The sequence below is a fragment of the Passer montanus genome, unplaced genomic scaffold, assembly GCF_014805655.1.
Source record: "Passer montanus isolate IOZ18808 unplaced genomic scaffold, ASM1480565v1 scaffold34, whole genome shotgun sequence".
NCBI lineage: Eukaryota > Metazoa > Chordata > Aves > Passeriformes > Passeridae > Passer > Passer montanus.
Genome location: NW_024368152.1, coordinates 3,815,010 through 4,070,274, shown reverse-complemented (window position 1 = coordinate 4,070,274; position 255,265 = coordinate 3,815,010). Strand labels below are relative to the sequence as shown.

General features: G+C 36.1%; 1 protein-coding gene across 1 annotated transcript; it reads right to left on the bottom strand.

Annotated features, from left to right (window-relative positions):
• Positions 1-16,770: 16,770 nt before the first annotated feature.
• On the bottom strand, positions 16,771-228,049 carry SNTG2 (syntrophin gamma 2). Its single transcript, XM_039715645.1, has 17 exons — positions 227,978-228,049; positions 139,916-140,053; positions 123,229-123,285; positions 123,087-123,144; positions 111,955-111,998; positions 111,804-111,845; positions 95,822-95,909; positions 92,347-92,438; positions 80,115-80,242; positions 71,362-71,491; positions 65,143-65,181; positions 56,352-56,468; positions 47,455-47,526; positions 43,597-43,839; positions 28,864-28,956; positions 24,487-24,597; positions 16,771-16,902 (listed from the first exon to the last, which is right to left on the bottom strand). The coding sequence occupies exons 1-17, from the start codon at positions 228,047-228,049 to the stop codon at positions 16,771-16,773; spliced, it is 1,656 nt and encodes a 551-aa protein (XP_039571579.1).
• Between the last annotated feature and the right edge of the window lie 27,216 nt (positions 228,050-255,265).

Below are 255,265 nucleotides of genomic sequence, written 5' to 3'. Positions count from 1 at the left end.
TTAAGGATATAGCCTTAATGGAGAAAATACTTTTTCTGTGACTGCTTTTTCATTCTGTGGTTTCAGTTCAGTTGTCTAAGTCCTACTTCAGATTCAATTTTGTGATAATAGGATACCTCTGCATTCAAAGACTAAGAGGAGGGGTGACTGAAAAATGTTAACTTAAAGACAACTTATAGGTTGACACTGCTATGGTCATTATCTAAGATAGCAAGCCCAGCTCCATGAAAGCACACACTGTTTTTCTTTTAGGTTTAAATTCAGGATTTATACTTTTCCTTCTGAATATAAATGTGGTTTTTTTTTCTCACAAGCTAGATGTACAAGAAGACACTAAAAAAGAAAAAAACCCCTGTTTATAAAATTATCTGAAGTCTCCTTTCCCAAACATCTGCCTGGTAGAGGTGACCTAATGTGCCCTATTTTTTCTCTGTTAGCAAAGCAGGGAACAAATCTAGGAGAAATCTTAGATTACAATTCTGAATTATGCCCAGCTTTGAAGGCTACAGTATTTTCCTGTTTAGTGCTTTTCAGTCCAGAATTTCAGCACTAATTTCTCACTGAAGCAAATGTATACTGTGGTCATTATGCCTTTCAGTAAATATCAACTGGCTGCATTTAAAGCATGGAAAATGGAAGTGCTTCCAACTCCTTGCTATGTCCCCCTCTCTCCATACCTTGATTTCCATGGCCAAATTGGTCTTGATGACTGAAGGAAGGTGCTGTGGCAATGTCTTTTTGCTCACTGATTGCTAAAAGGACTGGGGGCTGATCATGGTTCACACTTTGGCTTCCTCACAGCAACTGAATCAGGCTGACAATGATTTAGTGAATTAAAAGGAAAATTTGACTAAGTCCTTCATTGTTCTAATTACAAAAACTTAATTTTAAAAAGTAAGAAACCCACTAAAATCACCAATGATAATATATAAAACCCAAATAGCTGCTTTCAAATACCTTATATTTATTTCATAAATGACAAAAACCCCCACTAATGAGCAATAAATTATTTATTCAAAAACATCTATACAAAATAACACTCTTGGAGATATACACTTTTACATTTTTAAAGTGCATCTCTTCAATGCTACAATATTTGATTTTCTAATTTACACTGTACATTCATAATTTATTAAAAAAATAATTGGTGAATACTTCTCCAGTTGGATGCTAATAACAGTGACAGGGAGCACATATTCCATTGTAGAAATCACTTTTGAAGTGTGTACATATACAAACCATTCATATACAGATTTAAAGACAATACTGTGACAATAGCATCACTACAAAGTGAATTACAGTATACTGTACGATAATAGATTCTCGTTATAAAAGGTTATTTAAAAGTGCAAAATATATACACTCTGCCTTTATATTACTTCCTAGTTTAAATTTTACTACTTATTAAATCCCTTTCTGACTTCCTGAACAGATAAAATTACAGTAATTTTACACTATGCAAATCTATAATCATGCACATGTTGAGAGGCTGCATTTCCCATAAAAAAGGAACAAAAGCAAAGCTGCACACACAAAAAAATGCTGAATTTCAGATGTCTTTTTTAATTTGTCAACTGAAACACATCAAATATGTAGTAAAATATGTAATGAATACCGTTTAGTTGTAAAACACTATGAGTATGAAAATTTTTTGTTAGTTTTATTTTGATCATTAGGATTACTTGCAAGTAGTTTTCTACACTAAGATGATCACATATATGGGCTTATTTTGTTGTACTGTAGCCCTCAGTACCACCTTCCTCCAAAAAGGAAAGAAACCCGCAATACACAAAACCCCAAAGAGCTTCAACAAACATTTAACTACCACATGGCAAAGATGAATAGTATTCAATCTTTCTGTGTCTATATAGAATTTTGACACCTATTCAGGCTCTATTATGAACTGCTGAACTAATGCATTTTTGGGACAGAGGTAGTGAATTGTCAGGAAACATTTAATAAGGTATAGTTACTGGCTGCAATAGAGTATACTAATTCAAATGTTCTTCTTCAAAAAGAACTTGTGAGATCATGTTGTATGACATTTTAAAACTGAAAATCTTGTGCCAATTACCTGCTGTAGATCACTTTTTTCCTGTTCCATAGGCTGCAATATACTTGATTGTTCAGAACTTATGTCAGTTACTGAAGAAAAGATGATCTTTCCCTTTCAATAAAGATTTACAGGGTATGAATAAGAACAAATGGCAATCGGAGGGGAATACCTGAGTATTAATGTCACCACTGACTATTTAATCCTAAAGCCCTGAGTTCTTAAGGAATTCTGCCAATGCCCACTGACTTTCAAAGGCATGTATGGAAGTAGTTTGAAACATTACCTATAAAGTGTCTACATATATTTTTCTTCTTTGGGCTAAAATAAAAACAAAAAAACCCAAAACATTAAAAGGAATATCTGATGGATATTCCTTGATGAAGCAATGATGAAGGAATATACACCTCTTTTCCCATGAACAACAGTAGCCAGGAGTGAGATTTATGCCACATTGAGGGTTACTGATCAGAATATGAACCAGCTCTGGACATCACTGTCAATGATGCTCATACACTGGAGAAAACACTGATTTCATGAAAAATCTCCACACTTCTCCTCCAGCACATATTGCAAGTTTTCACCAAGCAGTGGCAATTGCCTTTCACTTTGCAAACAAGATGGCATGATGGAGGGGCGGAGAAGCAACAGCTGCATATTTCAAACTGATTATTTTGGGAAGGAAATTCCCACAGATGTACTGTGTGGCTCAGCTACTGATGGTGCCTGCCACCCACACTGAACAAACTGCGGTATTTAAGATAGTAATTCCTGGGAATATTGATACAACAGCATGTGTAGGAATGCTCCTAATACACATTTCAAGGACACATGATAACTAGTTTTTTCAAATAAAAAGTCACATAGTTTTCCCTTGTTTTCACTTAGCACTTTCAGAAAGAATTAAGTAATCTCCATTTTTTTTTGCAGCTAAGTATAACCTGAGAACATCCCGAGAACCTTAAATTCCTTACTTTAAATCATAACTGATTTACAGATTGTTATCTCTGTCAACATAAGTCATTGGTCATATTTCTATTGAAACAGGACTAATAATCAACTAATATGCTACAAAATATGCAAAAATTATTAAATATGAATTAACTTGTCCAGTGTCATTGCAAATTGTTTATTTTTTTTTAAATTTAATTTCCAGTCAATACAAAGATAAATACAGATCTGAGCATCTAACATCATAAATTGTTATTCCATTAAAAAAAAATATCATGGCTTATATAACAAATATCCAATTTGTTCATGTCATGGAATAAAGAGAATGCAATAAGCATGAATAATTAATCATTTAAGTACACCTGATAATGTCATGTCGGTGTAAAAATTTGAAACAACTGACATTGTCAATATAGTAAGCTATCAGAAAATTCCAAATAGGGTTAAACTCCTATCTCCATCTGTCTTTGAGAAATTTAAGAATTCCAAAATATTGGTTGTAAATAAGAAGTTTTGATTAAATTAATTAAGAGAATAAACAATTTGATTTCCAGAGGCTCTAGACCAGATATGAAAAAAACATCAGCCATTCAAGGATGCTCAGTGAAAAAATACAGAAAACGGCAGAAATACTTTTAGTGTACCTGCTATGGGTACAGTGAATGCAGAGGAATGAAATGAGAAAATATTCAGTGACCACCAGTGATTTTGACCTCTTGGAGAATGGAATTGCTTCCTCTGAGAGAACGTTTATAATTTTCTCCAAAAGGCATAATTAATATTATAATCTGAGGAACAGGGCTGTGAATTATACATTTACACACTTCAAGAAGAGAAACAGAAAGTACTTGCACTTGCAAAATCCCTCACAAGCACAAAAAGCAAATCAAAACCCAAAGATTTCACTTTCTCTGGTAGGACCACTGTTCCAGAACAACTGAGCAGTATTTCTGTTCACACTGTGCAAGTAATTATTGAATAATTCTCCTTTCCTTCTCTCCACGTTTGTAACCATGTATGCTGCCTTCTCTGGTCTGCATAACAGCTTCTCAGGACTCAGCATATTCCCAAGCACCTGGCTCCATGCTGTTCCAGTTGAGCTCATTAGTTTGCTTTTTTTGTTTATTTGTTTTCTGTTCATCTCCCAAGTTTTTCATTTGAGAGAATGTTTTTACAGTTTAAATATATTCCGCCCACAACTGATTTAATTTTTAAAATTACTTTTAAGTATCAGTGTTGTACCTGTTTATAGAGCAGAACACGTGGTCCTGCTCTTCATTTCAAACACTGCCACAGTGATAGCATAAAAAATATTATTCAGTAAGCTAGCCATACAAAAAGGTGGTTATATGTGCTTTTGCAGAGCTTTGTGCTCTACAGACAAGAGCCTTGTGAATGCAGCTATCATGAGATAGCTGCAAGATGCAAAACAAGATGGTTTTTACATAAGTTTTGACTTTTTGACTGTAATCACATATTGCATGACAACTACTCTTTTCTCACAAAAAAATTAATTATGTAAATATTAAATGTTTGAAATTAAATGAGAAGTCACTCCAGTAAACTGTTCTCTATTTATATTCTTAAAATTAGCCCACTATTGCCTTTACAAGATGAACAAGTGACAACTGCACAAATTCTAGGCAATGAATTAGCCCAGCTCGATGTCTTTGGCGTGAACAGGCACCATTTTCCACAGTGACGGGTGCTGTGATCATCATGGTGATGAAAAAGTTGAAGATACTCAGCTAAAATTATGGAATCATATGGAACCAAGACAGTCAGGGACAACACAAAGAGAAAGAGAAGATTCAGGCACCTCTCATTTTCAGTATTTCATAGCAGTCAATTTGCTTCTGCCCTAATCTGCAGTATGGGAATTTTTTATGAAAAAAGGGTATTTTTCTGTTTCTGACTGGTTACTCCTAAAGCTCTGCTGTTATTAAATGAGAAGAACTTGGAAACATCTCTATAATCCAGGGCCTGTTTTTTGAAATGAAGCATGGTGGCAGGAAAGCTGACAGGCTGAGAATTCCCCACATGCTGGATCCTGGAGTTTCAAGTCTCTGCTGTCTGGGCAGATGGATTGCTGGTTGAGAAGTACTGCCAGATGCACAAAAGTTGTGCTGGGATGCACAGAAATCGACTTTTTTAGTTCATTCCAGTAAGTACTCCTTCAAATTAATCATATTATTAATGTTAGAGTATCAGAAAAACTTTTTTTGTTTTTTGTGGAGGCAGAACAGTTCAACTAAGAAAAGAAGCCAACAACAAAAGTATAGATGACCAAAAAAAGTATAAGAAAAGAAATCAAATTAGTGTATGTTTCTCTAAAAATATTAATCTTCATTCTGCTAGTAACAGTTGAGAATTATATCTTTGTTTCATCCTGTGAATGTAGAAGACAGACTGAGGCCACACTTGCTTGCTAGCACCTTTAAACTGCCTGTAATCCCATTTGACTAATTCATGGAGGCTTGGAGGATAGAAAATATTTAGGAACATGCTAAATTAAAGGGGCTTTTCCCCTCTTTAAGATAGCTTTTAAAAACATAGGAAACATTTGGTTGGAAAAGAATATTTGCCTCTTTTTTTTTTTTGTTTTGTTTTAGTTTTGATTCAAGAGAGGAAAACATTTGTCTTCTAGGTCTAAACATAAAACTTCCTCACTTTCAAAAATCTGAGACAAAATGCATACAAGAAATGGTGGCTCTTTGCTTTCTGACAGAGGAATGAGCAGGATGAAGGACCTCCAGGAATGATGGCTCTGGATAATGACACAAACGAGTCAGGCAGGCATTTAAAGAGAGAAACATAAGCAATGATGCAGCTGAACAGACAGGTGGTTTGAATGTCCTCTCACATTTGAAAATGTGACAATACTACAACTTGAAATATGACTTTCCTACACTGCATAATTATGTTGACATGAGTACAAAACAGCTCATTTTTATATGATTAGAAATCCTTAGAGTTTCAAAACATAAAGATGGATTTCAATAGATTTTTCAAGTACATTAAATGTGCTTATTTTCTTCTACTCTTAATGCAACTACTTGCTTGCTCTCACCACGAGTATTTTGCAGAAAATTTCTTATATTTTTAATTTAATTTCAAACCCACTAGTGAAGCACACTTCTAGTGGGACTAATCTATTTGACCTCAGAAGTCCAAGGATAGATTCAGAGATAAGCAACCATACGTAATCAAGCTATTGTAGCTTAATGGTGACTTCCACTCATCAACTGAGGCACAGCAATCATTTATATGCACACTTCCAATTGGCTGGAGTTATTAACTGAAATATACTCAGAAAACAACTGTGAAGGTCTAGAAATTAAAAGTGAGTTCCTAGTGTGAGTAGATTGTTGCAAACTTAGCAATTTTCATTTAGGGTGATCTAAATAATAATTTACACATAATACTAGAACAGCTACATCCATTTCCCACTGCAAGATCTGCTCAGCAAGGGGGAAGTTGATTATGGAACTCTGTTTCTTGAGCTTTCTGTGAGGAAACCCCCAAGGACATTTAACAGTTTGGTTTGTCACTGTTCCTAGTAACTAGAATTCACAGAGGGTGATATATACATATCATATACGTACGATATATTGATATAATATGATATATATCACATATATGATATACTTATATAATATTATATACAATATATATATAACATATAATATATATAATATATTACATATATACATAACATATATATATGCTGATATAACTACAGTTATATCAACACCTAAGGAAGGTCTTGCTTGATCAGCCTGATGTTCTCCTATGATTACGTGACCAGCTTAATTGATGAGGGAAAGGCTGTGGATGTAGTCTAGACTTCAGCGAAATGTTTGACACCATCTCCCAAAGCATCCTCTCAGAAAAACTGGCTGCTGGCAGCTTGGCTGGGTAGGCTCTTCAAAGAGTAAGAGCTATACCTGTCTGCCTGGGCCTGGAGAGCTGTGGTGGATGGAGCTCACTCTGGCTGGCAGCTGTCACTAGTGGTGTTCCCCAGGGCTCCGTACTGGGGCCAGTCCTGTTTAACACCTTAATGAAGACCTGAACGTTGGGCTTGAGTCCACCCTCAGTAAATCTGTAGATGATACCAGGCTGGGTAGGAGGGAGCATTGATCTGATTGTGGAAGGCAGAGGGCTTTATGGAGAGACCTGGACAGACTCCATCAGTGGGCTGAGAACCACTGCAGGAGGTTCAATAAGGGGAAGAGTCCTGCACTTGGGTCATAACAACACCTCGCTGTGTACAGGCTGAGGGAGGAGTGGCTTGAGAGCTGTTCAGCAGAAAAAGACTGGAGGTGCTGCTAACATGAGCCAGTCTGTGCCCAGATGGCCAAAAGGCCAATGGCATCCTGGCCTGTATCAGCAATGGTGTGGCCAGCAGGGCCAGGGCAGTGGTTGTCCCCCTGTACTTAGCACTGGTGAGGCCACACCTTGTGTGCTGGATCCAGTTCTGGGCCATTCATTTCACAAAGGACATTAAGGTACTGGAGTGAGAAGAGCAACAAGGCTTGTGAAAGGACTGGAAAACGTCCTCTGAGGAACAGCTGAAGGACCTGGTGTTTTTTTCAGTCTCAAGAAGAGGAGGCTCAGGGGGAGCCTCATCGCTCTCTGCAACTCCCTGAAAAGAAGTTGCAGCGAGGTGGGGGTCGGTCTCTTCTGCTGTGCCTGCAGTGAGAGGACAAGAGGAAATGACCTTAAGCTGAGACAAGTGAGATTCAGATTAGATATTAGAAAAGAAAACGTCACTGTCAGGGTGGCCAGACATTGGAATAGCTTGCCCAGGGAGGTGGTGGAGTCACCATCCCTGGAGGGGTTTATAAGCGGCCTCTGGACCTGGAGCCAGGTGATGTGGTTTAGTGGTTACAGTGGTACTGTTGGGTGGGCAGCAGGACTCGATGATCTTGGGGATCTCTTCCAACCTTGATGACCCTATGACACTACCTTACCCTGGTTTAAAGCTCTGTATCATTTTTGTGGGTGTTTAAAATACATCTGCTTGTTCTTTGTTAGATGGAAGTTGATTCTGAGGGAAAATCCTACAGTCTGCAAATTGCAAGTAGCACACAGTGAATGCTGCTGGGTTATATTCTCAAATAGAGTTCAGCTTTTAAAATCTGGTATATTATGCTTTAAAATTACAAAGACAAGATGTCTGCCTACACAAGAAATTTTCTGAAGAGTTGAACTACTCTGGGAAATTCCTTCTTATGTATTTTTTACTGGTCTCTGGCTTTTCTAGGTGATAAAAAACAGCCAGACACAAATTGGTAGTTATGTCCACATGGTTTGAAAAACATCTTAATATAAAAAACACCCACATGCCTGATACCAAAATGTCTCCTCTTCCTTATGCTATAGAAATGTTCCTAGTTTGCAATGTTTAATGAAACACTCATTTCCTCAGCTGCAATTTTATTTGCAGTTCAGATAATTAAAGTAGAGCTGCACACAGTTCTGGCAATTTCCAAATTCAGGTGCCAAACAATAGTGTACAGTAACCTGCCCATGGATGTAGTTGTGAGGTTATTTTACAGTTTGAATTCTTAATTTTTGATTTTGGATGGTGTGCTTTCCTGCCACAGAGACATAATTCTGGGTATGTTTTGAATGTCAGGATTAAAAAGGAATGTGAGAAAGAGAAAAATAGGACAGAGCATGCAACTTATTATTCCACATATAATTTTCTTCTCATTTTTTTGTCAAAATAAAAAAAAAGGAAAATGAAGAGAAAAAAAAATAACATCAAGGAAGCAAATTGTTGGAGAAAACTACAAAGATTTTTTTTTTCAGGCAATTGAATTTTTTCAGACCAAGAGATGAAAATGCACCTGTAAAAAAAAAAAAGTTTGTTTGATTTTTTTTGAAAGAACTGTGACAAATGAACACAACATATAATCTTTCAGAAAAATGACCTTGATAAAATGGCAGTGGTATGATAAATCTAGGGGTAGTGTTTATTGTAAATTAAAATGCACCAATAAAAAAATTAAGAAACTGATTAGAAAACATTAGGCAAAAATGGGACTCACACTTAGACACAGTTTATCACACAGGCATTTTCAGCCTATTGGGAAAGTAGTGCAGCTTTGGATGGTAGAGAATAGACTGTGCTTATTGAAAATAATTGAAAAAAAATAACATCTATACCTTACCTACTTGTCTGTATTGTTACAAAACAAAAGATGTCATGTTAAACTAGGAGAATATTTTCTTTGAAGACAGTGCTAAGCAATTCTGAGTGAAAAGAACCGCTTGGTGACAGGCCATGCTATTTAAATAAAGAAAAAAAAAACACCAGAAAACCTATGTGTCTTTAAGATAATCAAGTAAAATCACATGAAAGCATGCCACATAAATGGATTTACTACTGATGAAAGGCACATACTATTGAAGGCTGTATAATAATTAGCACGAGAAAGACCTACTACACTGCTGTGCATACCATGACATACCAGACAAAACTGAAGTATGGTACAAGTTTTTTTCAGGAAGAAAATTAGCAAAAAATCTGCATGATTAAAGCAGAGAAACCTTGTTTAGATCCTTTTCATATGAGCATTCAGAAACTCTCTTTTTAGGTATAATTTCCTGATTGCAATTGCAGATATTTCTCTACAGTACATAAAACACTGAGTGAGAAACTAATTAAGAAATTAAAAGGAAATTTAAAAATATTGAAAGAATAGAAACGGTTAATGTGGCAACAAAAGGCATAGAAGCACTTCGCTTTATAGTATTAGGGTGACAAATGTAACAAAACAAAAGAATGTTAAGAATATTTTGAGTTTTTAGTAAAACTCTAAAGCGCAAAAGAATACAATAAGCAAATAAACGCAGGGAAATTATTTGCAGGACTGGGAATAAATTAACTGAGTGAACAGAAACCCAGAATCTGATGCTGTCGTAAGAGTATTTTTACCTACTATATGAGTGAGCTAAATGAAATTCCACAGTGCCTTGGTCCAAAGGAAGGTAAAGGGCAAATTAAATATATGTTTGGTTACAAATCTGATTATTTTTCCTTTCAAACTGTTATGAATATCCTAGAGATGGGGAGAAATAAATCTTTAATAATAATTCAAATGCTGATAAATATCGTTGACTTGAATAAAGAACTGGAGCCCAGAAATGTCTGTGACATTCAACTCTGCAGTCATTTGGATGTTGCGGTTTCCTACTTCTCTCTGGCTGCACATATTTCCTATTTTAAGTTCTGTGAAAGCATCAATATATTTCAAGTACCATGATAGATATGTGCCAATAACTGCTAGGGCTTTTGTGGAAGCCACTGTTCTTTTAGTTGTAGGCAAATGAAGAAAACTCCTGCCTTTATTCCAAAGATTCTTCATTGTATTGAAATTAGTTACAGTTAAAGACAGATGCAAATCATAGCACTCCTCCAAGTCTTAGTGAGAAAAATTTAAGAGCAGCTTTTTCCAGTTCTATCCAGCCATGAAACACACTGGCTCAGTAAAGGACTTCTACTTTAAAATACAGGGAGTTTTGTCCCTAAAACAAATTTGATATTCATATTCGCTCCGCCAGGGAATACTTGTCTGTCTTCTGTGCAAAAAGAAAACAGTGAGCTGATTATGTACTCTACTTATGGATGTTGTAGAGTAGTAATTTAGCTCAGTTTTGAATGTTAATTGAACAAAGTGCTTAGAGATACAGTAGAATGTCTCTAATATTTTTTTATGAGTAGCTCTGTGTTCCAAGAGTCAGTGCATCTCCTGAGACATAGAACTCATCTATGAATTAATACAATTTCTACTGTATTATTTTAGAAATATTTTCTACTATGCCCCAGGTAGTAACTCCTAGCTAGAAAAACAGGCTAAAACCTTTTCTTCCCTCTCCTCTGCCAGTTAAATGGGATGACAAACTTCTGATTTAAATTTCATTCACTTCAGCATTGTTTTCTTTTATCCTCATAATCCTGCAACATTGCTCATGATTGCTACTTTAATTGTATTGCTACAATAAATCTGATATTAAACCTATCTATAGAAAATTGAGCTGTCAAAAATCTATATGGTAGTACAGCTTGTTGATGGAGAAAGATGCCTTCTCAGAACATTATTTATTCCAATGGCTTTAGGCATCTATTGCAGTAAGGAATAAAGCACTCCTCAGATTTGCTGGTTTCTATCCACTGGTTATGGGATTGAGACCAGATGATTAACACAGACTGGACACCTAATTTCTACATTAATTCCTTAATAAATATCCAGTGTGACATTTCCATCATAGTTGGGAATTTGGAGACTCATAAGAAACAGACAGTTAGCCTAGAAATATAACAGAAATAATGTTTTAAGAATAATCAGTAGTGAGGAAAGAAAAATAAAGTTCTTACATTTAACTTCCTTTCCCTTCTTGGTTGTCTTGCAATCCTAGAGATCTATGCAGCTGAGATGCTTCTGCCACTCACACCTCCTGATGTGTAAACTTGCACAATAGATCATGTCTTTGCACTGAAAAAATATCTGTGATCCATTTAAAGTACAGGTCGGAATACCCAAATAAGTGAAACTTGTACAGGGCATTGTGACAACTGCTCCAAAAAAAAAAAAAGATTATGGCTTTCAGCCCGAGTAGTTCTGATTTTGATTATCTACTGAAAAGTTAGCAGTTTTTTTCAGTAAGAATGAATCCTTTAAGTGAACATGTAGGCAGCTGTGCACCAAGGGAATGTTAGAAAAGAAAAGCATTTTGGTTCCTCTGTTTATTATTTAAAATTGTGTATCTTTGTTTCAAGCAAAGTCCTGTATAATTTACGGGGACTTAAAACAGCAGTGGAGTTTGGGTCATGTCCATGGAATTTGATAACTTCAAATTTCATAAAAATATTTTACTTAAGAATTTTTGTGGTTGAACAATATTAGAATACATACTTGATTTCTTCTTGCATTCTACACAAATCTGTTTTGCACTTAATAAATTTACTACAAGGTCTTTAGTTCACATAAGGTAATTGCTTTTCTACATGATTCATCACAAAAGTACCTAAACATTTTGAAGCATTGTTTAAAAATATACACAATTACATGATACATTTTACATTTTTCCTTTGCAGTATTTAACTCTTCAGCATCCATAGCTTAATAATAGCTATTCAAAGTAAGAGAACTACACTGAAAGATGAATTTCCTGATGAAGTTCCAATAATGAGTCAAATGAGTTCCAAGAAGTGTTTTTCATACCTAAGTGAAGAAGTTTCTTAAGATTTCACAGTCTGTCTGTCCATTCCTCCCTGTTTCCATTTTTGCAGTGCTTTCTCCCATTTCTCATGCAAAGGAAAGAGGGAGAGAAATCACCCCTCATGAGAGCATGGAGAAAAGTGCTTCCTTCCTAACATTCACCCACTCTGCTCTAAAAAAGCCTACTGGAGGTCACAGTCAAACTGTATTAAAAAAAAATCAACCATGGAAGTAAATAAAAAGCAGAAAAATTGCATTGCCATTATAGAGACCTTACTTTGAGCACTGTGACAGGGGAGATACTCAGGTGGGCAGGAAAGTGTTATAAAATACTGACAGCATTTTGATAGAAGCATTTATGGACATGTACTTAAAAAGAAATTCCGGCAGTTTTAAATTCTGCTTAAGCCACTGCAAAGATCAGATTACGCACTTTAAAGGTTTTGTGGAAAAGGTATGCCTTGTCTGAAGTTTCTTATGAATTAATGTAGTGCAGATATAATACAGGACTTTAGATTAATGGTTGCAAAATTTGGCAGAGCTTAGTCTTCCTCCCCAGAACATTATTTTTTAAGTTTCAGGCCTACTGGCTCAAGGTTAAGAATGATTTTGAAATACTTTTTTCTAAGATCCTAACCTTAGAAGAATTCAGTGAGATTTCCACAACTTGAGCTTTGGATCAGCACAGCCTCAGCCACCCAGACTTTATGAACACAGACAAAAATAAAACAAAATATTGTAGGTCAGATTAACTCAGTGAAATGCTCTGGTAACATCTAAATTTATAACTAAAATTGTCAGGACTTGTTTTTTTCCTTGAGGCCATCTGGCACAGCCTGTTCCCTCTATTAAATGCTCTGGTGTTTTCAACAGGATAGCACAACCATGCCATGCACTGAGAACAGAGCTGAGCTGGCTTTAGCTTGATTGTGAATAGGATTTTTTTATGCAGATTTTAATCATGTTAGAGAAAAAAATGTCAGAAATTCTATTAACAAATCATCAGTGTGATTCAAGTCCAGTGCCTAAGTCCAGGCTGTACCACTTCTTAATTTATAAATCATTGATGAGCCTTGTTCTAATTTAAATCAACAGTACTACCCATTTGCTCAAAATCACGTTTGTAGATGGGATCCTTTTTAGCCTTTTAACCAAGTCTTGAGTTTAAATAAAGACAATAACTTGGACATACAGAGACTGTCCTGTTTTTATTCATTTCTAATCACAAGCGGCTCTCTTGATTTTGTGATGGGGCCCAATTTTATAACTCTGTGTTTGTATGCTTCCTTTCCCAACATGCTGTTTATGGTGCTGCTTCAGCAAATAGTTGTCTTTTCCTACTCCATATTCAATTCTGGTACACCTTTGTCACCCTGGAAAAATATAAAGGAAAACTATTCACAAATACATAATGAGATTGTAAAACTAAACCTTAATAAATTACAAGTATGTAACAAAGAATATAAAAGTTTGTTTTAGATTTCATTAGAAATTAAATATTTGCCATTTGAAATGCCTAAAGCAGATGTCCTCTGTCTCAGTCTACAGTTCCTGAGGGGCGACTGTGGAAGGCATCTACCAGTAGATCTATTTGTGAATCCCACTATTTTCCTATTTTGAGGTGTTTTGTCAGCTGAAATGTGGTGCAAATACTCAAACATTGACAAAAAAAATGCATGATGTATAATCCACATTCTGAAGGCAATGACAAACTAATATGCTTTACTGATGATTAAGAATTTGACAAAGAAACATAAGGAATAGAACAAATGGGAAATGCAACAGTTTCAAATATGAGGTATATGACTAAGGTGCATGGAAGTCCTACACAGCCTATGTAATAGCTGAGTAACTAGCAATCCATTAGCTTTTCCCAGCCTCTGGCAACTTTCTCAAAAAACTGGCCTTTGGTCCCTGCTTTGAGAGTGTTGCAGAATGTGAAAGAAAGGAAAAAGCAAGTGAGCTAATAGAGATCTTCAAGTTCCTCATTAAAAATATGTTTGGAGAATAGTTTCTAAAATACAATGCTGAATTTCAGAGGGTGAATTTATATATAACTTTTTCTCTAATATTCCTTGAGATTGATTTGGACGTACAGAAGAAAACTGTGTTGCAAAAACAGTAGCTCATCAAAAGACTAAAAGAATTTAGAAATTCCATTAAACGCATAACAAAATTAATTCAAATCAACATAAGTTACTTCATATAAGAAGTTTGAAAGTGCTAATGAAAAAATGCAATATCCAGCTGCTTTGAAAAAAAAAATATCACAAGAATTCTCTTTTTGAATTGCAGAATTTTTTTTTGTAGAAATGAAAGATTACTTAATAAATTAGGCCTACTTTAATTTTAAGGTTTTATTACAGTATTTGGTGAGATATGCTAGTTTATAATCACATGATTCTTAAAACATTAAGTCTAGATGACTGACTGTAGTACCAGTTCAGTACTAGCTGGTACAGTTTTCTACTATAACTACCATGTTAGTATTGAAATTTGTCTATGAGAAAATACTAGAAAAACAAAACTGAATTAATTCCATAATTCCTCATCCTACAGAAACTGTGATGCTTCTAATTATTCATGCTAATAAACTGAATTGAGAATTGGTTGTAAGAATGATATAATAATGTTAATGCTGTAATTTGTGAATGTTAACACCTCAGTAAAGACAATGTTAAAACCTCAGTAAAGACAATGAAAATAAAAAAGAAAGCTGAGAATTAAATGGAACACTTTCAATAAATGCATGTTCAAAAAAGAAAACTTTTAAAATTATTTTCTTGAAAAAAAATTATAAAATTAAGATTATGTATGTTAAAAATACAGGAATGGCTATAAGGATTTATTTTAAAATAATAAAAATATATATCACATTTGCTAAATACTCTTTTACCAGAAGTTAGCATACCTCAATGCAAACAACTCTGGAACCCTAAACAACACTGGAATTACAAGCAGAGTCTGCACCACTCAAATTAATTTCTCTATGGATAACACTTAGAAACAAGCAATCCTCCTGGCAGGATTAAATCACCTGCATCAGGCACTTTTTTTGTGCCCAAGCTTTACGTAGACAGAGAAGCATCTGTTTGAACTAAGTGCCCCACTGCAGTCTGAAAAGACAGCTCCAGACCTGAATGAGAGAATTTAGCTGACTATATTTAAGCACTGAGTTTATAGAAGAACAGTCCACACTTGAGACCTTTTAAAGGCACCAACCTCTTTTCATTAGGCTACAGTAACTTTAGGCTGTAACTTTATCAGGACACCTGACAAGATTCCTAAAATTTAGGGAGGACTTTGCCGAATTCACTCCTTATCCATGGCATCTACTTAAGATATTCTACTTGTTCAATTCTGATTGTTTTATTTTTTTGATGCTGCCTCAAAAGTACAAGTGAGAAAACCCAAAACTTCTATCACAAGAGCCTTCAATATCTGGTATCACTTACAGGGAATATGCCCTAAGACTAAAATGTCTTCTTTTTAATAATTTTTCAATAGCAGGAATAATTATCCATGCATTTAAGATTATGATTTCAAAAGGAAAGTTAGGCATATGTTGAAAATAAAACAATATTTTTTTCCTCAGCAAGGACAAAATCCACTTTTCTTGAATAAGAGTCAAGGTTAAAGCAATAGGAAAAAGAAAGGCAGATGTCTCAGAAAAATATTTATGTTTTGTTATGTTCATCTTATCTTGGAAGCATAAATAAAAGCTGTTCCCAAGCATACAGAGCATTACATCAAAGGGATGTGTCAAGTCAATCTTTTAATGAATAAATGAATGGGTCATGGAAGCTTTATTAAAAGATAAGAAAACCCTACAGCAAGTTTCCTGAAACTAATTGTCTATAGTCAGGCATCTTAGCTGAGTCTAAAGCTCTTCACAGTTGATACTTAAACAGACTCTTAACATTACCTTGCAAATTCACTGGGGCTACTGAGTATTCTTAGAGCCAAGTGTGTGCTTAGCGATGTTCCTAGATCTGAAATAGAGTATCTAGTGCTTCACAAGAGCTAAACTCTCAGGCCTTCAAAGAGCCCAACCACAGAACTACAATTTTTCAAAGATATAGAAGGAAAATGAAAGTTCAATTCCTACAGCAGTTGTCTTCAATAATTACTTATTTTCTACAGTAAAGACTGTAGTAATTGCTTGTATGCCCAACACTTTTCAAAACAGACTTAGAGGCCAAATTTTGGACATACACTTTTCAAATGTTACTCCACATTACTATGTAATAAGGGGTAAAACATATCATCATGGGAGCAGAAATCAAAATGACTCTACAAGTATTACTGAATGAATATTCACTTGGAATTTTAGATCAGTGGTGAAGATAAGCTTTGACTTAGTATTTTTTAACTCATAGGTTCAAAATATTTATCAGATTGTGAAAACTCTTAACATTACAGATAACACAACTATAGGATTCTTATAAAATCACCAAGCTGCAATATTGTGAATGAAATAACTACTTTTGTTAAGAAAATAATTTATTTTCCATAGTCACAACATATAATCTAGTATCAGTTACTGTACATATATTTTCTTGCAATACTCTGACTGTCTATGAATACTGGATCCACAGATGCCACTTTTGCTGCTATAAAGGAGTGAATACAGTGTAAAACTGACGTCAGATCCTGAAATTCAAGTTCCTGAAAGAAGTAAGAGAAAAAAAAAAGAAAAAAAATGAATTCAATTCAGGTTTATAAACATTTTACATAAATAAAGAGCAGACTAGTTAGAAAACAATAATGGCCTTATGAAAACTGAATTTTTATAGGAAACTAAAATTAAAACTGTTAAGAATAAAATCTGTATATCCATACCTTGTTCACTGACAGTGCTGTGTGTCAATTTAGTTTTCACTCTGTGATACTTTATAATGTACATTGTACTCAGCTTGTACAATGAAATCAGTCAACTTGAAAGAACATTCAAATATTGCAACATAGAATAATTCGGGTTAGAAAAGATATTGAAGATCACTGAGTCCAACTATTAACCCAACACTGCCAAGTCTACCAGCAAACCGTGCCACTAAGTGCCACATCTACACTTGACACTAAGTGCCACATCTCCTGGGATGGTGACTCAACCACTTCCCCACATAGCCTGTTCCAATGTTTAACAACCTTTTTGGTGTAGAAATTTTTTCCTAATATCCAGTCTAAACTTCCCCTGGCACAAGCTGAGACGATTTCCTTTCATCCTACCCTTGTAACTTGTTTCAGGCAGTCATAGAGAGTGGTAAGACCTTTCCTGAGACTCCTTTTCTCCAAGCTAAAATCCCCAGCTCCTTCAGCCGCTCCTCAAATGTCATGCCCATCCAATCCTTTACCAGCTCCATTGCCTTTCTTAAGTGAAGGGCCCAGAACTGGACACAGCACTCCAGGTGTGACCTCACCAGTGCTGAGTACAGGGGGACAGTCCCTGCCCTGCTCCTGCTGGCCACACTATTGCTGATCCAGGCCAGGATGCCCTTGGCCTTCTTGGCCACCTGGGCACACTCTGGCTCATGTGCAGCTGATGTCAACCAGCACCTCTCTTCCCACCAGACACCATTTCCCCTGGTCCTTTCCCACCAGGCACCTTTCCAGCCACTCTGCCCTCAGCCTGCAGCACTGCCTGTACTCGGCACTTGGCCCTGTTGAACATTTTTAAAGTATTTGACAAGTTAAGGCTGTTTGAGGATGATGAGGTATCAAGAAGGGTAGGGTGAGGAGATCACATCTTCTGTCGGCTTCTGAAGGAGAGATGAGAAGCCAGAGGCAGGGTGAAAGGGTGAAGTCACACCACAGCCTGATGATAGAAACAAACATGGCTGGGTATGAAATTCAAATGCCCTAATTCACAAAGAAAGGCAGAATTATGCCTAAACTGTTCTCAGATTTGCTTGACTTTTTACAACATATTTCATCTTCCGTGTACAAGTCAACTCTCTTTTTCCCTATGAACCCATACAGTAATAGAGGATAGTCTGACAGAATGACATGTAAATATAACAGAAAAACCAAATATAATGTAAAAAACACCTTCAATTTAAGTGATACCACTATGTGTGATGTCAGTTGGTAAATATATTGTGGGGATACTTGAGACAATTTTTGGTTTGAGCAGAAGACTATTTTCAACAATCTGTTTGCTAACTGGTTTGTTGAGGCATATTTTGTATACTTGTTTTTAAGCAAAAAGCAAAGCACTGGGTTTCTGCTTTTTCTGTAACAAAGTTTGAGCAGAAGACTTTTTTCCACAACAGTTGTTTGCTAACTGGTTTGTTGAGGCACATTTTGTATACTTGTTTTTAAGCAAAAAGCAAAGCACTGGGTTTCTGCTTTTTCTGTAACAAAATTTTATAGTATGTTCTAAACAAAATTGGCCCAAACAGAATATTTGGAATTCAAACTTACTGTCCCAGAAAAGCTCACCATCACACCATTTTGCTATCCAAGGCCAGGTATTTACTAGGCACAAGTGGTCCCACTACTAATGAACGGTTCAGTAGTGTTTGTGGGGCATGATTTTGTGACCCTGTTTGGGGCACAGCTGGGAAGTTTTTGGGAGTGGAGGGACCTGCATGCACAGCCTCTTCAAGGAGAGACCAGGGCTGCCCTGTGCCAGATAGAGCAGGTTCTGACAGGTCCAGCTGATGCACCTCCAGGCATGGCTGAGCCCGACAGTGAGACAGGGGTGCATCAGGGTAAACATAGGTAAGAAAGGGCAGAAAATTCCCCAAAATAGTAACAAGGCCAGTGAAGTAGAGGGTGCTCCATGGCAGAGCAGGTAACACCCTTAAAGGGACTGAAACTGATGGAGAAGCCATAGTGGAGCAGAGGAAAGCATGAGTGTATTCGAGCTCATGACATCACTGTCCTACAATTTGGGGGCAAAAAGCTCCTGTTTCTTCCATTTTAACTGACATTTAACTGACATTTGAAGAGCAAATATGGGAGGAGGTTTCTTAAAATACATTTTATTGACAGTAGATGTTGATTTTAAATATTAATATAAATTAATATAAACACTTTCAGGAAAAAACCCTACAATGCCACTATTTAAAGCTCCTTATCTAAGTTTAATAAAATGAAAATTATATACACAATCATGATTATTAATTAAATATGAAATATGAAACATGAAATATCAGCTTCAATACATAAGTTTTGGTTCAATCGAATGTTTTACATCTATTGAATTTACATCTTCAAAACCAAGGAATTAAAAAATATGACCATTCCCATTAATCTTAGATTTACTCTAAAATCAACTGAAATCATCCAACAATTTCACCTTAGGTTCTGACATTCAACACCCCGACCAAACAGAGCCAAACGAAACAAACTGAGAGAAGGGAGCCCTTCACAGGGTTCCCATTTCTCTACTCCAGCTTTATGCACTTCCAATCTGTACATGTTTATGGGGATAAGCAAACAGAGGGAACCTAACACAGACTGTGGACAGGATCTCAGACTGTTCTAACAACATTATTTGGAGAGCTTTGGGTTTACAAAAGAGCAAAGACAGGAACATCTCATCACTGTGAGTCAGTCTTTCCCAATGTCCCAACTGCAGAGTCCTCTCTGTTTCCATCACAGTTCAGAGCATGGATCAAACTGCAGTGCCCCTCCTCTGTATCTGAGAGAAGTTGTCTAATCTCTTGTGAATAAACTTTTGAATACTAACATGCTCTTGTTTCTGTAAAATATAATCTGCATAGAGGTGGAAGACTAGCAGTAACACTAAACCTGTGTCTTATGTGACAACAACACTACTTTCCGCAGTTAACACTGCAAGTCCCCTGTTTCTGGATTACTTTCAAGACTGGTGCTAATTTTCAAAGTTATTACAGAGCTGAAAAGCAAAATGTGTGGCATATAAGCACTCCTCATGCAGTTTACCAACTGGTCCACTCCTCTTATCTCTTCACTATTTGATGTTAGGTTTGTGCAGGGATGAGCAATCCTCTGGGATCATAAAACAGGAGCAGAGCTCTGGAGATTGTTTTACAGGCCCCAGTTAGATATGGCCACCCATGGTGGCATCAGATATGTGGGGCTCATCTGAGGCCTCATGCACCAGAAGCTTCTAGAAATGCAGCTTATCACAGTAGTATTTGATCAAGAAGTCCACTAAGGGGGTAAGGCTGTGGACTTTGAGTCTGAAGAATGTTGGCTGCCCTTGCAATCCTGCAGCTAGCTAGTCATGTGTAGGTAATGAGGAATAGTCACACATACCTAAGGATAAGCTGGGGTAAGGATTTGCTTACATGTCGATTACAACAGGGAAAGGGGAAGAGGACTGGGGGTTCATTTGAAAATATGGATTTAGTAAAAAATAAGGATGCCTTTCTGACTTGGGAAAACGTACCTGTTGCACAGTCTGAAGACTGGGACACAATATGTCTCTTTGCTATCTTGAATATAATTTTATAGATGGAAATGCAACCTCTTTAGCTTTGGAATGTAATATGAATTCTTCCTAGAATAACACCAATGACATTTCTTTCAAACAGATACATTGCTGTAATAGTTTATTTTTTTTTTAAAGTGACATTTGTCTCTCTAGTCAGTCAGGCAAATGAGTAAATGATCATTTTGTTTGCAATATACCATCTAACAGCACCCTTATGTTTGCTTTCCGTATCTGAGTTTGCTGCTTTTTTATTTAATTGAGATTGTCAGTTTTTAAGGAGAATCTGTGCATGTGTAATATTTTAACAACCAAAGCTCTTTCAGTTACTGTATGTTCCGTAATAAGTAGATTATGTACAACAAAGGCACTGTAAGGAAGACACTGAGAGAAGAACACAAAAGATTGGATTAAAGCAGTGGGAGGACAAGACTACAAACTTCCTGCTGGTACTGAAAATACAAAAAATGAGCGCACTGCATTGACCTCCTTCACTGCATGTGCACAGCCACAGAAGAAAAATATATGTTCTTATTTCATCCACCCACTGGGAGAATTGGATTTATTACATATCATAAAGAGCTTGACAGGCCTATTGCCTTATTACCATGCATGCAATTTTATTGAGAACTTCTGAGAGCTGTTGAATCACTATTTCAAGACATAAGCTTGTGTCACGTGAAAGACAAACAATGGAGATGCTGACAGATAGTGTTATTTTGCCTTGTGCTTTTCATGACTTTAAAGACACTGGTAAGCCTGTGTAGGTTATTTGTTGACCAGAGCAGAACTGTTACCACTGTATCTTTCAAGATATGTTTTCCAATCAGACTTATTTTTTCAGTTGTTGTGGGGTTTTGTTGTTATTGTTTGTTTGTTGGTTGGTTTGGTGATGTTTGGTTGGGTTTTTTCAGGTTAAAATCCCAAATAAAGATATCCAGGTTTTAGCTCCAGACAAAATGAAATTCAAAATGGAAACCAAAATTTCAAATTTTATCTCAGCAAATATAGCAGGGCTTGGTTGCCCTATCATGGATGAGAAGAATATGCAGGGTTCTTAAGTTGTCTTCTTGTAATAGACATGAAATTTATGAGAACAGCAACATCTAGTTGAGGCTTCAGTATGGCTCACAATACTCTATTGACCACAATGGTTTCTTATCTTTCTTCACTAAATATTTAAGTCTAAGAAGATGAAAAGAAAACAGAAATGCTCAATTCAAATAGGCTTGGTAAAAAAGTCTTATTTTTCAGATATATAGCTACAGTTTAGCAAAGAGAAATAAAACATCAATACAAACCTGAAAGTATTAATACTTTTTTCTTTTTTAGAGAAACCTTGAAAATTTGGGTAAAGAATATCTGCAATTACTAAGGTTACTTGTAATTTCTCAATACTAAAGGCAGGGTAAGTTCAGGGAAGTACTGAAGTGGGAAACTATAAGAAGTTGTAGGGAATATGAAGAACCTGAAGGAGAAACAACTGACAGGAATATTTTCCTTATTATCTTCTTTCAACAGAAAACTTTTTTAAATGGAGAAATGTACTGTTCTCCTAAAACTAAAATGCACAGGAAAAAATACTTGGCTTAAAATTTGGAAGCCAAAATAGGAGAAGAAACATCACATCTAGCTAGTAAACAAGACACAAAAATAGAATTCCCAAGTGTGGTTTTTTACTCCCAAGAATTTACAATAATATAGAATTAAACATAGTTTGGAAAATTCTTTTGCAACCTTGACTCTCTATTTTCCACCAAGGGAATGTAAGTCATCTGCATCAAGCTTCTTTTGTGCATAGTGCCTCATTTACCCAGGAAAAATGAAACTTCTGTTATTTGATAACATTTTTATTTCTTGTTATTGGCTGCATTTCATCATATAACACCATCTGGTCCTATGAAATCTCTTTCAGTGCCATAAGCAGAGACAAATACCGGATTGTACTATGGGTATTAGTGCTGGGCATTTTCCAGCCAGCCTGTAACTCTCAAGTCTAAGAAATCACACCATTTAGGTGGTGGGCATAGTTGATGGTATATACCAGTTATCTGAAGTGGAGAGGCTGCACAGCTGTGTCCCAGTCCATTAAATGTGAAATCCTAGTGGGTACATTGCACTTCGCAGACACAGTTGTAAAAGGTGTAATCACTGAAATTCTGATAAATCATCAGCTACTTAACATCAGCCTTTCCTCTGGCCTTTAATGAGCTTTTTCTGGGATCTTCCAACATTTGGAACACATACGTACTTTTAGATACATAGATATTAAGAATTCTGTATGAACCAATCCCATATAAACTTCCATCTGATACTTTCAAGGTGAATTTTGCCAACTGCAAGGTGTTTTCATTAAAGCTATGTAAAAGACTAATTTTTAATGTTTTAACAAATCTGTCTCCTGAACAAAATTTACTGCAAAGTTAACATTATATTAAAACATATATTATATTTATTGCAAAATTAACATTATACTAATTTTACAGATAACCAAATTTTCATAAAAATACTAAAATTTAAAATTTTTCTATCAAAGAGTAAAATTGGGTAAAACAAATTAAAAACAATCTAATTTGCACAAAAAGAAAAAGAAAATAAAATTTTAAAAATCAGATTGTTTACCACAACAGAAAGAGGAATGATACAGTATTAAAGTAAAAGAATTCCATTACAAGCAATGGAATTGCAGCCATTGGCTAATCACACACAGGGACTATCTAATGATTTAATGCACAAAGATACACAAAGTAGTTTATGCATGAGTACAATCTTCCTGTCTGACCTGAAACAAGTTATGTAAGCTCACTGCAGCAGAGGATCACATATGAAATGAAGTCAGTAGTCCTTTTCTGTCTCCAAGGTCTACTGTGAGAAATGGTGTGGAAATGGCCTGCTACTAGACAAATTATTATACATAGTACTTTTTGCAACAGATATTATAATATCTTTTACAGTAGAGCCAAGGGGCAACTCAGGTCAAGCTTGCTGATGAAATTGTGAATAATTTACATCTGTAAAAATACAGATATATAAAGGAAGATATATTGCATGTACTGAAACTTTATGAAAAACAAGGAAGATTATAGACTTCTTCCTTACACTTATTTTAAACTTTAGAAGGATAGGTAACATATATATTTTATGTATGGTCAGTATAGAAAAATATTACTTTATAAGTGACTTTAATTTTACAATTCCAGTTATGAGTATTTAAGAACTTTCATAGGTCTTCAGATATTTTTCTCTGGTTTCACTGGATTTTGTCAACCAAAACACAGTTGAACCACAGTCTTATCTTCCTTTTCTATGTCATATCATGCCATGCTCTTCTTCTTTTTAAAACTATATAACTGAAAAACTTTTTTTTTTTATTCAACAGCAAGCTTGGCATAAATTTTTATTTTACTTTATTTTTTTAAACACAATTTTTAGACATCCTTCTTTTTGAAACTACATAACTGAAAAACCTTTTTTTTTTTTTTATTCAACAGCAAGCTTGGCATAAATTTTTATTTTACTTTATTTTTTTTTAACACAATTTTTAGACATTATATCTACTATAGGTTGACAGAATAACTTCAGAGAAACTGTCTTTCTAAAAAACTAAAATGCTATCATAACACACCTTAATAACTGGCTTGTAGAAATAGTGCAATAAATCTGTGGGTATTACATTGCTTCCATTTATTGTGGAGTTTCTAAAGAATTGGCAAAAAAACATAAGCTGTGATGTGTTCACCACATGTATGTCCCAGTAAAGGGGATTTCTGATGCCTTGACAGTAATTTTATGTCATGCTTAACTAAATTGAAAAAGAGGATGTTGCTTACCTTTGTCTCAATTTGTTTGGTGTCTATATTTTGAAAAAGCAGCTTTACTCTTGTTTTCCCATCATCTGATGAGCCTTTGAGCTGAGAGAATTTAAACCTCCATAGCACATTCTAAAGAAAAATAAATTTGATTAAGGACTCTGCTACATGTTTTTACCTAGAAGTATAGAATGATGATCAATATACGTGTACTAAAATAAAGCACTACAGCAGTAATGAGTGAATGATAACAGGCTCTTTGCAGAGCAATTAAAATTAACATTTCTGTACCCTTTGTGAACTATAGAATGATGATCAATATATGTGTACTAAAACAAAGCACTACAGCAGTAATGCAGTGCATGATAACAGGCTCTTTGCAGAGCAATTAAAATTAACATTTCTGTACCCTTTGTGAAAGCAAAAGATGCAATATTAAAATTCATTAATTAAACTATTTTGAAATTCTTTGAGATATAAATGTTTCAATTGCCTACATTGCACAAAGATGGCAAAAGCTTAATTCCATAAAGATCCATGAGGATATTTGTATCAGTTTCAGTATAAACACAATTCCATGCCATATCTTGGTCTTTCGTATTTCAGTTGGCTCATTTGCATAACGTAGATAATTGTGACTTACACAGATATTGCAAAGCTTACTGATGTGTGAAATGCAGTTTGAAGTTCTCAAAAAAGGTATAGAAATGCAAAAATATTATTATTGAACATAGTCTCAGAAACCACAAAAATGTGTCCTACATTACATAATGGTTTGTAAAATATATGGATATATGACTTCTTGGTCTCCCACAGGTTTATCCATGGCATCTTAGTAGTGTTGGCAAACTCTAGATTGACAGATATGCTTTAATATTTATGGAAATATTTTTTAAAAACAAAAATTGGGAAATTATTCTTGAAATCAAGGTTATTTTCTGTATTTATCTGAATGTTTTCTATTAATCACCTGAAAATGCATAATTAAGAAAAAAGAACACAAGGTAACAGCTTGCACCTGGTCTTCCTGTTGATGCTTCCTTTAATGCCTATAATCTTAATGAAAATTCTCTGCACATGTTGAAGTGTGCTTCAGTTCCTGGACACTGCTGAAGAAACACAGTTTAAATACTTGGGAGCTTATTTCAAAAGCACACATGGAAAAAAGTTTGCTCTGTTCCATTTTCCAACATGCCTCTTCTCAAAATATTTTTTTTAAGTAGACCAGTGCTACCAGTGGGCTTTGGAACCCTATTCATAGTTTAAAATGGAATGTCCTATAAAAAAAAACTATCTCCTGGCTCCCCGCAGACATAAATGTCACTGAGTTCTTAGAGAGATATAACATATGAAGAAAAACTGAAGTATTCCACAGCACTGTGTTAGTGCTTAAACTTTACATTCATGAACAGATTTTAACTGGGTCCAGAGGGCCTAATTAGACCACCTGAAAAGTGTTAAAAGCTTAAATGAGTTTGGGTCTAAACAGGATAGATGAATGTTTGCTATGTAATAACTGCTAAGGTGGAGATGAATCAAGAACTTAGGAACAATTTAGTAATAATGAGCATTGCTGGAGTCATCATCTCTCTCAACAATTGACACCAAGAGGGAAAGATGAGAAGTAGAGAGCACTGGAAGAGGGCAGAAAATGCACACTTTGGGATCCCTTTATATTGGAGGAGTGGCTGGAGGCACAGGATGGGGAAGATGAACCAACCAAGCTGACAAGATAAAAAGAATCTCTACAATGAGATATAAAGCAGATGGAGGCTACAGAAGTAGCTCAGTGATGGGTTCAAAAAAGATAAAAGCTGAATGAATTAAACTTCTGCCCATCAAGAGCCTGGAATAGAATATGCAGGAAAAGAAACTGCTCTAGGAAAGTTTTTTAAAGATATTTTTCTTGTGCTGGAGAGGTGAATGAGAATATGGGAGAGAAAAAGCCTTGCAGACACCATGGTCAGTGAAGAAGGGGGAGGAGGTGCTGTTCCTGAAGGACCACACCCGCTGGGGAGGACTCATCCTGGAGCAGTTCATGAAGAGCTGCAGCCTGTGGGAAGGACTCATGGTGGATTCTGGAAGACTGTCTCCTGTGGAAGGGACTCCATGCTGGAGCAGGAGAGAGTGTGAGGAGTTCTCCTCCTGAGGAGGAAGGAAGGACAGAGACAATATGTGGTGAACTGACTACAGCCCCCATTTCTAAAATGCCTTTGCTGCTGGAGAGGAGGAGATAAAGAAAATTAGGAAGCAGAGAAGTGTGGGGGGAAGGTGTTTTAAGATCTGGGTTTTATTTCTCATTAGCATACTCTGATTTGATTTGCAATAAATTAAACTGATTTGCCCAGGTGGAGTCTGTTTTGCCCATGATAGTCACTGCTGAGTGACCTCTCCCTGCCTTTATCTGGACCCACAAGTCTTTAGTTGTATTTCCTCTCATTTGCTTGACTCATGAGGAAGACAGGGTCAACCCCCCACACTCCAAAGCAGAAACTTTTGTGCTTTTTGTTTCAGAATGTGTAACAATAAGGATCTTTTAAAATTGCTTTTCAAAGTATAATAAAGGATGTTTTTCAATGACTGCATGAGCTGGTTGCCCAAAATTTGAGATCCAGATTTAGAGTCATAGAGCAGACAAGGGACTGACCTTTATTTTAATCACCCTCTTTGAACACCTGCTGGGGTGTAAGAGCATTCTTTACATCAATAGAAGACCTTATTTTTTTCATTAACTTCAAGAAAAAGATTATTCAGTAAAATTCCTATGTCCCTGATGAACTGTTAATTGTTTGACCACTTTAAGAATATTTTTTCCATTGGTAGGAAATATTCTAAAATAGCTCTGCATATAGGAAAAACACAGTAATTTTCAGCTGATAATTATGGGAAGCATGATGAACTGTAGAAGTCGCCCATTACTGCCTTACTCAGGCTTGAGGATGTAGAGAACCTCTCCATCTCACACAGATGAAGAATAAATGTACTTGAGATCTCCAGAGTTTTTACTGTTTAGCAATGGAGTCAGTCTATCTGCTGGTATTCTGTGTTTCTGTTGAAGCAAGAACAATCATTCATCCTCATCATAAATCCTCCTCATCATCAACCCTGAAAGTAGGTACTGTGACACAAAATTCTATTAACAGAGTAAGGCTATTATTTTAAAGGGGAGAGTACATACTTAGGTAAGCAACAATCATTCATCTAAATCCTCCTCATCATCAACACTGAAATTAGGTAATGTGACACAAAATTCTATTAACAGAGTAAGGCTATTATTTTAAAGGTGAGAGTACATGCAATCATTCTTCACATTAAAAAGAAACCTTTTCCATACGGAGCTTACTTCTTACAGTTAATTTGTGGTTACACGCAAAATGTGTATAATTGTGCAAGAAGCAGAATTCCAGAATGCAGTACCACCTGAGGGAGAGAAGTGTATACAAAAGTATGTTCTGAAATTTTAACCTGCTGCATGGGATGCACACTTAATTAGTCTAAATTTTCATGCAATTTTGGTCATTATTTTTCTGCACTAAGATTTCAATAGATTTGAAATTTGGGGGCATTTTGGTCCCAAACCCACAGAATGCCAACATGCAAAAACTAGATCCTGCATCAGTATTTCAAAATGTGGTGTGTTCCCTCTTTTCTCAGAATGACTGACTGATTTTTAAAAAAATATTTGATAAGACTGATTTTCTACTGAACAGTTCTATTAATGCAAAACCATTTTTGTATATATGTTTTCTTCTACTATGAAAAAAAGTTAAAATCCACTTAGAATAATATACATTAAAGTACCACTAAATGATACAGAAAATAGTAGCATTATAGACAGGGCTTGGAAGTTGGCATCTATCATTAACCATTCTCTGCAGGAACTTTCTATATAGCCACTGTTTTGCAAGATAAGTGCATCTTTGGAAAAGTAATATTTAGATTCTGACTTTGAAAAGCATTTGCCTTTATTTTAGACATGACCTAAATTTCTTATGATGGAAGAATAATTAATCCTATTTTACTTTTGCAGCTTCAAAACAAATAGAATCAGGTGACATTTCATTTTTTTATGACTTGTAATATTTTATAAATCTTTATGTTTCTTTGTTATAATAAACCAAGTTTTCTGCTAAATATAAACTTCTTTTGCTTTTATCACTTGAAAAGGAAGTTACTTTTTTATACCTTTCTTCAAAATGCATCTTTACATGCTATACAACTATGATTGCCCCTTTGAAGTCCCAAACTGACTACATTTCAGTAGGGCTAAATAAATAAATAGTACAGTATATTGGAAGAATAAATACTGGACACAAACATATAGAAAATGCAATAGATGATAACTTCAATAACTATAAAACAATACAGAGTTATGTTTTCCTTTTCTTTTACTCTTACCTTTGTTTTACTGTCAAAACAGGTAAATCCTAGAGCAAAGTCGACTGTGAAACACAGGGTATCCCCTTGCCAACTGCACATATATGTTTTAGACTGAAAAAAAAAGGCATGATCTTTGAGAAGACAACCATCACTGAAAATTATTGTATTAAAATAATATTTTATGCAGGTATTTTTGGCTGGGAAAACACTCAGCTGACAGCACTGATACTCCTTTATATTACTATGCTTGAAAATTGGTCAAAAACTCCTAACTGTAAATCAGTGTCCCATCTGTCAGCTAGACATTAACTGCGGGTTTTTTTATATTCAAGTCATTCTTCTACAAAATTAATATATTCTTGAAAAGCAACCCTTGAAAAATGCAACACAGAACTAACAAAACCAAATCTGACTACTCTAAACTGCTTAGACCTGAACTATTAATGACTTCTAATATCGCTTCCACGTGCAGGGAACAGTGCCTAAATGTTTAGTCATTGCAATCTAGTTATAGAAAAGCATTCAGTCTGCTTGACCTCTCCATCTGATTTAAACTTTGTAGAGAATCTTTCTATTTCACAACACTTTTTAATTTGGGTCTGGTGACATGCCGGCACAGCCCTATGCTAAAGTTAGTTAATGTAATTTCATAGTAAGACCTAATAGCTATCATGTCTTGGTTAGCACTGCTACCTGACAGACCCTGCTATCTATTCACCAATTCCATGATAAGCTTTCAGATTAGAAAGGAAAAGAAGTTTGTTTTTTGGACAAAACTCAGAAGTTCTGGTTAAACTTATGAATAAGCTTTACAGTAAAAAGTCAGTTAACTCTTTCCAGGCATTTTTAAGGCTCACTAACTTAGGTATATGACAGATTCTGGAAAGACATGAATGAGATTTGCTGTAATATGGAGCAACCTGATGATATTCACCATTGACAGCCATAATAGCAAAAAGCCCATTGCCTTCAGCACAAGTAGAGATCAGATCCTGTCTCCAGGCTTTCCTTGCCACACCTTAGCAGACATTTTTAAGATTATACCCCTGTGCCTTATGAAATTTGGATATTTTTTTGTTTCTTCGAAGAAAGTATTACTTCACTGTGATTGATATATCATAAATATCAATGTTGCCTCATGCTTAGATATTTGTCTACACAAAAGTTTTGTATCTGGATAGTTTCTTTTAATTAAAAAAAATCCTTTTACATGCAAGAATTCCCTAGAGGATACTGAAAACATTAATAAAACCTGCTTAAAATGCAAACTACCATTTGAATTGGTTTTTAAAACATTTCTTGTGTAATCTAAAACTTCTGGATGATTGTAAATGTTTCCTCACTCCAGTATTAATTTAAAAAGTTAGTTATACTAAAATAAGCATTTTTGAGTTACAGTTTTGACATTTTAAAAAGGATTTTGAAAGGGTTAGGAGTAATATCAGTTTATAAGTACAGATTAGTATTATAATCATCTCCACAATAATGGAGATGTATAATATTTCTGAATAAATTAATTTGCTCATTGGTGTTCAAAGATCATATTATTTGGCATTTAAAAAGATTTCAGTGATTGATTTTCAATTAGAATGACATTTACATATCCTTACATTTCATTCAGTAATTAAAAGGTGGCATTAAGCACCAGCCATAACTTATTCTCCATTATTCTCCAATTAAAAAGGTCATACTAGCTAAGCTCTGACTGAGCAAAGCAATTTTTAAAATGAATAAAATTAGATTCCCCTAACGGGTAAGCATCAAATTGCTCAGTCACAAATGGTGAATACTAAAATGAACTATGCACAAATAATGAGCTTGGAGTACTTTAAAAAATATTCAGTGTTAGGAAATAATGGAACCAGTTTTGAAATTTTTCACAAGTACCAGAGACATAACACGCTTCATTTTCACTGTTATTAAAAATATATATGTGTTTTGTACTTACAAAACAGGCTCACAGGGTTTTCTTTACAACAGAATTAGTTTGTATTTTGCTATATAAATTTAAAAGCCTGCTCCTGGCATCTTCTCAGTGACTTTGAGCAGTTTCTTACAAAGCTCTATGGTAAGGACCCATCTTGACTCATTGACCCTAGGACAGTGCCTTATTCCTTTCCATTTTTGCCTTTGGAATAAGCTTCCCATACACTTGCAATTGTGATCACCCTTGGTTCTCCACAGCAATTGTTTATGTGGAAATTTAACATCAGAGGTCTGGGTTCAGGTGTCTTTCAGTGTATTTAGAAAAAAAAAAAAGCACTGCATATCAGGCAGCTTGCTAAGTCTAAGTCACAGTTTAAACAACAGAGAGAACAGGCCTCATAGTGCAATAGCAAAGAAAACTGTACTATATGACCTAGATCAATCATCTGATGTTCTCTTAGCAATGTAAACATCCATAGAATATTATATTTGTAATAAAAGATAATAACAAAACTCTTATCTGTGTAATGTTCAGGTACAAGCATCTCAATGCAGATTAACTCATGAAAAGATCATTAAGTTGATAATACACTGTTCGAATACCAAAAGAACACTGTATCTGACTCATTTATGACAGAATTCCTCACACAGACCTCCTGTTGCTGATCAGAAGCATGACTCTTGTCCATCTCTGGCTTGTGCATCTATAATCCAAGACCCTGAAAGGGCTTAATAGTTACAATGACTGCACATATACACTCATTCTCATTCTCGCAACAGAGATTGCCTTGAAATAATTCAGCTTTGAACTATGTTTGGTGGTCAAGAAACAACCAGGCATAGCACTTGGTCTATGTGGTCTACGTGGTCCATGGTCTAGTTAAGAAGGAGGTGATCAATCTGGTTGGACTTGATGATGTACAGGTCCTTTTCACCAGTTTTTACAAAGGGGCAAGGACATGGAACAGTTTGCTTCAGTACTCTAAAAGAAAGACTGATGTAGGGTTCTGTCTAACAGTAAAAGACATTACAAATATAAACAATGAAGAGCAAATTAATTCCAAAACCAGCTTTTATGTTAATAAGTTGCTATGACTCTTTCCCTCACAGGAGAGAATGTGTTTGTAAACAGATCAGCTAATGCAAAAAGAAGGGTTTTGAACTCAGTTTATAGGTTTTAGGGACCTAAGACCAGAAGTGAGTAAACACTCAAACTGGAAAGTGAATGCATGGGAAGAGAAAAAAAGAGGGATTTATTTCCACTCAGAGAGGAGAGCACCAATTATGTGTGAGAGACAAAGCCCAAGGGACAAACAGAAAGAGAGACCTCTTCATGGGGAGTCACCAGGCTGTGACGAGGCTGAAGCACAAAGATTGGGTGAGTAGCAGCCCAGACAGAGATGTCTGGGGAAGGAAAGGCAAGAATAAAGAGGAACCCTCCTCTTCTTCAGTTTCCTTCTTTGTGTTGGTGTCCTCATCCCCATTAAGCTGAAGTACGATGGCAGAAGGAAGCATGTAGGCTCCCCAGATCACAGAGAAGCCTTTTCATTTCTCCACACACATGGGTCTACCATGTAGGCTAAAGCCATAAGTACATTTGGTTTCTTCTGGGATGGGCAGTCCAAATACTTCTAAATAAATCATGGCATACAAAAGATTTTTTGCAATAGACTTTTGTTATTGCTGGAACATGAGTTAATTGCAGTGCTTTAGATGGACAGCTTAAATTTGCCGAAGTTCTGCCACAGGCATCCAGTGTAGTATCTCTGGATTCTTTTTTGAAGACATAGAGTCCTTAATGTTACTCTGAGGTGGGATTGTATTCTGTCTGAGAAATAGTGGTTCAACTTGCTTTTGTTTTTCAGTAAAATTCTTTAAAATCAAGATTAATAACTATAACTGTCAGTTGAGATAGCATATTCTGAGATCATCAACAAAGATTCTTAGTAAAAATTATCATTTAACATAATTTTTTAAGAATCAGGGCACCAACCTTTTCAGTCAGTACTCCTTTTCCTAAGTTCATGGCAGTAAGTTTTCTAAGGATCAAGTGAGACCCAGTGATGTTGCTCATCTAAGTGTAACACAGAAAAATGACACAGTGTGTATTCATTTTAAAAGATATTACTTTTACAATTCTAATACTGTTGGTCCAAATGTCTCATCACATGTACAGTTTCAAAAATTCAGCTGATGATTTGCTACATTGCAGTTAATTATTGTCTTGCATGAAGGAAATCCTCATTTTGCTTTAACTACAGAAGCAATACACAATGTATTCATTAATTTTAGACTCAGCCATGTTCTATTGAGCAAGAATTTTAGTGTTTTTAATCAGCCAAAATACAGAAATAATACCTACCTTCTAGTCTAAGTTAATACATATTGGGCATGCACATGATTTTTCTTGTTTATTTTCCAAAAAGCAATTGGAAAGTTGGCAATACCATTACACTTTCCTGCTTGAACTACATATTTTCCTGCTGTGCTGTTAACTACCTTATAGATAAAGAGATGCATTTGTTCTAAGATGAGCTGTAAAGGTTTATTACAGGTAAATGGGATCACAGACATTATTTCTCACTATACTCATGATATAGAATTTAACACATATTTTCTAAAACTAAATTTTAACCAGACAGGACAGCATTTAGGCAATAGCCATATCCATGCAGTGCACACACTGCATACTGTATTCACTTACTCACTTTAAGTTAAAATGTGTGCTATGCCTCTGTGTAGAAATAATATGCCATCAATGTAAAAAATGCTAAAATCTTCCTGAAAATTTGCCTTTTCTTAGGAAAAGTATTTACATTAAAATTGAATTATGCTATGAAGCCAAAGAATATATTTTTGGAGCAGAAGACTTCAGCATTGCTAATTTGAACTGATAAAATTTTAGCATCCTCCAAATATCACTTCTACTTATTTCTTTTTACTTCTGAGACCAAATCTCTCACCACCTTACATTTAATATTTTTCTTCATTTTTCTGTCAATGTCAGTAAAAAATGGAAGGAATTTTGTAGGACTGTCAGAGGAACGTAAATGCCTGAAAGAGAGAAGGACCTAAATGATGTGTTATTTTATTCTGCATTAGAAATAAAAATAATGTACATCAGCATTTAAGATACAGTGACAGGGAGGGAAAAAATTGTTTGGAACACAGATTCTTGCATTAAAACTTTATATGGCAGCTTTTTAAAAGCTTCTAAATCATACAGGAATGACAGGAGTAAGGTGTCTTAATGTATCTAATGTATTTACAAAAATATAGAGTTTGGTAAAAGCCTTAATATGGGACCAGATATGTCAAAAAATTACTTTTGAAAATTCTCCTTTTAGCATTAAAAAAATCCAAGCAGAATGTGAAAATAAAGATAAGAGCAACCAGAATTATTATGGTTGTAGTGAGAAATATATATCAGCCCACACAGAGAGAGATACTGGAAGGCAAAATTAAACCCCTTAATTCTGAACACAGCCTGTAAAACCTCCAAGAGTCTTTTTGCATATAATGACTAATGCTAAGCAGAAATATTTTATAAACCCTTTGAAATAGCAGAATCACTGAATTAAAAATGTAGATGCTTTGGCTTTCTCATATTTTAAAAAAATTGGGTTTTTAGTGTAAAATATTTTTATACAGTCTTTTTTTAAAAAACAAAACTTGCAGAACATATTTATAAAGTACACCAAAAATATTGTTACTCTGAATTCACATTATATATGAGAAAATGAAGCAATAATGAAATTCGTCATTCACCAAAAGCATGAGAGTTTTCAGAAATTTCATCTAGAACAGACTCCCAAAGCTCAGGTGTATTCTTGTTCCATCTACCAGCAAAAAAGGATCAGTGAAATAATTTCAGTATGAGTGATCAAATGAATATCATCTGCACTTAAAAACTGTGGTGGATCCACTCATTTACCCATACCTTTAAGGAATTTATTATGTCACAATTAAAATGTTACAGAACATTGATAATTATGAATAGATACAAATAAAACCACTTCATCAAAACAAACCAGATCTGATTTAAAATCTTGTATATTCCTTCATGATCTGCTGTTCCTGTTGCCAAAGGAATTACATCATAATATCCTAAAATAACTCTTTTTTGCATACCTTGCTGGTATTAGTATAAAGAGTGCATCCTCTTATAAAAGATAGTACTGTAATCTGATGATTTCAAGATGTTATTGTTGTTTTTTTAAACATTTATGCACATTTGTGGTTCAGCATATATGTATACAAGAGACACTGGCAGTAAAAGTAAGATTTTTCAAAGGACTCAAATGATGGCTCATTATATTTTCACTGAATTTCAAAGAAAGTTTCTATTTATTTCAGTAGAAATGGGACTAGCTCAGTACTTTAGAAAATAATATCTAGGTTTAATACATCCATGTTTTAAATGCTTGCTTTCTCAGGATACTGCTCAACTTGAAACTTTTCCCTTTAGGTCATCTATTGAAATAACTATCTGATTTATTCGTAATACTTAATTTTTAATGCTCATGACATTATAGCAGCTAACTGCAAAAATGGTTTGCTTAGTAGAGCACTCATTGTACAGACTGTCTTTTCAGAAACTTTCAGCACCACTGAGATAAGGCATTAAACCACCATTCAGATATTAGCATTACATGTACATGTGGGATGAAGTGAATTTTACTCCACAGGGAATTGTGATCCTGTAGGAAGACTGAGGTGAACTTGTAGGTTCAACTACTCCTTGGCAAGAGAGATAATGCAGTGGTGGATGCCTACTCTTGGTCATGGCATTCTTTCTGTGATATGAACCTATGGCTAAAGCAAATCTGACAAAAGGAAAGACTTGCTGCCCTCTTTGCTGAACAGGCAGACAATGGCTTAAATTGGTTGCAGGAAAAGGCAGTGAGAAAAATGAATGCAGGAGGACAAAATCTAAGGGCAACTGCTTAGAAATTGTTATCTCCTAGCAGGGAAAATTCAAATTGTGTTCTTTAGCCTTTGCTTATGTCAGAAGGAGATTGTGCTTCCATATCTCTGTATCTGAGGAATAACTTCACTGTTTTGCAGCAACTCATTTTTCCATAAAGAAAGGCAAGAATCAACCGTGACTTCAATGTTAAGAGTTTCCTACATTTCCTGTGTTTCCTACATGTCGCAAGCATATTTTCACAAACCTGAGGCAGATTCTCAGTGGTAATCACAGTAATCAAGCTGACACTGCTTGTTTTAGTACAACCAGTAGACCACTACTGGCTTCTTTCAGCAAAGACAATGACTTTATTCTGATGCAGTTTGTTATTAAACATTAATAAACATTTTTCTTCTCTGGTGATCTGTAAATTCTGGAATTTCACTGTTGAGAAGGGAATTAATCAGAAATATCATCAAGAGACATTCCTGAGTGCAAAATTCAGTTGTGAATCAGTGACACTTTCATTGGGATTTTCTTCTTCTGCCTGATTCTTATAAATTGTGGGGGGAGAATGATAGGGAACACCAAAATTAAAACCATAAAATCCAGCATCAAAATTCTAAGGTAATATTACTCTATAAATCTGGAGTTCCATGACAGTAAATTCTTCACAGCAAATTATTGACAGCTTTAAAAGAATCTCAGAATGTTTTGGGTTGGAAGGGTCCAGAATGGGCTCACCCACCATAGTCAGAGTCACTTTGCAGTACATCATGCTTGTCAGAGCCCCGTCCAACCTGCCTTGGACTCCTTCAGGGATGGGGCACCCACAGCATCTCTGGGCAACCCATTCAGTGCCTCACCACCTTCCCATACAGCATTTATTTCTAACAAGTAATCTAAACCTGCACTCTCATTTTAAAGCCATTCCCACTTGTTCTCTCACTAGATGCTCTTGGAAAAGTCCCTCTCCAGCTTTCTTGTGGTTTCTTCCTTATTCAAGTCCATTATTCCAGATCCTCTGGAAAATAATAACAAAACTAGATTCCCATGACATAATTTTTATCTAAATATTTGGATTTAGAAATAAATATATGTAATATAAAATTATTTAGATTTATTCTTTTAATAGAAATAAATGTAATTTTAAGAATATCTTATATTTTTAGGATAATGGTCAACATTTTATATTAATCATGTTAAAAATACAGAATATAGAAACAAGTTTGAGTTCAACAGCCTTGAAAACTGGTACATTCTCTCACTGTTTTAAAAGTTCTAATAAATACATTGCTTGATTTTCATCTGTTATGTGAATTAATGAATTAGTAATAATTAATGAAAAAGTATTACCTATTCATCTGTATGGTTCCCAGAACCTTTCTTTGTGTTAGCAAATGGTGAGTTTTTTGTATCAGTGTGGAAACAAATTAGAATCTAACACTCTTTCTAAAGGTGACCAGTTAAATTGTAATTGTAATTAGCTTTCTGTGCATAAAGAAAACAATCTAAAACTTAATTGTGTAATTAAACTGAGTGCTTCTTGTAACAAACTGGAGAGTATCTTTTAATGACACTATAAATCTCACCTAATCTAAATGCTATTTAATATCTCACCTGAATATAAGGAGAATATTTCCTTTGCTTAAATGTTTGTCTCAGAAATGAGTTCTGAAATTATCATATGGTGGCATTTCCATTCTTAAAGGGAATCCTACATATAACTCTGTTTCATATATGCTTTGCAATCATCACAGAATAAAAAGAAAAAAAAAACCCCAAAAACTTGGCCAACTTAATTTAATATTTTTGCAATTCAATACAGCATATGCAGCTCACAACGTTTATACTGTGATCAACCAATCATGATTTATTCAACCTCTCAGGTCACCATGATGAATTAATAAAATCATAAATGTCCAATAATGGATCATAGAAATGACAATTAATTCCTATCAAGATTACCTAATTTCAGCTAGGTTGTGTTTATTTAAGTGGATTTCTTTTGGCTCAGTCTCCAAGGGTGGTTTAAACTACTATTTCTGCAGCACCACTTAATTCCCAAAGAAGCTCAGAAAAAATGAGTTGTGTTTGTTTTGATGTCAGAGTTACTGAGAAAGCCAAAGTTCTGGGTATCTCAGGAGTCAGGTAGTTGGAAGACTTAAGTAAGCTGTGACAGACAAGTGAAAACAACTAATCTCTGACCAAGTTCTAGCGGGGACACTCTCTAAAATCTATTCTGACTACATCTAACTTGAATTGTAGTAAAATCAATTCAAAATGCTGCTAGAGAACGACTAGAAAACACATTTTGCATTATGTTGCAGGAAGGAGATACAGGAACTGAACTTCTTGTAGGCTCTCTTGATATGAATATCACAAACTCTTCTGTTTTCTCTAAATCCAAAATCTTCAATTGAACTTGTACCTTGCATGATAAAAAAATTAGTTTCAGGTGGGGCTAATTCCACACTTCCATGCAGCTTGTCTCCCATACACTGGGAATTCAAGGAATCAATAACCCTGACCAGCAGACACCACTATTTATATTCTTGGTGACTTGTTGAACACTCAGCATTAAGCAAATATGAAGGCATGTTGCTAAAATATGCCTTGAAGCTAAGTTTACAAAAAAAAAATAAAAAATTCAGAAGCCATTTGAGCTTCTATGTAAGGGATTTTCTCCATCTGGATCCTAATTTTAAAATCATGAGGAATTTATCATTATCTCCAGTGGACAAAGAATAAATGCGTAACTAAATTATTTTTGGCTCTTGAGCTGCTCAAGATATGGGAGCTATTTATCCACTAATTTTGTGAAAATGTGAAGTCTTAAAATGTCAGTGCAATTTTGTGCAGTTCTTTTTGATCTGTCATCATTATGTGGTTTTACATACCATAGAAGCAAGTATGTGATTTAAAATATAAATACTGCTTTTCATGTTATGAATCAATTATTGCTTGTGACTGGTTAGTAAGTAGTATGTATGCATACAGTCACTATTATACTGTTATTTTATACAATATAGTCAACTGAAGGCTTTTAAAGAGAAATTATGACAAAAAAGCCTGGTTTCCTTGAAAGGTTGTTGAGGTTAATTGGAAAGAACTTAATCACTTTTGTATGTTTTAAATTAATTGTAGTGAACCCTTGAAGAAGATTTTTAACAAAGATATGCATCTAAAATTAAGTAACAGTCTAGAACAAACAGCAAGTAGGTGTTGTAATGAGGAGGTTGCACAGATTATTTGCTGAGCTTAAAAGGAACGATGAGAAGGAAGCATTGCATGGACAAGTTTTACAAAGAAAACTTGAAACCCATAAATCTTTACTAGAAAACCATGAGGTGAAAATCAACACCTGTCAACAGTATTCTGAAAGGATTTGTATAATGAACAATATATTTTTTCATGGAAAGAAACTTCCTTTCATCAGATGAAAATATTATGAATACATTAGAAATTAATTCAAACTGATGAACTAGAAAAATCTATGACAAGGTATTATAAAGAAATTAAAAAGATGGATAGGAGAGAGCATACCAAAGATAGCCAGGACCAGATAATTAATGAAAAATAGTCCATCAAGCAAAAAGGCAAAGACATATAAAGCTGAGAAAAGGTTATTGAGTTAACCCTTCTTCAATGTGAAGAAGTGTTAACTCAATAACCTTCACTTCTATGTGATTGTTGATTGGTGGGTTTTAACTGTCAATAACATGATTTTGGATTCCTTAAATACTTCATACTGATCAGCTGGAAGAAGACACAGTGGATAGGGGGAAATGTTAAAGTGGAACAGGAAGATGGTGAACTAAGCATTGTGTAAGCTATGTCACTCTTGTGTCTGTCATCTTTTTGAAGCATGGAAGACTCAAGTTCATGGAGGAAAAGAGTGATTAACTTAACAACTAATATGCAAAAGTGATTAATTGTTGCTTACAAAGCAATACAAAATTATCAATTGCACTTATCCATTATATAATTTTTTAGGAATTTTCATCAATGTGTTTTATCAGCACAATATTTGTAGAAAAATTAAAAGTCTAATGTGGGAATCTTATAGAAACAAAGCTCTAGGTCTGTATGCACAGTTATTTTTGTTTTATCCAGGAACAGACATAATCTGTCTGAGAGCAATTCTGAGTCACAATTTTGAGTCATATTTGGAGCATCAAGAATCTTCCTATAGAGAATGGTTTGCTGTTAATTTCTTGGAAAATAAAGACATATTAAAAATGCATACAAAAACATAAAACATTCACAGATTATGGGATTTATGTTAACTGATTTTAAAAAAGGGAAAACGCAGGAAAAATCCATCATACATTTATGTTCATTACAAAATGATTTTGGATTTCCAATCGTGTTAAGTGAAATAACATGCAACATTGATTAATCTTAATTTGTCTATTTTGCTTGGTTTACTTTGATTTTATTTGTAGTATATGTTCTTCACATGATGACCCTGTATCATTCCAGGAACATGAATTTTACTGCTAACATTTCTCTATACATTCATATCTCTGACTTAAAAAAAAAATAAAATTGTGTTTGAAGGGTTTATGTCTGTGTTGATGTTAGTCACTGAATCATGAACAAAATGGAAAGAAGTTACCTAGAAGTACTTACCTTTAAGCATGGAAAATAATAAGGCAGAAAAACTTCTTGATTATTCTGTTATAATTTAATGGGATCCAGCCTATTTTAATTCTCGGAGTAACTCATATTAAATAAATATTTTGTCCAAGCAACACAAACGGTTTCAATGGAGTAGGTTATTCAGCTATATGAGGATTGGAAAGAACTTGCAGCATCTTCATAACAGCTGGAAGTATGAAGGGAAAACTTTCTTTTGTGTTAGAATTGCTAGTGAGGAGAGTATGCAACCATGGCTTATCACTATATACCAACTGCAGGTACTTTAGAGACACTGTGGTAGATGATATTCCCACTGCATGTTTTTTTTTCAGTCTCTGATAATTCTTTCATTTGTAAAGCAAATTCCTCTCCTCTGTTCTCTTCCAGCCATCAAACAAAGCTTACATGTACAAGGTTTCAAGATGACAAAACTGTTGGTTCAATTTTCTACAGCTGATAGTAAAATATATTACTGTCACTCTTTCCTCTGTCCACTATTCCAGTATTCTTCTCCATCCTCTTGCTGAACAGAACTGATCCAAATCATCCCTTTGAGACGTTTCTGCATTAATTTAATAATCATATCTAAGACTCAGATGGATCAAATAATTTCATTTGGAAAAAATAGTCTGAGGCAAAGGAAGAATACCAATTAAGAAATTTAAAAATGATGACATTGAAAAAATGTGGAATAATATCCTATGCTGCAGACAAGACCAACCTGAAGGGTCAAAGAATTAGTAAGAGCTCTGGAAAATGTGCTAGTCTCTTATTTTTGAAGATTTTCTAAACCATAAAAATCTTGAAAGGGGAAGAAAAATTACCTAATCCAAGCATCCTTTATTCATCTTGCACTGTTTAGGGTGTTCCAGGTGAAACAGGAATTCTTGCTGGGATTTGCAGGAGTTGAATAACTTCAAGATATGACTGAGAGGATTTCATTCCACCATTGCAATGCTGACTTTTATTACCAGCCTAATGGAAATACTTTTTAACACCACTTTTCCTCTCTTTCAACTGCCTTTCTGCCTCACTTCTCCTGCATTTTTATTGTCCCCATCTATCCAAGTTAGGCTATCAGCAGCTACAAATGTTTTTCTAAGAAAAAACCGCATGTATTTCTAGTACATGGATTCAACATCTGTTTGTTTGTTGCCATTGTCTGCAAATAGATTAATTTCACCAGGATCTCTGAATTTCAGAGTTTCTTGGTACAATTTTTGTAAACAATTGCAGATTGAAATACGGGTTTAAGACACCTGAAAGGGGAGCAATATTGTGAGGGGTGTTTCTTCCTGCTTTATTGCATTCTTTCTATCATCTACTGCTGCTGCCATTTTCAAAAGAAATATAAAAAAAATCATGCAACAAGGGCAGATAAAATTCAAAAGGACCACAGCATCTTAGCATTTCTCTTCATAAACTGTGTAAGGACAGAATCTTCTCAGAAATACAGCTCTTATTATAGAAACATTAAATACAAAGGGTATGTACAGGCAAAGGTTAAAAAAAACCCTCATGGGCAAGATCCTAGCTACACAGGACATCAAACGGACCAAGCTCCATTTAAAAAAGAATGGCTGAAACGGCACAATGAAATCCAACAGCTGCCATGAATCTTGCCCAATCAGTTATGTATAAAAAATAATTTCCAAAATTCTCCAAAAGAAAGAAATTTTACAGACTGACATACCAGTGACAAGCTTGAATTTTCTGGATACTAGAATGCCAGTACTTTTTCTATGACTTGAAATATTCCATGTAATATTAAATTGCACCTCATTCATGCTGATTTTGACATCATTCTGAAAAGAAAGGCACTCACAACAGAATTTATGCTTTGAAGAAAGAAAGAAAATAGCCAAAAGATTTTCACTGCTGGAGACTGATCACAGTACTCTGAACTCCACTGACATAGTAGTTTACAGTAAATTTGGATGTATCTAACTATGTGAGAGACAATTAAGACATAGGAAAACACATATGGAGACTTGAGCACTGTAATCAGGATTTTATTTGAAAGACTTTCCTGGAGGTTTCAGATAGGTTAAACCACAGCTGCAGAAAATTTAATGTCTTTCGTGTGAAATGAGTCTAGATGACTGATTCAAATGACAGAAGATTATTCCACAAGTAAGAATCATTCCTTAATTTTAAGGATGTAAAGGAAAAGCAAGTTTTGAGATTTAACAATAAATAATCAGATATTTAATCAGATAAAGAGCCAGCTAATCTGCATGCTTGTTATACTTAATTTTAATTATATGTTATCTGGTTTTATATGGATAATATATACGATTAAAAATTTTTTTCTGAAGAACAGCATTCCTTCTCAGAAGTTCAGGATTAGGAACGGTTACAAGATCTTTTTGTTCCTTCATCAGTCTAAAGAGACAAATAGAAGGGTTCTAATTAAGTACCTTGTAAGAACCCAGAAACCTGTTTATAATCCCAGAGATTTGGAAATTTAGATGAGCTGATAAACCACCTGAGATAGGACTCCTGCTCCTTGCAAGTGATGCTAATACAATGCTGTGATCCAGTGTTCTCAGTGTTTCAAGTATCTTTAGGAGGTCCACAGGGCACTGCAAACCTGAGCACACCAAATCAAGTCTGCATTTGTGTTAAACTGAGTAAATATATTTTTAATTGGAAAGGCCTCTAGTCTCAATGCATACACACCTATAACATTTGTCCAGTTCACTTGAGAGTATGGACCTAGATTTACTCGCCAGCAGAAAGTGATAATCTGCTGTTTAATTTTGAGAATTCAAGATTATTACAAACTTCTTTTCCCTTTTATACTGTCTTCAAACTCTTCCAATGTTAACAAGGACAATCCCAATTCACAATTAACAATATAATAGCAAAACATTTCCTCTTTGAATACAGAAGCATTACATAAGACATATCATATTTACCTTATGTGAGAAGAAAATTAGCTTTCTGGAAGAAAATGTTCAAGTTGGATTAAATACACTCCTAAGAGTTTTCCACTGGTAATACATAGTAATTTCCAGTTTTTAATAATCAAGGTGAACTTACAAATGATAACTTTCAATTCTCAGTCTGTCATAACATGCTCATTGACTGGTATTACACAGTCATTGGCAAAAGAATATTGATGTGATGATGAAGCTTTCAGAAGTCTTCAGCCTATGAAAGGTACTCATATGCTTAGTCATGGAGGACATGAGTATTATTAAACATACAAATAATTCAAAATCTTGTTATACTTATTTTACAGATTAAATCATTTAAATTGTACTTACCCCTGTTCTTTGAACTTCCAAGAAAATTGCTCTTTGGAATGATTTCTCCCACACTGCCAATTCACTGCCCAGCTCTACATTGAAATAGTGGCTCTTGCCATGTCCGACCATAACACTGAAACAATACGGCCTCTGGTCTTCAAGATCAAAGTCCTGGTGAATACCTAAATACAAGTTTGCTTGTAGCCAGCAATCATCAGCAAGCCAGAGCTGAAAGATATGTTTCAGTATGTGATTCTTCATCTGGCAAAACCAAACAATTGAAGCAACACTTCTGTAGTAAGTGATGGGTACTTGGATATACTATGCCATTATGTCAACAACTGTGTTGAAAAAATGTTCTAGGAGTTAAATAATTATGTCAAAGACAGCTTCTCTCTTTGATTCTTATTTGCTTTGTCCCCTGTCTTTTAATCCAAGCTACTACTGCAGTTCCAAAACACAGTCAAAATTACCTAAGCAATACATATATAATTTGAAGTGAGTTTGAACTAATATATTGTTTACAGTGGAAAAAGAAGGAAATCCCTGAATGTTTCAAGACACTCCAGAAGCTGTGTACCAGCTCTACAGGAGACTATAATTACTCCACTCTATTTGGGTTCCAATATGCTAAACCCCAAGGAATGCAGTAATTTATCAAGCTCCCCAGGGCTAATTCTGGAAATGACAACATGAGCATTTCCTCTTGTAGTTGTCAATGCTGTTCTGTAAATACAAGGAGACTGAAACAAGATCCTACCATCACCTTCAAGATAAAGAGAAACTGTACATTAAACTTGCATAATAAAAAATATACCTGCAATATAATGTTTTGTAAGTTTAAACAAATTAATATAAGAAACTTCCCTAATGTTTCAAGACTTCATTGATTAACATAGAGGAAAACTAAATTAAAAAGCTGCAACTTACACATCTAAGTACTTTCACAGCTTGAATTTCCAAATTACACATATTTTTATTTTTTTGTTTATCAGGTAGAACCCTTCCCTATCCCCATTTATCTGTGATATCATGGGGCAGAAAAGACTGAAACCCCAAAATACTTAGCAATGATTCATGGGGCATCTTGGGAGCAGCTTTGAACACAGGGTTCAAAGCAGTGTGTTGTCAAAATTGGCCCTCCAATTACCTGAGGAGAGAACAAACTTGATGAAACTCAGTTATTTTACAACACTCCTTTGCACTGTTGAAAAGGAAGTTAAACAAAATTCCTGCATACATTCTGCTGTTCAGCAGCTGTGGAGTGACAGGTATTACATCTGTTTCAAGACTCAATGCTGCATATCCTGGCTTGCAGACTACTATATTAACAAATTTTTTAAATTTTGCATGTGAAAATACCAGACAATAAAAGAAAATAAATGTTTTTATGACAAATTACTTAAAAATGTACAGGATTACAGTAAGAGTTTGAATTATGAGGCAAGCTATAAGAAAAAACACAGGTGATGCCAGACATTACATTTCAAGTCATCTGGCTGTTACCATCAAATGAACAGAAATATGCAGGAGCATATTATATATATGAGTTTAAATTCACATATTTTTGTATTTATATGTATGTATACATACACCCAAATCTAAATAGATATCAAAAATTCTGTTTTAAAATTTAAGTTCCATATTGGATTGCTATTTTCCATGTTTAACTCTTGCATCATAATAAACATAGATAAGAAGCTTACAATTAGGTGTGTAACAAGAGTACTTCTCATAAAAATCCATCTCTATTCATGAGAAGATACAATAAAATACTCTGCCAGAGTTTTGCACTAATGCTAACCAGCTTCTGAAAATCCTTAAGAACCCTCTCACTAAATGGCAGCTTTTACAACATAACTATCATATCTAATGCAGAAACCTTAATCTCATAATTTTTTGGATTTGTTCTGTTTGCCTCATTGTCATTTATATCAATGAATCAAGAGAAAAGAGGTTAAGGAGTTCAGTTTGAGCTTTTGCACTTTAGCTTACGCATTCATGAAGACTGGCAATTAAGCATTCATTTATGAAAATGTCAAGAACATTATAGAGTTGAATCGTGGATAGTTTATTTCCAAACTTCTTTTTCTTAATGAAAAAGTACTGCAGAAGTTGCAGAAGGACAGAATATCCTTGAAATTACCATAATATTCCAGGAATATTCCAGGAACTGAGTTTTAGCAGTAACAGTTATAGGAGAAAAAACAAAACCAAAACCCAAGACTTATTTTTGAGCCAAAAGTAAAATAATAATTAAAAAAAAAAAAAGGAGACTAAATAAATTATCTGTGACAGAACATCTACTTTTTGTTGTTATGATAGTGATGGGCAGGACCTGAATTTCCCCTTATGTTCCCAGCTGGAGACATGGTCACACAAAAATAATGCCATGACTACAAGAATATGGTTGTCTTCCTGTGCCTCTGGAACTGAGCTCTAGTCCTGAACTCCAGAACTACTGTTTTCCTGGCATGGCAGTGCCAAATCACTTCCTTATTCCTGAATAACCTACATCAGAGAAAACCCCAACAAATAAAAAATCCCTACAACAGAAAAAAACCTACACACCCCAAACCAAACCAAACCACTCCCACCAATACCAAATCAAAAACCTTAAGCACTTTTGCTTCAGTGCAGGATCTGTTACAGGTAACAACCTGCCTTTTTCCATGACATCAGTGTGGTCAAAGGGGAAACAGCATAGAGCAGCAGCTGGTGAGAACTAAAGATAAGCTTTAATTTTGCACTGAAATAGTATTTTATCTGAAAAAAAATGGAGGGTTTTTTTCTGAAAATATTCTTTACTCTCTGTTGCTGTAGGCCCCCAGCCGGGTAATAATGAGCATTGACTCCATGATTGCAGAGAACTGATCAATCACTTTATTCTATTAAACTATACTATATTTATTAAGAAACTCATCACCCTTACATGCAGCCCGATACAGCATTAATCTAATTGGTAAATCAATCAAAACACCATCACCAGTGACCAATTAAGAAATCACCCTTTGGTAAATGAATCTCCATAACAACTTTCACATGTGCAGAACAACAGGTGAGCAAGTGTAGATGAGAATTGTTTCTCAATCTTTTCTCTGATCTTCTCACAGCCTTCCCCAGGAAAATGCCTGGGAAAGTCATGCCTGCTGCTCTCTATGGAGAGAGCTGTGGCTACAACTCTCCTTGACAAATAGGCTCTCACAGTAGCCTTATCTCACCTGCAAAGATTTTGTTTTTGTTGGAGAATAAAATTAATCTATTTGATGCAATTTATTAGACAATATATTCTATAAGTCAATAATTTACACAGAGTGTTAATATTTTGCCCCAAATCTTTGACTGGGACAACCTAGAAAGAAAACATGACTTTGCCTAGTTGGAGGAAGAAAATTAATTCTATGGGACACAAATCCAACACGTTATAACAAACAGAGCCTTTTATAAAGAAAAACACACTACAATACTGGATAAAGCAATCAATAAATATGATACAACAAAGACATAATTTTATAATTTTTATTACTAAAATAAAAATATTTTACATGGATCAAGAATTACAACAAGAACATTTTTCATCATGTTTGCTTGAAAATATGACCCACTAAGAAAAAACTAATATCATGCTTAGCAGTGTGTCTCACTGATACTTCATACAGCATTAATACTAAAAAGGTAACTTGCTCACTTGGAGCTTAACCTATTTTCCATATTTTCTTATATTTGCATATCTAATGCACCAGCAATTGCAAATAGTTTTTTATAACAACAGATGAACTATTTATTCCTAGTTAAGATTAATTTGAGCTTATCATCAACAGGAAAAGGTAAACTTTCTTTACTAAATAAAATCACTGGAACCATTGGGAAACCTACCTTGTGAATTTTAAATAGAACCTCACAGAGGTTATAGATTTTTTCAGCTCGTACCCAGTCTAGTGTGCTTACCTATAATATAAAAAGAAAGAATTATCAGCACATTTTTTATTTGAAAATAATGTTCAGATGAAAAAAAACTGAAAACATTTCACCCATTATTTTTCTACTGGATCTTTTAAATACTGGCACATCACTATATTTAATATCCAGTATTTAGAAAAGACTGTCGAATAGTATTAAATTTTTACAGAAACAGGAATTAAAATGTGCTAAATAATTTCATTTTTTCTTTTCCTAGTATGATGGAAATGTCTTTGTAACACAGAGAACTCAGTCTCAAACACCGAGTCATTCACCTTCATGCCTCAATATGAAAAAAAACTTACAATCAATAGATCAAGATGTAGTCCTAAATTCAGTTTTGATTTTACATGCACTAGGGATGAAATAACCCAATATTAAGTCTAAAACTGGAAAAAGGACTATGTGATTGCAATATTTATAATCAAGAAAAATATCAGATGTGTGCTCAATAATATGAAAACACCTATATTTTGTTTTCTTTTGATTTCAATACCTAATCCTATTGACATGACAGGCTGTTAAAATCTGAATAGGAAGAATGATGTTTGAAGTTTTTACCAAAATTCTACTTAATGATATGATGCGATAATCTGTTTTCTTTTGAAAACAGTACCCAGCCTACATAGTTTAAGAAAAAAAAAAAAAAAAAAAGAACTCACACAACGGAAAAATTCAATATATGGAAATAAGTATTTTGGTAACACTTGGATAATTTAAAATTCTAGCTTCGTTTTATTTTCACACACCACCCAAAAGGAAGAAAGCAGGAAAAATAAATTAAAACTATTAACATAAAGAAAAAAAAGTGTTTGTAAAATATCTGGTTATGCGGATGAAACTTAACTAGAAAAAACTATGAAATTAAATCACAGATTTTTTTTTTCTGTGGTCACAGTAGCACATAATTCGCCTTTTAAAAAATTTAGTATTTCTTCTCATGATTTGCATGGAGATATCAAGATGTTTTGGTTCTTCTCAAATTTATTTTAAAGTTTAATTTTTAAGTCTCTTCAAATTCTAAGCTGTTAAACAGAATTGTAATAACTTGATGAGAATCCAAACCACTGCAACACTTACAGGCCTCTAATGGGACTTCTGTTAGTTATGAAATGTTACTTTGGAGGAGTAATGTCAACTTAGTATTAATTTCTTTCTAATCTTAACAATCTGAATTAATTTTTAACAATCTAACCTTCTAACCTTTTCCCAATTTATTTTAGGTTTAGATTAGGTTTTTTTAGATGATTAAATTTAGATATTATGAATCACCTACTTAAATGGGACTGAAGAACTCTATAAGTTCCAGTACCACATCTTTTCAGGATATAGAGGGACTCACAGTCTATGATTTTCCATTTCATAGTTTCTATATCTTAGCAATCAAATGGCAGATCATGCACTTTGTTTTACTATGAGCAATGTCTCAAAAATCATAGCTCAAAACATTACATACAGGTAATTTTAAAATTACATGATAAAAACACATAGTACTACTTAAACTTTTTCAAATCTAAACCTAATGTCAGCTGGTTTCGAAAAGGAATTTAAAGAAATTTTAGGTACTAACTTTTCCTCCTATCACTTTATAAAGAGGTAGCAATTTTTAAAGACATACCTTTCTATATTTTAGGTTTTCATTTCTATTTATCTTACTGTTAGTCCATTCAATATTTTATATGAGTTTTGCAATTTAATTATCGTACATATAAGAAATAACCTAAGTTTTTAAACAACTGAAACAGAGGACTTAAAAAGCTAATTCATAAAGAAATGTACATTTAAACAGTCTCACAATAGAGTAAGCACTGCAGGTCTTTGCTTAATCTTATGTCCAGGGAAGTATCTTGTACTTTGATGGCTTTTTTGAAAAGAAAATAATTAAATAATAAGTTTTTTTCCCCATTACTCCTCCAAAGAGATATTCATGCTTCTTGCAAAATCAGATTTAGAGTAGATTGGAGGCTTATCCATTATTTGGTCTTGAATTTCTCAAAGGGAAAGGATCTTTTCCATCTCACTTAACAGCGGGAGAACCCTGTATTGCTGTTAAGTGGCTAGACAAGGAAGCATAAGCACTGATTCATTTGCTGTTTGTGCAACTGGCTTTGGTGACATGGGCTATGACCTGAAAGCTCTTGAGATATGAATGGACTTTCATTTGCTCACATCATTTGTTTTGATTCCTGAACATTAATTTTAACTGTTGGGGATCTTTGCACTATTAATGATAGATGAAGGTGACACTGCTGTGCCATTAAATTCTCTCTGAGTACTTCAGACTTCTTCCCATTATTCCACACATCTCTTTCATCTTTTGATGCTGTGCAACCTCATATGACTTTTTCAGCAGAGGCAGAAACTTATAGTGACAACTGCTGGCACCTATATAAGCCAAGGATTTCTTTACCTGTGTGTGTCAGAGAAAGGTTACCACACTTAGAGAGTGAAACAGAATACCACTGTATGCAAGGTGCTCAGAACACAAATGACATATTGAGAGGAATTATAAGGAGGAAAAATAAATATATTACAGAGGAATACTAGAATCTAAACAGACAGCTGACATTATTTAATGTTTTATCAGATCTATCAATGCATGTCTAAGTTTAAAATGTTACTCTTATAGACTGCTTTACTTTTAAAACCCCACAAATAACCATATACACCTAGTCAAGAGGAAAAGCTGGAAATAATCATGAAAGATCATGAAAATTGCAATATCCTTCATTTGATTTAAAGAGTGTTCCAGTTTATTGTAGGTTATCCATCATCACACATGTAATAACTGGGTAATAAGTACCTAAGATAAATGAGACACCCGAGTATATTTCCTAGACAATAAAGTAGTTTTTCTCATTATTTCCCCTTAGAATTGTTCCTGCAGGTATTCTATATATTGCAATTTCTTGGCATGACAGTGTTATTATTTTTTATGAAGCATTTGACAAAACATTTCAAACAGCTCTATTCAGAATAAATGACTCAATGAGACATGCTTGCATTCACATAAATTTAGTTCAGACAGTTTCAGAAAGAGTGTCAAAATACATGAGAGTTTCAGTTAGCATTCAGTAAGCCTCTACTTTAATTTGTGTTTGTCTACTGTATTAATTTATTACCAAGAGTAGCTGAATGTTGTTATTTATATTATTGGCAGACCACCCCCTTAGCTAACCCAGTGCAGTATGTGTGAATACTTGGTTCTGTAGACATTTAGCCATGTTAATCCTTACACAGGAACATTGCAAAATTAAGACGTGTAAACCCACAGGTAACACTGAGCTGATAAGAAAGATAATAAAATCAAACAGGATTAGAAAAAATAGGAATCTGAAATTACAATTCTAAGTCTCCAATGAGAGACTAAAATAGGTACACAGAGTTACAAAAGTCCCAAGTGTTGCAGAAGTACTTTTTACTTTAGCATGATTTCTGCAATTTCCTCATGGTTTAAAAACAGGCATTACAGTGGAGTTCTGAAAATAAAAAAACTGATGAAATCTAGCTTTACATAGATCAGGTGATCTCATCATCAGTTCAAACTTATATTCCAAATATACTTGCCTTTAAATATGTGAGTTATCATTGGCTTTTCTCTAAAAAGTGATGATTTAAAATAGAGAGAAAACAATGAAGTTAAACTAATTTTGACACACTCATGCAGTAAACAATTAGCTCACAAAGTTACTCCCTAGAAGAGAACTCTGCAATTATAAAATAGGTGTTGGAGTTCTGGATGATGAGAATTTTAGACTTTCTGTGCTGACAGACTCTGACTCCCAGGAGAGCAGTGCATTTGACCTGAGGTCGAGGAGAAGACTTCCAAAATGGATTGATAGCACTGGGATTACAGGTGTGTAGTTTTATTAGAAGTGTGCAATATCACAGGGTGGAGAATTTAGAGCTTCAGGTTTTAGAATATAGTAATATATATGGAGAAAGATGGAGGTTTTAGAGCAGAGGCTTGCCCTTCTTCTTTACCTTCTTCCTTCTTCTGCATGGGTTTGGGTGATTTTGACACACTCATGCAGTAAACAATTAGCTCACAAAGTTACTCCCTAGAAGAGAACTCTGCAATTATAAAATAGGTGTTGGAGTTCTGGATGATGAGAATTTTAGACTTTCTGTGCTGACAGACTCTGACTCCCAGGAGAGCAGTGCATTTGACCTGAGGTAGAGGAGAAGACTTCCAAAGTGGATTGATAGCACTGGGATTACAGGTGTGTAGTTTTATTAGAAGTGTGCAATATCACAGGGTGGAGAACTTAGAGCTTCAGGTTTTAGAATATAGTAATATATATGGAGAAAGATGGAGGTTTTAGAGCAGAGGCTTGCCCTTCTTCTTTACCTTCTTCCTTCTTCTGCATGGGTTTGGGTGGTATTTTGTAATTGGACAGCAAAGTCTGCATTGTGGACTTTGAGTGATTGGTTATTGGGTTAAAAGAGAAGATAATTTAGGTGTCATTTCTTTAATTGGATTGGTTAGCCTTAAAAGAACTTGTAACAAAAGATAGCCATTTTGCACCTAGTTAGTGAAATACTGCAGAACTCCCTGCCTGTGAGGCTGTAAAACAGATAAGAAAAAATAAACACATAAGTCTGAACACAAAATACTGTCTTGAGTGCCTTCAATCCCAGCCTCAACAGGGGTAGAGAAAAGAAGCCGAGAACCGGCAATAAGTATAAAAGACTTTCATCCCTGCTCAGAGATCACCACTAAATAAAGAAATATGGGGTGAATGTAAAAGAGAATCATACTTCAAAAATCACTGAAATAAAATTAACATAACATACTCCTGGACATTCTCTAACATAGAATCTGATTCTAGAAGTCTCCAGAGACTCCCAAAATATTAAAAATATTTGAGTAAATGTAAAGGAAGAAAATTAAAGTATTTATTACTGGAATACAGCAAATGCTGCATTATCTGAGAATTAAGCAGAAGCATCCAATCTGCCTAGAAGTACTAAAAAGGTCTAAGGAGAAGATGAAATACTTCTAGGTAAAGAGTAATTAATTTCACTGGTCTGTTTACTACTTAATGGAAAAAAAAATAACCCAAGAATATATTTAAAAAAAAAATATTATTTTTAGTATTTAGAACTTACATGGCAGCATTAAAAACACTGCTTGTCTTAATTACATTGTACAAACTTCTCTATACTGTCAAATGTGGAACTATTTCACAATATTCTTCTATTTATTCTTTTCTTAAAATTATAAACAGCCCACGCAGTGATTGTCTAGCTGCCTTCATGTTAAATCATTTCAGTGCTATTTATTTAGTCACATTGAAAAAGACAGTTTTGCAATTAAGTGTTACACAACAGATCTAAGGTTATGGATACTGGAATAGTTTAATGTAACAGTCATAATGAACTATAAGGGAAACATAAAAAAAAATCAAACAGAAATTTTCCCTCCGTCTAGCCCATATTACATAAAAACATTAAATTATTTTCTGGAACTTTTCAAAGATATAAAAAAAAGTTTGATTTTCTATTGGTTCAGTGGTGTTTTTCAGTGTTTTCACGGTGTTTTCACAGTGGTGTTTTCACAATTGGGGCATTTAGTTTTTAGAAATGGGTCACACTTCCAATATACCAGTGTGTAAAGGAAATCTGTAAATTTCTTAAACACAATCAGATAAGTCCCTTCAGGGATGCAAAAAGACCCTTCTCTGTTAATTTCACCTTTTTTGATATTTACTTCTGTGGTGAAGTCTCTATATTTGTGAAATCACCATCCAAGACTACATGAATTGTAGAAATAGCATATAAATAGAATATTACTTGTCATAGTGATTTATTTCATAGTATAATATCCACTTTTTTCCACAATTTTCTTTATTTTTGCTCATATATAACTATGTTTTCCATTCTTATGAAAATTAGCAGCTGTATGTACAGTCACGTTATCTTTTACACACAATGAAATAGAAAAAGAGTGGAAATTGTACTACATCCTTTTACAATCAGTTGTAAAATTATGGCTAAAGATAAGTGTAGAATTTAGAGGTCATCTGCTCTGTGCACACTATACTGACACACTGATATGCAACGTTGATTCAGAATACAAATAGCAAAGCAACTCTTCTGAAATAAAATATGTTAAACTTGTATCTTCTAAAGATCAAGCAAGTTGAAACATTTGTATTTTTGTGATTGAACAATCTTTTTTTTTTTTTTCCTGCTTAAAATAGTAAAAAAACCCAAACCTCAATAGGAGCAATGGTAAGAGCAGTAGCATCTAAAATCTCTAAAAGCAGTGAAAGAGCTCTATGCACAGTTTTGTGGGGGGATCTGTATTTCCAGAGCTGGGACACGTGGCACAGAATCAGTGCCACGGGAACTGTCTGGAGTCTGTCAGGGCAGGATCCCCACAGTGGACTGACCTTGTCACACAGCCAAACACCCACACAGCCCCTCACTAACTCCCCATCCCCCTGCTATGGGGTGGGAGAGACAATAGGAAGAGCAAAACCAAGAAAATGCATGGGGCAAGAAGAGGACAGTTTAATAAGTGGTGGAAAGGGGAAGAAATCAATTCATGCAAAGGCAATTGCACGCTGCTCACCCCAAGCAGACCAATGCCCAGCCATTCTCCAAGCAATGGCTACTTTTGAAGACCAAATTCTCATTTTTTATTGCTGAGCATGATGTTTCATAGTATGTGAAATCCCTTTTGCTCTATTCAAATCAGCTGTCCCGGCCGTGTCCCCCGCAGCCTGTCCCAGCCTGTCCCAGCCCCTGGCAAGTTTGCGGGGTGAGCGGTGAGGATGGAAAGGGTGCACCAGCCCTGCTCAGCATCAGCCCAAACACGGCTGCGTTAGCTCTGTTAGCTCCAGGTGAGAAACCACGTCTGCCCCAGCCTGTCCCAGCCCCAGGCAGTTCCCTGGGTGAGCTGTGAGGATGGAAAGGCTGCACCAGCCCTGCTCAGCATCAGCCCAAACACGGCTGCATTAGCTCTGTTAGCTCCAGGTGAGAAACCACGGCTGCTCTGAAGTGCTGCCCTCCGTCCCAGCAAGGCCCAGCCAGGAGCAGGGCAGCCGTGGGGACCGGGGCAGCCCCAGCTCGGGGCACCAGCCGTGCCCCTGGGAGCAGGGACAGGCTGGGCTGGGCCTGGCCCCTGGGGGCCCTGCCTTGTGGCACCAGGCTGGGCAGGGCAGGGCTGTGGAGCCCGACAGGCCCTGCTGCCCTCAGGGTGCACTGGGATCATGGAGTGACCCACAGGGAAGGGCATCAGCAAAAGCCAGGGCTGGAGGTGCCCTCAGGAGAATGATAACCAGCTTCAAAGTGTGGCTTTAGAGCCAGCTTTGAAGTCTCCAGATAGGAGGTTGCTGGAAACTGTTAATTTGGTCTTTTCTTTCTGGGGTTTTCTCATTTGATGAGAGACATCTGGGGAATATTAAAAGAGCAAGAAAACCAATCAACAAGTTTTATGATTTCTAGACTCTTTCACATTTACTGGTGCATCACAGTATTGAGGTGGCACAACACATTGATAAAAGGGTTCCCCTTTGTTCATTTTTTGAAAGCCAAGGCTCCTACAAAAATATTGTAAAAAGATAATAGATTCTGTCAGGTAATTTCTACCACCAGTCATCCCTACATCTGTTCTTTGTAGAGTGCTGAAAATGGTAAATGAAATAGTTTATCCCAAATTAGTATCATATAGATATACAATTTTAATTATATCAAAAATGTGTCTTAGAAACAGGCCTGAAGACAATAATTAAAATATAAAGAGGAAAATAATTAATGAGGTGTGTTATTTATTTGTTTGATATTTCTGGATTGTTTTCAAATTTTAATTAAATTGTAGAAATTTAATCAAATTTTAGTTCCTTTGCTTAACATATGAAACACCATAGGAATCCCCCTGCTTTTCCCAGATGTGTTGTCTCATTTTAAAAAGAATGCTATTAGCCATTTTAAAATGATTGAAATTAATTAATCATTGGATTAATAATTTCCACTTAGAGAAGGGAAATTTTACTTATTGCATTTCATTGAGTTCACAAATAACTTCTGAAAAGTATGTATTTCCCAACCGTACTGCAGAGAGTACACATATAAAGAATCAGATTTTCTTTGGACCAGCAGACAAAATTGGGAGACTGAGCAAAACTGTAAGCACATTGTATAATTTAAATTTCATGCTAAGTCCACTTTTTATTCTTTTATGATTTGTTTAAGGCAAAGGTTTTCTGGAGAAAAAAAAGAAAGGATTAAATATTACCATGTGGTAAGTATGAGTAATTTTTTTAAACAGTTTAGAATTCTACAGCTCATTTCCATTTCACCCTTCTAAATTAATTTTTAAAAAAATATTAGATAAGGTACCTATTGCGAAACAGAATTCTTGTTAGGAGGTATATAAATTATCAAAGTAAGACTTGTCCAAATTGTACACTTAGCATTTTGATCCCTTCCTGTGTGAAAAGTCCACAACTATCATCCAATAGTATGGATGGTTTATTTCATGATGCATCACAAAGCAGAGTAACTACCAATTCATAACATCTACAAAATACCTTAAAATAAATAAGGGAAGAAATATTAGGCGTAAACAACCAAAATAAAACCTGACTTTGAGAACTTCAAAAACAAAACATGCAGCAAGCTTTTCAGAGGACCTTGAAAGAGGCTAAATATCTACATTTATTGAAATTCAGTGGCATCTGTGACTTTAACTTATATTAAAATCTCAGCTGAAAACTTCACTTGATAAAGGAAAACAAACCCAGCTGTAACAAACAGGTTTCCATTTACAATGAAACTCATAAAAAAAATCAATTTTTTTTTACCGGTGGAGTGCTGAAAATGTAGAAGGATGAACCCTTCAGGGCCAGAAACTTGAATTTGTAGAGCTGAGATGAATCAGTTCCTTCAAGTCTCTCATTTACCCATCCCATATGTATGACCTGTAAAAGAAAATAATTGAAAATAAAGTTATCTTTCTCATCGGATCATGAGTGGTTTTAGTAGCATGGGATGCATCATCTACTTCACATTTGCCTTGCAACCATTTCCATATTCTTGAAGCATACAGTATAATGCCAGTGTGTCAGAAGTCCTTGAAGAGACTTAAACTTGTAGTACAGGTAGTCTGAATCTTATCTGAAATAATCCCTGTTTTAAAAGCTACCCATGCAGGTCAAAGCAGACTCTCATTTGAGCCAGCAGAAAATCTACATGTACCAAAGTAGTCCCACAGTTTATAAAAGTCATAATACCTTATCTATAGCAATGTCAAAACTTGGACATACTGATATTTCTATTACACATACCTCTAAAGAAATTCCCGTAAACAAATAACTAGATTTATCTGAAATCAAACAGCTTTCACCAGGCTCATGTTTGCAACTGTTAAAGTCTTTGTCACACTTGTTGTCTTTCAGAGTTTATGCGTTTCAATATATGCTTTATCATATTTATATTTTCAAAGAATTAGATATCAAATCCAGCAGTTACCCAACGTTAGCAGTGTTGCAATGCATGCCTTTATTTTCCAGATAAATTAATGCTATGAAGAAATGAAATGAAGAAGTAAAATTGCATGCTTCCTTTTTGAGGTAAATACAAATTTATAAAGGAATGCCATAAATAAGAATGCCATAGTGTGGTAGCACACTATCATGAATGCCTTTACTGAAAAATAACAAAGCAAAAACCTTCCAGGCTCCATTTTGCATACATTAAGAGAAATATGTTGCTCTTGAAACAGGTACTTAAATTTAGAGTGAATCACCAATCTGAGTGTACAAGTATTGCTGAGCCGCTTGCTGATTTTCAACTAAGGCTACACTTACAGACAGTAATGAGTTACAGGGGGAAGAAATGTCAAGGCCCTCACTAATAGTATGGATGAATTTTCATACCTGTATTATGAAGACCTCACAAATTGTTTTCTAATGTTGGCATTTAATGTATCAATTATGTCTTTTGTCAATAAATGAATAATAGATCAGTATGTTGAGCCAGATAATCCTTCTCCATACTGTTCTTCTGAACTCCAGCACTAACATTTTAAGGAGATCTAAGAAAAAGCAAAATACACAGCCCTTCCAGTTCTTGATTTGCTGTTCTGTAAATTGAATAACTCTCACAAAAACATTGTTTCTATAGTAGTCAGCAAAATTATTGAAGCAGGATGTTCAGACATCACATTACGTAAAAAAAATACAATATTATCGTTGTTACTCTACTACAATGATATTATATATTCAGTTTATTAGGGACTTAATAACAAATAACACAGACAAAAAGAATTATATCCAATATAATTTTAGGGATTTTTACTTTCTTTCCACATATCTTTCGTATTGACTGGTTTATTTAATAGCTTTTTAGATTTCAGAAATGGAGAAAGAATTATCACTCAGTTAAACAAAATATGTATGGAACAAAAGCAAACAATGTTGGTAATTAATTACAAGCTGTCTGTGGTTTACTGGGTTACTGAGATTTTAATGTGATCTTATTATGTGGGTGGGAATGTTAGTCTGGGATAAAAAATTATTCTGTTTTTCTGATTGAAACCTGCTATTTGAAGTTTTCAGGAGTGCTCACAAGGCATTATGCTACAAACTGTCCCTTCTTAGCACTGCTTTCACTACTGTTTGAAAATTACCCATACATCATTGATATATTATTAAGTTTCTAACATGCTTTAATACACTTTCCAAAAGTTCCTGTAAGAAGAAAATGAGCAATGGCACTCATTACAAGGAGATAAAACAAGTCACTAACAAAATGTAATCCAATCATAGCAGATAAATGAAAGTTCTTATTTGCACTTATTGTTTTCCTGCAGCAATAAAGCATCTAGATGCTGCAATGACTGGAAATTTAATGTGTTAAATTTAATAAAGCAGTCAGTACATTGCATGTAGTACTTTTAGTTAAACACTTTTGAAAAGCAAATGATGTAAAACACTCAGGAGGGAATTGAAGATAGAAAATCAAGTAGATTTCCTATGTATGACACGTCAGAACAGACAGAAACACTGAAGTAATTAAAGTGGGATAAGAATCTACAGGAGATGCCAGACTGATCTGCAAGTAAAGAACCAGTATCATACGGTAAGGCACAATGGAATTATAACAAATTAAGAAAGCAAAGAGAAGTATATCTTGAGGCACCTTAAACAATTTTGGGGGGTCTTTTCCAAATCAAGTGGTAGATGGTATATTTTGAAGAGAACAGCTATTGGGGCAGAACTGGGAGGGGGGACAAGCAATCCTTACACGTACATAGAAATTAACTAAAAGTAAAATAAAAATAAAAAATAAGATTGTAATGCTGTAAGTTTTGATATATTACATTACTGTTTCCCATTGTACATCAGTTGCATTCAGTTCTGTCTGAATGGCTACTATTCAAAATGAAATGTTCTAGAGAGCAAAGCATAGAGGCACTTAGAAATTATGACACAAGTGTTCATTCTGCTTTAGTTCAAGAATGAAATTTATACCTCCAAGCTGGGCACAGTTTGAACACCACAAATAGCAATGAACCATACTATGCTGAATGGAGTATGAAGAGAGGTATGTACCTGAATTCACACATCTTCCCAGGCTCTGTCTGCTGGGGCAAAATTCAGATCACAAGTCCTTTTGGGTAGCAATAGTAGTTTCTACTCTGTTTGCTTGTTTTAACAGGAGGCTGGTAAATTGGACCTGATGTCTCTCACCTTTACTCATTACAGCCTTCTTGTTCAAGTTCGGATCCAAACACAAAACTCTTGAAGCCAGCTGCCACTAGTAAGTTGCCTTACTGCTTATGCATTCTTATATTATAGCAGATCAGTAGCATTATCTATGTAGCAGGAACTAACCAAACTAAAGAAAAATGGAAAATTCACATCCTTCTCAACATTTTTCTTATGTCTGTTTTATATTTTAGCAATATTACAATAATAACAAGTGGAAAAATAAAAAAGAAAGCATTTCAAACTAGCTGTTTATCTCACAGAGCATATTTACCTCACAGCACTTTCTATCAGCTGACTAGAGGTTAAAAAGTTCAGTGTTTTTAAGTGGCTCTTCTTCTGTTAAACTAAGTTTTTTTCAATTGAGGATCTGAGCTGCCAGAAAAAGACCTTGAAGGGTCAAGGCAATTTCATTAGGAAATGAAAAGCTGTCCTCCCATATAAATAAAGCCAAAAACCAAAGAAGACTTCAATTCTATCTCTAGATGGTCTCTTGATACTTAAAGTTATTTAGTCCTGCTCCCCTTCTACAGGTGTAAATTGTAACATTGTAGTCTTCAAGAACCTAAATTTTCCAGACAAACCATTAGGATAAAGTAATTTTATTGCTATATGTTATAATCCTAAAAACATTTTTCTCTGTTTTGAGAGGAAAAAAAAAAAACCACATTTTATTGCTATACGTTATAATCCTAAAACCATTTTTCTTTGTTTTGAGGAAAAAAAAAAAAAAAAAACCACAAAAAAACCACCCAGACGAGAAAGGAAGAAAAATTGGTCTTTCAAAAGTAGGTGCAGGATTTCCTCAGGATGCTTCAGGATGAAGCCAGGCAAACATGTTCATGGCACACCTGCAGCAGCAGTTCTGCTACAAGGAACAATGAGAAAACCCTTCATATTTGAAAAGTTTCTTATTTAGAATTACGATCTTATAATTGTCAAACACACAGTAGAAAAGAGTTTCTGAAAAACTTAGCACCCTACCCTCTCCAAATTGCAGTAGCCACGATACATATTTTGTTTCTAAAAAATGCTTCCTTAATGTTCTCAGGACCTCTGCTATAGTGGAGGCTTCCTATTTTCTCTCAAAAATATTTATTTCATACTTCTTTATTTCTTTCAGCCTGTCCACGGAGGCCACAGAAAACCTCTGAAGGTCAATACCTTCAGAAACACAGTGCACAAAATCAGAGGCAGTATTCCTGCCAAGGCTTTACAGAAACAGGAATGCTTAGCATGTTCTGCAGTAGCTGGCTTAGGTACAGCCCACAATACCTGCATTTCTCAAAAGCTACCAAGCAGACATGGCTGTTCTGGCAGGCAGGTGAGCAGCCAGCCTGGCCTGATTCTAAACTGACAAGGTAACAGTGTGAGAAACCGCTGGGCATCGCCTGCGATGAGAAGGGAGGAGCTGGCTGGAAGCTGAAGCCACCAAGGGGGTAAACATCAATAAGGGGGTAAACCAGAAGGTGAAATACACTGAAGGAAAGTGAGTAATGGGTAAAGAATGCCAAAAGATAAAGGAAAAGGGGTCTGATTTATAGATGGTTGTGATGGTATCAAAGATTAAGGCTTAAATAACCAAATGAGCATGTAAAATTCAGAGAAAAATAAGGGCCAATGGAGAAACAGTAAAGTGTAGGTGAATTCCTTATTTGCAAGGGGAAAAAGGGGGAAAAAAGGAATATTAGGTAAACCAAAGGAATGCAAGTGTTTGGGGTCTCTGTTGGTCAACCTCAGACGCCATTACAACATTCTGATGTGATAGTAAACATAATAACAAACCATAATAGTAAGTCTTAAAAATGAACCTGTTGTTTTTCATATTGTCTCTGTCTGACTGCAAATAGGGTCATCTCTGAGTTCTAGTAAAACAATAGTGGATGAAACAAACCTTTCTAAAAGAATTTATTCCCCTGACAACCATCAAGCATTTTGCAGTAAAAACCTCTTCAGTTTTCCCAGTCTTTACAATACTTAATTATTCCTGCATATATGTCATGTCCTAATTGGCCTCAATCCTAGTTTTCAGACTCTTCAACATAGCAAGATCATTCATGTGTTTAACATGGTGTTTTAAAGCTTAATGTCTGTAAAATTAGTAGGTTTACTTTTGCTAATGCACCATAAAGGTAATATTCAAGGGAACTGGATCCAGGTCACCTCTTCAGCACTTCTAGTCCATATGTCAGTTTTGAAAGTCAACCATCTGTACCTGGTATTGGATTATACAACAAAATCTGTACAATCAAATCCATATAATACTTGTTCAAAATATTTTAATGTCAGAAGTTGTCAAAAACCTTGCTGGAATCAAGATATGTTGCAGCAACCTCCTGTCACACATCCACAGGATATGTTACGTGTTCATAAGAGAAAATTAGATTGGTTGTCAGGAGTTCTTATTGAAAGAACCTTCAGAGTAGTCATTTGTCATATTTCCACACAGGTATTTTGTTTATTTATTTCAAATTTCTTTACAGGGATTGAAGTCAAATTGAGCAGTATCTAATTGTCCAACCTCTCCTTCTTTATTCCATTAGCAACCATTATGTTTGCCCTTTCCTAATGTTTAGATATTAGACTTGCAGACACAAATTCCCTGGAATAATAATGGTAAAAGTTTAAGTTTTAAAAACATTAAAAAACTATCCAGCAAACAAACCAAAAAACATTGCAAGTATTTTTATCTGTACAGAGAGAGAATTGGCTAATTTACTTTCATAAAAAATAAAAATCAATCCAGCAGTATGTATTTTTTGAAAATTGAATCCCAAATCTAACAAAGAATCAAGTGCTTTCAAATCTCTAGAGTATTATAATAAATGACATCAAGCAAAATCAAAAGTTATGATGCTTAGATGCTGTGTGTTTCATCATTGACACAGGTTACATAAACACTTAGAACCAGAGCTTGAGCAGTGCTACTTATTTAATACCTTTCAAATTTGTGTAATCCCTGAATATTTCTTTAAGTCTTGTAGTCCTTGACTTGGAGTAACTATCATGACTTGTCCTGGTATAACTAGAACTCACCAAACAGTTTCTATGGATAGTCTGGGATTTTAGCTTTGGTGGAAATAATTTCCAGTAGGCAGTTTAAATACAAACACCCTACTTTGATGGGAAAAAGAAATTTAAAAGTGTAGAAGTAGCCAGACCAATTAACTTCATGACCTGGTACTGTCAATATAAATTTATATGTTTAACAATATTGATATGTTTAGCAATATAAACATCAATAGTAAGTACAATTTCTACTACCTTGCCTAATACCTCTAACTTTGGGTAATAGACACAGGGCCAAGTCATAGAATCATAGAATATTCTGAGTTGGAAGGGATCCACAAGGATCATCAAAGTCTAAATTATGGCCCTTCACAGGGTAAGAATCACACCATGTTTGTTTGACGTCTTTTGGCAAAGAGACCCATAAATGAAGCTGGTTTAGACCCAAGAACCAATATCTTAGTCCTTTCCCTTTTATTTTATTTAAATGTGTACAGAATTCATTATATTCTGGAGATTCAGTTTGCAATAAAACCAGCTAAAGGCAATATAAAAGACAAAGAAGAAAGCCAGGTTTAGCAAAGTATTTTTTTTTACATTCTTGATAACCCTGAATCCTAGTTTTTTAATGGCCTGTGTAAAATAGAATCTGAATGAAACCTATCCAGCCTTCTCCCTTTATGAAAGATTAAGTTGGACTCTAAAAGCCATGAAGAAAACTCACTGCAGGCAACACAGTAATGAAACTCTAAGGACCTGTTTAATTCTTCAGGAATGTCCATGCTCAAAAGGAAAGATAAATTTGCAGCTATCACCAATTTTACTTCAAGGCAGTTTTTCAAGCGACCTTCAATCTCTTAAGGTTATCCTTTCTCTAAATTTTAAATCAATTGCCTTAATAAGAGCTATTCAGGTCTATACAAATATTATGCAACTGACACTAATACGTGCTATTATTCTAGGCCAGAAGTCCTCTTCTGCTTTCAGTTGTCATTGCCAAGTTCTATATGATACTTCTGTGATAAATATACCCGAGAATTCCCATTTTGATTGCTTTTAAAGCAAAATTTCACAGGACATCTAAAATCTTAGTTATTCACAATTGCTCCTTTAATATTTTTATGTTTTCTAGTTTTGTTTGCTTGATCTCACCAAAATCATTAACTTTCACAAACTTTCTTTTTCTCACTTTTTGGCAGAGAACAAGCCAATGTTTGTTGCTGTCAGTTGTACCTTAAATTTTCATCTTCTGAAATTAAGGTCCTAATTATCCTTTTCATACTTGGAATGGAAAAAGTAAGATAGATTTGTACAGCCTATCTTTAGGCACCTACTTAAAGGTGCCTAAAGGTAGGCTGAAGCAAGTCAAGACAAGCAAAAATGACTCCTCTAAAAAAAGATTTAAAGCACTGATACCAAGTTTCACATTTGAACAGTCTCTGGAACAGAATACATTTCTGCTCTGATTCTTTAGGCAGTTTGTGGAGACTAGCCTATTAATTTGGGAAATAAATTACATATCTAGTGATATGTATGTGTTTGTATAGCTGTCCCAAAACTTTTTGAAAATTGAGGGAGAGCATGTCTATTTTTTTCAACTGAATTCATTATGTGTGCCCAAACTGATAAGGAAAAAAACTTTGAATAGTTACTAAAGCACTTTCAGTAGACAGTTAATCCAATAAAAGATATCCAAATCCAATACCTTTTCCCCTGGCATTCATAATCACCTCTTTTTCATATTGGTTTAATTAATAATTAAAAGCCATGACAAAGAGAGCAATTAAATCACAGAATTATAGAACAGTTTGGGTTGGAAGGGAGCTTTAAATGTAACAGAGGTCAACCCCACTGCAAAAAGCTGGCACATCTTCAAATAGATCAGATTGCTCAGAGCTCCACTAACTTGACCTTGAATGTTTCCATGGATGGGGCATGCACCACCTCTCTGGGCAACCTTTGCCAGTGCTTTACTTCCCTTAATGTAAGAAAAACTTCTTTTTTATGGCTAAACTAAATCAACGCTCTTTCAGTTTAGAATTTGTACCTCTTGTCCTCTCACAATAAGTTCTGTTAAAAGTTTGTCTCAGTCATTCTTATAGGCACTCTTTAGATACTGAAAGGCTACAATAAGGTCACCCTGGAGCCTTCCCCTCTCCAGGCTGAACAGCCCCAGCTCCCCCAGTCTCTCCTCATAGGAGTGGTATTCCATCCCTCTGATGATCTTCATGGCCCTCCTCTGCATCTGTTAGAGCATGTCCTTCTTGTTTTGGAGCCCCACGGCTGGATGCAGAGGTAGAGGGGTCTCACAAGAGCAGAGGGACAGAATCACCTGTCCTGACCTGCTGGCCACTCTACTTTTGATGCAGCCCAGGACACAGTTGGTTTTCTGCTCTCCAAGTCCTCCCTGCCCTTCAAGTGTATTATCACAACTTGTAGGAGGATCTGTTCTTTGATCTTGCCAGGAACAAAGATGAGGCTCACAGGTTGATAGTTCTTGGGTTCCTCCTTTCTATCCATTTTAAAAGCGGGTGCAATGTTTCCTCTCTACTTCTTACCAGGGGCTTCACCTGATTTCCATGACTTTGCAAACATCATGGAGAGTGGCTTGGCAACTACATCAGCCAGTTCTCTTAGGGTTCTGGGATGCATCTCATCGGGTCCCATAGACTTGTTCAGGTTCCTGAAGCGGTCACAAATCTGATCTTTACTTACAGTGGGATAGACTTTTCACTCCCACCACTGATCTTGCAGTCCATCCACTAGACTAGATCAGTTTTAAAACTGACTAGATGTGTATATGCAAGCTCTACAAATTTTCCAACAATGTAATCACACAAATTAAAAAAATTGGATAACATAATGGAAATCTTACCTGGTCAGAGGGAGAACAGCATTTATTTGCCATTTTCATCTATGAAAGAGAAAAGGAAGAACACATTGAATTATTAATATGCTGAAGAGTTTCTGTAAAGCAATTATCATTACCTTAGTTATTGAATACTATATTAATACTTCCAAATTAATTTGTAAGAAATGTTATCATTCAGTGCTTAAATACTAGATTTTTATTATTATAGCAAATTTGCAAAACCAAGACTTGAGAGACAAACGCCTTCAATCAGTTTTCCTTAAATACCTCATAAAGATTTGCATTTATGAATTTAACTTTGCCAATCTGAGTGAAATACTATACTGTTCTGTAGACATCTCACTTAGGTCTCAGTTAAACAATTGCTTAAGCTGATTCTTAAATGACATCTGTAATTAAGTCCTTGTGAAATGATGACCATAGAGTATAAGATGTATTTAAAGATGAAATGAAAATTTCATGGGCTTTCTTCTTAGTTTACTCTTCAAGACAAAGTTTTTCCTCTTTGTTTAGATAATGAAGAGTTTTGATAATTTTGATTTTTTTCTGGCAGTCATAGTTTGCACAAATGAGTGGTGGTCAAATACTGACATATACACAAATATTTCTTTGAAGTGTAACATTTTTTGAAGTGCAATTTTATTAAGTGTAGATAAGAATTTAGAAATAAATATATTAGAGTGGAAAATCAGTTTTCCATACATGTTAGGAGTAAGCTGAAAACTGTCCTAGAATTGATGAGACTTGCAAAGGACCTTGCTGTCAAAAAGCTTCTTGGTGCCCACAGGGCTCGATCAGTAACAAACCAGCTGGAACTCAAGAACCTCACTCTGTAACTTGGTTAAAACAACTTGGTGAAATGGCCAGTGTTGCAGAAGGAAGCAGTCACTAGTCAGATTTGGTGGTGCACTTATTCCTACTAGAAGAGTTGTGCAGGACATAATGAAAGTCACCTGGAATTCTTCAATGCCAGTAGAAATGCTGATACACCCTGCCCATAACATAGTCCAACCTTTCTCCTGTGCCTCTGACACAAATGCATACACAAAGTAATTACAGAAAAGTCATGTTAAACACACAGAAAATATCGTTTCCTTCCAAGTGTCCAAAACCATACCCAATAATAAGATTACTATAGCACAAACTAGTGCAAGTAAATAGGTTCAGATGTGCCTGGAAAAAAGTGTGTCAGCCTGGCGATGAAGGTTTTCTGCACAAGCAGGTAGAATATTTTGAAGAGCTTAATAACCTTAATAACCAGCTCAGATTCTCATTGGTAAGGATAATAAGGAAGAATGCTTTGGACTCCACAGTTGTCATGTACAGGCAACTCATTCCCTATTCAAAGCAGGATGGCTGCAGCCCTGATGTAGCTGTGGGGAGAGGAGAAAGATCTGCTTCTATATCACATTACATCCAAGTGTCATGGGTCTGAGAAGTACAAACACTTCACTTCACCCAGCATCACATGTGCCCTTCACATGTCTGCACAGCTGGTGCAGACAGGCAGGAATACCAATGGGATACATTTACCTTGCTGGCACTGCATGAGCTCTCAGCACTGCAATATAGAAATGTGAGCTGGACACAGCAGGAGAATTAGAACAAAAAAACTGGGTCTGCAAAGACTGCAGGCTACTTGGAAAAGGAACTATTAAGCAAATTATAATTCCTACGCTCTGTTCTAAATGGATACATACAGGGCAGGAACTAAAATTATTCAAAATCATTTACCTAAATCTAAATGCCTCTCAGGCTGGGATTTATTTCACATATAATATACCTTTATTGTCTTTCAAGAAAACAGTGAAGGATCTTGACAGGCCCCTATGTTTTCGTAGCTACTTATTGCTTGTCCAAGTTTAGGGCACGTGTGTCCTATCCTTACTGACTTCCCTTTACAACCTCTACAGTTTGAACTGTGGTACTTTCAATTGGAAATTTTGCTTTTTTAAAACAATAAAAAAGCAGCAGTGAAGAAATATTATGCATTCTCACCATAGGAATAGAATTGTTTGTATAATCATTGAGGCAGTTGAATTTGTATACTGCTTCCTACACACAAGGATTTTGTTTCCATCTACATGTACCCCACAATTTGCTGTGTAAATAAAACAAGATCTCAATATTCTTTTTTATTTTAATGCATGTTTAAAGCTCATATTTCTTAAATCTCTCCCTATAACAGCAGACATTCCACACAACTGCAATACAAAATATCCTCCGATAGGTGTTTACATGAAGAAATAAAAGAGAAGGTTTAGAGGCTATGACATATACAATTAAAAAAGATGTCACAGGCATAAATGTGATCTGGATTAATAACCCTACTTTAATATCAAATGTTATGTTTCTGCCATCCTCCAATTAAACTGCTGGAATGATTTATAAAAATCATAAATAATGTTTAAAGTGGAAAAAGAGCATCATAACTTGTTCTCTGACCTGCTTACGACCTACTCATTTATTTACTTTTTTTTTAAATAACACCATTAGAATTTATTGTGATAAAACAAAAAACCTTGAGAAAGTTTTATATATAAGAAATAAATCTCTATAATGTAAATGAACTAACAGCATTACCTTTAGGTGCTTCTACTGATTATGACTAAAGTTATGCTCAGTGCTATATTTCAAAGACAATAATTAAGATCCATGAGAAAACCTGCATATATCTTATAGCTGTCAATCTGAATGTTGAAAAGCAGAGAGAGAAATATAAATTATTCCAAAGACCTTTCTCCTAAAAAGTCATAGCCATTACAGCTGTCACTTCAGCCTACAAAGAACCCTTCAGCTGAACAAATTAAGAACAGGAGCAGTGAGAAGCACAGGCAGATTAATTCATTTCCTGGGCTTCTTGTTTCAGCATGGAAGATTCACTGCCAGTTTCTGTTACCCCTCTTCCCTCAGTTTCTTCAACTGCACCTCCTTTGCAAGAAAAGAGGTGTACAAAGAAATAAATCTGATGTGCTGATTCACCTGCATTTACTTCTGCCAAGGATAAATGCAAAAAGCTTTGAGAATATTGAAAATGAGGATTGAATCACAAAGGAAGATGATAGGGTAGTTTCATGATGGTATAAAAGGATGTGAAAAAACAGAATACGTACAGAGAGATGAATAATTTGGGGCAAGGGTCCTCAGAAACACATGTTGATTGTAAAGCTGACTGTAACTAGGAGATTTTCTGAACTAAGCATACAAAGCATGTATCAGCAATGTAGGCTGAAAATACACATTTTTCTCCACATTGCAGCATTCCCTGTGCTCCTCTGTCATCTAAGAATTAAGTCCAGGCTGGTTCCAGAATCATTATTTCTCATCTACCAAGTAACACACTCTAAATATGTACAGGGGCAGCACTCCTGCGCAGTGACAACTTCTCATATCTCCACTGTGGATGACTCCTCCTACACACTTGATCCCCAGAGAGCTTGCCTTTGTATAGAAGTTAGATGTTTCAGTAGTACTTCAAAAGAGCAGTCTGACATTAGTAGAAGTGTCACATTGTGGCAGAGCTATTTTTGCACTACCTACACTAGGACTGTCTCCTGGCATCAGCAGGAGATCTGACAAAGAGCTGCTGAACATGACTTTATTAGGGTAAAATAAAAAAAAAAAAAAGTATATTAGGGTAAAGTGATACAAGAAAGATTAGGTGCACTCTGCAAAAACAATTAATCCCTACTAGGGGCTTTTTAAGAACTAAAATTCTAAAAGAAATTATTGAAAATTTCATGCAAATATGTAGGACAAAAAATGTATATAAGAGTAACACAGATAGGCACAGTTTAAGTAAGAATTACTAAGATGCAAGAAAAGTTGCTAAAGTCATGAAAAAAGTACCAGCAAAACAAAATGTAAAAATGTGTGAAAGTAAAACATGAATAATGGTAAATATTGCTTAAAAACCTAGTAATAGCTCAGGTAAGAATGCTGACATTATGCCAACAGTGTTAGCAAAAAAGTTCATTGTGGCCATGTATCTAGTAATTAATTTCCATAGTTTAACTATTTGGAGAGGCAACTGAACTTTGAGTCAGCAAGTACTCATGAAAATAACCCATAACCAGATAAGGAGGTCTCTGAAACAATTTCTGATTGAGTAGTGATTATCTTTGGTCCTGGAGAATGGGGAGACACTTTACAGAAGCGTAGAAATGCAGAAACAAGGAAGCGGCTCTGAAGGAACTGCAGATTCAGTCCCCAATGTCAGTGTCAGAGGTATGATAAGAAAAGAATAATTTTTTGACATTATAAGACTAAGGTAATCAAAAGAATTCCAAATAGACTTCCAAGAAGCCTGATTCAAAGGCCCTATCCTAAGCACTGTGGAGGGTGGTCTGTGTTTTCTGGCTGCTCAGAGGCAGAGTCATCCAGCCTTCTGCTGTACTCCAGCCTCTCAATCCCTGTCTTAAAAATAGTTCGCAACAAAAGGAATTCTCACTGACTAGTGCATCTCCCCTTCTGAAGATCAGTAATTAAATAAATGCTCTGGCCTGACCTTTCCAGCTGTACCACAGGCTGCACACCTGACAAAACCTGTAAAACTACTGTGCAAGTGAAAAAGGTTTACATGCTTCTCATATGAGCTGCATAGAGTTTACTTTGTAACTCACCAAGAACACAAAACATGGATATTCATCATGACTGTTGTTTCTCAGGCACTTCCTGGCAACAGCCAGGCATTTGAACACCAGATGGACTACTTTGTTGTCAGAATTCACTAGTAATAGATAGTGGAGAAGACTAAGAAAGCACTCAGTTTATAATAAAATATTGCTGCTGACAGGTTGCAGCACAGTGAAGATACAGTGTCAGGACACATAATTACTGCATATAGTCCTTTGAAAAAAACTGACCAGCACCCTATGACTAACAAAAGATGCCTGCATTTATTTTTATTCTTATTCACTTATATCATTAGAGTGGCTTTTATTCAGTGAATTTCTCTAGAAAGAAAGAAAAAAAAGAAGTTTAGTAACTATGAATTGGAATTGCTCTAGAAATATTACCATACACTTTCTTAGAATTATTAGATAATAATACCCTGTACATTATGTGACTCACTAAATAGTATTTTAAAAGAATACGTCATAAGCAAAAATGTCTGATTTTGACAACGAGATTGTTTAAGCAATTGAATATTTTAAAATAATTAATGGAATAAATGAACTATTATGATCAAATGTGATTCATGTAGCTTTTGAAGACTAGGAAAACAAATTAAATTTTAAGTCTATTTTAACCAACAGACTTAAAGATTTATGTTGAAATCTAATACTAATTCTACACAATATAATCTGGCTACCTAAGCAACAGTTCATTTAGAGTACAAAGCACAAATAAAAGTCAGGCTACTAAATCATAATTTATGAAAGAAGTTAACAGACTCTGCACATGTAGCGAAAGGAAATATTAAAACCTGCACAGGCAATTCTTTCAGGGACAGCTCTGCTATTGTATTTTCATCACTGAATTTTATCATTTCTTAAAGACAAATATACTTTCAAAATTGTACATTATTGAATTACCTATTTAACGTCATAGTTAATTCCATAATTATCAATGTTTTTAGATGCTCTTTGATGGGATAATAAATGTGCGTCCAAATAGTAATTTTCTGTTTCTCTGGGGATTAGTTAATACTTCTGCTTGCAAAGGCAGTTGTTACTTACTAATTTACGGGAGTAACTTAAAATAACATAAGCATCTTTATACTTCTAGGAAGTGAGATGGAATAATGTGGCATTAAATAAATCAACTCTTAGACGATTTAGAGATGTAAAATTACAGTCTCCAGTAAATCTCAGTAAATCATACTTCATTACCCATAGAATCTTCACATGCTTGTTTCAAAACCAACAAATGTTAATTTCAAGTGCAGTTTAACTACAAAAATGTGGAAACGAAATATTTGGTCACATGTAAAGCTCTATGAAATGACCAGTATTGATACATATTTTGCCCTAAAAATATTTAAAATTATAAATATAATCTGTTTTTCTACTGGTTTCTGTTCTATGCTAACACTGCAAGCCTTGAAAAGTTCTTTATCCTTTTGATCAAGCAACCTCTCCCTGTGTTGTCCTTTCTCCTTTTCCTCCCCATACACAAGCATTTTATATATTGTACTTAAAAGTGATTTGTTTTTATCCTTTGAAAACTAGAAATAACTTTACAATAGCATAACAAGAAAATATGCAGAAAGTAACATACATTTTGAAGTGTCAAATCACTGATGTTAGTTGACATTGCTCTCAGCCAGTCAGCACTCTCCTGGGCTGTATAAAACTGAAGTATCCCAGTACTAACTCCATCGAGTGCCAGCACTTCAAATGCATTAGATCTGCAGTAAGAAGAAATATATCCGTAAAGGAAGATATGTCAGTTTTTGGAAACTGCCCAATATTTATCAGTGTTCAAGTGATTTTTATGCCTTTTGACAAGTTTTTGAGTGTTTAATTTACCAATCAATAGAAAGGCAATAAAACCAAGTATAATAGGGCAGTACCAAGAGCAAAAGATACAATAAGTACTTTCTCTGTACCAATATATACCTGTGTTGATGATTTACTTCCCCTGGGTATACATATTTTGTTCATAATTATTGAACATAAGGTAGTATATTCAGGAAATATGCATTGGGTCTTTTTGAAAAAAAACCAAAACCATAGTGGTTTTTTTTAAACCAAAACGCCAATTTTATTTATTGCATTTTGGCTTCATTTACTAAGAATGTATGAAGATTCAAAGCACTGTTTTGCCTAGCTTTCATTTGTTGGATTCCTAAACTTTTTTTATGTAGCATTCAAAGCAATGCTTACTTCAAGCACTTTTATGTCATAGGAATTTGAAAAACATTCTTAGAAGTTTCTTCAAAATTTTTCCTTAAATAGTCTTCTCAAAACAGCATTGGCACAGGCCAATGTTCAACTGCATTTTATTAACTTTTAATGCAACTTTTATGTGTTTATAGCGACTTTTCTCTGCAAATGCCAATGCTTTCCTTTCCTCACTATCTGCAGTAAGTTAGGCACTGCCTATGTACCTCTAAAATCCCCTGCATCTGAATGCTGGTAGGATATGCTTTTTTAACTCTTAAAATTTTCCTATAGAAACAACAAAAGCTTTTTAAGTAGAGGCATGAAAGTACACTGGTCTAAATTTTAAAAAAGTGACACACAATAGTTGCAGTAACGAAACTTCACAAAGATAACCAGATTATTTAAATGCCTATGATTGCCAGGAGAATTAGATTTTAGTTATATATTATTGTGAAAGACAATTATAATTTTCTCAGTGATTGTGTGTATGTTCATTTTCTGTATAATATGGAGAATATCACCACTACCTTCTACATTTGTAAATGAGATATTTTTACTTATATGCTATATTGCTCTATTTCTGGTACCAACCTAGAAGAAAGCCAACTACCGAATCAGAATACTCCTCTGTGAATTTGCTGAGTCTTCCTGGAGTTCTCTGATCCAAAGTGAAGCCATCTACTACTTAATTGATGATATATGTCAACATTCAAAATGACATATAGAGGTTAATGGACAGTTATTAATTCCTGACTTAGTGAAAAAGTTACTAACCTAACCTTTGTCATTTGTAGGGAGTTTGATGGTGAACATGAATACTGAACTCTATATACTTGCTAGAAAAGGTAATATAAATGACACATCATACACAATATAAATAAAACAATGTATCTGAATAGATATATGTGAGTGTCCTAGGTTACAATGTAAAGTTGTAATCTCTTCCCATCCTCAAGAGCTGCTGAAACCAGGAGAGGCATTGTTTTGTCTTTATGTCCTGTTAATGGGCCCATCACTGTCCTGCCATATAACCCAGAGATAACTCCCTCGGGGAGCCATTTCTGTTTAATGGGCAATCAAGGACCCACCCCATGACTCACATAAAAATATCAGCCCCTTGTGAGATGCTCCGCCCAGGGGGGAGGAGCTAAGCATCCCCACCTGGATGTAATCTGGAATTGTGGGCAGAACAAACTGCCCTTATCCTCTGGTTTCCACAGGACAAGAGCTACCACATCTTTTCTACAGGATCACCACTTCGACAAGACCATTTCATCTGGATGGCTACTACCACCCTAACAGTGGTTTTTCTTTTGTATTATTGTATGTATTTTGGGATTTTTTCTCCCTTTTCCTAATAAATTGTATTCCTGACTTAGAGTCTCTCACTAGTTTTGCTTTCAAACCAGAACAGTGAGATGCTTTGCTTTTAAAGGAGTTGTAAAGCATTACATCTGCTGTTTGCAAAATTTAATGTGCTTGGCCTGAAGACTTAGATATGTTATCGGATTATTGTCCATTTTTCTTTCATAATTGAGTTATCATGAGAACTACTAAAACTTGATGGCAATGGCATAATTCTGTGTCACTTTCATTTCAGTAATCTCTTTCATCTCTTCAGAAAGACAAGATTAAAAAAAATCCTTTTATTGCCTTCAATAAACTGAGTAAAATAATCACCTAACAAACATATTGTTCTTTTTACCTAAGGTTCTGACCAAGATCCCAACAATGCTGTAATGAAGTGACTTATGGTATGATCTCCTCAACATCCCACTGAGACAGTGAGAATCTGTCAGATCTTGTGCATTGATACACACCGGTGCCTGGAAACAGACTTAATTTAATGCAGTGAGGAGAAGCCCTTCACAATGCCCAGCTTAGATATCCCATTCAAATATCAAAGCTAAGATGCTAGGATTCTTACACAGCAAGAGGGCTGTCCAGAGCATTTAAGAGAGCCAGGCAATAGTATGTGCTCTCCATGGAACCACAGGGTGTCTAGATACTAACTCAGCTTCTGCAGACACACAAAGACCTGAATGCCTTATCCCAGTGGCATGAGGTCACTTAACTGGCTGATGAAAGAGCACAGAAGGAAACTTCTTGGTTAACAATTCATGCAACCAAAGCAGGCAATCAAAACTAAAAAAAACCAAATTTCATTATAAAAATTACTGAGTATTTAATAATTTGAAATATGGTGCTGGTGATAGAATGGATTACACTAAAAGTCCTGTTATCTTTTTTAAAATGTGGTGATCAATTACAGACAGTTAATAATATTCAATATTCATCTAGAGATCCAACAATTCACTAACATGATATTTGCACAGAATCAAATAGGGTGTGAGAGATCCTGCAAGACCCCTAGTCCAGCCTTCTCACTAACTTTCTTAAAATACAGATCTTTTCCACAGGAGGACCAAAACTGGACATAGAGGAAGCTGCCTCAGGTGAGATGAGAGCAACCATTTCCCTTGACTTGTTGACTGTGTTATTGCTAACACATCCCTTTATATGGGACTTTACCACTGAACCTGTGCTCAGCTGACTCCTGCTCACTGGGGAGTCTGCCAACATCCCCAAGCCCTGCCTGCAGAGCTTGTTCCCCTGCTCCAGCACACTGACACCAGGACATTCTTTTCCCAGGGCTCAGGCTGGTTCAAGGCTTCTAATGTGCCAGTGGTGGTCACATTACCTGGCACACAAGACTGAGACCTTTGGGGCACTGCTGTCCCCACTGTGCTGTCTTGGCAGGAAGGTGGTTTTACCAGAAAGCAGTTCAGTGTAAATGACAAAATAAAAACCAGCCAGTGCTTTTCAAAGTTTACATATGCCAGTCATGAAGTCTATGGTAGTAAGACAGTGTTTTTGCCCTGAATCTTAATCAATTTTGCTATGATTTTTTCTTGCTTTCAGTTTCAAAAGATTTTCTCTGAAGATCGCATAATATATTGATATTGTTCTGTGTACCACACTGTGTTCTGAAAAGCATAGTGTACAGAAGGCTACAAGTAAAAACAGATATCTTGAGTAAAAATAAAAGCTTAACAAAATAAATCCTGAGGCTTTTGTTTTAAGTGAAACAATCAAAGCAAGCACCAAGATGGCACTGAAATTCATGAGAAAATAAATCCATAGGCTTAAATGACATGCATTTCTCTCTGTCATTTCCTCAAAACAAAGAAAAGAAAAAGAGACACAACAAAGTACATACTCCTGTTAGCTGTCAAGGAGGAGCTTTCAGTTTAATACCAAATAATAAGTTTGAAAGGTTTCAAGATGCTATAAAGTTGCTGTAGGGTTTTTATTTTCTTTGTTGGTTTGTATTTCTTTTTTTCCTGAGGCCTTAAGATGGTTTTAAAACACAGACAGAGGAAATTTCTGTATCTTCTATTACTGAAGTTATGCTGCTGACTACTCCAACTGGAGCAAGAAATGAATATTTGCCTTTCCTAAATACTAGAAATTTGTGTTGCATTTCCATCACATTTCTTACTTTGAGATTTGTCTCCCTACCTGTAAATTTGTTTCCTTCAAGCATTTCTGCTAAGGAGCATGAGGCACCATTTTCCATACTCAGTGTCTTTCTATCTCACTTTCATGGTGAAATGATTAATAGATCTGCATGTCTGGTCTCTTCTGGAGTTTGTTTATGGCATTAGTTTCTCGTAATAAAAGAAACCCTATCTTTGTGAGCATGGCAGTCAGAATAACAGATGAGCATTGGTAGACTTTAGGTTCTTTTCTTGAAATTGATGCCTTTAAACAAGTACTGTTAATTAATATTAGTAAGAAAATTTTCCATACAAGCAGTTTGCTACTATAGAGGTGTTAAATTCAAAGACTTTTCTAAGATAAAAAGTATTTTCAGTGCCAGCTGAAATGGGAAGAGATGAACTTTTACGTTATATTCAAAATAAGCATTTTTTCTTCAGTCTCTAAACTCATAATGTGCAAGATGTTATAGGTACTGTACCTTTACCTCAAACTTCTGTCAAAACAATGGATAAAAATTAGTATGCATTACTACCAGTATCAGCTGTAAGGACTAAAAATAGTTCTCTGCATTTCCCCAAATAACAATTCCATAACAAAAATGAAAAACTACAGTGCATGAACTGTGTTCCCCACCTTCCAGCAGACTACCTATCTTTACTTTTCTACCTTAAAAAAAACCCAAAAAAACCCCACCCCAAACGATAATATGAACGACAAATTCCTTTGGGTGTGAAAAACTTACTGATATTATTTCTCTGTTAAACTTACATCACATTTATTGACCAATTCAATCCTCATCAGTCAAAAAACATTTCTGTTGCCAACTAGCAATTAAGAGTATTCACAGCAATAGCATTCTCACAAAATTTATATTACCTTACTTCTTACAGAGAAAAATTACCTTGAAGGATTAGTGAGAATTTTAGAATAACAGAAGGAGTATTTTATATAATAAAGGCAAAGGAATAAAAAAGTTGTTGAATTGCTAACTAATAAAAAAGACTAATTAGCATGCTACATGTATAAATATCTTCAGACAGACTCCAATCATATCAACAACGTGAACTACACAAATTCAAGGTGATTTCAGTAGTTAATACAAAGTTTAATCTTCCACTGGGAACAGGAATGATATCTACTATATTTCTTATCTTTCCTTTAAAATAGTTTGTGGAAGTTTGTTTTGCTTTTGTTTTGTGATATTGATAAACATATTTCACATGCCCAGTGTGCAGTATTTTCAGCCATTCCTTTATGTGGAAAGAAAATATGTATCCCATTTTCTCTTGTTTCTGTTAATACATATGGTGTTAACAGAATTTAAAATATACTAAAAAAATATTCTTGTGTCCTTAAGTGACAGTCTAAAGACTTCCTGTGAAAAATGCAATAAAAAGTCAAGTGAAATGAAAAACCAGAGGAAAGTTGCCTTTCTCTTCACATGAAAAACAAATAAGAATCAAACAGATGCCTGTGATTTTGGCAATCTCATAACACAAGAATATGCTGAAATTATGTCTTTTTTTGGCAAAACTACCGGAAAACTCAACTGAAGTACAGAATAATTTAAACTGCAGTTTAACCACAAAGCCTAATAAAAGTAATCTGGCTGTTCTGATGCCAGAGCACCTTTGCAAGACCAACTGAAATAACTTAGTGGATAAAAACATAATGAAGCATTGCAACAAAACAAAGTTATGAGAAATAACAGGCAGGACACACGTTACAAGTTATGACAGACTCGTGGACTTATGTAGTACAGGAAAAACAGGCATGCTGTCAACTCAAGTATGCAAATAAGCTCCAAATAAATATTCAGGGTATGGTAAGATTAGGAAATTAGTCCAAAGGATTGATCTGTGATCCATTCAGGGGAATGAATTCACGCTCACTCCAATGGCTTTAGACTGATGGCTGCAATGTAAAAGCGAACAAGAGATGTGTAGATATGGTTGAAAGTGGGATTTTTATCTAGACTGATCAGAGGTTTTATTTAATGCAAGGCAGATATTTGATTTTAGAGAGTAATTACAGAAGACATATGTGGGACACTATGAAGAATATGAACATGGGGAAATGCAAAAAAAGGATACAATTTGGATAATAGTAAAAATACATACATGCATTTCACAGCACATGCTAAGAGCAGTCTGGTGTCCCTCAGGCAAAAAAACCCCACTTTTAGTAAGATGATGGGAAACGCTTCATCTACAGTTAACCTCAAGGCAGTATCCCTTTAATGCTCAAGTGATTTGTTGGTTCACCAAAACAAGCAAGGAGCACTTACTTTAGAAGCAAAGTATCATGGGATGGCAGTAGATTTCATGGCATTATTTCATATTCCTTCAGAGTGTATACAACAATAACAAAAAAGCCCACTAATAATTAAAGAATGAAATAAATACTAAATATATATATGGGAGTGAGATACATCACAAGAGACTATGTCTCTCCAAGACTGAAACTGAAAGCACTAAGTTCCTCAAATCTTACACAAAAAACATATCTCTCATGGGTTGATCCCGGGCCAGGAGCCAAGCATCCACACTGCCATTCCCTCCCCCAGCCCTCTCAAGAGGCATAGCAGAAAGGATACGAAGAAGAAAAAACCTCATAAACTGAAATAAAGACAGTTTAATAAACAAACAGAAGAGGGGAAAAAACCCAACTGACTAAATTACAACAAAACAAGAGATGCAAACGCAACCACTCACTATCTCTCACAAGCAGAATGATGTCTTGTCAGTCTCCAAGAAATGGCTTGCCTTCCCCAAGCCCTCTCTGGTCAGTTTTTATTGCTGAGCACAGATGCTACACAGCATGGCATATTCCTTTGGTCAGTTTGGTTCACTGGTCCTGCTTGTGCCTCCTCTTAAATTCTTGCCTACCCTGGGTCTGTTTACTGTGTAGGAGCAGACCAAGAAAAAGAGAAAGCCTCGATGGTGTGCAAGCCCTGGTAGCAATAACCACTATACTGGTATGCAGTTGATATTGCTTTAGTCACAAATCAAAACAAAGCACCATATGGACTACTATAAAGAAGATAAGCTCCACCTCAACCAGACACAGTAACAAAGCTGAAGGCGTTTTACTTCAAAGAATTCTCAAAATGCACATGCCACTTTTTTGGGAACTGGGATCCCTTGGGATTCCCTTGGGAACTGGAAACCCTTGGGATTTCTCCATCTAATGTGCAAAGTGCACAGAACAGGAAGGGAAGTGCTTCAAACTATCAGGGTGCTAACTGAAGTCAGAGGTTTAAATGTTCTATCCTCTTCCATTTATCCTTTAGATTCTAGAATACTGATGATAAGTTGATGCCTAAATGTGAACACTGAGATTTTTTTACTTAATTCACTGAATGTCTAAGCCTTGAATTGTTGGAGGTCTGTGATAGATTGGACAAGACTGGACAGCATGGACTTGTCAGTTGAAGTAGGGAGGAAGAAAGTGGTGAAGGAAGTGGTGAGACACTAAGTAGAAGAGAATTAAGGGTTCAAAGAAAGTCTGTGGAAGAAGCTAAAATTTTCTGGTCAATTTATTATTATTCACCTCTGATGCTTTAACACAAAATCTGGGAGAGGAGCTGCCAACTGCCTGAGAAGATGAATTGCTGTAAGTTAAAGCAGCATATCTGTCCTACTAGAAAAATAATGATTTTCAGGTCATTTTCAGGAAACCAGTAAAAAATCTGGCATAGGTCAAGAAAGGTATTCACACGAATTTCTGGTACCTCCTCTTAGCAGGTGACCTGTATATTCGTTCTTCAATTCTTCCAATTATCTTATCTCCTTAATATGTATTAAAGACAAATAAAAGCAGGGCAACCCATAAAGACCATGAAAAATAGTGACAGTGAATGAACTCCTGTTCTGATACATATGGAGAACTATGGACTGCTTGGCCTACAACTACTGGTAAATTTGAGACAGTTGTACCACAGAATGGTTTGCAAAAAAAGCTTATATATGCTGCAATGTGTTAAACTTTCTCAAGCATATTATTTATTGAAGCTTTATTAAACTTTACTTTTGCTTTCATATTTCCTGAAGCCCAGTAAAATAACCTCTGACATCCTATTCCACAGTTACTTTATGAACCATTAGTTATATCTCTGAGATGCAAAAGAAATCTATGATCAAAAATACAGTATTTTGTACCATGTACTTTGCCAAATTCTCATCAATATGAGTTTCTATATGACACTGATAAAAGCATATCTATATGACACGATAGCACAGGCATGATGATTATGCACTGTGTTATCATTTATAATGAAAAAAAAGGAGAGTTAATTGACAATATTAGAATTGGGGAATATAGAAGTATCCTATTAGGTATACTGAAGGAATAGTAGTAGCTTCAAAATTCATTCACGTAACATGGGGATTCAGCTTTGTACTAGCTGCTGATGCTAACTGAATTCCCAAGATCCAACAGATTATAGAAATGTATTTGTAGGAGCTTTACCTTATCTTTGATAATCACCATGAATACCATTAATCTTAGGAGAAGATGAACTGCATATCTTTTAATAAGAAGAATTTAATATCTCCACTCAATTCTTATAAAGCCAACAATCCACAGCAAAACACTATGTACAGCTAACTAACCCAGTGCCTCCCCTTTTAGATTACAAACCTTAATTTGTCTGTTCCGGTTTTGTACCTCGAGATTCGAGCCATCGACAGAGGAACTGATAGGGTGTCTAGCCAGCGCTTCTCGTATTTTGGTTCATTAGCTATGGGTGAAGAAGGTGATGATGGAGCCTGTGCAGAATAAATGAGAAACAGTAGGAGAGCTTACAAGACAATATAGTGGAAAACCCATGAATATGCATCTCTGGGTCTGTTTGTCTCAGAAGTGAATAATCATCACAATAAAAGTATTCAAGAAACTCAGGATGGCGTAGAGAAATAAAACCCCTTATGTTACCCATCTTGATATTTTGCTCCTGCTACAATTTCAGTACTACTTTAACATTAAACATGTCTAAATTTTTGTTAATATTAATAACTGATACTAGAAAGGAAAATTTTCAGTCATAGATGTCATACTTTCTTTCCAAATGCAGCATAGTATACATTTGTAATTTAAATTAATTTGTTCTGTATAACTCTTCTGCCTCCTTCTATTATTGGAGAAAAGTACATAAATAATATCCTAATTAAATACAACACTAGAACATTTATTTGTGCATTGTGCTGTTATATCATTTAAGAGTAGATTTAAAATTCTAATTCCTGTGTTATCATAATATAGATGGATGACTTTTGAAATTTTATCTTTGAAGCCTTTCTTCAAATGCCTCAACTAGAAAGGCAAGAGTTGAGCATTTCACTCTTTTATAAAGATACAAGTAACATTTACACAAAGTTGGTTGAGAAAGATTTATAGACATACATATTTAGGTCAAAGTTAGGTGTTTGTGCTGTTTCTGAACCAAAATTTTTTATCTTGCACTGTGTGGAGAACTTTCCAGTAGAAAACAGAGTTGAAAGTTAGTTATTTTTATATGAGCTGTAAATAAACACTGAGAGTATTTATGAAAGCACAGAAACCACAGAATGACCCAAATTCAGTTCTGTTCTGCCAGATGTTTAAAAGCCATAAAACTTACACACACTAAAAAGCATTTTGGGAATTGTCTATTTCTTTTTCTTGATCATAAGGATTTAGGATTATTTTTTCCCCCTAAAGCCCCTTCTTACAGTCAACAAGGGCTGATCTATTTACTTCTTTAAATAAATAAAAATAGTGAGTTTCACATCCTAACAGGATGACTGAGACTTAATGACTGAAGTACAATTTCCTAGTAAAAAAAAAATTTGTAATGAAATTGCTGGGGTTGGTAACACTAAGGAATGTTTTACACAGCAATTATTTTGGGGACAGGAATTTCATTTAGAGCATTTGCTATCCCCTAGAACCATACAGCGCTCATTTGACTGAGATCTCCTGGTGTTTTTGCATATGAGTATTTCATAATCAAGTCCACGGACTAATTTTATTTTATGAAATTAGGCACAAAAGGCTAAGGTGTCTTTAAAATCTAGAATAAATTTATTAGTATCACAACTAAGAATCTGACACCTATTACAGAATTCTGCATGAACTAAAATAATTGACAGAAGCACATGCAATGTGAAGTTGAAAAGGATCAACATAATCTAACATTGTCTGTCTGGGAGTAAAACAGAAGGTAGCTTATTGCAGCCAAATATAAATACTTGATTATGATCACTGAATCCAAGAATGAGAAAAGAACATAAAAATGTCAGCAACAACATCATCTATTGTTCCAACCCCCTAAATTCTCAAGATGCAGAAAACATCTAGACAATTTATACATAAAAGTATTTTTCTTATGAACTATTAGTTGTACTTGTTTTGTCAGATTATTGAACAACCTGATAAATATTCTGCAATATTCTAGGTAATTTAAGAGCATTTGGCAGCAAAAAAAAAAAAAAAAGAGTAGGTCACATAGGCAATTTAATGTTTCCATTTGAGTCCCTTACACTTCAATCAAATGCTTCAGTAGGGTATCAGCATAAAGAAAAAGCATCTCAGTGGAAGTAAAAGTTAGAATTTTAGAAAATGTACATTGCAGCTATTCATTAGCTTAATTAGGTTAATGAATTGAAGGGGAAACTTGGCCACCATCACTTGGTCAAAAATCTATTAACCCCAAGCTATGAAACTGCAGCAGAGAAATATTCATGTCAAAATACTAAACTGTTAAAACTGCTGTAAATTCCTAAAGCAAATGGGTCTTTCCCAGACAATTTCAAAGATTTGATATTTGAAAAACACAATGGAAAGAATTATTTATTTTTTCCCACAGTTCCAAACTACTTATATCTGCAGAAACCCTGCTGCTTGATCTGAACATTAATGGCCAAGAACAGCAAAAGGGTATGAAGGTGTCAATCTAGTCTAAGTTTCAAATATGTATTTTTTATGAAGCCATACTCTACTAATGAGTTTATGGTAGAGCGTAAAGTTGGAATTACCCCTTTTCATCTTCTTAAGGACAAAACAGGGAATACATATGTCTGTAAGACCATTGCATAGAAACAAAATACTATCATAGGACCAGCAGCTATTTTGTTCTATTTAACCTGTAATCTATTAACAATTCAAACTGAGATTCCTTGATATATCCTCTTCAAAACACATGGATAAAAATAAGAAACTCGGGAGGAAGCAAGTGAAAAAACAAGAGAAAGGGCTGAGGAAGAAGCTCATTATACTGAATGAGAGATAAAAGAACTGCTAAAAATACAGTAGATAAATATATAGCAATGTGCATGAAGAAAAACAATATTAACTTTTCGCACACTCTAATGGGATATGAACAAGTGATTACAACTCAAAATTTAGATCTTGAAAAGAGTTGGTTTTTAACAATTAGGTTAACAAAGATTCATTGGTCTGTTGAGGAATTGTATGACTGAGATATGTAAAAAAAGAAATGACAGAGAAAGGGGTTAAAAACCAATGGTTCACCTGGCATTTTCACATAAGTAGCAGGGGTATTGATTAGAAGTAAAAGACATATGATAAAACCAGGGAATTAATGTCTTAGGCTATATAACCAACTGCTCCATGAAGCACCCATGTCAGAAGTCACCAGAGGTGCAGGAAATATTCCCTCGAAATAACTGTATGTATTTCCTCTGTTGCATTCTCTTGAGGGCATCTTCTGGGAACAAGATTTTTGGCTGGATGGTTCTTTGGTCTGACCCAGTGTAGTGAGCTGGCTGACTTTCAAGGCGTTTCTCCACTAAACATCTGCTATTGCTCATCTTGAAAACTCTTCACATTGTTCCTCCAAAGCACTAAAATAGAGATCATCTCTGTAATCACAGCTTTTATACTCTCAGTCATTTTATACCTTCAGTTTTCTGCTGAGGTCACCAAAAATGTTGCCAATTAATGCCAATTTGCTTGTAACACCTGCCCATTAAGAAATGGATTGAACACAAAAATCTCGTTTTTGACAGAACAGTGAACAAGAATCAAGTTTTAATGACACATAATCACTACGTACCTGAGACAGCTGTGTACTGTTGATGTGGAGAAGGGCCTGACTGTATCCTATTAGCAATCACTGACCTATGAATGACACTGTAGGCAAGTGCATTAGTGCTTTCTTAAACAACTATGTAACTACTCATTATGGTGCAACCAAAAAGTCTTTCAAGAGGTAGAATAAGTCCATAAAGTCCACCGCTAACGGGGAGATGTAATCAGACATGCCTCTATAATTAAATTTCCTCTAAGAGCATAGGAAGGAAGAGAAAAGATCCCAGCTGGCTGGGACTGTCAATTTTTCCTTTTTTTGTGACATATAATTTGCAGAGTTTGGGAAACTCAGTTATTTTACCTTACTTTTAAGCTGTCATTGATTTTAAATCTCTGCAAGAAAAATATCATGTCATCAGAAGAAAGTTTTTCTGAACCTTCTCTAGTAATTTAATTTCCAGCTGCTGCTAGGGCCCTACCTTGAAAGCAGCCACAGTGTTATTTTAAGTTGACACAGCTTTTTCATTAAACATGGGCTTCAGGAAGGCTGAAGATGGGTTAATTTACTTGGAATCAGCAATACTCAGGGTCACATTACTCAGCAGGATTCAGCTTGGTTTTAAATGTATTTTTAATCTCATATTACAGTGTCTGCTTTGCAGAAAGCCAGTGATGTCCCATCTTTGGCAGTACCCAAGGTCAGGCTGAGTGGGGCTTTGACCAGCAATCATCCTGAGTGCTACCATGTGGCACATGCAGGACAACCAGCTGATATAGGTACAGCCACTATGAGTTTAGGAAAGGCAGGTCCTGCTTGACCAGCCTGATCTTCAATTACAAGACCTAGTGGATGAGGGAAAGAAAGGCTGAGCATGTTAGCTACCTGGACTTCAGTAAAGCTTTTATTACTGCCTCCCACAGCATTCTCTTGGAAAAGCTGGCAGCCCGTGGCTTGGAGAAGTGCACTGGGTAAAATCTGGTTGGATGGCTGGGGCCAGAGAGTGCTGGTGAATGGAATTACATCCAGCTGGGAGCCAGTCACAAGTTATGATCCCCAGGGATTTGGGCCAGTCCTGATTAACATCTTTATTGGTGATCTGGAGGAGGGGGATCAAGTGTACCTCCAGTCAGTTGCAGAGGACACCAAGCGGGGTGGGAGTGTTGTCTGCTGGAGGGAGAAGGATCTGCAGAGGGATCTGGACAGACTCTATCCATCGTATGAGGTTCAACAAGGCCAAGTGCCAGATCCTCCACATGGGTCATGATGGTCCCCTGCACTGCTGCAGGCTGGGGGTAGAGTCACTGGAAAGGTGCAAAAGGACCAGGGTGTCCTGGTTGAGAGCTGAACATGAGCCCGGGTGTGCCCGGGTGACTCCGGGTGACTAAGGACAATGGCTGGAGAAAAGGCAGGACTCTGGGGATCCTTATCACTCTCCACAGATACCTGAAAAGAGGTTGTAGCCAAGTAGGGGTTGGTCTCTTCTCTCAAAAAACAAGTGACAGAACAAGAGAAAATGGCCTTAATTGCACCAGGAGGGGTTTTGGTTAGATATTAGGGAAAACTTCTTCACAGAAAGGTTGTCAAACATTGGAACAGGCTACCCGGGGAAACGATTGAGTCATTGTCCTTGGAGATATTTAAAAGATATGTAAACAGGACACCTAGAGACATGTTTTGGTGCTGGACTTGGCCATTCTTGGTTAAGTTCAGGTTGGATTTGATGATTTTATAAGTCTTTTCTAACCTAAATGTGCCTATGTTTGTACCATTTTTTGAAATAAGAATCAAGTGTGACATCCATGAGGAAAAAATGTAATCTTTTACTGATAATTTGGAATGTATTAATTTTCTGATTTAAAGGATTTAATATTTCAAAGCGCATCATTAAAGCCTTGATCCTGTTCCGTAAATTTATATTTCTACAAAGCATATGTAAGAGGTATGACTAATCTTGATTACTGTCTTTGTCAACACTTGTTCAAAAAAAGATTATAATGATGATGCTGTTATTTATTTCTCAAAGCAATTTTTGCTGTTTTCATTTTAGTGAGCATTGCTTCGAATTTCTGAAAAGAATATAAAATATCTCTCTGTAAAACAAATATATGAAAGTGGTAGCAACATGAATATATTTGATATTTATATATTGATATATTTTCCTTGTAGAAACAACTCTGTGGCTTAAATTATAGAAACATAAAACCATAGATTGTCTCAAGTTGAGGGGGTCCATAAGGATCACTCAAATCCCTGCTCCTCACAGGACTACCTAATATTAAATCATATGACTAAGAGTGTCTTCCAGACATGCCTTAAACTCTGAAATGCTAAAACAGCTTGGCATAGCTTCATTGCCTTAAGCTATAACTGAAAACATTGGCCATTAAGTTTCAGTGGATTTCATGACAATCTCTTAGATTAGAAAACACTAGCTTTCATGCATCTTTTTGATGCCAACTGGTGTGTGTTTTGTCAAAGCTCCATTACTAAAAATATTTCAGCATACTCAAAAAAGAGCCTTCAATATAATACATTTTTCAAACAGACAGATTTGTCTTACACTTATTCTGAAAAAAGAGAATTAGAGTTACATAATTTCTTGCAACAACATTCAACTCAGAATGAATTCAGTGGGGTCTCTCTACAGATTTTGGTCTGGTCTGTGATTGAAATGTATGTATATATACATATATAACTAGGTTGATTTTCTGTATATCAATGAACCTATCTGACCTATGTATGGCTGAGTGTTTGCTAATACTTATTACAGGGACAGACAGAAAGCAGGGGCTGTTTGTTGATTGGAGAATAAAACAAGACTGCTCCATTTAGCAGTAAGAGTCTCTCATTAGCTTACTTTAATCATTGAACAACACAAATACCAAATTTATGGCCAGAAGTAGAGACACGAATGAAACTCTTGTGATGCCCAGACAATGAAACAAATTATGGTGATATCTACTGTACATAGGAGTCAGAGCTTTCAATTTGTCTCAGAATTCAGAGGGATTTAATTACGATATCAAAATACCTGTGCATCCTTTGATGCAGCATGAATTCAGAAGATGGTCTGTATTTATTTATTTTTAATGGAATTCATAGATGCAGGTGCACAATTCTGTGACAGTTTTAAGAAGACAGTAATTATCTGGTAAAGTATGCATCACTGAATCATTTAATAGATAAAGGCTTCTATAGAGGAAACATGCTCTTTCAGGTGAAGTAACAATTTGGAGTTGTAATATGATGTCTTCAAAATTCACTGAAAGCAGCACCTTTTAATTAGACAGCTCTATCTACAATATTTTAATTGACAGATGTTTAATTAAATGGGAGGAAGGTAAAAAAAGCATGTGAAAAACTCCTCCTTTCCTATCAGAGAAAAGAAATACTTTTAATTCTAATGCTGCATCAGATATATGCTTTTGAAATATAATGATTGCTCTTTAAGACATTTAATTCTTTTTGATTAATACATGAGTTTACAGAACACTGAGCACATATATATGGTGTTTACATAGAGCCTGTATAGCAGTACATGCTAGGGACTTACACTGCCTTATTCGCTGTAATAGCTATGCATTTAAATCAATTGGATTACTATTCTACCAGTGAGGAACAAATGAAAACCCTTTCAATTATAAAATTTCTCTAGAGGTGATTTACAATGGAAATATTAATGAATATTTCATTAGATCTGTGCTGCTAGGTACTATTACATTATTATTTTTTTAATGAACCAATGGCTTAAAAGTCTGAGTAAGATATTTTTAGAGAATACATATGGACTATTTGTCAGAATCTTGCACCTTTTTCTTTAATTTGTTTCCCTTGAGCTAGTATGTAATTGGTTTCTGAGTAACCTAAACAACCCTGCCTGGAACACCTTTCCAGATATATTCTTCCTTTGGTGGTAAGGGACAGTGACCAGAGTAGTTTATATTAAACCTCAGCACAAAAAGTAGAAAGTAATTATGACTGCTCAAAAACCACAATAGCAGTCAGAAATCAAAACCCAACATTAAATGTATATAAGAAAAAGATACAATGTTGAGATTGTTATAGTTTTACACGATAAATGCAAGTGTACCCAAACTTCAGCTGTTAGACACAGTTTTTGGTGGCCTTTTGTATCCCCCCATGGTGTCCTTACTTAGAAAAATTAGCTCAAAGTTGGGGAAACTCTTTGAATTTCACACAGTCTGCACACCCCTCAGGATAAATCTGAGCCTTGACTCTTGTTTCTCTCTCTGAGAGCAGTGTCAATTTTTTTCCGGAGCTTGTCGAAAGACACTGAATGCAGCTTAGAGGGAAAACTTGTTACCTCAATTTTACTCTCAGATTTCTCTATAGTTCACATACACATGTACTTGAACTTCCTGATGCTAACATCAAATTTAGAAACATTTTCCTTTTTGCCACTGCTGCTGAAAATTCAAAATGAGCTGAATTCATAAGAACTGTAAAATAAATGTATTCACATGTAAGGGCTGCGTATGGGGGAAAAAAAATAAAATATATGTATATATATATATATATATAAGAACTAAAACCAGGGGGAATAAGAACTTAACAACCTGGGGAATTTCTGTGCAGAAGAAACAATCAAGCTGATCAATCAAATGTTAAATACTGGAAGAAATAACTCCGCTAAAAGGATTAGCAGTGACCATGGGCATTAATAAAAGGAAAGGATAAGACTTGTAAAGATACAACATAAATGAAGTGAATTAAAAGTATTGAAAGTCCCAATCAACTCTAATCACAATTAGAAAAACACAGCCCTTCTCTACAGCTAAATCTAAACAAACCTTTAAATCCAAAAGATTTTCCTTATAATTCTGTTGTAGTGAAGTATGAAGGTGTTATTTAAAAATTTTCTTCTGGCTTCTATTGCTATGATTTCTGAGAGCTATAGTCAGGAACAGAAAATCTGGATTATCTTTCACTGAGGTGGAAAAGGGATAGTCGATTAATATTTTTTTAATTGAGGAAAACTTATTTGTGGTGTGTTCATCTCATTTCATAAAGGTCTTCAGCACAGAAGTCCAAACTACTGAAGTGCAGCTGGCTGTGTTTATCTGTTTTACCTCTCTCTTCAGCAAAATATGGAAGACATGGTGACGATTAATGACAAGTACCATTGTGTACCTCTATGTGAAATATTTTTTGTACTTTTTACTTTATCCATTTGAATTTGCATTGTAAAATGATACACTGTGAACTGGATGTCAATTCAAATTTACCTTGCTTTCATACTACATGAGAAATCATGGATTTTCAGATCAAGAGTTAGCTGTGGCAATTGGTATCACACATGAAATCACTTCACTAGAAAAGATACTGAACTGAAATTCTGAAGTTTCTCTTCTCAAAGCAAGCTACAGGATGACAAAAACTAAAGAATAAAATAAGCTTTAAGAATGGGATGTTTATATGAAAATGGAAGACACTACAGGAATATTCAAAAAAGCAAGAGTATTGAAGCTTTAATATGTAGGGCATCCATTCAATCTCAATTCAATGTTCTGGTCATACACTCCCCCAGGGTGTCCACCTCCCTGTCTTGAATCCTCTTCCTTTTTGTCATTTAGTGCTTGGGATTGAGTCATATCATTCTTTCACTCTGGAACTAGGAGTACCATAGACATTAAAGATGTAGCATTCTACTAGCCCATCAAAAGCTGAGCATTTGTAGTTTTCTTCTTTTTTAAAAACTTGATGATGAAGCAGGAAATATCTTTTTTAAAGCAAAACTTAAAGCAAAGTTTAATTTAGCAGATAAAACATAGGCATCAAGGAAAAAACATTTTAAAGCAATTTAGAAAAATGTAAGTGCCTGTTTAGCTTCATCTAACCAACTAACCTTAACATACACTATCAAAATTAGAGTTCTCAAATTACATGAACACACAGCAAACAAGAATTTACTCTGGTCTCACTTCACTTGTTACAACATCACTTTTAGACAATTCCAGGAAACTGGCTTCTCAAACAAATGAAAAGCTATTATATTCTGCCTTTGCATTGTAATTGTCATATTATCCCATGGTGTTTTAAACAGTACTTTGTTTTATTTACAGTATTTTTTTTTTTTCACAACTAATTTCTCCAGAGAGCTGGCCTGGATGTCTAGGATATTTGGACATCTGGTAGGATATACCTACAACACTTTCTTCATTGTTTTAGAGTTAAAACTTTCCAGGTAAACAACCTGTACTCACTAGCCTTGAGACCACCTCCTTTGTATGTTTCATTTTCCCCTCTGGAAGTTTGAATTGTGTTCAATAAACCACCTATAAGGTACAGATGAATGTGACTGCCACTGTCAATCCCTGTAGCATTTGTCACAGTAGTGCCCAAGCACAAAATAATCAGGTGTGAAGAGAGCACTTCAGCTCATTTCTCTGGATTTCAGAGAACCATGTTAAAATGCTCTACTGCAAACTGCTCTGATATTACAAAAGATGTATATAAATCCTGAAGATGGTATCACATCACATACAGCAGATGCTTCACAGCAGAGGTGACAGAGAGGTGACAGAGGTGTCTTGCCTCTAACAGAGGCAAGACAGCACCAGAGCTGAAAATGGTGCAATCCTAATAGGCTGAAAGGTTTTGCTGCTAAGGTGGCTAAACTACTGCCTCTAAGCTATAAGCCAGCTGTAGTGCTTCAGTACTGTTTTTCAGAAGACATCCAAAATGACAGCTTGGTAAAACTGGAGTAAGGGTAATTCCTTAGCTCTTAGCTTCCTCTCCTTTCCTTTACATGATGTGGTTTTTGGAGTAGAATTTTCACTTATAAATATAGGTGCATTGTGTATTATGTAATGGATCTGAGTGTGGTTAGGAAGGTGCATAAAACTACAACACAAATTTGCAAGATGCCGTGTTCAAAGTGAGTCAGATCTCCCCAGCCAAGATGATGTAAAAACAGGATTCAAATATCATTAGTTTTATTAGGCACTAGCATTAGAGGAAATGTCAGTTCTGCTTTTACTTTACCATAAAACTGATAATATTTAATTGAACAGAACTGAAGTGCTCACTAGATGGTAGTTGAAACACATTCATAACCACTTTTCAAGATATGATCACAGCTCAGGTACACTCACAGCTTGAGAAAAGTTTAATCGAACAGTGCATCATCTCAAAATCCAGTCATTCCTGCTCAAAATACATAGAGCCATGCTTCTGAGTTTCACAGTAAGATCCCAGCAATTTTTTATTTTGTTTTCTGTGAAGGGAGAGCATGACTTTTACAATCTATGATGTAGATTGTCCTGTTTATTCCACTTCTAGGTTATAGTGTCTATTTTATACATAACTCTTCACGTGAGTTTATGTCAGGCTTCAGAAAAATTAAGTGCTGTATAAAACCAACCTAGCACCTTGCTATTGCACCTTATTAATTTTTGTTTTCTGCTTATATTTCAAGCCTATACCCAGTCTTTTGTGTGCTATCTTGTGTGCTAACTCTACATTACTCTGTTACAAGTCTACAAAACTCCAGCCACTTATTTATATTTTTAAAATATGAGAAGTTACAAGTGTGAAATTCCCACAGTAGTCACAATGATTGTTAAAAATCAACACAACACACTCATTCTAGCATTTATTAGGTGCTAATTTACTAAAATGTCCTAACGTAATCACTGCCATAGATAATGTAAGCTCTTTGCAGAAAGGATTTTCCTTGCCTGCAGAGAACATGGAAAACAGGCGTTGCAGAATGCTGGATCCTGAGATTTGGATTCTTTAGTAAGACAACAGTACTAGGCAGTTCAAATTAATAATCATCTAGATAACTGCAAGCAAATAAACATGAAACCCTTTGTATCTATGACCATTGTGGACACCAAACACTGCGGTACAGCTATGAGCACAGAAACATATTTCTATTTATTTATTTACTGTATGTTATGCCTTTACACTATCATTTATGAATATATTTTTAGCAGATGAAAACAAGCGTCAAGGAGTAGTATAGAGAGACAGTGCTCAAAGAAGTGCAAAGCTTGAGAGAAGTAAGCATCAGACAATTGTATCACTGTCTAAGAAGAAAATGGAAAACAGAGGAGAAGCCTTCTCTCCATTCAGGGTATTCTTTCTGTATAATTTAATATCCAACTGAAAGACTAGAGCTGAGATTTGTTAGGTGTTGAACAGTTTTGAGCATGAAGGTCCATGTCCTTGTACAGGTAATATTTACATCTTCAATTTTCATTACTAAAAGGACAGCACTCTTGCTTACTAAGACATTCTATGTTCTTTGGTGACTGCCACTTTTCCTGGAGAAAAGAACTTCTTTTCTTTCCCCACAATGCTGCAACTAATTTAATCACAGTTCACTGCAGGAAAAAAACAAACCTGAATATCCTTTGGGTTAAAGAAAGAGATTTTTTTTTCCTCTTTTAGTTCTTTCTCTTTTTCTCCCTATCTTTCTTATTAAAAAAAAGTTCCCTTCAAGAATTCAACTTTACATTATTTTCTTAATTTCATCTGTATTTCAGCATCTCCAGCTGAATTATATTAAACAGTATATGCAACAAAGTATGACAAAAGTTCACATGAATTCATGTCTAAATAATGATCAAATCTTACTGTGCTCACTCTTCCAAATGTCTCAGCTGTCTCAGAGTAAAAACCTAGCAGTTCAGGGTCATGTGTTGTGGACTTTGTAAGTACAGAATTTTACAGTATAAGCACTTAAAAATCAATCAAAGCAAACAACAACAAGAAAACAACTAGGTTAGTCTTACTCTAGCATTTTGAAGCTCAAAATGGGAAAAGAACTTATAAAGCTCACACCCACTCTGCTTTTATTATTCATTTGCATACCGTGTTAGTTGAGTTTCCATTTAAATGTAAGCCACTGTCAAAAAGAGGTGATGAAGTTCCACTGCTGTGATCACTGGATGGTCCAGGGGAACCTGGAAATGAGTTCAAGAAAAATACCTGCTGATGTTAAAAATATATGTACATATCAGACAATATCTATTCCATTTGTAAAACACAGGAAGAATTTTTAATATAATTCCCCAAACCAAGACAGAAATACTACTTGTATTTTAGAAAGACACACAATTAAATATCCACATGCTGTATTTGATGTCTAGAAATAAAAAAGGTTTCTAGATGTCATCTAAGAGTGGTTGTGCTCATGAGATCTATTTGTATGCTTAACTGTTTGTAGGATTAAGCCTTGTTTCACTGAGAATGAGACATTCAAAACAAGTAGCTCTTGTCTTATCCTTAAGTGATACTGAATCTATACCTACAAATAATCCCATGTAAAATTCTTGTCAAATTCTGGGTTTTTTTGTTGGCAAGAACAAATAAGTAGAACAGATTAAAAATGTTGTGAGAACTGTAGGGAGATATTTCCATGTTAAGGCATCTTGTACTTTTGCCATGACATGAGATGCTGTAGGGAAGGGAGATGTATAAGAAGGAAGCAGGGGAGGCAGATGCAACTCCTGCTGATGTACTCACAGTGATGATATGGGTTGATGTAAAGAGACAGTATGATTGCAGTTAAAATGAACACACCACAGCACTAAAACTGCCAGCACAGCAGCTGGTCTGACTGAATGCTGGAAGGTAGGGGACCAAGTGCCTCAGTCTTCTGGGATGCCAGAGTAGCCAAGATACTTCAGAATCATGCATGTATGCACTTAAATACTGCCTGCAGTGTGATTTGGGAATTTCTTTATTGCATAATGGAATTGCTACTTAGCTTTCTAAATGTGTCATTGATGCTTCATGACTGGAATTCTCTTTTGTGCATGGACTTGTGAAAAGTTTTTCTTGCAAAGGGGTGCTATTCTCTGTAACTCCAGTTTGTTTATTGTATTAAATCAGAACTATTTTCCATAATTTTATCCATCTTATTTGCTTATTTTCTTACTACAAGAATGAATATTTATAGCAATCCATTTACCAAATATCACTTGACTCACAAACCTTGGTTTCAGCCTTGTTTGAATGGCTACACAGAACATTCTAGAGAGGTGTATGTAAGCTCTTGTGGAGGTCCAAGTTCAGTTCAGGAGAAGGGTAATTTCTTAAGTTCCTTACATGTCTAATCATATCTAGCAGGTTTTGGTTGGTTTTTTTTTTTTGTGGTGTTTTTTTTTTTTTTTTTTTTTGTTTGGTTTTTTTTGGGGTTTTTTGAGCATGTGGTATAAGGCTGGGGTCCTGCATGGGACCTGGGAGGGTAGTATAATACTTGCCAAAAATTTCCACATGGTCTGCATAAAGGAAGCAAGGTTGATAAGCTGCCCAAAATAAGCAGTTTGTGCACAAGATGTCTCATTTCAGAAGCACTGTTGTGCTCCTTGGAAGTCTGGTAGCTTGTCTAAAATGGCACTGTCATTGTTGTTCCAGAAAAGATTTTCTTTGAACAGTAATCAGGGGCAGACCCCAAAAACTGCCAGCTGGTCACATTGAGATGGGAGATGGCCTCCCTAATGATAACTGCTTTCTGTTTCCAGAAAGAGCACTTTATGGAAGCAGTGCCATGATCTCAGCCTCCCAGACAATGATGCTGCAGTATCTCCTGGTGAGAAAGCCAAGCCCCCCCATGATGTACAAAGAGGGCACCAATATTGCTGGACCTACATGAACTACTTGTGAAGGTGGCAGCCAGCTTGTGTAGAGCGTGTACTAGGTCTTAGTGGCAAGGGCTTATGGCCTGGGATGCCTCCAGAAGTGGGAAATTGTTGGGACTGCCCTGTGCCAGAAACAGCCAGATCCCACATTACTGCTGGGCCATGCAGCTGAGCTGGTAGCACCTCTGGGAAACTATTTAATAAAGGGTAAATGCAGAAGGGCAGAGACAATAGTAAGGAAAAGAGTGACACAAAAATCAAACAAACCTCAAGGTCAATGAAAAAGGTGATGGACAATTTATTTGTCTTAATTTCTCATTGCCTGAATCTATTTTAATAGGCAATACATGTATCTAAGTTTCTCCTCATTGCCTCTGCTTTGGCCATGATAATAATTAATAGCTAATCTCTTTTGACCTAAGAGCTTTTTTGTTCTACTTGTACAGCAAGTTCTGTTTGAGAACAGGGAGTGAGAGAGTGTCTGAGTGGGAGTTTGCCTCTTAGCTAAGGTTAACCAACAACAGGCAGTACAGTTCAAGTATGTGATGTCAGTCTACAAGATGAGATACAAGTTCTAGTAGCACTGTCATAGTCAAAAATAAATATGCCCAACAACACAGACGCTACTGGTAAGATGTTGCTAATTTGCCAAAATCATGTTAAAGCTTGGACACAGTTATCCAAGCCACAGTCAACACAATTTTAGAGTTGTCTGATGATATAGTAGGAAAAGTAGGAAGACCATACCTGAAGACTCATTATAAGAAACACTGACCATATATTTTCAAATGAAAATGATAAAAAGTAAGCACTGAAAGAAAGATTCTAGCATGAAATGCACAGTTCAGCTTAGTAGAGGCCTGCCAAATTGGCTTTTGAAAGGTATAAAAATCTAGATTAAATGACTGACATCCTTTTAATGGCAAGGTCTAAACTGTGACATCTATGATTCTGCTGAAATTAGAAAAAAAACCAGGTACATAGCTGAGTGCAACTTAAATAAATAAAATCTAAATCAATCCAAAGAACAAGACACATTTCAAAACTTTTTACTTATTTTGGAGAGAAAAAAATCTGTTAAAATAAAATGGTGCAAAAATCATTTAATCTGATTAAATAAAGTGATTTTTTATGAACACTTTTCTACTTGCAACACTGATCACAACTGTGCAACTTGAATATTTTATCTGCTAACCAAAAGAGCCCCAAACTTCCCTGATCTGTATTGTTCATACAATTTTTAGTATTGCTACTGTTAAACTACTCAGTTGTCTCAACATAATTCTGCTGACAAAACCAATCAAAATAGCAAAGTAATTTTGAAACATACATAATTAATGTTATCCATTTATTTGGTAAGTGCCCTGAAAGTACCTTTCAGTGTAAATGTATGATTCATATGTTTGCAAACACTATTTTATTGTATTCGGGCAAAGCTTCTATTGAAAAACTTTCAGCTATCACCCATGACTGTACTGCATTTTAATGATTTTTTTCAGTTTTATTTTGAATAAATTATACATAAGCAGCAAGGCGGTATGCATTTGATTCTTATATCTTAAACAGTAAAGTAGACAGATAATTTTCTATTTCTTCCTGTAAAGCACTCAAGGATTGAATTTCTATTTCTGTCACTGTCAGCTTATTACAAGAATACTGCAAAGAGGAAAACAAATTACTCCCATTCACTAATTTCCTCTTACCTAATGGGAGCTTTAAAAATGATGGAGCGTCCCTGAGGTATTGAACTGTGATGGTAACTTCATCGCCAGCATTTCGCAGTAGGTGTACCTGTCAGTGTGACAAATAATGACTACTTTAAACCAAAGAACAGTCATGGAAAGCACATTTCTTACAATAAAATCAACATTCCTGTTGCTCTATAATAAACTCAGTGTAAGCATTTCTGACTTAGAATGTAGAATAGTTGAGGATCAAGCCACACCAGCAATGGAAAAGAGTAGGCAAGACCAGTGGAACCACCTGAATAAATAATTTGCTGGGCAACCTGATATTACATACCAGCTGAACACAACTTTCACAAAATGATTTTATAAAATTGACACAGGATAGTAGGGAAATATGTGTTTATACAGACATAATACATTAATTTTTCTGTATACAAACAGAAAGATACACGGAAATATATTAAATACATCATCCACATCTTGATCTTAAGTATTTGGTTTAATTGATTTGGGTACCAAATTAAGCATACTTTTGTGTTTCAAATAGAGTCTTGAGTTTTGTGTTTTTATTGTCTATAAGCATTTGTTAATCAAAAGGGAACACATACACACACATGTATAGACTTGTTTTAAACCATCAGAATTCACTTTGGGGCATAGCACACTACCACATAAAATGTTTTTTAAAATGCAGAACTACAAATAATATCTCTGATGGAACTCAGTTCCTACTACAGGGCAAAGGTGTTTCCCAGTTTCATATCCATGACTCTCAGGAAACAGGTATTGTGTTTGGTTTGCAAATGTCCTGTGCCCACAGGGTCTGCATATCCCTGACCCAGTTTGTCAGAAATGGATGCTACAGCTTGTGGGCTCTAATCTGAGCACAACCAGAGCATTCATCCACCAAGCAGAAAAGTACCTAACTCTAGCACACTGGCTTATATAGATGCATTTAATGGTTTAATGTGCTGGGAGGAAGCTGGTGATTGTGTTGTTCCAGACCACTGTTTTAAAAAAATGCCACATTGGCCAACATCATGAGATGCAGGATTACCTTGAATATTTTAAGTTTTCCACTTGTGTACATAAATAATGCTTACACCAGAGACTGATGTATTAATTTACATGAAAACATCAAGCTTATGTCTGATGGAAATCAAGAACCTAGTTTCTTTTTTTTTTTCTTCCACCCCCATCTCCTGCCCCCCCCTCTCACCCCAGATTAATCTACTTTAAATTATTTACTATGAAAAATACAACAGCCAGTGCTACCTACTCAACCCAAAAATCTGAGTGTTGTGCTTTTGTGGACAGCTGACTATAAGGGATCCTGAGGTCTCATTGTGGGAAAAAATGCTGTGGAGAAAAATAATATGATCACTGATTTCTGACTAAAGCATTTGAAGATGGTCACAACAGGACTGATAGTGCAGCAAAATTTGCATGCTTTTTTTAGGGTCATCCAAAAATATGTTAGGGCTGCAAAGCTAACCAGTATGTATTAAATCCTAAGGCACAAGAAAGCTATGTCTCCTGAAATCTTCTGCCCCTTATTTCCTGCAAGAAATTTCCTATTTCTTAGTTTAGATATCATTTATTACTCAATAAACAGTGAAGATGATTGGTAGCTTTGCTAGTCTCACTCTACTGTTACAAAGATAAGACAACCAATATATTCCCTTCCAAATTAAAAATGTCAGCAAGTGTCAGGGCAGGGAGACAGTTGTCAGTTGGCAAAAAATACAAGATTCTGTTACCATGTTCTGCTGTTCTTGTAATACCATTTTACTTTTTACTGCATGGTAAATCCATTAAAAATGCCAACTTTAGTTTATAATCAGGACAGAAACAGCAATGTTTTGCATAACTAAATAGAAAATTTTAAAACCAACAAATTTTAAGTGTAGTCCTGATATATCTAATGGGAAAAAATATAAACCAAATAAAATTAATACTGAGAACTCACTTTCTTATTCACAATTGCCTTTTTGAATAAGCCAAAGAAGTGAAGTACTTTAATTTTACCTTTGGAATAACAAGAAAGATTTTTAATTTCTTAATAGAAATAAATATTTTGTAAACACAGAAGAACAACTATGTTTCCTCTTAATTAAGCAAAGATTGTTTGCACACAAACATTTATATTTGTCAAGAAATGAAAGGAGACAGCATGACGGACATATTGCCTAATGTATTTTTGGAAGATATTAGTCAAATTTTACAAAGACAAATCCAAAAACTGTTGGAAAAAAAATGAAACAGTAGACTAGAAACTGTTGCAGAGTATGAGATTTCACTTTTTTAAATTTCAAATTATACTTGAAAAAGAAATAACTTTAACATTAATGATTTGGTTTAAAATTTCCCAGCATCACTAGTACCTTCAAAAATATTCACACTCTATCATACTCTCCTGAAGCTGCTTAGTATTTTTCAGGTAGTGCCTGAAGAAGTCAGAGTGTTGAACCACACACATACCAACAGAACTAAATCAATTTCAGTGATCACAAGAAGGTCTTAAGAGTCAGAAGGTCACTAAATAATGCACTCCTCTGTGATGCTGAAGCTTTTCCAAAAGTGTACTGAGTTCAAAAAAGACAAATCCAGTATCTTTTGAGTAACATTCACTGCTACGCTGTTTTAGTAAAATTATTAAGAGAGAATTGCAGAAGTGAGTGTTTTTGTTGTTTTTTTAAGGTTGATTAAATGCATTTAGTGAAGCAGACTCTGTGTGTGTCTGTGCATGTGTGTTCATGCATTTATGTTCATGTGTGTAAAGGAAAAAAGGGCTTCAGCTGAAGTGCTTGCTTTTCATGCTGGCCCAGTTCACAGGCTTTGCATATCTCTGAGAACATCTATCAGTTCAGGGTTTATTACGCTTCTCTTTCTCACATGCATTTCTCAAGAACACGAGACAATGTTACAAATATAAACAGGAGATTCTGTATCTGAACCAACTACAGCAGAGAGTCTGCAGAGAAAAATATGACTCATATTTTAGGAAAACCTAATGACCCTTGTAATCTCATTTTTACTGTCAACACCCATTAAGAGAAATTCTATATACATTTGTGCAGACAAGCCAATGGCACAATGCAAAGTTGCTGGCATTCTTTTTAAATTCTGGTTCTTTGTGTTTACTGTGATTTGATCTAAATCTTCAAACATATCTGGACATTAATATCCACACTGCTCAGAGATTTAGAAAAGGTTTTGGCTGTTTGAAACAGGTTCTGTTTTATTAAGAACAGCAATTAAAATTGAAAATGAGAATGTTTTGGATGAATTATTTCATCCATATGGCCCTTTAGCCAATATCTATTCTGAGTGCAGAAGTCAAATAATTTCACTGTAGCCATTTAAAACATTCAACTCTAAAGTATTTGCTAATATCTTTTCTAGAAATCAGTAGAGATCTTAGGTTGCAAAGAAATCCTCATTCACCGATATGTATCTCCAAATACAATGAATCTGGATGATAACCTTACACTTTAAACAGAGGAAGTTAGATGGAATTAATCTTGGCTTGCATGTCTTGAAGAATATTTAAGTACAAAAATCAGACTAAAAATCTGAAACAAAAATTTTGACGTAGAAGTACGTGAATCCCCTGATGAATGCCTGAGCTTGAGACACAAGTATTTCCCAAATAAAACACTTGAAATTCACACAAAGTGCAAATGTTGGCCTTGAAAAGTATCTGGGTGGAAGGTTATGTACAAGCCTGCAACAGAGCAGGCAAAAAACTGAGACGTAGTAAAATATATGAAGAATTAGACCATAATATATGATAGTAAAAAAAAAAACAACAAAAAATCCCGACAAAAACAAAAAAGCCCCAATGAAATCTAGATAACTAAAAGTTTTAAAAAATTCTTCACTATTCAGACAGAATAGTGTTTAACACTTAAAATGCCTCCCAGGCAAAAGTATACTTTGAGGCTCATTAGGAAAATTGGCAATTTCAGCTCAAAGCATAGAAAAGGCAAAAAAATGTGGTATTGTGCTTATATGTCTATGAGTAGGCAAGGGAGATATGTGACAGACACCTGGCAGTACAAGTAGACTTTAAAAAGACGGTAGACACAAAATGGCTTTAAAAATAATTTTTAAAATTAAAATTGGATTGCAATTCATATTGGAAGACCACGAAGTAGAATTAAGTTAGTTCAAGAAACAATGATTTCTTTATACTTGTCTCTTTTCCAATAGTCGAATATGGAATGGTTTCAAATAAATACTTTTGCTTCTTCTTTTCCTTAGCATTGCACTATTCAATGAGCAATAATCCCTTTCTAAATGCTTGGCTGGCTAATACAAAGCCAGCCTTTGTGTCTGAACAATTTATACAAATATGCTAGGAAAAACGGCAGTCAATGTAGACTTTGTAAATTTTCACAGATTTAAACCAAATTGAAACTTCTCTTAGTTTACTCATTTCTAACTTTTCTCTAATTTCTGCCTATCAATATAGTAAAAGATATTTTTACAGATAGCTTTGGCATCAATTTAAACAAATAATGCTGCTTCTGTATGACATAAATACCAGGCATTATGAACAAAAAAAGAAATTATTTCAATTTTTTTCACTATTCTGTACATACTTTTTTTCTATTTAATTACACACTCTAGTGTATAATTAGCATTGTGTAAACAATGCTTGCAAAACTGTCTGGAAGATCAAAGGTGCTGTTACATACTCTGCATTGGAAAATAAATTTTGAGTCAACTTGTCTGTTCCCTGAAGCAATTAAAATTTAAATAAATTCACTTAAGGTTAACTATTACCTGAAGCATGAAGACCCATTCCTGAGAAAGTAACATTTTCAAAAAAATTCCAAGAATATCAGAGTATTATGGGGACTTCTCTCTGGAAATGAAGGTCAGTCTCAACCGTGATCAGTGTGCTATAAATAAAAAGGGTTCAAAACTACAGAACTAAAGAACAAGGAGTATGTTTTATTGCTTATCTACTGTTTTGCATTGCTTGTAAAAAGAAATAATTGTCACAGGTATCAAAAACTCACAACAGATAGATACACATATCTGACTACATGTGATTGCAAAGGCATATGGTAAAGTGGAATCAGTATCCATATAATTGCAAACATTTCTGTCAAAAAAAATCATTTCTGCAGTCCTTTTCAAGCAAAGAAATTGGAGCAGCCTAACCTTGCAGGTCCATAATCTTCAACTATATCTAGAAATGTTTCTAGATGATAGTTTAGTGGTTCAGTTTAGACAAACTCAAACCAGCACAGATTGAGCTAAAAAGCCTAAATGCAGGTTTTCATGTAGCCATTACTTTCCAATTTACTTTGTTTCCTTGTATCTGTAACACTTGCACAGCTCTCAGAAACAGGTTTTATCTGACCTGAAGTTTCTGAGGAGAGAGGTATCCACCAAAAACCCCTGCCATCATTTAATGGCAATGGTATAAAATGATCATGAAGGTAACTTCAGCTGAAGGATGGGCAATACTTAATGAAGGCTGTTTTGTGCTACCAAATGTAAAAACAAAACTGGAAGGTTTTGAAATTCTCAAACCCAGCAGGTCATATGCTGCATTCTCTGATTTAGAAATTGTTAACAATTTGGACATTTCTTCCCTTTCTCACAACAAACTTTTCCACAATGACACCTTTGATCTCAGTCTTCTAGCTCAAGCTAGAGTTAATACAGGATTAAGATAGGAAGCGCCAAGAAGTGTTTTTGTTGCCTACATATAACTGGTGAAGTACAAGCCAGAAGACTGAAGGATTGAAAATCCAATGGAGTCCTCTGCAGTTTGAATCAGCCACAGAATTTATTTATAATCACTCATATGTTCGTTCTTTCAGACTTAAAGAACTGAGGCACCTAGAACACAGAAACATTTCTCCTTTACTAAACTCCTTACTGTTAGAGAATAGATTGTGGCTGAATAAAAATGGGGCTATGGCAGAGTCTCATCCCTAATGGGGTGCAGCTGTATAAGACAGATGAACAGCATTGAAGAAGTGTGGAATGCTGATGTGTACTGACCCATCACAAAAGAATAAAAGAGCATGCAGGTGTTATGCATGTGAGAAAAAAAGTTATAAAAAGTGGTATTGGGGAATAACAAAGGGCTGATGCTTGCTACCGTTTTCAGTGTCAGCCGTGTGTCCACTGTCACCTTACAGCATGTAGAGGAACATAAAAGCATAAGAGGAATACCTACAGATAAAGTTCAGAACTATTTCATAGTAGTAGCAGCCCTCTATGCTAATTCTTAATGGTTTCGTTTCCCCAATTCCATGGACATGAAAGTGTTACTATCACCATAAACCTGCAGATCATCTGCAATATTCAGCACACATCAGAAAGAAATCTTCTTTAGGCAAAGTCCCATACCTGAAACGTCTTTATATTGTCTCAGGACCATAGTCCTGAGAATGATCATAGACCTGTTAATGATTCCTTGTATATTTGCTACGGTATAGGCTAATATTTATTCAGTACAGACCACCATAAATTATATTATTTTATTCAATACTAAAAATTTCCTTCACTGGGAAAATAACATGCTATTTGATAACGGGAATAGCTTTCATATCCCATTGTAGTGTTACAATCTTCTGAATTGGTTTCTCTTCCCTCAGAGTACTGATTACAGTTAGAGCCATAACTGTTTAAATGCAGGGCTATACTTTTTCTACTAGACATTTTTGTATTAGATTTTTTGATGTCTAATATCATATCAGACAAAAAACCAAAAAAACCCACAAACCACCAAAAACCTTTTTGATTTTCTAATCCAGTCCTTTAATACTTTTGATGCAATGTGCTAGCTTATTTGGCATTTGAAGTGTATCAATACACTTCTGCACTATGAGTGTTTTGTCTGCTGTCTACAATAAGGAACAAGTGTTGGTGCTATTATTCATCCTCAAGTCAGCAGCTAAACAAATGAGTCGGAAATATTAGTGATACCTGTAAGATCTATTCACTTATTTAGATCACAATCCTATTAAGTCAATAATTTTTGAAGAGAAATAGTACTTATCTACAATATGTACTGTGATCTCAAAGGAGTCATTCTCTCTTGTGAACAGAAATACACCAATTTTATTAATGGGTTAATTTTATGTAGTTGTAAGGCCTCTATATAACTTACATTTCCCTTTCCATTTAAAAAAAAAAACCTTAAAAACACAAAATAACTGAGTTTCACTTATATAAACAGCCTAAGTCTATTCTTTCACAAACACTTATTTAATTCATCTTTTTGGAATCACCAGAGTGCACACTAACTCTTTATTAGCTTGCAGCTATGTTGTGTTGATAACATTGAGCTAGAGTGTATAGCACTTCAAAATTCTCTATACCCTGATGAAATACTGAAGGTCACCTAATATAAGGCAGTAAACTAATGAAAAGCACAAAACACTGTTTAGATAGGAAAAGGAAGGTGTAAGAGAGAAATGAGATGGGAGTGATACTGCTTAGGTTAGTTTGCCCAGAGTGGAAACCAAGCAGAGTGACTCTAAAGGAAGAGATAGACTACTTTGGACACAGTACGTAAGGATCAAAGGAAGCAGGAGTTTTCATACTAATTGTCAAGGATAACAAGGAACATAATACAATATTGCTCATGAAGCTATGAAGTAGCTTTTTCTTTTCCTACCAGCCCTCTCAAAGACAATTCCCCTCATCTCACCCACCCTCCCCACTGATTTACCCACAGAAAGCTTACACCCTTTTCTTCTTGGTCCAAGTCCCTTTTTTGTTCACATATTTAACCTACCTCTATGGTACTCAGTTTTGTACAGGTGGGAGGTGGAGGAGGAGATGGAAGAAAATGCCCCTCTACTTATGACTAAAGTGGCTGGTATAATTTCTCATAAATCCTTTGTATGTCTTTCAACATTTATTAAAGAAAAAAATAGAAATTTAAAAGCATTAAAAGAAATGCCTTTAAAAAAAATAAATATCTTAACTCCTTGTACACTTAGAAATTACTTAAAATTGTAGCTGTCCAGCCACACTGTTGTGTTTTACCTAAGAAAATTTTGTATCCATAGTACTTAAGTAATTTTGCATCCATAGCTTAACAAAGATTTCAATTCTTCCTAGAACTTCTTTGTGTGAGGCACCCGAATTCTTCCATCAGTTTTAATTATAGTAATTCTGCTTTTGTGCTCAAAGATTATGCACATTGTAAATGCTCATAATGCCAATGTACTTGCTGCTTCTCTAATGCAGGAAATGAAGTTCCTGTGAAATAATGAGGGTAAAATAGTAGTGCTGAAATATGAACTCCTTTATGTGAATACTTTCTTAACATATTTAGAGCTTGAAATAAAAATTGATTTCCACAATTACATTACAAAAGTTGTGTAATATTTTGAGGTGTACATTTTACACAGGTACTTATGTTAATCAATTTTTAAAAAAATCTTTCTCTGAAGTTTTGATGTCTCCTAAAAAAGCACAGTAAGGGGGCAAACAGATGCAAATTTAAATGGCAAAATCATGTTTTAAAGCATGTGAGTTTTATCACTTGCATGTGAAAGACATTGGAGACCAAAAGCATCCTATAACTTGTTTCCTAGTGAGAAGTGTTGCCAGATGCATTCAGTGAGGAAATAATCACACTTAGAGCATCTGGAAACCATGAGGGTGAATTGTACATTCCACAAAGTTGTAAAGTTATATTATAATTTGATGATTTTATGTAGCTTTATCTTTATGCAGTGCTGGGATACAGAATAGTTATAGGAAATTAGCACCTGGAGAAAAGAAATTAAATTAGATAGTTTTCATCCAAGCAATGTGAAAAACTTTTTAAAATTATTGGTCTCACTGTCGTGATAACTCCTGTTCTGCTGTCACTAAATCTCCACAAAAGTAGCTCAGGAAAATTCTAGAGGTTAACTGAAAGAAAACTATGTCCAGCAAATATCACATATTAGCCTTTTTGCTATTGATGTTTATGTCTGCCCACCTACATAGCAGCAGAAAATTTTCTGAAGTGCACAGCACTTAATGAAAGTGACTACACTAAACTCATTAATAAATGCTGCTCAGTAAAATAGTTTGTTCACTTCTCACAGTTCCTGCCTCAGTCTGATGCATGCAGCTCTCCTGCAGATAGAAATTCAGCATTAACAGGTATTTGCTGTCCACATAATAGATGACTAAAGCATTCTTTTAGAACTGAGGCAACGACAAACGAACAATGAGAACTACTACTAAGATAAAGATAAAGTAAAATCTTCAAAATATTGATAACTTTTCTTTGGTGTGTCTGTAGTACTTGACTAAAGCATTCTTTTAGAACTGACTGAGGCAATGACGAACGAACAATGAGAACTACTACTAAGATAAAGATAAGAAAGTAAAATCTTCAAAATATTGATAACATTTCTTTGGTGTGTCTGTAGTCCTATAAATATATAACAATGCATTAACTAAACACAAACTTCATTAATTTTTCATGTGTAAAGAGCATCTCAATGAAAAACAACTTACAGAAATGATGCAGTTACTTGAACAGCTGTGAGATAAAAGTGCATTTTGCTTGAAAGTGACCTACAAATGGTCCCAAATCTATATGTTCACATTGTCTGATCCCAAATACAAATCTCCTAATAAAAACAAAAAACAAGGGGTCAGTGTGAGATCATTTCAGCAAGCTCCCTGTCAATAATACTTCTGGGTGATGGATTCTACCCATGATGTTTCTGTTCACGTGTCTTTAGGTAACTGGAGACACTCTCATAGTCTGGAGCACATCAAAACCTTAAACCACTACCCTTATTCTGCACCTCAAATTGTCCATTTAAAGAAAATGACAACAGCACCATATTGGGAAGACAATATGTGCAACCAAAAACAAGTGAAAGTTTCTTACACAGAAACTAGTCATAGAATAACTGATTTGTAGAACCCTCTAAATGTCTTTTTGAATACTTAATGACAATGTAGGTCAGTGTTGGAAATCAGCTAGAGTGAGAAAAGTATAAGATGCTAAAGGTTTTGGCTTAAACTCTAAGTAGAAATAGTTTACTATAATCTAAACCATCTAAAAAACCAAAATCAATCTAAACAATCTAAAATCAAACTCTGGAAATTTGAGACTGAGAAAAATCTGTCAGCCATGCAGCTGAAGAAAGAAATCAAATGGTTTCATACCATGCAGAGGAATCACATGAGGTAAAAAAACCCCAGGTACTGGCTCTTCTGGGTCTGGTAGAATTACCCTTCCAATATTAAGAGAATATTTCTTGTATATTGAGAAAACAAAAAAATTGCAGTACAAAGGACGAACTATTCAAGCAAATCACGCAGAGCATCACGAAAATTACTGCAAAGTTTCAATCTTGGTACCATTAAGATAGACCAAGCAATGAAACATACACAGTTTGTCTACATAGAAAAATACTCATTTTTCCTTCAAGTGGTCAAGCTCTCATTTTATACTTGTTGTACTTGAATTACACTCTTCATTTTTTCTTATTAACATCTTTTCTGTTGGGTGAAAAAGCATGTTCAAACCAAAAAGCATCCCACAGGAAAAACTGTAGAAATTCAAGGCGTAATTTGAAGTTAATAGTCAGTATAGGGTCAGAAATATGTGTACGTCTGTAAGGGTATCAATACAAGTTAGTGTAGCAACTACCTGGGCAGTCTAGCTAAAAAAAATTTCCTTGAACTTTGGTCTGTATTGTTGACTATTTCTAGTAGTAATCTTGAGTTTTCAAATCTTCTGCGTATATAAAATAAAAACTTTATTTTTTATTTCTCTAAATGTCATAAAGTTGTTGCCTCAAATATGAATGAATTGCATGTTCCAATATTAACATGTGGTTTAATCAACAGAGCATAACACTGCAATTTTCACATTGTAAATATATCTCTTAATATGATATGTATTTACATAAAATCATTGAAGATTAATGATTTTAATAAATCAATAAAATCTGATTATTAATATAGTAACAAAAAGATACTATTACACAGCAAAATTCGTAAATAAAAATATTTTGCTCCTTTTCAAGCATCTATTTGAAAAGCTATTTTATAATTATTTTTGTTATTTTATTTTAATAATCCATAACTCTAGCTCTATGTTTTTTATTATTTTATTAGTTTTGACATATTTGTTAAGTAGTTAACCATGATGTGCCTATTCTATTTATGTATTCTCGGCTATATTTTCTATTTGGGCTCTTTTTTCTGATATTATATGATAAAATTCATAATCTGTGCTCCACTGTGCTCATTTGGAACTGAATTCCAGAAGAACATGCAGAGAACTTCAGTTCCAAAATAGCTAATGCACAAATGAAAATAAAATCTTAGTTTCTCAATGAAAATAAACAATTTTCAGGTTCAATCCTTGTATTTCAATTAATCAGCCTAATGAAGAACATGTTCATCACTGCCAGCCAGACATGCCAGCCAGATACATTAAATAACATTACAGTATACATCTGAAGTACTAAATATTTTTTAAACAATAATTACTATTGACTAAAAACTGGTCAAATTCTGAATAACTGAAATTATTCTGTTTTAATGATAATGTTTATTTAGCAACGTCCTTCTGTGATAATGTTTGTAAATAAAAAGAAATAAATGTTTCCGAGTACTTTCCTGTATCAATGAGCAAAATTCCAAAGATATTAAGCTTTGTGTGGAATACTAAAAATGTGTCAAACACTAACTTACTATAAAATACATTAATAAGATATAGTAAGAAAAAATAACATGCAATACCTAATTTTCCATTTTTGCATAACCAAACATCCTCTCTTGCATTTTCTAGTTAATCAGTTTATTAATCCTTGAAATAGGATTAATTTAATACAAAATTACATTTGAACTAATCATAGATCCATATAAAACAGTCTTCATGAGAGATTATGTAAAACCCTGTCCAATTCCCCTTTGAAAGGCAACAGAGATGGTTTTTCATCACATTTCCTACAATTTCCTTATGGGGGAAACAAGCTGGTACTTCTAGTGCGTTTCAGCAGAGGGCAGTGCTTACCTCGGGGGCTCACAAAAATCTTTCTGAATCATATTTTTTCTCTTTCACTAAGAACAGGGAGACAAAAGTACCCAGACTCACACCACAAAATGCCAAGAAGTCTGTTAAGCCCTGTGATTATCAGGTAGCCATGAAGATGCTCAGAGGGCTGGAGCACCTCTCCATGATGACAGGCTCTGGGACTTGGGGTTCTTCAGTCTGGAGAGGAGCAAACCCATAGGAGACCTTCCAGACACTCAAGGGGGCTACAAGAGTGTTGAAGAGGGTCTTTTTACAAGAGAATGTAGTGATAGTGACAAAGGAGAACAGTTTTAAACTCAAGAAGAGGAGGTTTGGATTAGATATTAGGAAGAAATTCTTTACTGTGAAGGTGGTGAGGTACTGGAGAAGGTTGCCAGAGGAACTGAGGATGTCCCATCCCTGAAGTGTTCAAGGCCAGGCTGGATGGGACTTTGAGCAACCTGGTGTAATGGAAAGTGTCCCTGCCCACAGCAACAGATCATCTGTTGGAAGCAAATGGTCTTCCAGATCCTTTCCAAATAAGCCATTTTGTGCCTATGAATCTAAAAAATCCTGTTGAATCAGAAAACTGCCACCTCATGTTTCATTTCCTTTCACAGTTTATTGTGAATATCTTGAAAATTGAAGTCCCAGCCAAAGAACACCAAGTGGTACACTTCTGTGAACTTCAACCAAAATACTCCTTTATCTTTGCTTACCTCTTTCTCTCCACTCAGGAGATCTGATTGCTCCTTTCATGTTATGCACATTGACAACCTGATTAGCCACCAGGGAAGGAAAATTAAATTGCCTCTCTGATACACAATGCAGAAACTATATTAATCTCTGAATTAACATTTTCTGCATTCTTCACACCAGTAGATTATTTCTAAAAATAAACTAAAGTTTCAAGGAAAAGAAATTATTTTCAATTTTCCACACTATTGTATTACCTACTACAAAAGCAGAATTTTTCTTGGCACTGATTCTGAATTATTTATTCTATCCATACCCTTAGCCAGAACTAATGTGTGATAGTAGCAGCTTGAATAATTATGGAGAAAAACAAATTCTAGTATCAGAAGCGAAAAACAAGAGAGCCAGTTTGTTGTTGAATTGTTGCTGACAGAGTAGCTAATTGTTTGGTTTGCCCAGAAGTAATCACCTTTTCACACTGCCGAAGTTTAAGGGTCAAGAAACAAAACTACCTATTTGGTACAATCAAGACCAGCTAAACTACATAAACATCTCAGGAGGGAAGATGGTAGGTAGGAGACAGAACAAACTGGCCTCCTTTCCTAAAGTTCTCAGATTTTGTAGCATTCTCTCCCATGTATTAACCCCAAGGGGTTTTAGGTCTTTAACACCTGTGAGCCATACTGATGTACAATTACACTTGAGCTTCAGTTTTGTGAAATAAAGGTTTTCTGAATGTGTGCTGAGTGCACCTCCACACATCCTGCAAGGGTGAACCAGCAGACATTCTAAAATGGCAGAAAGTAAAAGCAGAGAAAAAGTCTGAACAGCAAGGAATGCCATTGTGAAACAAAAAAAAATAAAAACAAAGAAAATTTTTGAAAACATTTGTTAGTTACAATTTAAAAAATAAAATAATCAAACCACAACAAGAGAAAAAAAAGAGAAAAAACCCCCATCAGTTTAATACTGAAAAAAGTAAGAAACATATTTGCTTCTGCCCCTTAATGGCTTATCACTAAGGTTGGACTAGCAGAGTAACCCAGAATCTCTACCTTTGCCAGCAGCATCACTTTCAGCAGTCTGTGTTGGGTTGACTCCCATTCCCCCTCATTAGCAGGATGGGAGAGGATAGGAGCCACAAAGAAAGAAAACCTTCATGATAATGACAGTTTCCTGACAAAGACAATTTAGTAACTTAAATAATGCCAAAGATAAAAACCAAAACAAATGATGCAAAGGAAATCAGTCACAATCTCCTGCTGCCCATCCAGTCTCTGAGCAATGGCTGCTTCCTGCAGAAAACATTCCCCACAATTTTTACTGCTGAGCATGATGTTATATGGTATGGAATATTTCTTGATCAGTTCAGATAGGCTTCCCTGGTTGTATCCCCTTAAAACTTCTGAGCCACACTCAGCCTACTCATAGAGGGGGAAAACTGAGGAAAATAAAGCTTTGATGGCCTACAGGCACTGCTCAGCAATAACAGGCACACTGGCATGGTACTAATATTGTTTTAGCCATGAACAAAACTACACCACCATACTGGCTGCTACAAAGAAAACTAATGTAGCCTCAGCCTAGACCCAGTACACAGTCCTTTGGATCACACAGTACAACTCATAATCTTGAGTTAGTTGTTTGCAAAAGAGGCCTCCTGCACCCAGAATGCAAGCAGCAAGAAATGCCTTCAAACTGCATTGCAGGAGGGTGTTTCAGGAATCCCACCTTGAAGCTGAATATGTAAGAGACCGTGGTGCCAGATGCATATAGAGCAAACCAAAAGAATAACTCAATAACCTTTGACAGACTTCCATTGCATTATGTTAACACTGTATTATGTTTACAAGGCTGTGTAAACTTGAATCCAGAGTGGATTTAGAATGCCCAAGCCTCATTGATGGGTGTGCTTTGAACAGAAGGGCTGGAGCACCTCTCATTTAATCTGAGTGACATTTAGGGCACTTACATAGTGACAACAGGGCAGCCTTTACAGAGAGAGAAGATTTTCTAAAATTTAGATGAGTTCTTCATCCTTAACCTCCTGCTTTCTGGACAAATACCCATAATCATTATATTACTATATTACTAGCTAAATATATTGTAACAAGCTTAATATGTTGTGTACCTTCTTCAGAGGTGTTTCTGGTGCCCAAACCTTCTTTGTTAAAGCATTTTCTTCAAACTGCAAACCCATCATATTCAAGTAAAAACTACTTTATCTCAACCATTATTTCATAAAAATAGAAAGACATTATTTTGAAAGAAGAAATAATAAATCTTCCATTCTCTCAGGAGCTTTGTCAACAGTCCACCTCAGCTCATAGAACCAGTTATTTTCTGTATTGCCTGACACATTCTTCTATCCCCATTCTGACCATAGTAACAGACTGTGGTAGTAGCACTTATGCTTAATGTTTCCACTGAATTCCCACGTACAGAAAAAAGAGCAGTGCTATGCATTTCTCTCTCATTCCTCATCTCTGTTGTGTTACACTGACAGTTCTGGAGCACTTCTTGGTTTTTATAAACAATCCTTAAGGGAAGTAACTTACCATTTTGTGAAGAGTAGTTTTTTTGGAAGTTTAATTTTTTTTCTGTGCAATAACAACACAAGCAGCAGGAGGGCAGTTCACCAATACACAATAGATCTATTACTGACACTGTCTGCAAGAGAGTCAGCTTGATGGTATTAATCAACACCAAGAAAAGGACTGCAAGGTCATGCAGCTGCACTTTATCTTGACCTAGACAGATCACCTTCAAGTAATAAAAGCAAGTTTAGTTTCCTTGTAATTTCCCATGTAATTGCCCATGTAATTTCTGACCTGCTGATAAGACATGGCCAAAGCCCATGTCATTTATGGTTGCTACAGATGTTATTCTGAGATACTGCCAATAAACAGGCAACAGAGGTAACAATTTTTATCTACATGGCCTTGCACTGCAGACCAGAAAAGCATTGCACATCAAGTGATTGTGAACTGGCTTTGTCCTCATGCAGTCAGTCTGATAAATGTAGGAAATCCATAAAACCTGACCACTACTCAAGAAATTATTTTGTTTCAGATTAGACCAAACATTGAGGTAAATTTGATTTCAAAATGGAATTAAATAACTGGAAAAGTTTTATTAATCAAATATATGATAAACCTGAGAATAGCACTGTCTTTATAGTAAAAAAGAGTAAATTCACTTCAAACAAGACCAGAGACAGAACAGTTTGGACATAAGATATTCTGTACACCAATAAAAAATCAAAGTGGAATGACTTACCACTTCTTCATGGGTAGCACTTTCTACATTTATACCATTAACCTAAAAACAGAAACGATAGGGAGAAAATGATTTGTAATGCAAAGTTAGTTACTGAAATAAAAGCAAGTATGAAACAAATGTCTGTGGAAAAAAGCGAATGTTTACTGACCTGTATTATTGCATCTCCTATAAATAACATTCCTGTCTGTTCAGCTGTGGGATTACAGAAGGAGTAGATTTTAATTGATAGTAGTACTGAAAAAATTTGCTATATTCTTTTCCAGTAATTGCTTTAACACACTCTTTGTAATCCTCATTTGAATCTGATTTGGTTGTGAAAATATCAATGGCACACCAATCAGTATTCATCCAAAAAAGGTAATAGATCCCTAGCAATTTTAAACAAATTAAGAGAGCTACTTTCCAAGCATAAAGAACTTGTTTAGTATAGAATACAAATGTCAATTCTCACTAATGAAGGATTTAAATAAATTATGTGGAAAATGTGATTCACACTTTTCATTATTCTTCCACAAAAGGGAAACAGGGACTGCTGTAATTAAAGAGGTTGTGACTAGAATTTAATACATTTCTTTAACATGAAGTTTGAGTTAGCTTTGTCCTTAAGAATAACATTATTTTGATCTCCAATTTGCATGTTTCCTGCCTTAAGAAGTTAATGGGGATAATGGCATAAAACTTCACTTAAGTCTCCATAGGTACAAAGAGAGAGATTTTTGAGGTCTATTTGCTAACTTCAAATTTTTACCTTTTTTTTGGTTGGAATTTGGGGATGTTTATCTCATGAAATGCATAAATTAATTAAAATTAAGACTCTTATACTTAAAAGACTGATAGTATTAAAGAAGGCCTATTAGTCTTATATATGACCTTTAAGGTCACAGCTGAGGCTTAGAAGAATGCCATCAATGCTAACAAAGACTGTATTATGAGAAACGAAAATAGAAGTAAAAAAGAAAGAAAAGACATAACAGAATCATAACAGAATATTCTTGATTTCTGCAATTTAGCTGTTGCTACTGCAAATGTGCCTTTATTGCAAAATAGCACTTTTTAAAACAGAAATTGTTCATCATTCTTTTGGCAGATAAAATTATAGTTCATTAGTAAATACTTGGGAAATATTTCTCTATGTATTTTAAAAATCATGTTACAAGTTGCATTGGAGGTCTTTATCTCACTTCTCATCCTACTTTATATTTAAAATCATGCATATAATTTTTAATAGCTGGCATAGAAAAGACATCTACATACAGAAATTTAGCGGAATTAAAGCAGTTCAAATCTGTCACAAAGCAATCTGAAGTAATACATTGGTAGAGGTAATGAACATTGGTGTGGGCATCTCACTACTCAACTTCTATTTGAGGTGCTAATAATACATACACTAATAGTGAAAAATGTGAACAATTTTTAATTCAGTGCTTATGTTAGGGCCATTGGGCTGTTTTAAAAAAGTGGAAGCATCTTTGAAATCCAGAGAGAAGGAAGAGGGTGAGTTTGAAATTCCAGTTGAGGTAAAGGAGAAAAGGATGAATTCAAAGGATGCATGCCTTGTCTACAGTGTCTGACTCAGAAGTGAGTGGAGAAATTTTAAGCATTATTTGTATCAGCAAGCTGCCATGGTTTAACCTCAGCTGGCAACTATTTACCATGCAGCCACTTGCTCAACCATCCTTTCCAACCCCATTCCTCTACCCCATGCCAGCCCCCAGGGATGGGGAGAAGACTTGGAAAAAAACCATAAAACCAAAAAACTCATGTGTTGAGACAAAAACAGTTTAATTATTGAAGTATAATATAATAACAGTAATGGAAAGGAGACGGTGCAATAAAACCCAAGAGAAACAAATGAGGAACAATACAATCCTCATTCAGTTTAATTATTGAAATATAATAACAGTAATGGAGACAGTGCAATGAAACCCAAGAGAAACAAATGAGGAACAATACAATCCTCATTCCCTGCTGACTGATGCCCAGCCCATCCTTAAGCAGCAACTGGCACCTCCCAGCCAATTCACCACCATTTATATTCCAAGGATGATGTTTTATGGGATGGAATATTTCTTTGCCATGGAATATATTTTTGCCCAGTTTGGGTCACCTCTCCTGGCCATGCTTGCTCCCAACTTCTTGTGCACCTGTTTGCAGTCAGAGCATGGGTCAGTGAAAAGTTTTTGATTTAGGGAAAGCACTATTACCTAGAACTAAAATATCAGTGTGTTATCAACATAATTCCTGTACTCAATCAAAAACATCGCACTGTACCAGCTACTAAGAAGAAAATTAATCCTATCCCAGCTGAAAACTAGGATACAAAAGGCATGTGTGAAGAGGCAGAACAGAAAGAGGTCATAAATCAAAGCAGTTGATGATGAGGCTCCTTATATCCATATTGTGAATTTCAGGGATTTTAAATGAGATCAGATAGGTCCTCCAGTATAAGTGCTCTCAAGTGATGAGAAGCTGAGCAAGGAAAATTAGTACAAAAGACTTTTTGTTTTGTGGACCCCTAAGCAGACTATCCTAGGGCACACCAGTGCCATACACTGTGATGTATTCCTGCTGCCAGTAACAGCAGCAAGAGCCCCAGTAGGGGGAAGCAGACCTTGCTTACAAGTACTGCAATAGTCCCTGAAACTGGAATCAGTGTAGAACCCAGAGCAACCAAACAAGGTGAAACACAAGGACAGTGCATCCTCAGCCTCCTTCAGGAGGAAAATCCTAGGAAGCCAATCCTCAGGTATTACTCTGTCTGTGTGGGGGTCACAGTTGATTCATGTTCCAAGCCCCTGCAGCGTGGCAGATGTGTTTGTTTGCTCTCCAGCAAGTAGCAGTCGACTGATCTGCCAGCCACAGAGGGGATGAGGACAGCACATGTGGGCAGCAGCAGCACTGCTTTCCTGGGCCCTGTGCTGCTGGTTCTACTGGGCAGTCAAAGGAGCTTTTGCTTTTGGGGAGATCAGCTGGAAACACAATATAGGAAAAAGCACAGTAAATAAACAGTGGAAATGTAAGAAATGAATTTGGAAAAAATTTCTGTGAAAAGTGGCAAGAGAAAAATATAGGGCAAGAAAGCAAATCATACTGATCCAGAAAATGTTTGTGTGAAATCTAAGATCCTGATGGAAGAGTGCATGATGAAGATTTGTGGGCAGGTAGGTAGGTATTACCATTTTCCTGGATGTTCAGCTATCTGTGATCCACTGCATAATGACACAACAGCAGAGTTGTGCAACATTTTCTAAGTCTTCTGAGAAAACTGCTGCATTGTTACAAAAGTTATAAGAAAATACATAGACTAGTATTCATGCAAAAAAGGAAAGACTAAATTCTAGACACGGCTAAAATTCTTGAAATAAGACTATTTAGCAACTCAAGGCTTTAAAAGGAAAAGCAGTGATATGAAAAAGTATAAAACCTCAAGGAAGAAAGATGGGTAAATGGAAGATTGTAACTTGGCAGCACAGAAGACAATTCCCTTGTCTTCTATGAAGCAGTGGAGGCTGAACCTTTCCCCCAGGACTGCTGACTGCCATTGCTCATTCCACAGGGATGATGAATACTGCAATATCCCCAGCCACCTCATGTGTGTTAGCCAATACATTTTATAGTTTAAGAACACAAAGCAATTATGTCCTACTTGCAGAATCTTGAAAAACAATCAAGCTGTCCACATAGGTAAATAAGAGAAGGAGCATTATGTGTTCAATACCAAGCACTCTACGAACCAAAACAAGTGCAGCATTTGGGACAATCAGAAGTTTAGTATGCAGCATAATGCACTTGTCCAGAAGTACATTATGTTTCATACTAAACCAATAAGCTAGATACCTGCTCCTGCCATCATGGCTATGCTTGCATGTCTGTGATGAAAGACTGTGTTTAGTCAATGGTCTGTAATTTCAAATCAATGATGGTTACTCATAAATACATTTATCATAAATTAAATTGTAGAAGATGTGTCACTACAATGTAGAATTTACAATATAGTTTAGAAATATATTAGAAATAAAGTGTCTGGAAAAACTATTTGGAGACAAAAAGTCAGTCCTGTTTCTATACGGCATATTTTAAACCTGAAGACAAGACATCTATTGATGTTTCCATGAAATCACATTCACCCTACATGACAAAAAATATTAAGTATAATCTTCTACACTTTGTGAAACTCTCTCCCACTGGCAGCATTCTCATATACAAAGGTGCTTATGAAAGGCTACTCTAAAATCATCAGTCACTATGTGTAAAATGAAGCAACACTGAAACCAAAATACTTCAAAAAGAGCTTTGGGCTACCACGGAACTTATAACCTTATTCGCTGAAAGAATAAATGCAACTTTTTCAGATTCCAGTTTGCCTCTTGAAGTTTTACTTGAAAAACCTTTACTCTTCACCTTAATTATCTTTAAAGAGGTTTAATGCTGATTAAATGCTGTACATTGATTAAATTCAAAAGTAATACTGAACAAAGGAAAGCAGGATGGAAACCTAAAAGGGCTTATGCTGAAGTAATGGTATCAAAATAATACTTTAAAAAAACTAAAATCTTATTTTTGTGTACATTATATTTGAAAACCTTTCCCAAATGTAAATGATCATTCTAATCTCTTGGAAAAAAAACCCCACAAAACCTCTAACAGTGCCATGAACTATTAAAAATTCTTTTGCACTCAGTGAGAAGGAAAAAGAACCAGTAATTCTGGCTTTGCTTGGCTCTACTGTTCCTATCGACTAAGACTGTATCAAATTTTCCAAAATTTCCAAGGTAGTGAAATGGTAAATTTACTGAACAGAGTCTCTGAAAATACTTAATTACAGCTAGTTAATTGATGCAAATCTCTATGCAGATTTGAGTCCGTAGATTATCTGATGTCTTTATATTTTTCAAGATTGGTCACAGTACATATTTTCACTCAATTTTTGTTGAATTCCTGAATCACACGAGAAACATACAAGGTACTATGTCTTATGACAAAAAATGCTGCTTAAAGCACACAGTGAGTGACACTGACTTCATGGATTTCTCAATTCACAAGCTTAAGTCTTTTACTTATGCACATTAAACATATGCGTAAGTATTTAACTGTATGAAGGAAATCTAAAGGAATAGTTAAGAAACTGGATGAAATTGAAAGATTGGAAAAATTAGTATTAAGGATGCAAAAGACAACTTCAATATATCCAGATATATTTTCCCCCTCCTCTTCCATGAACTGGACATAATTACACTCTTGACTGTAAAGATACACCTCCTACAAGCAAGACCTTTAATCTGTGATTTAAAATACAACTATATTACCTCAGTTATTGACAGATATTGGACCTTAAATACATTCTTACTAGGTTGAATAGAAAAAATTTCCTGAATTAGAGATCAAAATACTTTGTTTTTACTTGTTGAGTGATCTTCAACAGTTCATTAAGATTTTCCTTCTATTAAGAGATTCTGCCTTTCATAGTCTTGAGAAGGCCTGTCTAGTCTTGAGAAGGCAACAGTTAAAAAGAAATTGAAGATGTTAAGAGTGTTCTTCCATGCCTTCTGAAAATAAGTTTAGAGATGGAGGCATAGGTCCATGAGAAAGAACAATGAGTATGCTAACTTCATATCATTAGCCTTCTAATAATAAAGGAAAATAACACTATCAAAGATAAAATATTTATATAAAATAAGACTAATGCTAAAACAAAACCCTGGATACATTTTTAAGTGATATTTGGCAATAATGTCCAAAAATTAAACACCACCCAGTTTCTTATATGCTAATGAGGCCTTATGTTCTAATGAGGCTATATATTCAAAGATAGTCTTGTATTCAGTCTTCACCTTCATTAGCACAAGGTGTAACAAATTTTGGATCCTTTCTGGCTTCTTTATAAACCTAAATACCTCTGCTTACCCTTAACTCATCCTTAATATTGAGCTGGCTGTCTCAGTGGAATGAATCTCCAAGGCTGATGAAACTAAGGTGTATACAGCTGCAGGGATGAAGAACATCAGCTGTGGATAGAACCATGCTGTGCAGCTCGGTGCAATCTCACATCATGCCCACAAGCTCATTCAGACTAGGTAGGGTTACTGTGCTTGTACCCTTTTGGTGACAAGTCAACACCAAAACCCAAAAATATACCCATGGAGGAGGTATCACAGACAATTTCACACCGAACCATCTTTGGCGTGCAAAACTCTTAAAAGCCCTCATCAAACTGGTGCCATGTCCTGAATGCAGGAGCCAGGATGTGATATTTGGACATAGTCTGTGTTTGCAGAGCACACAGTTTTAAACCAAGAATGTTTCAGTTGCTGAATGTCTGGAGTTCATTCCAATCCTGGACAGCATCAGTTAGGAATGGACTTAGCATAAAACAGAAGATTTTTCAACACAGCAGAACGTGAGTTATGAGTCAGCTTTTGCTATAGAAGATGGGAAAATACATTCAAAATAAGATTTTAATTAATTTTGGCTCCTAAGGGAGATTTTTTTGAAACTGGCACAATGCAAACTAACCCTATTCTATTGCACTTTATTTAATTTTATTTACCTATTTTCATCATGGCTCATGAGCTGAACCCACTGCTCTGTTTCATCATCATGCTTGTCAGACTCCACATATTACCTGAGCTATGAGCAGAACTTGCAGCAGTAGTCAAATTATTGCAAAAGGTCCCACAAAATGAAAAGTTGCATCAGATAAATATGTGATTGTTAACTGGATAATTCTGCAATAAAACAGTACTTTGATGTTTAAACAACCAGAATTTCCAATATTATATGTGGTAAGTTATTTGTACTAGGATGAGCTTAGATTTCAAAATCCATTCATTTTTACAACCTCCCCCATCTAGATTCTACAAACTCATAAAGAATCTTCAGTAATTAAAAATGGAAATACACAGAGAAAGATGCAAACACATGAAATCTTGTACACTTTATCTCCATATATAGCATTTGAAGATTTTCTGCAGTATTTTTTAATCGATCTGATGGATTCACTGTACAAAAAGAATGCCTGACTGATATGATTACTTCCAACCTCTGGACATTCCATTACATAGCTCTAAGAATAGGCATCTACATTTATTTGACTTTAAGTCCACAGCACTATTTGCCTTAAGTAAATTGTTAATATGATTATAGCACATATATAAAAATATAACACACCTAAAAACTAATAGCAAATCACCAATCAATGTACAACGAGTACAAAGCACTCCATCTTAAGCCTGTTCCAAAAGGAAAAAACCAAAACAATACTGCATTAAATTACATTTTAAAAAAAACCAAACCAGCCTGAATCAGGCTTCTAGAATATTACTGAGAAGTTTCAACATTAATAATTCTTTCCATAATCTGGGAGATTATCAGCAATATTGTTAATACCCTGAGTCAACTGATGTTTTGATTTATGGATAGGAAAACCACCTGGTTTTGGAAGTGAAATAACTTCCTATGGGATAAAAATTACTCTGTGGGTAATTATACCACTTTACTCTTGAGTTTATAACTCAACATTACGTTTTAAAGTTTGCATTTACTTTTTTTTCATTCTGTCTGGCACAGAACTTTCCTCCTTCTGCAATTAACTTTAGCAAATTTCCTATGGGATAAAAATTACTCTGTGGGCAATGATACCACTTTACAACTCAACATTACGTTTTAAAGTTTGCATTTACTTTTTTTCATTCTGTCTGGCACAGAACTTTCCTCCTTCTGCAATTTACTTTAGCAAAAGTTTTAGAGGTAGGAAAAAGAATGTAATCCTTGCTAAAATGGAAGACAGAATCAATAGAAAAGCATAGAATGCCAAACTTGGTGATGAGTCATTTGAATTAGCAAAACTTGCTCTAATACTGTTGAGGAGGATGTGCTCAGGAAAAACTCAGTGTATTTTTTACTGTGATTTGCAATACATTGGATATCAGTCTCCAGCACTGAGTGACCAATTAATATTGTATACCAAAAATGTAAAATTATGATCTTGAACTGAGTTCCTGTGTATGATTCAGTGAACTTGTTCAGGAAAGAAGAGTGATCTAGAATAACTTAATTTGAAATTTATTAACACAGTGATCACAGCTGAGATCACTGTGTTAATAAATTTCAGGTCAAAACTATAAGAATAGTATTTATAAGCACTGCTGCTATGGATGTGCTTCTGTGGAATAATGAAATGAAACCCTATTGAAATGTTCATCCTATTTCACAAACTGAAGCACAAATGCTGTCAGCTGATGCTTAGGTCAGTACCAACAAAATCACTTATCCAATGTTTGAAAAAATTCAACAGTACAAAAATAGACAACTAATTACTTTAGATAGCACAAAGTTTATAGAGATCTAAAAAAGAAACACCTGTTTTATTCTATTATGCTTCTACCTTTGGTACTAAAAATAGTACTACATCCATACAAAGTAAGGTTGTAAACATTATTTCATTTTTCATAAAAAGTATCACAAATTATCAACCATTTTAGGAAATCAGCTCTTCAGTTATTAAGGAGAATTTTACTCATGTACATTCAGGCATTTTACTCAAGTACAGAAAACAGTAAAATGCCTGATAAGAAATTGCTTTTTTTATCAGGTAAATTATTTATTTTCTAATGTTACTGCACCATAAAGCCTTTTTTATTTTTTAAAATTCACTGTATTTGCTTGAAGCAACAATGAATCTCACTGCTTAACTAAAAGCCACTCTTAAAGCCAGCCAATCTGTTTCACTGTTATTAGTACCTTGTGTAATGAAAGTCCATGGGTGATTTATCTACATTATGAATATACAGATTTTCAGACCAAAACTTAGTTTTAGATAAATCTGCACCTGTCTCATCTCTTCATCATGTAGAACACTTCTTCTCATTATATTAAACCTTTAAAGATATTCTTTTTTATGTAAGTACATCTGTATTTTGATATGTGTCTGTGTATCAATATTATATTGTATAAATGGAGAGAGTGCACATAATTATAGAACACTTCTTTTCCCTTAAATAATATTGCTAGATTGTTTTCTCTTACATTAAGACACTAGAATCTTAAACCAGAAATATTGCCTCAATGTCACCTGTGAGATAAATTCAGACACGTTCTCTTACTTAGTTTCCAGTTATATATAATACTAGAAGAGTAATACTGTGCATAGCCTTTGTTATTATCTTCCTCCTGTACTGAATAACAGCACCTCTCTTGAGATTTGTGAGATCACATATTAAAAAAAAAAAAAAGAAAAATATTTGCAGTATAAGAAGGTTGAGTACTTCTGAAATTCTTCTGAAAATCTTTTAATGATTTTAAAAATATTCATTTTCTGGAAGAAACAAATGAACAAAAACTCCACTCTATTTTCTCTTGCACAGAAATTCAGTAACTGGAATGTGAGTGCTGTAAGCCATGTGCCCCAAAAAGCATTTCTATCTCAGATCTCTGATCTTTAGCACCTGCAGCACTACCTGAATCACAGACTCACTCAGGCTAGAAGGGTGTAGGAGCTAACTGGAACCTGCCTGACTACTTCCTTCATTCCTTGCCACGTGTGTCAATGTCTTCATTCCATTCACTGATCCAGCCAGGATGGAGGAGCTAAATGGAACCTGCCTGACTATTTCCTTTATTCCTTACCACGTGTGTCAATGTCTTCATTCCATTCACTGATCCAGCCAGGAATATTGCATGTGGGTGTGCTGTGATACAGCACTGCCCCTGGTTATAATCACTACTGATTTTGGAGTTTCCTCACACAAAAGATTATAAGATATTAAAACAAATACATTCTGTTGAGTGATTTACAAATTTGAAGTAAAAAGATGACCTCACAAAATTGTTGTTGCATTTGTTTCTCTACAAATAAATACAGATAAAGAAAAACTACTCACAATGTACAAAACTTTGAATGGAAGTATTCTATACACAAACTCACTACTAACCTTGGTTGAGAGTACTGTGCCCTAAGAGACCAGGACACAGCTTTCCTTGTTGGAGATTGATTTTCTGAATTACTTCCCTTTGATCTGAATGTTTATATTAATTTATTGTTATTATTTTCATGCACATTTTCTTGGTATTGCTTATTATACTGTGTATTTAAGGAGCATATCACTGTTCCATATACAGTAATACAGTTGATATAAAAACATCTTTTCTTCACTGCAGAAAAAATACTATAAAAAGAAATGCAAGTACTGTACACAGGAAACTTGAAGCAGTGTTTCCAATAGGATACAGGCATAGACAACCCATTCAATATTCATGAAGTACCAGATGAAATCAGGTATTAATTTCAAGTAAAAACAGGACCCTCTGAAGAAAATGCAGAGGAGGAAAATCAGCACAGTATGTGACCTAGTAAAGTGTGAGTCTAAACATGGTGCCAAGCAAATGTGCTTAATCTCCATTACAGTAAAGTAGGAAAAGAGCCTGATGAATTAAAAAGGTCATGTCAGCAGCTTTGAGACCTTTAAGGAGCAGGACATGCACTGAGGATCACAGTCTTCGTCTTCTTTTGAAGAAAAGGTTATATGAAATGGGTAGATTTATACTAGGGAAGAGAGGAAACACATAGAAGCTTTGGAAGACAACAAATCTGAAAACATACAAAATAATGCCTCAGAAAACAAAAGAACAAGCTTATCCCCATGTGTACATCCATCAGAGAAGAGAACATTATCATCTAAGATTTTGATCATCTAAGACCCTTAGTTCATGTTGCAAGGCACTGCCCACCTACATGCAACTTTTCCTCACTAAAGAGACCCTGTGTTTTCCAGACCGGTTCTCCAATTTGGCAAGTTCAGTTTCAGGTCTGAAAAGATTTCTCCACATGCAACTTTTCCTCACTAGAGCCCCTTTGTTTTCCAGACCAGTTCTCCAATTTGGCAAGTTCAGTTTCAGGTCTGAAAAGATTTCCCAAAGGTTCCTTTTGCTAGATAAATGTCGATATAATACTTAACAGGGGTAGACTGTATGGATTTGGATGTTGGGTTATCTGCACCATAATAAACATTACCAGTTACTCTCTGCAGGCACCTAGGCACAGTTAGTCATACCATATGGCAATGAATTATTGTGTGGGAAAAAAACCAAACAACTAGTTTGTACTTTTTTCCGTCCTCTGCATTATAAAAGCTAAGTATATCAATAGATTTCCTCCATCATACTTATGTTTTTGCAAGTCACTTGAAATATTTTGTTTGGAACATAACTGTCTTACTGAAATAAAAACAGATTCCTGAAACTATTAATAACTACAGTACTATATAAGTAAATAGCATAAGTTACCTGCTTGGTTTTTAAATATTTTTGATATGACGACAGGCACTTTGTGCTCAGCACCACCCTGTAAGAGAGAGATATTAACCATGAGATCTCAAGACTGAAGTGGTCATACTGAAATTTAAAAGAAAAGAGATGTTACCCATACCTTTATGCTTAAGCCCAAGCCACCAACTGGTTGTCTACGAAGTGTAACAGTTCTGTGCTTTAAAATATTGTAAAAAAAATAAATTTAGGTGAAAATACAATAGCTGAATGAGCATAAAAGATTTTCCTATGCTCTCATTTAATTAAAAAAATATTCCTAAAAGCAGCCTAGAATCAGTTATTATCACAGTGATCAGTTCTGAAGTATCATTTAACATTGATTTATAGGCAATTAATTCCTTATCACAGAGTGTAGAGCTTGAATTGTAGAAAAAATAAATTTAGGTGAAAATACAATATCTGAATGAGTATAAAAGATTTTCTTAGGGTCTCATTTACTTAAATATTCCTAAAAGCAGCCTAGAATCAGTTATTATCAGAGTGATCAGTTCTGAAGTATCATTCAACATTGATTTATAGGCAATTCCTCATCACAGAGAGCAGAACTTGTGAGTTGTGTATGCAGACTTTAGCATGCCTTTCTATCTCTGAAGTGATAGTCTTCCTGAACAGAAATTTGTACATACTTTTCCTTTGAACAGTGATCAGTTCTGAAGTATCATTTAACATTGATTTATAGGCAATTAATTCCTTATCACAGAGTGTAGAGCTTGTGAGTTGTGTATACAGACTTTAGCATGCTTTTCTATCTCTGAAGTGATATTCTTCCTGAACAGAAATTTGTACATACTTTTCCTTTGAAGAACTCAGATATGTGCATTTTCATAGCTATTGTGTATGCATACTTGTTCTAATTTTTCAACCAAAGATACCAGTGCTTTCTAGTCTACATCTTCAGATCTCTATTTTTTTGTAGCATATGCTGAAAAACTTTTAGTAATAGTCCACTTCAAATGCTTAATTTTTCATTTCAGATTTAAGTGCATAAGGAAGATAAACCTTTATCAATATTTTTCTAAAGAAACCTATCATATGTTCAACAGTATGCTGAATTTGACGTTTCAATAATGTGTAACTCATGGTGCCTGACAACATAATGATAGCATTTAATGTGTTGACAATAATTATACAGTAGATGGGAGCATTTTTTGGAACACACTGAACAGTATGGATGGAATGCAATCTTTACAGTAATTCCTGAACATATAAGATATTTTTTTTTCTTTCTCTGTGCATTAGAAATAGTAGAGGATTACTCCTATATGTATACTTTCTGTCCAAGTGTTTTACAATTTCACCAATTCAGATAAATCCAAATTTTTATTTTAGCAACCAAGACCATAATCTTATGATAACAAGTTATTTTCATATAGTTATCTTTTTATGTAACACTCATCATTCTAGATATATGTTCATATCAACTCGGGGGAACAGTATGCTGAATTTGACGTTTCAATAATGTGTTACTCATGGTGCCTGACAACATAATGATAGCATTTAATGTGTTGACAATAATTATACAGTAGATGGGAGCATTTTTTGGAACACTGAACAGTATGGATAGAATGCCATCTTTACAGTAATTTCTGAACAGATAAGATAATTTTTTTCTTTCTCTGTGCATTAGAAATTACTCCTATATGTATACTTTTTGTCCAAGTGTTTTACAATTTCACCAATTCAGATAAATCCAAATTTTTATTTTAGCAACCAAGACCATAATCTTATGATAACAAGTTATTTTCATATAGTTATCTTTTTATGTAACACTCATCATTCTAGATATATGTTCATATCAACTCGGGGGAAAAAACCAATATATCTGGAATTTCAGTCTCACTTTAGGTGGATAAAAATAATTCATATGGTAAGAAAATTAGGAATTGTTTAATACATTTTCAAAATTGCTTCTGTTCCAATGAATACTGTACTACACTAGTCTACACAAAAATTGAAAACTGCTGCATTATGAACATGGCACCTGACATGTCAAAAGGCTTATACAATTCAATTTCAGCTGATATGATTCACTTTCTTTGAAATCCATGCTAATGCAAATTTTTTCATAGGTTTTTTATTCACTTCGAACTGCATCATAACTTTTTATCAAAATGATCACACTCGCTGACAAAGCTCAGATCTGATCCAAATCAGAATACATCCCTAACTTTGAATGCACTCAGTGACTCACTCCCAAGAGATGCTTTCCAGGAACTAATGACTGTCTGCTTACTTAATTCTTGCTTTACTCCACTTATACTCACACCTTGAAAATATGTTATCCTAATATATCCCAACACAAGGAGGAGACAATGGAATAAATATTTTAACATTTTAGTTTGCTTTAGCACGATCACGCAACAAATAGAAAGCTGCTACGTGAATAGCTTTAGAAGTTTTATTAAAAAGACAAGTAGGGTACTACTTATTGGCATCTTATATTTTCAAATAGAGTTAACATACATTTATATGCTTGATAGGCAGTCCTATGAAGCAATCTATTTGCATAACATTGGTATAATCTTGATATTTCTATTTAAATAGTTCATAGTATTGCTTATTACAGGTATTCAAATATTGCTATTAAAAGAAGATATTAAATTAATACTTAAATGATCCCTACATAACAGCTTATTAAAGGTTACTTTTAAAAGCTGCAAAAACCTTTTTTCAAGATGTTCAAATTGCAAAGTGAAATGCTAAAAGCTGAGCATAATTAAGTATAATGATCAAGATCATTTACATAAATTTATTTCAATTCTATGATCATTTATAATTTGCTATTACTAGAAAAAAGCTTTCTTGTCCTGTTTGTTTTTTCTAAGGAAACATTAATAGCTGCTGTCTGAAAATGGACAGTCAGCTCAGTAGACTTTAGGTCTGAATCATTCCTGAATTTGTTATGCAAGACAAAATTTCATGACTATAAAATTTGGACTGAAACCCACAGTAGCTTTGCAAGTAACTATGAAAGAAAGCTCTACTCCAAAACATCTTGCCAAAATTGAACTGCAATATTTGTGGGGAAATAAACAAACCTATCTTTTTGTGACATTAATGTCCTGCACATATGCAGCTGAAAACCCAGTCAAACAAACAACTTATTTCACTTTCTGGTTGCCTGCAGGCTAGATATAATTTTTCTTTCCAGATGAATTTATTTATGGTTTTAGAGTGAAGTGAGAGTGACATTTGTATCAGTGTTAAAAAAAATAAATACAGTGCTATAGTTGACTGTGTAATTTTACTTCATTATAGGCAAGGAAAACTCTTTAGACAGTCTTACTAATTATAAATCTGAACAGCAAAGCTGAAATTAGCATTTTTTTAATTAACCTTTTTTGCTTTTTAACTAGCATTTTATTTTGTTCAATAGTATCTACAGTTTCTTGAAACTCTTTATTCTCATGGGTTCCAAAGCACCCGATGTGTACTCTGTAACAATCACTCATTACAGGTGTGCTACCAAGCAGAAGCAATTACGCACCCCCCCATGGCACAACAGCCTGTTTTGTTTCCTTTTTCTAGGAGATTACAGGGCAGAGTAGTAACTCACATAAAACTTCAGGATGCATTTGAATATACAGAACATAAAAAATAAAACTGTAATTTGCAGGATTCCAATAAGGAATACTCCTATATTTTGAGACCTTTTGTTGTTGCAAGCTGTCAACTGGTGAGGCAGAAAATTTCAGGTACTCCAAGAATTATGTCAGACAGGGAATATATTGAAAAGCAGATACAACAGAAAATTTTATCCATATAAGATGCAGACACCATTCACAAGAGCACTATTTCAAAAACTCTATAAAGAAGAGACCACTTGGTAACAGGTGCAGTGCTGCTTATATCAGCTAAAATTAATAATATAGCTGAAAAAATTGCTATACCTTTATTAGCTGCAAACTGAATAAGACTTTCAAATATAATGGGAAGAACTTTATGGTCAAATACTCATCTTTTAGTAAGAGATCTCTCCACAGAAGACTTACTAGATTCTGTTAAAAAACAACGATAGAAATTTTATGTCTGGGAAGGTCTTTTATGTCTTGTTATTTGCTCATAGGAAGCAGTATGACTGGAGCTTAATGGGCAATATGAGAAGGCAATTCAGTGCTTATTTCTGTTGCTCTGTTTTAGGAAGATTTTATATCCACCTATAGGACAATGCTTACCTAATATGTCATTATTACCAGGTTGCTAATACCCAGGACTGGCACTTGTGGCAAAAGACCTCTCATAAGAAAAAACTATTATATCTATCTTCCTATCTGTCTAAATTAATAATGTACTATGGGGATTTCAGAAGAAGATTCTGCTTAAAGCACTCCAAAATCATTGATATAAAGAGACATTTTTGAAAAAAGACTGTGTGTACAATATTTTACTTTTTTGTTCCAGTCTGCATGCAAATATTAATGAATACATATATTATTTCCAAGCATCAAACTGAAGTAGACAGCAGAAAAGGCTGGAGCACTTCACACAGTCCATGTTCTTCAGGTTTTGTAGAAACTGTTCTAGGAAACAAGCCCATTCACAATCACTAGGACAGGTTGGCAGAGACAGATCAACATTTAATTTGTTCTTTTCCCTTCTACTTATCAGTAAGACTACTGTGATGACCCCTCCCAGTGTCCTCCTGGACTGTCCTGTCCCCATAGCAAGGAGGTCAAGTGGGGAACCCCTGTGCTGACTTGTGTCCTGCATGGGCATCCTTCCTTCTGCAGGACCTGGATGCTGACAGCATTAAATTTGGTGGGAGAAACTCTCTTAAGGTCATACACACTTACGAGCTGGGCAGAGCTGCCAAGGTCACACCTCCTCGTGTTCCCAATAACAGCCTTGGGGGTAACTAAGCTGAGCACTGCCCCAGTGTGACAGTGTCACTTCCTCTCCATCTTTTGGCTCCACTGACCATTAGCATTACAAGGTCAAATCCCTTTAAACAACTCCACTTGTTAGCCTGAGTCTGTGCCCATGGGATAAGAGTAGTTGAGCTAAGCTCTGCAGATATCAACATTGCTATGTTCCTTATACTGCTTCAGACAGATATTAGCAAAAATGGGTCAACCAATTATTATCCACAGTAATGTTCATAACAATGCCCACATCAACAAATCCCATGGAATGGAGGGGCACCAAGAGGCTCAGTACCATGACACATCATCAAAATCACCAGTTAAGACAAAAATCACTGGTCTTCACTCAAGGGGACTAGTAACCTTTACTTCACCCAGAAAAAGAACATTTGTAAATTATAAATTATATGTTTGATATAATAAAACATATATCAAACATATATTATGTTTGATAAATAGCCATAACTAAATGCACCTGAGCCTATCTAGTCCCCACACTCAAACCACAACAAACTGTGACCTTAATAGATAACAGACTAGTCCTTGGACACAAAAAGTGGATAAACAAGAAGATAGGAAAAAGTGAACAAAGAGAACAAAGAAATAATTTCTGCATTATTTACAGGATTTTTAAAAAATAAATTTATTCCTACTTCCAAATTTGCATCTGGTATTTATTGGAAGAGGTAGCCTCAGAAGTTCTCCTTATTTGTTGAAAGTAAGATGTCAAATTAACTACAGATACTACAGGGCAGGTTTGTTATAAAAAAAAATGCAGAGTTTGCCATCCAAGCCCTTGGGAAACATACAGGGGAAAGGAAAAAGCAAAACAAGAAAGTGCAATAATAAGACTTAAAAAGAAGCCTGTAACCTGTCCACATGGATACACGAAGAAACAGTCTGATAGCTGAAGGGGTAATAAGATAAATTTGTTCTGGTTTCACTTGGCATAGAGTTAGCTTTCTTCTCTTAACATGTCAGCCATATGTTCCTTTTCTTAGCAACTCTTGACAGATACCATGAGGAATTTATAAGATAGGAAATGACTGAAGAAACAGATCTTGTAAGAATGTGAGACCCAGTAAAATATATCATAAAAGGCAGATATCCTGCTCGTTGTTACACATCCCAAAAGAAGAAAAGAGGATGTGGTGAGCAAGGATATGCTGAAATTCTTCAGGAAATTTTCTCCTCAAGATGGAGAGTTGCCATGATGAGGGTTTTCTCAGCTCACAGCCTCCACCTCTCCAAACCTTGAGTTTCCTTAGCAAATAGTTCAACATGTATTTAGCATTTTGTCAAATAGATATTTCCATTTCTGCTCATATAACCGTCTCACTTATTGGCAGCAAAAGTCAACCTACCCAGTGGCTGCAGGCTGCTGTGCATCTGCTGGCTGACTGTGGCAGGATGCCTACCACCCCTGCTCTACCACAGACAGCTGGTGCATATAGAAGAGATAACCCAGGGGCTAAAAGGCCCAGCAAGGGGTCATCTCTGGTGCCAAAAGAGCTCAGACCTCAGCTAAGAATCAACATCTTAGTCTGGAGAGCAGATGTGGGAAGGGATAAAAGAAATATTCTTGACTAAGAGAAAATGTTTTACTATTAGTAACTATAAAAGACACACAAGATATCACAGAGGCAGAAGTCTCTTACACCCTGAAGCATTTGAGACTTCTCCTTGGAGTTTGGATGCAAATCCAAGGTTACTTCCCTCTGGGGATTGAGGGAAAGGATCTTGATCCTGCTGGCTGGCTGACTGTGGCAGGATGCCTACCACCCCTGCTCTACAACAGACAGCTGGTGCATATAGAAGAGATAACCCAGGGGCTAAAAGGCCCAGCAAGGGGTCATCTCTGGTGCCAAAAGAGCTCAGACCTCAGCTAAGAATCAACATCTTAGTCTGGAGAGCAGATGTGGGAAGGGATAAAAGAAATATTCTTGACTAAGAGAAAATGTTTTACTATTAGTAGCTATAAAAGACACACAAGATATCACAGAGGCAGAAGTCTCTTACACCCTGAAGCATTTGAGACTTCTACTTGGAGTTTGGATGCAAATCTAAGGTTACTTCCCTCTGGGGATTGAGGGAAAGGATCTTGATGTGTGCCCCACTAACAATTGCATGGTAAGATACACTGAATCCTAAAATACATTATTTCTTCACTAGCTGTAACATTAAATAGGTGCCTTCAACCTCACACTGTATACACCTACTAGTAGTTTCTCTTTTTAGCCTTATTCCTGTTCAGTATTAGTTTAAGTCTTATGTCTGTCAGTTTTTTGTCTATTAAACTAATAATTCATTGTATAATAGATTGAATCAGCCATCATTAAAGAACTTGCAGACAAGAGTGGGTTTTGAGGTGCTGAACACCTCAATAAAGCTACTGCTTGCTGCCAGGGGAAAAGGAAAGGACTTATCTAAACCCCTACTTCTATTCATAACACTTACTTTTCTTGTAGAAATATGGATTTAAAAGTACAATAGGGGCTTCTCTTGCCAATATTATTTCCAGATGGAATTCAAAAGAAACACCATACTGAGGAGAGCAGGTATATCCAGCACACTAACAATTGCATGGTAAGATACACTGAATCCTAAAATACATTATTTCTTCACTAGCTGTAACATTAAATAGGTGCCTTCAACCTCACACTGTATACACCTACTAGTAGTTTCTCTTTTTATCCTTGTTCCTGTTAAGTATTAGTTTAAGTTTTATGTCTGTTAGTTTTTTGTCTATTAAACTAATAATTCATTCTATAACAGATCATTAAAGAACTTGTAGACAAGAGTGGGTTTTGAGGTGCTGAACACCTCAATAAAGCTACTGCTTGCTGCCAGGGGAAAAGGAAAGGACTTATCTAAACCCCTACTTCTATTCATAACACTTACTTTTCTTGTAGAAATATGGATTTAAAAGTACAATAGGGGCTTCTCTTGCCAATATTATTTCCAGATGGAATTCAAAAGAAACACCATACTGAGGAGAGCAGGTATATCCAGCACACTAACAAGACATAGTGCCAGATTATGGTTAACCACTAAGCCTAACAATATAGGCATCTACATGACAAGGCTAGAACCACATAGCCTTATGCTAATATGTAAAGATACATAATAGATGATACAAGCACACCAGATGAACTGCAATGCAAACACCTAGGACTGGAACAGAGATTCCTTCTTCTAGTATATGGCAGTCAGGATCAAAGAATACTTGACTATAAGCCAGAAAGTGTTGCCATCTTATTGCAAAGGTTTCGTACCTTCTCAGTGATATCTCATGGGCAGCTCCTTACAGCACTGTCTCCTTCTTCTTCTCAGCACAGCCAACAAACTCCATCGTACATCTCAACCAACCAACCTGCTCTTTTACAATACCCTTCCTAATTTGATCCAGCTGTGGCCTATTAAGGGCAGGCTTGTTCTTAATGCTTGATAATTGGCACAGCTGTTACTCCTTAGGGGCCAGATTACCTTCACCACTATCTCTATTCTCCTACATTCTATCTATCCACAAGAAAGCACTGAGTTTTGATTGCTGCTTCCTTTCTCACTGCTGTTACTGCTTATGTATGTCCTGAGTATATTAAAATATGAGTGCAGCATGAGAAAAATGTAAATATCACACAGTTAGCCACAGTCTAATTGAACATGCCATTTCCACAAGTCCTTAATACTGTCCTCTCAGGAAACTGTAACCATAATCATCTTATCATTAACCAGGTAAACAACCAAAGACTGCTTTGAAAAATAATGAAGCAGCTTTTCTGTAAAACTACACTGGGAGTGGGGTCTGAATTAAAGAACTTTATTGAGAGTGGGATTTGCTATACTGTTGGTTATAATGTCTGGTTTCCAGGAAAAGCTTTTTTTTCATGGATGTCTGTACAAACTTTAGTTACAAGACTGGATCATTTTTAATAGCCTTCTATATTCTTAGAAATAGTGGCATTGTTCAAAAATACAGTGTAACTCATTAAATGGAAAAAATATTGAGATAATGTAAACATAGGTCAAGAAAGAAAGACACAAATTTGTCCTCCATGGTAATAACACATATAAGGCCCTGTGTCAAGACATGGTAATACTTTTCCCATTGAAAATTAATTGATTAATTTCAATTTAAATGGCATCCTGTAACAACAAATTATAGCTAAATTCTGCCAGAATACAGATTTTCTCAGAGTAATGCCAATCTGCATTCAAGTTTGCACAGCCTTTCACGGCTATAATGAAGATGAGCAACAGAGGCTGAGCCCATCAATATCCCAAATACTGCTCCTGGAAAGCCTCATGCTTCCATCACAGTCAAAGAGTTTGTTCCTAACTGCTGAAAGTTTTAAGCTGCTACAAGATCTCTCACAATGTCTAAGCTACAATTTACCAGTCCTGACACTGTCATAACTTCAAGTGTAATAGACTTATTGAAATTTCAATTAAAGGACACATATATTTATGTATATGTGTGGCTTATCAAAGTTGTGATGCCTTTCTTTTATCTTGTTGGTATGAGCACTCACCCTTAGCTGGACTCTTTCCACATTTCAGGATGAGATTGCTTTTCAGGGATATTCAAAGTGTCCTTTGCATTCTTCTGTTCTATTTAGCAGCCTTTTTAAAAGCTGCTAAATTCTTTCTATCTTTAACAATAAAGTTTTTTTGTCATACTGAAAAATACTCATATTTATTTTGTGATGCAAACTTCTAACTGTTCTCAGATTGGCAGCAAGACAAGCATATGATCTGTCATAATACAGTTCCTAAGGAATTACTTGATAGTTATCTTCTAAGTATCTAGGTCAGCTTTCCAGAGCATGAAAAACAAATAACAAATGGTTAAATAATGTATTTTCTCCATACAAATGATCTTAGCTTCAAAAGGAAGACTCTTAATCATTCATGTGATGCTTAAAACAAGATAGAAAAAAAAGATAGAAAAAATATAGAAATTGGTCATTATTAGCTTTTTTTAAAAAAAGCAATAAAACAAATACCACATCAGCAATGATAGAACAGTCACTGGGCAAATTGCAATATTAGCAGTTCTTGAGACAGAAATTTTCTTGTGTTAAAAAAACAAACAAACAAAAACTTCTAGACTTTTTTGCAGATCTGTTCCCTAGAGGTTTTCTAAGGTAACATTCTTCTGTGTCATTATTAACATCTGAGTTATAAAGGAAAAGCCATAGTAATCTCATCAGGGATTTGAACAGTACTTTCAGACACCGTTTCTATTTTTTTATCAACAAAACAACTAATCTTGCTGCTTTCTTCCTTATTCACCTATTTTACTTCATTCTAAGACACAGCTTGTGAAGCTGGAACATCGAGTATCCAGCATAGAAAGGTTTTTGTTATACTGTTTCTATTGGACTCAAATAAGGCTCTGAGGAGTCCCCTACTGATCAAGATGCCATCCACCTGCATTCAAAAACTCTTTGCCTGACCCCTAACCAACTAAGAGAAAAATTAGCTTTGTGAGAAGGACCAATTTTGATTAAAAAAAAAGGACTGATTTCTGTTCTTTTTTTTTTACAAAAATAAAATACAAAATAAATGAAAGAAAGTGCTTATGAAAAGAGGAGAGCATAAAACTGTGCACTGTCAACAGAAGGATGAAGCAATATACATAGATGAAAACCAAAGAATATTAAGGATGAGGTACTCTATGTAAGAAAATAATTTTAGCAGATAAAGTGAGAAAGAGTCAAAGTACAGTAATATCTTCATGAAGTATAAAGTTTAAAAATTAATGCCTTTCAGTTTATCCTTTAACTAAAATTGATCACTCTCTGTCTGTCATGCAATTCATTTATTTCTCTGAGTATTGTTTAACTTTAAATCTGGAGGGAAAAATATCTTCTGTTAAAAATACTTGACAGAAAGGGAAATCTGTCTATTTATTTTCAAATCACCATTTCTGTCAATACTTTTGTGCTTGGATTCTATGAGTGTGCACCAACTCGTGAATCACAGAATGAGTCAGTTTGGAAAGAACCACAGTGGGTCATCTGGACCAATCCCCCCGCTCAAGCAGGGTCATCCCACAGCACATGGCACAGGATTGTGTCCAGGCAGTTCTTTAATATCTCCAGGGAAGGAGCATCCACAACCCTTCAGGGCAATCTGTTCCAGCGCTCAGTTACCTTCCTAGGGGGATGCTGTGAGAGACAGTGACAAAAGCCTTACTGAAGTTGGAGTTCAGCTGTTATCCATCCAGGTAGCTGTTTCATCATAGTGGGCAATCGGGTTGGTCAATCAGGTGACTTACTTTTAGTGAATCCATACTGACTATTCCTGGTCACTTGCTTGTCATCCACATTCATAGAGATGGCCTCCAAAATGAGGCATCCAGTCACCTTTCCACGGATTGAGGTAAGTCTGACTGGCTGGTAGTTCCGTGGATCCTCCTCCTTTCCCTGTTTGAAGAGTGCCATTTGTTGGGGTGCCATTTGTTTTTTTCCAGTCCTCAGGCATCTCTCCTGATTGCCACAACCTTTCAGGGATGATCATGAGCAGCCTTGCTGTCGTATCCAGCATCCCTCATCACTTGGGGGTGGATCCCGTCTGGGCCCCTGAACTTCTGGATGTCAGGTTTACTTAGGTGTTCTCTAAAGCAATTCTCCTTGACCAAGGGAAACTCTGTCTTCCAACAGTCCTTTTTCATGGTTTCTTGGGTCAGAGATTCCAGAGGTCTCATCTTACCAGTGAAGACCAGTGCAAAGGCAGCATTCAGTAATTTTGCCTTTCTTGTCTAGGCAACCCCTTGTGTGAGGATACAAGGCTTGACTCCATTTTCATCAGAAGGCTGATTTATTATGCTATATATTATACTCAGATACTACATTAAAACTATACTAAAAGAACAGAGAGAAAAGAAAATCAGAAGGCTACCAAGACAAGGATAGAATAGAAATCAATAACAAAATCCTGTGACTGCTCACAGCCTTGGCACAGGTGGCTGTGATTGGTCACTAATTGAAAACAATCCACATGGACCAATGAAAGATGCACCTGTTGCATTCCACAGCAGCAGATAGTTATTGTTTACATTTCTTTCCTGAGGCTCTCAGCTTCTCAGGACAGAAAAAATCCTAGCAGAGGATTTTTCACTAAAATATCATAGCTACATGTCTTCTCTGTATCCTCTGTTATGAGTGTCCCCTCTCCACGTAGTAATGGGCTCACATTTTCCTTAGTTTTCCTTTTGTTACTGTTGTATTTTAAAAAGCCTTTCTTGTTGCCCTTGACATCCTTGGCCAGATTTGATTCCAGGTGGAACTTAGGCTTCATTTCATGTGTACTTACTCTGACAACCTCTCTACATTACTTCCAAGTGGTCTGACTGCTTCCATCTCCTCTGCATTTCCTGCTTACACTTGAGTAAGTGTACTGACAAGAGTTCCTTTTTATCCATGCAAGTCTCCTGCCCCATTTGCTCAATTCCTTGCTCACCAGGGTGGTTTGTTCTTGAGTCTGGAGAAAGCGATCCTTCAATATTAACCAACTCTCTGGAACCCTTCCTCCCTGAAAGGCCTGTTCCCATGGGATTCTTCCAAGAAGATCCCCTGAAGAGGCTAAAGGTAGTTCTTTAGCCCTGAAGAGGCTGAAGGTTACAATTTACTTGCTGCCCTCTTCTCCTTGTTCAATACTGAACTTCACAATCTCATGGTCACTGCAGCCAAAGCTGCCCCCAGCCTCCACATCTCCAACAAGGCCCTCCCTGTTTTTTTAGTGTAAGGTCAAGGAGCACACCATTCCTTATGAAAACCTCCACTATCCATGTCAGGGAGTTGCCATCAATGCTTTCCAGGTTCCTCCCATCCTGTTTGTGCTTCATGGTGCTGCTTCTGCAGCCATGCCAGGGTGGTTGAAGTCCCCCACAAGAACCAGAGCCTGTGGCTGTGGGGCTGCTCTGAGCTGCCTGTACAAGGCCTCGTCCACTCCCTCCTCCCGACCAGGAGCCTGTAGCAACCACTCTCAACAGTGCCACTCTTGCTACTCTGCCCTTATACCCTAACTCATAAGCACTCAATTTGCTCATTCATGCACACCAAGACATTCCCCACCCCTGCTACATTCCCTGTTACAAGTGCTGCCTCACAGAGAGGGCAACTCCACCACTGTGATTCTGATGCACCCCTACATTTACATACATCCTTTATCCTTGAAATCTGAACACCCCAAATGTTACACCAAGTCATGAAGACTTGCTTAGAACACTAGAATTTGCCAAGTCTGAAAATCTTGATGGAACAATTGCATGTTTAGCACACAAATATAAATTATATAAATATTTATAAATAGTTATATAGACAATTATTCTCATAAGTGTAATATTATATTAAAAAACACTGCAAAATATTACTTCCCTAATTAGTTCCACATCCAGAAAGATTTTTAGAGATACTTAAAAGCAGCTTGCTTGCAGCAAAAAAAAAAATGAATACCAAAAAAAAGCAGCTGATTTTACATTATTTTGTCTATATACACCTTGAATTTCAAAAACCATGTTTTTCTCTCATTACTCTCTCATCAAGTCTAAGATTGCAATAAGTGAAATGGACTGAACTATCATTAAATTACGGTAAGGCAGGTATAAAATTTCTCATCAAAGGTGAAGCTTTCTCAATGTTTAAAAGTAGCACTTAAATGAATGGCAGATGACAAAATATGAAACAGGAATAGACCTAGATGATGGTAGTAAAAGGCATTTTATAGTAAGACTCTTTTATGCTTGGGTACAATCTCTGTTGCTGAAAGTCCAACTCATCACAGCAGCTTTAGTGATCACTGATGTCTTTGCCAGTCCTCAGTGCAGCATTCAGAAGTACACCAGACTAGGAGAGCTAAATATGCACAGCTTCAAATCCTGTCCTGTGTTCCTCAGGATTAATCTGTCAGTAAAAGGAGTGCTGGAAGTAAATGCATCCCACAAATGCTGTCCCATGTAAGTTGCTGAAGAAAAAGTATTACTGCAAGTAGAAACAGAACTATCCTTTTCAATAATTTTCATTCAAATATCCCACCTAAGAGGAAAAGTCATTCTACACCCAGTTTTTTCCTCCTCCCATGCATTTGAGGTGAGTACAAAAAGAATGCAAAAGCTATTTCTATTTTTGTCGAAAATGAACTAATTTGATGAATGGCCATGTGTAAAATAAAGATTAACTAGGAGTACCTGAGAATGAAAAAGTACAGAGAAAGGAGAATAAATCAGTAAGACAATGTGATCATTTATGACTGCTATAGCATTGACTTTCAGGTTAAATTTTTCTATTAATATTTTGAATCATACAGAACAGGGATGAAAACTATTCTCTTTAACCACATGAAATATAAAGCATTTATCTCTGGAATTTCTGTCATGTAACTGTAATTGTAAAACTTACCAAACTCAGCACTAAAAAACTACCAGCTATTTCAGTCTGATTTCAAATTCTGCTCTTGAGCTCCTACATACTAGAAATTTATATATGTTTAAAAAATATTTATCTTCACGTTAAACTCAATTTGCATTCATATTAAATGCTAATTGTCCAGAAGTTTTTATTTGGTTCAAAGTATAATGCAGAAAAAGTGAATATGGCCATGAAAACAGTCTAATTCATTTTTCTCATTAGAGTTTGACAACAGAATCCTGTGAAGACTGCAGATAACACTTTCAGAAAGCGACCTTGGGGAGACGTTGTAAGGGACACAGAAAAAAATAGATCAGACCCTTAAATTTTAGTTTTCCGAGGGTTCAGTGAGAAAATTTAGGGAAAATAAGGACAATGTTAACAATGTTTCCTAGGAAAGGGCATGAGCTTGGCATGACTGCCTACCTTTATTTCTCAATAGTATGAGGTAGGAGAAATCTCTTCTGAATGGGTATCATACCTAGAGTCACGTAATACTTTGTAACTCTTACCTAAATTATCGCCTGAAATATACTTGAAATTCACTTACTTTTACACATTAACACCACCTCTACAACCAAGATAAACTGTCTCTCTTGCCACAGTCCTGGGAATCACTTCTTTCTAGGCTCTGCCCATTATTGTGACCACTACTGGCGATGAACCACAACCAAGAAACTTGGATTCATTTTATATGCAGTGGATGTATATCCCAGCTATGCCTCCTCTGCAAGATCTATTACTTTCCAGAATTTATTTCAAAATTCTATTGCTTAAATATTATCAAATCTTGTATCCCTGCCCTGTCTTTCATCAGGAAATACTATTTAGGGTACCCATAAAATGTAGGAGTAAAAGGCATCAAAATCAGCCCAAATCTTGATACTAAAAGGAAGAGGCAGACTTGGGTTGTTCAGGGCAGGTTTTTGTACTGCTTTAGGTTGGAGATTGAGAATGTTGGGTGGGGGTGTCCTGCTGTATTTTGGGTCTTGGTCAATACATATGCAGATTTGATACAGTATTTTCTCAGATGTACGTAGCTTGTGTTAACTCATTCAAGAAGTAACCTAGGACTATGTAGGATAGAATTTTGATTATTCTTCTATGAGATTCATACACAGGCATTTAAACACCAAGTCCATAGCAATCATGCATAATTATATGCACAGACACTATATACTGAAGTCTCATTATATTTTACCATGACTCTTGCAACTAGTTTGCATACAACTTATCAGCATTACCAGCAATGCCTGGTAAAAAAAAAATACAACTGTGTTTTTTCATGCTTCTCAGTGAAGCAGAAAGTATATGCAAAGCTGATGAATGAGGTTTATACTTATCTCAGCAAACCAACCTCAAGTGGACATGCCTGTCACCAATCAACCTTTTAAAACATTTTAAAGACGAAGTCATGTTCCACAGAATTCCATGGACAAGTACTTAATGTTTTGAATTGCTAAAAGCTATTTCAAATTATTCTATGTGTGATACTAAACAATTTATATAAATATGTACTGCAGCAGGAATTAAATAGTTACATATTCTAGAGGCAGACTCTAACATACTCAGATACACACCCACAAATACTCATTATATGCTTTTTTGCTTCTAATTCTTAGCAGACTATCGCAAACCCATTTGATGTCCCCAAGTGCCAGATTTTAAGTTTACAGGATGCAATATAGCAAGCAGACAGAAATACTCTCCCTTGGCCCACTCTGAAGAGGCTGCCATGAATTGTGCACTCTAAGAAACACTAGCAAAGTTCATGAAATTGATTTTATTCAGTTAAATTAAGTACATGTATTCCAAATTCAAGAAGACTGTTTATATGCGGAAATGAAATACATTACTTAGGGATGTTGATAATTTAGACACCCTTGCTGTACTGCTTATGCAAAACATCACCAGTTTATCTAATGACATTACCAAATGGTCACACAGAAGGTTCCTCTATAGCTTAGAGGCACCACAGGCTTTGCAAATGCAGCATAACTGAATCTTGGTTAAAAAAAGCACCCCACACGTGCTGGCGCTGATTAAGCTCCATCTGTGCCTGAAAGAGAATTACAGTGAAATAAGTGCCCATCAAGTGTTCTCTCAGTCAGCTCAATGCCCTTGAACAGACATCCTATCTGATACACAAATGAAGAAAACTTTGGTATATCAGTTTACTCTTCAAATGCTTTCACTGGGGAACACTTTTTCCTTTTTTCTCTTAATTTAATGGCCTAGCAATATTTGGTGGAAGAATGCCTTAATTTTGGTATTTATAGACATTTTTTGCTTCTATTAAGATTATAAATGCCATAATAAAGTATGTATAGCACTGGTCAGAAATGTAGTTTTTATACTTATGAATGTAGGTACTCACAGAAGACCCAACAACTGATAATTACTTGTATTTCTGTTACCCAATAAAATCTATTGTACTCCAATACAATAAGGTGTCCTCTTCAGAAGACATTAAAGTGCACAGCCAAAAGCACAGAGATATAGAAGCACTTACATTTGCACTGTGATCACTTCCACTAACACAGACGACATCTTGTTTTTGAATTGTTAATACCTCTTTTGTAAGCTTCAGTCGGATGTCATAAGCATTTTCAGATACTTCATCATACAACAATGCAATACCAGTTTTAGTCTGCAAAAAAGAAAAGCATACACAAAAATTTAAGAACATGAACATTTCATAATGGTGAATAACAAGCTCTATGCCATTCAATAAATAAAAAACATACAAATGAGCCTTATTTACAGAAAGCGGAAAACTGGTCTGCTTTTCAGTCTTCAAATGGATTAGACTTAAAAAGCCTCTTTTGTACTGGAAAATACAGGATAAGTGGTCTTTGAAGTAGACATTAATATGCAAACAGCAAAAAAAAAATTACAAAATTTTCTCCATTGTATTGTTACATAAAGAAGTGTTGCCAATTAATGATGTCCTGTTTGCCTTTATTTATACAAAGACTTATAAAAATGTATTAGAAACAGATAGGTATGTATAAATGAAAGTGAACATATTTTCCATTTTTGGTAAGAGGTGGGGAAGTGAAATATTGTTCCTGTCTTGAGGATGTTCATTCCAATCTGTCAGAAAAAGAACTGTACCTCTCATAAAAGCTGTCATTAAGATACAGAGTTCTGTTACAGTAGAAAACTACATTTTCACATTGTAAAATGTAATCAAACCCAGTTGTAACAGAATTTATTTTGCTTAGGATAAGATGAACATACATTTCTTAAGTTATATTATCACTGGACTAATAACTAGTTAACTCCATAGGACAGCCAACTATTTGGTATAACCAACGTTTTCTCCATTAGAAGTAGAAAAAAACCTTTATTTTAATTTCTGGCTTATTCCCTTAAATTTCCCGCTATTCAGTCAGATATTTCCTTTTCCAAACAAAAATAGTGGTATTAGGACTGATTACAGGTATTTGTTAAAATATGCAGACAACTGAAATTTCAGATCTTTACATTCACTGCACAGAAGATAAAAACACCTGTTCTGAGTGGTCATATTTAAAAGTACTATTTGCTTGTTAATTTATAATGCACATTACAGCACCATCACAGCACTGCACTTTATGTAAGTGAGTAAAAATCAAACATGATTTAAGTTATAGCTTCAGTATTTGTTTTTAAATGAAGATTTAAAATCAACTTGTTCATCTATGTTTTCTTAAATGGTAGACTGTATAAAAAACAGAGTAATGGAATTAAAGGAGAAATGTGTCCTGTGTACTGAATGAAAGCTTAAGGGATTTAAAAATAAAATTAAACATGAAAAATTAGCTTCATAATATTTCCATTTCTATAAAATTAGGGAGAAAGGTCTGTGGTGATTTTCAATAAAACCTTTCGGTCTTTAAAAACTGGATCAGGTTAAGCTTCAAGCATTTAAAATTGGTGTAGCTCTATGCTGCAACCGAGTGTCAAAACCTCCCTTATATTAGAAGTAGAAAATGCAGTCTAGACAGCAATTAAATTTATTCTGAATTATATACAAAGCAGTTGCTCAGGTGAATTGTTCATGTAGTTGGGCTGTTCCTGGGGTCAAATCAATTGTCCCCATGCAGGTCACTTCTGCCTTTTAAGACACTGAGATATCCTAAGACCCCTGAGCATGTGAAGCTGTCACAGGCTTTTTAGGATATCCAGATCCTTTGCTAGCTGGAGGCAGATTTCCATGTTTATAATGAGATACAAACATTGGTCATGTCAGCAGACATCCACATGTAGATATCTTCAGCCTGTAATGGATGTCACAAAAGGGTTACAGTGCCGAAATCACAGACCAGCTTGGGCTGGGAGGGTCTTTAAAATCATCTACTTCCAACACCTTACAAGAACACCTTCCACTAAACCAGGTTGCTCAAAGCGCAAGATCCAGCCTGACCTTGAGCACTTCCAGGAATGGGACATCCACAGCTTCTCTGAGCAACCTGTTCAAGTGCCTCACTACCCTCACAGTAAAGAATTTATTCCTAATATGTAACTTAAACCTATGGTTTTTCAGTTTAAAGCTATTCTGCCCTGTCCCATTACTACATACCCTGTGTGAATGTAGTGTGGGAAGACAAATCTATTCAGTGTTTGCTGGGTATGTCTAAGGGAAAGAAAGTTCAGTCACAGTATAAAGCCTTAATCATTCTCACTTGTTTGGAATCCAACATTTCTTTATTTTTCCAAGACTTTGAGTCTTTTCACTTTTTCAGCATGTGTGAATTTCTTATCAATACATTTTTGTGAATGACAACCATAAAAACTACACCAGTACCATCTGCCTAAAAGCCATGCTGCCAGCAGGAAGTATTTCCAAACAGAGAACTACAGACTTGAAAACCCACTGTCCCTGATTTTTGCTGTTGTTCAGATGTTGAGCATCACTGTCCCACCTGGACTGGTGACTGTTACATTTGCTGTGTATCAGAGCATGCTTTACAGAAACACTCCAGAGCTCTGGAGCACTCTTTATACAGCTTACACCCAGCACAATTTTTGCTAGAAATTGTTATATATGTTTAGAAGAATCCCCATGAAAAAAATCTGAACTTTAGTTTGTAACAGATGATCGGGTAACAAATGAAATATGCAGAGTGACTTGTTAAATAGTTTAGCATTTGCTATCACACTATTTCAACCAAAGTCCCACTGAAACTCATCTATTACTATTAAAATCCAATAGCTACACTACACTTCATCTAACTGCTGATGTGATCCAAGATGACGCCCAGCAATAGCTTTTTGCTTTCAGAATCAATAAGATTAATCTGGATTTCTCTCAGCCTTTAAAGTCAGCTTTTTTTGACCATTATAAATAGCTTTGAATCAAAGTTCAGCACATTCCCTTTTTCTGTCTTTGTATTAAAGTGATGGCATACATAATGCTACCGGGCGAATCCCAGTCCAGACAAAGGTGTCTTCAAATAAGAAACTTTAAATGAGAGCTAAGTCTTTGCATGTATATGTATATTTTGCATTTTAACTAGCTATATTCTTCTTGATTTCTCATTTAAAAACTGTCTATATAGTGGCCATTCTAAATAACTGATATAAAAAACTGAGGACTGAAAAGTCAAAATAACTCTCCAAAATTATATAGTATTGTTAGAGCTCATACATTTTGTAATAAAAAGCACACAGTAAGTTCATAGGGAGTTACATCTCAATAGGATTTCAGTATTTATATTGAGAGGTAGGGGAATAAAAATTTTAAATCACCTGGGCAGAAGAAGAAATCAAACGTTGATTTTCATATCTCAGTTTTCTAGACACTGACTTCAGGAAGAGGAGTGTGTGGGTGGTCATGTGCATGTTCACCATGTGGTGGGAGGAAAAGAAGATCAGTAGTACAAGCATCACAGTAGCTGTACCTGTGATTTTTAAGAGAGCATAGACACTGCTCTGTTTTTGAAAAAAAGAAAAAACACTGAAACTTACTTTCTCGAACCAGCTCAAAAACTGCCAATACCACAGAAAACATTCCTCTCTAGAGGAAGCCAGAATGGCAGATGAATCTTTTTATCAGTTTTATTGTTGACTACTTAAGCAGGTCCTTAGCCAGTGTATTTGCCTTAAAGTACTCCCTGTTCAGCCTAATGTTTTGGACCCTGCTCAAAGTAACATGACTCTTTCAATGTGCCATATCTGCAGTTTAAAGCTCACAGCTGTAAATTATGTTTCCCGATAGGCATCTCTACAACAAACTTCAGTTTTACTGGCAAAAAATACTTGCCTTCACTGCTGTTTTATTTTGAAATAGCTTACAAAAAATTCCTCTGCATTGAGTTACTTTTGTTCTCCAGCAGAAAACACCATTTGCTGCTCCTTAATAAATACATCCATAGCTTCAAGGGCACTGCAGTTCAATTTTATCTGCTAAAATTCATTCATAAGTGACCTTTTTTATTTGTAAATAAAATTATTTAAGCACTATATTTGAACATTTTCTTCCCATTGAAATGCCACATTATATTTCCAAACTAATATTTTACCAGCAACATTTATACCTCATAGGTCTAGTGATAAAATTCTCTAATCCAATTTCATTTTTTTAAAAGAAATTAACTCTGTGGTATACTCATAGTTGGAAAACTTGCTGAAGACACATAGGAGCTGGAGTCACTGATTTTTATCCTACATAATTTAAGACTAGGAAGAAATAGAACTTCAGGCAGTCCCATATAGTGCCCTGAGCACTAAATTACAGCAGGCTCAAATCTACTTTCTCTCTCACAACTGGTTTGATATTTTCTACAGCACATTTCCTATAATGATCAAAAGAGAAAGATACTTTCTCAGAGAAATTAAAATTTAAAATATCCTTGACTAACAAAAAATATTTAAAATGGGATAAAATATAAAAGCAAAAGAAGTGCAAGGTGTTGCACTACAGGAAAAACAGTCATCTATATGGAAGAAGAAAAGCTCTTCATCACCATGTCCTAAAGAATGGAAACAGGTATGTAGGACTGAGAATCAGCAGAACAATATGGGCATCAATATTTTGTTGTTGCAATAAAGGCAAACACATGCTTTGTTCATGTCCTTTCCAACTGATTTGATGTTTTTTTCCTCAATCATAAAAGACAGAACTTAAAAGTACAAATAAAAGTAAAGTTCTTTAGTTGGGTACTAGAGAAGGTTCCTTAAACTCTGCTGAATGTGAGGTAACAATATTTCATGCACTTGAGGTAATCCATCACCTGTATTGCATTTAATACATGTTAGTATATTGTTTCCTTTGATACAGTATTATATCAGCCTTATTTCATGGCTACACTACATCAAAGAGGTAATGAGCTGAAAAGGGTCATGAGAGAAACAAAAAAATTAAAGGTGGTTAGAGATCTGTAAAATAAGATGTTTAAGTAATTCAGGACAAATTCAGGTCAATTAGTTTCAAGACCGCATACACGAGAACATAGCAACAGTTTTAAGTACTTCATACTATTACAAATAGAGAAATCGGGAAATAAAAATAATTCAAAAATCTCTTCCTTTGAATATATTCTGTTTATGAGGAAATGGAAGTCCTTGAACAGATTGCTTGCATGAATTATGGACAACCATAGCTAATGGATTCTGAGAGAAAACTGAACAAACATCTGCCCAAATGGTAGCAGTAATCCTCTCACAGGGCAAAACCCCAGGAAAAAAATCTCCTTTAGATCTATTTCATGCTAATATTCAAAATTATGTGACTTCTTGCATATGAATGAACTTCTGAATGCAGAAGAAAACCTAATTGGCTTTGCAAGGACACCTGGAATGAACAACTTGCAACTGTCATAGGATGGGTGCAAAATAACTATTAAGGCCTGAAGAAGTTTATCACTTAGGGGCCCTGATAATGGATGAGTGACATTTACAACAAACTTCATAAAAAAATCACAATTTTCATAGCACTTAATCTGAAAGGTGACTGTAACCTAAGAAGAAATGTGCTCATGTCCTTCATTATGAAAAGACAATTCCAGGCTTAAGAAGCCTTGAGTAAGAACACAAATGCACACTTTTTAATGGACCAACATGGGACAATGGATAAGGCAGGAGATAAGTGAGAACGGTTACACATCTGTGAAACACAGAGAATCAACAATTCCATTAACAACAAAGAACCATTAATAAAACTAAAATCAGACAGAAATCAACTGTAACTTGCTGAAATCAGTCATACAGAGCTCCCTTACAGAGTATGTTTCTTCCTGTAATTATATGTGGAGTTGTCCTTATTCTCAGCTTTAACATACTACAACTTTTATGTCTAATGACACTGTTTGACAAATGCAGAGACAAAAATACTTAACCTCAGCACTCCCTTTAAGAAATTTTGACTATAATGATAATGAGGCCATTAAACATACTATTTGGAGGATAGGTTATGGTTCCCCAATACTATGAGTTTGAATAAGTCAGAAGAAGGATCTTGAAAAATGTTGTGGAGAAGAAATGGTATGGATTTGTCCCATATCTCAGAAGAGTAGTTCAAGACTCCTCCTATATCAGGAGATAAAACATAATTTTACCATCACATGTAGGAAGGGATCAGGGAAGGTATGAAGCCCAGCTTCAAAGTGAGGAAATTCTGTGACCAGCCTGGCTGAAAGCCTCTAAGGATGCTGGCTGTTCCCCACTGCTGGGCAACCAGCTCTACTGCTTGTCTGTCCTCATGAGGAAAGGTTTTTCATTGTGTCCCATTTCCCAGTTCTGCTTATAGTCTCCTGTCCATCCAGACACCATTACAGAGAGCCTGCTTCCATCTTCTTGATCTCCTTGTGGACATCGAAGGGCTGTGTTTAAGTCCCGATGACTCCATCTCCAGGCTGAACAAGCCCAGCTCCCCCAGAGAGAAAGTGCTTCCAGCCCCAGCCAGCTTGGTGACTCCACAGTGAACTATCTCTGTATTATCAATGCCATTTTTGTGCTAGGGGAATCTAAACTGCATACACTATCCTGGATAAACTCTAATGAGCACTGGGATGAGCTGGACAATCCCTTCCCTTAATCTCCAAATACAGCTCAGGATAATGTTCACTTCTCTGCTGGCTCAGGTAAAACTCACTACCCATCAGGACCCCTGAGACTCTTCATATGAGCTGCTCCCCAGACACACAGGCCCCAGTCTGTATCACTGCCAGGGGCTCTTTGATTCTGAGGTGCAGGATGTGTCACTTGTTGGATTTTATTAATTTAGTTCATTAATTTCTTAAATTTCTTGGCGTGAGCTGCTCCCCAGACAGGCAGGCCCCAGCCTGTATCACTGCCAGGGGCTCTTTGTTCTGAGGTGCAGGATGTGACGCTTGTTGGATTTTATTAATTTAGTTCATTAATTTCTTAAATTTCTTGGCAGTATGTTTGTTACCCTGCCTAGGTGTCTGTCAGTGGTAAAGCGACTGCACCCTCCAGTTTGGTGTCATCAGCAAACCTGAAAAACAAGCCCTCTGTGCCTTCTTCCAGGTCACTGACAAAAATGTTAAAGATGGGTCACAGGACCCATCTGAAAAACACCCCTTGCCACAAGAATCCAGATAGAGGATGCCCCATTAACCACTACCTCCAACCTGAGCATCAAAGCAGTTGTCCATCCACCCATCCAGATGGAGGCTAAGGCAACAAAGTAGCAAACATATTTATTTCCTTACACTAAAATACTACTAATACCAATAACAATGTTCATAAAAAACTGATCCTTTGTCTTAAGACATGAATGCATAAAAATGTTAATTTAAAAAAATTCAGGAAAGAAATCATCATGCTTATTGCCCCTATCAGGTATCTTTCTGCTGCAAAGTACTACTGCCCAGTTTCAGCAGTATCCAATTCCCACGTACAGAAGGATACAGCAATGCCTTTACATCCATTAGGCCCAGGAGTCCTGCCCACCCCATCTCAGAGTCCAAAGGCCACGACACACTCACAGTCATGGCAGGGGCCACAATCCACCTTTCACACCCTCCACACAAAGCCTCACATATAGTCCACCAGCAGCTGCTTCTGCCTCCCTTCCCAAAGGAGAAGCCCTGCAGCTGGGAACCAGCACCACCACCAGCTCTGCTGCAGATGATGAAACCTCTGGCTGCCCCAGTGGTCCAGTCTGTACACTACTGTTCATGTCTGAAGGGAAATATTTTGAAGTAGCTTGAAGGGAAATATTTCAAATTAAGATAAAACCAAGTTGGAATTTCATTCCAGTTGGAAAGTAACTGCCAATGTTAATTTTTTAACACTGGATTATTTTTAGTATCACAAAATCAATAAACCTCCCCACCTTCTAAACTAGAATAATACACAATCAAACTGATCTAATAGCTACCCAACTTTTATGATGTACTGGGAACATACACAACTTCTTTCAGCTCCTATTTAAAATAAGCACACCCACAAGCCAAATGCACAGAAAATTACAGGAAAAATACCACAACTGCTTTACAGCCTCAGTAAGAAGCTAGTAAGAGTACTTATGTTTGTCATACCATTTTTCAAGATTGATAATAGATCATGCATTTTTGTTAGAGATGGAACTCCATTTCATAATTTCATAATGTTCACAATTGTTCTCAGTGAAGAAAACCACAAATTTCTAACTACTTTCAAAAAGGTGATTCACATTCACAGCAAAGCCAGTGGAATATTATTTGATGGACACCACTGATTTTCATGTAAGTCAATTAAGACTAAAAATACTGAATTAAAATGTACTGTAAATTTTAAATGCACTCTTTGATAAGAATCAGCATCAGAAATAAAGATGGTGTCAACTAGATACTTAGGAAATATTTGAGTGAATTTTTCCCAAAAGCATTGATTACATCTGAAATATGCATTTTCCATAATACTGTTTTGATAAAGATTTTTTTTCTACATTTGCATTTATTAATAACAATATTGTGGGTTGACATTTCAAAATACACTGTTGTAAAAAGTGTATTAGCATTACAAGTCTTTAGAACATTTTAACTGCAGTATGACAACACCACTTTCTAACTCAGAACAATTTTTCCTAAATTTTCAAGAACCATACTCAAAGTAACAGAAGTTTGGAAAGATGCTCTCAATATACAAAATTTAAAAGCCTATTTTGTTACTTACATCACAACCTATTCAATAGTCAAAAATAGCCTTAGAGATACATATCTGATAATAACATTATCCTTGCAAGAAAAGTGATTAACAGCTGGCTCACAATATCTGTAATCTTAATCAGTAATCACTAATATCTTGTTTAATTACTGCAAGTTCAGTATATCATGAGCTAATAAGATATGATTGATTGTTGTCATTCTCATGCACCTCTCAAAACACCAGACACAAATACTTGAATTCTGTATTGCACATTTGAAAAATGAACTTCCAGAATGTCATGTCAGAATAACAATTGCCTTCTTAAAACTCTAACAAATGCTAATAGAGACATATAGTTAAATATGTTCTAATAGAAATTCTAACCCAGAAAATTGCCAAGGCTCAAACTATTAGAAAAATTGCCTAGTTTTATTTTGATTTAGATAGTATCTTTAAGTAGAAGAATTAAGAATATAAAGAATATAAAACCTCAGAATATAAAGATGTTCCTATGCTTACAGCAGTTTCCTACCTGTGGAACAAGACAGCATAAATTTCACACTTCAAAATAAACCACTTAGCAATAGCTGGAAAAAACCCACAACATTCCCTTCAGAGACTATTTAAGAAACAGATTATCAGAAAATTAATGTGATTATTTCTATTGCTAATACCATGAATCTTACCCTGATAGGGCTTCAGCTGATGAATAAATATTCCTGTTGTTATATCAAAAGGCAAACAAAAAACTAAGAGCATAATAAAAACACCTCACCAATTTTCTTAACCTAGAATAACCAAGAAAAAACACTATGAAGGCATCACTTTTTTTAATAATAGAATACCAGATTTTGATTCATACTGCTCTTGCTATCCTTCTCCTTTTGATTGATAGAAGTCCACCACATTAATTCTTTTTCAAGCTTTTGCATAAAATTCTTGGGTCTTTTTTTTTTTGTTTTGTTTTGGTTTGGTATGGTTTTTTTTGTCCTGCTAAATTGTTGTATTACTCTGCCAAAACAAAGAAGAAAGCCATATCTAACTGCTTAATTTCTGAATAAGGTGGAAAAAAACCAAGTCCAACTAGGAAAAAAGTACTAAAGGTTTCTGCAGAAGACAAAAACAAAGCAAACAAACAAAACAACAACCAGAACAAAATAATAATATATAACCAGTTTCAAGACCTTAACCAGTTATCCTTTGGAAACTGGAAGATTATAAAGAAAGTACCACAGAAGATAGAGGAAACCTAGGAAAAACTGAAGAATTTTTGCAATACCCAGTAACTGAAGAAAAACTGCAGGTAATTTAAGTATTGAAAATTCAATTATTTATTTGAATTCAGACTTCAGAAAAAGATTTCTGAAGATGGACAATATGTGTTCTAAACCCCTTTTCAAAAGCAAGAAAACATGTAATCAGAAATAGCAAGTGGAGATGCAGATTCAGCTCTCATTTAAAAAAAAATATATTGTCTGGGATGAATGAATGTTTGTCCAGAATTCAAAGAAACTGCTATTTTTAAGGTATATATAGTCTAGTCTCATTAACATCAAGACAAACAAGAAGATCAGTACTAAGAAAGAAAAATCTGGAACTGATGCTAAGTCTGATTTTGGCAGCTGCATATGAAACTAATTTCATGTCTTTCTCAATTTCAATAATTTGCTGATTGACAACCAGTACATACAACTGACTGATACACTGACCCTGTAACCATTTGGCTTAAGCCTATGGAGGTGCATTTACACATTTGGATGCATGTATCACATAACAAAAATAAAACTTAGGAAAGGAAACTAGGTAGGAGACAATCAAACATTTCTGAGTAAAAAGAATTCAAAAGGAAGATGCTTGACCAAAGAGCTGGACATTTCCAGAGTTTTGATAAAATGTTGCCAAAAATCTGTATTTCAGAGTGATTAATGTGCAGAAGAATTTCATTTTATCCATTATCATCTGTCCAGTGTCATCTGTCCCTTGATGCTGTTGGTCACAGAGCACTGGACTGCCACAGTATTAGACACCACATTGAAAGTCTCAGTCCCGCAGGCTGGGTTAAAGCTGATCTGTATCACCCACTGCAGAGCATGGCAGAGGTCACTGAGCAAGCTCTGATGGACTCGTAGGTCAGCAGGGCACAGTAAGGGCTGGGCAGGGTCTCTGCTGGGCCTGACAGTGTGGGGATTTCAGGCACCCAAGGAGAGGAGCACCAGCTTCCCCAGCACACGCTGCAACAGCAGCGAGCCAGGAAAAGAGAGCTCCTGCCAAAAGTAAGCAGCAATCAGTGCTTAGCAAGGCAGAGCATTAAGCACAAGTCAGCTGGCAAAGTGAAACCAGAATTTTTAACCCAAGGATTCACAAAATTTTATGATAACCCTCCTGTCCCAGAAAGGTATTCATCAGAACATAAGCAAACTCCTATCCTGAGAAATGGCAGGAGAAAAGGATGGGACTGAGGGAATTTATATTAAGTTCAGAACCTGGAACCAAAGAACTAAAACAGGCTCAGAAACAGACAAAACCCCTGACAGTGAAAGGAAGAGAAAACAGAAATTTTAATTGTTCCTTTCCAGACAACACCAACAGCATCATGAAGTCATACCAGTAGATGGCAGAATTACTGTCAGTTTATCCTAGTGGTATTTCACATGGAAGGGCTGAAGGAAGTTATGTGAAATATTTTGGTGATGAGACACTGAGAATACAAATTCCTTTGTTGTGCATATTTGAAGCATACTTATGAAAGGCCTGTGTTCAGAAAAGATGCATGGCCTTAAATAAACTATCAACAGTTTCACAGTTTTATGCAAATATGCAAGTCAAATTTGCAGGGTAAGAAACATGATTGTATTGTGCAGGAACCAGGAGTAGAGGTGTGGATGTGAAATGACAGCAGGACAATAGCTCTTGAGACAACAAAACTTAGGGAAGAGGAAGAGAAGATTTAAAATCAGAACAGAAAACAGTAAGAGAAATTAACAGAAAATAGCAGCAATAGAGGGGAAAATACAAAAATGAAAGAAATTATTATTTAAAAAGGTAATTTTTGGAAATTGCATGCTTAAGAAAAAGAGTAGCTGCCTATTGACAAACTCATCTATCTTTAGCAGGAATGATCACCAAAGGTTACTAATCTGTAAAGGATCTGATGCATTAGCTCTACTCAGAGTATTAAAGATATGTGTGAAAAATGTAAACAAAATTTACAAAAGCTGTGTGCAACAAACATGACAACCAATATTTGAAAGTGCATCTAAACAAGAAGCCATAAAACACAGCTGGTGGTAAACAGGATCCTGCCTGAGGTTTACCACTGCTTCTCCTGCTATCATACAGCTCTCCAGGATGACCATTAATGGAACCTTGCACTCTACTACTTCCTTCTCATGTTGTGCCAGCCCAAAGATGGATGAGCCAACTTAATAATCACTGATCATTGCTCACCTAATCCCATTTTTGCTGCCACACCTATACGTACATGTGTTTTATATCCCTTTTACATACTGCCATACTTTCTATTACCCCTTTTCTGCACAGTAGAAAACAAGAAAACTATGTGCTTTTATATGGAAGTGTTAAAGGGATAAACAGTGAGAATAATACTCTTTCAGTCTTTCTGTGACATACTGGTTTCAGATTTCATTATTCCTACAGCTGAAAATTTACTGTGCTTTCTTTTTTTTCTTTTTTTCTTGCAACACCATACCACATAAAGCATCACATATCAGGATTTTCTGTATTGCAAATAAGGATTTTTTGATTAGAAGGTGCAGTACAGGACACCTCCCATGCTCTTGCTCAAGTTCTCTTCATTACATGAATGTCAAAGTCTTACTTTAGCCTTTGTTACCCTCCTTTGATTTCTGTATTACAGGGAAACATTTTCTGTGTTCAGATGATTCTCACCGGTGTTCATGGGCCATTAAAAGTCTTGGGAGTAATCTTAGATAATCTCTCTCAATTGCTTGTAGCTGAAACTCCGCTACTATTTTATTCTTATAAAAGAGGAACAGCTTTCTAGCACAAATGCTAAAAAAAACTTACAGATTTAATTTTAGTCCCAATGAAGCTAAAGTCAATTGAAAATTCTCAGTCAAGTCAGGCTTTCATTGTAAAAATAATTAGTTTAAATTTTGTCACAAATGTTGACAGCTTTTCAAGTTGCAACATTCATAGCATAGTCATTACCATAACTATAAAAATTAATGTAGAAGGACATATTTCAGGATTCTGCAGTTTTCTTACATAAAATCCACCTAAACCATTTTGTCAACTGCTATCAAGACTCCCGCAAACTATGCTGGTTTTCATACTAATTTTAAATTCCTCCAAGTTTCTGAACAAGAAAAGGGTACATTAACAAATTATAAACACACGCAACATCGTAATTTAGAAATTAAAATGGCACTTAAAAAACTATTTAAGTAGTATAGTTTTACCTCAGAAAAACAAGGGCCAAATTACCTACTAAATACTTCAGGTTAATACAATGAAAATATGTGTTAATAAAGAATGAAGAAACAATCACACACAGACTGAGCTTTAGTAACTGTGTTTTAAAAAAAAACAAACAGTGAAAACTGAACATAAAAATTAAAACCTAATCAAACAGTACAGGAACTTTAAAAAAAATATAGTTGAACAACACAATAGATTTCTATGGAGATGTTACAAAAAAATTATGAAAGAGAAACAAGGAAAAAAAAACCCAATCACAATTATACCATATAATCTACCTAAAGATATGCAAAAAACCCCATATTAGTAGCCCTCTTTATTGCTGGTTTTCCTGATTATGCTAGGGTCTGTTTCATTTTTTAAGAATGATCTATTATTAAAACAAAAAAGAAATGTGGATGGTTTTTTTTTTTCTGAAATCTGGTTATTATTGTAAGCATGGAAATGCTAATCATATTCATTTTTCTGCTCTCACAAAGTGAGGGGTTTTTTGTTTGTTTGAGACTGTACATTTAATAAAAAATTCTCAAACTTACAGGAAAACAATAGGGCAGAAACACTGAAGGGTTAAAGATGGAAGGGGCTTCCATCTAATTCAAAGCCCCACGCAAATCATAGAATTACAGAATGCTAAGGGGTTGGAATGTACCTTAAAGATCATCTAATCCCAACCCCTCCCTCCATGGGCAGGAACATCTCCCTCTAGACCAGGCTGCTCTGCTCAGGATCATGTGCAATCAGATTTTGAGTATTCCCAATGATGGAAATATTGGATAAACCAATGTGGGACCTTTTCCAGAGTTTGACCACCTTCATTGTGAAAAATAAAAAATAATCCTCATTCAACACAATTCCATGTGTTCCAATTTTTGTTCACTGCCCCTTTCAGTGGGCACTTCTGAGAACATTCTGGTCAGTCTTCATTGCCACGTGCCAGCTGGGAATTTTTCCATTTTGGTAAGACTGCTCTAAGCCTTTTCTTTAGCTCTCTAGTCACAGCTCTCTCCACATCTCTTCATATGTCAGATGCTCCCTTGATCTGTTTGGGCCTTTGCTGGACCTGCTCCAGCATGTCCATATCCCTCCTGCATGGGGAGCACAAGACAGGACAGGACTCCAGATGCTGTCTCACAATGCAGTGCTGAGCAGAGGGGCAGGATCACCTCCCTCCACCTGCTGGCAATGCTTTGGCTAAGAGAGCTGCTGCCCTTTAGCCACAAGGCTGCATTGCTGGCTCAGTTCAATTTGGTGACCTTTTCTGTAAAGTTGCTTTCCATCCTTTCAGTCTCTACTGTGTCTGGAGTTAGTCCTTCACAGGTGCAGGACTGTGCACTACCCTTTCCTGAACTTCCCCTCAGCCTATTCTCAGGCCAGTGCCAGTCCTCCTGAAAGGCAGCACAGCCATCTGATATTATCAGCCAGTCCTCGCAGTTTTGTATACAGTACAGGAACTTTAAAAAAAATATAGTTGAACAACACAATAGATTTCTATGGAGATGTTACAAAAAAATTATGAAAGAGAAACAAGGAAAAAAAAAACCCAATCACAATTATACCATATAATCTACCTAAAGATATGCAAAAAACCCCATATTAGTAGCCCTCTTTATTGCTGGTTTTCCTGATTATGCTAGGGTCTGTTTCATTTTTTAAGAATGATCTATTATTAAAACAAAAAAGAAATGTGGGGTTTTTTTTTTTCTGAAATCTGGTTATTATTGTAAGCATGGAAATGCTAATCATATTCATTTTTCTGCTCTCACAAAGTGAGGGGTTTTTTGTTTGTTTGAGACTGTACATTTAATAAAAAATTCTCAAACTTACAGGAAAACAATAGGGCAGAAACACTGAAGGGTTAAAGATGGAAGGGGCTTCCATCTAATTCAAAGCCCCACGCAAATCATAGAATTACAGAATGCTAAGGGGTTGGAATGTACCTTAAAGATCATCTAATCCCAACCCCTCCCTCCATGGGCAGGAACATTTCCCTCTAGACCAGGCTGCTCTGCTCAGGATCATGTGCAATCAGATTTTGAGTATTCCCAATGATGGAAATATTGGATAAACCAATGTGGGACCTTTTCCAGAGTTTGACCACCTTCATTGTGAAAAATAAAAAATAATCCTCATTCAACACAATTCCATGTGTTCCAATTTTTGTTCACTGCCCCTTTCAGTGGGCACTTCTGAGAACATTCTGGTCAGTCTTCATTGCCACGTGCCAGCTGGGAATTTTTCCATTTTGGTAAGACTGCTCTAAGCCTTTTCTTTAGCTCTCTAGTCACAGCTCTCTCCACATCTCTTCATATGTCAGATGCTCCCTTGATCTGTTTGGACGTTTGCTGGACCTGCTCCAGCATGTCCATATCCCTCCTGCATGGGGAGCACAAGACAGGACAGGACTCCAGATGCTGTCTCATAATGCAGTGCTGAGCAGAGGCAGCAGGATCACCTCCCTCCACCTGCTGGCAATGCTTTGGCTAAGAGAGCTGCTGCCCTTTAGCCACAAGGCTGCATTGCTGGCTCAGTTCAATTTGGTGACCTTTTCTGTAAAGTTGCTTTCCATCCTTTCAGTCTCTACTGTGTCTGGAGTTAGTCCTTCACAGGTGCAGGACTGTGCACTACCCTTTCCTGAACTTCCCCTCAGCCTATTCTCCAGCCAGTGCCAGTCCTCCTGAAAGGCAGCACAGCCATCTGATATTATCAGCCAGTCCTCACAGTTTTGTATCATCTGCAAACTTTCTGAGGGCTTTCTCTGTCCCAACATCCAAGTCAACAGATGTTAGACAGGACTGGATCCATTACTGATTTCCTCACTATGGCAGTAGTGACCATCGTCAACTTGGACTTCATGCCACAGATCACAACTGTTTTGTGGTCAGTTTTAAATTGCACCTCCCCATTCATCAAGCAAATACTCCATCACCTTGTCTATGAGGATATGATAGGGGCCAGTGTCAAAGAATTTACTGTATGAAAAATAAACATCCACTCTTAGACCCCCATCCACCAATCAAGGACTTCAATGACTATGTCAGTCAGGTGAAATTTCCCCAATATAAATCATTGCAGAGTACTTCCAAACACATTCTTGTCTATCATGTTTGGAAGAGGATTTCCAGGTGAATTTGTTCTATTACCTCTCCAGGGATCTCACCAAGTGGCTCCACTCTGGACCTCCTCTAATAGGTCCAAATCTTTCTTGTTCTGGGAGCCCAGAGCTGGATGCAGTATTCCAGGTGGGGTCTCGCCACAGTGGAGCGGAGGGGCTGAATCCCCTCCCTTGTCCTCCTGGCCACGCTGCTTTGGATGCAGCCCAGTGTGTGGTTGGCTCTCTGGGCTGCAACTGAACACTGTTGGCTCATGTCCAGAGTTTCATTCTATCTCAGGTGCATCCTGTCTCCACAGCATCTCATCCTTCAGCCAAGTCAGCCTTTCTTAACATCAACTGTATAAATTTCCATCCACAAAGATATGTAAAATGAAATGTACTGTGCAGACGGCCCTTGCCCAAGCCCTTAGTCATCATCCTACAAAAAGAATATAAAGGCACAGCATAAATGCTGCATGAATATCTAAATTTTACAAAGCAGTCTCATGGATTTATTTCAGTAGTTTAATTATAACATAACAGTGGTTTACTGGGGTGGGTCAGATGGGAGGTCAGATTAACTGTGTGTCAACAAATGTATTTTAAACCATTTTAGGGGATTAATTTTAAAACAAAGTGAATATCATAAATTTTAAATAACACTAAACATAATAAGGTCAGGTTTTGCAGTCAAGTAGAAATCTTTCCATACTCATACATAGGCAAATTTGTAAAATCACTGTAATTATTTCAGTTCTTATGGGGATACACATAATGGCTAGAATGAAGACTCTCACTGTCTTAAAAAATAAAACAATTTGAATGTATTTACATCAAATGGGAAAATAAATAAAATAGGTGATCTAACAAAACAAGTGACCTTTCAGTGACTCAAAACTTGCTCAAGACTGAACTCAGCAAACCATTTAGGTATGTACCCAGGATTTCACAAGAACACTACTGAAATCCAGTTCTACTCCTGAAATCAACAGCTTAGCACAGGCCACCAGTGCCTAGCTGGGTGTAGCACACCTGGGGACCTCCACTTCACTCTGCCTGCAGGATCTCAAGGGGGCTTTTGGACCATGACAAGTCCCAGGAGACTGTGGGAAGTGGCATGGGCACATGCAGAGCAACCACACCTCCAGCCAGGGGTTGTTTAGAAGTTTATCAGTCATATCAGTACTGAATGGACGAAGACAGACAAAAAAGAGCAAACCTTAGGAGAAAACTGCACGTATGGAAGAACAAGCTTTCTGGGGCACATGCAGAGCAACCACACCTGCAGCCAGGGATGGAAACGTGGTATGTGTCAATAGGGGTTGTTTAGAACTTTATCAGTCATATCAGTACTGAATGGACGAAGACAGACAAAAAAGAGCAAACCTTAGGAGAAAACTGCACGTATGGAAGAACAAGCTTTCTGCTAGAGAATATACCCTCTAAAAATACATGAGTGAAATAACTGGCTGTAAAATACTTCAGAGTGTTCAGAGGCCCTGTTCTGTAATTTTGCACCCACTTGATGAACTGTTCACAAAGCTAAGGTCTAACAGAGTGAAAAAATTAATAGAAAAGGGGAAGGATGCTGAAAGGAACATCAGGGACAAAATGCAAATAAATGGCAGATCACCAGCCTAACAAGCACAGATGGGAGAGGTCAAGAGACCAAAAGAACTAAAAAAGTACAGTATAAGCAAGAAAGCAAGATTAATGCATATCTTGGCAAAGTGGTTATTAAAGATAGAAAAAATAAAAATCCCGTAAGGTAGGAAAGTCATTAGAAATCAGCAAAAATCAGACTTTATAAATTGCAAACATCTGAGAAAGTAAAATAAACCCAGAATGAAGATAGGCTTTTAAAATTATGACAGTTGCCATCAGATAGCAATAGAGTGCAGCTCACAACACCTCAAGCCATTAATTAACAAGTCATGGAATAGCAGGAAAATTCCAAATGAGTATTGAAAGCACACTGTTGTCCTATTTGCTTATGCAAATAGGGCATCCTGGGTAACTACAGATTAGCAGCTATTATACACAAGTAAAATAATCATCATTCTCTGATATTAACACACTGGAAACAGTCAACAAAGTAAAAGGAAAACCAACTTCCCAAAATTACTTTTATTTCTTGAAGAAATTCACAAGTGAGCTTGATAAAGTGAGTGCATAATGGAATTTATTTATTCTATACATGTTGATAAATCTGAAAAATCTGAAGTGACCTGGTGAATTAAGTGGTTCCATGAGCAGCAAAACTGATCTTGCTTGGTTTTGCAAAGATTTTTATCCAATATCCTCATAAAAACCCTTTTTTTATGTTCCCAGTTCACCATGGTCTCCCTTTCTAAGTGTGTCCCAGCATTCCTTGGATTCCATTCCTTCCACAGGACTGGGCATGCACTGGACACAAGTACATGGACCAGAGTATCCATGAGAGGAAGTGCTATCAGCCTCACCACAGCCATAAGAGTCTTGTAAAGGCATTTTACTGCCCCTATTGAAGTAACTAGCTCAGCTTTCTTTAACAAGTTAAATTTTTACACAGGCTTCACTTGTTTGACAGTACACAATTAAACAGTATCCAAGGGAAAACAAAGAAAGAGGAAGGTGGACTAAAGGACAATTAGATCAATGGACTCAGAATTGGCACACATGGCTAATATTTAGGTTAAAATAAAAGGCTACCAAAATGGCTTGTAACAAACAAAACTTAATTGAATGATTAATGAACAAAAAACCTTCATTGGTAGTTATAATTTAAAAGTGTTATTTTGATAATGGAATAAAGAGCTATATTTCAAAGACTACATACAGAAGAACCAAAAAGATACTTTGTGAAGAAGCAAGTTAAAATGATTGCCCAATTCAACATTGCAATCCAATGCAACATATTATAAGAAATCTATATTATAAGTGACAGCTGAAAACTACATATTGTCTCTGCACAGCACAGGTAAACCCTAAAACACTTCATTAATTCATGCTGTTATGTGTTAAAAAAATTAAAACTAGAAAACTGAGTAAAAACTTATAAAAATTGCCTTCAAGAACTTAATAATCATGAAACTTTTAAATTTTAACCTATTAATGAATGATAATAAATAATATTTATCTAAGTATTGCCAAAATATAATCTAAGGTGTCAAATTTTTTTTAATTAATGGATATTTCTGAGCTCTTGAATGTGTGGGTTTGTTGTTTGGTTTTTTTAGACTTTGGCATCATTTTCATTTAATGTTAATTAATATGGTTTCCCAAAATTGTATCATTACATCTCTCCAATCATCTAAAAAGTTCTGCCATAAATTTTTCATTAAAAGAAACCATTTCATTTCTTGAATCAGTTATGGATAGTTAGATAAAATTTTTCAGAGCTTCATGAAGTAGAAGATGCAAACAGGAAAAAATGTTCCCATTCACACTGAATAGCCAGTTCTGTACATTTCATACAGGTTGTTGGTCCTGAAAGCTGCATTTTGTTGAATACTGACTATAAAAGCCTGAAACGGAGCAGGACATTTAAAATGCAAAAAATTACGCACTTGAATTTGCTCTGTCCACTGCCTTACTACCTCTCTTACCAGGGCAGAGAAAAAAATATCCAAGTGGAAGGATGCTAACATCACTCTTCTTCATAATTTCAATTAGGCACTTGAATTTGCTGTGTCCACTGCCTTACTACCTCTCTTACCATGGCAGACAAAAAATATCCAAGTGGAAGGATGCTAACATCACTCTTCTTCATAATTTCAATTACAGAAACAGTATTATTTATTACTGCAGGGAAATGAAAACTTCTATAACTAGTAATTTTCTATTCTGCATATTTAAATTCACCATGTAAGATGTCCAGGATGTCCTCGAGGAGTTGGCAAGAGTCCATTACCTGAAGCCAAAAGAAACAATTTTCTGTGAAAGAACAGAAAACAAGGAATGAGATCCTTTCTCATTCCTCAAATTCCCTGAAAACCCATGTGCAACTCTCACTTGTGTGCAATACTGAGGGAAGTTGTAACTTGTCTGTGATTCAGTTGGCTGCTGACTGCTACCACAGCCTTCAAAATGCCTGGCTTTTCTCATGGGCACCTCGAACTGCGGAAGGAACAACAGCAGGTAAGCCAAGGAAATGTATCACCACTCCATTTTTTAGTCTGCACAAGGAGAGAAGGCATGGCAATCTGGGCTTATGTGCAAACATTCCCAAATAACACCCATTACCTTCACAAGACTTTAGCCCTCTAGTGAAAGTCTTTTTCATGAACAAACACCATAGTCAAGCATAATCTGAAATCTGTTAGTGGTCAGTAAAATGTAGGGGGAAAAAAGGAAAAAAGAGCCAAGTCTTTGGACTATTGCATTGTAATTTGTCTTTCTACATTCATCTTTTATTTTTTGTTTTTAAATTTTCATTATATTTGCTGGGTTAGCAAAGGAAGTATGATACACACATTCAAGAGAGACAGACAAGATAAATGCAGCTGTTGCCAAAAAAATTAATGAGTGGTTTATCGCGTAGAATGCATTTAGTCTGGAAGAATTTGCATTATTTGCTTAATTTAAAACTGCATTTTCAAGCCATAATTTCCCATATTTATAATGAACCATTTAAAAAAGAAGATACAAATGCAGTGAATGCTGTGGGCTTTCTGAATTTTCAGTTGTGCTTTACCTTTATGTACACAAAAACAATAGTAACATAGTACAATATCTGAGTATGAGAATAATTTGAGAACAAGTAAAACATAGTCCAGAAAGAACTCTCGGTATATAATGCAGTTAATTTCATATTTCATCACTTGAGCAATTTGCAAAAGATCCAACTAAATCACAAAGTCATCCACAAAATGTAATGAAGACATTAGAGCAAGTAAAAAGGGAACTGTCAATATTTCACCGCCAATGTTGCAGCACTGTCATTGTCAGCACACTCACTCTTCTCTTCATTAATCTTCCTCCATCTAGAACGAAACATTCAGATTCCCCTATCTTACATCCATGCATGCTGACAGCTCTGTAAAGCCCTTGTGCCTGGCTGCCTGTATTTCCACAACCATTTGCATTTTGTTCAAAAATCTGTATTAGAAATTTGTAATGGACTTATTCAATAAAATATTATTATAAGTTAGTTGTCATATCATTTGGACACACGACATTGTCATCTTATCCTTCTGTGCTTGTTTTACTGCCTTTTCATACTGTAAATCTCCAGTTGGGATCCCAGGAACCTTCCCAGCAACAGAACCGACCAACACCAAAGGAATCTCTTACCCGCTAAGATTTTTCTTGGATCAACATTAATTAGCCTCATGATATTTGTATAAATCCAACATTCAATTTAAAGCACTTTAAAGGGCAGTACCCTTTTATGATCCCCCATCTGACCAGAGATCAATGTCTGGAAACGACTACTGCCATCACCACAGTGGGAGCTTTCCTTTCAGTGCCACTCTGCAGCAGGACACTGCTCTGTGCAAATTACACTGCAGTGATAGCCCAACTAGATGGCATTATCTACATGTTTTAAAATTACATTCTATATTGAAAAGGAATTATTTTGTCATACATATGGAAGAGCTCACTAAATTAGACAAATGCACTGAGCTTGAATGCCTCCAGTAGTAAATAAACAAACAGATCCAAAGATTAAGAAAGGTATTTTCACAGAAGTTATTTTGTTAGCAATATAGAAAGGAATTATAAGAAAAAGTTATGTATAGACTGAAAGGACCATAGTGTACTTCTCTGCAAAGTGTACTAAATCCAGCCAAATCACTCTTCTATAAAAAACTACACTAAGGATCTAAGAGACCATATGCAGTATTTGATATAAATCTACAATGAAAAAAACACCTTAAATTGCAAGACAAAGTCATGTGCTATGTCACAATTCAATAGACAGTCTGAGCATCACATGCTGAAAGAGATTCTCTACCACATTTTTTCTTACAAACTGTAGATACCAGGATTTTCAATGGTATAATGTGCAATTAATGCAGCATTCTTCCAGTTAAGGTGAGCAACACTAATTGTATTGGACTGTATCACAGACTTTGCATTTTTAGTGTTTTACCATCTAAGGCTAAAAATCTAGCACCAGCAGTAGTAAGACATAAACGCAATAATATAATGCTGCATATACAGAAAAAACCAGTATAGTATGCTCAGGGTATACCCTGGCAAAAAGTAAGATCATTCTGTGTTTGTGTTTTGCAGTAATGCCTGAAGACATTTCAGTATTATACTGCAATACAGTTCACAAAAATGCAAACATAAAAGTTTCTGTTCTGGAAAACACACTCCTGCAACACCATTAAAGCTTGAAAAAAGAAAAATATCAACAAATTATACCTAAATTATACCACCTTTTCCACAACAACTTTGTCATTACTGGAATGAGGACATGGAAAGCCTTTACTTTATTAATTCATATTACCAAATTAAAATTTGCTGAATCAGAAAGCATGATTTAAACATATTGTACTCCTACCAAAACAAGAGTGGGTGAAAATGGCAATAGAGGGCCTGGGAAGCAACAGAGAAAGTTCAGCCCTAGTCTTTAAATGTCTTATTCCACAGGAACAAAGGACTAAATGTTAAAACTCACGGTAAAGTCTCACACTGTACTTCTACATTAGCTACACCCTTCATCTCCACTAATTTTATTTCAGTAATAAAAAATTACATTAAAATTGTCCCTATCCAGCCACAGCCTGAGCGCTGCTATTCCCAGCATGTGAAGACATAAGTCGAGGTAGGAGTGTGCAGTTTAGCAGCTCCTCCACAGCAGTTTGCTCACTGGTCTACTATTACCCTCAAGTAAACAGTTATAGTATGAAGAGACAAGGCAACAGATATTCATCACACTGCAGACTGATGATGAGACAGTTACTCTGGAATAAATGACTCATTTTAAATGCACATACTTTTTGCACCTTTGAGGTAAAAAAAAAAAATAAGTGCATTCAGTGGTAAACAGATGGTTGCATAATAAGAGTTAATACTTTTACTAGGAAATAATAGGGAAAGCAGTATTCAGATCTTTAGCATTACACAGCAGAAACAACCAATGCTGCTGTTCTTATATATTATTTCATCCTTTATAATCCCAGATGTAACCACCCTTTGCAAAAGACCCAATTCTATACTAGGCACTATTTTAAGATAATTTATTTACAAAACAGCTCTTTGTTCATATTTGGCATCTCCACAAACCATAATTAACATCCCTATTTTTGATATAGGTGGGAATGCAAACGTGCACTCCATGAGGCACCTCTCCCACAATACATGTTCATAGAGCCCCACAAACCTACATAACCCAGATAGGAATTCATTATTCAGCATTTGCTGGATTCACCAACAGGTTATCTAATTTAGATCTAATAATGTGAGACTATAACACAGCAATTAGCATCAGTGAGAAGCTGACAGAAGAGAATAAAAGCAGAAGCAGAGAAGCCTGCTGGAGGGGGGAAATGAGCAGGTTTCATGGTGAAGAGAGCAGCTCAAGCTTGTATGGGGGCATCTCTTATACACAAAGAAGTTGTAAAGAGGTTCTACACAAGTAATTTGCAAAAAGCATGTCTAAATGTAAAGCTTTAAAAATTATTTTTGATTTTGCAATAACAGCATAAAACATGCAGAAGTTCTTCTGCGTAACTCTCCCTTTGCATGCTCAGATAAACTAAGAAGCAGTTTTAATTTCATTTCTGCTAACTGATTATTACAGTGCTTCATTTAGGAAAAACCCCATAACACAAACATGAAGTTTAACTTCACAGAACAATCTTAAAATGCCTTATGTTTCACCAGCCAATCAATATGTCTTTGTAATCCTTGAAAGATACATGTAGAAATTTTGTTGAGTGTACACTGAGGACTGGGGACCCTGCATGTGGCAAGTAGTTTATCTGTTTAAATGTATACACTAAATAAATAAATGTAATACATTTTGAATTTTTATTTCACTTTTGCTATGTAATATTGGTACCACTACTTCCAACAGCAATATACCTACTGACTCACAATCTTTGAGTACGAATTTTGCTGAAATTAAGATTTTGCCACTGGGCGGGGGGGTGAGGTGGAAGCTGTTTGATATTAGGTTTATTTGCTATAAATGGATCCGTTTATCTTGATGCTTATTGTACAGGAGTCACTTAAAAAGCACCTATTGAGTTGTGTGTGCCATCTTCTCCCCCTACTAGCTAGGCTCTGATTTTTAGCAAATTGCAAATCCCTATCACCTATCACATGAAAATCAATATTGAAGATATTGCAAAGGTGAATATGCAAAGGCTTGTAAAGTCACGTGGAGCTATCTCACATAGCAGATGTCTGTTAAGGCATTTCTGAATGAATCAGTAAGTACATGAATTTTTACAAGATCACTTAATGTTAATATATATATATCTATATTTAATTACATATATTTATGTGTAAAAATAAATGCATAATCCTAACAGAATATATCTTCTGAAGAAATCAGAATGGATTGGCAAAAAAATTTAGACCAGAATGTGGTCTTTCTAAATGCTTAGGTGTAGGAGGCCTCTTTTCCTTTTGAGGTTTGGAAGATGTTGAACCCAAATAAAGATACACCAGAGAGGTGAAACAGAAGCCCTTGAAAAAGGCAGGTTTAGCAAGCTAAATCTTCTGGAAGTTATGATGCCAAAAGTATCAAAATTAAGTTTTCAACATCTCTCCTTGAAGTTCATATCTTACAAATTGCCCCAGTCCTTTGATCCTTGCAAAACATAATTATATTCACTCTCTCCATTTACATCCTTTCAGAAAGAAGAGTAACCCTGCACAAAGTAAAGTTGAACTATTATGCCTACAGATTATGGTGTCACCTACATGTAATTGAAGATAATTTCTTAAAAAAATTAATTACTTCTTTATACACTTAACACATTTAATTTGTTGTTCTTTATTGGTAAGACAGATGAAGAGAATTAATTTCGTGTATTTACATTTGCATTTCTTGTGAGCCCCAATCTCTCGTTCCGTGGTATTAAGGGGAGACAGTGGAAAATGCAGATCAACTCAAGAGGCAGCTGAGGGCACTACAAGTGTAGTATACTTCAGAAACTCAGTTCCATTTAGCATGGTTATGAAGTTTGCCTCTAAAGCAGACAGTATAATGGAAACCATGGCAACTGCTCAACTATGTCAAAAGAGGCAAGAGCATGAACTATAAATATTCAAATTGCATGCAGCTTATAAATTTGCTTTTAAATATATGATGAACAAAAAACTATTTAACTTTATACAGAGTATGTTTTTTGTGTAATTTCCACTAATGCTGAGCTCTCAAAGTTTTCAAAGGATTCTGAGGCAGACAACAGCCACAGTGCAATGAAGAGGTGGCAATCAAATCATGAGTCATACTAAACATGTTTTGTAAATTAGGTTCTTATCCCATTAACAGCACACAGCACAGCTTAGGACACCCCAACCAACATTTAGGTAAGAAGTCAGAGTTTCTCCCCACCAGCAGAAGGCAGAAGTTCAAGATGCCCTTCTCCTCCACCCTGGTCATTTTCTGTAGAAGATGAATTCTTCCTCTGTATTTGAACTAACCACATTTACCTGGCCTCTTCCAGTTTCTCAACATTCTAGAAATAAAGAACTTTAATATTAGTCTTTTGACTGCATTATTTAGAAGTCAAATGACAAAATACCCAATTGCATCTCTACAACAGCTTAAATGTATCTAAAGCAGAAGTATTTTTCCTTTTCCAGTTCCACTTGCATATTCCACCATATTCTGATGTTTCACATGAGATTGATGGAAGATCATTCAAAAGTTTTTTTAGGCTTAAAAAACTTTTTAAGTTTTTTAAGCCTAAACATTTTCAACAAGAGCAATGTCTTGGACTGGACCATCAAAAGGTTTTACAACTTGACTGCAATAGTTATCTCTGAAAATAGCTTAATTGAGTAAGATATGATATTCTCAAATTCTAACATAAAATTTTTTAATTGTGAGGGGTTTTTTGTGTTTTATACAATTTCAATTGCTTTAAGAAATACAATTTTAGCAACAATTACAAGAATATAGTCATGCAGGTCAGGAAAGCATCCTGCATTCTCCAGATGCTAACCACTACAAAATGAGACCCATTTTCCTTCTACAGGATGAAATGGCAGATCATCTATTTTTACAGGTGGCAATTCATCTTTCAAAGGTATACAGGTTTATTAGTTTATCTTTAAAGAAAGCACATTTATATTCCTAATTTAGGATTGCAATTAAATTAATTTGGAGTGAAACTATGCACTATTTTTCCTTGTTTAATCCCAAAACATTTTATTAAAAGATATTAAATAGAAAACTGGTACTGCTATTTCATGCTTGGTGTGAAGAGTTTTCCAATTCAAGAGGTAGCATTATCTTCAAATCATAGAATCACAGGATATGCTGAGTTTGAAGGGACAGGACACACAAGGATCATCATGTGCAACTCCCTGTCCCCACACAGCACTATCTCCAAGAATCACACCATGTGCCTGAGAGCATTGTCCAAATGCTTCTGGAGCTCTGTCAGGCTTGGTGCTGTGACCACTTCCCTGGGAAGCCTGTTCCAGTGCCCAAACACCCTCTGGGTAATGACCTTTTTCTAATATCCACCTAAACCTCCCTGACACAACTTCAGGCCATTTCCTTGGGTCTTGTCACCACAGACAAGAGATCAGGGTCTGCCCTCCTCTTCCCCTGACAAGGAAGGAGGACAAGGAATGTAACTGCATTGAGGTCTCCCCTCAGTCTCCTCCAGGCTGAACAGACCAAGTGCCCTCAGTCACTCCTTGTACAGCTTCCCATCAAGGCCCTTCACCATCTTTGTTGCTCTCCTTTGGACACTCTCTAATAAGTTATACCCTTCTTACATTGTGGTGTCCAAAACTGCACACAATATTCAAGGTGCTTTTCTAATATCCACCTCAACCTCCCTGACACAACTTCAGGCCATTTCCTTGGGTCTTGTCACCACAGACAAGAGATCAGGGCCTGCCCTCCTCTTCCCCTCACAAGGAAGGAGGACAAGGAATGTAACTGCATTGAGGTCTCCCCTCAGTCTCCTCCAGGCTGAACAGACCAAGTGCCCTCAGTCACTCCTCGTACAGCTTCCCATCAAGGACCTTCACCATATTTGTTGCTCTCCTTTGGACACTCTCTAATAAGTTATACCCTTCTTACATTGTGGTGTCCAAAACTGCACACAATATTCAAGGTGAGGCTGTCCAGGGCAGGGGAGAGCAGGACAATCCCCTCCCTTGCCATGCTGGTGATCTGGGCCTGATGTACCTCAGGACAGGGCTGGCCCTCCTGGCTGCCAGGGCACTGCTGACTCGTGTTCACTTTCTGTCAACAGGACTTTGAGGTCCCTTTCCATGCCACTGCTTTCTAGAATCTCATTCTCCAGTCTGTCTGTACAGCCAGAGTTGCCCCACGCCAGGTTCAGAACCCAGCACTTGTTGAACTTCCTATGGTTGGTGATTGCCCAGCCCTCTGATCTGTCGAGGTCTCTCTGCAGGGCCTCCCTGCCCTCAAGGGAGTCAACACCTCCTCCCAGTTTTGTATCATTTGTGAATTTGCTCAGTGCCCCTTCAAGTCCTGCATCCAAGCTGTTCATGAAGATGTTGAAGAGCACAGGGCTGAGGATGGCACCTGTAGAACCCCACTAGTGAAAGTCCCCAGTCTGATATCACCGATTCATGATAAGCCCTTGTGTCTGATTCATGAGGTGGTTGCTCACCCATTACATGATGTAGATGTTTATCCATCTGTGCACTAGACATTTATTCCAGAGGACACTCTGAGAGACAGCATTGAGAGCTTTACTGAAATCCCAAAATATACCATTAACTGGCTTCCCTTGATCAAGTAAGTGGCTTACCTTGTCATAAAAATCAGGTTTGATTAGCAGGACTTTGCTGTCATGAAGTTTGCTCTCTCTACAACTCCCTGAAAGGAGGCTGTTGCCAGGTGGGAGTCGGTCTCTTCTCCCAGACAACCAGTGACAGGATGAGAGGACACAGTCTTAAGCTCTACCAGGGGAAGTTTAGGCTAGACGTTAGCAAAAAAATATTACAGAAAGAATGGTTGGGCATTGGAATAGGATACTCAGGAAGGTGGTGGAGTCCCCATCCCTGGAGGTGTTTAAAAAAAAGACTGGATGTTGCACTCACTGCCATGGTTTACTTGATAAGGTGGTGTTAAGTCATAGGTTGGACTTGAAGATTTCCAAGGTCTTTCCAAGGTTCCATCAGAGTACTGGCCAAAATGTAAAAATAGTCTTTCCCTCATTTTTAAAGTAAAAATTGTCAGGTTCACTAACACTTATCTACAAGCTTTGTTCCTAAGTAAATAAATTGATACTCCAGAACATGAAACTTGTGGAAATATTTTTTCTGTGTAATGAAGTATCACCAGCAATTCTTATTATTGGCTACTGTCAGACCCACAACTGTTTTTTTCACTAAATGCTCGCTTTTAGCAGGAATGGCTTTCTAAATATAACCTATTTTAAAGTACACTCTGTCCTAAGCAGCTTTCTCCTTAAGTGTACTTGCACAGAGATTCTATCAGATCAAGGAAACACCACAATATATACAGTGATTTCACATCTACCTGTCCAGTAATTAAACATACATATTAGTGTTCTATAAAAATGCCTGCAAGATAACACCTTAAAATGTCAAGAAAAGTACCTCTGAACATGAAAATTTTGAATCTTTTTCACAATTCCTAATTCAGTACAGAACTAGCCCTACACTCTTAAAACACCATATGCAGTTAGACCTGAAGAGAAATATAGCTTAATTCTTCACCTAAAAGGCTTCAGATACTTCAACACTCAGAGTCTGCTCAATAGTTCAATTACAGATTCCCTTTAAAATTGTAGTAGATGACCACAATCAACTTACATATTCCATCTCTTTAATTTGATTTACAATTCAAATAACATAAATATCATATTGGAGTTTTTTAGTACTCTTATCCATTATTTTTCTCTTAATACTCCTACTACATCTTACAGATTTCCTTATGTGACGTATCACAATCACCTTTCACTCACATTGTTACAATAATCTACAATGTAGTTAAATATTATTGTAAGGATGTCCACCTACTATTGTTTGATCACTAATAATCCTTATTATACATCAGCCACATCATGTTCCTAGGCAAGAGTCACTCAATAAATCAATCCATTATATACCTCTAAATTACTTGGCTATAGTACAGGAACTTTAGTGGCTGGCAGTTCAGCAGAGTCTAGGTCAGTGAACAAAAATCAAACTTCTCTTAGAGGAATCTAGTATTTCATATTAAGGACTCATTACCTGTGCTCCTGAATCAATGTAAATTATTATCCTATCGCTATAGAAATTATAAAAAATGGCCTTCATTAAAAGAATCTCCACATAACTGATGAAGCACTTATTCTTCCAAACTTAATGTTCTCTCTATGCTCAAGACAATTAGGATCTACATGCATAGAGGGCTATTTTTCTGCCTGTTTGCCAAGACTGCCAAACAGTAACCCACCTTGACTGAAGGGGGAATTTGGCTGCCTTTACTAAAGTGATGTACTCAAAACATTTCATCAAACTGGAAACTGTTCTTTGCTAACAAAATTATACTGATTGCACAATGAAGTAGGACTCTTGCTGGCACAGATAATAGTAACACACATTTATACCCATTTTTTAAATGTAACTTCAAAAAATCATTGACCGGCCTTCCAAATGTGACTAGAAGACCTTGATTTTAACCTGTGTCAGTTTTCAATTTCTTTTTTGTATTTCCCCTGCACTCTAATTGATCCTAATATGCAAACTCCATCTTTGATACCAGTGTTCTGAATAAGGAAGAACAATCAGATATTGTGCAGACAGTACACAAAACTCACAGCTTAATTCAACACTGTAGTAGCCACACAAAGTGTTAATTTGAAAAGGCAGTAATAATTTTTTTTCCAATATTTCAATTTTCATAGTACCTATTCATCATCAAGGCAGAAACAGTAAGATGAAGACACAGACCACTTTTAGATACAAATTTGACTGCTTTATGCTAATGCTTCCTGCCTTGTACTCATATATAAAAGCTCGTTTCTTATCAAGTTTATTCAATCTTCTGCCTACATGTGCTTCATTTTCCTGTTCCATACTCCAGTGAGAGTCTGACCCTTAAATCTGATGAACTGGCAATGGATCAAACAGTTGGGAAATGCTGACAAAACAAGATATCTCTTTCTACCTAGTGTAACAGAATGTGGCTTTCAGAGTCTTGCAGTGGGTCTTTACACATATATTTAAATATACTAAAGACATGATTCTGGAGAGTATTTTTATCCAGCTCAAGATAAGGCCAATTTTTTTTTCATAGTAACTTTATGAGGGGATAAGGTAAATAAAAAAATAAAATAAGGCAATTGCATTCCAATTATTGTACTCATCATCCTTGCCAACTACCTTCCTCTGGAAGGTAATAGAGGTATTTTACATACACAGTAGTCTCTCCAAATCTTTATGAAGGAAAAATATAATTGCTTGCAACAAGCAGAGAGAAGTATAAAAGGTTATAAGTAGGGTAGCATAATTTGTTGTGCTTGTAATTATTTTATTAGTTTAGTTTTTATAACTGAAATATTCCATAGCAATGCAAGCTTGCATGTCAGAAGAACTTTTAATTATCAATTATACATCCTTGCAAAAGTGCACGTGGAGTACAGGTGGTTTAACAGACTTGGATACTCATTGAGCAATGCAAAAGACCCACTGATTAGGAATTTTTCTTCTAATCAATATTCCTACCTATTCAAATACAAACATTTCTGTAATTGTCAACTTCCTTGCCATGTTTATAATTCCTGGCAGGAACAAAACTGCCTCTAGTACAACAGAAACCTCTCACCAATTCCACTAAATGTCTGTGAGCTGGGCAGAACAGTGTGCACCTCTGAGGACTTAAAGGGATTTCTTGAAGCTTTTATTCTAAGAAAAATTGTTTTCAGAGTTCTTCAGTTTAACCTCTTATGAACAAGAACCAATTTCAAATGAACAAATAAATATTTCTACTTTCACCATCTTCTCTGACCTAAATACAATCACAGTCTAATATTTTTAAAAAGTTATTATTTGACTTGAAGAAGGAACATCTGCTAACAATCAGAGGTTTCATTTTTGGACACAAAACATTTAATAGTGACATCTTAATGGACTACTATGTGAAGACACTGAACAGATGTAACAGTAGGCAACACTGAATACACCTCTAGTTAAAAAGAACAAAACATTACACAGATACACAGAAGAGCTGGAAAATATTTCCTATGGATTATAAATCAAGTAGAATTCATTAGCCTTTATTTTGAATTTAAAGAAGAAAAATACAGAAAAAAAATTAAATACATATTTATGGATGCTAGATTGACAAAATAAAAGAGAAACTCCAAGCTTTACTCCAGGATGTTTCAAGTATTTCCTAATCATGAATACTTAGATTTAATTAATAAAATATCCTAGAATGGTTTGGCTTAGAAGGGATCTTAAAGATCTCTTAGTTTCACAACCGAACTTTTTTATTATTTTATTAAGAGAAACTAGAAATTGCACTCTAAATCTACACAGAGCAAACCAAAATCTTGCCAAGTAACACACTGACCATAAAATTGTCACTGTAGTTTCCAAACCTAAAGTTTTATCTTTTATTTCACTTAATAACTTACCTTACACTAACACTCAATCTTGTCTTTTAGTTCAATGCTGAGAGGCTGGCAAACAGAAGGGATTATATTCACTCATCTGCAGTGCATTTGTCAGTCACTTGTTGACAAAAGCCTCTGATTGACCACTCTGTCCACAATGACTTTCAAGAGTTTCTCCAGTGTTTTCCCAGAACCTGGATGCAGTTTTTATAGAGATCCTATGTCACATCACACACACTTTTGACACGATGATAATAAGAACTCTTCTCATTTGTAGATATAACACTTGAAACACTATTTGCTAATTCTATACATGCTATTGGTCATCTCTGAAAAGAAATCAGCTGTCCTGGATCCCTCTTTCCTACAGGGAAATACCATAGGATGAATCAATTCATGTTGATCCCTGACATAACCAGCAAGTCCCTAAACACAAAAAAGGATTCATGAAAGCAGATGAGCTCCTTCTTCAATATCTCACTTTATCATTTTCTTCCCATAAACTCAGAGTTTTCCTCTTTACCTTACCATTTCTCCATCTGTCATTCTAACAAAGAGAAGAGATTGAAAATAATACATAATTACTGTGCCAGCTTCTCTCAAGCTGCATGACAAGAAGTCTTAAAGTCTTCCTGCATTCCCAGGAAGAGATGATCAACTTTATTCTCCGTCCCTTACCAATCTTCACTAACTCAGTGAAAACTTTACTGTCTTTCAGATCTGGTCGAGATTTAAACTAGACACTGAATGCAGAACCCCCCTGGGTGGAACAGGAAGAAGTTACAGAAGGTGGCTTATAGAGCAGAGATATAAAAAATGGTAGAAGATTTTTCTTGTAAAAACTTGTGTCAAAGCATTGTCCAGAGAAGTCAAAGATAAATATCATAAAGACAAGTTTGCAAAATGGCAAATTTTCTTGTACCCTCAAAGTTTCATTTTGTTCAACAACAAGGGAGGCTTACTCCTTAGAACTTCTCTTTGGAAGTTTTGTATCATAGTAATTCAAACTCTTCAAATTTCAACTCCCTTTCAATTTTTTTTTCTGGGAAAATTAAAACTCATTCACTGAACTTTATCATTAACAATTTTTTATTTACAGAGTAAGCCATCCTCACTAAGAAAAGATGACACAAAAGCTCTGAATGAAAAGGAATCTTTTACAAGAAAGGCTGAGAGAGCTGGGCCTATTGAGACCTGAGAAAACACAACTGAAAGGGGACCTCGTTGAAGCCTCCCAATGAAGGGAGGGTGTCAGAGGATGTTCCAGGCTCACCTTAATGGTGCCAAACAATAAGAGAAGAGGCAATGGGCAGAAACTGATGTATAGGAGGTTCCGTCTGAACATGAGGAAAACTTCTTTACTGTGCAGATGACTGAGCTCTGGAACTGATTACCAAACGACCCCACCATGGTCCCTTCCAACCATGCTGTGATTCTGTGGTGTGTCACATGCTGTCTAACTTGAACATAAAATCTCTGAATATTCCTGTCTGCATAGAACACAATACTACAGATACTAAGTGTAAAAAATCTTTGCTAACTTAAAAGGCAAGAAATAAATTCAGACAATTTTTTAACAAGATAGAATATGGAAGTAAATTTCTAAGTACTTTAAAGACTAATTTCAAAAATCTGGTTACTTAAATGATTGCAACAGGTACTTAAAAGACATGATTTAGTATATATTTTCCTCCTGTTCTCAGTCATAAGCAGAAATATCTGTAGGCACTCATACATATAGATATACCCACATTTTAAATATTCATAGCACATCTGTTTATGGCATATGAATATTCATAAAGAAATTAGAGGGATGCTGACAGAGAGATGTGTAAATGAAATAGCTTCTCAAAGATACGAAAGCAGATAGTATGCAGAGGTATAAATACACTGAAATTTCTGTGCTTTCATTGGGACTACTGTCTACTGAGCCTACATCACTTCTCTGTACAAGAAAAAGCCTCAGCTCTTCAACCTAATAAATGCACATGAAAACAACCATTACAACTTTCCATTGATATCCTAGGATATTTTGGAGAGAAAAGGGGAAATTCCTCAACACACACAATAAGATTCTCTTGCTTATATTATTGTGGAGATATTTTGGAGATGAAATAGGAAATATTTTGGATATTTTGGAGATGAAAGGGGAAATTCCTTAAAATCCAAGTTGTAGCTTCACATAAAGTCAGATTAATTTCCTGTAGGATATTAAAACTCCTAAAAAGACTAAAAAAACAAAACACAAAAACAAAACCAAAACAACACCCAAAACTAAAAAAAAAAAAAAAAAAAAACCAAAAACCCACAAAAAAACCCAACCAACCAACCAAACAAAAAAAAAACCCAAACAACAACCACACAATAAATCCAAAATAAGGTCAGAGGGCTGGAGCCCCTCTCCCATGAAGACAAGCCGAGGAAGCTGGAGTTGTTCAGCCTGGAGAAGAGAAGGCTCCAGGCAGACTTTACAGCAGCCTTCCACTACCCAAATGGGGCACACAAGAGAGTCGGAAAGGGACATTTTACTAGGGTATGAAGTGACTGGGGAGGGAGGAATGGCTTTAAACTGAAAGGGATCAAGTTTAGATTAGATATTAGGAAGAAATGTTTTACTGTGAGGGTGATGAGCACTGGAGCAGGGTACCCAGAAAAGCTGTGGCTGCCCCATTCCTGGAAGTGTTCATGGCCAGGCTGGGTGGGGCGTTGAACAGCCTGGTGTACTGGAAGGTGTCCCTGCCCATGGAAGTGGGGGTTTGGAGATAAATGATCTTCAAGGTCCCTTCCAACCCAAACCATTCTATGACTCTATGGTAAATAAAGATCTATACATTTTAGACTGCAATTGTAATAGAAAAGAGAAATAGTTTGCCTGAAAGTTTCAAACCACATTTAGTCTGATAAATGTAATAGATACAATGAGACAACCCAAATGCTTACTTATATATTTAGCATTGATATCTTTCTTGAATATATCAGTTTTCTGAAGAGGTGTTTTCAACCATACATGATTCCAAAATAATTTAAGTTAACCTTACATATATACTGCCTCAAAACCTTTAACACATAAACTGTCATTGAAATAAACTTTTAATTAATAATGTAACAATTCCACACCATAACAATAACAAGTGTATTTATCTTGACATTGATGTGCTCTGCAAAAAAACCCAAAAGTAACAGAAACAGTAACTCCCATACTTGCATGACTGACTTAAAATATTCCTGGATCCATTCTGAACAGAAATTAATGAAGTTACATATTAGGTTCTAAAATTACTATTACATGTTACGGCTGTTGAGCTGGTAATGGGTTTGTGCAACATCTTCTCCAGTTCTGGGGGTGTTATGAAATTAATGCATGTGAGAACAATCTCTACTCCTGAAGCTGAAGTGTTGTATTATTCAACTGCAGAAACAATAGCTCTGAATACCAGACTTAAGATCATCCACACCAAACGGCACACAACAAACTACACCAGTCTTACTCTGGAATCTCTCTTCAACTTCCAATGATAAAATTCAGAGAATCCATTTCATATAGCACGATTTCTACATGTAGTTCCAGTCTCTGTATCTCTGAAGTGTACTGCTGAGGAGTCGAGCAGCTGCCCTATACATAAATGAAGAAATTTGGAACTCTCAGAAGTAAAAGTCTGCAGAGAATAGGAGCAAGTTTGTAAGATCCTAACAACAGTGGGTTAAGGGGAATACCAAAGGGATTTTCACCAAGCTCCATGCAACACCAAAACACAGCATCAACCCAGTAAGCAAAGAAAAATAACTCATTTAGACAGCAGGCAGTGAACTTGGGAAATCTGTCATCACAAGGGTTCTCCAGGCTGACAGCATTTATCTGCATTATCAGTATTACTGAAAAGATAAATTGGATCTAATAAAGGAAAACAGTTTCCAAAGTTAGACTATGGTTTACTGTCTTGCACTGTCACTATCAGAAACAGATTGGTGGGGTCAGACTGCAGCTCTGACCTCAGTAAGAACCTGCTTCTGTTTGAATTCTTAACTTCTATTTTCTTATCTTGCATTTGAAGTGTACTTAGAGGTACTGCAAATCCTGACCACAAAAAGATCAGTTTTCCATCCTTGACTTCTGGCCCTCTTTGTAGGAAGACTGTCAGAAAAGCCTGATGGATTAATTTTACTACAATATTTCAGAGCAGCACTATATGAAGGACTTCATTCTATAACGCAGCTCGCAACAGAGAAACTGGTAGTTTATCTGCATCAGTGTTTGCTGAGCCTAAAAACATCACCACAGTACTGTAGCAATGCTCTTTGTGACATCCTGACAAGTGATTTTCTAACTTGAATTTAGGCACAACCAACTTCAGTTGTCAAGGTTGTTATGTTAGCTCCCACAAACAATTTTTACAGGATTCATTCAACCAACTGCTTGGCAACTCTGTGCAGCAGAGGTTAAAATCTGTAAGAAACTGATCTGCTTGTACAAGCATTCATATCATCTACTGCTTATGTTACCTCACACAGAGACCCATGTATCAAATCTTGATCCTCAATCTGTTCTCCAGGCTGATTTATCAGATTACTTTTTAGTCTCAGGAAAGTATTCCATGCGGGGTTTTATCTGAGAGCATTACTGCAAAAGAGGACGGGAAGTCTGCTTCTCATTGAAAACTTTGCAAAGACGAAGGTGTGAGAAAGCTCATGTAGTCACTATAATCCTAATTCCTTCCAAGAAATTGGAAGTTCATGACATCCAAAAGCCTTCTGACAGCAGGAAGGAGCAAAAAGTGCCAGTTTCATTGCTGTGGGATGGACAGAATTAAATGTAGATCAGATTGACACAACAAAGATAAAGCAAGAAAGTAAAATATTTGTAAGAAATTATAAAAATTACTTCCCATACTCCCAACTACTCAGTACGGAAAACGGCTCCATTAAAAACATTTGACTTCATATTGATTAATATTCTGAAAATGCCAAATCCAACTCCATGAAAGCTAATAAACTAAAAAAAGTTTCAAAGATGACTTTGAAGAGGAAAAAAAGTCAACCAAAAAACCCAAAAAAAAAATCCTAACCCAACCAGTAATGTAAGAGAAAAAGAAGCATTCAAGTGTCCCCCACAGTGAAGAACATAATTTTTTCAAGCCATTATTAGTATGCTATATAAAATTTGCGAGGTATTCAATTTTCAAAATTCAATAGTCCCTTTGTGGAAGAAATAGCTCTGTGGATCAAAGAAGATTTTCTGTGTGAAAGGGTTCTGAACTGCTGCATGACAACATCAGAAAAAGAAGAGAGTCAATAACAAAGATGTTTATTAAAGATAGTTTTTGCTGTGTAACAGAGCCAATGAATACGAATTCAGTACGTTTCTGTTGTCCATCCCTTCTCTTTTTTTTTTTTAATTTCAGTTTATGCTTATGGCATACAGTGTAATGTTTATCAGCTGGAGGTAAGATGATTACATAATTTTTGTTCCTATATATAGTACAATTCACAAAGTCTCCACAGTAAATCTAATTTGTAGCAATTAAGTCATTGTGACGATTATTTCTTCTTTTTCTCAAAAACTCATAATTCTGAGAATATTCAGAGCACAGATTACGTTTCTTTCTTCAGCAAATATTCCAGCCCTGCAGGATACTGTTCAGATTTTCACCTGTTCCACTGAGACAATAAACATTTTACACGGTCATTTTATTCTCCCCTAAGTTTGCAGTGACAGGTTGCATACTGTGTGCCCCCCGTATTATGTATATTATCCTCCTAAAAACATATGATATCATTAATTCTGAGTAACATACCAAATCCATTAGTCTTTTCTGATTACTGCAAGGCACACCATGTGCAACATTTATAATAAATGTAGCTGTAAAATACTTACGGTACAAGGAGTTTTGCTCACACTAGCCTTCTATCTGTATTACCAAGAAGTGATACTACATTCCCTTACTCCAGTAACAGTTATGATAAAGGCCACTAGGAGTGAAGTAGAGATTAAAGATCAACATGAAGGTTTCTTTCACCACAAAAGATTTCTCATTTGCTAAGAATATGTTGTTTCTCAGTCTTTAATAGAAGTACCTAAAGGAATCTGGAAAAAAAAGGAGAGACTAGATGGAATTCTGTGAGAACTTTTTTATAACAAGTCTTTCCATAAGAGTTTAGTAATAGAATAAGTAAGTTACAATTTATGAATATAGCCTGAAATTATGAGCATAACATTCATAAATTAATTATTTTAATGTTAGCACACAAAGCAGAAAAAACCAAAACTTATAGTTTATTAATAAAAAACACTTGGAAAGAACATGGTAGTGGTGTGTCCTACACAAATGCAGGATGGTAAAAAAGTAACATGAATACACATGCATTTCAAAAGCACTCTTTCCAAGCACTGCAATAGCACCCTTAGGTAAACAAGTAGTCAAGATTTAATTACACCTTGTTTGGTGGCAGGGGCAATGTAAGAATCCAAGACAGCTCTCCGATCCCCCAATTTACAACCTCTTCAATTTCAATGAAACTATGGAGACAGGCTGCAAACTACCTTAATTACAGGAAGTGATCAGCAAAACTTAATTTCATATTACAGGAAGCGATCACCAAAACTTAATTTCATATTTGTTTCAAATAAAACAATGAGAAACTATACTTTCATGCTCAGATTATCCTTAATTTTTATATCTGGGTACATTTCTCCATAGCTGTGCTGAAATAAAGCCAAGTCTGAGCTGCTGTCTTGGAATTTTTTTCAAGCATCTCACTGCACAGCCAACTCTCCTGCTGTCTTTTTCCACAGAGCAAGAAATTAACTACAACCAACCCAAAGAGAAGAAAACTGAGATCATGAAGCACTTAGAGATGAGGAAAAAAAATCTTTTTTACTTCCTTGGTCTGCAGTTCCACGAACCATTTAACTTTAATATAATAGTATGTTTTATTATATTTTATACCTTGTATGTTTTTCTTTTTAGAATTTAGAATTCCTAAAGCAAATTTTACTTCCAAATTTTAATTCCAAAGAATTCAATCCCTCTGTGATCAGTAACTGAACATTTCTGAGCTGTTTATATCTCGGGGATATGTGTTTGTCATCTTCTGTGCTTGCAACTTAATTGCTTTGCTGTCACTCTACGCCCCCAGTCCTCTGAGCTACACCTTTCTGCTATGGTCATAGCTCATCTTACATGGAGTTTGCAGCTTATTACACTATTAGTCATAGAAGTGCATGAGAGTCTGTGGGAAAAAATGCTTTTTCAGTACACAATATACAATACTAAACTAAAATCAAAACAGATAGGGGAACAGTTTCTTGGTCACTATGCAATTGCTATTACAGTTGAAGAAGCTGTAACAGAGCCCCAGGTAAGCCTAAGAAAAGTGCAAAGTATGCCTGACAAGCCTTGTCAGGAAGCTAAGTAAGGTGAGACAAGTCTCTAGTCAGTGATAGACAATGAAAATATTTCTTGTGATATAGGTATGAGTCTGCTACCTGAATAGGCCTCCTGGTTTGGAGGCAGCAGCTCTGGGACTGCAAATAGCTGGTCTGTAGGCAGAGCAAACACAGAAAATTACACGAGAGACTTCCAACAATCCTGCTGGGCCAGAATCGATTCTATCCACTTTTTCCACTGGAGCTCTGTTGGATGTCCTATAGCTGTACTTAGCTGGATGCTCATCAATCCCTGGACACTGGATGTAGATTTATTTTTTTCAGTCAATGTTCAAAGCTCAGCAGCGATTCTGCCTGCAACGCAAACCCCAGAGCACTTCCAGCAACTGCTTCCAACTTGAATCTCCAGTAAAAACCAGATTTACACATCAAGTTCACTTTTTGATTTTATTGCTTAAAGTGGGAATGCTTCCATAATCGAGGTTCTCTTCCTACACCTTCTTTACCACCTGTGTCTTCTGAACTAATTCACCTTTTACCCAGGTATCTATTTGTGAGTCAATCAGCCACATAAAATATGATAAAATATTTCTTGACAAAGACACAAGACATCACATTTCCTTACTAAAACTAGTTCACTCCAAAATCCTATGGAAAGGCCTGACAACAGTCAAGACTCCTGGATTAAAGAAATCCTTAATGGGAGATGAACAGCTCTACTATTTCTTTGAAATAAAGTAATACAGGAATATCTTTTTTTGCTTTCAACCACTTATATGGGGAAAAATTATATATACGTATTTTGTAACCAGAAGTTGACAAAGTAGAATGGCAAATTTCAAATGAAGATGGACACCTATGTATTCCTTTAAATCCAGAATTTTCCAGAACTTAATTTCTCTGCACTGCCTCTGCTGAATATATATAGTGTTTGATGCATGGATTTTGGCCTTCATTTTTTTTAATCATTTGATTATAAGGGGCAATTTACGCCTTTATTAAAAAAAAAAAAGAATACTCATTTGAACTACAAATAAGGGATTCATCAGAAACCTAGTTCTACACAGAGAAAATCTGCCAAAATTTCATTCAATCACTGAGAGATAGGTCTGCAAGGAAAGAAAAATAATATTTTTTAAAGAGATTATTGTTCTCAATCATTTAAATATGCACATTTCACTTTTAAAGCAGTTATGTTTTGTCTTCTAAGAAAGGCAAAAGTAACAAAACAATCTAGTTCCATATACCTGAATAACTTTTTAATACTTAGGACAGCCAGCTAATATACTTGTGAAACTAAAACATATATCTGTTTATAAACCTATAGTTCAAGCAATCAATTACTAGGTCAGCAATCACACACATAAGCCGGTGCTAAATGAAGCATTTGCCACATGAAAACACTGTTTGAGAAAACAATTTTTAAAGGCTGCTCTTAATACAGCAGGTTTTCATGTTTCAGTAATTTAATTTTATCTGTTAGAACCATGCAAGTTGCCAAGGATTAAGTATTTTCCTTCAGCATAAAATGAAATGTATTTTACTGAATGCCTGAAGCCTTTGTATATTTATCTGTTATTCTGAGGAGTTATTGCTCAGTAGTCAGTGGTATACACCATTGCACATGTAAGTAAAAAAGTGGGCTCTGAGAGGGTGCACAGTCCATGAATTTGGATAAGAAATGGCAGAACAGATGAAAAAAGTTACATTCTTTTGAGAAGCAAATGTTTTCACTATTGGAAATGTATTCTTCCAGATGATCAAATAACCTCATAACTCTCTGCAGTAGCACAGGAGACCTTCCTGCTCTCAGTTCCCATGCCTAACATTAGAATAAAGTACTGCAACACCAGTAGATAAAAGCACATAGATAGTTCATTGAGATTTCCAGACTATTTAGAACTTTAAACTGACATTTAGAATTGAAAAACCAATCCCTATTAAAACACTTTTTTTTCACCCAGTTAGATTTACTTTTTCATCATTTTCTGTTCTAGAGAGTTTGCTGATGTAAACACAAGCCATAACTTGACTGCCCTGCCCATACACACTCAACCATAAAAATAAACATGAGTCTCTTCCTGATGCCTTCTCTTTACCTGTCTGCTCTTTATGTCTACATGCTACTGATTTGATAAATGGATTCTTCAGTATTTGCAGTTTGCTAAGCAAGTAAAGAATATTTTGCTCAAAATATAAATTTCCAGCAACCAAGAGACAAAGCAAATTACATTTAAGAAAGGTATTTATTCACCCCTCCCCATGCACAATTGCATCCTGTTTCCACAGGGGGCCTTTCTGAAACTATAAGCCCAGTAGTGCCTTACCCACAAATTCCTGTTACTGCTCAGGCAGTAGCAACCAAGGGAAAATCAGACCAGGCCTCTTGCAAATTGAAAAAAATAATAAAATGAACTTATTTTCTAGTGGAAACATTGTAAGCCTCTATAAATCAGGTCTGATAAAGGAGCATCTGGGAGTGCGTGGCTTAGAAGAAGAATGATGCCCATGCTGGGCCCCCTCCTTCCCATGGGTGGCCCTTGAGCAACAGGCTGAACTGAGTGACCCCGAGGCTGGAGTCTGCCTGACCCTCTCCAGAGCCAAGACTCAGGACTGTGTCAATAAAATCCTCTAGAGGTGCCCTCTATGATGTTGAGCTATAAGTGGGAAAGTATCCAGCAGCAAGCCACCAATTCAGGTGTTGCTCTGTCTAGCTAAGCCTTGAAAATCATTCTGGGAAAGGTGTTCCATAGCCTCTAAACAACCTGCTCTCATGCTGCAGTACCCCATCCTCCAAGAGAGTTTACCTCCCTACTCCTAAGCCAAAAAACCCAAGCTGCATTTTGCACCCTTGTTATAACATGTGCTAGTACTAAGGTGACATTGTCCCCATCAGCTTTGCAGTTGCCCTTCAAATACCTGGAGGCAGCTGCTAGATCACCCTTCTGCTTAATCTACACCAACATTTAGAAGTACAACAGCAACACAACTGATATTTTCAAGGACCTGAATTTAGATCCTTCAGAACCTGCCTGCTACAGAACCTAGGAAGTTGTAAGTGATTTAAAAAGATTTGAAAACACCAAGTCTAGTAGCCAAAGTTACCAAAAAAAGGAAGGTATGTATCTCTCAGAGTATAGGCTGCACAGTCTTGGAGGAGATTCCTGCCAGAGCCATGTGAAAGCATGAGGGCAAACAGCAGAATAACTGACAGCAGATGGTTTTAATTACTGGACAGTTGAACAAATAGCCACAACAATTTTCTGCAGCCACACAGGCTGTGCCTCCGTGGCGATCACCCTTCTCCACACAACAGAATCTTTTGCTGATTTCTTATACCTTGCAGAGATGCCCTGCAGAGATGCAGTTCTGCACTGCAGCTAGAGTAAGGCTGTGCCAGACATACTGCAAAGCCGTCAGGCAGTCTATTCCACTGGAGTCACTGGTAGAGTTTTTTTAAGTAAAAAGGAGTAAATAAACACATAAAATCATTGTTTAAAATAAACAGACTTTATATTAAAAAATTCGAATTCTAAACTTTGCGGAAAAGCTTACCAAAGGGTATAAAAGCTCACAGTTTAACTGGTACCTGTAGCAAATATATCTAAAGCACACCTATAATTTATCTTTTTGGGAGGGAGAGGACACTTCTGCCGAGGCATAAACAAAAGACTCAGCACATGTTGTTATGCTGGCATGTAATTCAGGGTCTTTGTCACAAAGTGAGGTAAAATTAATTACTGTAACATAATTAACTCCCTATAAACTCAGGACCAAATTATAATTACTGTTGAAAACACTATTTAATGAGAAGTTAAAAATTCCAAATCTGAGATGACTTTATGTAATTCAAATTAATATAGTATTAACTATGTAGCATGTACTAGGAAGTCTGAGCAAAGTATTTTTCTTAAGTGTCATTTGATGTTCTCTTTTTCCTGTGAAGGTTGTTTACATGGCAAATAACGGTTTGTAGCTAAATCTAGAAACACCAGATAAAAGTGGAATCTTTGCAGAACAGACTCTGATATTTGTTGTTCTAGGACACTTTGCCACTCCTAGTAGGAGGGAGGTGATTCCTCAGTCATCTCTTCCATTGTAAGAAACTTTCTGAAGGAGTAGGGAATAAAGGTTAGCTGGCAATTAGCTCTATCTTTTGCATCCCCACCAGTCAATTTCTTTACGCGGAATTAGAACAGATTTATTAAATTAGTATTCTTTCAAGCCTTCTTGCTGACCAGACATTTTTAAATCATAGCAACTTAGCTGAAATTCATAACAAGTAAGATTCAGATATTCTACTGAAACTAATCCAAATTAATTTTAAATAACAAAATAGATTAAGAACTTATATAATCACAATACATTACTTTTAGTATACAATTAGAAATATAATAAAGATAATTTTTATTCTTTTGTATTACTGTATTTTGACTGAATTCACTGGAATGCAGAAATAAAATTTTGGGTCACTAACATCATAAGATGTAATATCTCTGAGAAAAAGTAGAGTGACATGAAATTGCATTTATTGGAAAACATAAATTGGATAAATCCTCAAAGAAATTACTCATTTTAATTCACTGCCTGACTCTTGTTGCAGAAAAATAACAATATTAATGTGATGAGATTTTTACAGCACCATAAGAGACACTGGATAGGCAAAACAATTGTAGACAATTGTAATTCTAAGAAGAATTATTTCAAGGGGATTTTTAGCATTGTCTAGTTTACTGCAAAGTTTTATTAAAGCTTGCAAAGATCAACAACACCAATTACTGCATTAATCACAGTAATTAACTGATTCAGTTATTCAGTCAAAACCTCTTGAACCCAACATCACTTTTCCTTCAGATTGCAAAGAAACACGTAAAAATCATGTTCTGGGTACTTGAATTAGGCTTCTTTAGATTCTTAAATGTATTCAGTCATTTATGGAATTCAGAATATGAGTTATTTATATTGAGTTAATGATATATGAGATTCCAATACTATTATTTCCTGAGTAGCATAATTCTCCTGTGGCTTCTATTCCACTGTATGTTTTGTGGAAACAAAGAAATAACTCAAATCTAAGAGCTGTTACTGTTTCCCCAGAAATACGAGGCAGCTCCAGGACAAGGCATTCCAGCATGAATACAGAATCCCCTGCAAGCACCTAGTGTATGCCTCTAAAGACAAAAGAGGCGCACTTTCCCCCTGCTGCTGAGCTGTGGGATGCCATGGTAAAGATTAAGATTGGAGGAAATTAAGGCATCCGAGTATTTTCTGTTTGAACCCAACAGTCCTCTACTAGTAAATAAAATAATCTAAACATTTTGGGCAACTACACTACCCCAGAGAAAAAGTTAGTGTCAAATAGCCAGAAGCCTCTCAGGGTGGGATACAACATTTTTACGAATTGTTTTCTTATAAAACAAATGCACCAGCACTTCAAATTCAATTCCTAGGCTTCTGACTATTAAACTGAGAATTTTAATATGATCAGAAAAACATCACCTTGTGTATCAACAAAATCTGCTTAGCACAGAAATAGGCCTTTAACATTCTGCAAATATTTTCAATAAACAATATTAGTAAAGATCAATTCAGAACCTATGGGAAAATAAATATTATTTTAACAATGTAATGGAATTTTTTAGTTGAATACAAAGGCTGTCAGAAGCCAATAATGTGTATTTGTATTACTCTCACACATTCTTTAGTATCACACACCTCTTCTGTTCAGATACACAAATGATGTAACAATGGAAAAATTCTATTTCTGCCATACTAATAAGATTTGTTATACTCATAAGCAGTATCATACAGACCCTAAATCAGGTTAAATATAAATAATACAGTTCTGACATTTCATGAGAGCATACAGAGCAAAAACTCTCAGGGACCTTCCCACTATTCCCACAACAAGCTAACAGACACAATGGGATAAAAAACCAAAATAATCCAATGGAGCCACAATCATCCTCCATCACAGAGGCCAGTGGGAGGAACAGCTCAGGTCCAGCCTGATGATCTATTTTTTTCCTCAGAAGAGGAAGCAAATACACCTGTTGTGCACTGGGGATATCCTCTGTCCCAGTGAACTTCCACAGAATGACAGATGGAGAAAGCTGCACAGTCCACATCAAAACCAAACCCAAGAAACCTACAGAAACCCTTGAGAGCAGAGGGCTGACCCATCTGACCAGAAGCATCTCCTGGGCCATCTCACCTTCCTGCAGCAGATACTGTCAACAGCATGGAGAGGTGACATGCTGGCAGAAATCACATGATAGTCAAAAATTTTGTTTGGGAGTTCTTAAAAACAACATTCATAATTTATACATTTTTCCTTTACCACAGTAATGGCTTCTTTGTATTTGTCAATCCATGTATTTTCTACCATATTATATAAGCCACCTGTAACTCCTGAGGAAGGGAACTTTAAATCCATGATTACATTAAATGGCCTTCCTTAATAAACTACATTGGTTACCTTTCATATAAGGACAATAGCTTTGACAAGCAAAATTCCACTCATGAAGTCGTGCTGCCTGTGATCACTGACTATATTGTCTGTAAACATGTTTCAGTATCTCCCAGAATAATCCTCATAATTTTACCAGCTGCTGAAGTGAGACTGATAGGCCTGCAGTTTCCAGGGTCATATTTCTTGCCTTTTAAAAACACTGGGACAAGGCTCGCCAGCCTCCAGCTGCAGCCCCTCTGGATTCCCAAGACCATTCAAAAATTATTAAGAGGGTCCTCACAAGGACATCAGCCAGATCTTTGAGTAATCCTGGATGAACCCATCTATTACCTTTTGGGTGTAAATCGCCCAATGTTTTAATCTGTTTAGAGGAAAGCTGTTTAGAAGATATGCTAGGTTGTACAAGAACTTAATCTGTATTTCCAGTATACTTCAAATTGTTTTCTTACTTTCATAAGTAAATTTGAGTGCTAGAACATTTGAGATAAACACTGAAACCTGTTATTTCCTAAAAGTTCTATGTCTCTCCTTGAAAAAGATCTAGGGTTTTCTAATTCATTGATGCTTATGTTTCATTGATCCTTATGTTTCAAAAGGATGTTTGAAGCAAGAGAAGATTTTATGAAGATACTTATATACACTGAACTCAGTTTGGAATGAGTTCAGTGGTTGCCTCAAGCTTCTCACTGTTATAAAGACATAAATTAGATGATGCCAAGTATCAGAATGTAGCATCAGCAGTGCTAGATAAGACATCTTACTGATCTCAGATTTTGTAGGAACATCTTATTTAATTCCTGGTGCTTTATCTGAGAATTACCAGTAGTATAGAGCCATCAGCTAAATTCAGACAAACCTTTGTAAAAACAAAGTAGCATTTAACTGATGTAAAAGAATACCTTTCTCTGAGAAACTGACTCAAAAAAGATATTGCCATTCAACTAAATAAAGTCAGGTTTCGTTTGAGAACTTTCACTGTCTGTTTTTAGTCATTTTAGCAGCACAAAAACCTAGCTCAGAAAACTTAAATGTTCATGCAATTTGTCATCTTCAAGAATAGCCAGAAACAATGCTAACACATTGTGTGTCTAAGTGCAAGAACATGATTTACAAGTCACTCTACATTATCATCCATACTCTGAAAGTTAACCAATTATCTTAGAATAAGATGCAAGAAAATTTAAAATTAGTTAATACATACAGTCCACTTCCTACTAAAAATGCTGCTGTAGAGATTACTGGATAGAGCTTCATTGCCTTAAGAAGAATTCATTATTAACTCAGTCTATCTATTCCCATTATCTTTAAAAATGCAAGAAACAAGGGCCAAACTGGTCTGCTTAGGGGGAAGACTGAAAAGAATTAGCTGCACACACCTACCAGCAATGATATTAACTGAAAAGAAATGAAACTTGCCATGCAGATCCTGAGTTCCAAGACAAGATATAATATTTTCCACTAGCAACAGAAAATTAATGTGGTTCTGCTCTTGCAGTACACAAGATATCACAGAATCATTTTGGGTAAATTCTGTTAGCTTACCAAGTACAGCTCTCAAAGTGTTTCACATTACTTACTTCCATATATTAACACTATTAAATAATGTGCATTACTTGAGATATGACCAATAAAACATCATTAAATCTTTTTGAATCTGTTCTCTGATAGAAAAAAAAAAACAAAAACAAAAACAAAAAACCATGGCTTGGCATTATTTTCACTCACTGTCTTGGTTTGAAAGACACTCACGCTCCTCAATATACTGACCATAAGATCTCAAAAGTTAAGTGAAGACCAAGGGCATTGTCCTCATAATTTTAGTCAAGGAACACCAAACAGAAAAATATTCAGCAACTATTTCTACAGAAATTTCGTTTTTCACATCTCACATTTTGTTTGTTTTGATATGCTCACCTAAGAGATATGACTGGGCAAAAGAACCATATATCAACATTGAACTACATGATATAGTGCCACAAAATATCTAATGTGCTGCAGATCCCCTCCCACATGCTCTTTCATCCTGTTAAATATCTGATACTACTGCTACTATTACTACTACTACTACTTCTACTACTACTACTAATAACAATAACAACAACAGTTGTGCTTCTAACACTTGTAAGTAGTCTTGATATTTAAACACAAAATGGTAAGGAAAAGTAAAAAAGATTGACACAGAAGACAGCAGTCTTCTACCATTTCTTTCTTCCTTTCAAGAAAAGGTGCCTACAGAAATGCACATTTCTTCAAGAGGCACCAAAAATGTGAGAAAGGAAAAGGCTACAATAATACCATTATCTTAACAATGAGTAAACCAAAACATACTTAGAGAGACTTAATTTAAATTAGTTAAATAATACCATGTGGAACACAGAACATTAATAGTCTGAAAGATCTTCAATATTTTTTTCATTTAATTGGTCACGGTAACAGCAGAACCTAACTTCCAACACAATTCAAAAGCTCCAGGACTTTTTTCCCCCAAACCAGAAGTACCTGTCATGTAATGAAAGGAACCCGCTGTACATCTTGCATTAGTGGTCAGTGAAATAGCTGGCCATTAAGGGACAAACAAGTATGTAAAGTGAAGGAAAGGTTCTTCTCTCCTAGAAGGCATGAATTCTTCTCTTCAGTGTCGAAACAATTAGTGACAGAAAATACTTGTGAATTGCATTTGTGCTACCAAAATGACAGAGTTCACAGTATCTATCAGACATTTCAAAAATGAAATAACCCTTTGTCAAAACCAGTATTATTTTCACCAGTGTCTGGCACAATGGATTACATCAATTAACATATATAATCTAGAATTTATGAAATCTCTTCATAAGTAGAAGTAAATTCTCCACAGACATGCAATTTATGATCAGATTTGAATATGAAACATGGACCTCTTTTTTTTCTCTTTTTAATGACTTTTAGTAAACTTTAGCTTAAACAGACTTCTTTCATGGCTGTATTTGTAACTTCTCTGTAAAGACCATGCTCCAGCAGGGAATGGAAGGCCACAGTCAGCCTTCACTGAAGTGACCACGGGACAGTGGGGTTCATGATCCTGAGAGGAGGGAAGAAAGCAGAAAGCAGACTTTTAACAGTGAGCTTCAGGCAAGACTTCAGCCTTCAGAGATCAGTTTGGAAGAATACTGTAGGATACAGTCATGGCAATGGAAACCCAGAACAGCTGATTGATTTTTCAAGGATAACATTTTCCAAGCTCAAGAATGGCTGATCTCAACAAGCAAGAAGTCAAATCAGCAAGATGCTTGCAGGGGTAAATAAGTTGTACCTGGCTGGACTGAAACAGAAGAAGGAAGTATTCCAAAGGTAGAAACAAGGACAGGTAATCTAGAAGGAAGAAAAAGACACTAGCCAAAGGTTAGGAAAGCCAAAGCCCATCTGGGCATCTCATACTAAGAAATGCTGAGAATCTGGGACTATCCAGTCCAGAAAGAAAAATACTCAGGGAACGCCCTGAGCATATAGAGATATTGATGGGTGCAGCAAGGAAGACTGACTCAGATCCAGAAGAGATAAGAGGTAACAAGTTTTATGAAGTCAAAAGAAAAGTGCTCAGTCCTGGAAAGGAATAACCTCATACACCAGTGCATGTTTGGGTCAATTGCTACTGGAAAGCAACTTTGCAGAAAAAGATCTGAGGCTCTGAGTGGACACCATGTTGATCACGATCAAGGATTGTGAGCCAGCAATACACCACTGAAGTAAAGAAGGCTGGCAGCAGCTTGGGCTGCATGAGGGAGATTGTACTCTGCAGGTCAAGGGAGGGTATGCTTTCCCTCCCCACAGCACTGGCGTGACGTGGAAATATTGAAGCAAGTGCAGGGAACTGTACAAGGAGACAGAGAGTTGGGACTGTCTCACCCAGAGAAGATAAAATTCTGATGACATCTGCTCAATGTATATAAGCACCTGAAGGAGACAGTAAAGAAGACTGGTCCAGAGAGATCCAGAACAGGCAAGAGTCAATGAGCACAAATTGAATACAGAAAACTGCGTTTAAACATCAAAGAAACTGTTTTATTGACAGGGTAGTTGAAGACCAGAACAGGCTGCCCTGGGTGTTGAGATGTTTTCACTCAGGGAGATACTCAAAACTTAACCAGCCACAGCCTTGAACAACATGCTGCAATCAATCTGTTTTGGAGCAGAGGGGTTTGACTAGATCTTCAGAGGTCCCCTTCCAAAATGAAAAGTTCTGTGATCCTTTTTATTATGTGGGTGTTTATTCCGTCTGTCACCACTTAATTATGCTTAGGCTAGAAACAGTATTTTTTGAATCTGGAAGCATGATTTTTACTATAGAACCTATGGTATTTTGAGTTGGAACACATACTTTCTATATTCTCTATGAATATTTAATGTATCTTTTATATAAATTATTCATTTAAAAATTTTTGCTAGGATTTTCAATCCAAGCCTTTCTGAAAAAATCATGATGCCAAAAAAGAACTCTACAGCTACGGCTTTTGAAATCCTCTGTTACATTGACCTTAAAAGCTGTTGGAAAGTTAAATCTGCAAGGACAGTTTGCTCTTTTGCATATAACAATTTTTAAATATAAATCCACTGGAAAAAAACCCCAATCACGTAGACCTATTAACCAATATATTGAATAAATATCCAGTTTATAATTATCAGCCCTCACTACACTAGTTATTTTCTTGTTGTTGTTTCCTTTAGCTATCAGATTTCTCTCATCTTGAAGAATATTTATGTTGTTCACTGTTAGAGATCCATAACTTGAGCTGCAGAAAACAAGCCCAAAGAAAACCCTTATCCAAGCAATTATTACAGATTTTGTAGCAATTCAAGAGCATGTACTTTCTTAGCATGAAATCAAATAACAACAAGCATATTTAAAGTGACAAAAATGCTGTCAGTTACAGAAGGCCTGTCATCTTCAAGAACATGGCTTTATCCTGAACAGTAATGACAGGCTGAAACGATCCAAGTCAGGTACATGCTAAAATTGATAACAAACTCTAAGAAAAGCCTGTGACTTTTCCCAAAGCATATTCATTGTAACAAAAAGCTGGGCTGAGACATGGACCGAAGTCAAGCACACTAATTAAATGTTGGCTTGCTCCTTGGCACAGTTTAGCCTGTACTTAGTAGCATTTCCCAGCAAATGGACCAGAGCAGGTCAGGAGACAGCAGTGTCCAAAGACTGTGTCTGACAGGGGGTACACATGGGGCAGAAAACTGATCAGCTGTTTTTAACTGAGCTGTCATTGTCCTTGGGTAGCATCCTCACAAAATTTCCTTTGCATTCCTTTCTACCTGCTCAATAATTTCACCTCATAACCGTGAGGAAAGTTCAGCCACACACAGTTGAATCAGCCCCAAGCATAAGAGAGTGAATAATGAATGTATGTGTCATTCTTAACAGAAATTGTAAGTCAAAAGTGTTCACTAACGACTTAATAAATTACAGAGCTAATTACCATTTTTAACAATTTTTAATGAAATTGAAACTGCTATTAAAGAAAAAAACAAAACAAGAAAAACAAACCAACACAAAAACAAACAAAACAAAAAACCCAACCAACAGACCAAAAACAAGCAAACAAAAAAAAAACAACAAAAAAATCCCAAACCCCACCAGAAAACAACCATCTATGAAATATTAGTAACACTGCCCCTCTGTGAAACATTAATGGTAATAAACTGAAATTATAATCTCTAATATGTTATATAGCTCAATAAATGTTCCCATGTTAACATTTAGATTAGATATTAAGAAACATTATGTTCCTTATTTATAAAAAACCCTTGTTAGAAAACAATTACATCAGAGAATATAAAATCTAATTGCAACATATTGAGAAAGTATATCATGTTTAAATGAACAAAAAAAATTAAAGTATCAGCATGACAAGTTACCTTGAAGAAATCTAGTAGGACCCAAAGCTAAAAAACCCCCAAATACAACAGACATAGAATGTTAGTCAAAACAGAATCCACTTGCATTTTTAACATCTCATGGATTTTTCTTTAAAACCCCAGTTGGTATTAATTAATGTATGCCAAATGTTCCAAAGTCACCAAGTACAGATCTGGACTGCTACACAGTTTACTTACTCATTTAGTAAATGCATTCCTCAAAACTGCATCTAAGAATCAGGCTAGAAGAATGCATTGGCTTAATTTGCAATTAATGTTTTGTTGAGGAAAACTCCAGACTTCATTTTAAGAGGAGTTTGTAAGCAAGGATCACTTTTTAGCTCTGAAATAAAGCAAGATACGCATATTTTGACAAAAAGGGAATTCAGTTTACAAAATAGCTGTGCAAAACATCTGCGGTGTCCCTTTGCAAATTAAGGACAAGATACCTCTCATCCTTTAGTCTGCTTGTGGACATTTTCATGCAGTCCTTACAAAATATTTATTAATATCTCTTAATTAGGTCAAATATTTCTTTTAGTGTTGTTTAGTTCAAAGAAATTAAAAATTCCAGTCCTGTACCCTGAAGAACACAAAGCATGATACAAATCCTCCTATCATCTTTCCAAACCTGTTATTATTATTATTATTATTATTATTATTATTATTATTATTATTATTGTAGCCCCCGATAGTGGAACTTGCATTCTGAAGTACAATATTGTTTTCTTGTCTTCATACTAGCTGAGCAACACAGTACAACATATGGCACAGGCATTATCATTCTGAGATTAAAGGAACAGATGATGCCTGCTAAAAACTAATGAATACAATGAAGCATTGATTACAACAATATATAGCCAATCTTTTACATTTAATATAATGCCACTCCTAATTAGCACCACATGTTTCCATATGTTCCAGATACCATTCTGACATATGATTCTCCCATCACTATTTTATACCACCTAGCGATAGGCTGTTACCTAATTCTATAGGACTCCTCCCTTTCTTATTATCATCTGCTTTAATCATCAGCTCTGTGAACAGAATGGCACTTCAAAAAGCCCTTTGAATATCTTAAACCTACACTGTAAGAAACCTACTCTAGAAGATAGAAAAAGCCTTATCTATTGCTGCAGGATTATGAAACCCAGAAATATGGGGTTTTTTTCTTGCTAGTACAAGGCTCAGAAAATAGTTTGCAAGCACATTCATAAGGACTGCTCAAAGTGTCCTACAAATACCTTTAGTCTACAGGATTTTAAAGAAAAGAGTGTGTTATTCAAAGAACTAATTAGTCAAGAAACAAGCTAGACACATTGTAGTTTTATCATGAGTGGCTGAGTAAAGTACAAGAGTGTCTTGGGTTACAATAGAAGGTATAACCAAAAGTATGTATTCTATTACCATCTACATATGCTGTTAAAATAGGTGAGGCAGTGTCCTTTATCTTCTCCATGACTCAGTCCTGATAATCCTGCCTGGAGAAGCAGCAGCTACCCTGAGGGAGCCATCAAGGTGACTCATTACATCCTCCCACTGTGAGATGCCCTGCCCTTGGGGAGGAACCAAATATTCCTACTCCTATGTAATCTGAGACTTGGAACAGCAGAGCAGCACTACCACTGGATTCACAGAGGACAAGAGCTCTGTAACTACCACTGGACCTCCAGAGAAGGACCAGGTCTTGGTACAGGATCACCTGACAAAACCACATCCACCACCCCAACGGGACTGTAGCCACCCTTTGATCACCACCCTGACCAACAGGGTGTCAGGTTATTCCGACTTAAGTCAGTGTTTCTGTACTGTTGCCTTTATTTTAATTTTCCTATTAAATTGTAATTCTGACTTGGAATCTCTTGCAAGATATTTGTGTGGAGTTAATTCCTCCTGCTGGTTTGCTTTCAAACCAGAACAAAGAGAAATATGCATATCTCAAGACAAGTACTCAAATATTCCCTGTTAGCACATGACACCTGCCTTGCATGGCTGGTCCAAGAGACCTGAAGAATGATCCAGCACAGTCAGAGCTGATCACCTTGGAGTCACTTTTTCCAGGCTCTCGTCTCAGTCAATCTTGGTCCCAGCTTATGTTTTGCTCCGTCATCCTTCCTCACTTCACTACATCACCATCAACTATTTTCTCCTAAGGCCTGAACTCCCAACCTGCAAAAAAGTTATCTGCAACCTATAGATGAAAAAACTTAGCCCCTCCATATTCAGATCATATCTATTTATGTTGACCAATGCTTTTCCTACTTTAGCTGGAACAAGCAACAGCTGACATTAAATTAGCAACTCATACTCTCAGCAGCTCTTGTTTCTTTACAGGGATGCCATCAAACACAGGTGAGGTGAGCAGGTGCCTGTGCACCTCTACTCCCTCCTGGGAGAAAGCAAGAGATATTAATCAGTGATGAGCAAACCCTCAGGACAGTTTACAGAGAAATTTGCTGTGCCAAAAAATATGATGCTTGGCTTCCCAGCTTTCTGACTGCAGCGCACCACTGCCCAGTGAACAGATTCTGTTTGGCAAGTAGGAGCTCACCTGCTGCAGCTCCCCAGCCAAGTACTTTGCAAGGTCAAGAGTGCAGTCAGCTCTCAGTCGAAGCTGAAGTGACATTGAAGAAGTCTGTGCATAACATATCTACTTTGTTGGCTGCTGTCCCTAGTACAGCTTCCATCCAAAAACTGTGTCTAGACTCATGAATTTAATGTGCCAGAACTGTTCTCCGGACTGGAGCCCTCCTAAGAGCCCGTGTCATGACTGTTTATCCATCCCAGACAATGAGGCCTCACCCAACTCCTCTGGCTCTTGCTGACCTGTGATTCTGCCTGAGGAGGCTTTGAGTCATTTGTAGTTCTTTTGGATCAAACAATGCTGGGCTTCATGGTGACAACATCCCAGCGCGGACCACCAAGGTGCAATGCCCTGGAATAGTTACCACTGCAGCACGATGCTGTACATTGTACCCAAGCAAGGAGTAAGGTGTGTATGACTTGGCCAGATATCAAGACACTGCCTCTGCACTCAGTATTATACTTAACAAAGCAAAAAACTAAAATGACCTTGCCTGAAAGTGTTGCTAGCTTACAGTTTTCACCTTGATTGTCATTCTGTTTGGTACTTTTTTTATAACACTTTTATTACTGAGCCAGTGTTAAAAATAAAAGTAAATACATAAAAAGGTAGCACTTTTCAAGGCCATATATAAGGCTTGAAAGTCACAGAGCTTTGAAAAGGAGGATAGTCTGCATCCATGTATAGCGGCATCACCAGCTGAACAGCTTTGTTCTCTGGCCCAAACCCTCTACACTGAGAGCTCATAAGCTGTAAAGAGACACAATGAAACACTCACAGTCTGAGACCCATTAACCACCCTTCAGTCTCCTGGATTTAGAAAATTTTCAAAATGCTACAGTTTTCTGAGACAGCCCAGGAAACAGGCTGTCGAAAGGTCACAGGGAAGGTCTACACTTCTGATGGTGTTTAGTCTCTGCATTTCTAAGGATTTGGATTTGTTTTAGCTGTGCTTACTGTCATCTACCATTCAGTTGAATACTGCCCTACTTGTCCAGGTTATCATGGAATGGGTATTTACAGCCAAGATCTAAGAAGCAACAGAATCAGCCTTGGTAATAGCCAGCCACTGAGCAGGTGGGTGAACACCTTCATGGGACCATTCCCAAAAGATTTCACCAGCCTGGCTACCCCAGGGCCACTCCAGGCAGGGACAATGCCACAAATGCAGACACAGAAATGATGTCATTATCTTGAATTATCTCCATTGCTTTGGAATAAGAATACTGGGGAAAAAAATCCGAAATATCATAAGGAATAATTTGTTCACATTTTAGCTAGAAATAATAAAAAAATTGTGTCCATTATTACAGACAATTTTTTAAAGACCAAAATCATGATGACTTATAGTTTAAAAAAAGCCAAACTCTAGCATAAAAGACAATATGTACCACTTGACAGTCCTACATAGTGACACGTTGTACATATTAAAACACACCATGAAAACAAATATGGCCATGCCTTCTTCAACACCCAAGCAGACATGCATTCTTCATCCCTTTTGCAATCATCAGTAAATCCCACCAAAGTGGGAACTCCACAAAAAATGTGTCCATCTGACACAGACAAGGCATTTGGACTTCCACACAAAACAACAAAACAGCTCACATTAGTGTTGGAATGTAAGGAGCAGGTGACAAACTAAATAATTCAATGCATGTGTTTTTCTTGACATTTTTTATTTCTTATTTTTTCAGTTTTGAAATCAATTCAGAAAAACACTTTGTGTCTAATCTTGCTATATATAGAAATCACTGATGTGCAGTGACAGCAAAACCCACTTAAAGCTCTGCAGAATGAGGTATTACTGCAAACTTGCTCAAAAAGCAAACTCTGGTGAGCATCTTCATAAAGATCAGAAAACAGCCAAAATCATACATGCCAGTCCAAAAGGATCTGTTTGATTTTAACAACTGTTCTCTTGGAATACATCCCAGGGAATCATTTTAATTTCATAATTATAGAGAGTAACATAAGTGTTTAACTGAGAAAAGATTTCCAAAATATATATTTTCAGCACTTAAGGCATGATTTTGAATATAAGCCCCTTCAAAACATCTATTAGGTATTCTAGCCAAATATGCTGTCTTAGAATAAGTAAAAGCCAATACTTGTGCTCTCAGTGAAACAGGAGAGAGCTACTTGAGGAAGGTTGGCTCTGAGAAGCACCATAATATTAGAGTGGCTCCAAAATGGCTGGAGACTTCTTCATTTCTCAGTAGATAATTGGTTAAAGGACCTAATGTATCTGTATTGCTTTGGAGGGCTAAAAAAAACAGATTCACTTAGGCCAAGTAGCTTTTCAGCAAATTACCTTCCCTTCCATCAAAAATTCTTCAGAAGTGTAGTCCAGACTGGCTTTTCTGAGCTATACCAAGCAGCTAGAGACTGTTGGTGTGTCAGTGTTTACAAACAAGTGCTGTCTCTAAAGCCTCATCATTTTTAACCTTCAAAATTTCTTCTCCTAGCTTCAATTACACTATTTTGTTCCCCAAAGAAACATAATTCTTTGGTCTATAGTAGATTGAAAACACAGTTCTAAACTGATTGGTAAGAAGAACCTGATCCTTAAATTCATGGGTGTGCAAAATACTCACACAGACTCAAACTAAAAAATAATTTAGATTAAACAATTTTTTGTACACCTTTATACTTAACAACTGATAGTTCTATCTTACCCCAGTCACTTCTCTTATCACTTTTCCCTGTTTTCTTTCTTTCTACCCTGCTTATCTTCATATACTTATAGTAATCCAGAGGAAAATTCAAATAACTATTTTTCTCAAAATGAGTGATAACAATCTTATTCACTGAATTACTGTCTTCTCACTTACTGACAAGATTTTTCCCTATCCTTCCATGTATAGAGTTGTGTGTTAATAATCGCTTTGCAGTGCAATGATTTTTAATCATTGGTTCAAGCAAACCAATTCAAACTAGAGAAAATCTTTTTACTTACTACGGTTGGCTGAAATACAAATAAAATACTTTGGACTAATCTATCATAATATAGTCCAGATGGAAAGAAACATGTTCTGAGGTCACAAATTTCTTTATTTTATCTACTCCCAACCATGTCATGGAAAACCATGTACATTTGGTTCCTGTTTAGAACTACTATACTGAATAAGGATTTTATTGTCTCATTACAAAATCATTCATCTGCCACAACCATCCTCTTTGCTTTCAGTTTTATGTATGATTCAGCTAATTTTTGAGAATTCTAGGGAATCAACAGTAGTAACTATTCTGTGTGATTTAGTGTGGTATATAATTCGATACTTTCACATATTTCTCACTTAGAATTTATTTTATAATGTGTATTACTCCTCTTATGTATCTTCTTCAAAATCTTTTAAGGGGTTCTGTGCAATGCAAGAGAAAAAAAAATTATTTGTTTAGAAATGAAAAGTACAGTATAACAGCTTAATTTTTATTAATATTCTAATTATTCTATGTATTTATTGGTACTTTTGCTCTCTGTATGCTCTCTCTTTTATTAGCCCTGGCTTTCTTTTAAGTCATATATAATACAGAGTTAAACATACCCTATTAAGTATTCCCAGCCTGACTTTGCAGCTGTCATGGTTTGGCATGACAAAAACAAGAACAGGTTTGGCAAGAACAGTTGAAGGAATGGCACCCTACTGTACCTCATTATTACATTTAGAAATACTAGGCAATTAATAGACTAGTTCTATTTTCCCTCTGGAGGCTTGACTGTTTTCAGAAGAGAAATGAAGATAAAAATAAAATTATATATATATCAAATAAGGCATTTTTCATCAGGATTGCCTGAAAAGACTGGACACAAACTCATGAATCAAGAGCTTAGGCATACACAATGAAATTTTCACCTGGGATAAAAGTCATGGGAAAAAATAGTAAAAAGACTTATAAACAGACTTTCTTGGTGAGAATGTATTTTACATTACACTGTAATTACTTCAGGCAATAATCATTCAACACAAGCATTTCTAAATTTCAGTAGTCTCATTCTTTTAAAGTCATGCTGAAATTACATTTTTAACACTCAAAGACAATACTCAGGGATCCAGAGTCAAATCTCAAAACCAGATCAAGAATGTATTTCTCTTGTGGTCATGTTCAGTGTCACTTTGAAGCTGCTCTCTGAGATGCTTCAATACTGCATTCACTCACATCTGTCCTACACAACACTGACAATTAAAAGGCAACATACAGGTTTGCCCACCTCCACTACAATCCTTTTAACACAAAGATTTTCCCATGCTGAAAATGGAAAAAAATAGTAAAAGTGGCTTGCTTATTCTGGTTTTCAAAAAACACTGTATACCTCAAACTCTGGACATAGACAAAATAGCTGCCTGAGCAAGGCTAGCTGAGCTTCACTCCAACCTGTGTTTCAGCCTCCTGATTGTTCAGGCTGCAGGTTTACAAGTAGGTACATGACAGGTATGCTTTGTCTGATACAAGTGGCCTTTGTGATTAGCTGCTCTTTAAAAATAATGGAGCTTCAAACACTGATATTTTTTGAAGGTTCTAGGAGTGTGAAGTTTGTGGGAAAAAAAGATAAAGAAACAGCATCCTGTCGGAAATTTTGCATTATCCTTCCTCTTGAAGAGAAGGCCCCACAAATATAAAGAATATATGAAAATATACAAAAAATAACATGCAAGTTTATATCTTTTCCTCTTCCATATACACTACTGTAATTAAATTGGTTATTGCAACTCTCTTTCTTTTGAGATTCTTGGCACCCCAATTCCTTCCCCCAAGCATGTTGAAAAAATTGTCTTTAAAGGTTTTTGGTTTCCTTTCATTCTGCCTTCCAAGTAACATTAAAGATTTCCAAACTCTTTTTCCTTGGAGAAGAATAAAAATTTTGTTCTTATTCTTTTCAGTCCTATTTTTTACCTTCACAAACTCAGCCACTCAGTCTTCTGTGCAGCCTCTCACTGGTCTACTCTGACAGAGCAGTAACAACAATATACTGTTTGCATCCATGAGCACAAAGTAATATCATGTATTTCCCTATCGTAGTCACAGGAAGGTCTTTCTGAGCAAAGCTGTTATTCTGTGTTGATGACCAAGAATATTTGATTAGTTTCATATTACTGAATCCACTCTGTGGAGATTAAATTAAGCATGAGACCCTGAACTAATCTAAAAACAACGTGTAATCCCCATGAGGATCTACAAATCACTGCACTCAGATCAAATGATTCAAATGGCACATGGAAGAGAAGCCATTATTTTGTTTAGGAGAAAAGGACAAAAAGTTTGGAGCAGTGTGACAAGCCACATCTTAGACCCCTACCTAAACTTCAACTGAATATAGTAAGGGGAAGGCTTATCCTTTAGCAAGGGGAGTAGAAAGTAGAGTCATAAATTGCTCTGGCTCTACTCTTGGTCATACTGAGATGCACCATGAGACATTTACTGTGAGGGTGGGTCAAGCACTGGAAAAGGTTAGGAAGCTGCAGAGTGCCCAGCCTTACACATAATCAGGACCTGACTCGACATCACCCTGAGCAACCTTCTTCTGGTGAGTCCATTCTAAATAAGGGGTTGGACTTGACAAATTCCAGAAGTGCCTTTCCAGCCCAGTGGTTCTGTGACTCCAAGAACTGACACAGACTGCCTGAAAAAAATTCACTGGAATGTCTCCCCAATGGATTCCAATGGTCTTAAATGTCCACAGTGATCTCCTTAGACACCTCTTTCTATAACACTTCTAAATCCTGAACCTTTACATCATCCTTTTGTCCTTTGTCTTCTTAAAAGGTTTGCAGTTAAATTCTCATCTGTGAGAGATGCATCACTTGGTAGTGAAGATCAGATTTTTATGGCGTTTACATATAGAGAAACAACGTGTAAAAAATTTAAAAAGTAACAACACAAAATTTAAACAAAACTAGTGCTGAGCAAGCAACATGAAAATGCTGCTGTATAACTCAAGTAATACAAGCAAATAAACAGCTAGGAATAAACATTCATTATGTATCTGGATGCAGAAAGTCTTTTAATCAGAAGTCGCTCTAACTCAAGCATGGAGTTTCCAGAAATCTGACCTACTTTCATTTTTAGAACTATTTGTGTAATGTGCATACATTTCAGTGCCTCATATTTAAACTTCACAATGCAACCTGAAATGTGAAGATTGATTTAAAAGTTTTCAAAAATTGCAGTGCAATGTGAGGACTTTTTTCTTAGTTTTAATTACTTATGATTATATTCTGCAGTTGCATATAAGTGATGAGCTGTCTTAAAAATGTTGAAAAGTCAATAACAGAAGACCAAAAAGCAAAACACTATTATGAAATATTTTCTTAGAAAGCATGAAGATGTTCAATTTTATGTTTGATTGAGAAAGTGGTCACATGAAAAAATGTAAACTAGCAACTTTCTTCCACGTGCATGTATTTTTATCATTTGGCAAACTAAACAGAGCCCACATACACTTTCCCCAACACTCAAGAGAGACTGTTTTCCTGGCTGCATTTTATGTCTCGGTGAATTTTAGAGAAACTAAACTAGCATTGTAAAATTTAAAGCAAATAAAATTTGAGCACATCAGTTGCTTGATTGCATATTAGTTCCATATGATATTGACAAAAATCCCAAACAATTACATTTAGAGATTTTGATAATGTCACAAAGGCATTTATATATAACACATAATAATACATTGATGGTTTTATAGAGGCCTCTGGAGATTTTATAGCAGCAAGCATTAATTAATTCTTCCTGACAATTGTTACACAAAAACACATTCAACAATTTAATGCTCCATAGCTTTTTATTGTGCCTCTCCTGGTTAGCAGCAATCCCTTCAGTTCCTGGGGTTCCATAATCCCCAAGTCTCTGCCATCTCCAGGCATTATCAGTATTTGTGGCACCTGCATGTTGAACTTCACATTTGATTGCAGCAAAATCTACATTGCTCCATTTTATTTTTCATTTATGCAGCATCCCACCAAATAGCAGTTATTTGTCTGTTACACTTTTATAATTCCAGATAGTAAGTAAATTTTCATATCTGAAACTTCCGTGTCCAGCAAGATGGCCAAAAACCATTTTGAAAACATCTGCACATACCTCTGCTTTCTGAAAATCAATGGTCATTTGAGTCAATGCTAAGATTTATACTGAAGTTAAACTGGCTTTAGATCAAATCTTCAATGTTGAGTGTATTAAGCATCAGCAGTTGCAGATATCTAATCTTAACATTACACATAATGACTTGTGAATACTGGAACATTTGGTGTTCCATCTTGTTTTTGCCTTTGTAGTTTATGTTGCAATAAGAGAACCACTGGTCATTAGGAAACAGACAAAATAATAAGCATATAGTGCAAGTGGGGGGAAAAAAAAAAAAGCTAACTTTTGTAATAGTCATTATTTTAATTTGCCAGGTAGAAATATAAAATTTCTGAAACATTTAATCTAAATATACAAAAGCCAGAGCAGAATGTGTACCAATTCTATGTTTTAACTGACTTAAAATTAATTTAAAAGGAATTTTCTTTTAAAACTGACTGAATAATAAAATATTTGTCCCACATTCAACAAGCAATAAAATTTTGCATGTTTAAATTGTTTTAAGTACAACTCAGAACATCCAAATTTCTATTCTGAAATCAAATTCAGTGGTGTTTGCGAGCATCTTAAAAAAAGTTGTTTTCTCATAAAACTAAACACTTAAAAAATGGAAGCATTTAAGTTGCAGAATGTTGCTAAACATGCTTTCCTTTTCCTCTATAAAAATGAAAGTTTAGTAGAAACTACATAAATAAAGTGAAACCCTACTCTTTAGGTACCATTCAACATTAAGTGCTTTTGGAGTTGTCCAAGCTGAAAAAAAACCAACAATCTAAAAACCTGCGTTGCGTGAAAAAAAACATACTCTTGAAATTTCTTTTCACTAGAGACACTGAGCTGTCAAAGTTATAGACTAGTCACACAGAACAGAACAAACAAAAATTCCTCCAAGCCTTCTCTTTTTAGCTCATAGTTTAATATTTTCATCAACATAACACAGAAGCTATCTCGGCTTATTTTAATTCACCATTAAAGAAAGAAAAATTGACAACAACCCTTCCCGAACTGACAAAGGCTTTCCTTTCCAGGAAGAAAAAGAAACAAAACTGACAAGAAGTGACAGAATGCAGTTGTTTGTCATGTCATTCCCTGCGACAGAAAAAAGTGATCTTTTGAGAAAAAGCTTAGTTTTTAAAAGCTTGCAAAAAACTTTATAACCTTTTTGCTGGCATGAACTAAAGCAGGTTCAGAAACAGAGTATTTGTGAAATCAATGTAAAAGCACTGATTTCTACACCAAAAAATATTATGAGAAATTATTCCTGACAGAATACATTGTAAGGCAGTATTTTGGTGTGTATTAATCGTAGAACTATAGCATCCCTACAGTTGCAAAAGACCTCCAAGAGCATGGAGTTCAACTTTGAGCAAAAACAGTTCTCTATGAACTTCTCTGATGTGAGTCCATCCCATGAGCAACAGCTCTCTGTGAACTGTTGTAACGTGAGTCAATCCCTTGGGCAACAGCTCCCCCCAAACTGCTGCACCGTGGGTCACTCTTCCACGGAGTGCAGTCCTCCAAGTACAGGCTTCTCCAGCCTGGGAGCAGGGGCCCTCTCTCCACAGGCCTCCCACAGCTCACAGCCTCCTCTCAGGCATCCAGCTGTTCTGGTGTGTGCTCCTCCACAAGCTGCAGGTGGATCTCTGCATCCCTGTGGATCCCCATGGGCTGCAGGGGCACCATGGGCTGCACCACGGGCTGCAGGAGAATCCCAGCTCTCGTGCCTGGAGCACCTCCTGCGCCTCCTTCTGCACTGACCCTGCTGTCTGCAGAGTTGTTTGTCTCATGTTCTCACTGTGCTTTTCTCTGTCTGGAATGAAAACTGCTTCTACAACCTTTGTTTTGATATCTTCCTAAATATGCTCTCAACAGAGGGACTTCCACCATCTCTAATTTGCCCAGCCTTGGCCAGTGGCACGTCCATCTTCAGAGGCATCAGGGATTCTCTCTGCTGGACATGGTGGAAGCTTCTGGAAGCTTCTCAGAGAAGCCACCTCTGTGACCCCCTGCTATCAAAAACCAGGCCATGCAAAACCAATACAGTGTGCTAACTGGGATGAACAGAGCTTAACATCGAGGAACAATACTGACTCCAGTAAAAATAAGATCTTTCACAGGTAGTAATGTGAAATGTGTCGGCTTTCCTTTGTAACATGTTAAATCTCTGCATATTTTTTTTCTGTTTTCTGCTCTTTAACACCTACTTTCTGCTCTTTAACACCTACCCAGGACCTCTGTCAATTGGAAACAGAGAATGATTTCATACACTGTGCCTTTCTTTCATCTCCGCAAGAACTGTGTTGACGGAAGACTAGAAAAGTAATGAATTCAGCTATGCATCTTTTTATTGGACTGTTTTGTGAAAAGCAAACTGTTATTAAAATTTTCCAAAGTATTTCTTTATGAAAATATTAATAGCATGAGCTTTAATGTTTCCTTCTATAACATGTACATTCTACTACTTTATCACTCCTGAACAATATAAAAATTCTGTTTATTACAAGCATCTAGAGGATAACTCAAAAGCCTTGAGATGCATATTAACAAGTTTTGCCAAGACTTTATTCCTCTGTTCTCTCAAAAAGTACTGTGATGCTCCCTTTCAAAAAAAAAATTTAAATATAAAAGGATGTCTCTTTAAAGCACTCTTCACTACAGAGATTTGTTATTTGCTTCTAAATGAAAAAAATGTTTTCTATTAATACAAAACAAGAAAATTTTCATAACTAATTTACTTTTGTCATAATATGGCCTTAAAGGATTGCCAGAAGTATTATAGTTAATCATAACAAATTAAGTCTTTCATTGGATTTGCAGGAAAAGCCTGAGTGACAGCCACAATAGTACAGCATTACAGAAATTGAAACATTCATATTTTTCATCTTCTTGGGAAAGTAAAACTGACCCATCAAAAATTAATTTAAATTATTCTATTTTAAGCTGATTAAGACTCATACCTGGAGCAGTCAGTTATTTTTCTGTCTACGCAATATCAGAAGGACAGTTGACTAATCAAAAAAAATCAAAATTATGAAGAAGATACAGAAGTCAGTAAGAAAGATATTTAAGTATCTTCCTAAGTATGTGAAAAAAGGTCCAAGTGCAGTACATGTCAGCAGGTCCTTATGTAAAGTCCTTTATAATTCCCTCTCACACAACATCTAATTGTTTTAGAGTCTTGGAAGCACTGCACACAATGGGCTCGTGAGGCAGAGCTCTGTTTGCTGGCTCTGTAGATACCCAGACAGGGAAGGCAAGGAAGGGCATGGCTGCAGGCTACCAAGCAGGCAGACAGGAACTTCCTTTTCTTTGCTCCACAAGTATCTACCACAAGTAAGTTCCAAGCACAAGATGGTAGAGATATGATTAACTTCAGAGCCATTCCCAAAATGCAAAATAACCATGGTTTTAGTACAAGCACTAACATGGCTCTACATCAAAATTTTTTTAATGGAAAAAAAACCCTGTGATGAATAAAGCAATTAACTCACAGTTCTCACACTGAGTGAGCTGCAACTTTTCAGCCTGCAGAAGCAAAGGCTGCAGGAAAACCTAACTGCATCCTGAAGGAGACTATAAGAAAAGCTGGAGAAGGACTTCTACATGGGTTGGCAGTGATAGGGCAGGGGGGGAATGACTTTGAGATGAAAGATGGTAGGTTTAGATTAAAGTCTATGAGGTACCCAGGCTATACCTTCACCAAGGGGGCAACATTCTCCCTTCCTTTTAAATAGAAAGACTCAAGACTCCTGCACAACTCTCACCAGATTTGATTTTTAAAGCTATTTGCAATTATTTTCAGACACATATGACTGGCAAAACAGTCTATATATAACTGTTCAGTGTGAAAATCACCAAATTACTTGACAGAAATTGTATGCAAGGAATACTGGAATTTTCAGTTGTACAAGAGACAATGACTTGCATGTTTTGATATTCCTTTCACAAAATCAGTTCACTCAACTGCACTTAAATTAAGATCGTACAAACATTTTTCCCACTGTTCATCTCTGCCAATCAGATGTTCATAGCTATTGGATCTAAGTAACATGTTCTGGTCAGACATACAAAATCTTGATAGGAAGGCAACAATGGTTAACCATACAATTTTTTCTGATATCTGCAATGACAGTTGAAAATTTATTCTCCACATTAATTTTGATCACAAGTTCCAGAAAGCAATAAATCAAATTTTGCCAGTAGAGATTTCTTAAGTAAAAGATATGACATTAAGGCTTATTCTGTCTTTAATTTTTTTCCAAACAAAAATTCTTTTAAAGTCTTTCATGTTAATAGCACTGGTGAGAGGCTAATACTAAAGGATGCCAACAGTATCTGGGAATGTAATTGTCTATGAATGTCTATGCACAACATAAAGACAGTGAGAATGCAGGCTGTTCATACAGCCACGAACAGGACCTCCCTGTGATGGTGGCAATGAACTTCTGCATCTCACAGAAGCACCCTCAGACACTTAAGGCCACCACAGTCAAAAGGTCATTTCTTGAAAATGACGGGTGAAAAATTTGCAGCTGTACATGGCCAAGGTGGGAGGTATTGGTGGGAAACTTTTGATGGCATGTGAGGAGTCCTGCAAAGATATGAGGATGTAGTTGGCCAGGGATATTTTCAACAAGCACCACTAAAAGAGAAGTAACTGGTGGTAAAATAGAAGAAACTCATTGCAAATTACCTTAAATCATCTATAATTGTATTGAAATTTGCATTATATGACTAAGACAGAAAATAATGAAGTGTCCTAATTGTGTCTCAAGACATTTAAATAGAAATTATATGTAGGGCTTGTTTAAATGTCACTTTATCAGATGCTATAATTTTCATCAAAATTACTCTTTTAATTGTCTTCCCCTGCTCCCCACAAAAGTGCAGTTCCCAAATGACTATGTGAATACCAACCATTCTTATTTCACTTCATTAATAATAAAGTTAATCTATGGTAGTTAATAAAGTATATACATTTACTGAGTTAAAACTAGTGGAATTCTGCTAAGATGTATATTATGGAAAGGAAGTGGCTCCCAGGAAACACAACTTAAAAACATGCCCTGCTTCTTTCAATAGCCTTCAGCACATGCAATTACCCAGCAACTCACTGGGGACAGAAAACAAATAGAAAAGGTTTGGAGCATTCTTGCTTCAGTTGCCTAAAAAGTTATTTCTTCCTAAGAAATTACTTTCACTTATCAACCTTTGTTTCTTTATGTAGTTGTTACCTAACTGTGTTAGCATTACTTGCAAGTATTCTCCAAATAACTACAAAACATAAGCACGCAACCATCCCTTATACTTCTGATTTTGTGTTATCTACTATATAGTACATATGTTAAGAAGTCACTCTAAAGACACTGAGTCACCTTTAATTGTTTATGTAGAGTTTTAATGAAACACTTTGAAGCTAGACAGCAACTCTTTGATCATTAAAAGCTTAAATGAGAGACTCAAGTGTATATCCTCAAACTTGCAGTTAATCTGAATTAAGACTCAAAATGAGGGACTGATTCACATTTCAAATAAATCAGACATCTTAAGATGACAGTGGCTAACTGATTAGTGCCCAAAATATGTCATTCTTATAGAGAAATTAATCCTTAGAAACATTTACCCTGTAACTTTTATTGGTAACATTCTGATATGAAGACCACACTCAATGTGCAATACATTCATAGAGAAGCAATTTCAATTCTTCTTGGAGTCAATAGACTCTTAACAATTTACATGACAGGAAGATTTTATAATTTCAATTTTGCTCTCAGAGCACAGCTGAAAGAAGATAGTATTTCAAAATTACATCACTGCATTTCACACCAATGTAGAAAATTCCACAATAACGGAAGAGTGAAATGCAATACTAGGTGGTTTATATTTTGCATAATGGTGGTTTGATTTTATCCACATTCTTTCTAAAAGGAGAGGCATTTGTTCACATCTTTCCCCTTCTACTTCCATGATTATGTCCAACTGTACTCGCAGCATGTACATAAAGATACACACACCTTTTTAAAGTGATTAAATCAGACACATCTAGGTTTGAAGAAAGTTGAAAAGAACACTAATACAATAATTCCTGATGTTTCAGTAACATCACATAATATTTTTCCTTTAAAAGGACAACACACTTAGAACAGCTGTTCTAGTCTAGTTAAAATTATGCTTGGTAGTCTCAAAAAAGGACACAGACATACCTGAATTTACAAAGAGATTGTGGTTAAGTCTCAAAAAATAACAACTTAGTACAAGAAAGGGGAGTGTAAAAGCATACTGCTGTGACTCAAGTGTTTAAGACTGGGGATCCCACAGTCTCTAATCAGTATAAGAAGGAGACAAATAAGTTAGACTTTGCCAGGCAGCTGCAAACCAAGACCCTCACATCCACCCAGCCACCCAGCTGAAAGTGCAAAATTCCGGCTCTCTTCCAGAGCCCAGCACTTGAGCAAAGTCTCTCTAGTCCACCATATGAGAAGATCATGTTTACTACTTCATACTGAACAACAGGAAAATCACAAAAACATTAATCTTAATACAGATACTAGGATCCTGTGATACTAAAACAAAACAAAAAAAATTGTTTGGAAGAAGGGAGAGTAGGGGTCTGTGAAAACATCCAGCTTGGAATGCTTTTGAGTCTGTCATCTTTGCTTGGCGAAATGTCACAGGACTTCTCTCAGATGCATTTAATAAACCTGCACCTACTTAACCACATTCCTCATTGTGAGCGAATGCTGCTTGTTCTTACATGCAACATGGGACAGTAATCCTGAAATCCTCAGCTTAGTGTCAGCACAGAGCCAGCAGCTGACACTTATGTGTGCTACAGATGCCTTACAGCACTGGCTGTAGTCTTCAGCTTTTAGTCATACCATGACTGCAGAGCCATGCTAAGAGAAAGTGTTGCCTTCAAATTGAGATATAACTCCCTAATTTGTCATTTATTGCAAAAGTCCTAAGGAGTTGCTTTAAGTTTTTCTCTATTATAGCTAGTTTCCTACTTTCTCTTCTTTATTTTAATATTAAAGGCTTATGAGTCTGATGGATGAATATAAAATAAATGCTCCAATTGATTATTCAACCAAGTTCCATTGATCACAGGAGGTTACAGTTGCATGCACAGCACAAAAAATAAGCTGTATTATCAAGTACACGAAACATTATTCATACTTACACATAATTAATTTCAAAATAGTAATAAACTTAAAAGTGAGAACTATATAACTTCTCCACACAGAGTATAATAACTATTTCACTTACTATCCTATGAGTGACTTTTGGGACCTCTAGACTGCTAGCTCACAGTCAAGCACTGCAATCACATGGAGTAGCTATGCCCTCAGATTCAAGATTTCCATGCTACATCCCACAATGGTAAGGAAAATCTGTCAGTCCAGTGCAGATATGGATGTTCTCTGGATCACAGTCTTAGAAAAGAAGTTTCAAAATAACATAGAAGCATGTACTGTAAACGTTAATCTTCTTGGTGGGAGAGGAGTTGTTAAGACAATATTGTCACAGACATTACTAGGTTTAAGAATTAATTTTCTGCTAAAAATAGTGAGAGTATACATTCTAGTGTAGTCTTCATCTAACTTTGGGCTCCAGTGAGAACTAAATACTTCCCTATATTTGTCCTAACCTTTCTCATCTGCATTTTCCACCTGACAGCCTATTTATGAATTTGTGAATTTTCAATTTAAAGTGTTACTATGTATGGAAATAATTTGAAATTACCAAAAGAGATATGCTATATTATTTTCAAATTTCAATGAATACCAATTTCCACTATTTAAACACCCCATATGTGTTGCTTTCTCTTGTATTTTGGTCAAGCTTCCTCCAGAACACAGAAAATTTGCAATCAAAAATCACTTCTTCATGGATATACATAGATTAAATACTCCTCATTTGACTCTCTATCTCCAACTACTGTTGTCATTTTATCAGACCCTTTACTGGGCAGCACAGACACATTAGAAAGAAAATTCTGGTGGTAGAGATGACAACTATTTTGCAATGTACCATTACAGATTTGAAAGAAATTCAGAATCTATTAATTTCATTTGTTCTTAATGACAGAACAAGAGGCAACACTTCAAGCTGCAGTAGGGTACATTAGCCGCCCTACCAGAGGAAAAAATTACACTCACCAGATCATTAAACAAACTGCCAAGTGAAGTTACAGACTCATTATCACTTGAAACATGACACCTATCAGAGAAGCCAGCAATAATAAATTTGTCTTGCCAAAATGGTAATGGGTTTTCCACAAATTCCAGAAGAAACACATTCCAAAACTAAAATGGCTTGATTACATTACAAGAATTACTTGTTATTATAGTCTGCATAATTTTATTTAGTCAGTAAGAAAGCACATGAGAAATGCTACAGCAAACAGTCTCTTGAAATATTACTGGACTGGCAGTGTATTTAATGAAGCTTTTTGTTATAAATCTTCACCTATTTTCTTACTGTTTCAAAATTGATATTTTGAATTAAAAATCAACTTTGCATAACATAATGCAGTTTTGGGCAGAAAATAAAACTCCTTTAGTTCTGTTTTTGCATGTATTTTCTGTACACATAAAACACCTGCTGTCACGTGCTGTACACCTGCTTGTCATTTATCTCACTCTATACCTTATGTGAGAAAAACCATCAGGTATGGGACTGAACACAGCCTTGAGCAGCCGCTGTGGCAGTGGCAGGGCCTGGCTGTCACACGCAGCTCTGCACAGAGGGCACTCAGTGCCCAGGAGCAGCTGGAGCAGGGGCTGCTCCTGAGGGGCACTGAGCTGGCAGCAAAGGGGGCTTGGGTGTCAGAACCCAGGACATCCCTCTGGGTGCCCTGAATGGCTTGGGCTCCTAGCAGGGAGCTCAGAGACCCTGGCAGGAAACCAAGGACACTTGCATTTTTGATTTTAACCCATGGAGCAAATTACCAACCTTGTGTAAAGTCACAAATGTTTAAGTGGAATGATAATGAATTTATCACAGGGTGAAGAGTGGAATTTTGGAGATTCTTAGAATAGGGGTTTAGGAGGTAAGATGGAGGATTTTGGGTGTTGTCTTGTCCTTCTTCCTCCTTCTTCCTAGCCTCCATCTTCTGTGTGATATTGGCACTTTAAGATTGGTTTACAGTAGAAGCAGACAGTCTAACATAGGTGATAGGTATTGGAAAATAATTACAAATAAAGTACATGTAGTTGACACCAGCCCAAGGGCGGGCAGTGTGCCGCAAATCGACCTGCTAGACAGACCTCTGCAGGTCAGGAAAAGAATCTAAGAGATAAGAGAAAATAAACAACCTTGAAAACCAGAGCTAAGGAACTCTGGCTCCTTCTTCAAGAGCCCAGCTGGAAGAAAGAGACTTTTAAACCATCTCGGGGTCATCTTGAGCACAGAGACCCTGACATTTGGGCACCAGACTCTGAGAACCAGGCTAAGGGGCCAGACAAGGCCAAGCCAGGAAGCCCAAACAAATTGTGAGAAAAGCTGGTGCCAGTGTGGATCAGTCTGGGGGAAAGGGTGTCAGGCTGGGCTGAAATGGACCCCCCGAGCCTTTCTTGAGCAGGGAGGCTACAGCCTAGAGGTGTTCTCAGAGTTCAGACAATTTACCTCCACCATCAAAATGCATTGGTTTTGGTTTTGAAGGCACAAGGGCTTTATGAAATGCCATGCTGTAATTTAGATTTTGCATTCTGGTTTGTTTCTCAGCTTTAAAGCAAGTTTTATCTACAATGGCCAGCTACTTGTGAAAATTAAACCATTTCAGTACAGGTAGGGTAACTTCTGTCAGCATGGTACAGCTCCTACTGTACAAAGATGGGCCATGCTTAAAATGAGCATCTCTGCAGACGTCTGCCACACTGGGAGGAGGCTTCCTGCCAGCTTTAGTGACTTAAATGAATGGCACAGAAATTTTAAAGTGAGAACTGTGAAAACATTAAGTTCACTAGCATGCATACGTTAATTTAGAGGGAATGAAATTAGCAAGGACAGTAAAAAGCACTACAGCAGTGACAAACACCACACTGCCTGATTTGCAAGCGCTGTCTTTGAACAGGTTTCCACAGCTAAGGAGAGGGAAAATGAGGCCTGATATTTAACCCTAACACTCACAAATTTTCTTACAGATATCTCAAGCTATACATTAAATGGCTTTCACAGACAAAACATCAAAACACATGCACTGAAGCTTCAACAAGAGTCCTCTTCCAAACAGAAAAGTCATTGTCAGGCTAACAAAGAACTGATCTTGGTCCTGAAGGTCACACGCTTCACTTTGAAGGATAGCCCAGAATAACATTTTGTAAAGACCATGAAAAGGAAACACGTCACAAAATCAAAAGATAGAATCTTGAGCATAGAAAAATGCTAGCTGTGAAACAGCAACTAAAGTTAAAATGATTGACAATTCAGCAAGGTTCTTTTTTTCTTCTTAGATATTAAAGCTAATTAAAATTGGTGAAGTCATCAAATCATTTGAGGCTTATCCTAAATGTAATATAATCTCATCTGAAAAGCATGAAATTGCTCTGCCTATATCTATTACTTCAATTCTTGGTAACTATTATAGTCATTCAATAATCCAATTACTATAAATTACATTGCAGAAGTAGGTCTATGCAATAGCCAAAATAGAAGAGAGTTGTGACATTGTCTGCACAACATTAATTGACAAAAGAAACTTATTAGGTAAAACAAACTGAAGAAAACAAAGTTTTGTTTTGACTTCCCACAATATGTATGTCTGAAAGTCTTCCAGCAGAACAGTCCATGAACATTTATACATTTTCAAATGCAAGAGTCAAAATGTATATTGAATCTATAACGTAATATTAACATTTGCTTTTAATGCAGTTTGGAAAGTGCTGTTTGACTTCAGCAAATATGCACTCCTGGACGCTGATCAAAAAAACACCTTAAAATACAAGAACAACATACTCATCCATGTAAAGTTCCATTTTCTGGTGCCTGACACAAAAGGGTTTCATCTAATCCTCGTAAGTATGGAGCTAGTGAGATTCAAGATTTGCATGCAAAGAAAAATTTCCCAGAAGAAGGGATATTTAATAAAGACTGGTATTCATCATCTACTTCCAATGGTTTAAAATGTGTTTTCAGTTCAGAGCTTTTTAACACAAATAAATATTTATCTTAACTTTATAAACAAAAGGAATAGTTTACTTTGGCTAGAGTCTTAAGCCAAAATGTCTGATAAGAATCTAGCAGCTCAGTGTCAGCTCCAGAATCAAAGTCAAAACCACACACGTTAAGAGAGAAAAGATGATATAATCTGAGGAGCTCAAGGCTGCAAAAGGTTTGACTGAAAGAGTGAATGGAGAGTAAATCAAAACCGTTACATTGTCCAAACATTTGTAATCAAAATTTTAAATGTAAATTTAAACTCCACTAGACAGTGAAAATTTGCAATATGAGCCCACCTGACAAACAACGAGTTTAGAAAAATGATTAGCTGTCATGCAAAGTTAGAGAAATGCTAAATGATAAGAAACAACCTTTGTATTTTTCCTGTTTTACACTCCAGTTTATGAGGATGTAACACTCAAATGAGCAGGTCACTAAGCCTGATGGAAACCTACTGTCACTGATGTTCACAGCCAGCTGGGTTCTGTGCTCTGGTGGCTCTCATCTACAGCTACAATCAATATGACCCAGTGTCCCCACCCAAAGATACAGAGCACTACCTTCATGCCACAAAAAAAATATTAGAATTATCCTAGAAAATTTAATATCCTTCCAAATGCCTTCTTCACTTGTATTTACAGAAGAGAAACATTTTACAGAACACTTAAAACAATACTGTGAAGCAAAAAGCATGGGGGGTTATTTTGCAAATAATTGAAATATAATGATCACACAAATAACTTTTCAGTGCATATTTCACTATATGTAACTAATGAGTTTTGTAAAATCCATATCCAATAAAAGAAAACCTCCAAACAAACAAAGCATTAATTATCATCATTTGCAACTTATTTTTCCTTTTTGAAATTATGAAAAATATCAGGCAAAAATCTGAAGTTTTCGAAAAAGTAACTTTTCAGAAATTGTTGATGTTGTTTTCTTCTATTGCTCTGGACCAAACAGCCCAGGAAAAAACCTGTTCCCATACATTTCTTTAAGGTATTGAGCTTTCATATGTATCACAAATGAAATCTCCCTCTCATGGAACATGAAAGCATATTCTCTGAAATTCTTCCTAAGTGCAAAGCACAGTCTGGCTCTTTAAATCTCCAGAGCTACCAAGAAGTAATGTGAACAAGGAACAAAAAAAAGAATATTGACACTTATGCACAAGACAAAATAAGACACAATCCCAATTCTGACAGATTAATTACAAAAGTTCATACTGATTTATAAATTGTGCACCCTCACTCAAGTTAACACATCCCACAGAAATTACACTTGCATGAATGAGATCCAGTGGATCTAAAGTTACTGTCATAAAAGTGTAATAACTTATGTGGAGTGAAAATGAAAAAAGAAATAATTAAGCTACAGTTTTAATATAAGTTGTGAAATAACTGCAGATGTGACTTATTTGAATTTCTACATGGAATGCAGAAAAGAGATCTACTTACTGTGTTAGTGTTTGAGGCAAATAAAATATTTCTGTTATATCTAGAAAATGGTGACAACTACAGCTGTGGAAAAAAAAAAAAGTTTTACTGAAAATAAATAGCATGTTTCACTCTTTTGCCTTTTTCTGTATATCCCCTTACGTTTTGCTTGGTACACTTCCTTCTTTTTTTACCTCTGCATGCTTTAGTTTGTTAGTATTTCACCTTTTAAATACATATAATTTTTCTCCATGGTTACAAACCAGATTTGCTGATTCTCTGTCCTGGTTGAGATTTCAATTTCTATTCAGCCAGCTCATGACCTGAGCACTTCTATTATAATGAAAATCCTGAACAGCACAACACATTTTTATCAGCTACCGTTCATTTACTTTCAGCTTCTTTTTTAAAAGTTCTGATATTAAACAATTAAAAACTGCAACAGGAAAGCTAAGTTTGAATTTGAAATGTGGTTGTCTATAGTAGCAGTCTGTGGTAGTCTGACCCAGTAATACATCTCTAGTATTTTGCCTGTTTTAAATGGGTAATTTGCCATCATTTGTCAACAACACCAAGCTGTGTGGTGCAGTCAGCAATGCCAGAGAGAAGTGATGTCATCCAGAGACCTGAGAGGTGGGCCCATGCAGACCTCACGAAGTTCAACAAGGCCAAGTGCAAGGACCTGCTCCTAGACTGGGACAAACCCAAGCAAAAATATAGGCTGAGTGAAGAATGTATTGTGAGGAACCTGGAGGATTAGACTTGGGGGTGTTTGCCAAAGAGAAGCTCAAAGTGATCCATCCATATGTACTTGCAGCCCAGAAATCCAGAAATTCAAACAGTCCTGGGCTGCATCTAAAGCAGCATGGTCAACAGCTCAAAGGAGGGGATTCTGCCCCTCTGTTCTGCTGGTGAGACCCCACCTGGAGTGCTGCATCCAGCTCTTGGGTGTCCAACAAGCAAGGACATGGACCTGCTGGAGTGAGTCCAGGGGAGAATCATGAATATGAGCATTGGGCTCCCCATAGAAGACTCTGGGGAAACCTGAAAGCAGCTTGTCCTAAACCTGCTCTCTAAAAGGGTCCTCTTACAAGAAAGCCAGACTTTTGGCAATGGTTAGCATGTGTTGGTTTTAGGATTTTTTCCATTTGTTTCTTTCTCTTAAGGAATTTTCTCCCCTTTTGTTGCTAAGAAACAATAAAGACTGGCACTTAAGAGAGACAAAAGAAGTAACCACAGAGAATGGAGAGGAGTGCAGCTGGCTTTACCATCCTAACTGAGGGACAATCTTCTGGGAAGAGATCACAAGACTTGGGCTGGAGGAAGGGGCTGGGCGCAGCTCCCAGCCCTCTCTCACTGCAGCTTTGGAGAAGGATGGTCGAGTTACTGCTCACTGGGACAGAATTCACTGCCACCATCAGAGCCCAGCCCTGTCCTACTTCTTCTGCCATGGGGGAACCTTCACTCGTGAGAGCAGCCACTGAACTGGGACCTTATGAACACCTTACCTCACTAAATAAGGGACTTCCACCATTTGATGGGATGCCTCAGGGGAAACCCCAAGACCCCGAATCCTTTCCCCTTCAAGAGAGCCTTTCCCTGCTCTGTTCGGGAGCTGGGCTGCCACTACCCTGCCCCATCATGCCTCCGCTGCTGATCCCAAGTTTTTTTCCAAGACCAGCTCTTGCTACAGCTGCAGAGGCTCTGATACATCCTGTCTTTTCCCATATCTTTGCCTGAAAGTCCCTTAACTTCAAAGTTATAATAATTCAGAGGGAAGGGGGTCATATTCTCTATTCCAAAGGAGGTTCCTGCCTTCCTAGGCAGACAGCTGTCTTTCAAACCAGAACAGCGTAATAGGACAAGAGAGAGTAGACTTCAAGTGGAAGACAGTAGATTTAGATTAGGCATTGGGAAAAAAATTCTTGGGAAAAAAACTATGAGGGTGGTGAGCTTCCTAAGAGAGGCTGTGGATGCCCTGTTCCGGGAAGTGTTCAAGGCAAGGCTTCCACACCATTCTATAATTCTATGATGTGACATTAAAATCCATTACTGAATGCTGGAAGTTTCAAGCTTTTAATAAATAAATTGTTGCAGAAAGGCATTATACATGTCACATTATATAAAGAAGAAATCAGAACTATAATATTAGCTTTCAGAAGTTTCCTAAAAATACTTTCTTTGTGCCACTGATATATACTCATTAAGTTAAATCTTCCTGTTAGAAAACATAGTATTCCTAGTTGTTGTTTAGTAACACAGTGTACCATGGTCATTTTACCATGTGGTTTTCCTGTACTTCGACCTCTTTAGATCTCCTTCTGCCTTAATTAATTTTATATTCAGCATCTTCAAAGGAACAAGAGCTTTAATGTGACCTTTTTTTTTTTCCCTGACAAAATTCAGACATTATTATACTAATTAGAACATTATCTGAAACGAAAGTACTGGATACTGATTCTGTAATTCCATCCAGGTTATCTTACTTACATTTCACTTCTTGAAGTACCACAGAGAGGATCAGGTCCTGCATGAAATGACCCACTGCAGGGACCCCTGGAGATGTCTAGTGCTGCCTTCTGCTCAAAGCAGGGTCTGCAGTAAGAGGTAGACCCACAACCACTACCTCCAGAGTCCAGATATTTAACTCATGTCACCTATCCAGATCATAATGTACCCGCATCCTTGCTATAAGAATACTATAGGAGAGAGTTTCAATAGCTCAGGATACCAGGCACACGAGCAGATGGGAATAGGCCCCTGTTTTAGCGAGGTGGGTGTTCATAAGATCCCAGTTCAGTGGCTGCTCTCACAAGCAAAGTGGCTGCTCTCATCCCATGGTAGAAGCAGCAGCTCTGGGCTGGGCTCTGGCAGCAGCAGCAAATTCACTTCCCCAAGCAGCAGCTCTGACCATCCTCCTCCAAAGGCGAGAGAGGGAACAGCTGTCCCAGCCCTATATTTTATCAGCCCAATTCTCCAAGTATGTGTGTCTCTCAGAGGCAAACACCCAGATATGAGAAGTGCAACATTTTTAACAGTTATGATCAAATGCATTTTAGTGCTTGGCACTCTGCCATGACCATTTCATGTATTCTTACTGACTACATCTCAGTAGTGTAGGCAGTAGTAATTCTCACCCACACACAGAAGGGTACCATTTAAATGGAATATTATTTTGCTTATACAGCAGTTACTCAACATCCAACAAAACTCGCAGATCCCAAAGCAGGACTAGACTTTTAAGTCATAGGTTACCCTGGACCACCAGTGGAAGAGTTGTAAACTGTTAAGTTTTGAAAAACTAAGGCAAGGTGTTATGTTCCAATTAAATGAGGCAGTCATAAAAAGTATCTGCAGAAGTCATTAGTGGAAGCACCTTAATTTCACATAAGAACATAAATTAGTTCCACAAGATATCTGATCTGTAAATATCAAGCAAGCTGATGAAAGACTGTTTAGACTACAACGTATGACTAGTGTGTCTAATTTTTTACTCTGTGCAATAATGTTCAAGATGACAATTTTCCATTATATTTAAACAAGAAAATACTTTTCAGTATTTCTTGCAGATAATATATAGAGAACACAGAATACTGCTTTGATTATTCTTTCAAGTCACATCCAATTAAATGTAAGATAATTAATTCTTAGTGAGCAAAAGCCCTCCTAATGAAACATAAACACCACAAATAGAACCAGAGATTATAGTCAGATAGTCAGTTACAGAGAAATATTATTCTTAGACCTAAATAATGTTTCCTCATCTTTCATTTTGGAGACTATTTTGATTACTTAATTTAAATGAAAAATATTCCTTCTCCATAGGACAAGAGCTTTTCAATTTATATTGATAATACTCTCTTGGCTGGCCTCTATTTGCCAAAGTTTCACAGAAATACTTAAAAAATGATGCTCTGCAAAACAATCTACTTTTTGCCAATTATAAATTCCATCCAAAATGACTTTATAGAATGTCATTATGTTAATCTCACACAGTGCCATAAACTGTGGCAATAGGTTGGTGGATTTGTTTTAGTTTTTTGTCTTATTTCTGCTAAATATGCTGGACTAAGCCATAATTTTTTTAAGGTAGAATAGTCTGCCTTACAAAAAACCATTTTTATAGTTTTCCCGAGCAGACAACACTAACACTAATTGCTTAAAATTATGCATGAAGCACTCTCTGTACTTCTTTGTGGTACTTGGCAATGAATCACATATTGGACTAATAGAGGGGAAATTTTATAAATTTTAAAAGATGAAGTCTTCATTTATGCTATAAATTGATGAAGCAAGAGATTTTTACAAAACAGAATTAGGTTGAGCCTAGTCGGATTAAAATGACACTGGTATTATGAGAATTAGAGTCAACTCCAGCAGGTTTACTACACTTAGGTATTTTTTGTTATGAAAACTTCAGCCAGTTGACACTGAGTTAAGCTCAGCAACATTCATAAAGGTCTGTCAAACTGCTAAAAGATACAAAGAAGAAACAGAGATATCAGAGATGTAAGTATGAACTTTCTCTATTACATGAAAATACAAATAATCCATTAAAAACAACCCAGTACTCCCTGAGGTCTAGGCAACATGTGTCTACTTACTCACCCCTTTCACACCCATTCTCTTTTTAAAACTACCCTATAATGTTTCTGACTGTAGGCAAAAAAAAATATTCTGTTCATTTTTTTACATGGAGAACAAATGGAGGACCTACAAGAATACATGTTCTACTAATGAGACTGTCTGATTTATTTTTATTAGATCTACAGCAAGGATTATGAAGAAAGAGCACAAAGTAGTGAAGTACAGAATTAGAGGAGTAAACAGGCACAATAGCACATAAGCACAATTAGTCACAATAAACTAAAAGTTGAAGAAATTATAAAAAATCCCTATATCAAGTCAGCTTGTCAGCTGTGGTTGGTTTGGGTTTTTTCCTTACTGTCGGTAAAATATTACACATTTTTTCCCTCTTTCCTGACATTTGAAAGGAATATTCTTGAAGATTTAGTCACAGATGGATCCAACTGCTACAAGACTGCCCTCAGGAAGAATTACAAATCTAATTTTTGTTTTCTTATTCAAAAGGTTTAATTACAGGTAGTAAAAGTATGAAGAACGAAGCATTCCTTCAAGCTACAATTTATATTATCTGACTCGCTGTCATAAATAACAGAGAGCTTCTTGGGATTATGCATGCAAATCAGATTTAAACTATATCAGTGTAAGTTGAACTACTAGGTTGGTGTGGCAGCATTTTAAAGATGAGAGGACACAGTCTTAAGCAGCACCAGGGGAGGTTTAGGTTGGACATTAGGAAGAAGTTTTTAACAGAAAGAGTGATTGGGCATCGGAATGGGCTGCCCAGGAAGGTGGTGGAGTCACCATCCCTGAAGGTGTTTAAGAAAAGACTGGGTGTGGCACTCAGTGGCATGGTCTAGTTGACAAGGTTGTGTTAGGTCACAGCCTTCATGACCTCAAAGGTCTTTTCCAACCTAGTTAATTCTCTGATTTTGACAACTCAGGCTTCATACTTTCTTCCTGGGCCATCTTCTTAAACCATCTACCTTTAGGAGTGTCCACCTATTTCAAAGCCAAATATGCTTAAAGCAGGCAGCTTTCTTATTAGATTAAGCATGTTTTCTGAAAAAAAATGTTGCTTTTCAAAGTCCTTTGAGAACAATGTATTCTGCTACATCCCCAACTTTGTTTAAACAGAGTTGTGACAATGCTTTTGTTAATGTCCTGTTTAACAAAAAAAACTACAACTGTTAAAACTCCTAAATGTCTAATTTCAAGGAAAAAACTAATTTTTTGTAAATGGAGAGTATGCTGAACAGATTTAAGTCTCAACTTCTGAAACTTTATAAGTAGAAAGTTTTGTATCAAATTTTATTTGATTGGGAACAAAGATGTGTAATTCTAACCAGTGAATAAATTAGCCCATATACAATTTCTGTCATCCTTCCCTTGACATTATGGAAATGACACTATGGAATGAAGTGGTAAATCAGCCTTAAACTAATGTTAGTCAGTGATTTCATCCACAGTACATTTCAATAATTTTCTAATGTAAAATGAGTATGAAGTTTGTCTTAAACATATAAAAGAAATTGGATGTTTGTGTAGAGTTAGATTCAGTGGGCTGAAGTATATCTATTGACTACACGTTATCTGAAGACTGAGAAAGTTTTTGTTTAATGTTTGATAACCTTGGAGGACATACAATTTCTATAGATCATAAGAATAAAAATTTCTTGCCTTATAAATTGTAAATGATACTACTATAACACATACTTCTGTGATTATCGGTCACAGAAGTGGAAAAAGTATCATATAGTTAGCCCATGTATAATACAGCTTTTGTCAGAGAATAATGTCTTTTTTACCCCTCTACTTTTTAGATATTATGAATACAGACACATACAGTCATGCACACATGTTCCACTAGAATCAAAGTTTCCTTTAATGATCACAAAATCCTGTAAAACAGGCCTGGAGATTTTAGAACAGTAAAGTTACTCTTCAAAGCACACTAGGAAGTCTAATCCTTTTATGTAGTGTATTTTTTCCCTTATTATTCAAAAAAGAGCATTCTGTTTAGCACACCCAGCATAAGAACCATATGATGTACCAGATGCCTTAGTAAATAATTCATCTCTTAATGAAAGTACAATAAATAGTTGCATAAAACTGTGTGACGATGCAACTGATAACTACCCTTTCAAAACTAGAAAAAGAGGAGATTTTTTTAAAGAGCAATAGCTATATCACAAAACAATACTGTCAGACTGAACTGGAAACATATGCTTAATTACGCTTCAACTGTATTCTGGAAATGAGCACACAGCACAGATTATTGCATATCCTCATATTGCTGCTCCATCAGGGCTCATGAAGGCTGGCAGAAGAATGTCTAAATGCTGCATTTACAATGCCTAAGGCAGCAGGATATGTTGAGAAAGAGAGGAAAAGACATATGATATAAAATAAGATTGTAATGCCTGCTTGAAGTAAGCATTTTACTGGTATAGAAGACACTAGTATTTTATTAATGCAACAACATTTATGAGTAATTCCTAAAGCCTTTCTAAAATTGTGACTTAATACTGTTAAGATAGGATTTGTATGGAAAGATGTGCCCATGAATTCCCTTGCAGTATCTATGTCATAGCTGCAGCCAGTGAAACAAATGAAAAACCTATCCCTTTGCTTGTTGATTTAACAGGCTTGCTGGAGAGGAAGATGGCAACATCTTGTGACAAACAGCTTTCAAATATGCGTGTGTTCTCATGCTATCCCATAAGAGATCAATTCTTCTGACACTTTCCTCCAATAAACTTACTATTTGCACATATACCTAGAGGAAAACCACAGCTTTTATACAGGAAAAAAAAAATATTATTCCTTACTATCTTCCATTTTTTTTAGCACTGTTTTGAATGCGTATTTTTGTTCTCCTCTATTTTTTGTGTTACATATTGTAACAAGATGTATCCATTTTCATGGTAATCCTAAACATACTAGTCCTTAGTCAGACAAGTAGCAGCGACCAGTAAGTTAAATGAATGAGATTTCTCCAAATCTCATTACTACATCTGTTACTAGATGGCACAGGATAGTGAGTGATACAGTGAGAGGAAAAAAGAAATCTAATTGAGATACAAAAGAAAAGAAATGTTTGAAAAACATTCTCTACATAATATACGGGGAAGTTTTATCAGGTATTCACAAAAAGTAAAGTACTGAAAGACAACTTCCTCAATCCAAATTCACAAAGAAAACCCCAAAACCAACTCAAAACTTTAACTGAAATCTCTTTCCTTCAGTTTTTCCACTGATAAAAGTAGGAACAATAACACTTACCCACTTCACAGAGTGAAGTTTGAAACTTACCATGTTACTCTACATTTTCTCTGGTGTACAGATTGATATTAACATCAGTGAGTAAGAACCACTGTTGTATCACTGTAGAAATGCTGTCCACCAGCATGGACAGTGTATCCAACACAGTTTTTTACTGACTGTGTGAGAACAGACCACGACAAAACAGAGTCTGAGCCTCTCTGAGCCCCATTTCAACTAATTCCATTGTAATCAGGCCTCCTGGAAAACCTGGGCATAAACAAGAATTCCCAACAAAAGGTAAAACCAAACCACTGCTGTTTTGTGGCATGGAAAAATCATCAAGAGCTGATGATACAGATTTGACACCAAAAGGTTTTGATTCCGGCCCCAGGTAAGACTGCTTCTGTGGTCCTCAACAAATCATTTAAGCCTGTCTGCTGCACTGGTTTCAGTCAAGGAAGTGCTATGGAATTCAGCCACTCTGACTCTGGGAAGTCACTGCGCTTAAAGTGAGGATGTTAAGCACCCATGAAAAAAAGCTACTCCAGATGCTCTTTGAACAGCAAATGGCATTACACAGAACTTGCCTGTTTAGGGAAAAGGTTTCTCCTTAGCTTTTAATCATCCAGTGACTTAAAATTCTCAGATAAGCTCTGCAAAGGTAAAAATCACAAAACAACAGGCATGAAACAGTCATTCAAGTTTGGCATGGTGGAGAGAAGCATTATAAGGGTAATGATTTTAGAGTATCATACAGCACGAGCATGTACAATGCCTCCTTAAACACAGTACAAAAACCCCTGATGTTTTGCATTGATTTTTCTGCCCACAACTTCTCTAAATATGAGAAGTGCATTTTGTCCCTACATAATCTGAACTTCACAAGGAGATGATAAATGAGATAATATTGATTAGATTGTGCTAAAGGGTTCCAGCTCTTCAAGGTTATATCCTTTAGAGAGTTTGTAAATCTCATTATAGAAATCTGCCTGTTGATATACATAAATAAAGAGTGGCAGAAGTGTTCCAGTATGACAGCTCTCACTGGAGTCATGCTGTTCTTCAGACAGAAAGTTCAGACAAGCAGGTACAGAAGAGCTCAATAGAGTAGAATCACCTTCCCTTTTACAAAGAAAACAGACCAATAAAATTTAGATCAGAACTGCTGAAGGAGTATTACTGACAAAGAGTGTCTGTAGTGAAACACAATCATGGGCCTCAGTTGGCTTTAACTGTCAGCTTCATCTGTAATGTGAAGGATGAGTAAGTCCACTAAATTGTTCCAACTAATTTAACATGCAGTTCTTATAGTAAATGAATTTTAACTTCAGGAGAAAGACAGCAAGAGTATTTTCTACCTTTTGGTGGTGAAAAAAAAATCCAAAAAATGTCAAGAAGCACACCAAAAAGAAAGTGCAATAATCTGCTAATTTCCCCTGGAGTTCTGCATTCACTCTCAACTAAAGCAGGACAAGAAGAGGCACTTAAACTGGACATCTGCTTTTTAAAACCTTCAGATTTCTCCCTGAGATGTGGCAGGAGGGAAGGGGCAGGTGAGGTGTGGGGAAGAGTATATACTGAAAGAAGCAGGGGTCCTTCTGTCCTGATGGGCAGGAGTCACCAGTGCACGATGCCAGCCACAAATGCTGACAGCACTAGCCACAACAGAGAGCAATGCATGCAATCATTTCCCTTTGCTTGGCACTCATTACACTGCAGACATGTTTGGGCCCTGCAACACAAAGAAACACTCTGACAAATGAGAGCAAGTCCCGTTCAAAGCCTACTGAAATGGGGTAGGGGTGGAAGAACTTCCCAGTGAGAAAGGCTGAGTAAGCCAGGCCTGCTTGGACATAAGGCTTCGAGGGAGGAGCTAACAGCACACCCCCAGTTCACCAGGAAAACAGCCCAGCAGGGAGCAGCTTGCACAGAGAGGTTGAGCAGTCTCCATCCTTGGAGGTTTTAAAGATGCACTGGGAAAAGACCTGAGCAACTCAATGTGAATTCCACATGGTCTCTGCTTTCAGGGGAAGGTTATGCTTGTGGGCATCCCAAGGTCCCTGTCAACCTGAGTGAATCTGATTTGTGTTTGCTGTCTCCATCATTGTGATGCCACTGACTAGCAATAGGTGTCAGTTTTGCAGGAATGTGGTCATGCTCTGTTCCTTTCTGCTGACCTCTACTACCATTTCTATTCTAAGCAGTCTCTGAACTCTCAAGTGAAAGTGATTCTATTTACATTCATCTCATAAAACGTTTAAAGCATCAGAAAAAAACTCTGCCTACAATATGAAACACAAATCTGAGGTGTAAGAGGAATACCAATGCTCTTCTTTTTCTGAGCAGCAGGTGGGCACAAGTCTTATTTCCATTAAGATGTTAAAGCCATAAGCTTGAATATGGGTTTTTTTTTTATCACTGATAAGAGTTTTTATGAAGATATTTACAGGTAAAAGCCATATTCAGATTCGGTTTGTGAAAGCAAGGAAGCCAAGTGAAGGAAAATGAAACATTTGATCACTCTGATATTTAGTAACTGTTTGGTAAAGTCTTTAATAGGATCTTGAAACTATTAATTTCATTGATTTTTTTTTTTTTGGGGGGGGGGGGGGAACATCTTCCCAAATAAGCAGGAAGACAAAAAAAATTTACACTAGAAAGTAATTATTAGGCTTCATACACTAGAGTACACAGACACCTCCTCCTTGTCATGAAGCTCCACTGTTTTCTTGTGTTTCCCATCCCCAAATCAGAAGATAAATTCTGTTCACTTTACAGAAAAAGTTTCTGAAATCAGCTTTTAAGAAGCAAGGAATTTTAATAGAAAATTAGTATCTGTGAGAAAAAGCTTCAATTAGTAAGTATATCCTATTGATTTGTATTGTGGCATAGACATATCTTGGAAACAACCTTGAAATCCATGCCACCACATACTGATAACTTCTCATACAAATCATGGGAAAATTGAAACTTCTGACAGTAATACACAGTATGACTGAATGGATTCCAGACTTACTAAAATACTGGTGTGGAATAAAATGGTGGTCATCTATTTTACAAAACCTTCAAGATTAATTGTTGACCCTGAAAACATAGGGAGAAGACAAGACACCGAGGCTTGTGGTAACATGACACCTAGTGTTCACTTTCAAGAAGCTTCAGTGTAGGTGAGTGCCAAATGCTCAAGAAACATCAATGCCCCAGGACCTCTTTCCAAAAAAAAAAAAAAAGATAGATATTTAGCATCTCTAAGCAAGTGCCTAAATCACACAGAGACAGTGAAAATCGAGAGGAGAAAAGGAAAATCTGCCTGTGCTGCACTTGCCCTTCTTATTGAGTACACAGTTTGGGTAACTGCAGAGAAGAGTGCTATCCAAACAAGGTTCATGTTGTTGCCTTTTTAATTTGGGTTTCTGCTGAAAAAAGAAGCAGTCCACCTATTGATCTTCTTCTGATTGTGTATGGAAGCTAATAGAAAACTGGATTTACTACATATAATATGCACAAGTTTAAAATAATAGTCCCTATTAAAAAAAAACAAAAACCAAAAAAACAACAAAAAAACCCAACCAAACAAACAAACAAACAAAAAAAACCAAACCCAAAAAAACCAACAAACCCACAAAAAGTCTATTTCTACATAGCAATGAACCATACATTTATTTATTCTTTTAAAGTCGTGGTGTATCAACAGTACAAGAGCCTCTTAGGTTACCATTCCCCTCCAAGTTTCTAGCAGCACAATGAAAACCACAGTAACTAATGCATACTAGCTCAATGAGACCATAAAATCCACGTAAGAACATGGCACAAGCACTCTAACATAGTAACAATTACTAAGAGATATGACCCCTTGAGTATTTCCAAGGGCAAAGAGTGGAAAGGATTATATGAAAATCAGAACAAAAAGTTCACTACAGATAGAGGAAACATATACTGATTTTTGAAATCAGATGAATAAGAATCCATGTCTGATACTGAATGAAACAGGTGTTTCATTACACTGAGATTGGCAAAACATTAAAGACAAAGTCTGACTGAAACTTCAGTTCTACAGAACTGAACATAAACAACTGCACTTCAAGAAGTTTATAGGTACATTGATATAGATACAAATCAAAACATGCATGCAAAACAAATTAGTATTGTATTCCAAATCTAGAATTGTCTTTAATTTAGAAGTATGCTGAGTTGTTTTCCAGGGGGTAGTATTTAACTGCTATCCTTCTGAAGAGAAAAAAACCCACCAAGACAACCCATCTATCTTTTAGTATTAATCTTGTCCAGCTACCAGAATCCCAAACAATTGATTTGACTCAGCAAGCAATATTTAGTAAACACTAACTACTGTTATTATATCTTATTTTTGAGAAAAATGTGCACACAGTCAATATGCAGGCATTAAAATACACATTTTTCTTTTAAGAAGGTAAACAGGTCTAGATTCCAATACTGGTAAATAACTTAAGAAGATGCAAGTCAAGCACTTGTCACACTGTGAATTATAAATCAAGTTCTTATTTTTCAATACATTTTGAGCATAATTTTCTTCAGAAGTTTAGTATGTGGCATATCTGGGGAGACAAGCAATTATGAACTCACCTAAATAAAAAACTGCCATATGATGTCCCTGTTGAACTTGAGTCTAAATTGCTTTTTTGCTTGGACTATTTATGAATTCCTTTTTTCAGTCACATACGTCTATCAGAAATAGCCAGGAAAGTGAAGCTATATTTGTCTGTTTGTTGGAAACAGACAGCTTGTGAAAGCCTTAGATTCACAGCACTGTTTCTCATTTAGTGTCAAGGTAAATTGTGTAGTCACAAGCCTTTAGTTCCTCTTGTCCAAGAGGTCAGTTCACCATTCATGAAGTGCCTAGTTTGGTCCCAGCAGAAATCCCATGATTAGCAGCAGAAATGGCATGTCCTATTGGTCTTAAACATACACATTTGGCATAACTGCAAGTATACCAGTCATAAATTTCACCTAATAATAGTGATTATTCCTCACCTTTAACACTGAAATATCCTGAATTGCCATACAACCTACTCAGCTGTTAACATTTTAGATAATTACTGCACAGAATATTTTTGCAGTTCCTGAATGGGTCTTACAAATTAAGAACAGTGAAACAACTTTAAAACACAGAGGTTTCCACAGTAGGCTTGATTCCATTATTTCTTTTCGATTTATAGAAATTCTAAAAGCTCAGAGGTTAAAATTATGTATCTCCTCACACACAGTCAAAAGATAGATGCAAATACAGGCTGTGAAATCTTCTCAGACAAGACAACAGTTTGTTTCCACAGATTTATGTGCAATTGTCATACGTGCTTATGATGACAGGTGTCCTCTACACCCTTTTCTTCTACACTTGAATTTTCAAATATTACTTTCATTTTTATGATTACAGAAGCTTGAAGTAGTTACAAATTCACTGTGAGGGAGAACCTGTCTGTTGAGTCAGCTTGCATGCAGCTGAGGCAACTTCTAAACAACACTCTGGATAAAACATCAGGAAGAAAAACAGTTTTTCTTTTAAAAATTGCAAGGTTGTGGTCACTGAAACAGCTCGAAGGATAGGGGGAAAAAAAGTTTATTTTAGCACTGCTACATATTTTATATAAATACAATGAATAATTTTGTAGCTAATGATCGAACGATTGCAATGGCGCTTCAACAAAACAATTTTACATGCCAAGAAGAGCGGCGTGTTAAACCACAGAGTCTGTAATGATTTTAAAAGGTCCGCAGGGCAGACCTCCTACATTTTATATAAACCAGGACAGCGGAGAACCGCCGTCAGAGGGCATCATTCATGAATGATTCGCCAAATACGCTGCCGTGAAGTAGCAAGTTATTTTCTAACTCCCTCACTGGCTTCTCCTAAGTGCATGAGGTGCTAAATACATTCAGGTAGCTGACCTTTGGTTTTTTTGGGTTTTTTTTTGTTTTTTTTTTCTTTTTAAAATTTATCGTCGCAGGCTTGCAGCTGGGTTTCAAACTGAGCGATTCAGTGCGGTCCCCGGGAAACTCGACCCTCGCGCTGCAGCCCGTCACGGCGCGCTGAAAATCGCGGCCAGGATGAACCGGGACAGGTCCCGCCCGGCCGCGCTCGGGCCCCGGTGCCGCCCGGCTGCGGGAGGGAGGCGGGATGCGGCCGTCCCGCCCGGGGCGCCGCGGCAGCTCAGCTCACCGCCCCGCACCGCCCCGCTCGCCGTCCCTCCCGCAGGCGCCTCCCTCCCGCCCTCCGGGCAGCGCCGCCGGCGGGACCCTCCCCACCCCCGCCCCGCCGCGGGAGTTGGCACCGGGACGGGCTCAGGGGGAGCGGTACTTGCCCAGGTGGGGACGAGGAGGCTGCCGGGCCGCTCGAGCGGTGCTGGAGGAGGCTGCTTCCCCGCCACGCTCATCTCCTCCCATGCAGCTGGCGTAGTCCTCTCAGTCGGGCGGCTCGGCGGGACGCGGCGCCTCTGGCACCGACTCCCAAGCGCCCGCCCCTCCCCGCAGCACCGGCGTCCCGGCTCCGCGGGGCAGGCTGGCTCCGCCGGGCAGGCTGGCTCCGCCGGGCAGGCTGGCTCCGCGGGAGAGGCTGGCTCCGCGGGGCAGGCTGGCTCCGCGCTGCCCTCCGCCTCCCGCGGCCGGGCGGGGCGGGATGGCACGGGGGTGTTCGCCGAGGGCTCGGAGCCGGGAGGGAAGAGGCAGGCAGCGGCGTGGCGCTGGCTATTTAACTTGGCTCTTCGCCGGGGGAAGGTGCCGCCGCTCCCGCTCCCCTCCCCTCCGCGGCCGCATCCCGAGAGCCGAGCTCTGGGTGCTCCTGCGAGCGCTGCCGCGCTCCTCCCCGGCCCCGCGCGGCTCCGCTCGGCCCGCCCGCGCCGCCCCGCGGGGCAAAGGCGGGCGGGGGCTCCGGCCTCCCGCGCCCCTCCGGTGGGGCAGGGGCGCTGCGGCTGGGGAAGGCGGCCGACGTGGCGGGGCTGTGGGGGTGAGGGTGCTGCCGCTCCCAGCGCTGCCCCTCTCGCCTTGTCCGTGCCCGTAGCGGACAGGTGCGCCTCGTGTTGGGTCACAAGGGACAGCAGCACATAGCCTTCCCTCGCTGATGTCTGAATCAAAAGCAAGAGGAGTTTGACATCCCTCGAGTATTCTTGGTACACTTGGCATTGTGGAACACCTGGCCAGGAAAAGCCGTTATCGTGAGGTTTTTTTGTTTTTTTTTTTTTTTTTTTCCCATGCATCTTTAGCTTTCATCCAATTCCTGACCATGGTCCATGGCCCAGACTATCAGTTTTGGAGGAGCTTCTGGCAGTCCATTGGTAGCAATGTTGAAGCTGATCCTAAAGCAAAGAAGTTCATCCTGGTCCTTAACATACTACTTTATTAGGAAACATATTTCAACTCTTGAGGAGAGAGAAGGGGAAGCTTTTAATTTTTCCTATCAGTTGATTTAAAAAATATGTGTTTCATGCACATACTTTTCTGTTTTCTTACCTAAATGTAATTTGAAAAGGCATCTCTGTTCCCTTTTGACACCTCTACCTTTCTCATGCACAAATAGATTATCAATGTATGACTGGACTATTGGCCGGACTTTTTATAAAGTTACTTTTAAAGTTGGGGTTTTTCCCCCCTAAAGCGCATGAGTAAAGCAGGAAAGAAACATGTATCATCTTTCTCTTGGAGGTAAATCCACACAAAATATTGGTTGTCACTACTATACTTTACCCTAGAATGAATTCTTCTCTTCCCTGGTTTTCCTGGTCAAAAAATACCTGACATCATCCCTGTTTACTGTTTGATCTTCCAGAGCCCTGGAGAAGATGGGGAAGGGTGGGCAAGAGGGCAGTTTGCTGTGGGATTTCATTTGTTCTCCAGTGCTTCATGGGGCCCTCCACCTGTGCCTGAGTTGTTTTCTTTACCATGTACAGAGGTGTGGAGTTCAACCCATTCTGCTGAAGAGCTGGAATTCATACTCAAGCCAATCTGCCCCAATCCATCCTCTGAGTGAAATGGCATTTATCTCACTCCATGCCTGTAGAAAAGTGCATGACAACACACCAGAGTGTGAAGTGTTGGAAGAGATGAGACTGGACCACTGCCCCACATGACCATCCAAATTTAGGTGATGCAGACACTGTGAGAGGTATGAATCTGCTTCAGACTAAAGACAGCCAAAGAAGCAAAGCAACACAGATGAGCTGTGATCGCTTTGGAGGTGGGCTACTCCAGGCTCCATGGGAGTTGCCAGGAACCAGCAAATAACAGCAGCATTCCTGGAGGGTATTTGCTAGTATTGGTAATAGTTTTCCTGTGACTACAAACTTGTTACCTCATCCAGCATTGCTTCTCATGGTTTTTCTTCATAAATATGGCATATAAGTGGGGATTAAAAAGTGGAGATACAAGTTAGTGTAAATATAAAATAAATGACAGCTGTATGGTAATGTACAGGGGATATATATGGGAAATTACTGGCAGAGATAAGTAAAATGGAAAGAATTTACTTTCTAGAATGTTTCTCTTTACCTATAAGCTGTTTTTTTTAAACTTACAAATCTTTGTCAGTTGATGTAATTAAGCCTTGTACACAATATATGACTTCCTGAGTGGCATATCTTAACACTGACTATTATATAAATGATTTCTGGAATTCGTCGGAAACTGGATAGTTCAGACAGGCAAGGAACTATTAATGTTAATTTATTTTTGGAATTAGATATGCCCTTCGGTGAATTATATTTTCCTATGGTTTTGCTGTACTGAATGTAAGTGGGTACATATAATTTGGAGAAGGATTAGGAAAAAATAATTTTTTTTACTTAAGTTGAGTTAAGCAAATTTGTGATAGCCTCATCTAATGCTTTATTTCAAGTAGTGATCAGGCTTAATAGCTCAGAAATGCATGAGTTTCTTTAGGACTTGATATCTTATCCAGTTTGTTACTAGCTAAAAGCACATATGCATTTTTCCCTTTCTTATTTTTGTACTTTTTCAGTTTTACTGCATCTCCGATCCTGCAAAATCTTTCACTTTTGCCATTTATGAAATAAAGTAAATGGAAGCTAGCTGTCACATAGCTATTTTAGTGATGAGAGTTTTTGTTTTTCTGGATTACATTAAATCCTATAATTTGAAATAAGGCAATTATTTGAAAATTTCATTAAAATCTACAAAATATGAAGAAAGAAATGATGCAAAGAGTCATCAGTTCAAGACAAACTGGAATGTTTTCAATAAGATGACTTTAAGCCAAACTCATTATTTTGGGGTGTTACATTAGATAATTGACAAGGTTTGCTCAGATCTGACTTGGCTCACAACAGAGAAATTGAAAATTGGGCAAAAAATTTGAATAAAATCAGCATGCATGAAAGCAGATGCAAATTGCTGAATCTGGAAGGTATCATATTACAGACCTGGCTTTGTTTCCTCTACTTTCATAGAGATGTTTTGCATTTGTACATATGAGCACACACACACACACAGAGATGATACATGGTTTAGAAAATAGAAACAGAAGACTATTAGCACTAAAAAATAAATAATTTATTTTACTAAGATATCAAGGATAAGGATTTTTTTCCAGAGAAGTGAATGAAAGAGTATAATTTGGTTTTCCAGAAAATGTAGGTATGCAGACATTAAAACATAACTCTGTCAATACAAGAACCTTCACAAAGCTATTGAAGTCCATTTGTTGTCTTAATACAAACCCCAAAATTTGCAGATGCCATCTTAGTTTTTAGACGTTAATATTTTCTGTATTAATCAAGAAGGAAGCCTTTTGTAAAACTTAATTTCTTTGTGAACTTCATTACACCTAATATTTTACTAACAAAATAAATGCTCTGCCATTTAATTTTGTGCTGTAGGAAGATATCGAAGATATCAAAAATATGGGGAAGCAAAGAATACTTTTTGAAGTATTTTGGGTTTGCAAGCCAAACCATTTAATTTTGTGTTGTAGGAAGATATCAAAGATATGGGGAAGCAAAGAATACTTTTTGAAGTATTTTGGGTTTGCAAGCCAAGCTTTGGTAGCGGGGGTCTTCAAGGGTGGCTTCTGTGAGTGTCTGCCAGAAGCTTCCTCTGTGTCCAGCAGAGCCAATGGCAGACAGCTCCAGGATGGATGTGCCCCTGGCCAAGGCTGGGCCAATTAGAAATGGTGGTAACACCTATGAGATAACAGAGTTAAAAAGAAGAAAAAGAAAAGTGATTGTGCAGGTGTAATTGTGGCTGGAGCAGGGAGGGATGAGAACATGAGAGGAACTCTCAGAGGCTCTGCAGACACCAGGGTCAGTGCAGAAGGAGGGGCAGGAGGTGCTCCAGGCACCAGAGCTGAGATTCCCCTGCAGCCCGTGGGGCAGCCCATGGAGAGGCAGCTGTGCCCCTGCAGCCCATGGGGATCCACAGGGATGCAGAGATCCACCTGCAGCCCATGGAGGAGACCCACACTGGAGCAGGGGGATGCCTGGAGGAGGCTGTGACCTGTGGGAGGCCCGTGCTGGAGCAGGGTCCTGGCAGGGACCTGCAGACCCTTGGAGAGAGGAGAAACAATGGGTAATAAACTGACCATAACCCCCATTTCCATATCCCTGCACTGCTGGGGGGAGGAGATAGAGCTGGGAAGAAGGGAGGGGTCAGAGGAAGGTGTTTTTAAGGTCTTATTTTACTTCACATTACCATGCTCTGATTTTGTTAGCAATAAATTTAATATGTCTAATAGGCTAGTTTTGCCTGTTGCAGTATTTGATGAGTGATCTCTCCCTGTCCTTATCTCAAAACTATGAACTCTTTGTTGTGTTATTTCTCCCATCTGGCTGCAAAAGGAAATGAGAGATCAGCTTTTGGTGGGTGTCTGGAAGTCAGCCAGAGTCAATCAACTAGAAAAAGAAGCTTTTGACTTGGAAATTATAGGCAAGGTATTATAAAAATGACAAATATCCCAAGGTAACTGCTACCTATCCTGATGAGGATGCTGCCATGTAGCCACCTGTATTTTCCAATTTAGGAGGAGTAAGGAAGGCACTAGTATGCTGACCATCAGCCTTAGATACCTATCTCAATCGGCTCTCCATTTGCCACTTTTATTGTGTCATCAGGAATAAGGGGTAAATTACAGGAAATAACAACTGGACAGCCTATGAGAGAACAGTAATGTAAAATACACACTGCTAAATCACTAAAATTTCACAGATATGTTCTTTTTCTTCAAAAGACCAATGTTCCCTTGCTCTCCCAAACTATAATGTGCATCAAATACCCTATAAATTGCCCCAGAAACTTCTTCAGTTCATACAGTAGGGTAAAAAACTGGAACTATGACAGTAGCAAACTGAAAAGAGACAGTAAAATTGTCTAACATTAAAGGAAAGGAAGAGACTTTTGTATTTCAAAGAAAGAGACAAAAACTTTACTTGAACAACTGTTCATTGCAAAAGCGTCATTGAAATAAGTGTCTCATCCTTTGGGGCAGGCAGCTTGAGCAGCATGTGGGAAACACTGTTAAAAGTTTGCTGAACTGTCTTTCCCCATCCCTTATTGAGGCATAGGTACATGTTACCAGAGCACCCTGCTGCCAAAGTTAAGGATTGGCTAGGGCAAGCTAGTAATATTTTGGCTATCACTATCACACGAGTGTATTGACTGCATCAATCAGGAATTCAACATCACAAGCTATTCGAGGCAGCAAACTCATCACTGCTGTCCTGAGCAAGTTATTACAAAGATGATCAGAAATGGACAACTGAGTGAGTGGACATCTAAAAGATATATTCTCAGTGGGTATTTGCAGAGGAGCATTGAACTGATCAGTATATATTGTTCAAGATCAGACAGTTTTGATAACACTGAAAACACCAATGTAGACTTCCAGTGCTTATCACCACCTGAGGAAAAGTAGCAAGTGACAAACACTTGACTAAATGACGCTGTGGAACCAAGTAGGATTTTAGTCCTGCTTCTTGAAGCTGCTGATAAAATATTCATTCTTGCCTGTCCTTGAAATCTGCCTCGTACTGCCAAGCGGAGGAGCTGATGTTCTGCAAACTTGAGTATTTTGTGTGTGCTGGTTCTTTGCTGACAGCAATGTGCCAAGTACATTCTGTGGAAGCTCTGCCAATATGCAAAAGGGAATATGGTATTTCATGGCCAAAGGAAGCACAAACAAGTGTTCACCTTGTGACAGGGGGAAGAAATAAGTTCTATAAACCTACAGTCATTACTCAGTTTTAGAAATTGCTTGGCACAAAAATAGTTGCCAGCTGTGGGAGGAGACAGTACAATATAGAAGTCCCTGCTTCTTGGGAAGCACCTGTCTCACTGAGATAGGATGTGATGCTCTTTTCAGCTTTCTGTTTCACACCGGTTTCTGCTCATTACATTTTGTAACCAGTGCATAAGCATCACTGTGAGCTATTTATCATATCACATAGTTTGTTTGCATAGATTTTTTATTTGTGCTTCAATATTACTTGACCAAAATCTCTCTTATCCAATAAATATATTAAAGTAACCAAGACTCATTTAATTAAGAAAGAAAATATGTTTCACAAAGAAAGTGAACATGATTGCATGTCAAAGCACTAGTAAGTTGTAATCAATGAACCAAGGCAATGTTATGTGGTTTGTGTCACAAATAAATAAATCAGATAGGCACTTATGTGTACATAATTCATAGCCAACTTTTGTCAAAAACTCCATAGCCTTGTCTATTAATAATTTAATTACAGATGGACATGATTTTTATGGATTTGTTGCTTCATTTGTGTGTAATTCATTATCAGAAGCAAGGGTACAATATAGTTCTTGAATTGTTCCAGTAGCTGCATTCCTATCCCATCCCATCCTGTCCTGTCCCATTCCATCCAATCCTTATACTACTTTGAATCAATTTATAGCTAATTTTAAAAGGGTTTCATTTGAGACAGACATTCTTTGTTGAGAAAAAAAGTAAAGTGGACAATTAGAAGAAAGTAAGAATTTTATTGCTGGTTTTATTGCCTGGAAAATGCTAGGAGAGTATATTCTTAATAGTCCCCATGGAAAATAGAATAGGAAATACAAGAAAATGTTCATTGCAGTGGTAATATCCCTTTTTGCTCATCTTTCTATAACAGTACAAAAGTTTTCTCTGTGTTCTGGCACCACAAAATATTGTTTTAAACCAGTTTTTCTCTAGCTTTTAATCTCCTAAGGTTTAGATATAGTGTATATATGTGTATTAAAGATATAGGAAAAATATATGTAATATATGTGTATTAAAGATATGGGAAAAATATGCAAAATCTTAAAACAAAATTAATTTTTCATAGACATTTAGGCACCAAGTTATTTTAAATCTTATCTTATTTCTATATATTCAGTCATAGTCATGGATTGGACGAAGTGCTGGTCAAGCTAATTGCCTCTCATTACAGAGGAATTAACTGCAAGTATTAAGCGAACCTAAACAAAAGCAACCAGTGGGTTTTTTTATACCTTGACCACAGACCTTCTAACAACAACTGACTTGAGGAATTTTCGCTGATGTCTTGGGTAACTGTGGGTGTGTAACAGCAAAGTGTCATAGGGGGTATTGCCCCACAGCAATGGGGTTTGCATTAGCTTAGCACTGACTGCAGTTGTGTGTGTGGCCTCAGGAAGTGCAGCTATGAAAAAGTGGGTGGTTGTTGTATACTAACCTGAGGGTAATAGGAAGAGGCAGGTCAATCAAAAGCACCTATATAAAATAACCCTAAGAAGACCCAAGAGCAGAGAGAACTGCAAGAACAAACTTCTCAGCAAAGAACTCAGGTCACTGGTGACTCAGTGCAAACCCTTCCTCTTCTGGAGTGAGGCTCACAGTGGCAATTTTAGTATCCTGAAGGTTGTGGGGAGGATAAGTATAACACAAGAAGACAGGGTTAGATTGCAAAAAGTCAGCATACAACTGAAAAAATCAAATTAATGGGGATTAGCAATAATTGGATAATTTGGAATACGTGTTAGTATTGTTGTAACTAGATTAATATATGTCTTTGTTGTATTAGGCTGCCAAAACACTAATTAGACTACTAATAAATTCGTGGCTCTGCATATGATCAGTGTTCTGTTAAGCCAAAACAAATTGCTTGTGGTTAATGCAACACTGGTGGTGTATGAAGACAATGTGGGCAAATGTTGCTGAGAGGACTTGATGAAAATATAAGAGGGAGAGGAAGCTGAGAGTGAAGTGTGGGAAGTTTGTGCTGTTGATGAGAAAGAGTAATCTGAAGAATTCCTTTTAAATGTTCTTAGCCAAGTAGCAGCATTATTCTTCTTCCCTAGAGTAGAGTAGTTCTGAATTTATAGGGTAGATGTGAAAGGTCAAAGAGATAACGAATGAAACCCTATAGCCCGTTAGAGGGGATAAAATATAAAAAGGGGGAAGGGAAGAGGAAATAAAATCCTGCTGAATTAGGATTTCTGAAGAAATTTCTAGGAGATTCACTCTGTCTCACATCCACATTTACCCAGGCACACCTGGATGACTCAATTCAGTCCTGGTTTGGTGGGGGAAGGGAGGCTGTCATTCTGTGGAACAGGCTTTTTCTCTAAAGTGAGGTAAAAAAAAAAGCTAAATGCCAATTGAAGGCACGAAAATGTCTTGCATTAGTAGTAATTGGGGATGCATGTGTGTAGCTACCAAAATATATTGTGTGCGAACAAGATGCATTTGGTTTAGATGCCTTTAAAATGCTGTAGGCCCAGTATGTCCCAAATGACCTTAGTACCTCAGTGAAGGTAGTTATTTAACCAAAACTATGAAAAGTATAAATTACTTTCATATACTATCAGGGAGAAAGGGCCTGCTCAAATTTTGAGTATTTTAAATTAGTTTATCTTCTCAGACTTTTACCACTTCAAGTGCAAGACCAGTATCTAGTATGCTACAGATACCTTGTATGAGGAATATAAAATTATGTGAGTTTTCTAAATCCCAGGTAGGATTTATGTAGTAGAGGTAGGGATTAGATACAATTTTAAGTGCATATCACAGCAGAAGTCTTAGTCAATACATAGAAGCGTGTCTATAATCCTAGTACCTGTTTCCCCCCACCCACATTTTTGTGATTTCTTTTATCAACTGGCATATTCAATAAGAGATTTGTTACATTAATTTCCCTTAGATTTTCTTAACAGTTTTGTTTTAATGTACTGAAAGACAGTAGAAAAAACTAGCCACTGATTCAGTTGCTACTCTTTCTGTCAAACGTAAGATATTTGTTCTAAATACTTATTAATATCTATGTCCACAGGAGTTTACAATGAGCTTCACTGAGATGCAGGTCCAGCTGTAAATGTCATACTTTGTGTAAAAATGCTGTTACTATTCTGATCAGGTCAACAGCCTCTTCTCCATATACTCATATTTAGTTCTTATTAAGCAGGGACAATCACTTAAATAATCTGTATATAACTATTATGTCATGTTTTATACATACTTTAATTAATCAGTCATAACTTTGAATTCTTCTAAATTTTCTTGTAATCATCATTAACTTTTGTGGCTTCTTACCAATTGTCAGCCTCCTTCTATTTGTGATACCAATTGGCATATATGGTTTTAGTTGGATCTGAAATTCAATCCAATTTTATATATATACATATATATATGGATAGGCTATACACTGTAAAAAAATCAGCTGTAGAATTCTCCACTCACCAAGGTGGTATTGCAAAATATATTTTAAATCTTTTACGCAATAGGATCATTTGGGCAAGAGATAATTAATATAAGTGGAGTTCTTTTAGACTTAAATTTTATCTGTTGAAGAATGAAAGAGGATTGTATGGATTGCTATTTGTATACTATGCAGAAAAAGTATTTCTGCAAAAGTGTTGACTGATCTTTTTTTGTTTGTTGGTTTACTTGCTTCTAGTATCATTCATTCTATTTATTTTTGTTTCTTCTCCTTTGAAAGTGAACTATTCTATTTCAGGTTCTATAAATTAAGGAACTGTTTTAGTTTTCTATTGCAATATTTAAAAAGAATGCAGTTATATGTGTACCTGCATTATTTTTGTGATGGAAATAGAGTTTTTCAAAAGCTCAATATATTTTTGGCCCTGAAAATACCAGTGTTAATTATGACCAGAGAAAAGCAGAATCAAGAAAAAGGAATGTGAACTTTAAAATGAACTATTTTAATGCTATTTTCAGTACAGAATATTTTAATATTTTTTATTAAGTATAGAACTGGAGAAACAATCTAGGTTACTGAATAGCTCAAAAAGATTCAGAGACTCCAACCACATTTCAGCGTGCCAAACAACGTGAAGTTCAGATCCAGGCTCTCACAAAGAGCAAGAAAGGAGGCTACAATTCAGGTATTAATACAGAGTAATGAAACTGTATCAAATTTTAATTGGAATTTTTGTCTGATGTGTAAGGGTGGGCTGAAGAAATAACATTGCAGTGCAAGGAGAGCTGAAGAAGAATAACAAAGAAAGCTCCCTCAGAAAAGTGTCATTGACTTCTTAAGTGTTGGTGGGCAGACAGCTTATTGTCTCTATTTCCACTATTTTCCCTCATATAATTAGGCTTAGTTTTTATTAGAGAAGTGTTTTGGGACAAACAAGCTAGAAATATTGAGAAATAAAACTAATTTCAGGACATAATTAACAGAATTAGCTCAAGACATTTATTCCATTTACTAGTATAGAAACTAATCTGGTCTGATGCAGTGCCTGAGATTTTACATTTGTGGTAGAATGGGAAAAAAAATCAACACTAGATTATATAAAAAAAGAGGCATTAGTTTAGGTTGTTTAAAGTTTAGGAGTAAAAAAATAATGTTAAATAGGATGAATCACCAGATAAAGTAATTTGATTCATTCAAAACTGAAGGAAGAATGTTTTTATTTTGGCAGTTGATTAAGAAACTTTCACATCCCTCCTATGTGTGCTGCTTCTTGACTTGTGCTGTAGACTACCTCCATGAACAAATCAATGTTAGAAATTACCTAGTAAGGAAAATGAGCTGCTAGGGTAGCAGATACAGCAGTCTTCAAAGCCAGCATTTCTTGTAAGTCCCTCATAAAACAAAACTTGAGACAAATTATTTGAGTTTGTCCCAGGAAACAAAGTACTTGAAATGCTGAAAATAAAAACCAAGCAGCCAACCCAAAATATACCCTAATATTGCATCACTCTTTTAATTTATCAGCTATGACTACCCAAGCAATAATGTAATTAGTATGGCTCAAAAATGTGATGCAGAAAGAGAGAACAGGTGTGAGGACCTTATGCCTACACAATGTGTGTTTCAAGGAAAGTAATTTTTGTCTGGCCTCCTGAGCTGAATACTCCAGCCTTTCAGTTTATTTCCAGACAACACATCATCATTATTCTGGAAGAATACCCAAAGGCAGTTTAAGCACTGAGAGTTCACTTCATGGTGCCAACCCAACCATGGCAAGTGAGGAGATGCACTTCAAAAATTAATCCAAACTAAAACTCTGATGTAGGTGTATTTTTTTTCCCGTCAGCTCTTTTGTGAGAAAGTGAAAAGATCCTAAAATTTGCTTATTGCTTCCCTCTGTGGTGGGAGCAAAGATCCACAGGAACAACCCAGTGCAGGGAGCACATGAGTGAGAACAGTTCATGCTTAATGTCATCTCAGTTCAAAGACCTTTGATTACTAAACCTATAAGATTTTCTGTAACTTTATGATGACCTAAAAGCCAAAATTGTGTCCTTCTCTTGATTAGGAAGACAAGAGCGGCCTGTTTTCTGTCCTCTCCCCAGTACAGCATTTGACCATAAGCCATCTCCAATTTTGCAGTCTTTCATAGGAATCATGAGATTAATTGATTCTGTTACTTAAGGCTTATAAATATTAGACAATTTAATAAAAATGCTTGAGGCAAAACCAAGGTGTTGGGCTATGGCTTTTAACAGCACAACAGAAAAAGAAGTTGAAGAATCTTGTTGCTCTGATCTGTATTTTCTGCAACTGATATTTGAGTTTAAAATATGATACTGCGCTGAATGAAACAGAGATCATCACTTCGAAGAAATGGTTAGTCACCTCCTAAAAAGCCATGTCTGTAAAACTAGTTCCCTATATATCTGCAGCTATAGGGCAGTGATTAGGCAACCTACCTGCACAGGTTAATTTAGCAAGAATTTACATGAACCATACATTTATTTATAGTGAGCAAGTCTTCTGCACTTTTAAGAAACTATTCATGCAATACGGTAATTCAACAACACTATTCCTGTCACTGGGATTTTCCTAATTTATTTGTGTAACTGCCAACATCAAAGATTACTCATGAAATAAAAAATCATCCCATTTCATAGCAGAAAGAATTTAAACATCAAAGTTCGCTAATGGTTCAGTGAATTTGTGTGTTAATTTTTAGTTCCTGACAGAAATGCCTCACTAGGTCACAATTATAAAGCTTTTCCAGACAGAAGCATTTTGCGTTACAGAAATATAGAATAATTAATGCTTTCATAATTAACCTATTAAGTAAATATTTTACCGGAAAGAGTTGATATCAACATATGCCAAGTGCTTTGATGTACTCAGAAAAAATTTTAGTTTTAAACTGAGAAAAACTTGTTCCCAAAAGCATATTATTTATAGCATAACAGGAGCCTCAGTGTTTCCATAAAGTTCAAGACACAAAGACTGTCTTCTTATAGAAAGGTCAGATGCTTTTTTAAAAACAAGACAGAGCAAAACCAAAACCCACAGCCCCAGCTTTTCCTCTAATGTAAAGATATCGATCATAGTCAAGCATATTTCTTCATCATATCATAGAATGGAAGCTCAACCATAGTTCCAACATGTGGTAACCTGGTTCGTGTTTTTTTTTCCCTGCTTGTTTCAAGATCACTTAAATCTAAGAACTTTAAAGCAAACTACAACTCAAATTTTCAAATTGTGTTTCCCCTAACCCACTTCTTTGTGTTTGAAACTGTTCTCATTTGTTAAAGGATCCATCTTCTACCTCACTGAGATCACTAAGAAGTAAAAACTAAAAATCTGAAGCCAGTGATCAGCTGCTACTCTCTTTTTATCAAAAAGTTTTGGAGAGAACTGATATTTTCCATATCAGAAACATTTTAGAAAAAAAATTAGAAAACAAGCAATATTAGAAACAAATAGTATTAGACCATTCTACTAAAATTAATGAAGCTAGAATACTAGGAATAGATTTTAAAATGGGCCAAATTTTTGAAAGGAGTCTCTAATTTGCAAGCCCAGTTTTGTGTGTACCATTGATAGTATGTCTGTTTGAATCTGCAAATTATGTTTTGAATTGTGAAGGCTTGTGTCTAATTTGTGCTATTACTCTTTTCATAGAATCATAGAACACCAAGTTGGAAGAGACCTTGAGGATCATCTATTTACACCTTCCTTGAAAAAATTACTGTTCTTGGATCCCCTTTTTGGCCTTTATCTGGACCCTTTCCAACTGGTCCACATCTTTTTGCATGGTGTGAGCCTGAACCGAGCACCGTGTTCCAGGTGTGGCCTGACTAGCACTGAGTGGGACAATGACTTCTGTGTGCCTATGGAGATGCCCTTGCAGATCCAGCCCAGTGCCCTGCTGGCTCTCTGTGCCACAGCAGCACCACTCACACAGCTTGTCATCCCCAGGAACCCCAGGTCCCTTTCCACAGAGCTGCTCCACAGACAGGATGGTCTTTCCAGGTGCAAGACTTTAGACTTTTGAGTAAGTGGTCATAATATTGGTGATAAACCTTCCAGGATTTCTGTTTGGGAGCAAGGTATACTATAATGTTAATTAATTTAATATTAACATTTCTTACAATTTATCTTCTATTTATTTTGAAATAGGCCTTTCATGGTTAAAAAAGTATGAACAGGTGTCTCCTCTTTTGAAATTTCAGTGTTACTTTTGAAAAATATTTTTGGGTTTCTGTGTTCATTTACTGAGATTATCACAGTTCAGTGGGAATTACAATTTAAATTTAAGAATTAATGACCAGTTGTCATTTTTCCATTTTCCACATTCTGCCATTGCTGACATAGTGTATTAATTTGAATAAACTAAATTAATGTGCCTTACAGAAATTTACAAATAGGCCTCTAAACTATGTAGATTTAAAACAATCAGGATATTAAAAGAAACATCACGAGTTGTCATCATATTGGCTAGCATAGTTAAGTAATCACCCTAGGCAAGATTGCCTCTGTGATTTAAGCAGATATTTTCTGTGGACGTACTATCCCATCTCACTCCCATTGCCTGGACATGGTTGTTGACAAAGAGCATTGCAACCCCTCCAAAGACTTTGTCTTCTTCATCCTTGGTGAATGCATGGCATCTTGACATATGCAAGTGGAATCAAAACTATAATTTTAGAGATGGGTAAAACAGGCACTAAAAAGAGAATGTATGTGCAATCTCTGAGCCTCGCAGTCTGTTGCTGTGGAAGAATATTTAAAAAAAACTATCATTTTTTTAGGGGAGATAGGAAGTAGAAAACACCAGGGGGGTTGTGTTTTCTTTTTTTTTTTTTTTTCCTTTTACATGGGATATTGCCTCTGCTTCTGCTGATGATGATAGTATTTCATCTTTTTGGCAGCATAATAGCATTTAATTTTAGAGATGGGTAAAACAGGCACTAAAAAGAGAATGTATGTGCAATCTCTGAGCCTCGCAGTCTGTTGCTGTGGAAGAATATTTAAAAAAAACTATCATTTTTTTAGGGGAGATAGGAAGTAGAAAACACCGGGGGGGTTGTGTTTTCTTTTTTTTTTTTCCCTTTTTACATGGGATATTGCCTCTGCTTCTGCTGATGATGATAGTATTTCATCTTTTTGGCAGCATAATAGCATTTTTCTCAATGTTATTACAAGTGGAGATACTTAATGATAAACACAGCATGCATTAGTGACAAGAATTTTAGACCTCTATATCTGTAGACGGCTGTCTTTTTAAATCGATCTCATTTGATGGATTTAGAATTGTTAAAGTCTTGTGGTCACCTAGCTAAAACCCTTTTCTATTTTCCTCTTCTCTCAGAGCCTGCTCTCCAGTATAAATATTTGTGTGAGAGAAGATTTTCAGGGAGTTTGCTTTTCCCCTTTGATACACAGAGACTCAAGTAAGGAACATCTGTAATATCTGACCTTCTGTGCACAGATTCCCTTGTGTGCACAGAAACATCCAACCCCCTTGTATTTTGATCCCTTGAAGTGCAGGGATATGCTGTAGGTAAATCAAAATAAAAATATTTAAATAAATTCTGAGGATTTGAAAATTAAATAAAGAAGTAAAATCCATGGATTTCCTTACATTTTCCAAATTTGTAGTGTGTTTCAGAAAGGTCTGCTGAAAATAAATTTTTTTCATTGCAGAAAGCAGTAACTGCAATGAAGTCTCAAAGTACACATTTCACTTGCCCTTCACTTTCATAAACTTCAAACTTTGAGGAACAGTTTTCTAGATCTGATCTCATCCCACAGGCTTGTTTCTTCTCTTTAAACCTAAATTAACCAATTTTTAGAACATTGTGGTAAAGAAGAGTGAAATATGTTTCTCTCACATTAAAAGAAGAAAACAAAACAAAAAACCCCAATTGCTACTCTTTTTTTTTGCTTGTTTTTTTAACAGAACCACTCCCACTGCTGCCTGTATCAAGTGATGAAGCCTGGCATGGAAAGGCTTCTTTCTGTGGAAAAGTGTGTCTGCATGTTCTCGTAAACAATTGTTTTGAACTGAGTTCACAAATCACACATTGGGTATGTACAATACATTTACTTTGCATGTTTTTGCTAAGTTTCTAATATATTAAGGCTATCCCCTATGCTAGATAATGGAATATGTTCTGCAGGTGCATAGGTCTGAGGAAAAACTTCAGCAGGAGTCCTGCCTGCTGCTGATAACATTCAACAAAGAAAACCCATCTTCTGCAATGTAGAATGTGAGGTGATAGACTAGAGAAAAATGGAATCATTTAGATTTGGAAAGACCTTTCATATTATTGAATCCAACAGTAAACCTAACACTTTCAGGTCCACCATTAAACCACTTCCCTACATGCCATATCCATGTCTGAAATACCTCCAGGGATGAAGACTCAACCACTCGCTTGGGCATCCAGTGCTTGAGAGTCCTTTCTGTGAAAGGCACAACTTGAGGACTCCTCTTCCTATCACTTGTTACCTGTGAAAAGAGACTAACCCCACATTGTTACAATCTCCTTTTGAGTACTTGGAGAGACCAAACTCTGTGCCTCCTTTTCTCCAGGGTAAACCACCCCATTCCCCTCAGCTGCTCCTTACAGGATCTGTCCTCTGCACTAATCAAAAGCTCCATTTTCTTTTCTTCCCAGGAAGCCTCAAAACTCACAGAGCTATCATTCTGCTCCTTTCCCCTCTCACATAATTTGGGAGTCCCATGAGGACTGGTCTTTGGATCCTTTGTTCAGTGGGAATAGTTTCCATCTTTTGGGCATGAGGGTCTGGATCCTCACTCCCTCTTACATAATTTGGGAATCCCATGCATGAGGACTGTTCTTGGGATCCTTTGCTCAGTGGGAATAGTTTCCATCTTTTGGGCATGAGGGTCTGGATCCTCACTGGGTATGAATGGCTTAGGTTTGAGGGTTTCTTAGAGATCATGTAATTCCAAATCTGCTCTGGGGGGGATGACACCCAGGCTTCCCAGGCTCACATCTGGCCTTGAAGTCTTCCAGGGATAGAGCATCCACAAGATGCCTCCAGGTGGGACAGTCTTCTGCAAATATGCCCACACAAGCCAAAGCTGGGTACCTATTTCAGATAAATAGAACGAATCCAGGTATTTTTCCTCTCTTACATTAAGAAATTCACCTGAAGTCTCTGCCTAGGGGTAGTCTTCCTTCAAAGCTACATGTATTCTGTGATAACAAGTGTGATACTGAGACAATATTCAAAATATATTGTAGTGATATCTGACACAAAGGAAGGGGCAGAAAACACCATACATACCACAGCACCAATGTTTTTAATTAATAAGCGTTTAATGTCAGTGGTTTTATTCTGCAAGATTTCAATTTCAGAACCTTTAATTCTGTGATATATCTTGACTGGAATTCATGTTTTTTATACGCAAGTGGTGTTGTAAGATAGTTGAAATTTTTCAGCAAAAACATATACAAATTTCAAGTAGCTGTTTGAATGTGTGACTTGTTCAAACTGCTTTAGACATTCTCTTATTATTTTTTTGAGGTAGTGTTTAGCAAATGAGGTCTCTAATGAGTGAGAACATACATAAGAGATGAAAGACATGAAAATATGGAAGCCATTCACCATGTTTTTGCTGAATATTCACTGGAAAATTTTGCATGTCAATTTTGAAGGGCATGCTGAGATTTAATAAATTTTACAAGAATGTTTCATCATTTTAATTTTTAAAGTCCTGTTGGGACAATGTGGACTGTAAGGGAATAAATACCTCTGTTACTAAACATATAGGAGGAACTTAATTTTATTTTTTGTAAACAAAGTTGGAAACTTTTATTCAGCTCTCAGAACAGACATGTTCTACAAAGTAACTATAATCTCTGTGAGTATTAAGATTTTATTTTAAATATTTCTATTAAGATAGTGTATAGGATATCTAAATCCGATACATAGACATGTTTTTTAAAATATCATATGGGAAAATGCTGCTCTTGAATCTTAAAGAAAAGGCAGACAGACTTGGGAGAAAAACTCTTGGCAGAACTTTCAGTAAGCACTTAATTGACTTAAGATGAGAAGTCCATTAGTAGTGAAAGGCTTATGCATTTTTGGAAATTACAGACATGGCAATTCCCCTAAGGTTAAACAGAGATAAAAAAGATGTGAAGTGTATCCAATCCTTTTAATAGACTTTAAAATTATACTTTTACTGGAAAACTCAGATTATCTCATATTAACCACTAAATTTAAATAGGTGCTATCCTTATCTCCTTTTTTCTTGTTCACATGATCTATAAAAGTCTCAAAGAAACTTGTTCAGATTATTCCTAGATGATCAATCCTTCAGCAGTTTATGGCAGGTTTAGAGGTTTATGGCAGCTTTATATTCCTGGAATGGGAATAGAAAAAGCAGGGTTTATATTCCTGACCTGTAATTCAACCCTGAAGCAAACAAAGATGACTGCCCAGCAGTAAGTCACATGTTTGGGGCTTTTTTGCATGTCCTTTTTTACCTTTTTTGTGAAGAGAAGACCAACAGTCCAGGGGTTCTGTATTTTATTTACATTGCTACTTCTATTGCAAAACACATAACATTCTCATTGTATATTAATCAGGTATCGAACTGAAGTGATTGCAGGCACTCACCTTTTCAGGCATCTGTGCTGATTCACTGGGGGCTGACTCAGCAGAAACCATCTACAAAATCAGCTGTAACGTGTTTAAAGCAAAAGTGAAATTATTAATCTTGGAGGCATCAGCTCTTCCCTATGTAAAATACCTCAGAAAGCTAATGAAATAATTTATTACCAGATTAATTATTAAACTTTTAAAACTCAAAAAACTATCGTAACAATATATGAAGTTATAAGGAGAATATATGATCTGAAATTAATATAAAATTTTATATAAGGATTTTTTTATATACAGTATTAGGGTTTTTTATTTAAAAGATAACAAATTCAAATATTTGAATGTTTTGTACAAAGAAACATTTTCATTTTGAGAAAATTGTCTTAAAAAACAAAATAGAGAAGCAGAAACAATAACTGAATCACCAAAGTAGCCTAAAAAGAGTAATCTTAAAGCACCATCCATGTGAATTCATTTTAACCTCAGTGTCTCAGCAACAGGATGCTTTTACTCATATTGGGATAGGTGCCATCAAGGGATTATTACCCACACTCAGAACTGGGAAGGCTAAATAATGTTCAGAATACTAGAAGGTTTAAGATAAGGAAAAAAACCCCAACCAACCAAAAAGAGGCAAGTGAGATTAGTGCTGTGAAAAACCTGCATTTTTTTAGTTTTGCAATGTTGATTCTTGAGGAAGCATGAACTGCCCAAAGAATACACCAAGATAAAACAGAAGGAATTAGAAAAGAAAGATGAGATATTGCTATTTTAAGTCTGGGACCAGTCTGTATTTGCATTTCCATTAAAGCAAGCAGCAACTGAGAACAGGTAATGGAAATCACAAAAACTAGATTGAGAAGTGTAAAGACTTTTAGAATTCTAAGACTATAAATTAATTCTTTTTCTGATACTTCAGACACAGTTAAAAAATTGTAAATAGTTTTGAGATGTTCTGTTTAAATATTTGGAACTAAAGGACTCTTAAATACATTGGAAAAACTGCACCCATCTGAGAGTACTTTCACATTTTTTGTATTTATTTTTAAAGTTGAATGCTTTCTTTAAGTATTCTTAGGACTGCAACAGTCCCATACATGATTAAAATTAGCTCCTCTGTGCCATAGTTGATATGGTAAATAGAATGGCATAAACAGTTTAAAACAGTAAGACTAAATTTGAAAGGAAGCTTGATTGGATTCAAAGAAATACACAAACACTATCTCACAGTTTTTCCTTTCCAAATGTTTAGCTGACCCCTACCTTCTCTGTCCACCACCTTGCTCTAATCTCTTACTGTTTTTTTATCTGGAAAAAAATTAGCACAAAGTATCAGATTAAAACCACTGAGTAGCAAAATGCAAGTGCTGCTCAGTTCAAAAGTGTATTATCAGACCAAAAAGAGAAGAAACAGAGTGAAGGTTATAGTTCATGGTTTACAGGCTGTCAAGCTATCCAATTTCATGGCACTTTTTAATGTTATGTTCCACTGGAACTACTAAGACATGCAAATTTCCACATCAGTGTAAAAAGTTGGAAGGTTCAAAGCATATTCAATATTCAAAGGTAAGTGATGTGAATGTTTCACTTGGTGTTTTGACTATGTTCATGGTTGTATGGTAGCTCTTATTAGTCTAAAGAATATTAAAATCCAGGGATGTAGTAATTTATTTAAAAAGTAACTGAAATGTATTTCTCTAAATTGGTTAATTCATTGAGGATTATGTACAACTAAAAACTTTGGGGTGCTCAGGATTTTTAATTTTAGAACATTAACTGTTTCTCAATAGGATTTGCCTTTAGCAAAACTCTTCCTTTGTCATCAATGCACAGGGAAATGACAAATCTTCGAAGATAAGTAACTCCATAAGTAATTTTTGGATATAGTTCTTACATGTGTGATATACACATGTCTTTGCTGTGGAAAAAGCAATGTAACTGAAAGGTTTTCATGTATTCCTTTGACATAATGTATTGTCTTGGCAAGGTTTCATCCTGCTTCAACCTTCTAAAAACTTGGTATTTATTCCAGAGCTATGCAAGCCATTTTGGTAGTCAAAAGGGAAAAGACGCCTAAGTGCTAAATATATGAAACTCCTTAAAAGTTAACACATTTGGTGTTTGGTTGATACATTCTGGTGTTTGCAGAGTCTCTGGAGCGTTGCTCTGAGATAGCTAAAGCTAGACTGGACAGACCATTTTAAACTTCCTTCTCTGGCAACTAGGGGGACAAACAGATCACAACCAGAATTTTTTAGAATCTCCTTTAATCATTGAGTTAGTATTAACAAATTCAAGCTGCTAGCTGCTCTTGTTAGTGGCAGGCAGCTGCTCACACACTTCTTTGCTCACGGTCTTCACCAGCCCACTTTGCACACGCGCTCGGTTATGTGATGGTGCCCAGCAGGGAGGACAGCCCCAGCTGTCTGATTAGAAGCTCAGAGTTAGGTTGATCTGTAGCCCATAGCAGAAAATACTCTCAGTAATACAAGATCACCTTTCAATCATAAAGATACCACTCATGAAAGAAAGATGGAAATCTACACTTTTCTTTTGATACCTGCGGAGTATATGTCTACTACTGTCGCAATAGGACACGAAATGAAGGACACGCACAAGCTGGAATACCAAGGTAAAAACAAGGCAGTTTATTTCCAAACTCCAGTATTTATAGACTTTCAAAAGTGACCATGGATTGGGATTGCCAGCTCTCCAGCCACTCTGGTCAAACCAGCAGTCCATCAAATTTCACCTCCTCCAGAAAGGAATGCAAAACAATCATCATTTACATGAAAAGTATGTGAGAAACTCCATTACAAAAATGTAAACATCAGAAGGCTTAGAAGGACTTAGGGAACAGGGTGACATAGTACCATCTATGTGTTATCAAGACAAATGCCTGATCACTGCTAGATGTATGACAGTATCTTTCACAGTCAATATTATATAAAGAGCATGGAAGATTAATGATCCAGCAGAGGCAGTCTATAGGAACTGGCCCAAACTTATATTTTCATTCAAAATCTGGGTGGCAACTACAATGCTTTTACATAAGCATACTTTGGGAGGATTATAGGGCGAGTGTAGGGTCCTAAACATTAAGATTTTCCTTATGAATCTGTTTACCACCTGTTGATACAGGCACAATGCACTTAAAACCATCCTCTTTTGCAAAATATTTAAGTTCTTAACAATTACTTGTGATTTCATTCCTGTCATTGTCAAAGTTGGAATCCATGTCTAGTCTAGATATCCACAGTGCAGACTGGCTTTCTTGTTCCAGGTTTCTGAAACAAACTTATGTAATAATAGGAATAATAATCCAGAAGCAGGGTAATATTATTTCTTCAGTATTAAACCTGTGCAAAACTTGCAGCAGAAATTGGACAATTCTTCTTGGGCAATGCCTTTTCACAGAGAGCTTAATATTCTGATTTCTTCTTTGTTATGCTTTGTCTTTATATATTTTAGGCTTTAAATTTCTTTCATTTGATTAATTTTTATTCATTTTTTATTATTAATTTATTAATTTATTTTTATTTTTTACTCTTAAGCTGCATTTTTGTGTTCTTTATATATGTCCTTTTTTTCTGTCTTCTTAAATACTTGTGATGCCTTATTTAGAATATGTATAACTAATGTTGTACAACTTACCTGAGCTACATCTGAGTGATTCATATGGACTTTTGCAGCTGAGGCAAAAATGGGAAGAAATTTACTTCTAAGGTAGTGTTCATATTCTTATAGAATAGTCATTTAGAAGGAGTCAAATGAATTATATTTTTAGGATGAGGTATTTCTCCAGCACTGGCAGCCTGAGTAGCTTTCAGGAAGCACCTCAGATATCTATCAAGCATAAGCCTAAAATTAGATGAGATAGATCCAACCATGAGAGTTTCCCAAAAAATTCTGTGAAGAGGTGCTATTTATGGTGATGCATCATTCCTGATGATCAGAACCTTCCTTGATTGCTGCTGCCATCTCTATGCAGCCTGTGGCTGTTCTGGACTGTGCTGCTTCCTCTTTGCAAAAAACCTAGCTTTGGTTCTTTGGCACTCTAGCTCAAACATTTACAGCAATTCCAGTTCAAGGCAGACATTGTAATGGTGTTCCATTCCACATCTGCTGTGGTACTTGTCTCTTGCCAAAAAGGATAAGATGTTAGTATTTTGTGCATTTGCTGGAGCAAAGTGTGGGAGCCTGATTTTCTGTTCTGCAGTGCAATGCTGCCTTTTACCTTGCCAGAACATGCAATCCAGTCTGACTGAACTGAACTGGCTTCTACCTTACATAACTGCTTCCCGTGCCACTCCTTCACTCTTGGGCTATTGAGGCCCTTAAAATCGGATCCCACACAGAGCCTAAAGATTCATCAAAGCTCAGTGTTTAAATAGTGCCACTCCTTCACTCTTGGACTATTGAAGCCCATTAAAATCGGATCCCACACAGAGCCTAAAGATTCATCAAAGCTCAGTGTTTAAATAACACAAAAATCTGACTGAAATATTTTATATTCTTACTTTTTCTTGCTTTGTGAGATTAAAGAAGGATCTTTCAAAAGCTTTATTCTTCATAGGAGTGCAGTGATCTGCAAACTTCTGTGGCATTATCTAAGAACTTGTTCTTTCTGACCTAACTGAAGGTAGTTGCATGTCTCCAAGATAGCAATTTATTTTTGAAAATATATTTATGCAATTGCTTTCAATGACTCTTCTCAATTTCATGAAGAAATTAATGGTTGGGTTTTTTCCAGGTCTTATTTCATCTACCTTCCCAGTCCTGTATTTGAATTCTAAAGTACTTCCACATTTTAGCTGCTTTTTTTTTTTTCCATGCCAGCATTTCAAGGTTCTCTCTTTGGTTCTGCCCATTCTGTGGTTTTGCTCTACCATCACAGTTAGGGAGTTTTTTTGAGGTGCTTGTGAATGAGAAAGGACTGTAATGTACAAAGAGTTAAGCTACCAACATGAATAGCAACCTTTTAAAATGGGGAGATAGGATCAATGGACCAAGTCTTTGGATATTACCTTGTGTAAACCAGGAAGCTGATTTTAAGCAGCCATTTAAATACTTGGACTACATATTGCCTTGTCAGGTCCCTGAAGCTGCCTAAGCTTACTTTTCAAAAATCCATTATCCTTATTTTCTATGCACTATTAAACAAAATTACCAATTGTTCCATATCTATGCATTATAAATACTTGAGGGATTATTTATTCAGCACAATGAAATGAAAATTCTTTAATTTTGGGAAAATACAGTATCTTTATGCTTTAAACAGCTCCAATAATATTAAGCCAGTTTATTTTACTCCAGAGGGACAATGTTCAGAGCTCACTAATGACCTTATTTTCCTCTAGTAGAAAATTTAAGTTGTAATTAATTAGTAATTCTATCGCTGCTTTTGTTATAGCTTTATGTTTGTATGAGAATAATACATTGGCTGAATTACAATTAAAATCTTATCTTTAAAAATATGACCATGATATATGGGATATGTACTTACAATGCTATAAAATTTTCTGCAGAATTACTGGATTTCTACTTTGTTTTACTTTAGAATTGTCTTCCTCTGGTTTATAATCAATACATATAGATTTTGAAATAAATCAGTAGAATACTTTCAAGCCATGTTTCACATTTGCTTACGTATAATTACTGGCAGTCTGCATTAGAATCCTTATGAGCCTAAAAAATCACAGCAGTTCAGATGATGTCTCAAATCTGCTGTGCTCCTGACAACACTCTTCATAGACCCTCTGGCTATATCAATACTAGCAAATAAAATATGCCAAGCACCATTCTCTGCCTCTGAAGCTGTTAGCAAGCAACAATTAAAAGCTTAGCCTTGAAATTTGGAGGGGGGGATGACAGAGGCACACTTCTTTCAAGCAATCATAAATTCTTTGGGAGATCTGTTATGTGACCTGGACCCAAAATCTGCTAGGGTCTCATAGATAGTCCTCTCCTGACTCGTACAGAAACACAGAGACATGGAATATTTTCTGATGTGGTGCAGATTATAGCTCTAAAGTTCAGCTGCAAACATGCTGGACCCTTTCCTAGCTTTCTCAAAGCCAGAAAATAATTCTACTCTTAATGTGTATGGCTTTTTCCTGGCTTTGAGGAGGGGTTCACATCAGTCTGTTTCTCTTTAACCGCCTGCTCAGGAGGAGTGCCAATGACTCTGCAACATGGATTTTGCTGGGGCTGAATCTGGTATATCCAAAGATTTTTATATATCTTTGCAGAACTCCTGTGATCCATCCTTTAACAGCTATAGGCTTCTGAGGAAGCTATAGATGGCAGGATTGAATCTACTTTAAGAAATTTATGATATATGCAGCTGTTGTACATACATGCAATACTGGTTTAGCAGGAGAAAGTGTGAGCTTGGATGTTTTACCTCATATGGTCATGCTAAGAATGGCAGAAGCAGGCATTAAAAACTCTAAAAATAGGAATTTCAATTGAAAAAAATTTATATCATTCTAATCATACTGAGGTAAATATCACTGAAGCTTTGACTCCAGACATATTCAGCTGGTGGGGATTGCCGCTAGGCAGTACAATCTACTTTTGTCAGTGTGAACATCTTGTCTTGCAGTGTCATGATGCTGGGGTCAGTGCTGACATAGGCTGTCCATATATAGCAAGGGGGAAAAGCAAAAAGTCAGAAAGGTTTAATTAAGGTTTAGGAAGCTCCTGTGGGACTGGACCCCACTGCTGCCTAGGGGAGAACTTCCCCTGCATTTGAGTGAATGTAAAAAAATATTCCTGGAGGTTCCAGTAAAACATAAACAATTTACTGTTGCATAGGCAGCTAACTACTACTTTTGAAACACAACAAATGGTGCTCTTAGGCTACCTGTTTTATTCCTTATGCCAACTCATTATTAGTGATCATGTGTTCTGCAAGAAGGGAAGTGCTGAGGAAATCTTGTGGGATCTGCTCATACAATGGACATCACAACTTTACAATTTCAAACACTGCCATTGGATATGTGTGTCTAACTTCTGAAGTCAACTAACTTCCAAAAATGCCAGTGCTCTACCAGTGGCATAAAAGTATTTGTATTTTTAGATTCATCCACTGCAGCAAATGTTAAGTAGCAGTTTCTCCTAGAAAACCAACTGTAGACCAAGTATCTAGTCTAAAGCTACCCTAAATTTCAGTAGCCCTAGAAGAATGATTCTGAATGGGTGCCCTGGGGACTCCCCCTCTCTAACAAGTCCAATTGTGTGACAGGTTAAAAGCTCTTTTGTAGTAATGTCAGTACAATCCTTCAAACATCAAATTTGAAATATATATATTTTTAATATAATATACAAATATATATATACAGACATATTTCAAATATATTTGAGATATAATTTTGAAATGTTATGCATTTCAATTTCAGTGAATTCAACATATCCCACATATATATATACACACTTATGGATATTTACATTTTTATATTTATTTATTCAGCTTTTTGTATAATAGGTGTATATTTCTTAAACAGATGCAGCAGCTGGTCTCTTGAGAAGAGAAACACTATGCTATTTATAGAAAAATATTAAGCAGCAACTCCTTTCATTTAATGCCCTTGGCTAATTTTTGCAAGCATCTCTGTTTTCAGTAATGGGATTTTCTTTAAAAGAGCAGTGTCAAAGCAGAAAATTTTCAAACCATAGAATTCACAGCTGAACAGCCAAACCTGCAGCAGCAGCTCAGAAATAAGGGTGTAATGAGGATCCTATCTGCTCCTAGTTCTCTAAAAATAAAGTACACAAGAAATATCTATAAACACTTATTTTCAGCAAAAGAAGTACACAAAAGCAGCAAATATGTAGAAAGAAATAGGAAAACTTGCTAAAAATAATGCTTTATTCCTAATGAGGGATTTGTTATCTTTCTGCCTCTAAATCTGACACCAGATGTTTCTTTCTTCTCCTGTTATTCCTGTTTTCTCATTTCTCCCACCCTGGTTTGTGTGCTTTGCCCATTCCTTTCCTTGCCTGCAGACCACTGTCACTGCCATCCCACTCTCTGCCTACCTTAAACTTCGACTCACTTCACTGTTGCATGTCAAGCTGCCACATTAAATTCATATTGGTAGCACACATTTTTTAATACATGTTTTTATGGATTAGCAATAAGTTTCCTTTGAAGTTTTTTTTTATATATCTTTTTTTTCTTAATTTTTGCAATATAATAAGATGAATACAACAACTGAAGGGGATTAAATAAAATTGTAGATCCCACTCTAAGACTGACATTCTCATGTTCCATAAAAGAAAGTTTGATAGGTGGTTTGGTCATCCTTTTAGAAGCAAGCCTGATTTTCTTCTATACATCTGTAATACTTAAATGCCCTATTGTATTCCTGCCAATATTGCTTAATTTTGGTGACACTTTTGGAATAAATAGATAACTTTGTGTCTCATTATTTATTGAAGTCCTCTTTCTCATCTTGGCAAGAAGCACAGGCAAAATGACTACAGCACCTCAGTCAAAGCAAGGATTAATTAGATGCATCCCTGGTTGGTGAAGGGGTAGGAATGAGCAAAACTGAAGTCTGAATAAGAAATCCTAAACAACAAATCAGATTGCATAACAAACTTGTACTAAGAAAAGCAGTCATCTAAGTTTCTTCTGCGAGCAGAAGAATATTTAATGATTCAAAAATCTGTGAGGGACAGGTCAAAAACCACAACAGGCTTCACCCGCTGCATTTGGTCCCAAGTTCATAAGGATAAGGAATGAGACAGTCAGAGACAGCTTCTCCTTATCCACATAATTCATTCAGGGCAGAATGAATTGCAAGGAATTACTGACCGGACTCTCCTTTTTCAAGATCCCAGCAGTTTTCATCAGTTCTGGCTTTTCACAAGTTTTGCTGGCCTGACCAGCTAAACTAATCTAAAGCAGTTTTTATTTCTTACTGAAATAATTAATTCGCAAATATGTCAGTGACGGCAACAGTAGTTAAATATAGTTGCCTGTTATGGAATTATTTAATTAATAAAACAAGGTTAAATTTAATTAATAAAACAAGGCTCTCATTCAACTTCAGACTTGAAAAAGGATTTGATTCTTAAATCTTATAAAATTTCTCTTTTCTTGTGGACTGCGATCACTGCTCAAGAACCAATTTAATACAAAATTTTTAAATATTCTAGAATATAAATGAAAAATTGCACGATTTTTTAACGATTTTTTCAGCATCTCTTGTTATGAGTCTCAGAGTTTACATATGAAACTGTACCTGAAACTATAGACTAAGTGTGAAAAACATAAACAAAGTTGCATTGTGTCCATAGAGACAATCGTTTGGATGTAAG

Bases quoted from the DNA above. Each gene is read 5' to 3' on its own strand.
- SNTG2 (XM_039715645.1), bottom strand. From the start codon at position 228,049: ATGAGCGTGGCGGGGAAGCAGCCTCCTCCAGCACCGCTCGAGCGGCCC. The intron at 140,054-227,977 runs GCAAGTACCGCT...TCTTTTTTGCAG, and splicing joins GCCTCCTCGTCCCCACCTGG to ACTAAAACTGGTATTGCATT. The intron at 123,145-123,228 runs GTATGGGTAACA...TCTCTCTTACAG, and splicing joins GCTTGGGCTTAAGCATAAAG to GGTGGTGCTGAGCACAAAGT.